At 37.4% G+C, this 288,358-nt stretch overlaps 5 protein-coding genes and 1 long non-coding RNA gene across 6 annotated transcripts; 3 read left to right on the top strand and 3 right to left on the bottom strand.

The window, feature by feature from the left end:
• Nucleotides 1-89,307: 89,307 nt before the first annotated feature.
• Nucleotides 89,308-96,466, top strand: LOC140172005 (monocarboxylate transporter 7-like). The gene is given in 6 exon segments (XM_072195353.1): nt 89,308-89,529; nt 90,935-91,019; nt 91,021-91,083; nt 94,508-94,882; nt 94,885-95,390; nt 96,212-96,466. Coding segments are annotated over 6 exon segments (1,443 nt in total). The 5' UTR covers nt 89,308-89,321; the 3' UTR covers nt 96,418-96,466.
• Nucleotides 96,467-114,375: 17,909 nt separating this feature from the next.
• LOC140171694 (armadillo repeat-containing protein 6-like) lies at nt 114,376-135,666 on the bottom strand. Its single transcript, XM_072194990.1, has 7 exons — nt 135,559-135,666; nt 123,880-124,052; nt 121,600-122,217; nt 120,675-120,820; nt 119,795-119,926; nt 118,742-118,879; nt 114,376-115,953 (listed from the first exon to the last, which is right to left on the bottom strand). Exons 2-7 carry the CDS (start codon nt 124,043-124,045, stop codon nt 115,750-115,752), a joined length of 1,404 nt encoding a protein of 467 aa, XP_072051091.1. The 5' UTR covers nt 124,046-124,052; nt 135,559-135,666; the 3' UTR covers nt 114,376-115,749.
• Nucleotides 135,667-135,885: 219 nt separating this feature from the next.
• Nucleotides 135,886-188,022, top strand: LOC140172006 (KIF-binding protein-like). The gene is given in 18 exon segments (XM_072195354.1): nt 135,886-136,076; nt 149,776-149,826; nt 149,828-149,900; nt 150,593-150,759; nt 151,655-151,711; nt 153,004-153,068; nt 154,344-154,467; nt 158,429-158,570; nt 159,735-159,959; nt 161,169-161,305; nt 161,654-161,752; nt 162,693-162,865; nt 163,377-163,460; nt 166,740-166,775; nt 182,548-182,643; nt 184,383-184,439; nt 186,592-186,658; nt 187,362-188,022. Coding segments are annotated over 18 exon segments (1,809 nt in total). The 5' UTR covers nt 135,886-136,001; the 3' UTR covers nt 187,443-188,022.
• Nucleotides 188,023-221,164: 33,142 nt separating this feature from the next.
• LOC140171695 (retinol dehydrogenase 12-like) lies at nt 221,165-228,801 on the top strand. Its single transcript, XM_072194991.1, has 4 exons — nt 221,165-221,515; nt 222,892-223,134; nt 224,443-224,851; nt 225,504-228,801. The coding sequence occupies exons 1-4, from the start codon at nt 221,284-221,286 to the stop codon at nt 225,709-225,711; spliced, it is 1,092 nt and encodes a 363-aa protein (XP_072051092.1). The 5' UTR covers nt 221,165-221,283; the 3' UTR covers nt 225,712-228,801.
• A 17,716-nt stretch (nt 228,802-246,517) lies between these two features.
• On the bottom strand, nt 246,518-263,183 carry LOC140172226 (cation channel sperm-associated protein 3-like). The gene is made up of 7 exons (XM_072195536.1): nt 262,921-263,183; nt 260,751-260,973; nt 258,785-258,970; nt 254,917-255,105; nt 247,936-248,007; nt 246,977-247,134; nt 246,518-246,599 (listed from the first exon to the last, which is right to left on the bottom strand). Exons 1-7 carry the CDS (start codon nt 263,181-263,183, stop codon nt 246,518-246,520), a joined length of 1,173 nt encoding a protein of 390 aa, XP_072051637.1.
• A 19,880-nt stretch (nt 263,184-283,063) lies between these two features.
• Nucleotides 283,064-286,640, bottom strand: LOC140172227 (uncharacterized). Its single transcript, XR_011861708.1, has 3 exons — nt 286,430-286,640; nt 285,055-285,159; nt 283,064-283,140 (listed from the first exon to the last, which is right to left on the bottom strand). It is a non-coding gene; the product is annotated as an uncharacterized lncRNA (long non-coding RNA).
• Nucleotides 286,641-288,358: the final 1,718 nt, after the last annotated feature.

The following is a 288,358-nucleotide window of genomic DNA, read 5'->3' on the forward strand; positions in this document are numbered from 1 at the left end:
TACCTGACAAAGATGGTGTATCATCTAAGAAATCCGACAATTCACCCCCTGACATTTCACTTTTGACTTTCATTTTCATCCCTGACCCCATGGTCCATGGTTTGCATGTCCCACGTGGCCAGTCACGACCAAGCTGCAGGGGTTGGGCGCATATGTCCATGGGTTCTTCTTGGTGCACCTCTTCTACGACAGTCTGTTGATTTGGGCAGGTGGGAGGATTCCAAAGTTATAAACTTAGCTCTTCCCAATTCCATTTGAGTTTCATGTGAATCTGATTCTTCATCTGTAATGCTCGTGTTCTGAACAACAACAGAGAGCCCGGTGGGGTCACTCAACTTGCAATACTGACCGCACGATCGTTACCAAAATCGCGGAAAAAGGGGTCATTTTTAAGGCTTGTCCGCGGAAAAAATTGTCCGTGAAATTGGAAAAATAGGTGTGTTTTATCGCACAAATATCCACGAAATTAGAAAAAGGGGTTCTTATTATTTTCTCCCGATCCCGTGGATAGCTGGCCAGATAAATAAATCACAGGAATAAATTTGGTTTCCTATTTCGTACTCATCCTGTGATCAATATTGTTCTCGGTTCTATTTCGTGCGTATAGCCTTAGCATAGATTCGCGGAAATTTTGCAATAGCCAATTTATATGCAAGGGGTACTACATGAGGATTTCCAAGAGAGATATTGATCACCACACTCCGTCCAGATATTGTCATATGGTCAGAGGCTGGAAAAGAAGTGATCATTGGAGAGCTGACTGTTCCATGGGAAGACAACATTGATGAAGCTCATGAGAGAAAATTGACCAAGTATTCAGAATTGAGAGCAGAATGCAAGGATAGAGGTTGGAAGGCTTCTTGCTACCCCTTCAAGTCGGCTGCCGTGGTTTTGTTGCACACTCTTTGCAGAAGTGGCTGCGAGATTTGGGCTTCAACAGGAGAGAGCTAAAGTCGGTTAGCAGGGCAGCGTCAGAGGCTGCAGAATCGGGATCGTCGTGGGTGTGGTCCAAGTACATTCAGAGGAGTAGATAATCTGGAAGTGAAGTACATCATCAGTATCCTCAGCCAGAGCAGGCAGACCAGCTAGCCATATCTTTTACTTGTTCTCATTCCTTCATATCAACTCCAGTTAGCTAGGGTTAAGTGATTCCAGCTGCATGGTAGAGTTAGAGGCGCCTTATCCCGTCTGCTTACTACAGACTAGTTTGGTCATCTGGGGGTACATATACACAGATCCCCCTTTTGACGGTGATGGCGTATCCCCATATGGGCAAAGCGTCTTGCTTTGTCATGCTGACATAGTATGGGTGCTAACTGGTGCTTGATCTTCTATTTTGGTTAGCTGGCCTGTGCCGGTTTCATTTTCTGAGAAGCAGATTGTTTATTTAGCAACAGATGCTAGAAGCAGAGTTTTATTTTTATTTAGTAGCTCACCAGCGGAGGTGGTGTTTCTTTCACTGCCGCCCCCCACCTCGAGGGAGTCTTGATTATAAGAGGGCCGAAACTCCCCAAGACAGGTGGCAATCAACTGATGATCTCGCTGGTGAAAGCACAAGACATTTTCCATCTGGTCTTTGTGTATATTTAACCTACTTGATTTCTGTGATGCCCTGTTAATTGCTGAAAAAACATTCATAAAAGCCTTGTCCTTGAAATGTTGAAATAGGGTCAAAATAGCAAATGTGTCCTCGGAATCTAAAAAATAGGTGTGTTTCAGAGTACCATTTTGTCCTTGTTTTGAAGTAAAAAGGGGGTAAAACTTCATGATTTGTCCTTGAAATCGACTGCGAAAGGGGTAATTTGTACTTGTGGTAACAGTCCTACGTGTCCCCCTGCCAAGGAGTGACCCCACCGGGACAGAGAGTCAGAGAAAAAAACCGTTTGGACCTGGTCTTAGGCTCATACCCATGCACAGCGATATTTCATCTATTGACCACGTACCAAATTATTATTTCTCTACTGGACTCGAACCCAAGACTGCATTGTACTTTATTTCAAGGTTGTACCAAGCACGGCCAGCGCATGTTCAAGAGACAATACCAGGCATTTATCATGAGGGCTACCATGCTAGTTTCATGAATACTCGGATTTACTCTTTTGTTCATATTGCTAACAGAGTATTCTTGTGATGAGTTTATAAAAAATCGCTCTAGGAACTTTCATTAGAAAGGCATATTGGAAAAAACCTCGAATTAATTATATCTAATGAGCGAGCACCAAGCCACTAGTTCTCGCAGCATAAAGACATAGATTAGCTTATTTGCTTTGAACCCCAAACATGTTCAATAGGAGATATTATCAGACAAATTCGGCAAAACCATGTCACCAAAAGACTACTCAGCATAATCTACCCCCCAGGTATCAGTTGGCAGTATTCTCCAATTAAATCAAGAGAAAAAAACCATTTTTTTTTTGTTATATTGGGTTTTGACCAGTTCAATAGGATTCAAAAACACAACTGGGAAAATGTAGAAAGAAGAAGAAGAAAAAAAAATTCGGAGAGGAGACTTGGGTGGGGTTCGAACCTAGATTAAGAGACGCATGCAATATACGCCTGATATAAAAATTACGATACAGCGCGCTAACCGATTAAGCCACACAGGCAAGATATATATTTGAAGTAAAAGACAAATTTAATGAACAAGAAGTCGAAATTGTTTATAAAACTAATTTATATCTCTCATCTGTGTTTTATTTGCAGTGATTAACAACAGAAATCAAACTAAATCCATATTTAAGCAAACAAAATACAAAACAAAGGCAATTTAAAGTCCCTCTTTTTTTTTAAAGTGGGGGGGGTGGTGTATGGAACAAGACGCGGCCGCGAGGCGTATAAAATAACATTTCTTTAAAACAATGCGCCATGTTTATGCACGATATATCATGTCCGACTGCCTTAGGATTGTTCAACTTTTGTATGTTACCCTAAAATGATGCAATACAAATATTTGTCTCGAAATGCAAGCATATTATGCTCATTTTTAGGGTTTTAGAGACCTTTAGTGACGTTGCACTTCCGGTCCGTTGGAAGTGATTTGCCTCCATGTAACTTGATACTAAATCAGACAGTGTCTGACACGATTTTAATTTTTTCTGTTCTGGTGTGATTTTCTATTTTTTTTAAGCAAATTTCATGGGGGGGGGCAGGGCAGGTGAATGACTTTAACTCTTTGGCTTTTTCCCAAAATGATTTCCTAATGATATTATCAAAGAAACTTATCTTAAACGTATAGGCCTATTTGCTGAAAAATTAAACAAATGTACTAATTTTCAAAATTTTTACTTAAAGCCAGGGGGGGGTGTTTTGCAACATGAATATTATAGGCCTAGTAATAAAACGCAGATATTTTTCCACAGAAATTCCTTGACCAGAATCTTTTTTCTAGAATGCTCAAAACTTGGGGGGGGGGGGTGGGGGGGGGTGTAGAACATGGATTTTGTTCATTTTTTCATTTTTATCTCATTTCCTGTTGTATATACTAATACGCGCGAGATTCAAACATTCTAATAATAGGCCTATTCACCAAAGGCAGTGATGCTCACAACTCTATTGTAATATATAACTCTTGGTTTTCTCCATGATCACTTTGCAATGGCCAAGCGAATTCTATTGAACAGAAAGTCTGTGTATTTATTACGTAACTTAATCTAAAGTAAATAAACAGACAAATCAAAGTCTCTCCATTAGAAAGGCATATTGGAAAAAACCTCGGAATTAATTATATCTAATGAGCGAGCACCAAGCCACTAGTTCTCGCAGCATAAAGACATAGATTAGCTTATTTGCTTTGAACCCCAAACATGTTCAATAGGAGATATTATCGGACAAATTCGGCAAAAGCATGTCACCAAAAGACTACTCAGCATAATCTACCCCCCAGGTATCAGTTGGCAGTATTCTCCAATTAAATCAAGAGAAAAAAAACCGCTTTTTGTATGAAATACGCTTTTTTGACCAGTTCAATATGATTCAAAAACACAACTGGGAAAATGTAGAAAAGAAGAAGAAGAAAAAAAAAATTCCGGAGAGGAGACTTGGGTGGGGTTCGAACCTAGATTAAGAGACGCATGCAATATACGCCTGATATAAAAATTACGATACAGCGTGCTAACCGATTGCGCCACACAGGCAAGATATATATTTGAGGTAAAAAGACAAATTTAATGAACAAGAAGTCGAAATTGTTTATAAAACTAATTTATATCTCTCATCTGTGTTTTATTTGCAGTGATTAACAACAGAAATCAAACTAAATCCATATTTAAGCAAACAAAATACAAAACAAAGGCAATTTAAAGTCCCTCTTTTTTTTTTTTAAAGTGGGGGGTGGTGTATGGAACAAGACGCTGTCATGAGGCGCACAAAATAACATTTCTTGAAAACAATGCGCCATGTTTATGCACGATATATCATGTCCGACTGCCTTAGGATTGTTCAACTTTTGTATGTTACCCTAAAATGATGCAATACAAATATTTGTCTCAAATGCAAGCATATTATGCTCATTTTTAGGGTTTTAGAGACCTTTAGTGACGTTGCACTTCCGGTCCGTTGGAAGTGATTTGCCTCCATGTAACTTGATACTAAATCAGACAGTGTCTGACACGATTTTAATTTTTTCTGTTCTGGTGTGATTTTCTATTTTTTTAAGCAAATTTCATGGGGGGGCAGGGCAGGTGAATGACTTTAACTCTTTGGCTTTTTCCCAAAATGATTTCCTAATGATATTATCAAAGAAACTTATCTTAAACGTATAGGCCTATTTGCTGAAAAATTAAACAAATGTACTAATTTTCAAAATTTCTACTTAAAGCCAGGGGGGGTGTTTTGCAACATGAATATTATAGGCCTCCTAATAAACCGCAGATATTTTTCCACAGAAATTCCTTGACCAGAATCTTTTTTTTTGAATGCTCAAAACTTGGGGGGGGGGGGGGTGTAGAACATGGATTTTGTTCATTTTTTCATTTTTATCTCATTTCCTGTTGTATATACCAATACGCGCGAGATTCAAACATTCTAATAATAGGCCTATTCACCAAAGGCAGTGATGCTCACAACTCTATTGTAATATATAACTCTTGGTTTTCTCCATGATCACTTTGCAATGTTAAAGTTTAACTGATACCATGAGGTATATTTACATTCCATGCTATTATTCGGTACTTAACTGCAAACTGAAACTCGCTTCTATTAACCTCTACTTTTTCAAGTATGTCTGTGTACTGTAATCAGGCCGCGACAAATTTTATTTTTTAGCTTGCCCGATCGGGCAGGCAATATCCAAAAATTGGTTGCCCGAAATTAACCAATATTCCCGGCAACAATTGTCGACAAAGTCACATACCGTACACATCATGCGGTGCAGTGCATAGTAGGCCTACCGTAAGTGTGCCGAATTTGGCAGTTTCATTCTTACGGAAATCCAATACTTTTCTCAGTTAAGTTGATAAATAAATGAGTATTCATGAAATGCATAAAAAATGAACATTTCATTCAATTATTTCACTGTTTGTTTCTTACATGTGGAAAATAATGTGTATTTTATGTGAAATTTTGTCAGTAAAGTCACGGCGATTTACGTATTTCGCCAACCACTAGTACATCTCAATCTCAATCATATGCAAATACATGGACATCATGATATTTGCACGAAACAGGTTCTATAATTGGCCAAACTTCCAATACGTCACGTAACGGCATGATGTTCATTAGCATATATACATACATATGTCTGCAAGTCTGGTGTGGGATACGAGTGCCTAGCGAAATTTGAGTTCCATTTCAAGAAGTTTTCTACTTTGTTTTGACGTTTTTTTACTTCTGTGAACACGCCAAGTTGGACAGAAATACTCCATTTTAAATCATCAAGCTTTTATTGGTTTAAATTTAGACTTGCCCGATCGGGCACAGCTCTTCAGAGTTTTAATTGCCCAACAAAAAATGTGATTGCCCCGGGCTATCGGACAGGCGATTTGTCGCAGCCTGACTGTAATACATCCGAACGCATGCCGAGGTGTGGAATATGTAGTAAAAGGCAGGGCCGATAAAATCCGAAGATATGACCAAATTGATGGTTGAAGGCGGAAAAGGCTAAAAGGCGGAAGATGCCATATGCATGCATGTGTGCATTGTACTTGCATACACCCTAGAAAACTTCCAAAATTCTCAACAAAACTCGAAAAATATTGTTAAATTGGAATACAAAATGACATCATCATATTGGCCTTTGATGAAAATTTTATCAAAATAGCCCTTCGAAATTGCTTGAATCTATTCAAATATCAACTCATTTATTTTCTACAATACAGTATGTATTCTTGGGAATATGAGAGTTGCAAAATGATCTTCTGCATGAATGGTTTTGTTTTTAAAGTGGTTGTAAGGATAGTTTTGCATAGTTCAGTTACTCGGGATGTTTCGAAGCGCCTCTAAATATCGCCACAAACATATCCGTATATCAAGAGATGGCGCTATTTTTTGGGTAAGGAAATATCGCTGTGCCATGTAAACGGATTGACAAAAACAAGCATGCTGCATTTTGTTTACTTTAAAAAAATGATCTTTTATTGAAACGGAAATATAAAACATGTCTGGTACATGGATCAAATCCATGGATTCCTACACCTGTTCGATGGGTCATCATTCACGGGTGTACATGGCTGGCTCATTTAGATTTTTTAAGCTTACCTATTATTCATATTGACATGACATCCATGCATCGTATTGGCCATTGCTCTGACAAAACAAGGATACGCTGGTTTTACCTCATTTTGAATTGCCTCAAATATAAAAGCAATCAAAAATAATAAAAATGTCACACAAACATAGCAAATTTGGGAGGTTTCAACCATCGATCGATTTGAATGGCACATGCTTGAATGTTTAGCCCGGGATGTTTAGCTCCGGATTTAGCTGGAATTCATTCAGGAGTTTGTTTGCACACGTGATCTGATTAAATATGCACAAAATATATCGGTCAACTCTCCGTGATCAGCTGTTCAATGTTTACATGTGGAACAAACTTGTATTCATCGTACGACCAACTCACCTCAACAATAGAATTGGGACGCCTTCTCTTCCTTGGTAGATTGCGATGTATTGTAGACGTTGTATGCTCTGTTTGGTCAATCGCAATTCCCAGACCAACAGCTGTCTTTGTGAATGGCCTGAAGTACCAGAACCCTCGCCACGACAGAACCTCTACAGCCGCTTCATCGTCCTGGCGGACGAAATGTGGGGGTGTTGGATGCCTTATGGAGGGGTAGGTGTGAGGAAGTAATTGAGGGAAGTTTTTCCTCGTCCCACACATGTACTGATATTTCTGGGTCGTATTAAAATCCTCCTCCATAAAATGCCCATCGCAAATGTACAGGGTCTTCGCTGTGTTGACATAAGGAATTGTTTTCTTCACGAACTGTCACCATTTAATTTTTGTCTGCAAATCATGCACATTTGCAATTGTGTAGTTGGTGAAGCTGGTGTTTATGCATTCACCAACAATGCAGCGCCTGCCACCTTCTTTGATTATATCTGACATACTTAGTATTACTACAGGAATTTCCCTTTCCCAGGGGCTCCGAACACGAACATGACGAACAAAAACAATCAATTACGCCGGCAATTGTTTCTATACCTCGGCATCTCAAACTGTCAAAACGGTCGTATAAAAGCTACAAATTAAGCATTGCTGCTCTTTTATTTATTTGTTGATATCAAAACAAACACATAGCATAAGTTATGAAGGTTGGAAAATCGGCGATTTTGTCCAAAATATCTGACAATTCATAGAATAGAATAACAAAACTTTGGTCGCTCTCAACGTCATTTGGTAGCAATGCAGTGTTGCCAGAAGAAATGAGAAATAATTCCATAACCACTTTGACGTCACAGGGGTTGCCCGATTTCTCTGATCATATGAATTGGGCAGAACAGACGCACTATTGGGCGCTTTGTCTTTATTTGCTGATTTGGGGGGTAAGATGAAGGAAAATTTCGTTCATCATTTTAGAAATGGATTCTATATGTTATTAGCTTTATTTTGATACCAAATCATATTTTCTTTCAATGGTCCCTTTAAGTCTTTCAATATTAATTGACACTTTCTTAATGTTTATGGCATTCATTTTACCTGCAGGAAGCTTTTCTTTCAGTCTCTATTCATTGCTGCACAACTCTTGTGCTGTCAACAGTTCCTCAAAAACACCAAGCTGCAGATGTCTCGGGCACCAAGATCTTCTCTGTACAGAGTGTCCCAACCATCCTGCAATAAGATAAAGAATACATGAATGAAATGCTTTCCACTTGAAAAAAAAATTGCCTATGAGAGGGTTACCTTCGAAGCATTTTCATAGATGGTCAGTCGATATAGCCTGATGTCACAGCCTGTAGTCTATTATCATAAGGCTTAATGTTTATGTCATTCATTAAGAGCCCATTTGCAGTTTACAGTCGGCCCAGAAACGCTGTAATAAATAAAATTGACAACAAAACTTGCAAATAATAAGTGAGAAACATTCTTATTTTGAACTGAATACTTTTGGGTTTTACATCTGATAATGATGTTAAACATGTTCAACAAAATATTTTAAACAACTTATGCATGATTTTTAATTTAAAAGAAACAATCATTACTTTTGAAATAAACACAAAACACATTCGAATGGCTACGACCAAAATCATTAATTTGCATAATCATGATACTCATTGTAACTTAAGGTGAGATATTCTTTATTTGCTGCATCTTTTAGAACTTCAAAGTCATTCTTCTTGGCCTCTTCGACAAAACATGTATTGGATGTTAAAGAACACCAACCTTTGTAGGCCTAGCGGTGTATTGGTGTCAAAGACATCGGAGTCAAACAACTGTTGCATGTCTTCCGAGATTTCTGGGTAACTCTGGGTCTTGTCTTCTCCACTACGCTTTGCTATTTTTAGTCCACCATCAAACACATTTTTTGCTGCAGCGAAACTTTCTCCCTTTAAGATGTTGATCTTGTGATTGTTGTGTGGGGAGCTTAAATAGCGCTGAATTGCAGCACAAATGTTGCAAAGACTGGACTTTGAGTACTTTTCACCATTGATTTTGCGCACTTCGCCATAGAATTTCCTTAGGAGCTGGCCAGAGCTGCGGTTCAGGAAGTTGCTCGAAAGTGTCAGATGTGTCTATTTGCACCATTCTGCAAAATTGATGAAAGTAAACAAAAAGAAAGCAAACCACTAAAAAATTTGGGGAAAAAATCCATATCTTCAATATATGAAGGGTCAAAATTTTCAATTGATCGTCGGCTTTTCCTCCCAGCCACACACAAGACTATATCATTAAATTTATAAAATTTTACTTCCGAGGACTGTTATATCTCCAAAATGTGAAAAATATCAAATTTTAATAATTTGTCATAAAATTTGTATTATATCGTGAATTTCATAAAATGAAAATTAATTGATATCAGAAAGACATTCTTCGTATTCAGAATGCAATTCGATAGGTCTGATGGGCTCTCATGTCCCACAAAAAACCTGTTGAAACGCTCAAAACGCTCATTCCAGTTCCCTTAATGTAAAGGAGAGAAAAATCATCTGCACAAGTTCTTGGTGCTGCCAAAAATGTTTCCATCCAATCTCCTCTTCAACCTTTTAATCCCTATAACACTACTTGAACTACAGTTATCCTGGATTTCTTTTTCAGTATCCTCGACTGGAATTCCACCAATCACTCCTTTAGACTGTGTTTCACTTTTTGGATATTCAGCTGTACTGACCATTCACCTAGTGTTTGTGTTTGTTTTAACTTTGATGCTTGAGCCGCTGTGAAGCAATGAATTGCCAAACCATTATTAACTTTATTTACTCTTTGGACTGACTCACAGCTAACCTTTTTTAGGGCATTTGCCACCTTTATTGGGCTTCCTTTGGCCAAGTTAACATCCGCACAAGTAATAATAATAATTTTTGGACTTCGCTGCGACTCAGTTGCATCAAACCATTGCTCATTTAAAGAATGTGTACCTGCATTATGTGACTTTTTAGACCCTGTGTCCGTGTCATCGCTTGTACTGCGGCATCTTTTCCTCGCATGTGGCTGTCTAATTCTAGACGTAACTGTTGTAAAGCCATCATCCTGAGTTTCACTGGACGGTGTTATAAAATAACTCGGCGTATTTTGCGCCATTTCTATCATACCTGACAAAGATGGTGTATCATCTAAGAAATCCTTTTGAGATAATTCTGATTCCGACAATTCTGATTCTGACAATTCACACCCTGACCCCGTGGTCCATGGTTTCCATGTCCCACGTGGCCAGTCACGACCAAAACTCCCGAGGCCAAAAAACAACCCAACGCAGACGGTAAAAAATGCAAAGACAATACAGTTTTTCCTGCGGAATATTATAACACAATATGATATACAATACAATATAATATACTCAATTCGGTACATAATTCAGTACATAAATTACAGTGTATCTAGTAACACATGGCATGTGCTATATTCATGCTTAATACATATACATAGAGGCCCTATATATAATATATAGTAAGCTTACCTTATCAGAACAAAGTCAGATATTTCCTCTTTTGTGATGAATCCGAAGAGTGAGGGTTCTGAATGAAACATTTCCCAGCACTGCAAATATACTGGGTAAGTACAACATGGAAGCACAAACTTTCATCTGGCTGGAGGTTCCGCTGCCCCTTGGTGGGAGCAGATTGCGCACATAAACCGATGCTCCGCCAGACTAGCCTGTTCTTGTAATTCTGTTTCGTGAAGGTCGGTCATTGATCTAATCCAAAGGTAGGGGGTCGTATCGATTGGTGACGGCGGGGGAAACTGCCAAAGCTGGTTGGGTGGTGGATGGTTAGTATTAGGTGGTACTATGAGGAAGGGTGTTTGTTGGGGAAATGCATGTGGGCTTATTATCAAATCAAATATGGTTTCCGTGTCAGGGAAAAGGTCAGGGTAGAGATTGAGGGGGTAGAGGGTCCGGAGATGGTCGATTGCGATTCTTAGTGGGGGTGGAATATCTGTGAGGGTGGCGGGTGGTTTTGTGCATATCTGTCTAGCGATCGCTGCCAGTGTTGAAGGGGCATTAACTAGGGTCATTCGTTTTATGAGTTTGTTTGCCCACTGAAATTTTAAACAATTGGAGTCCAAAAAATTAGCTACATCGAGGATGTCGTGGGCGGGGATTTCTGTGAGGTCAGAGTCTGTTGGTTGATTTTGGGCGTATTTTGCTAGGAAATGGAGGCAGCGGACGAGGGAGTATGCCCGTAAGGGTAAGGGACTGTATTCTTGGGCAAAGTATAATGGGGCATCAGGGGTCTTTATCTAGGGCCGGTGAGGGTGGAGGATTGTTGGAGTCCGGTTCTACAGGAAATTTTAGATCTACACGCAAGGTGTGTGCCTCGACAGAGGGTTGGCATGTTGGTGTTGGGCTATGGATACAAGTAGTGTTCATTTCTACTGACGGTATGGTTTTCTGGAACCACTTTCGTATGTACATTGAATATTTCGATAATAGGCGTAGGGCTGTGATTGTAAACGGTACTGTTTTGAATGTTGTATTCATGATAGAAATGAGAAACAGGCCGTTTAGCCGTTGAGGTTGGGGGGGTTGACTTCCTGAGTGCCTCTGATGTCAGACGGATTTTCTTTGTAGTGGGGTAGCGGCTCTTTGAATAGCCTCTGGTCTGGTGGAGTATTGAGTCCCTGCATGGGTCTTTTCTTCTGCACGAAAACTGTTGGCTCCAATGGTACCGCTGGTAATTCTTCTTCTGAACTAATGTATGTGACTTCTTCTTCCAGTGTTTCGTCTCGTCTCTCTGCTCTTTGGGTGAGGAGTTCGATTTGACGCATCTCGTCCGAGTCATAGGATTGCATATTCATCTGAAATTGATAGAAAAAGTGATTTATTTGGTTATTTCAGTTTGTTTTAAAAATTGGAATTTATTTCTATTTGAACTTTACATTGAAACGTGTCTTACTTTTGGCATCTGAGTGATGACTGGTTGTATTTTTCATTTTGTGGTGCTTTTATTGGGTCTATTCCTTGTTTAATTTGCTTGTTTTGAATTCTTTTTAGTTCTTTTGTATTTAGTTGAATACATTGAAATCGAAACATTGATTTGGTTATGGATTAGGAGTTTGTCTAATGTGATCGAAATCGAATCAGTGTGTTGATTGAAACAGGGTGTGAAATATTCTATTGTGATCGAAATCGAAACAGTGATATCTTTCCATTTAATCATTCTTTAGTTTGCCTTTCTTCTGGCAACTTATGGTAATGTTTGAATATGAATTGTAACCTTCTATTTGTGCTGCTGAGTAGAGTCTCCCACCTATAAAATAACTTATCATTCTACCTGTAGCATAATACATCTGTTTGTATAAAGCTGAAGTTGACTTTCTTTAAGGAGATGGGTTTGAATACCTTAGCAAACTTGATGTTTGACTGTGTTACAGTGCATCCAACTTTGCTTTAAATGGTCCTATTACTTATTCTAACCCAGCTATTACCTTATCAATTTTTTCTCTTTCTTTCATCAGTGACTCTTTTTCTTGGTCCATGCAACATAGAGTACCTTTCTCTAACAGAACACAGCTACAGATCGTGCGCTTATATAATTATTGTCACTTACAGCAATATCCTCTAGTCTGACTATACTTTGTAGTTCATCATGAAATTACTGAATACACTGTGTGCATTGAACACTATACAGGTATCCAAAGACCACTGTGGTGCCTATATAGATTAATTCCAAGAGCTTTCTTTATCGCGGCTTTGAATGTTTTTCCAAACGAGAATTTACTTAATACGATTAATTCCAAGAGCTTTCTTTATCGTGGCTTTGAATGTTTTTCCAAACGAGAATTTACTTAATACGGCTGCTATGTCGGCTTTTGCTCTTTGTCAGCCAACTTCAGGAGATGGGCAGCATCCCAAATAAAACTCCTGTACATCTTTTTTTGTCTGGAGGTCTATAAAAAGCTCCTATACATGGTGTATCAAAATAAAGTATACAGATTGAAAATGCAACTTAATTAAAAAGTTATTTGGTCAAAATACTTTGGTTGATAGCTGAATGCACTTGATACATCTGCTTGAATCGGTACTTGTGCAGTACGTTAAAGTGCTCATATCCTAGGTCATTTAGGCTAGTATATACCTACTTATACTAAAATAGAGGTCTGAGCCCAACTAAACGCTATAATTATCTTCACCCGACTGGAGAATCCCCCCTGTTTGAAAGGTGGTATAGAAGTGGTTTTGGGGGTTTAATCAATATTCGGTGTATAGAATGGGGTATTTTATAGGCTATTGTAGGCCTCTATGCCAGGTGGCAAATTATTGCGAAGCCAAGCGCGCGTAGCGCGTGGAGCTCTCACACTTACGGCCGGGGGTCCAGGGGCCCTCTTAAAGGGTATCACCCCCTAAAAATTTTTTTTTGCTCCTCTTATGATGAAAAAATCATTTATTAAAAAAAACGGCGTAGCTACAACCCTGGGCCCGGTTTTACATGGCTTGTCTGGTGATTATAATAACACAATATATCCACCATGGACAACATTGAAAGCTAGAAGCTGTAATTCAAAGAGTATAGATTTCAGTAAGCGCCATGCAGAAAGACGTAGAGGAATACCAAAGAGTATCTTAAATTCCACTATTAATCATAATTGATATTTGTAATAATGAATAGGATAGAAAACTTTGGTTATAGGCCACATTTGAATTAAATCGGACACTTACATTGTAAGTTGTAAATAGATTTAGTTCACAAAAAAGTTAAAGCTCTGAACCCTCAACTGGCCTTTGTTACCATGCCATCCCAGTGAAATCTGCGATGGATATCGGCGGCGGTAGCATCCTTGAATGCAGGGATTGGGGCCCGGGATTGGGGCCCAGTCTTCATCTGTAGGTGTCAGGTGTTTGGATGCCATAAGCAAAACTGGACTTGTTCCAAGTCCTCAGGCTTTCTGTAAATGCTTTTTTTAAAGGTATATTAATACATGTTATGCAGATGTAAACCATCCAAATCCGGTAAACAGACAAATCCAGTAGGCCCTTGGTATTGACCATTAGGGCATCATACAACTTCCAAGAAATTTCATATCCTTGAATAGAGGATCGAGAACACTGGCCTTTGTTACCATGTCCCAGTGAAATCTCTGACAGATATCGGCAGCGGTAGCATCCTTGAAATCGGGAGTCGGGACCTCGGTTAAAAAAAAATTGAAAAATTCCTTTTTTTCTCAAACACATCTGATGAGAGAATTTACGATTTCAAGCAACCCACTCACCCCAAATTTTGAAACCATATCACACCATTTTTTTTGTTTTAAATAAAGAAATACATAAAAATATTTAAAGGCCTATTCAGTGATTTGCTCATCTGGAGGATCGTCCTCTTATCTGCAGAATGCCAACCTACTATGCTTTGAAAGATTAGATTTTATTTATATAACTTTTTTTCCTATGTTTCAGCAATCTCTGTTTGTAGAACCAATATGCGACAAATAAATTGAGCATTATGTATAGTGAAAAGACAGTTTAACAATGAAAAACTTGAGTACTTTTATAAAGATAATTTCAACTTATTCAAAATGTGGCAAACATAAAGAAATTCAGTGTGGTTGGCTTCCAAGGATGCATTAACTTTAGTTTAGCAAAGAGCCAAAAAAAGCATAAGACAAATAAAGTGCAAGGAACAGCAAGAGAAAAAGCATCCCTGTTGAAGACCAACTGCCACCTTAGCAAATTAGCAAGTCAAAAGTGGACACTGGAATACAATAAAGTAAGCATGCATGTATGGAGATATTTGGTAATGAAAAATGTTGGCTTTTACCATCCCACTAATTGATCTACAAAACATAGACCAATGAACTTACCTTTTAATTCAGTACTGGTACATACAATTGAATATATGAATACAAAACCCACCCAAGTCCATACTGTGGCCAAATTGAGTTAAGCATGGGAATTTGTTGCTATACATAGGCCTGTCATATGAAAAAACAACTCAAATTCATCCACTGTGTCTATTGAGCATGTGAAAAATAGCATGTATAAAAGAATAACCCAAGTCCATGATTTGAGTCTTGTAGCACATTGATTGAAATCCAGTATGTATAAAAGTCTGCTTGTAACACATTCATTGCTGGAGAGTGACTTTTGAAAAAAAAGAAGGGTTTAATAAAGGAAAGTGTGTGGTTTATATTACATGGCAGAATGCTTACCGACATTATACATACCCGTGTGCTTTATTTTGTATTATCTTACTAGTGGTAATCTCACTCAAACATTGTTGTCTTTGTATATGATTCAAAAAACAACCCAAGTCCAAAATTTAAAATGAACCCCACGAAGTCCCTGAAATGCTAATCGTCATACTTAATACAGTTTAACCCACTCATTTGCACGTAAAACTTACCATATTGACCAGGTAAATATAACTGAAGGAATTAAAATGATACACAGGTTTTTCTCTCAAAATCACTTCCCATGGACTTGGGTGGGTTTTGTATTCATGTATTCAATTATCAAGAAACAAGAAATCTTAATGTAAATGAGAGAAAAATCATCTGCACAAGTTCTTTGCTGCCAAAATTTTTTCCATCCGATCTCCTCTTGAACCTTTTAATCCCTATAACACTATTTGAACTACAGTTATCCAGGATTTCTTTTTCAGTATCCTCGACTGGAATTCCACCAATCACTCTTTTAGACTCTGTTCACTTTTTGGATATTCAGCTGTTACTGACCATTCACTTAGTGTTTGTGTTTGTTTTAACTTTGATGCTTGAGCCGCTGTGAAGCAATGAATTGCCAAACCATTATTAACTTTATTTACTCTCTGGATTGACTCACAGCTAACCTTCTTTAGGGCATTTGCCACCTTTATAGGGCTTACTTTGGCCAAGTTAACATCCTCGCAAGTGATAAATATTAATTTTTGGACTTGCTGCGACTCAGTTGCATCAAACCATTGCTCATTTAAGGAATGTGTACCTGCATTATGTGACTTTTCAGACCCTGTGTCCGTGTCATCGCTTGTACTGCGGCATCTTTTCCTCGCATGTGGCTGTCTAATTCTAGACGTAACTGTTGTAAAGCCATTATCCCGAGTTTCACTGGATGGTGTTATAAAATAACTCGGCGTATTTTGCGCCATTTCTATCATACCTGACAAAGATGGTGTATCATCTAAGAAATCCTTTTGAGATAATTCTGATTCCGACAATTCTGATTCTGACAATTCACACCCTGACCCTGTGGTCCATGGTTTCCATGTCCCACGTGGCCAGTCACAACCAAAACTCCCGAGGCCAAAAAACAACCCAACGCAGACGGTAAAAAATGCAAAGACAATACAGTTTTTCCTGCGGAATAATATAACACAATATGATATACAATACAATATAATATACTCAATTCGGTACATAATTCAGTACATAAATTATCTAGTAACACATGGCATGTGCTATATTCATGCTTAATACATATACATAGAGGCCCTATATATAATATATAGTAAGCTTACCTTATCAGAACAAAGTCAGATATTTACTCTTTTGTGATGAATCCGAAGAGCGAGGGTTCTGAGTGAAACGTTTCCCAGCACTGGGTAAGTACAACATGGAAGCACAAACTTTCGTCTGGCTGGAGGTTCCGCTGCCCCTTGGTGGGAGCAGATTGCGCACATAAACCTATGCTCCGCCAGACGAGCCTGTTCTTGTAATTCTGTTTCGTGAAGGTCGGTCATTGATCTAATCCAAAGGTAGGGGGTCGTATCGATTGGTGATGGCGGGGGAAACTGCCAAAGCTGGTTGGGTGGTGGATGGTTAGTATTAGGTGGTACTAGGAGGAAGGGTGTTTGTTGGGGAAATGCATGTGGGCTTATTATCAAATCAAATATGGTTTCCGTGTCAGGGAAAAGGTCAGGGTAGAGATTGAGGGGGTAGAGGGTCCAGAGATGGTCGATTGCGATTTTTAGTGGGGGTGGTATATCTGTGAGGGTGGCGGGTGGTTTTGTGCATATCTGTCTAGCGATCGCTTCCAGTGTTGAAGGGGCATTAACTAGGGTCATTCGTTTTATGAGTTTGTTTGCCCACTGAAATTTTAAACAATTGGAGTCCAAAAAATTAGCTACATCGAGGATGTCGTGGGCGGGGATTTCTGTGAGGTCAGAGTCTGTTGGTTGATTTTGGGCATATTTTGCTAGGAAATGGAGGCAACGGACGAGGGAGTAAGCCCGTAAGGGTAAGGGACTGTATTCTTGGGCAAAGTATAATGGGGCATCAGGGGTCTCATCTAGGGCCGGTGAGGGTGGAGGATTGTTGGAGTCCGGTTCTACAGGAAATTTTAGATCTACACGCAAGGTGTGTGCCTCGACAGAGGGTTGGCATGTTGGTGTTGGGCTATGGATACAAGTAGTATTCATTTCTACTGACGGTATGGTTTTCTGGAACCACTTTCGTATGTAATATTTCAATAATAGGCGTAGGGCCGCGATTGTAAACGGTACTGTTTTGAATGTTGTATTCATGAAAGAAATTAGAAACAGGCCGTTTAGCTGTTGAGGTTGGGGGGTTGACTTCCTGAGTGCCTCTTTGGCACATTTCAGTTCTGTACAATAAATAATCTGTCATCTAGATTTCTAAAAGTGTTCTTCCTCATCGCACCTTTCTCCCTTTCCATTATTTTCTCTCCTTCACTTAGATCTGACCAATTCTGTTCGAGTTTCATGTGAATCTGATTATTCATCTGTAATGCTTTTTGAAGTCTTTCAATATTAATTGACACTTTCTTAATGTTTATGGCATTCATTTTACCTGCAGGAAGCTTTTCTTTTAGTCTTTCTTCATTGCTGCACAACTCTTGTGCTGTCAACAGTTCTTGTTCAGAAGCATACTTGATATATATGCTTCATGGACTACCCTTTTAAGCCCATTTTTGTTTAGGACTCATATTCCTGTGTTTAAGTAGTTCCATATATTTTGCATTCTCAAACAACTTCCTTTGTTTCTTTGCACCTGAAGAAGATGCAGTTGTTTCTGGGATATGCAGCTTGATTCCCTTGTTTTTTAGAATCTTCTTTCTTGGCTCGATGCCCTTTATCACCCCATCCCCAAAAGATAACAATCTCTTTCTTGCTGGCGTTGATGCTGTATTTGGCAATGCTGTCTGTGGTGTTAGTGACGTCTCTGGTTGGGGTGGTGCATGTGTAAAGTTTACTTTGTTGATCCTCGGTCGGCGTGTTGAACCAGTGCACTGTGGCATACTTCTCTACTGCATCCTAGCATGTAAATTGGAAAAAACTCTCTTGCACCAGTCGCACTCTCATTATCATCCCTGTTTCGATCGTCTCCGCTAGCGCTCCACGTAATGTTTTCACAGGTATGTACAATTACTGCATCTCGGGCATGTCGGAACAGGAGAGGTGTCTTGAACCTGTTCAGTATACTGCATCGGGTACATAAAGCATCAGTCTGAAAAATGAAAAAAAATTAAGCAAAATTACAGCCCAGCTCATGTGTTCTTAAAAATGTGTGAGTGGTATTTTTGTAAACACCCTAGGGCCTATACAGTAGTTTAACTTACCATGTTATATCATCATTAATATAGGTACGTAGAAGCACATACGTGTCATCCGTTGAACCCATATAGCGGACTATGTGATTGAAGTTGTTGTTGCATGCAATCATATGTCCATCAAGTTATTGTAAATAAAACATTGATATCTGATATATCAAGTCAAGGGATATATCCAAGAAGTTAATTGCTTTTTTGTTAGCTTCTATGGTGATCTGTAGTCCGTTAGAGGAAAATATTTTGTATATTTGCCTAGGTGTTGTTTGGCAGATGGCCAGACCATCATCTCTGTACAAACCAACATTCATGCCAAGGTGTTGTAATGTTGTGACAGTATAAACAGTGCGATTAATTTGCACGATTCGGCCCCGTCAAAACCGTCCTTGGTGACGGCAAATTTTTAAGGTGGCTCGTTTGCAACATGTAGTGTCATTATTGTACAGCATGGCCTTTTTTGCATGCATGATTATGTGTGTTTCATGATCTGAGACATCATAGTCTGATGCAAACTTCAATGCACCAATAACAATGCAAATTGGCAAGACCCACTTCTCCCTCCCCGATCAATGCACCCATTGCTAAGTAAAGGTACAGGAAACAAAATCACAACTTCAGAAGATGTTAAGATGGCATTAGTTACTTACATTTACCCCTTGCTGCTTAGATGCAGCCTTCCTGCTGTCTCGCATTGCTATGTGGTTCAATAATTCTTTGAGGCCTCTCTGGGCTTTCTCGACCTTCATTGTTTTTTTCTCCTCCACGAACCGCAACTCCTTGCGTACTGTACGAGGGGTGTTGGCATATAACGGAGGTTCATCTCTTTCTTGTACATTAGCAGCCTGAAAGGACAAAAAAACAAACCCACAAAACATGCACAATTTAGTATTGAATACACTTCCGAGTGTGACATGCGTATACACTGTAGGCCTATACCAACATGTATGCATATGTATCTATATGTGTTGTTATTTATGTTGACCAACCCAGCTGTCAATGGGAAAAAACTAATTCGCATAATACTTGACGTTTTAGTCGAGTATCAGTCAAATGTAGTAAGTGCAGTATGGTAACCAATGATGCACCATGAGTTGGATTGAAAGGAACATCTATTTTGCACCATACATGTAGTAAACATTTTTCAAACTAGCATTTGTCGCTTTGTTCACAAGTTTATTTTTGGCATCTATAAGCAGGTTGGCATATACATCATGTACATGTAGACAGAAAGGCAGCACAAGAGATTTTCAAATTGCACCAATAACAATGCAAATCTGCAAGCTCACTTTCCTCTCCCTGATTGATAACACCCATTGCTAAGAAGAGGTACATGAAACAACAAGATCACAACTTCACAAGATGTTAAGATGGCATTAGTTACTTACATTTTCCCCTTGCTGCTTAGTTGCAGCCTTCCTGCTATCTCGCATTAATTTCTATCTGTTTCCTTAATTCTTTGAGGCCTCTCTGTGCCTTCTTATCGATTGATTAATTGGAAAGGTTCATCTTTCTGGAGCTCCTCCACGTACTGCAACTCTTTACGTGCTGTAGGAGAGGGGTTTCCATACAATTGTGGTTCAGATCTATCTCGCATTTCTATCTGTTTCCTTAATTCTTTGAGGCCTCTCTGAGCTTTCTCATTGATGGATCCTTTTTCCTCCACGTACTGCAACTCTTATGTGCTGTAGGAGGGGGTTTCCATACAATTGTGGTTCAGTTTTATCTTGTACATTAGCAACCTGTTACCTGAAAGGACAAAAACAAAAAAAACCACATGCACATTTAAATACACTTCCTGAGCACCAACAACATGTATGACATATGTATATCAACATGCATTATATGTGTGAATGTCTATAATATATTACGTTAATCAACCCAGCTGTCAATGGCGATGCAAAGGGGGACGTGGGCAGCTGCCCAGCTTGGGCTTTATTCTCTGGTTCCTTCTCCAGTTTGGGGTCAAAGTGCAACATATTTGACATGTTTGTATTCCACTCCCACCCTCGTAAAAAATTCCGGTGCAGAAACTGGCAACTACATGTTTCGGTAAATAGCCCTACATATATAGTAATACATGCATATTAGTCTTATACAGGATGACATATTAAAATGTTGACCTACATTTTTCTGAAGAGTAACCTTTGTTATCTTTAGTGCCCATTTTGTTCCCTTCTTCCTCTGCCTCTATTCATTATGGCCACTTTGTCTTCTGTTGTTTCCTCCTTCTTCTGCTGTCTTATTCTTCTGTTCGTCTAGCCAAGTCCCGATTCATCAAATCAATAGAGTGTATACATTTTTTTATGCCGCTAATATGCCATTTGGGTGATACATATTTTTGATGACCAACATACAGATTGGGGCCCACATGGGATTGGGTCCAGCATTACTTTATTATGAACCCATTCACATTATTGTACTTATACTCCTCCCATTTAGTCATATATATATCTGGCAATCACCTCTCTCCCTTGATTTATTCACCATCATGTTCACTCCTAAGGATCATTAACTATCATTTTTGATCAGAATGTGATTTTTACTATAAAGAATTAAATTTTTGACCATCTGATCATTTTGATATGGTGGACGCTGGTATATCTTTCGGGATTTCCTTTGGATCATCGATTCCCATGATGTGCACCCGGATGTGCATTGCCATTGCAACGACATAAGCTGTTGTCACAAACTCTAATAGCTCATAGGCATCTTGGAAGCAGTTAGATACATTTAGAGACACTTGTGTAGCAATACCTGTTCCTCAAATAGACCAAGGTGCCAATATCTCTGGCACCAAGGTCTTCTCCGTATAGAGTGTCCCAATCATCCTGCAATAAGATTAAGAATACATGAATGAAATGCTTTCCACTTGAAAAAAATGCCTATGAGAGGGTCGCCTTTGAAGCATTTTCATAGATGGTCGGTCGATATAGCCTGATGTCACAGCCTGTGAAAGTGATAAACAAATTGGCAGGGGGTAACAATCCCTGATGTAATGAGCCTCACCTTTTTTGTCGATTATAATCCGAACAAACTATAGTCTTATCATAAGGCTTTTTAGCAGCGGCGCAATTTTCAGATCATTGGGGAGAAAAAGTTCTGATCGTAAATGGAGAAATAGCCAAAAATCTGCCCGGGGTGATTTTTTCACAATTTGGGTTTGTTGCGAATTTGTGATGTTATTAATGTTAAAAATATTGTCTGATAGTTTCAGACCGGAATATAACTGGCAGCTTTTATTTTTTGAGACATTTTTAAGGTAATTTCTACTCTAACATTGTCAATATTATTTTTAAAGGCCGATATCTCAATTTCCAAGGTGCTAACACTTCAAAGTGTTCATAGTTCTGGTCGCTAGGGTTCAACTCCCCGCACAGGCATGGAAGCCTACGTAATATGTATCATGTTCGCTTCCATCTAGCAATCAATAACCTGAATAACCATTGTGTAATTCAATTCAATGCACAAGCTCATACACATGTGGTTCTTTGATGTCAATCGCATACAATATATAACCCGTGATCAATAATGAACATTGGTCAAAAGACGAGCTTACTGAAGTGAAATATTACGCAGATTCATCATTTATGCATATTGCCTTGAAAATCATAAAAAGCGATTGCTTGCATGATCAATCCAAATTATTTTATTAGCGTTATTTCTAAACCAATTTTCAAAACCACAAAGTGTTTTACCTGACGCTTGACCCAGAATGTACGAATTTGATGAGAAATTGTGATGAAAAATAATATTTTACAAGTCTGATTCAGAAAGCGTAAATCTCATTACACATGTTAGTTACATCACAATCCAAACATAGATGGTTAAGTTCATGGAGAATGTTACAAACTGTTGTATGTTTTGCCATATTGTTTTTCTATAGGGAATAATGTTTTATCGTTAAAATCGGACATGAAAAAACAACGAAAACATGCATTGCTATTTGTATGCATGAAACAAATTTAGAATTGTACAGAAATGACCTAACACTTATAAAGGCTGTATCTTGAGAAGTCAAATGGTCTGATGCTAGAATCTTGGCAAGGACACTGGGGTGAAATAAAGAAAAATATATTTGATTGATTTTGTGTGACGTTTGAGCGTTAAATGTTTCAAAATTTAAAAATGAACAAAATGCGAGTAACTATGATGTCATCAACATGACAATAATATTCATGATAAATAATTATTGCTCCCTAAAAAAGAAATGGTTATAACAAATGGTTTGAATACATCGCACGACCTTTTAGCATGTACATGTATCTAGAAATTTGTGCAAGTTACTTGTCAATTTTCGCCAGAAACAAGCTTTTTCTACGGTTACTGACCAGCTCATTGGCGCGATATGGGATATTCTTTACCTCAAGTTTACTGCCCTCTGTTGACGACAGGGCTTCGAACTCTTATCAAGGCGATCTAAGAAGTGCAGGGCCGTGATGAACTCATTATCTTCGCTTAGGAATGTCGGGGAAAATTCCGGGTCTAACATTCATGATTAAAGTGAGATTAGGTGAGGTTAGGTTAGGTGAAGGTTAATTACCAATTACCATGATTACCTTGCATGATGTTACATACTGTTAATTTACCACGCACCACCGAGTAAAATTACACACCATCGAGCTGTTACTTGTGAAATACATTCACTGTGGAAGTACCTTTGTAACCGCCATTCAGTAACTCGTTATATTTGTCTGGAGAGATATTGTTTCCCTTTCCTCCAACTGTATTTACTGTGCGGTCCCACATCAAGCTGTGAAGCACTCTTTCAGACACGGCTCCACTGACACAGAGCAACATGTGTGTTGCCAGGTTAAAGTATTTTGGGTGCTTTTGGACGTGGAACTGTAGCAGCAGTGCCTGATGATCCTCAACCCATCATTTTCGTGTACATAGGCTGTTGTCACAAACTCTAACAGTGAGAAACGTCTTTTGAAACACTTGTGTGACAATAGTACTCAAGTACACCAAGGTGCCGATATCTCTGGCACCAAGGTCTTCTCCGTACAGAGTGTCCCAACCATCCTGCAATAAGATAAAGAATACATGAATGAAATGCTTTCCACCGCCTATGAGAGGGTCGCCTTCGAAGCATTTTCATAGATGATCAGTCGATATAGCCTGATGTCACAGCCAGTGAAAGTGATAAACAAATGGGCAGGGGGTAACAATCCCTGATGTAATGAGCCTCACCTTTTTCGCCAATTATAAGCCGAACAAAGTATAGTCTTATAAGGCTTTTTAGCAGTGGCGCAATTTTGAGATCTTTGGGGAGAAAAGTTCTGTTTGATAATATGTTTGGATCTGTGGAACAGTCATTGTCAGTGGGGTGTATTTGTACGTCATCATCATTATTATCATGTAAAACTTCCAAAGATGAATTTAACCAATCGTGGTCAATATAGTAAAAAATCTATTACTTGCAGAAATCTAATTCATAGAAGGGATTCTGATGGCGGGATATATCTGCTAGAATTGACAAGGTCCAATTGCGAGTCTCTGGACTTTATAACGAGATATTTGACATGGGAGTTTGAACACTAAGTCTTGTGTCGGATTGTGTAACGAGGTATTTGACATGTGAGTAGATGGTATGATCGGTTTGAACATCAAGTCTTCTGCCGGATTGTATTCCAGAGGGTTTAAATCGTCCATATTTGCTACTTCCCAACTCGCTTGAAATCAATGAACGAATCCTTGGTCCCTTCTCAAACTCCCTCCATGGGTTCTTCATCATTTTATAAATTAGATAAATACAAGAAGAGAGAAGGGGGATAAAATAATTAATTGCCATATATGAAAAAATTTAAATTTAAACTAGAATGATTTGGAGGTCGGTAGCCATATGTAACTGTACGAGAGTCTTCTCCGAATGAATGTAAAGTTCTAATTGGATTGCAAGACTTTCTCGATAGCCTTTAACATCTCTTCAACAGACATGTCTCTGACCAAAACCCACAGGATGGTAATTTGGTACTTCCAAATCGGACAATATCAGTAGGAAATATGTGATCCTGATCGTGTATGCCAGATTGGGTCATTATATATCCTGAAATATGTTTTCTAGATATCTTAATACTTTGGCAATGAAACCCCTACTTCCCGATTCAAATTCAACTTTGTACTAACTTTCTTTGGCTCTGAAACGTTTGCTTTCAAGTTCTCTATCTAGTATCATATTTAAATGAAGAGATTTCATATATGTAGTCCAATGAAACAGTACTCACTGTGGATGTTTCGAAGTCTAGCAAACTTCTTTCTCACTGATGTTGTTGTGACGATATTCTGTTTACCGCTGATGATACTGGTTGCTTAGCAACGCTGTTGGCAGTTGGTTTTCCAAGAAGATCGTCAAATGCTAGTATAATATTATTATTATTATTATTATTAATACATCAAGCATTTGATTTACCTTTTCTATGTATCCGTTGACATGATCCGGTGGTGATGGTGAGGATGGAGATTGATCCAATGGTGCAGGTCCTGCTGAAAGGGCTGATCTTGATGGAGGCTCTGATAATGAAGATGTCACTGCTGCGCCTAGAGGTGCCTTTGATGGTAAACATGAATCCTGATGTCCTTGACGAGATGGTACCGAATGGGTTTTCTTGGTGCTTGGTGCTTTATCCAAGTCATCAAGCAGCGGTTTCTGAGCCATTATTATGTGTTGTCTGTTTCAGGGGCTTATCATGATATGTTACCCTATATATCGTATGAGAAGACAATGTAATTCAACTGTATTTTTTCATTTTCCACGATGAAATATAGGTGGTTTGCCTTTTATCACTGTTTACAGTCCATCGAATCAGACTCATAAAATCTCAAGATGGCGATTGCGGCATGAGCACGCTTTTTATCATGTTTATAATAAATACACATGCATGTTAATTTTAATTAACATGCCTGTGTGTATTTATCATACCGGTACTTAAAAGTGTTATCCAAACACATTAAAATGACATTGAAAAAGTAACACTTCCCGTGTTAAAACAAGATATTCCTGAAAAAAATAGGTTTCAGTTCAATCGGACACGGTTATTATTATTATTCAATTGCGTGAGATAACAAGCAGACTTCATGGAAATGAAGTCTCATATTGCAGAATTTGTATTGAATGGCTGGTTTGCATTAATTTCTTTTTATTTAATTTCTTATTTAACCTTAGGGGTTTTCAACTGAAATGTTTATACTTTATCTTATACTTTATCTGGAAATACTAGTAATTACAACATTAAAACGTCCACTAAATGAGTAACCCAAAAAAAATTTTGAAATTAAAAAAAAAAATTAAAAAAAAAATCTTTTCTTATTCACAGTGAAGCTATGCAATTTGATAGATAGAAATTCACAATATGCAATTTGATTGCATTTTTTTTGCATTTTTTTAGCATTTTGTGAAGAAATGAGAAAAAGAAATTGGACAAAGTGGTATGCAAAATGAAGGGGCAAATCTTCTCGTTCAATTGGTGGCATCAGTATCAATGACGCGTACATGCTTCCAATGGTATAAGCCAAAAAGTGGTACATCACTGATGTTTTAAATTCACTTCATTTTGGAAAGCTTACTATCAACGGATTTCGTTAAAATTTTGGATATGTGTTGCTAACACATTGGGGAAATAATGTTGATATGTAAAATGGGAATAAGTGGTCCCTGATTTCTTTTATGACTTCATGAACTTGGTGCTCCACAACTATCAAAAAACGAACCGGTTAAAATGCTTATATTTTCAATGTTGAGCTATATTTTGTATTTTGAACTTGCGACACTATGTCACTGAAACTTAATTAAGCCATAGGTAACAGGTTACCACAACCACACTACAGCAATGTTGAAAAAGATTGTATTTTTTGTCGCCTATACCACCATATTAGGTAGTTTTCCGTATTAGCTTCATTTTTGTGATTTTGGTAACTATTTTATATTTATTTGCCCAATCCATCTCAACTAGGCAATCTAAATTGTACTCACCATTTACATCCCAAGGTATTTTAGTATATCCACCTCACACATTTCCATTATATATCCAGTAACAGACAAAATATCAAAATTGATGCCTCATTATGACATGTATGATATCACAGACTATCACATGTATTCAAAATTGATGCCTGAATTTGACCTGAACCAATTGACCTATAACCTGACCTTTGATGACCTTATAGCCTTTTTATGCCTCCACCGCGAGGCATACTGTTTTTGCAATGTCCGTGCTTCCGTGCTTCCGTCCTTCCGTGCTTCCGTGCTTCCGTCCGGAAGCTATATCTCGGGCATGCATGGGCGGATTGACTTCAGATTTTCAGGATAGGTGGGTCATGGTCAAAAACTCTGGCTACTTTTTTTTGGGTGAGGTTCAAGGTCATATACTGAGGTTAAAGGTCATTTGAGGTCAGGGGGCCCATTTTCCTTATTTACCTCTTTTCTCAGAGACTAGGGGTCGCACGTTCCTCAAACTTGGTGGGTGGGTGCATCTTGACCCCAGGCAGAACAAGTTTGTATTGGTTAGTGGGTCAAGGTCACCTGAGGTCACCCAGGGTCATCTGAGGTCAAATGAGCAAAAACTGTTGTATGGCCATGATACTTGGTACATACAATCAACATTTAGAGCCAAATTTTTGGAAGGTCATTTTGGGGTCACCCAGGGGTCATCTGAGGTCAAATCAGTAAAAACTGTCGTATGGGCATGAAACTTGGTGGGTACAGTCAACATTTAGAGCGAAATTTTTGAAGGTCATTTTGAGGTCATCCAGGGGTCATCTGAGGTCAAATTAGTAAAAACTAGCAGATGGGCATGAAACTTGGTGGGTACAGTCAACATTTAGAGCCAAATTTTTGGGAGGTCATATTGGGGTCATCTGAGGTCAAATTAGTAAAAACTGTCATACGTGCATGAAACTTGGTGGGTACAGTCAACATTTAGAGCCAAATATTTGGAAGGTCATTTTGGGGTCATCCAGGGTCACCCAGAGATCATCTGAGGTCAAATTGATACAATACAAACTGCTTTGTATCAACTTTTGAGTGCCACATCGCTCCCTTTGGTGGAGGCATCACAGTCGACGCTGTGCGTCGAAAACCGCGACATCCGAGAACCGCGGTCCATCTAGTTTAATCTCTTTTCCTAACAGCACATTATAGAAGATACATACATGGTGTAGTATTAAATTGTCTATGTGGAAGAGATTAGGCCTATTTAATTTATTCAGTGTTATACCCAGATAACACACGGACGTCGGTCCGACGTCGGATATAAGGAGCTAGCAAAGTCGACCGGACGTCGGGATACGTGTCGGGTGCTCATCGGGGGTGCAGCCTGCAGTCGACACGTAAAAGACGTTGTTCCAACGCTGGGCCGTCGTTTTGCCTACTGTCATGCCGATTTTATTCCGATGTTTAAAAAGGGTTGTCCCGACGTGGGACCAACTTTTTCATGTTGACTTGAAAAGGACGTCGTTCGACTTAGGGGACAATGTTTTGCCGCTACGGACCTTACTTATGCCGACGAGAAAAGTACGATGGATTGTTTTAGGGCCAACTCTTTGCCTACGCTAGTGACGATGGTATACCAACATAAAAAGTACGTTGGTTTTACTTACACTTTTTGCCACTGCTGATTGTATACGACATGATGGTCCGACTTCGTAAAGTACGGCAACGGAAGTTGTGAAGGCATCGTAGTGAGGAGAATCCTAGTTGTAAACACATAAAACCATGACGTAGTCATACACCGACCATGATAAAGTAAAGTACATCATGTAGTAAATGTATGACCCGTGGTTAAACATGTTTCTGTTGACCGTTTTCTTTCACAAACATCAGTAAACGTCTGTGCCTACCTGTTTCGAGCTTTAAAAACGATCTAATATAGCAATAGGCCTACATTAGGCCCTAACTGGTTAAACATGAGTGAATTTGATGTATATAGTTTAATAGGTTTACACGTTAAAAATTCAAATTGGAAGAAAAATATTTAGAAAATACTTACTTGAACCTGCATAGGCCTAAGCTAGATCCTTCTACTTCTACGCAAGTGCTTGTCAAAGCCTGCTCGGCAACTAGACAACACTTATCTCCTCATCACTCTTCAATGAATACGAGCAGCAATCATATAAACAGTATAATGTACAGCCAAAAAGATATAATATTATCCATAACTTCCAAAAAATATTAACGATATAGCGATTGTCTCTTTGTGCCATTTGAATTTCAACTGCCACGCACTGCTGTATGTAATTCTACAGCGTGCATTGGCTGTACATGTTTACGACAACGGAGGCCAAAAGTTCACTTCAACACTGGGCAACAGGGTTAAGAGCAGTTCAAACGTTATAACGGTTTTGTATAGTCTCATCACCCGTGAGCTGCCTACTCATTTCAAAACAAACATCGTCATGATAATAGCTAGCCTATGACTGGGTCATCATTTCAACTCTAAAATCGAGATTATAATATTGCTAGTAGGCCTAGGCATGTGCCTATTTTTTTGGGAAATCTTTTTTGTTTTATGTTAGTCATTTACACAGGTTATTATTATTATGACGTGAGTTTTAAAATTGTTCAACACATTTAGTATATCACTTTCGACCAGGTAATGTAGGCCTACAGAACAGGTATAAAGATGAGCCATTGCCGGGGGGCTATGAATTAAGTAATTAATAGGCCTACCCCATTCCAGGCAAAGACATTTTTAACCCAATTTTGCAATTTAAATTATGCAAATAAAGATCGTCCTATACGTATATAGGCCTATATACGGTTCACTGTCGTTGGACCAACGTTTTACCGACTACCCATAAAAGACGTCGTTACTCGACCGTAGGTCCGACTTTTTCCGACTATGCATGAAAGACGCCGGCTGACTGTTGTTGGCCCGACGTCCTTCCAACTATCTGAAGAAGGCGTCGTTACATTGCCGTGAGCCCGACGCCGTTCCGTAGAAGCAAGGGCGACTCCGACGTGTTCCCACCATGTCCAACCCATTGCCAACGTAGGCCCGACGTATCGGTGTTTACTGGGTAATCAGTGAGTACATTTCTATAGATAGTATAACAAAGGATTTAATGTATTCTATTCATGTATTCTACTTGGACATGTTCAATAGAATAAATTATGGTTTGTTATGAAACACACATCTCAGTTACCAGGATACAGTAAACAAAAAAAATATATAGGGCTAAAATGATTTTCTAAAATGGTTTAAAACCACTTTGTATGTAGAGATATTTTATAAGTTCAGGACATGAGATGATGAACATATTTACTGTAAATCAACTTAATTTCGCGGATACTTTATTTCGCGAATTGGGGATTGTCAACATTTTCGCGGAGATTTAATTTCGCGAATTGAAAATTTGGACATGAATCCAAGTCTTCCGAATTTTGAAGTCAGTAAGCTTATGCATTTTAATTTTCAATTTCCACCCCAATAATATTACAAAAATACCTTAATGGGAGCATGCTGTACTGGGTCTATAAAACATGCAGTTCCATGGTTTGAGTAGGCCTAGGCCTACTCTAGTAAAAATATATTCCATCACAAGGCTGAATAATGATTCCATGAATTAGCTGGTGATCGTAAAAATTGTTCTTCTGATCATTAATTTTCGGGCGATGTTTTGATCGTGTTGACAGCTGACAGCTACACCACTGTTGCAAATCCATTAGTACTTCTGAATTCCCTAAACAGCTCTTCATTTTATAGTCACAAAATAGGAAAGCAGATCAATTCTTTATTATAGTAACACTAGTCCAAGAAGAATGGCACGAGTGGTGTGTTCAATCAATTCAATGAGCTGAGCACATGTTTTGTTTTGTGAGCTATGGCTAGCCCGGATGTGCTCGTAGTCTTATTCCAAGTCTCAATTTACTGACACTTTAATTGGCACGTACAGATCGGGTCGGGGGGGTCAGATGCTGGTGAGGCAGTAAAGTTTGAACAAATTCTATTACTTGGTGAAAAGGAAAATGTTTTATAATTTGCCTACAGAAGTTATAAAGAAATTTAAAGATGGAGAGGAAAGAAAAGGAAGGAAAAAAATATAACAGAAATAAAATAGGAAATAAAAGACATGTTGACATCTGGGATCAAGACTAGCAAACATGTTGTGACTTTTCTGTGGCCTTCGCTATGGCAAACGATGTCAGTCGGACAGAAACCTTGCATAAAATATGCCATCAATATGCACCAAAATTAATAACTAAGGTAAAATTTTGTCAATATTACAATAGAAAATACTATATTGACATGAAATACTATATATTGGGCAGTAAAGTTTAATATTTTTACAGAGAGTCGATGCTCCTGCAGCTAAACAACTTCCATTGCACGATCGTGGCTGTATTGTGAACTGTGTGAGACCATTTTGAGACATTGGAAGCTTCATGCACTGTGGGCTAGTCGGCATGATTTCAAACGCTATTTTAAATTCGCGTGATATTTAATTTCGCGAATTTTGCCTCCTCGCGAAATTCGCGAAATTAAATATCACGCGAAATTAAGTTGATTTACAGTATATACTTCATAAATTTGCAACAAAAAAAAGAAGATCGATACTGATGAAAATCAGGGTATTATATCGCCTTAAATTGATATCGATATCAATATTGACGTCACAGATTTGTCACGTGATTGTCAAACCTGTATTAGAAGGTGTCATTTCTCAGGAACTGACACAAAATAGAAATACTAACACTTCAATGTGTTAAAAACTAGAAATTTGGCCCTTTAAGATGTTAAAATTAACAAATTCAGCATTTCTTCTTTTTAATTACGGCTCAACACTCCAGTGTTTAGATATCAACACCACATTTTACAGTGTAACTGAACAAGAATGAGTATTTCATTCGGCCGTTTCCATCCAGTCCATCAATTGAATTGCTCTAACTTTATCCAGAAAGTTCAAGATGTACATTTTGTTGTCATGGCATGCTGTCATGAGTGGATCAGGAAGTTCCTCCCAAGGCAATGGTTGGGCTGATTGTAGTGTTGTGTGTTAGCATGATGCATGTGTAAAGTTTACTTTGTTAATCCTCGGTCGGTGTGTCGAACCAGTGCACTGTGGCATACTTTTCTACTGCATCCTGGAATGTGAATTGGAAAATAAACTCCACCCTCCCAAAAAAAACCTTGCTACTCTCATTTCTTGCACCAATCACACTCCTGCCATCGTCTCTTCTCCATGTAATGTTTCCACGGGTATAAGTGTACAATTCCTGCATCTCGGGCATGTCGGAAGGGGTGGTACTACTAGGAGGGCTGTCTTGAACCTGTTCAGGAGAGCAATCTGTTTCCATATACTGCATCAGAGTACATAATGCATCAGTCTGAAAAATGACATAAATTAAGAAAATTACAGCCCAGCTCAAGTGTTCTTAAAAATATGTGAGGGGTATTTTTTTAAACTCCCTATAGGGCCTATAGAGTAGTTTAACTTCTCATGTTCAATTTCCATTAATATAGGTACGTAGAAGCACAGATGCGATTCATATTAATCCATATATCGGACTATGTGATTGAAGTTGTTATTGCATGCGATCATTTATGTCCATCAAGTTTTTGGTAAATAAAACATTGATATCTGATATTCTCGTTTCCCCAGCCTATATATATAGTCATTGGTGTTAAAAAATAGAAGTAGTAACACTTCAATGCGTTAAAAACTTAGAAATTTGACACTTTAACATGTTAAAAATAAGCGAATTCAGCGTTTAGATATCAACACCACATTTTACAGTGTAATTGAACAAGAATGAGTATTTCATTCGGCCGTTTCCATCCAGTCCATCAGTTGAATTGCTCTAACTTTATCCAGAAAGTCCAAGATGTACATTTTGCCATATCTTTACATCTGAACAACTGCTAGGTTAGTTTACAAGATTCATATCGAGTCCCAAATTTTTTTTGTTAACAATGAGCTATTTGAAATTCCACAATGGACATGCTTAATGAGAATATGATGGTGAAGTTACGTAATAATTGGATTAACTACCATAGCAATAGGCGAAAACAATTTTTGAATATACCGCCCTGCACTGATATGTTCACGTGGTACCTCTGCATTGAACCATATCATGCTGATCACTTGCACCTGTAAGATTAGTATCTTTGCAAAATTCAATCTATTATTGCAGGTCATACATAGGTGATGAGTGTACATTTTGTAACCTGCTTGTAGTGCAGTGTGATATGTTAAAAATTGTTTTCACCTATTGCTATGGTAGTTAATCCGATTTATTACGTAACTTCGCCAGCGTATAGACTCCCCTGCCATGTCAGTACAAGTATCAACCATGCTTTCCAGCTTTCCATTACTTTGACTAATCTTAGCATATTTTTCAAAAGGAATGCTTCCATTTTGATAGTCTTCATAAATAATAATCATACCAAACAAAATCATGACAAAACACCTTTGTCAATGAAAATATTGAAGGAAAGGTATGTTACGGAGCATCTGCTTCTTGGTCCATAGAGTTGCATAAACCACAAACTTTGACAGCCCAAATCTCTGCAAAGTGGTTTGGAATGCTGTCATACACACCAATGTTCACCATGTTTTAACTTTTGATAGGAAGATCATAGAGTATTATTTTTTGCATCAAAATGTGTGCACACAGAAAATCTTGTTTATTGCAATGAATCTTAATCATACTCCCCTCAAAGAGCCTCATTTAGTGGCGCTGGATCACATATATGTGCAATATACCAACTGCATTCAACGAGGCTCAGATAGTGTTGCTCCCACTCATGCCCAATCATGATGGGTATGCCACTGAAGCTGGGCATGCCAACTATCCATATTTGGTCATGGTCACCACCCCGTGGAGAGCTGGTGATGACTAGAATATCATGTCTTAACATGACAGCTAGTGCTGTGAGTATGGTGTGGTCTGCCCACATACCATTTTTAGCCATCTTGTCTAAGTAGGATGGCCAATCCTGTACTGTGGCGGTTAGATCAACTGGCCCTTCAGTGCCCTGAAAACAGTCAAGAAATATGAAGTGCAAATATCAAACAGAATTCCAAGCTTAGCCTTAGCGAGGCTTATAGGATGCCATGCCGCCTCATCAGTTTTATTTTCGCTTACAAAATAGTATTGCCGTATTCATTCCAATTAATGCCCAGGGCACTTAACAAAGCTTGCTTATTGCAATGAATCTTAATTGTCATACTCCCCTCAAAGAGCCTCATTTAGTGGCGCTGGATCACATATGTGCAATATACCAACAATAAACTGCATTCAAGTATCATCACGTCTGTCAAAATACAATGCAATACATAAAATAAATTGAAAAATAAGAATCAAAATATCTTACCGAGGCTCAGATAGTGTTGCTCCCACTCATGCCCAATCATGATGGGTATGCCACTGAAGCTGGGCATGCCAACTATCCATATTTGGTCATGGTCACCACCTCGTGGAGAGCTGGTGATGACTAGAATATCATGACTTAACATGACAGCTAGTGCTGTGAGTATGGTGTGGTCTGCCCACATACCATTTTTAGCCATCTTGTCCAAGTAGGATGGCCAATCCTGTACTGTGGCGGTTAGATCAATTGGCCCTTCAGTGCCCTGAAAACAGTCAAGAAATATGAAGTGCAAATATCAAACAGAATTCCAAGCTTAGCCTTAGCGAGGCTTATAGGATGCCATGCCGCCTCATCAGTTTTATTTTCGCTTACAAAATAGTATTGCCGTATTCATTCCAATTAATGCCCAGGGCACTTAACAAATCTTGCTTATTGCAATGAATCTTAATTGTCATACTCCCCTCAAAGAGCCTCATTTAGTGGCGCTGGATCACATATGTGCAATATACCAACAATAAACTGCATTCAAGTATCATCACGTCTGTCAAAATACAATGCAATACATAAAATAAATTGAAAAATAAGAATCAAAATATCTTACCGAGGCTCAGATAGTGTTGCTCCCACTCATGCCCAATCATGATGGGTATGCCACTGAAGCTGGGCATGCCAACTATCCATATTTGGTCATGGTCACCACCCCGTGGAGAGCTGGTGATGACTAGAATATCATGACTTAACATGACAGCTAGTGCTGTGAGTATGGTGTGGTCTGCCCACATACCATTTTTAGCCATCTTGTCCAAGTACGATGGCCAATCCTGTACTGTGGCGGTTAGATCAACTGGCCCTTCAGTGCCCTGAAAACAGTCAAGTAATATGAAGTGCAAATATCAAACAGAATTCCAAGCTTAGCCTTAGCGAGGCTTATAGGATGCCATGCCGCCTCATCAGTTTTATTTTCGCTTACAAAATAGTATTGCCGTATGCATTCCAATTAATGCCCAGGGCTCAGATAGTGTTGCTCCCACTCATGCCCAATCATGATGGGTATGCCACTGAAGCTGGGCATGCCAACTATCCATATTTAGTCATGGTCACCACCCCGTGGAGAGCTGGTGATGACTAGAATATCATGACTTAACATGACAGCTAGTGCTGTGAGTATGGTGTGGTCTGCCCACATACCATTTTTAGCCATCTTGTCCAAGTAAGATGGCCAATCCTGTACTGTGGCGGTTAGATCAACTGGCCCTTCAGTGCCCTGAAAACAGTCAAGAAATATGAAGTGCAAATATCAAACAGAATTCCAAGCTTAGCCTTAGCGAGGCTTATAGGATGCCATGCCGCCTCATCAGTTTTATTTTCGCTTACAAAATAGTATTACCGTATTCATTCCAATAAATGCCCAGGGCGCTTAAAGTCATTTTGGGTGGGCGCTTATTTTTTTACCTGGTATACCTATTTTTTTTTTTGCAATTAAGGGCTGTTTATTAGAGACAAATTTACCTACGTTATAACAGGACTTAAAATCGTCAAGCTCATTTTTGTTTAGGACTCTCATATTACTGTGTTTAATTAGTTCCATATATTTTGCATTCTCAAACAACTTCTTTTGTTTCTTTGCACCTCAAGAAGATGCAATTGTTTCTGGGATATGTAGCTGTTTTTAGAATCTTCTTTCTTGGTTCGATGCCCTCTATCACTCCATCCCCAAAATATAACTAACTTTCTCTTTCCTGGTATTGATGCCATATTTGGCAATGCTGTCTGTGGTGTTAGTGACGTCTGTTTGGGGTGGTGCCGACTGTGGTGTTGTGAGAGTCAGTTTGGGATAGTACTGCTGTGGTGTCGTGGGAGCAGTTTGGGATGGTGCCGAAAAAAATTAGTAGCAAGAAGAGGGTATTCCAGGACAAAGGTCAACTGAGGTCAAAGGTCAACCTTGTTTACTTCCGGGCCATGGTTCACAAGGTCAAAGGTTAAGCGGTTATAGGTAACAAGATCACTTCCAGGTCAACCTTCATGAATGGCATGTATATTCCGGATCTCAAGTCAAGGGAATAAGGGATATCCAAGAAGTTAACTGCTTTTTTGTTAGCTTCTTTGGTGATCTGTAGTCCGTTAGCGCAGACTTGGGCGATATTTAGATTAATTGAAAATAATCGGATTATTTTTTTTAATCGGGTACTCAATTATTTAAAAACACCGTAATCGAAATATCGACATTTAGATTTTATCGAAAATAATCAACTGTTTTTCTAAGCAAATAAATTATTAAAGCAATTTTTTAAAATGTGGTGATGGTGAGGATGGAGATTGATCCAATGGTGCAGATCCTGCTGAAGGGACTGATCTTGATGGAGGCTCTGATAATGAAGATGTCACTGCTGCGCCTATAGGTGCCTGTGATGGTAAACATGAATCCTGATGTCCTTGAGATGGTAACAAATGGGTTTTAAATTTGTGGAGGTGGAGGTAAACCAAGGCTTCACCTGACTTTCCCGCTCGCACGTGCAATTATTTCGAGCTAAAATTTCATACAGTGGTAGGGAAAGTGTGGGTATGTAGGGTGGTTTTAAATGTCATCTGTGGTCAAAGGTCATGCAGGGGTAACATTTTAAGCTTTGACCAATTGGGCTTTACTTGGTGGAAATAAATAAAGGTAAAAACGAAGCATGATTTGGTAGCGTAAATTACCATAAAAAAATTAACGTACATCATCAAGTGCTCGTACTACTGTGAAAGTTTTGGAGCTAGCATAATAAGCATTGACCACCAGTTTTGCATCCAACTCTCAGTCCGTCTCTCAGCGCACGCACCCAAAGATATTTTACATTAAATACTATACTAGATCGGCCCCTGCCCTTTGTGCTCTTTTCTTTTCTTTACATTGGTCGGGAACGACTTTTGTCCATTAATTATATCTGTGTTAAAGTATCCCAAGACAACAACTCCGCACGGGTATTAAGAAAAATAAAAATTGTTGCTACTTGCTAGTAATACTCACCTCTTTTACTTTACAGAACTTGTACATTGACTGCAAATGTTTCACGCTGACTTCTTTTGGTAGATGAAGCTGTAGTGCCCACAACAGATCCTTCATAACCTTTTGATTGACGGTTGGATGATGCTGGGCGATATTAAGAAGTATAATAATTGATTCCTTCCTGGCTATTTATGAATTTGGGTAAAGCAAGTCGCTGTCGTTTTTTGGTTGCGAGTTCAGAGCAGCATCTGTCTTCGTTTTTTTTACGCCGGACCACTAAGCCTTTTGCCAATCACTTCCTGTTACTGTAGTTGGTACGTGGTGGCTCGTCCATGTGTTCTAAGTACATTTTGTAACGTTCAAACCACATCTTTATATTCCAACAGGCGGGACAGATGTTATGCTTTTATTTTAAGGTTATTCCATTGAAGACAAGTTTATCAGCCGCAGGTTGAAACTTCAAATGGCTTTTCCAACAAAGCCTCTGCCTCCGAGTTGGTTACCTAGTACACAATGGAATCAAACATTGCTCATTCAAGTGCACCCATTTGACCTTTATGTAATGGCTTTGTCCGCTCATATATCGGATCAATAACAGACCAGTTTATTTTGTTTAATTGTTCATCGTCTTCGCATAGAGGTATAGATATATTCTTCATCCACTCAAATTCAGTAGGTAACGATGGTGTTGCTGGTACAGGAGTTACTGGACTAAAGCACTGGAATATAAAAAACATAAATAAATGAAATGAAGAATAATGGATACATTTGAAACATTTCAAATTTATGGTTAACGATGACAAGCAACTTGATCTAATAGTGGTGGCACAACAGGGGAGGGGCAATTTTCAGACTTATTCCCAGTCCATGTGCTCGTGGTCATCACATCCATGTCTGCAAATTCTCTCCCCACATATCATCACTTCTCTTGTTTCTCACTCTCTCCATATACAAATTCTTGCCAATGCAAAATCACCACTTAGATGATAAAGTCATTATCAATCTTACTCTACAGTAAGCTTAACTGCTACCTTTCTCTCTGGTTCTGATGACATTTTCACTCCACCACGGTCTTATTGTAAATGTAAAGTGAGCTACAAGGACCTTGAAATTTCACCTTATGCCAAAATTTGCTGGAAATAGTGAAAGCCAGATATTCTCTGCGAAAACTCAATAGACGGCATGTTGGCATTCTTAGGAGCCGTTGCCAGATGAGCAAGAATGCCATCATATTTGGATAAGAGTTTGAGAAGATATAGAAAATTGCCTTCATTCCATACTCTTCCTCCACAAAAATGGTCATATTCTGGTAACCGTTCAGATGCAAAAGATTCACGGTGACCTCGAAAAGGAAGATTGTACTCACCTCTAGTATAACACATTATGTTACTATTAATTTGATTTACATGAAAATCAATGAGTGATTGGTGACAAATGATGGTATTGTGCATGTGAGATAACCAATATAGACTTAAGTGTGGCTGCTACGGTCAGGCGCTCAACATACCAAGTTGTCAAACTTATTCCCAGTCCATATGCTCTTGGTCATCACATCCATGTCTGTAAATTCCCCCTATATCATCACTTCTCTTGCTTCTCCCTATCTCCATATACAAATTCTTGCCAATGAAAACTGCCTTGTGCTTTCTCCATCTTCCATAAACAAAGTACAAATGCAGTGTGGCATTCGTCACTTTTCAAGAAATATGTGTGAATAGCTTGGTGGGGATTTACACACAGTGTGTTGCCGTCAAGGATCACAAGCAACTTGATCATTGCATCCATGTCTGTGAATTCTCTCCCCCCATATCATCACTTCTCTTGCTTCTCCCTCTCTCCATATACAAATTCTTGCCAAAGCAAACTGCCTCCTGCTTTCTCCATCTTCCTTCATAAACAAAGAAGTAGTAATTTATCCATCTGAAACTATATATCCCTGTAGTCCTTCAATCACTGCATTAATCCACACGCCATCTTCATCTAAGATCATTACCACTTGATGATGATGCTGGAGGGGCTAGCATGGTTTTACCAATTGAAGAAAATAGGCACTGAGAACCTGCTACAACCTGGTGAAAAAGACAGCAAAAGCCCGGTTTGGTTTGGCACATCTTCCAACTCTTCCAGTATGGGGCACCTCACAAGGCAATTTGAGTTTTACAGAAACAAACACATTGGTGTTGCATTTCAGTTGGATGATTGTAATGAGACCCCATTTTTCAACAAGGTTGACTGCAGTAACAAGACAACCTGTGCATCGGGTAAATATTCATATTTAACATGCGTCCCGTCACATACTTGTGAGAATTTCTTGCACAGAGAATGACTACCCTGATAGCACCATTGTAGGGATTGTATGTGTAAGCTACTGCTGCCTTGATCTCTTGTATTTGACTATAGCTGCTCGAACTTCTCTCTCAGCACGCCATGTCATGTTGTCAGCGAGTTGTTCTTTGTTATCGTTGTATGTACAAGGTTGGCTCAATAGCTACTCTGCTAATCGCGCACAATGTCAAGGAAGTGTTTTCAAGTGAACAAATTGTTTCTCATCTTCATAACATGCTCATTGACCAAACATATGAGTTCACTGGCATCACTGGCAGCAGAGCCCGATTCATAGTTTTTCCACTTTTCATTGCTTATGCCCATTGTGCCTTTGCTTTTTGGTACCAGTTTTCTGGCAGTTTGAGGATTTCCTTCAATTGCGTATTGTGGAATTCCATTTTCTTTCTGGCAACTCCATATGCTTTGCGCATGTCTCCAGTTGAATAAAATGGAATCTTTAGAGTCTTAGCTAGTGTTGGGATCTTTAGCTTTGTTCCAAACATGGTACATACAGTAAGACTTGGATCAAGAGCCTCAGCTGTTTTCTTCACTTTATGAGAATGTGATGTAGAAGTACTCCCTCTCTCCATATACAAATTCTTGCCAATGCAATCTGCCTCCTGCTTTCTCAATCTTCCTCTATGATCTGCAGTGTGGCATTCGTCACCTTTCAAGATATATGTGTGAAAAGCTTGGTGGGGATTTACACACAGTGTGTTGCCGCCAAGGGTCACAAGCAACTTGATCATCACATCCATGTCTGTGAATTCTCTCACCCCATATCATCACTTTCCTTGCTTCTCCCTCTCTCCATATACAAATTCTTGCCAATGCAATATGCCTCCTGCCTTCTCCATCTTCCTCTGTAGTGTAGCAATCGTCACCTTTCAAAAAGTATGTGTGGAAAGCTTGATGGGGATTTACAGTGTATTGCCGCCAAGGATCACGAGCAACTTGATCAACACCCCGGGATCATCACATCCATGTCTGTGAATTCTCTCACCCCATATGATCACTTCTCTTGCTTCTCCCTCTCTCCATATACAAATAATTCTTGCCAATGCAATCTGCCTCCTGCTTTCTCCATCTTCCTCTGTGATCTACAGTGTGGCATTCGTCACTTTTCAAGAAATATGTGTGAAAAACTTGGTGGGGATTTACACACAGTGTGTTGCCATCAAGGATCACAAGCAACTTGATCATCACATCCATGTCTGTGAATTCTCTCACCCCATATCATCACTTCTCTTGCTTCTCCATCTCTCCATATATAAATTCTTGCCAATGCAATCTGCCTCCTGCTTTCTCCATCTTCCTCTATGATTTCTGTGGGTGGTGGTGGCGGCATTGGTATTTCTGTTGGTGGCGGTAGTGGTGACATCAAGAAATGAAGTGGCAGTGGCCGCATTCCTGCTGTTGGTTGTAGTGATGTTGTTGGTGGTGCTTGCTGTGTTGTAGGTTGTGCACGATACTTATAATAGGCTTGTCTGTGTGTTCCCTGTATCTCTGACCACGAAGGTACCGGTTCAAACGTGTTTTCAGTAGTTGGAAGACCTCGTCTCCACATACATATTCTTGCCAATGCAAGCTGCCTCCTGCTTTCTCCATCTTCCTCTATGATCTGTAGTGTGGCATTTGTCACCTTTCAAGAAATATGTGTGAAAAGCTTGGTGGGGATTTACACACAGTGCGTTGCCATCAATGATCACAAGCAACTTGATCGTCACATCCACCATGACTGTGAATTCTCTCCCCCCATATCATCACTTCTCTTGCTTCTCCATCTCTCCATATATAAATTCTTGCCAATGCAATCTGCCTCCTGCTTTCTCCATCTTCCTCTATGATCTGCAGTGTAGGGCACTTTCTGTGGTGTGATGTCACTTACGGTACACCGAAACATGCCGACATAAAAGACATAAATTGTGTTCAGTTTAAAAAAATTAAAAGAACCAATCTCTTGTGTTGACTTCAAACATGTAAAAACTACAGGTATTAACTCACTTCAAATTCTTCCCTGCAATAGCAGTCTTGCTTGCCAGTGTTCAGTTTTTAAACAGAGCAAATTATGTCTTCATCATGATCAGCTGAGTTTAGGACATACAAATCGGGTTTCTTGATACTTTTGTTGAGATCAAGGCCAACATAAATTATGCTTTGTTTGGGCACAATTGCCATCTTTGTATCATCTCTCTTGTACATGTATAACAACCCTTCTCTTGTTGTTTTCTGATGGTTAAAGTACTTTCCAACAATGACTTCATCTCCAACAGTGTAAGTGTGCTGGTAATCAAGATTTCATTTGATAATCATATTTTACAACACCTTCAGATTCTACCTCAAATATGTAATAATCATAAAAAAGGGTCAGATGAGCAAATTGAAATGTTAAAATCAATTACATTTGATTTATGGCAGTTAAAAGATACGTGTTAATTTAAAATTAACTAATAATTAATTTTTAATTAAAATTAATTAATTAATTAAAATTATATTCATTGAATAAGTTCATCAGGTTTGTTTATTAAATAAGCAAGAGACGTTTTTGTGTGACAAAACCAAGTGAATTTTTACTCACTACAATATTTCGTCCTTCACATCGGAGGACTTCATCAGGTATGACTGATATGGTCATCTGATCCACTTTCCCGGGAGATGGGTTTCCGGTGAACCAACGGTCTAAGATACATGGTTTGGAAAATGTAAACAAGAAAATCTCTAGACACAAAAATCATCTGACTTTCACGTACCGCTGCAAGGATCTAAATCTAACGCCGGTAAGCCTGAAACTGAAATGCCCTATTCGGACAAATAACGCCAAAAAGATCATTGAAAAGGCGGAAAAAGAGCTTGTTCGGGAACGCATTCTCGTGATCAGTAATAAATTAGTTTCCTTAAACAAAAAGCACGTCGCCATAAACAAAGAATTAGAAACACTTGAACCGGAAGTGAAATCGCAAGTTGAGTTTCATGTAAACAATGCACATGTGACGAAAAATGCAAAAGCCGTCAAATTACGAAGCTCGAGCGTTTGAAAGACGGAAATGAGAGAAAAATATCACAGTTAAAACGCCATGTAGACCTGTCAGGAAACCAACTTAAGAAATGGGTGACAAATCTGTCCAAGCACAAATTAACCCAACCGGAGGAGAAACTTTTGCAGAAAGGCTTGAACTTCGAGGTAAGTTGTTAACATATACCCAATGAAGAATTCATTGTAGCCACCGAGAAAGCGTGTAGTTATATTTCCGCTAATGATCGTGCAGCCTTGAGAGCTGAAGTCATAGGTGTGCTCCGTAATGCAAAGCCTCCCCAGTCCAATGTTTCAAAAGAAGAAAGGGCGGCGATTAAGTCTTTAAAGAAAAATGATTCCATTCTTGTTATGGGCGCTGATAAGGCCAAAAAAATTGTTTGTTTGTCCACGTCCGACCGACCATGTTCCCTGGTCCCGACCGTGTCTTTTTTTTCTCTTTTTTTTAAATTTGCATTGAATGTCCTAGTAAAACAGTGGTTAGTATAAATTTAAAGAAAGAAAATGTAAAGAAAATGAACAGTATAACATGCAGAACCATCTCAAGAGTTAAACCAGTAAAGTGCTGTGTTTTTACTTATTTACCAGTCTTCAAATTGTCAGTTTCAAGTGCAATATCTGTAAAAAAAATATATAAAAAAATCCGACCTACCGACCCAACTGTTTCATATGCCTATATGGACAAACAAACCTTTTTTTTTGGCCTAAAGGCAGGTCAACTGTTGTACTTGATAAGGAAGATTGAGGAAAAAGTACATGAAATGTTGAAAGATGATAAGACTTATGAAACACTAAAAGCTGATCCCACTGCCAAGTATAAACACAAGTTAATAGCCATCCTCACTAGACTCCTGAAAGAAAAGAAAATTGATGATGCTCAGTATAGGCTCTTATATCCTACCACGGCCAATACTCCGAAATTATATTGCACCACCAAAATTCACAAACCAGGCAATCCTATTTGACCCATAGTGGATTACACGGACTCCCTTGAGTACGAAACGTCAAAAGCTTTAGCTGATTTACTTAACCCACTTGTTGGAAACACAGAACATCATGTGAAAAACTCAAAAGATTTAGCGGAGGAACTTAGTGGCGTTTACATAGAAGAGAACGAAATATTAAATTTTCACGATGTTGTCTCTCTTTTCACGAACACACCTATCAAAGAGACACTAGATATTATCAAACAAAGACTAGTCGCAGATAAAGATCTGAATAAGCGCACAAAACCCGGATGTTGAGGACATCGTGAGCTCCTGGAATTTATTTTGACCACCACCTATTTTGAATTCCAAGGCAATGTTTATAGACAGCGTTTTGGTGCCGCGATGGGCAGTCCAGTCAGCCCTATCATAGCAAATTTGATTATGGAGCTCCTTGAACAACAGGCTATTGCGACCGCGCCTATAGATTGTAAGCCGCGGCTCTGGCGCCGATATGTCGACGATGTTCTTAAAATAATCAACAACGGTCAAGTGCAAAATCTAACGGACCATCTCAATACAATAGACCCAACAGACAGTATTAAATTTACTTTCGAAAAAGAGAAAGATGGAAAAATTCCTTTCTTGGACACACTCATTATCAGAAAACCGGACGGCTCCATAAAACTCCTTGTGTACAGAAAACCACCCATACTGATCAGTATCTTGATTTCAATTCCGAGCATCCACTCCATCAAAAAATAGGAGTTATCAGAACCCTTTTTGATCGTATATGAACTCTGTCGTCACAGAAACAAGTGATAAGATCAAAGAAGAAGAGCATATTCGCACAGCCCATAAAAACTGTGGCTACCCGAAATGGACTATGGACAAAGTAAAAGATCAAATGCAAAACGAAATGCAAAACGCTAAAAAACCAATCTCTAAGAAAAGTAAGACCACTGATGAGAAAAGCAAAGGCATGGTGGTTATCCCATATGTTAATGGTGTGTCGGAGCGCATTCAAAGAATTTTCAAGAAACATAAGGTAGATTCGGCCATGAAACCTCACCAAACTCTCCAGCGTATCTTAGTACACCCGAAGGACAAACGTGAGAAAGAAAAAACAGGCAATTGTATCTATTGGATGCCAAAACTGCGATATGTCGGTGAAACGTCTCGCATGTTTGGAACCAGGATGTCAGAACACAAAGCTGAAGTCAATAAGGCCACTAACAAAAAGTGCACTCGCTCTGAACGCAAGTTATCAGAAAAAGAACAGACCAAATCAGCAATTTCTGATCATGTTGCCCGGGCCAACCACGTTATCAATTGGGATGATTCAAAGATCCTTGGGCGGGTGCACAACAAGAAGTCTAGAGAAGTTCGAGAAGCCATGGAGATCAGAAGAAGGGGGAGCAAGACCTTAAACAGAGAGGAGGGCACATATTTCCTTAGCCACGTACATGATCCGCTTTTAAAGACTGCAAAAGAGTCTAAGCATCACCAGAAACCCATCTCCCAGGAAAGTGGATCAGATGACCATATCAGTCATACCTATATGTGTACATCCATATCAAAACGATGAACTTGTCGGCTGCTACAAGTGTCTCATTTCACATAACTAAGAATAAATACCAGGCTCATCTCAAGTGGAGGTCACTTCAAATCATCCCACAAGTCACATGATTTAAGAATACAGAGAACATTCCTTTACCATGTGACTTAGGGATGATTTGAAGTGATCTCCACTTGAGATGAGTCTGGTATTTATTCCTAGCCATTATGTGAAATGAGACACATGTAGCAGCCGACAAGTGCATCGTTTTGATATGGATGTACACATATGGTCATTTTCACGGTAAAGGGTGTAACTTTGTATTTTTAACATTTTGATCCGTAGTGTTCTAATAAAGCCACAGAATTGCATGATTTTTGGCCACATAAGTCATCTAGTTATAGCAGCTACCTTGGGTAGCATAATCATCTTTGGGAGTTACTGCGTTCAGTTTTAGCAGGCTTAAATGTACTTAATATTGCCATTTTGAAAAACTATAAAAAACATAACATTTTTGTTAAACCCTGTGTTTTCTTCAGTTAATTCATGGATAATTTTTCTTATCCTGAAAGGACGGTCATATGTTCAGTAAACACTGCCACATTCGATTTAATTGTGAACAGCCCTGTATTTTTGAGGACCGGACTTCGATATTTGTCATTTCGGAGGCTTCATTTTCCGTTAACAATAATTGTTAACAAACTTTGTGGGTATAGCTTTGGTTCATAATTCTTGGTTATTTCTTCACTTCTTCTTGATTCATAACAGTTGATATCTTAACTTGAAATGGGTAACAAAAATTAGTCGATTTGCAAGCTTTTAAAATTTGCAAGCTTTTTAACTTGACTTCAAAGAGCCGTTTTTCCGTTAACTTTTTTGAAGCCTCCGAAACAAACTGTTCAGCAAGCTTGGGCAAATATAAATAAAAGAGCTCATCCAATCTATTTATCAAAATGTAGCAAAGTAGATCCTCAAGTCACTTGTTTTTAAAGCGTGGAGATACATATCACCGTTTGAAAATAGGACCCAATACAAACTTTCCGTCAACAATTGAAGCCGCCGAAACAAATGAAGCTTCCGAAACAACAATAAGATTAATTATCATCTATGCATATCTAAATTGGTGTGTTTCATACTGATATCTGCATTGTAATTGTTACTTGATATGTGCAGAATGTCATAAATTTTGTTGATACAAAAAAATGTTTATATTATGGTTAATGTTTGAAAAATATACTGATACACTAAAAAGCCTGTTTCGGAGGCTTCAATGGAAGTTAACACCATACTTAACAAATGGGTGAAAAAATTAACATGTGATAAATCTACAATATCTGCCGCATAGAATCATTGATTCAATACATACAAGAAAATAACGTACAGCTTAGATGATCCCAACAGTGTTGTTTTCAAAAAAACTACTTCTGCAATGTTTAACCATTGTTAACATGAAGCCTCCGAAACAAACAAAAAATGACTTGCTGTGATAATTAATTTTTTGTCACAACTGAAATTCAATACTTGGAAGTAAAGCATGAAAATTGGTAATTGTGATATTTTTTACCTATTTTTTCATGTCAACTTGTAGTAGTTAGCCAAATATTTTACTTTTATGATCACCTGTGTTGTTAACTGAAGCCTCCGAAACACAAATAGCTTGAATTGCCAATTCTAAAAAATAACTTCTGTGAAACTTGGCTGGGAGGTTCCTTTCATCAAGTAGTATTTGTACATGAAGTTAGACATTCAAATTATTTTAGGAACCCAATTAAAACTTTAAAAATATGTTTAAGGTTGGGAAATTTCCATTGTAAATGACACTTGATGTTAAAAATTTTCAAAACAGCAATTACAACCATATCAAAACATGGTATAAAATGTAGTGAGTAAAAATTCACTTGGTTTTGTCACACAAAAATGTCTCTTGCTTATGGTAATTTGAATTATCACAAAACAAATATCTTTTTATTTATTTATATTTAAAGGGGCGATCCTGACTTTTAGACCACCCGAGCTATATAAGGTACAAATTGCAAATTTATCATATTAAACTTTCGCAACATGTTTAAACATGTTCTCAACTGTACAAACGTACCTTTTATTCCATCGAACAAGCTTTATTTTGTTCCAAAATTTGCATTTTTATAGCTATTTTTGACGTAAAAGAGCTGGTAACAAAACCGGTGATGCCAGTTCCGAAGTTTTCGCGTAGCACAAGCACTTGATGTACGCTCGTTTTGACAGTAACATGCATTTTGAAGCGCGTTTGACATTGTTTTACTGCGTGACGCAATTATGCATTTACAACTTTTAGTTTAAGCTTGTTAGAATATTAAACCTTGATGAAATAGTAATATTTGAGCCCTATATAGCGCGGGTGGTCTAAAAGTCGGGATCGCCTTTAAAGGAGTATTTCGTGATCCTAGCATCCTCCGGTAGACAAAAAAACGTCGGTGCAGTCAGTGTTAATAAAAGCAATACAAAATCTTACCCTTGCTGAAATATATTAATATCCTGTGCTAACACCCTCTCTGATGCTGTGGGAAGGGCCGATTGTGGTGCCTTTGGTGGGATCGGCAGCATTGGTATTTCTGTGGGTGGTGGTGGCGGCATTGGTATTTCTGTGGGTGGTGGTGGCGGCATTGGTATTTCTGTGGGTGGTGGTGGCAGCATTGGTATTTCTGTGGGTGGTGGTGGCGGCATTGGTATTTCTGTGGGTGGTAGGTGGCGGCATTGGTATTTCTGTTGGTGGCGGCAGTGGTGGCGTCAAGAGATGAAGTGGCAGCGTCCGCATTCCTGCTGTTGGTTGTAGTGACGTTGTTGGTGGTGCTTGCTGTGTTGTAGGTTGTGCACGATACTTAGGCTTGTCTGTGTGTTTCCTGTATCTCTGTCCACAAAGGTACCGGTTCAAACGTGTTTTCAGTAGTTGGAAGACCTCGTCTCTGGATTTGGAAAAATTGGTTACACCTTGGCAAAACTTCAGGACCTGCAATGAAATATTACTTATTATAAAGGGATGCAACATTCTCTTGCTTCCCCCTTCTCCATTATACAAATTCTTGCCAATGCAAATTGCAAACTGCTTCCTGCTTTCTCCATCTTCCTCCATAAACAAAGAAGTAGAAATTTATCCATCTGGAACTTCATATCCCTGTAGTCCTTCAATCACAACATTAATCCACACGCTATCTTACTCTAAGATCATTACCACTTCGATGATGATGCTGGAGGGGGCTTGCACGGTTTTACCGATTGAATAAAAATAGGCACTGAGAACCTGCTATAACCTGGTGAAAAACACAGCAATTAAAAGACTGTGGTTTGGTTTGGTTTGGTTTGGTTTGGTTTGTTTGGTTTGGCACATCTTCCCACTCTTCCAGTATAGGGCACCTCACAAGGCAATTTGAGTTTAACAGAAACAAACACATTGGTGTTGCATTTCAGTTGGATGATTGCACTGACATACCATTTTTCAACAAGGTTGGGTGCAGTAACAAGACCACCTGTGCATCAGGCAAGTATTCATATTTAACATGCGTCCCATCACATACTAGTGAGAATTTCTTGCAGAGAGATTGACTACCTTGACAGCACCATATAATTGCAGGGATTGTATGTGTGAGCTACTGCTGCCTTGATCTCATGTATTTGACAATAGCTGCTCGAGCTTCTCTCTCAGCACGCCATGCCATGCTGTTAGCGAGTTGTTCTTTTTAATTGTTATTACTCTGCTAATCACGCACAATGTTGAAGAAGTACATGTTATCAAGTGAACAAATTGTTCTCATCTTCATAACATGCTCATTGACCAAACATATGAGTTCACTGGCATCAATGGGAGCAGAGCCCGATTCATAGTTTTTCCACTTTTCATTGATTATGCCCATTATTTTGCCTTTGCTTTTTGGTACACGATTTTCTGGCAGTTTGAGGAGTTCCTTCAATTGCATTTTCTTTCTGGCAACTCCATATGCTTTGCGCATGTCTCCAGTGGAATAAAATGGAATCTTTAGAGTCTTTGTTGGGATCTTTAGCTTTGTTCCAAACATGGTACATACAGTAAGACTTGGTTCAAGAGCCTCGGCTGTTTTCTTCACTTTATGAGAATGTGATGTAGAAGTACTCGCTCTCTCCATATACAAATTCTTGCCAATGCAATTTGCCTCCTGCTTTCTCCATCTTCCTCTATGATTTGCAGTGTGGCATATGTCACCTTTCAAGAAATATGTGTGAAAGCTTGGTGGGGATTTACACACAGTGTGTTGCCGTGAGGGATCACAAGCAACTTGATAATCACATCCATGTCTGCGAATTCTCTCACCCCATATCGTCACTTTTCTTGCTTCTCCATCTCTCCATATACAAATTCTTGCCAATGCAAACTGCCTCCTGCTTTCTCCATCGTCCTCCATAAACAAAGAAGTAGTAATTTATCCATCTGAAACTTCATATCCTTGCCGTCCTTCAATCACAACATAATCCACACACCATCTACATTTAAGATCTGATTTCTGATGATAGCGAGACTGGTTTCCTCAGCAACCATCTGCTGGTTCTCTACATAAGTGTTGCAATTGCCTTGCTAAATGTTCCTCCTAGTCTCCTTGACTCTATCAAGTATGTTGATTCCAGTGAAGATAACCCTGTTATTCTTTTGGCAGGTCCAACTAAGATTAGTTATTGGCTTGGTTGTAAAAATATAAGAATGAAGGGAATACATCTCGTGTCTGAGTGGCAGGTGCGAAGGGAGTGAGGTGACCCCCACCACAAAGATGTGTTGTATTGGTGGCTGCTTTCAGCTGGGATGGGGCGTATCGCAGTCAGAACCAGCATGCACTAGAGTGCCTTGTCTGGCTCATTAAAGGTGTGCATCCTTTTGCCAATTCAGTCCTGGACATGTCACATCTTCAGCTTTTGCCCTTGCTAGCTTGCCAGGTTTACAAAGCTTATTCTCATGATTGTCTCATATTAATATCTTGAATCGACTTCTCAGCTAATACATTTCATGTTTGAGTGGCAGATGCAAAGGGAGTGTGGTGGCCCCCACCATAAAGACGTGTTGTTGTATTGGCGGTTGCTTTCAGCTGAGATGGGACGTATCGCTGTCATAACCAGCATGCACTAGAGTGTCTTTGACTCTTGCTTGTTGCATAACTATGTCTATATCATTGTGGGTGTGTATCCTTTCGCCAACTCTGTTGTTGCCTTCGGGAGGGGGCTAGCATGGTTTTGACGATTGCAGAAAATAGGTGCTGAGACCAGCTACACCAATAATGGTGTAAAGCCGAGTGGGAAACAGACCCACAGCAAAAGCATGGCTTGGTTCGGCACATCTTTGCCCTCTACTTCTACTTGTGCCATCTGAAAGATTGACATCAAATCCTTTTAAATGTGCCAAGGTCTAGTCGAACGGTTTGAGGAAAGGCCCCATACAAGGTTTATTATGTGCATGATGAAGCGATATGTGGTGGAGTTGGTACATGAATGACTAATCCTTTGAATGTATAATGATGGCAAACAAAATAATTAGTGCAAGAAACAGAAAAAAAACATGAAAGAATCAAGGAGTTGCTAAACGGCGATATATGAAGGGTCCGCTGTTGCTTCTGGATTTTGTGCATGATGAAGCGATATGTGGTGATAAGTTGGTACATGATTGACTAATCCTTTGAATGTATAATGATGGCAAACAAAATAATTAGTTCAAGAAACAGAAAAAAACATGAAAGAATCAAGGAGTTGCTAAACGGCGATATATGAAGGGTCCGCTGTTGCTTCTGGATTTTGTGCATGATGAAGCGATATGTGGAGTTGGTACATGAATGACTAATCCTTTGAATGTATAATGATGGCACACAAAATAATTAGTGCAAGAAACAGAAAAAAAACATGAAAGAATCAAGGAGTTGCTAAACGGCGATATATGAAGGGTCCGCTGTTGCTTCTGGATTTTGTGCATGATGAAGCGATATGTGGTGAAGTTGGTACATGATTGACTAATCCTTTGAATGATGGCAAACAAAATAATTAGTGCAAGAAACAGAAAAAAACATGAAAGAATCAAGGAGTTGCTAAACAGCGATATATGAAGGGTGCGCTGTTGCTTCTGGATTTTGTGCATGATGAAGCGATATGTGGTGAAGTTGGTACATGATTGACTAATCCTTTGAATGTATAATGATGGCAAACAAAATAATTAGTTCAAGAAACAGAAAAAACATGAAAGAATCAAGGAGTTGCTAAACGCGGCGATATATGAAGGGTCCGCTGTTGCTTCTGGATTTTGTGCATGATGAAGCGATATGTGGTGAAGTTGGTACATGATTGACTAATCCTTTGAATGTATAATGATGGCAAACAAAATAATTAGTGCAAGAAACAGAAAAAAACATGAAAGAATCAAGGAGTTGCTAAACGGCGATATATGAAGGGTCCGCTGTTGCTTCTGGATTTTGTGCATGATGAAGCGATATGTGGTGATAAGTTGGTACATGATTGACTAATCCTTTGAATGTATAATGATGGCAAACAAAATAATTAGTTCAAGAAACAGAAAAAACATGAAAGAATCAAGGAGTTGCTAAACGGCGATATATGAAGGGTCCGCTGTTGCTTCTGGATTTTGTGCATGATGAAGCGATATGTGGTGAAGTTGGTACATGATTGACTAATCCTTTGAATGTATAATGATGGCAAACAAAATAATTAGTGCAAGAAACAGAAAAAAAAACATGAAAGAATCAAGGAGTTGCTAAACGGCGATATATGAAGGGTCCGCTGTTGCTTCTGGATTTTGTGCATGATGAAGCGATATGTGGTGATAAGTTGGTACATGATTGACTAATCCTTTGAATGTATAATGATGGCAAACAAAATAATTAGTTCAAGAAACAGAAAAAAAACATGAAAGAATCAAGGAGTTGCTAAACGGCGATATATGAAGGGTCCGCTGTTGCTTCTGGATTTTGTGCATGATGAAGCGATATGTGGTGATAAGTTGGTACATGATTGACTAATCCTTTGAATGTATAATGATGGCAAACAAAATAATTAGTTCAAGAAACAGAAAAAAACATGAAAGAATCAAGGAGTTGCTAAACGGTGATATATGAAGGGTCCGCTGTTGCTTCTGGATTTTGTGCATGATGAAGCGATATGTGGTGAAGTTGGTACATGATTGACCAAAGAAGATCAAATGTAAGCAAAATAAACAACGATAAAATAATTAAGACAAAAATCCTTTTACATGGGTGTGTAACACGAAATATTAAAAGAACAGAGAGTATATTCACAACAAAAAACACGACGACATCCGGAAAGACCATAGTATTAATATAGACACTTGCTTTGCCTCATCGGTATGACATGTAATAATAAAAAAGCTAATAATTATTGCACTTATTCCGGCGAAAGTCAACACAAATAAAATGGATGATATACACTTCAAACGATGGATTATAGATGGGTGGCTATGTTCAATATCTACAATGTTGGGTAGTGCTGGTTTATCTACTTCTACTGGTTCCCCGCATATTGATTCACCGACTGGTTCTACGTATGGGTAGTGCTGGTTTATCTACTTCTACTGGTTCCCCGCATATTGATTCACCGACTGGTTCTACGTATGGGTAGTGCTGGTTTATCTACTTCTACTGGTTCCCTGCATATTGATTCACCGACTGGTTCTACGTATGGGTAGTGCTGGTTGATCTACTTCTACTGGTTCCCTGCATATTGATTCACCGACTGGTTCTACGTATGGGTAGTGCTGGTTGATCTACTTCTACTGGTTCCCTGCATATTGATTCACCGACTGGTTCTACGTATGGGTAGTGCTGGTTGATCTACTTCTACTGGTTCCCTGCATATTGATTCACCAACTGGTTCTACTACTGGATTTAGCATTTCTAGTTCTACTGGTTGTTCATCTATAATTTCTATTTCTGGTTCAACGACTGGTTGTTGATCTATAATTTCTATTACTGGTTCCCCGGCTGGTTCATCTTCTACACTGACGTGTACTGGGCCTGTGGTTAACTGCAGAAGGTAAAAAATAATAAGAAACACGGCCCCACCACGAAGACTGTTGTATTGGTGGTTGCTTTCAGCTGGGATGGGGCGTCATAACCAGCATGCACTAGAGTGTCTTTGACTCGTGCTTGTTGCATAACTATGTCTATATCATTGTGGGTGTGTATCCTTTCGCCAACTCTGTTGTTGCATGCTGGAGGGGGCTAGCTAGTTTTGCTGATTGCAGAAAATAGGCGCTGAGAACCTGTTTCACCAATACTGGTGGAAAACCCAGTGGAAAACAGACGCACAGCAAAAGCATGGTTTGGTTCAGCACATCTTCGCCCTCTTCTACTTTTGCCATCTAAAAGATTGACATCAAATCCTTTTAAATGCTCCAAGGTCTGGTCGAACGGTTTGAAGAAAGGCCCCATACAAGGTTTATTGTCTCCAAACCAGAGACCAGCAATTAGAACATTTTCCTTTAATGTTTGTTTATTGTATGGTAATTTGAGAAAAGAATAATGGCCAGAGAGACATGTGTGATAACTTGAACAGTGGTATCCCATCAGTATACCAGAATGAAGTTATATTGTTTGGTGATTACCAAAAACCCCTGTCTTTTGTAAATTCTGTGACCAGAAACAAACACATTGGTGTTGCATTTCAGTTGGATGATTGCATGCAATGAGATCCCATTTTTCAACAAGTTTAGCGGCAGTAACAAGACAACCTGTGCATCGGGTAAATTTCAATTAAACATGTGTCCCATCACATACTAGTGAGAATTTCTTGCACATAGAATGACTATCCTGATAGCACCATATAATTGCAGGGATTGTATGTGTGAGCTACTAACTGCTGTCTTGATCTCATGTATTTGACAATAGCTGCTCGAACTTTTCTCTCGGCACACCATGCCATGCTGTCAGCGAGTTGTTCTTTGTTATCGTTGTATGTACAAGGTTGGCTCAATAGCTACTCTGCTAATCGCGCACAATGTCAAGGAAGTGTTTTCAAGTGAACAAATTGTTTCTCATCTTCATATTAACATGCTCATTGACCAAACATATGAGTTCACTGGCATCAATGGCAGCAGAGCCCGATTCATAGACACATAACAATTAAGATATAAGCCACGAAAAAACTCTTGTGAAAAGCATGAAAATACCCGAGATAGAACCAAGCCAAAATAAACCCAGGAGATTTCCCGAAAACTTACATCTCTGGTACAAAGATAATAACGTTAACCACCAGCCCTCTGCTCTTAATCAACTACTGTTTATACAATCAAATCACACATCATGGAAGTTCTTTAAAAATTAAAATACATGGAGATGATCTGTGTCCAGTAGAAAGAGAATGCACAAGGCAAGAAACACAGGCAGCCAAAGAGCTGGTAAATGACAGACACAGATCAGCCCAATAGTTGCATTGACATAATAATACACATTTTTTGTTATTGGCAAATGATTAAAAATTGATATTTAAGGTCGGATCGTCGGCTATCGTGTCATGCACCGAATCCCCTCAAAATTTCCTTAATTGTGCCCTATCCTCATGTATGTACATGATCCACCAGTGGAGCTTCTGCGACCCCTACGCAGAACTTCCGATAGTGGATTATCTGCGCACGGTGGACGCAAGGAATCCACAGTCGGATTTTCTGCGCACATTCTCTGAAAATCCCCTCCGTATAATTATAGTTCCGGTGGAGTAATTCTGCGCACGGTCGCAGGGAATCCACGGACGGATTTTTCGGCGCCGCGTGCTCAGAAACTCCCCTCCGTATATAGCTCCGGTGGAGTAATTCTGCGCGCGTCGCAGGGAATCCACGGACGGACTTTGGCGCGCGTGCGCAGAAACTCCCCTCCGTATATAGCTCCGGTGGAGTAATTCTGCGCCGCGGTCGCAGGGAATCCACGGACGGACTTTTTGGCGCGCGTGCGCAGAAACTCCCCTCCGTATATAGCTCCGGTGGAGTAATTCTGCGCCGGTCGCAGGGAATCCACGGACGGATTTTCGGCGCACGTTTTAATCATCTCATGAATTGTTATGATTTAATATTATTAAATGGTAGAAAGTGTGAAATATTATTTATATATATAACTCCGGTGGAGTAATTCTGCACACGGTCGCAGGGAATCCACGGACGGATTTTCGGCCCACGTTTTAATCATCCCATGAATTGTTATGATTTAATATTATCAAATGGTAGAAAGTATGAAATATTATTTATATATATAACTCCGGTGGAGTAATTCTGCGCCGCGATGTCGCAGAGAATCCACGACGGACTTTCGGCACGCTTTTAATCATCTCATGAATTGTTATGATTTCTGCGCACCGTCGCAGGGAATCCACAGTCAGACTTTCGGCGCACGTGCGCAGAAACTCCCTTCCGTATATAGCTCCGGTGGATTAATTTTTTTCGGCGCACGATTGAATCATTTCAGGAATTGTTATGATTTATTACTATTATGGTAGAAAGTAAGTAATATTATTTAGGCCTATATGTTTAGAGTCAGTTCTGCGCATCAAGTAGGCCTATCATGTTTAAAAAACATGTTTAAAAAAATAACTTTGAAAGTAACAAATATTATAGGCCCCTATATAGGCCCCTATTTAGAGTCAGAACGGTGGAGTGTTTCTGCGCCTGATGAGGGAATCCACGGGACGGATTTTCGGCGCGTTTTAATCATCTCATGAATTGTTATGTTTAATATTATTAATATTTCTTACTTTATACCATTTAATAATATTAAATCATAACAATCATGAGATGATTAAAACGTCGCCCGAAAAAATCCGTCGGATTCCCAAGATCGCGCAGAATTACTCCACCGAGCTATATACGGAGGAGAGTTTCTGAGCACGTGCGCCGAAAATCCGTCCGTGGATTCCCTGCGACCGTCGCAGAATTACTCCACGAACTATATACGGAGGGAGTTTCTGAGCACGTCGCCGAAAATCCGTCCGTGGATTCCCTGCGACCGTCGCGCAGAATTACTCCACCGAACTATATACGGAGGGGATTTTCAGTGCACGTGCAGAAAATCCGACTGTGGATTCCTTGCGTCCACCGTGCGCAGATAATCCACTATCGGAAGTTCTGCGTAGGGGTCGCAGAAGCTCCACTGGTGGATAGCTTACATAACTCCTATCCTGTAATAAATATCTTCCCCAAATTACAGATCGGGGCATCATTTAAATCATTCTGAATCCATAAAAAAGCGAAATGTTAATTTTCACTAACTTAGCCGTCTCATTGATATTGCACAATAACAATAGTATCGTGTATGCATGAATAGAATATAATAACATTGCGTAGCGTAGCCGTAGTTTCATTGAACATTTTTGTCAAATTTTTCTGGGAATTTTTTTTAATGCTATGAGTTGTACAGTAGGAATATATGAAATTATCAGTGCTTTCTATAGTGAGCGACACAATTCACACATTCATGTACAGCGGCCGGCTCTTGTCTTGTCATGTCACGAAGCTGTGCAGCATTCCCTATACTCACACACACACACACACTGCTTGTATAAAATACGGAGCTATTTGGCTCCCAATTTCACTAGTTTACGTGCGCACAATTAACTTACCAGTCAATTTGGTAAATATCCAATACCTCAAAGTCATAAATGAAGTGGAGATATGCATGTTTCTATAACTGAACCATTATTATTTGGTTTTACATGTCTGGTAATTTCATGATTTCGCCAGACCTGTCCCATTGAACGCTGTAGAAACTACAACTAAAGGAGCCCACGCAGCGTCGGGCATCGCCTAAAATTTTTTTCCAATTGCGATAACACGCATCGCGAGTCACGAATAAGAAAACGGCAGCGAGCAAAATTACGGCAATATTATTGACTCCCGTTTTAGCGGAAAAAAGTTTTACAGTTCTTTGAGGGCGTTATCTGAATAATGTTTCCCCACCTAGTGAAAGAATTAGACTTTGGTCAGAGACTTTTAAAGTAGCAGAGATTAATTGTTATAAATAGATCTTTCTTTATGAATGAAATTTGCCACCTGTTACATAATATTTGGACAATTATACACGCAAAGTGTTTTCCGTGAAAAAAGCCTAAAACAGGGGAATTTCAGAATTATTGTCACAAAAATTGACTTAATGTAGCCTTTTTTTTTAAATTGAAAGTTAAACCCCTAGCAGAAATTCTATACAGCAAGAAGTGTATCAAAAGTGTATCAAAGTGTATTAAAACTGTATCAAACAGCAATTTAATACAGTTTTGATATACAAAGGGTGTATTGAAAATGTATCAACTGAAAATATAAGGTATCAAAACTGTATCAAATACCACCTAACTGTATCAAAAATGTATCAAAAGTGTATCGAATTTGAACTTAGTTAATTTTGGCCATGCTTGTGGTGTATCAAAAGTGTATCAAATTGGACTTTGCAGTTTTTCAGTGTATGTAAAGTGTATCAAAGTGAACTTTTTGGTGCTAGATGTATATCAAAAGTGTATCAAATTGGACTTAGTCAAATTCTGGCTGCATACAGTGTATCAAAAGTGTATTAAATTGGACTTGCCTGTTTTTTAGTGTATGTAAAGTGTATCAAATTGAACTTAGTTAATTTTTGGTGGCTAGAGGTATATCAAAAGTGTATCAAATTGGACTTGGTCAAATTCTGGCTGCCTATAGTGTATCAAAAGCGTATTAAATTGGACTTTCATAAACTGACCTTTTGTAGTGTATCAAAACTGTATCAATAACTGATCACATGTCTAGATAATGACTCATCATTTTCAAATTTGCCCATGTGGCATGTATGCAGTTAACACCAGGATTTGCATTTGGAAATGTACTGTATGTTAGAGCAAATTATGGTGTTTTATTTATCATGATGAAGATACAAACATGCTTGTAGACTGCACATTTGGTTACAATGTAGTTGTAATCAGGGACTGTGATTAAAGAGGAAATATCTGACTTTGTTCTGATAAGGTAAGCTTACTATATATTATATATAGGGCCTCAATGTATATGTATTAAGCATGAATATAGCACATGCCTGTATAGTAGATTGGTAGCCTTTTTGTCTCTTTATTGAGGGTAACAACTTCAGTGACAAGCACTGCTTTCCAAGCAGGCCCTCTGATGTATGTATGTTCCATTTTGGTTGGGTTTTGCTTCTTTTTTTGCAAGACTTTCTCACACATTTATCCTATTTCGTTGTAATTTTGAACGTTGATAGGGAAAGTGCATTGAGCTGCTCCGTGATGGGGGAAAGTGCTAGAGGTCAGCATTAGCAGTAGAGGCAGTGTTGAATTTGAGCTTGATTAGACTAATTTCAAAATTTGACCTTTGACCCCTTCACTTTGGGGTCATTAATGTTTGCAAATATGTTTAGATCATGTAAGGATAATTCTTGTTGAATTTGAGCTTGATTGGACCAATTTTGAAATTTGAAAAACTGTATCAAAAGTGTATCAAAAACTGTATCAAAAGTGTATAAAAACTGTATCAAAAGTGTATAAAAAACTGTATCAAAAGTGTATAAAAAACTGTATCAAAAGTGTATCAAAAAACTATATCAAAAGTGGATCAAATGGCATGTATCAAAAATAGGGCGATCCCGCTGGCCAGCATTAGAATTGGAACGCTGGTTTGATACAGTGACATATTTGATACACTTTTGATTATAATTATGTATGAAATGTGTATGAAATGAAAGGATCAAAATGTCAACGCTAATATGATACAGTTTAAATTGGAACCCTGATTTGATACAGTTACATATTTCATACACTTTTGATATAATTATGTATGAAATGTGTATGAAATGAAAGGATAAAATTTGAACGCTAATTTGATACAGTTTAAATTGGAACGCTGATTTGATACAGTTACATATTTCATACACTTTTGATATAATTATCAGGGTTCGAAATTTTGGTTGTCCGGTTGCCCGGGACAACTAAAAAAGTCGCCGGACAACCAAAAATACTGATTCGGTTGTCCGCCGGACAACCATAAATCTAGCCAAAAGTCACATTTGTAGGCCTACGGACAACCAAAAACTTAGACGGACAACCGGAAATTGTAATCTGGTTGTCCGTGGGACAACCATTTATTTTTCCTAAATTCGAACACTGATAATTATGTATGAAATGTGTATGAAATGAAAGGATAAAAATTTCAACGCTAATTTGATACAGTTTAAATTGGAACCCTGATTTGATACAGTTACATATTTCATACACTTTTGATATAATTATGTATGAAATGTGTATGAAATGAAAGGAAAAAAATTTCAACGCTAATTTGATACAGTTTAAATTGGAACCCTCATTTGATACAGTAACATATTCAATACACTTTTGATATAATTATGTATGAAATATGTATGAAATCATAGACTCTGAGTCTATGATGAAATGAAAGGATAAAAATTTGAGCATAAATTTGATACAGTTTAAATTGGAACCCTCATTTGATACAGTAACATATTCGATACACTTTTGATATAAATGATGTATGAAATGTGTATGAAATGAAAGGATAAAAACTTGAATGTTAATTTGATACAGTTTAAATTGGAACCCTGATTTGATACAGTAACATATTCGATACACTTTTGATATAAATGATGTATGAAATGTGTATGAAATGAAAGGATAAAAATTTGAACGCTAATTTGATACAGTTTAAATTGGAACCCTGATTTTATACAGTAACATATTCGATACACTTTTGATATAGATTATGTATGAAATGTGTATGAAATGAAAGGATAAAAATTTCAATGATAATTTGATACAGTTTAAATTGGAACCCTCATTTGATACAGTAACATATTCGATACACTTTTGATATAAATGATGTATGAAATGTGTATGAAATGAACGGATAAAAACTTGAATGTTAATTTGATACAGTTTAAATTGGAACCCTGATTTGATACAGTAACATATTCGATACACTTTTGATATAAATGATGTATGAAATGTGTATGAAATGAAAGGATAAAAATTTGAATGTTAATTTGATACAGTTTAAATTGGAACCCTGATTTTATACAGTAACATATTCGATACACTTTTGATATAAATTATGTATGAAATGTGTATGAAATGAAAGGATAAAAATTTCAATGATAATTTGATACAGTTTAAATTGGAACCCTCATTTGATACAGTAACATATTCGATACACTTTTGATATAAATGATGTATGAAATGTGTATGAAATGAAAGGATAAAAATTTGAATGTTAATTTGATACAGTTTAAATTGGAACCCTGATTTGATACAGTAACATATTCAATACACTTTTGATATAAATTATGTATGAAATGTGTATGAAATGAAAGGATAAAAATTTCAACGAAAATTTGATACAGTTTAAATTGGAACCCTGATTTGATACAGTAACATATTCGATACACTTTTGATATAAATTATGTATGAAATGTGTATGAAATGAAAGGATAAAAATTTGAACGCTAATTTGATACAGTTTAAATTGGAAACCTCATTTGATACAGTAACATATTCGATACACTTTTGATATAGATTATGTATGAAATGTGTATGAAATGAAAGGATAAAAATTTCAATGATAATTTGATACAGTTTAAATTGGAACCCTCATTTGATACAGTAACATATTCGATACACTTTTGATATAAATGATGTATGAAATGTGTATGAAATGAAAGGATAAAAATTTGAATGTTAATTTGATACAGTTTAAATTGGAACCCTGATTTTATACAGTAACATATTCGATACACTTTTGATATAAATTATGTATGAAATGTGTATGAAATGAAAGGATAAAAATTTGAATGTTAATTTGATACAGTTTAAATTGGAACCCTGATTTGATACAGTAACATATTCAATACACTTTTGATATAAATTATGTATGAAATGTGTATGAAATGAAAGGATAAAAATTTCAACGAAAATTTGATACAGTTTAAATTGGAACCCTGATTTGATACAGTAACATATTCGATACACTTTTGATATAAATTATGTATGAAATGTGTATGAAATGAAAGGATAAAAATTTGAGCGCTAATTTGATACAGTTTAAATTGGAACCCTCATTTGATACAGTAACATATTCGATACACTTTTGATATAAATTATGTATGAAATATGTATGAAATGAAAGGATAAAAATTTGAACGCTAATTTGATACAGTTTAAATTGGAACCCTGATTTGATACAGTTACTTATTTGATACACTTTTGATATAATTATGTATCAAATATGTATGAAATGAAAGGATACATTTCATTTGATACTTTTTTGATACATTATCTTGGCATTTGATACACTTTTGATATGTATAAAATGTGTATGCAATGTTAATTTGATACAGTTTTGATACCTAAAAGTGTATGAAATGAGGGTTCCAATTCAAAGCCTTTTATTTCATACATTTTTCATACGTATCAAAAGTGGTGTATCAAAAGTGTATCAAATTTCAGCCAGGGACATAACAAGATTACCTAAATTCTCTCGCCAGCTTTTGTTACTTTTCAGCTTCTTTAAGCAGAAATAAATTTTTAATGACATCAATATTTTCAGACTAGAAACACGTGCTATTACGTAATTAATGGACTTGGCCGAAAAAGCTGGCGAGAGATTTTAGATAATATTTATTTACAATTTTTCCAATAGTAAAAGTTGGAATCAGAGTTGAAGTTTTTGCTAGCAATAATTATTAGTCGTAAAATTAAGGTTAAACTAATTAATTGATATTCATTAATTGATGCAAATTAGCAGCTCAAATATTTTGTGGTTTCAAGCATTGGGATGTGTAGTTTACTCATAAAAATCAAGAGGTGTGCACCAGGAGGCAGAATATTTTTTATAATTTTTTCCTTGCCGACGTGTGGGAACCGAGTTTCCTACCTTAAGAGTTCTCGAAGTAAATTGAACAAATCTAATGATATATATTGTATATAGCTGGGATTAAAAGCTGACAAGCAACTGAAAATGTTATAGATTCTCCCCCCCCCCCCAAAACACAAATAAAATTTCTATTTCTTCACCCCCCTTCCCCCACCCCCCTTTGGTGTGTGTGTGTGGGGGGGTTGTTCCTTTTTTACTTTCTGGTAGCCAAAAACCGTCGGTGCAGTCAGTGTTAATAAAAACAATACAAAATCTTACCCTTGCTGAAATATATTAATATCCCGTGCTAAAACCCTCTCCGATGCTGTGGGATGGGCCAATTGTGGTGCTGTTGCTGGGATCGGCGGCATTGGTATTTCTGTGGGTGGTGGTGACGGCATTGGTATTTCTGTTGGTGGCGGTGGTGGTGGTGGCGTCAAGAGATAAAGTGGCAGTGGCCGCATTCCTGCTGTTGGTTGTAGTGACGTTATTGGTGGTGCTTGCTGTGTTGTAGGTTTTGCACGATACTTGGGCTTGTCTGTGTGTTCCCTGTATCTCTGCCCACGAAGGTACCGGTTCAAACGTGTTTTCAGTAGTTGGAAGACCTCGTCTCTGGATTTGGAAAAATTGCTTACACCTCGGCAAAACTTCAGGACCTGCAATGAAATAATATTTATTAACTCTCTTCACGCGGGTGTCGACTGCAGACGACAAGTTTCAAAATGTTTTTAAAAAAATCAGAATTTCATAAATGTAAAATTTCATGACCATATTTGGAATCAGCATGAAAAATGCATTAAAATGAGTACAAACAAGCCGAGTATTGAATCAGTAGTTCTTAAGATAGCTCTTGATATTTTGAGAAAATATTTCAAAACTTGAACCTTTTCCATTGAAGCGCATGGCTAGCACGCAGAGCATTAAGGGATGCACCATTCTCTTGCTTCTCCCTCTCTCCATATACAAATTCTTGGCAATGCAAACTGCCTCCTGCTTTTTCCATCTTCCTCCATAAACAAAGTAGTAATTTATCCATCTGAAACTTCATATCCCTGTAGCCCTTCAATCACGACATTAATCCACACGCAATCTTCATCTAAGATCATTACCACTTCGATGATGATGCTGGAGGGGGCTAGCATGATTTCACCGATTGAAGAAAATCGGCACTGAGAACCTGGTGCAAAAGCCCGGTTTGGTTCGGCACATCTTCCCACTCTTCCAGTACAGTATGGGGCACCTCGGAAACAAACACATTGGTGTTGCATTTCAGTTGGATGATTGCACTGACATCCCATTTTTCAACAAAGTTGGCTGCAGTACCAAGACCACATGTGCATCAGCAAGTATTCATATTTAACATGCATCCCATCACGTACTAGTGAGAATTTCTTGCACAGAGAATGACTACCCTGATTGCACCATATAATTGCAGGGATTGTATGTGTGAGCTACTGCTGCCTTATGATCTCATGTATTTGACAATAGCTGCTCGAACTTCTCTCTCAGCACGCCATGCCATGCTGTCAGCTAGTTGTTCTTTGTTATCGTTGTATGTACAAGGTTGTCTCAATAGCTACCTACTCTGCTAATCGTGCACAATGTTGAAGAAGTATGTGTTTTCAAGTGAACAAATTGTTTCTCATCTTCATAACATGCTCATTGACCAGACATGAGTTCACTGGCATCAATGGCAGCAGCACGATTCATAGTTTTTCCACTTTTCATTGATTATGCCCATTATTTTGCCTTTGCTTTTTGGTACACAATTTTCTGGACATTTGAGGAGTTCCTTCAGTTGCGTATTGTGGAATTCCATTTTCTTTCTGGCAACTCCATATGCTTTGCGCATGTCTCCAGTGGAATAAAATGGAATCTTAGCTAGTGTTGGGATCTTTAGCTTTGTTCCAAACATGGTACATGCAGTAAGACTTGGATCAAGAGCCTCAGCTGTTTTCTTCACTTTATGAGAATGTGATGTAGAAGTACTCCCTCTCTGCATATACAAATAATTCTTGCCAATGCAATCTGCCTCCTGCTTTCTCCATCTTCCTCTATGATCTGCAGTGTGGCATTTGTCACCTTTCAAGAAATATGTGTGAAAAGCTTGGTGGGGATTTACACACAGTGTGTTGCCACCAATGATCACAAGCAACTTGATCATCACATCCATGTCTGTGAATTCTCTCACCCCATATCATCACTTCTCTTGCTTCTCCATCTCTCCATATACAAATTCTTGCCAATGCAATCTGCCTCCTGCTTTCTCCATCTTCCTCTATGATCTGCAGTGTGGCATTCGTCACCTTTCAAGAAATATGTGTGAAAAGCTTAGTGGGGATTTACACACAGTGTATTGCCAATGCAATCTGCCTCCTGTTTTCTCCATCTTCCTCCATAAACAAAGAAGTAGTAATTTCTCCATCTGAAACTTCATATCCTTGCAGTCCTTCAATCACGACATAATCAATGCGCCATCTACATCTAAGATTTCTGATAGCAAGACTGGTTTCCTTTAATTTGCCTCAGCAACCACTTGCTGGTAGAAATTGTGTTCTTGCTTTACATTTTACATAAGTGCTCCAATTGCCTTGCTAAATGGTTGAATAAATTCATCAGGATCGGTAGAGTAAACTCAGTAACCAAAGTTCTTGATATCTGATCCAGAAATTGCACTTACTTTGTGTACATTTCAGCAACACTGTTGCCTTTGTCAACACTTGATGATGAGTGATTCCTACTGGCAACCGACGCTAGATGTATCTCCAGCTTAGGTCTTCGTGTTGCCAGTTGATTTTCCATCTGGGGATTTTCTTGAACCCAGTTCTAGAAACTCATCAAAGATGTGTGAGAGTTGATACTGTCCGTCGTCTCTGTTCATGGTGGTGCTCCTCCTCTTTCTAATTTCTATAGCCTCCTTTATCCAGCGTGTAAATCGTTCTTGTTCCGTGCCAATGATCTCAGCGTCCCCCCATCCAATAACATGGTTCTTGTCGTCTACCAGTTAAAGACCAGATGGAGAGATGATTAGTATTTTGTGCAATGATTATCAATAAATCAGCCTTTAAAGCACTTCACTGTCATTACCAATCTGCCAACTTAAAAACCTCTTCCTAAAAAATAAAAATAAACAAATACATCAACAAATAAATAAATAAATACAAAACACCTGATATCTTACCTAGGCTTATGTAATGGTGTTCCCATTCATGGCCAATAATCATGGGCACGCCGGTGAAATTATGCTCCCCAACTACCCACACTTGGTGGTCATCATCACCACCTTGAGGTGATGACGTAACCACCAGTATGTCTTGGTGCAGCATGTTGGCTAACACAGTTAGGACGATGTGGTCTGCCCACTCCCCATCTTTAGCCATCATCACCAGGTAATCCTCCCAATCCGGGACAGTGGCTTTAAAGTCAACTGGCCCGTCTGTGCCCTGAAAACAATGTCAATAAATACGAAATGTTAATTTTAGAACATTAAAGGCATGTTGAAGCAACTCCTGGATTTAATTTGCGCTGAAAAATCTAACAAAAAACGGCTCATCATTCCAGGAAAGTTTCAACTTTCCTGATCATTCTAAGTAGAAGTCAATCGAATATTTGGTCAAACGAATGTGAGGGTGCGCTGGCCAAAACCAATTATCGCCCCAAAACAATTTATTGTGGGGAGGGGAATTACAAACACATTAAAGTTTGACTTTGACTGGTACCCATTTTAGAAATCTAAAATAACATACACTTTCATCCTGCTGCCACCCACCACGTGACATTGCTGTAATCCTTATGAAACTCATGATGTCGCATCTTTAGCAATGAAATTTAACAAGATGTGTCACACCCGGGTGTCACATTGTCAACAAATTTTACTGAGATGGTTCGCACTGAACAGTCTCTTACCTGAATAGTGGGATTTGCCCTAAGATAGGCAACCACCTCCCGTCGCAATTCTTTATGGGTTTTTTCCATGTTCATCATGGCCAGTTGGTGGCATATTGTGTGCATCAAACAATTGCCATCCGAAGGAATCTCACCAACGAGCTTCAGGTCACGCATAGCTATATTTTCTAGCAGCCGTTGGTGAGATCCCTTCGATGACTCTTGCAGAGCGCACGATATATCCTGTGGTTGTTCCAATCTGCGCCCGGCTGATGATAATTGTTCTGAAATAACAACAACAACAAATTACTTTTGTTTCATTCCCTCTCAGCTTAGCAAACCTATGGAGTGGGGTGTCAACTTTTGCTGCAGAGTCAAGTCAAGTGCATTTATCCGAGTCCGAGTCACTGGTGCTCATGACTGAGTCAGAGTCCTTTATTACCAAGACAAAAGTTTCACAGAATTGACTACACTTCATTTGAACCTGAATAGTCCTAACACAGCCATCTATCTTCAAGGGACATTCAGAGATCTTCAGATCCATACACAACTTTCTTTCAAACATGCCTATTTTCTACAAACATTACAATCTTGGTGTTTTATCAAACTTTCTGTGCTTAGCGCTCAAGGACGCAACAAAATATATATACATTACTACCCAAATAAATTATTTTCCAACATCTACAGTCAGATGGCCATGAAATATCATCAAAATCCATCAATTGCTCAAAATCTTATCCATTTGAGAACCTATAAATATCAACCACGACCCCTCAATTTACATGTTACTTTCGGGACTTAGGCTTGGATAACAAATGATTGTTTAAATGTCTGCCATGTTGTTAACAAAGATTTACCGTATCATTGATGCATAACTATACCGTGCACTTGATGTTTTACTTAAGGGCGCACAACACTGGATATTACAGTTACTAGCAACACATTCTGCATAAATTGGAGCTCTTCTATTTGGTGTGGAACATCTGCACCTATGATCATTTAACAACAAAGTGAGGGGTTGGCAGGGTTAAATTCTATACATGTAACTGAGTTTTATCCAAAATCAAGATTTTTGGTGATCAGTCGATACTAAATGATTAAAATATAATGGGATATCAAAATGTTTGTATTAATGGCATTGCACTTATTTTTACCACATTGTTGATTTGTTATACACATTCTTCCCTCAGTAGAGGCAAAAGACAATATTGATTTCTCCTGTGTTCGACAAAATGACATTATTATTAGTAGAAAATGTAAATAGTATCCCACCTTTGAACATGTTCAATAAACGCCCAACAAGCTGAATCGATATATTTAAGCCATCGGACATACTGCCATTTTGTCTGTTCCTCAGATGATCCCCGATTGTCCTTCCATCAGACATTCTCTTGCCGATGATAGTTGACATCGCGATGTCATCGCTACCATCATCAATGTGTTGTAAATCGTGGAAGTGCCTCTGTGCACCAGGTGCAACTCGCACTCTCCCTCTTTGTGCACTTTTGTCAACCGTGTCGTTAACCAATGCCTCTAGTTGATTAGCCTTGTGCAATTGGTTAATAAAACTTTTAATAGTTAAATCTGCAAATGAAATTTAAAGAAATTTTAGGGAAAATTTTTCCAAAAATTGAGTTTTTGGAGTTAGTGCCAATAAAAATACACATTTTGGTGCTTGTTTGACTTTCCGTTCATGAGATATCATACATTTTGCCCTTTCAGAAATCTTCTGGAATTTCAGACTTATAACAGCTATACAATCTCTGAAAATAATGTTGTTTTCCTTTTTTGATTTATGGTAGCATTCAATTGTCTTTAACTTTCAAAACCAAAATTAACAGTTTTTGGGTCACCATGTTATTAAAAATTAATTTTCATTAACGAAAGTTAACAAAAATAATGGCCGAAAATGGCATTTTGATGAATTTAATTAAAAAATCATAATTAAAGAAGCAAAAGAGATTTTTCTTTTTGATTTTGAAAGTGTTAATCAAGGTGCATAATACCATTCCAACAGATGGGCTCAAATTGGATTTTAGAGGTTATTTAGAAATAGGGTAAATGAGTTGAATTGCAAAACTGCTTACATCCATAAAAGGCCCCTTAATGAACTCGAATGAATCCGAAATGACCTTCCAAAAATTTGGCTCTAAATGATGACTGTTCCAACCAAGTTTCATGCCCATACGACAGTTTTTAGTAATTTGACCTCAGATGAACCATGGGTGACCTTGGATGACCCCAAAATGACCTTCCAAAAATTTGGCTCTGAATGTTGACTCTACAAACCAAGTTTCATGCCCATTGCCCATATGACAGTTTTGAGTAATTCGACCTCCGATGACCCTGGGTGACCTCGTATGACCCCAAATTGACCTTCCAAAACTCTAACTCTAAACGTTGATTATATCCACCAAGTTCCATGCCCATACATCAGTTTTAGTAATTTATGTGTTAAAAACATAAACATACTGCTATCTTCAGTAGATAGCTATCTTCAGTAGATAGCATGTCTGATAGATGTGATGTGTTAAAAACACATTAACATACTGCTATCTTCAGTAGATAGCTATCTTCAGTAGATAGCTATCTTCAGCAGATAGCTATCTTCAGTAGATAGCATGTCTGATAGATGTGATGTGTTAAAAACACATTAACATACTGCTATCTTCAGTAGATAGCTATCTTCAGTAGATAGCATGTCTGATAGTAACCATCATAATAATTAAGCGACAGTTCCTGTATTTTATTCAAAATCTCTGATTTTGACAAAACTACAGTAGTCTTGATTTTTGCAGGGTATGTTAAAACTTTAATGAAGTACATTATAATCATGTTGAGGACGTCCTCCTCAGCAAATGTTACAATATGGCTTAAGTCTGCCAAACTCCAAGAGAAACTTGTGTTACAAAAGTTATAAACCCATTTTGCATAAATTGCCTACCAAAATGATCGTAAGATGTTGGGCAAGTCCGATATGTAAAAATCCATATGGGGTTAGTATATGAATTTAAAAGTTATTAGGGTTTAAACTCATGTAATATGTGACCAACAATTTTGGATGACTTGCATTTCCTCACATGGCATTGTACACCTTCCAAAACTAGATATCGGACAAGTTCCATGCTTGTAAAGTACAGTTAGATCATAAAACAAAATTTTTCATTGGTCAATTTCCTATACTCTACGGTCCCCGTATTGCATGTTTTGACCAATAAATGAGGCTGTTATAGCAAGTTTAACACAGTAACTTTCAGCTACTTTTGGGGGGCGGAGCTTGGTATCCAGTCAAGTGATTTTGAACAATAGAATTTGTGGGTGGTTCTCACTTACTTGTGCACTTGGCAGTTAGTATTTTTTTGCAATGGTAAATGAGCCTGAAAAATGTGGAGGATTTCTCCTGATAACTTCCACTGATCGGTGTTCTCTAAGGCTTGTGTCCCTTTTCTCTTCTTCTTCCCTTTTTTCTTCCCTCTTTTTTTTTTTTCTTTACCCTTTCTCTTCTTCCCTCTTTCTTTCCTTTTTTTCTCTTCTCACTTCCCCTTTTTTCTTCCCTGTGTTCTTTCCCCTTTCTCTTCCTTCTTTTTTCTTCCCTCTTTTTCTCTCCTTCCCCCCTTTTCCCCTTACCAATTTTTTTTGCTCTTCCCAGTTTTTTTTGTTTGGGGGGGGCAGCTTGTCCCTCGGCCCCCCCTGGTTACGCCACTGTATGACCCCGAGTGGATATATTGGAGGTCATTTCGAGGTCACCAGAGGTCAACCTAAGGTCAAAAGGGGTCAAATTCTAAAGTTTGTCCAATTTAAATGAAAATTAGTATATGTGATCTTGATATGATTCAAAATATATTGGCGGTCATTTCAAGGTCACCAGAGGTCAACCAAAGGTCAAAGGGGGTCAAATTGCAAAGTTTGTTTAATTTGAATGAAATGTTATGTTATGTTATGTGGATATGATGCAAAATGTGGTGAAGGTCATTTCAAGGTCAGAGGTCATTTCAAGGTCACGGCTAAACTTCGCAGCCATACTGAGGATGCAATATATCTAGTTTCTTTTTTCTTTCTGGCAATAACTTCAAAATGCTTCTCCTACAGGTTTCACCATACAATTACGTCATACATAAGGTCTAAACAGAATTGGGGCCAACGGTCATTTAAGGGGCATTTCCGGTATTTAACCAAATACCCAAAAAATGCTTCTTCTACCACATATTATATAGTACAATGATGGCATTTGCATATCTACCGGTATGTAACTATATATCTATGTATCTGATGCGTATTATGCATCAGATACACCACACGACTATAACTTGCATATATAGAATTGGGGTCAAAGGTCATTAAGGGGGTAAAATCTTACAATTGCATTTTCTGGACTTCTGTAAGGGGTACGGGGCTCAAATTCGGTGACAACAAATCTCATGACCAGGGTAACATTTTACAGGGGTCAGGTCAAAGGTCATGCAGAGGTCAAATTTTGAAATGCATTTCCTGAACATCTGTAAGGGGTACCGGACTCAAATTTGGTGACAACACACTTAATGATCCGGGGAACATTTTGGAACACTTTGCAGGGGTCAGGTCAAAGGTTATCTGATGTCAAATCTGATAATTTCATTTTCTGGATATCTGTAAGGGATGGGACTCAAACTCAGTGACAACAAATCTTATGACCAGGGGGACATTTTGCAGGGGTCAGGTCAAAGGTCATGCAGAGGTCAAATCTTAACTAGAATTACGCGGTTCGTAATTAAGGTGGCCCCCACATAACTATACACCACATGAGGCCACCATATACTATCACAATACCAAGTTTGAAGTTGATCGGTGATTGCGTTTAAGCTGGAGAGTGGAGAATGGAAATGAAGGCAAAATATGCAAATGAGCTCATTAATATTCATAAATATGCAACTAATGTGACACAAAAGTATACAGCACATGAGGCCACCATGTACTATCACCGAACCAAGTTTGAAATTGATCGGTGATTGCGTTTGTGCTAGCAGAGTGGATTAATGACAATGTAGGCAAAATATGCTAATGAGCTCATTAATATTCATAAATATGCAAATAATGCGGCACAAAACTATACAGCACATGAGGCCACCATACCCTATCCCTGTACCAAGTTTGAAGTTGATCGGCCATGGCGTTTGAGCTGCAGAGTGGATTAATGAATTTGCTTCCGCCCGGATAAACAAACAAAGATACAATGAAAGAAAGAAAGAAAGAAACAAACAGGCAAGGGAACAAACAACCATCTGGATGATAACATAAGCCCCACATATATGTGGGGGCCAAAAATATATTTTCTGGATATATGTAAGGAGTAAGGAGCTCAAACTTGGTGACAACAAAATTGATGACCAAGGGAAGTTTTGGAACATTGTGCAGGGGTCAGGTCAAAGGCCACAAAGAGGTCAAATCAAGCCTCATTACCAGGGGAACATTTTTGGAACATTTTGCAGGGATCATACCTCCACAACCCCGGGTCCACAACACCAACATGGCCCAGCTAGGTTTGTGGTCTCGGACCACCATTGGCCACTATTTATATCAGGCGGATTTATCCGATATACTGTTTTTTCTTTAGTAGAACCAAAAATTGCTACTAGTACCAGAATCTTCCTTCCTATACTTTGTACAGAGTTGGAGAGTCCAATGTAATCAACACTTGGACTCAAAACTTCGACTGTGTTGGATAGGCTCACTTTTCACCCCAAAATTGTTTTCTACAATTGTTTTACCAGAACTCATTTTTGACTTGCTCGTTTTTGACAAAAATCACATTTTTGACCAAAAAATCAAATTAATATGCTGCAGTTTATTAATGTCTTTCGATAATGAATAGGCTTCCAAGCATCGTTCTTCTCCCCGGTTCTAATCTGGTTCCCCGCATGCTGCGGCATTTGCTGCAAGCCTGTAAAGTTCTTTAAGCACATGCACTCACTTGTCCGCTTGTAACATGTGTAACAAGATGAGTCTTGATAACGGCCACCCATATATATACCGGTACATGATTTTTGAATCATTCAAGGAATGACCGATGAAATAAGTGTATTGGAATCCAGTATAAAAATTTGTTGGTACATTGCTTAAATTTATCGATGAACACAGGATTTATCATTATAACGTTTTTATAACACGTTTTTAGAGTTGTCCTTCATTTAACAAATTCCAAACACCTAAATTAGCTAAAAAAATTAGACTGGACATGTTACAAAACTATATTTTCTAGAATTTCAGAAAATACTTTAAATATTGGCCGGTTATTTTTCACACAGTGACGTTAACTGGGCAATGGCCTATACTTCTAACATACACTATTTGTAGAGGTCACGCGTCAATGATGAGAGCACTGTTTATTGTGTATAGGAAAACGGACAGAAACTGCAGTATGATCAGTGGAAAGGGTCATCATGGTCATGATTACACACCCTGATATCATGGCAATGTAAACACAAATAAGCATGATGTGAAACATAAAATACTGTTTATAAAACAACAACATTTATTCAATAAAAATACAATTGATAATGGTACAAAGTGTTCACTTTTATGTGGATTATATGTGATGCGATCAGGCAAAATCAGTCGGAACTCGGAAATGTTAATTTTGAGATTTAGGTAATAGGCCTAATTATGTTATTTTGTTTCCTCTTGTTTTGGAAACTCGTTAATTGCTCATATCTTTAGAACTGGATGTTCAATTTCAATGGGGTTTTATGTAAAATGCAGCTTTGCAAATGCTTTTTACTATCCTATAAAAGAAACTAAAAATTTAGTATTTCCGAGTTCCGACTGATTTCGCCAGACGATCGCTTGTAAAGTCGCTTGTAACTACATGTACATTCAAGTGTAAACTTGTATGTAGTGCCCGTCTAAACGCACTCGCATGTAGCTACGTGCAAGTTACAAAGTGACGATTTTACATGATTGTAAGATATCTTACATGTAGCGAGCTACATCTGAATGTAAGGCCAGTGTGAACCAGACTTGCATGTTAACTTGCTTGTAAGCATGACCTTGATGACCCAATCCTATATTCGGATTGTACATAATCATAGCATAATTTACTAGTACAAGTGAGTTGGCTTACAAGTAAGTCCTGTGTGGACACACACTCGCTTGTAGCATAATTTAATTGCTGGCTCACATGTAAGTTACATTCAAACGTAGGCTACCGTCTATCATAGTACACACCTATCTTAATCCAACGATTTTGGCTCGTAAATAACCAAATACGGTACCAGATTAAATCGGTTTGCCACATGCAAGGACCTTCAACTACGATCAATTCAAACTAGAGGTAATTTGCGCTCTCAGAGACAATCGCAAGGCATGTAACCCTTTAATGACCTTTTGACGTGACTTCTGACCTTAATGTAGCTAGTCCCGGGTCACGAGGTTTGTTGTCACCAAAATGGAGCCCCTGTACCCCTTACAAGATTTGACCCCAAATAACCTTTGACCTGACCCCTGCAAAGTGTTCCAACATATTCCCCTGGTCATTAAGTTTGTTGTCATCGAGTTTGAGCCTCGTAACCCTTACAGATGTCCAAAACATGCATTTTTCAAATTTGACCTTTGCATAACCTTTGACCTGACCCCTGCAAAGTGCACAGGCATGATTTTATTTGTCAATTTAGGAAGGAGCTATAGTTACCAAACTTTCAGGGATGGTAAATCAAACTTAATATCTAAATTCTCTCGCCAGGATTATTTGATATTTAAGTGTTTACTTCTTTGAATTTTTTTTTCCATTTTTTATTTTAGGAAATGTTAGAAACACTGTAGCTTAAAACAGAAACACTTAATTGGAAAAGGCTGGCGAGAGAATTTAGATATTAATCGTATTTACCACCCCTGGAAGTTTGGTAACTATAGTGGGCAAAATAAATCCTAGAATTTATGTAATATAGTGTTTCTAGAAAAGAATTTAAAAAAAACATAAAAAAGTACCAACACACTTTAAAATACAGACTTGACATTTAGTATGGATTTTTTTTTCGCAAAATTTCCAAGACTGGTCTGGAAGGGTCTGCATAAACCGCACGGGATAAATATTAATTGGGGCGTGTCGGGAGATGGTGTAAAGTAATTTTTTGACAGCAAATGTGCTCTCCATTAGTTTAAATTATGGTTCTCATGATGTAGTGAATTAGCCTAAAATGGCGGATTTATGTAGACTGAATTTGATTTTTCTGGGGTTAAAATATCTGAATTTGGGCAACATTATTTTGATATTAACAAATTTATTGAGGTTTGAGGTGATATTTACGGAGCCTAAATACCAATATGTGTTCGTCAGAAGATAAAATGTAAGCAAAATAAACAATGATAATATAATTAAGACAAAAATCCTTTTAAATGGGTGTGTAACACGAAATATTAAAAGAAGAGCGAGTATATTCATGGGGATGTGCGGAAATGCACCAAAAATATTGCAGTTCCCCATGCGGAAATATGCCAAAAATATTGCACATCCCCATGCGGAGAAACTCCAAAAATATTGCACATACCCTAGCGGAAATGCACCAAAAATATTGCAGTTCCTCACACGGAAATACACCAAAAATATTGCACATCCCCGTGCGGAAAAACACCAAAAATATTGCACATCCTCTGGCGGAAATGCACCAAAATATTGCAGTTCCCCACGCGGAAATACACCAAAAATATTGCACATCCTCTGGCGGAAATACACCAAAAATATTGCACATCCTCTGGCGGAAATGCACCAAAAATATTGCACATCCTCTGGCGGAAATGCACCAAAATATTGCAGTTCCCCACGCCGGAAATACACCAAAATATTGCACATGTACCCATCTAAGCCGATGCTGGCGATTTCATCATAGGTGGGCTTGTTGTCTGCAGATTTGTGCGCTTCAGTTCTGTCTTTGCAGGCATATGCATTGATCAGTTTTCTACCACCACGATTCTCATGTAGCGATTGACCTGCTGTCGGTTGACCTGCTGTGACTCCATGTGTCATGGGTGGATGCGGTTGTACATTTAGCGGCTGACCTGGTGTCGGTTGACCTGCTGTCACTCCATGTATCATGGGCATCATCAGCATTGTTGCTTGCTGATAGTGTAACAGTGCATCCTCGATGTCCTGGACACGTCAAATCTTCAGCTTTTGCCCTTGCTGGCTTGCCTCAGTCAGGATCGATGAGAGAAAGACCGCGGAGCGATATAAATAATTGATTAATCGAAAGAAAAAAGGGCCGTAACAGCAGTCACAAGACAACATGTGCATCAGCAAGTATTCATTTTTAACATGCGTCCCACATACTAGTGAGAATTTCTTGCACAGAGAATGACTACCTTGATTGCACCATATAATTGCAGGGATTATATGTGTGAGCTCCCTGGCTGAAATTTGATACACTTTTGATACACCACTTTTGATACGTATGAAAAATGTATGAAATAAAAAGGATTTGAATTGGAACCCTCATTTCATACACGTTTATGTATCAAAACTGTATCAAATTAACATTGCATACACATTTTATACATATCAAAAGTGTATCAAATTCCAAGATAATGTATCAAAAAAGTATCAAATGAAATGTATCCTTTCATTTCATACATATTTGATACATAATTTATTCCATCATCTTTATTCAAGCAATTTAAACATACAAATTTAAAAGAATAAAGAAACCAACAAACATCCAAGACAACTGGGGCCTTTACTGACCACCAGGCATGGCGTGAACGAAATACAAATTACACATACACAATCATTAAAACACCTAAAAAAGATACAAAAAAAAAATATATATATATATAATTTTTTTTTTTTAAAAAGGTTAACCAACAAATTAATGACATTGATCATCAGGCGACAGATACGCCACCCTGGTAGGCTATCTGAGGATATTGACATTCCACTCTTTTTCATGTCTTGCCTGGAAGATGGAAAAAGAAGACGTGAGAGCCATTTTGGAGATGTCATTCCTCAGATCTTTGTATTTGATGTGCGACTTGGCTACATGCAGGAGGCGGTTAAGACGAGTCTTGTTCGATTTTGTAATTAGACCTCTTGAACCAACCTCGAATGGAATGTAACTGCAATTGTAGCCAGTGTCAGAAATGTCGCCTACCAGGAAGCATATCTGTCAACCTTAAGCTTGTGAGACTTATCAATGTTCGTTTCAAAAGGCACGGTGAGTTCTAACAGAATGATTTTTTTCTCCTCCGGAAACGTTAACACAATATCGGGTTTTTGAACTGTGGGTACAGAACGGAAGAGCGACGCGTAGGGACTGCATGAAGGTCTCGGTGGACGTCGGCCCAGTATAAGAACAAATTTATTGAGAAAAAATTGGCTGTTCTCCAGAGCGGTAATTATGATGCGGATGATGTTGTTATGACGCCAGAGGTACCGATCAAGCATATGGTTGCAGTTGTTCAAGATATGAAGAAGGGTACCCTTACATGCACAGAGGGGCAGTTCCGTTCAGTCGTTTCCCCATTTATAGAGATTTGTGAAGGTGGGAAGGCTGTCAATGGCAGCATTGATAGCAAATTTTAGCACGCTCTCCGAAGACTGTACATAATAGATTTCCAAGTAAGATTTGTATTACATTCGTTTAAAAGTTTAGCTGTATCCCCTGAGTCACGAGTGGTTCCACAACCGACTTCCAGTAAATACTGGTGTCCTCTTTCAGAGTACTTTTGATCTTGGGTTTTGTTATTTTCCAAAGGTGGAGCCGATCGCCATCAGTAGATCTTTGATGGATCTGATCACATAAGGCTGACGGTGGAAGATTTTTTTTTTCCAAATAGCTTCTCTTTGCAGTTTCAGATCAAGAGCTTTGTTGGTTGTGGAGTCACCCAGACATCGGGTTCTGCTATACGCTAGGCAGTGCGATGTATAGTAAATATCAGATACCCTGGGGATATCAAGCCCCTCGTTCATATGGACCAGCGCTATGTTGGAACCGTTTTTGGGTATCCCAAGCCATTTTTTGACAAAATATCAGTCTTTCTATCTAGCATAGACAGATAGGACTTTGTGAGTTCGTGCACCGTAAGGCAAAAAACGCATAGATGGTAAGCAATATCTACTATAAATAGCAACCTTAAACGCATTTCTTACTGGACAATTGTCAATATTCAGAAGGCTATTCTCAAATTTGGCCTTGATCATTTCATAAGTATCAATTTGACTGCCAGAATGAGTAATCAGAGATCCCAAAAAGCGCTGAGGATCTTCTTTAACAGGGGTTACAAGCGCACCATTAATATCAAATTCAACCACTTTAGGAACACCACTACATATTGACAGAGAACGACATTTACTAGGTTTTAAAGTCAAACCCATACTCTGGGTTTTGCATTGAAGTTCATTAATGATCTTTTGATGTTGAACTTTGTTACTTGTTAGGATATTAAAGTCATCCGCATATGGGGTTGTAATAACTTTAGTACCGTCTAAGTTAAATCCACGCTTGTCACGAACATTTTCTAAGTATTCGAGGATGGGATTAAAACACATCAAGAAAATAATGGGTGACAGAGGATCCTTGAAATGTTCCTCTCCTAAATTGAAATTCTTCCGAACTCCAGTCAGGGCATGAACGGAACCACTAAGGCGCAGTATAAATTTTCAACGTAGGTGATGGTATTTTCCGGAAGATTGAATCTTTTCATGGAATGAGTAATTAGAGTATGACTGACGCTGCCGAACGCATCCGCTAAATCAAAGAAGGTCACGTGCAAGGTTTTTTTCCTTGATTTAGAGAATGCGATGGCTTCCTGGAGAAGAATGTTATGTTCAATACAGCCGTTAATCCCCTTAAAAACGCTTTTTGGACATCTGGGTTAATATAGCCATTTTTGGTTAGATATGCCCCTGTCCTGTCGGCAAGAACTTGGTGAAATATCTTGCTAATGCACGAAGTCAAGGAGATCATTCTGAAGTTCTCAGGTTTATCAGTCTCCCCAGCTTTATAGATTAATACAACTCTGGACTCAGACCAGCATTCCGGCGGGTTGGGATCGCATTGGAGGATTTTGGTAAACAATGTTGCCATGAAATGGTGCGTTGATGGTAAATTTTTCAACAACCCATAAAGAAGTCCGTCGTTGCCGGAGCAGAGGTCGCTTTCTTTTGCTTCAGGATGGATTTAATGTCTTTGGGTTTTACAGGACACATATCAAAAGGTATGTAGCGCTCTTCCGGGACATTTACATACGGGAACCAGGTTATCTGGGATAGGTCCAGAACTTGCTGGGTAGAGTACTTTTGTGGATAATAAGTGTCCGCTGTTTCTTTAGTGAAGGTTGGCGCTGGACTTTGTTGGCCAAATGTACCCTGCACAATCTTTTTAGAGTATCCCCAGAAGTCGGTTCTGTATTGTTTTTCATGGTGGACTTTTGATTTATGTTCGCTCTTCCTTTTCGCCTGTTTATTAAGAAAGGAAACGGTCTTGACAGCCAAGGGAAACAAACGCTTAGCTTGGGGCGGTGCTTCTTTAGAGAAAGCTTTTTTACGTAAAAGGTTTTTCTTTTTACGTGCTTCGACAACAGTTTTCGGTTCATGGGAGATGTAGCTTTTCGAAGATTGGTCTTTAACAAAATCTTGGTGACTGCTAAAATATTCAGTTAAGATACCCGAGAAACGTTCTGCTGCTATGGCAGGTGTAACATCCTCGCTGCTAAGGTCGAAATGAATAGGGGTTATTAGACGACGGATAGCCGAATCGTGATCTCCCCATTCATCCCCGCAAAAAGTTGGGATGGTGAATTGTAAACCAGCGATGCATTGCGAATAACATATTGTGAGAACTATAGTTATCATCCTGCATGGAGCCATGGTAGTATAAATGTTAACACAGTGATGTGAACGATTGTATCAGAGTTACGTAATGTCTACTCATGCACATCAGATTGTAGTTTGAATAGTACGCCAAATCAATCACGGAGTAATGGTGAAAAGCCCGGGTTGGTGCTTGATGGCTTTACACTGCACAATGGCGCTAGAGATATGAAACCAGATACATTTATGAAAACCATAAATTCCCGGCGTAATTAAGTTCAAAAACAGTTAATGAGCTCACCAGTGCCTTCCTGAATGAATAAATGAAGTCCGTGGCGACAACGTAAAGACAGAGACAAACTGAGACGGACCGTAAACGCAAAAGTTTTGCAGCGGTGGTTAACCCCGACCGTTCAGTTGAGACGCCATTGAGTCTCAAATATGTAACTGTATCAAATCAGGGTTCCAATTTAAACTGTATCAAATTAGTGTTGAAATTTTTATCCTTTCATTTCATACACATTTCATACATAATTATATCAAAAGTGTATGAAATGTGTAACTGTATCAAATCAGGGTTCCAATTTAAACTGTATCAAATTAGCGTTGAAATTTTGATCCTTTCATTTCATACACATTTCATACATAATTATATCAAAAGTGTGTGAAATATGTAACTGTATCAAATCAGGGTTCCAATTTAAACTGTATCAAATTAGCTTTGAAATTTTTATCCTTTCATTTCATACACATTTCATACATAATTATATCAAAAGTGTATGAAATATGACACTGTATCAAATCAGGGTTCCAATTTAAACTATCAAATTAGCGTTGAAATTTTTATCCTTTCATTTCATACACATTTCATACATAATTTATATCAAAAGTGTATTGAATATGTTACTGTATCAAATCAGGGTTCCAATTTAAACTGTATCAAATTAGCGTTGAAATTTTTATCCTTTCATTTCATACACATTTCATACATAATTATATCAAAAGTGTATGAAATATGTAACTGTATCAAATCAGGGTTCCAATTTAAACTGTATCAAATTAGCGTTGAAATTTTTATCCTTTCATTTCATACATAATTTATATCAAAAGTGTATTGAATATGTTATTGTATCAAATCAGGGTTCCAATTTAAACTGTATCAAATTAGCGTTGAAATTTTTATCCTTTCATTTCATACACATTTCATACATAATTATATTAAAAGTGTATGAAATATGTAACTATCAAATCAGGGTTCCAATTTAAACTGTATCAAATTAGCGTTGAAATTTTTATCCTTTCATTTTATACACATTTCATACATAATTTATATCAAAAGTGTATTGACAAATCAGGGTTCCAATTTAAACTGTATCAAATTAGCATTGAAATTCTTATCCTTTCTTAGATTACAACATGTTCTCCACCACTTGATATGGAGCTAAACTTAAATGAAATCCACTAGCCAGTTATTTGGTTTAAGAATTCATACCAGATGCATGGTCAATGGATCTCACAGTTAGACGGGGAAAGACTCGCTGAATACTTGAACAGAAATAGACAAATAACAAAATTTAACTTCACAATAATCTTTAATTCCGCATCATCAAATTAACAAAGTATCACAACATAATATAGATTACGGATTGAGTACGCTTCAATAACTGACTGTCGACTACACAGGGTCGTAGGCAAGTGTGATTGATGAGAGAAAGACCGCGGAGCGATATATTTAAATGATTGAAATATAGAAAGAAAATAGCACCATAACAGCATCCTCGATGTCCTAGACATGTCACATCTTCAGCAAAAGCATGGTTAATTGGTTCAGCACATCTTCGCCCTCTTCTTATACTTGTGCCATCTGAAAGATTGACATCAAATCCTTTTAAATGCTCCAAGGTCTGGTCAAATGGTTTGAGGAAAGGCCCCATATACAAGTCTTATTGTCTCCAAACCAGAGACCAGCAATAACATTTTCCTTTAATGTTTTTTCTTGTATGGTAATTTGTTGTCATGGAGGATGACTTAACAGTGGTATCCTATCAGTATACTAGAACAAACTTTAATTGTTTGGTGATGACAAAAAAACCCTGTCTTTTGTAAATTCCCTTATACAGAAACAAACACATTGGTAGTTGGATGATTGCAATGAGACCCCATTTTTCAACAAATTTGGCTGCAGTAACAATCAGGCAGGTTTTCATATTTAACATGCGTCCCATCACATACTAGTGAGAATTTTTTCCTGATAGCAGGGATTGTATGTGTGAGCTACTGCTGGCTTGATCTCATGTTGACAATAGCTGCTTGAACTTCTCTCTCAGCACGCCATGTCATGCTGTCAGCTAGTTGTTCTTTGTTATCGTTGTATGTTAAAGGTTGGCTCAATAGCTGATCTTTTCAAGTGAACAATGTCAAGGAAGTGTTACATTATATTGCTGGTCACCTTCATTCCATGCACCCATCGGCATCTGTGACAAGCACTCTCGCTGTTATTGGCTCAACAGCATAATAGTTGCTATTTCTAGGTACATAATATCATCTGTTGGGTACGTTGGTATATAATGTATGCATCTAAGCTGATGCTGGTGATTTCATTTATAAGTGGGCTTCTTGTCTGCAAATTTGTGTGCTTCAGTTCTGTCTTTGCAGGTCGCCTTCATTTCTTCGTTGAAACCTTCAGCCATGAACCCATCGGCATCTGTGACAAGCATTCTCGCTGTTATTGGCTCAACTGCATAATAGTTGCTATTTCTAGGTCCACAATGGTCCGTTGGGGTTGGTATGGACGCATCTAAGCTGATGCTGGTGATTTCATCATTGTTGTCTGCAAATTTGTGCATTTCAGTCTTTGCAGTTATATGCATTGATCAGCACTTGTCACAGTTTTTGCTAGTTTTCTACCACCACGATTCTCGTTGCGAGCATTGTCGCTTACTGAACTGTCTGGCCGGTTGAAGTAGGAATGGAGCTATACTGTCTTGAATTTTTGACACAATCCTTACTGTTTCCCCGGGTATGCCTTTCAATATGATTCTTCCATTATTTCTTAAACAAAGTTGTGTGTCAAATGCTGCAGCTAAGAGTTGACATCTATGTGCAGGTGTCTCCAATTGCTTGGGGAAGACACTGAAAACTACATTGCTGGAAATATTCTTACCATGTATTGTGACATCCCAACTACTGTCAGTAAATATTATTGCATAGTCTATAGTCAATCGGTGATAATAAGTGATGCATAGTCATGTGCAACAGCAGCATAATCTAAGTTTTTTAAGTTTCTTCAATGCAGTACTCATTGGGGTATAGAATTAACAAAATAGTCAGTGTAATAGTCTATACCTAGTACACCCAGGCCTACCGGGTGATGATGGGTGCATTGCCATAAAGATGTGAGCAGGCCCACAGCAGACTGACGTGTCTTTTGCTGTTTGTTGTTGAACTCCTTCCACAATTTAAAGATTCTCCCCTGCATCATCCTTGTTCGGTTTCGCTGATACCTGGCAAGCTTCCTTCCAGACAGAAGCTCCATCTGGAGATCCACATTCTTTGCTTCGCTGTGCAACTTCAGCACCAACCTGTAGAAGGACAAACTTGTGCCATTGACCTGTCGATTGATTCACTTACGCCAACCTTTGACATCATTGTTTGCACAAACACTCTCAGATGCCATGAATGCTTTGTCCCTGTCATATATCTCCGTGAGGATGCAAGTGTCAAAATTTGACTTCTGACAAGATGAATAAACTGTCGCTTTAAAATGCTCTATTAGCAAGGAAGCTTTGTACCTGTAATCCTCAGACGACACCATGTTCTTTGGGACTGACATATCATGGTGATGTGGATCACCAATAAGCCAAATCGGCAATAAGCCAAATCGGCGTTGTGGGAGAGTTTTTGCAGTTTTGGGACACTTTGCCCTCTGACCTATTGCAGAAATTCAGAAAAATTGGTTTTTGTGCATACAAAATATAATTGTAAAATGTTTTACAAGAATAAACACAAACCCAAAAAACATTATTGAATAAATTAATTATCTAAATATTTTTAATGATAACATTATGACAATAGTAAATAAATTAATAATAATTACAGCAATTTTCCCGATATGTCAGAGGTCAAAGTGTCCCAAAACTGCTCTCAAAAACCGAAAGTTACAATGGCGATTGGGCTTATACAAGGTGTATATCTCAGATGCATGTCATCTTGGATTGTGTTATCTTGATGTTCTGCACGATGTTATGGTGCAAGCATAGACATTCAAGGAATTTCACGGTTGATTGCATATAGTGCTTTTGTGTAGACGCTGTCTTCCTGTCACTACATGTACTAATGGCTTCGAATGCATTTTAGATGGATTTTAAAAAGAAATTGGTAAATAAACTGGAAATATAAAAACACAAATAATGATTTTGATTCATTGATAAATTTGACATGTGTCAAGTGTAAATTCAGCGATACTTGAAAATGGAAATATGTTTGGAATAAATTAAATTTGCTTAAGAATTAATTGATGAATAAAATTGAATTGGATTGACTTAAATCATTCCAATGGAACTATTTAAAGTAATAATAATAATTTTATTTAAACAACGCTTTTGAAACAGCGGCACTTGTCCACCTTATCATAGTCATTTTAAATTTCTTATCAAGTCCGTCATTATTGAAATGCACATAGTACCATCAAGGAAAGTTGGTGGATTATAATATACTAGCTTGAGGGTTTCTGTGAAAGGTTCAGTTTAGCTGTTGTGAGACATATAGTCTATAGGTAGCACGCCAGAAATTATAGCATGGACCAGAGAGAATTTAGATGGAGAATGTTGTTTCAATGGTGGTACTGCTTTGTCTGTCACAAGACTTGAAAGAGTTTCTGATGGTGCTTAGTTTGTGCTGAATAACTTGATAAATATGTCGCCACTTAATGACTGTTAATTAGGTAATTAAAAAAAAAACTTAAGCCAGGATTGTCCTTAAAAAAACACCCCTACGGAGATGTTCATATAGAAATTGATCCCATCTGTTACTATTATGCAGATTTCCCGGAGCATCCTCTGCATTTGTTGTATGAACCAACGGGAATATCCAAGTCTTTGTTGTTGATCTCCTGGTTGAAGGGCATGTCATTTGTAATTGGTATGGATGCAGTTGCAGGTCTCGCCTTGTGATGCGATTGAAGCTGGACTTCGGTAAAGGCAGCGGGTTGCTCCTAGCACTCACTCTTGGGTTTTATTGAATTACCCTCCGGACTTACGCGACGTTCCCTTTGATAATTGTAAACTGTCTGTAATGGTTTTTAGGTCACTGTTTGGTCTGCCAGGTGCTTTTTTCTGAGCTGGTCCACCTTCACTTTGTAAGGTGCGCAATGTCATTTACTCTGGCCTCCATCCTCTTCAGGTTTCTTGGTTTCTTTGTATGAGTTACAGAAGCCATATTATGTGTATAATATCTTCCAAGAGCAGTCAGCCCCACATTTTCCAAGTCTTTGTTTGTTAAGAACAGCATTTGAATCTATCTGATAATGTATTTAAAAAAAATAGCCATAGAAAATGTTGGATAATTACAACTAGTGCCCAAATTAGTTGGGCCTAACCCTTTGTACCCATCAGTCATGAGATCAAAAAATGAATCTGTAAAGTTGACTGGGGTATCCTTTGTGGAAGTTACACCACATAATCTTACAAAGGCAAGATTCAAATCAAAGTTGATAGTGATTCTATGAATTTTGACAAAGTGGTGCTTTTCATTCTGTCAGTATAGTTGTGTCCACTTCAACTATTTTGCACATCTCTACATTTTTATTCTACTTGTGATAGGATTCAAAGTGAATGACTGAAATGTTGGTATCCTTCTTTATTTGTGGTACCTCCTCCTCACATAAAGGTTGTAATATAAAACAAAAACTAAAACACCTTGAAAACATTGTAGCAGTAGCATATTGATCTTTAGGCTATCCTATTTGAAATCTGTATACCCCAAAGACACAGTCTTAATCTTCCACACAGGGGTGTAGATTTCAAATAAGAGTCGCCCATTCAGGTAAACCCAGTTGAAATTCATACCCACGTACTGTGGGAGGTTAAAGTCATGTCTTCCATAAGGGGGTGTAATGGATTTCAACTGAAATACCACATTTAGAGCTTACTATTTCTTTGGTGTTTATACTTTGGTAACTTATGGCAAACAGCTTACTATTTCTCTGGTGACCATATTGTGTTAAATTATGACAAATTCACTAATTTGTCCATGATAAATGTGATATTGGTGTAAATTTAAAAACTATTTTACTGAGCTTTGTATACTGAAAACAAAATGTTCTTTTTGTCAAAGGCTGGTCACATTTTGTAAGGCTAAACAAATGTCATGTCTCAAAGCCTATTGTAGTTTCGGTTTGGCATGTTTGTTTTTTTAAGATTTTTTCAAAACTTTGCAAGTATGAAATCAAGTAAATATTTCTCATTTCATCAGTGATTTTATGGCAAAACTATATACAAAAAAAAAGGGGAAAAATAATTTGCTGTTTCAACTGAAATGGATGCGTGCAGGGGCTTTGAGACAAAACATTTTTTTAGCCTTATAAAATGTTCCAAGGGATAAAATAACATTACTGAGAGAACATTTGTGCGATAATGACTAGCATAATTCAATTAGCCTTTTTGAAATATGGCTGGCACAAAAGGAGCGGGCATACTTTGAAGTGAGTAATCTTTTGTATGCTTCTCAGCTGAAAAAAGATTACTCACAAAGTACTCCCTCTCCTTTTGTGCCTGCTATATTTCAAAAAGGCTTATTGGGAATGTTGGGTCTGACATCTCTGGTAGTGACTTAAGGCTGCGATCACATAGAAGTATACGGTATCGGTATTTGCTATCTGAAATACGCTCATTCGATCAGGCTGAGTTCATATAGGAGTATATACTATGTGAACTCAGCCTGATCGAATGAGCGTATTTCGTATAGCAATTAGCGAGTATAGGCATGATAGGTCAGTTTACCAATTTTCTTTGTCTAATCAAATGCTTGTAACTTTACTTCTTGAGGTCACATTGCATTCAATGAGGTGTCATAATGTGCAGAATTAGATAGTGCATCTATTTAAAAAAAATGAATTTACCCACATATATGGTTTAGTTTTAAAATTAGGACGGTATACGCTGCACTAAAATCGAACGCGCACGATTCCCACTTATTCCCACTATACTACTATACGCAGGTATACGGCCTTTTCGAATAGTGCCCTCTTATGTGACCCGGTACTATGAAATTACCTTGCTCGATTTAAGCTATGCACGTACACCTGCAAAACGTGCACCGTATACCCGAATAGTATACTTCTATGTGATCGTAGCCTTATGTGACCCGGTACTATGAAATTGCCTTGCTCGATTTAAGCTATACGCGTGCACCTGCAAAACGTGCACCGTACTATACCCGAATAGTATACTTCTATGTGAACGCAGCCTAAGAAATGTATCATTGCGACTTTGTCCTGGTTTTGACAGAACTGGTCTCATATGTCAATAAGTATCAAAATCGCTATGTGGCCTCTCTATTCCTTGGTTCACCTCAAGTTTGGTAGTGACGTCAATGCTTTTTTGCGATTGCATGGCAAATGTGTCGACAATCTGCCCTTGTACACGAGCGTGTTTGATCTGGGCTGTTAAATTTATGTGCCCGATTTGATACTCCGCCCAGGGAAAGATACACTTATGTCACTACCAAACTTGAGGTGAACCATGTGTATACTATATAATTGTTCGAGTCCCAATGAAAGGTATAATTGACTCAACCACTGATATTCAGTCCATATGCATTGATTTGTACTGATTTTGCAAATGTGTATAGAGATGAAATAAAACGGCTTCATACATTGAAATACTGTCTATTGTGTGATATTGTGCCGAAGTTACAGTACAGAACATTTCAATGCTCAGTGCCAGAAGTGGGTAAGTGCAATAGCTGCCCTGTGAACATTTGGCAATTTACACATGACAACTACACATGGCAGCTATTGCACTTACCCACTTGTGGCACTGAGCAGTTGATTTGCAAAGTTCAGATAAAAATGCAATGCTGCCTTTAAATTGACCCCCTACTTTCCTAATTCCAAGGCATATTTCAGGGTTTGGTTTTGCTGGCAAAATCTTATTTTTGCCAGCAAAGTGGCAAAAACTCATCCTAAAAGGTAACACAGAAAGCTCAAACAGTAACGCACAAAACTGGCAAAAACACTCCCATGTGTGGAAGATTATACATATACAGGCATGAGAATTTTCAAGCTTTTGCCTGAATTCAGGTTTTGTTGCCTAAATTAACACATTTTTTTTTCAGCCTGTTTTGGGCCTTTAAGGGCTGGGGTATGAACGTTTGGACAGTATTTATTGTGGGACATTAGAGCACATCAGACATATCGAATTGCATTCTGAATACTGAAGAATGTCCTTCTGATATCAAATAATTTTGATTTTTTGAAATTACGCAATGTAATACACATTTTATGGCAAATCATTAAAATTGATATTTTTGATATTTAACAGTACTCGAGTAAACTTTATAAATCTGATGATTTGTACTTAAAGTGTATGTAGGTGGGATGAAAAGCCGACGATCAATTGAAAATTTTGACCTTTCATATTGAAGATATGAATTTTTTCCCAAAACACCAAAAAATATTAGGTCTTTTTAGGAAAAAATCCATATCTTCAATATGAAAGGTCAAAATTTTCAATTGATCGTCGGCTTTTCCTCCCAGCTACATACACTTTAAGAATATATCATTAGATTTATAAAATTTATTTCGTGGACTGTTATACATCAAATTCGAAAAATATCAAATTTTTGCCAAATTCGTGAATTTCAAAAAATGAAAATTATTTGATATCAGAAAGACATGCTTCGTATTCAGAATGCAATTTGATACATCTGAGGTGCTCTCATGTCCCACAAAAAATACTATCGAAACGCCATAAACGCTCATTCTAGATCCCTTAAGGCCAAATTCTTCAGGCAGTTTTCAAAAAAGTCACTCTTATGCCTGCGTATATATTTCAACTGGAATAGTATATCTCAAATTGAGGAATATGGTACTTTATCTTTGTTTCTCTCATTTGCATTTTTTTCCTGAATTCAGCTCATAGGAACCATTTTGGTCATGATTCATTACATTCAAGCAATAAGGCGATGAAAATAAACCCCAACCGACCCAGGTTTTGTCTGTTTGTGGATTTTCTAAAATTTGCTTTGTGCAGTATTTTTTGGCCCAAAGTGGATTAGTTGTGGATCTTCAAAAATTTGCTTTATGCATAAAGTGATGCTGTTTTTTTTTTTGGGAGTGCCAAAAGTGGATTAGTTTGACAAAATTGTGGTATGCATTCTAAAATCAGCTGTTTTGGGCAGAAAGTAATTTACTTTGATTAAAAATAATGTGAGGGAAGTAAAGGAAAAAATGCATGACAAAATACAATATACTTAAGAAATTTTGATGATTTAAAAAAGAAATAAACACACCCAATTGACCCTAGTTGTAATTTTGCACATGTCCCAGCCAAATTTGTTTGTCAGGTCAGCAGAGCAATTTTTATGGATATATACAACTGGAATAGCCCAATGTTTGTGGGGTCTATACACAGAACTTTGGCCAGGTGTCAATAGCCTGAAAGCTTGTTGAATGCAGTTCATTGAACTGTAGTAAAAGCAATTATTAAAGAATTTTGACAATTTAGATTTTTTTCCTCACAAAATCGGAATTTCTAGAGAAAAAAATACAGAGCATTCTCATCCTGTCCAGTAAATCTTGAATATCGTTTGAAAGACTAGGTTCTGAATTTTGATTTCTCTCAAGATCTGGCATGTTCAAAGAGGGGGCAAAGATTTTTCAGCACATCGAAAGGGGGTAAATGATTTTTTGGCACTGCCAAAGGGGGACAAAGCACTTTTTGGCAGATTGATAATTTGCCATCCTTTCACATAATTATTTCACAGCCCCTAACTATTTATAAAAAAAAATGACTCCATGTTAATTTTAACAAACTTTCTGTCCCGACTAGAAATCTAGATCTATAACTTCTATTATTCACGGGTCGGTTGATCTAACTACGGTACTTTTAATCAAGTCAACTTATGATATGTGTTTTGTGTCGTTATGTACCTGTACACTGTACTGTACAGTTGAGTGACTTATTATATTTGGGTCAGAATATGTGTATGTTATCACACGAGTTGGGCGCAGCCCAACGAGTGTGATAACTCACTTATACATTGGTTACAAACGATATCAACTTGTACCCCTCATTATCACTACAGGTGGTCTGACAGTTCTGTGTGTTCCCTGTCCTGTGATGACCTCAGTATGTTTGTAAACATAGATTGACAACATAAAGCAACAGGTGTTGGCCAGACAGTGGTCTGGACAGTAATTAGAAAAACAAGCTTTAATAGTAATAGCTGTCTCATGTCTTTTGACCTCTGCTTCCTTTATCAAGTATTTAATATTACATTGTAATTGAAAATCCAACACAGGGCAGCTATTACTTGTTATTAATACATGGATGTAGAGTAACATGAGTTCAGTAGGTTATCAACTTGACAGGTGGTCTGATAACCCACTTATTGGTGTTATATTCACAGGTGGTCTGACAGTTCTGTGTGTTCCCTGTCGTGTGCTCCCAAGGATTCTCATTGCTGGAGTGGATGGTATGATATCAGATATATTCCCTCCACTTTCAGCACATTCTTTGAGTGAATTTCCTCCGTTCATATCACAAAACACCGCATACCAATGTATAAATGGACTTATCTGTGTGCAGTCAGTTCTGAACAGGCATGCAATCTATTTTGGGCTGATTGCCAAGTTGAGCAGATTGTATTATACTATAAAACAATATGGTGAAATAATGAATTGGATGAACAGGGGATGAACAGTGCAGTTTAAATGATATACGCATAAAATTGGTTGCTCAAACATGCTTTGCCGTACAGGAATGGCATATTCAATAACAAGAAAGTTAATAGTTTCAGAAGGAGAAGGTGCTCAGCAATAAGATGTTCAACACTATCCCAGCAGCAGCACCAGATGGTGGTTGTCGAGCATGGGTGATAGTATTTGCCAGGTTTGTGTTATCATTCATAGTGATGGGATCCTTCAAAGCACTAGGAGTATTTGTACCAGTATTACAGGAAACTCTAGGACTATCTGCAAGTGTGGTGGGATTCAGTTTTGGTCTCAGTGGTGCCTTGAATTTTATTTTTGGTAAGTGGTTTTAAATAGTGAAATAAGGTCTTGGTCTTTCAGGACCTAATACTCAAAATTGGGGGCGTTCCGGAATGTCGGGGATAATTTATATTTGTTTTATTTTGTGTTTTTTGATTGGGTAATGTGCTTAGAAATGTTTGTATTTTGGTCATTTAAAAGGTACTTGGCGCTGGTAGTAAATTCCAATTTTCTTTGCTTTGCATTAGTTGTTTCAAAATTAAAAGGGGATATATCTGACAGTAAAAGCTAACATTTTATGGCAAAGAAATACTAATCTATTTTGTAAGAAAATGTTATATTAAGAGAGTAAGTAATGAACGAAATAGATGAAGTCTTCTAAATAGAATAAACTCCCTGATTATTTTTATAGGTCCAGTTACAGCAGCACTACTTCAGGTGATCAACTACCGAGTCATGGTGATGGTAGGGGGCGCTCTTTCTGCATCAGGTTTAATTCTAGCTGGTCGGGCCAAAGCAGCAAGTCATTGAACTTTCAGTATGGTATTATTAGGTGAGCTTCTGGCTTTAAATGAAATGTTCGCATTTACATACATACATACATACATACATGAGAGCTTTTGTTACACACCATTTCAAAAGATCACAGCATGAAAAACCATAACATATGCAAAATATATACAAGAATCAATTGAAAAACAAAAGAAAAATGAATCAAGCAAAATTATGTTAGCGGAAACAGGTGGGTTTTAAGGCTTTTTTTAAAGGCAGAGACTGTTTGAGCACTTTATAGGCCGTCATTGTTTGGGCATTTATATCGTGCCTTTTCAATTTGTTCAACACACTTTGCATTAATTCTGCTGCCAATAGGATATATCAAACCCTGTGGCTGCCAACAACGGTGCTGGCATGACTACCCCAACAGCTCCCATTATACACTTGGGTGGAGTGAAGCAAAACTGGGGCAAGGATTAAGTGTCTTGCACAGTGACACAACATGCTGGCTGCAATGTGACTTGAACCCACAACCTTGTGATTGAGCTTGTGATCATGATGAAAAAATTTAAATCTTTCCCCAGTCAAGATGAAGAATTTTATAGATATTTACATTTTAGGCTATATATTGACGTCTGAAGATGTCAAGACGAGATTTTTGTGTGGTGGTTTGGAAAAATACCTAACAGCGGGAAAAAATTAAATTTACTCGGGTACATCCCCGTCAGTCCGAAACACCATCAATCTGAACCACTATCAATCCAAACCACTGTCAGTCCGAATTTTTATTAGGGTTAGGGTTAGCATACCTAACACTAGCCCTAACCCTAAAAATTCGGACTGACACTGACAGTGTTTCAGACTGACGGGGAGACCCCATTTACTTAATCCAGCAGGAATTTTTCAGATCTTGCTTACAGATATGTAACGGTTTTCTTTTTATTTTCAGGTATTGGTAATTGTGTTCTTGCTATCCCTGCTGTAGTAGCACTCAGGGATTATGTTAACAAAAGGTTTGCGCTTGCCAATGGGCTATACTGCTGGTGGTGCTTTTGGAATGATTGTTCTCAGTCCTTTTGCTGAGCTTTTGATAGATAGGTAGATATTTTATTAATTATTCATGCACTTCTATATGAGACCTGTTCTCACAGGACGAGAGGAAAGTTGCAAATCTTCATTTTTCAGGTCCTAGTTCATAATCTCAGCTTTTAAAATGATATATAACTTGCCATAGCTGCTCCCTCACTTGATGTTCAAAAGTCAATATTTCAAAGAACTGTTTTGTTTTCTAGCATAACTTTCTGCTCTTTTTGTGAGAGCAGGTCTCATACATGGCAGCCAATCAGAAAAGCAATTTAATAATGAGTGCTGGTGGGGCACTCGACTTTGGAAGTGACGGGGATGTGCGGACAACAGTTTGAAACTAGGGGTCTTTCAGTGAGAGCCAAGATACCAAAAAAGGGAGTGTTTTAATAATAATAAACCAATATTTCTATAGCGCAATTTGCATCGCAGATGCCCCATTGCGCTTTACAATTAACAACTAAAAAAGGAAAATGCACATACATGAAATATACAATATAAAATTGACACTGTATATTAAAAACAACACCTTAAAAGTAATCTAAAAACAACCAAAATATTGCAGCAATAATGTTTAAAAACCAATTTGCCAATGTACATAATATTAAACATGATAAAAGATAGTTGTACCAAACTATAACCCTACCCAACCGGACCCGCCACCCATAATGGTCACGGCACCACGCCACATCCACAACACATCACCAGACAGACTGATCCCGAATCGGCTCCATACCCCTGACTCGCGACGCTACAACGGCAGATGTGACGTCACACGAGAGTCGTCGAGGGACCTCCTGATGGTCGGATCGCAACTCCCGGACAAGCCGTGGCGCAGTCCCCCTTCGTGATTCAAAGATGGCTCCTCCCTGCAACATATATCACATCTACCATCGCGACGCCACAGGTCAGGAAATACAGAGCCAATCCAAGACCAGTCGGCCCGACGACACGCCGCGGACACGACACGATACTGCAGCCATCACAAACAGTAAGTCCAGCCGAGCAGAATTACAATCCAGTACAACTATTTAATCTACCTGGATGATTGAAAATATGCATAAATACATGATTAAAAGATACACTAGGAATTAAAAAGATTTTTAGTGAGAAGGCCCCCTAAATGGGGGTCTTTTGGTGAGACTGGGGAAAATCTTACCAAACAGGAGGGTCTTTCTGTGAGACAGTGTAAAAGTTGATGCAAAATGTTCAAAAATTCATCAAAATCTGAAATTTTTTGAAAAATGTCATCAAAATTCGAAATTTTTTGAAAAATTTGAAGAAAAATAATGAAACAACTGGGTAATTCGATGAGAAATTTGTCTTAAAATTCTTGAAAAGAGGGGGCCTTTTGGTGACGGAATAAAAAGGGGTCATTGAGTATAAACTGCATGTTACAGTATTTACCGAGTCGACAAAGTAATGCACTTGCACTTAGACGTTGAGGCATCTTATGCACTAGCTCCTCCCTCCGAGGCTCATGAATTAGACGCATCAACATCTTAGTGCATGTGCATTGTTTTGTCCAAAATTTCTCTCTCAACAAGTAATACACAGTTATTAACCTATAATTAGAACATCTCATATAGCAAATAAAATAGTTGTTTGCTTTTCCTAACACTATCATGTTTATTAGTACAGCTATATAGATTAGTTATCTAATTAGGTCAAATCAAATGTTGCAAACTAACAAAGTTGTTCTTGAACTTGATCACTTCATCAGGTCACAAATGAATTTCATAATTGTTGACACTACTCCCCATTCCAGAAAAATACAGCACTAATTTTTGGGATTAAAAAAATATTATCAAGTTCTGCCAAATGAAACTTAGCTCAATCGTAATCATTCATTTATAAAAGAAAAAAATTACTATTTTACTAATCTCTTGAAAAAAGAGCCAAAATCATGCATTTTCGGCATGTTTTCTGACAATCGAGTTACAAAATCCAAAAATCTTGAGTATATGCTGAAATTTTGCTCTAATTTTCACTTTTTTTTTTTTTTTTAATTAAATGGTTGGTTATAAAGTCTTTGGGCTTGGTTGTCACAGCATACAAAAAACACATGTATTTGGCTCTTATTTGTGAAATATTAAAATTTGACTTTTATTGCTAGTTAGGACGAACTTAAGGATTAGGATTTAGCTATGTTTCCAATATATTGACATACGTCATGTGCCCATGAAATGACCCTGGTATTTGTGGCAGATCCCGTTTTTTCAGTAGCCTACACTGAATGACCCTCCTTTTTTGAACAATTAGTCCTCAAAATAGAAATTTCGGTGCTTTGCACGCATTTTGAAAAAAAAGTTTTGTCTATTTTGTACTGTAAAATTGGGTAAAAAGCTATTTTTGATTGTTAATGATGTGAAATTTTGGGCGCTCCCATACAAAATCACCCCATTTTTGACATTGCCAATACTGAATGACCCCCTTTTTTCTGAAAATTTCATATTCAAGGGGGAAATAGAGGATAATATTTTTTTAATCCCACAAAATTAGTTCTGTATTTTTCTGGAATGGGAAGTAGAAGTATTTATTAATGCAAAAATTACATTGTACTTTGTTGTCAACTGTATCTCATCACTATGACTTCCCTTTTGAATGGTTTATGGAATGATGTGGGGCCGTATTGGTCAGTGACATCCTGTGAAGTGTGCTGAGGCGTGTGGATCAACGCCTAGCGCACTATAAATCACTGCATTGTTTGTTTGTTTTTTTATTTCACACCCCCTGCCTATGATATTAAGGTAATTAGTCTTACACAGGGGGTGTATGATTTACAATTATAAGATCTAAGGTTACTTTCTGATTTGTAAATGTGACCGTTCACGGCGAATGAGCCGTAAATTCCTCCCCGGTCAATTTTGTTTTATTTAAAAAAAAAAAAATAAACATCATAAACTTAAAAATGGTATATCATTTGACTTCAAACGATACCCAGAAGCGGGGTTATGGTTTGTTAAACTTTGCTCCTTCAACAAAATTATAGCTTTTTTCGTTTCTACATGTGTCTCTTTTTCCACATTGCTGGCAATAAATATCAAACAGTCATAATTGGCGGTCATTTCAAATCGTCCCCAAGTCAACAAGGTTTAAGAAAGTTCTCTCATTGTTAATTGTTGGTTATGCATACTATACAAAATACAATGCCTGGTAACCCACCACTTGAACAGGAATTAGCAAAAGCAAACAAAGACCAGAGCTATTAAAAGTTCTATAGCCATCTAAGGTAGAAGCTTATTATCCACTTCAACAATAGGATAATTGATTAGTGTTTCACTATCAAAATGAGATCGATGTCGGGCCAGCTTAAGTTACCGACAAATATGATCTTCGTACACATTTTACACCGTAACTCAGAATACAATTTAGGGAATTTACGGCTCATTTGTGCTGCCGGGTCACAAATCATCACCACAATTTTTTGTATTTTCAGGTATGGTTGGAGGGGTGCTTTTCTAATAGTTGCTGCAATAGCTTACAACATGGTTGCAGCAGGTGCTCTTATGAAGCCTTTACATAAACATCAGCATCATGTGAACAGAAAACCTGTCAGTGATCAAATTGATATGGAACTTCAATCAAAGGATGATGGCTCCAATTTAAGTGATAAATGTTATGATAAGGTCCACAGTACTCCAGAAGAATTGGTATACCATGAACTACAATGTTTAGATTGTGAGAGTCATGAGGATGATTCAGGGGTAGAAAAGGCACCAAAATCTAGAAACTGTAATTTAGAGCTTGGAAAACAAGGTTCTTGTATTGACAATATCACAAGTAAAAAAGAGAGAGCAGCTCCAAAGTGTGTATGAACTGTCAGAGATGCTACAAATCTATGACTACTTCCCTTGGATTCAAACTACTTCTGCAAGAAAAACATTTACTAGTTTACCTAACTGGTTTCTTGATATGGGGTATAATATACAGTGGATGGACACTATTTCTCGTCTCTTACGGAGTTAGCAAAAACCTAACCATGTCCAATGCCGCACTCTTATCATCTCTGGGCGGTCTTGGTACGTTTATCGGAAGAATTGCGCACGGACCGTTTATTGATCGTAAGATCATAACAGGTGCAGGGATGTTCTCATTGTTGTCTTTCATATGTGCAGTGACTTTGTTCCTTTATGCTTTTGTGAGTGGGTTTGCTGGTTTGGGTGTTCTTTCCACTGTTGTTGGATTGTGTATTGGAACTAGATTTGTACTGGCTGTAGTGGTGATGAAGGAGAATGTGGATGAGGAGTACTTTAACGAGGCTGCTGGATGGAGTTACTTCTTTCAAGGAGTAGGGACTGTCATTGGAAGCCCTTTAACAGGTATTTTAAAAACAGGGTTGTGCATATTGCCAGAGTTTGTAAAAAGGGGCAGAGAACTGACACCGCCATGTTTGCAATCTAGGGCAAAATGCGTACCTCTCAATTATTTTACCATACACTCTGTAAACTTCAGTTTAAATGACTTTTTATATCTTTGTCAAACACTATGTAGTTTTGGGCGTAATTATTATTTTCAAAAAATAAAGCAAGACAAACAGAAGCAACTGAGCATGACAAACTGATAACAAACAAATTTCAATTCCCACTACTAATTTAGTAAAATATTGATAATTTGCAGAATTAGGGATTCAATTGTGTTTCACCGTTGTTCATCATCATTTAAAAATGATGCATCCGTGTTGCCTTTAGCTGCACAAGCGAAGTAAACCATGCAGATAGGCTGGACGTGAGTTGTTCAATGGTGATGAACAACAGTAAAACATGATTAAATCTCTTTCAGGAATGAACATGGAAAAAAACAATCTAAATATCATCTAATTCACATGGTTATTTTTGAGTAATGCCACTTAACCTTACAAGAAGATTGTTGATTTTTCGGTTGATATCAGCAATTAAACTACAGAATAAAACGGCAATGTTTATCCACTATCACCAAAATACTGAAACATGTATACGAATACAGGTTCTAGGCATGGTGAATTATATGCGCTCACACGTAATCCGTATGTAAAAGTGTTCATACATCATGGATTAATCATGGTTGCCCCCTGTACAAAGGTATAGGAAGAGTTGTTGAAGAAAGGATTAATTATTCTCTATAGGCTAACTTTCTGTCTCTCTTTCCCCCTTTTCATCGACAGGTTTGACCTTTGACCTGACATCTAGTTTCCGTGGAGCATTCTTTACCATGGCAGCATTTGAACTAACCATCAGTGTGTTATTTCTTGCTATGCCAAAAATAAAGCAGTGTTTTACAGAACAAGCACAATGCGACAATCATAAAACAGAGATTATCACAGATCTGTCATTGACCAAAAAATCTGTAAAATTGTCTGAAGTTGTTTAAAAATAGTTGATCAGTTGGCAAAATACCCGTAAGGGCTTGGATAGCAACATTTGCCACAGGCGTGTCCAGGATCTTTTCCTGGGGGGGCTCAGCCCCTCTTTCACATTTATGCAGGGGAGTGGGGGGGGCTCAATGGCTAAAATCACCAAAAAGCGGCTGATTTCACATGATTTTATTGGGGGGATGCCCCCTTTTAGCCCCAGTAGCCCTGCCACTGTGCAAGTCAAGACTCATTGATGATTTCATAATCGGTATAATGCATTACAAGCTGTTGATTTGTAAATCTGAAGTCTTACAAAGTGTCACAAAATGTGGACCATTCTAACATTTTAGGCCTGTGAAAATTGGCGAGCCCTTAGATTTCGAATCCAAAGGCCAGCCGAATGACCCTTGAAGATTTTGGCTTATTTCAAGGGCTGTTTATTAGAGATAAATTTACCTTCGTTATAATAGCTCCCCGAGACATTCTTGAAGCTTTTCTGATGCAGTAAATGTATTGCAAGTTTACACCTAAGACTTTTTCACTGTCATGACTGTACGTATCAATGTCTATCAGTCACTTCAATATTAATGGTACCCTTTTGCAAATTGAATATACTCTAGGTGGGCGCTTATTGGGGTATGGGCACTTTTTGGAATGAATACGGTGCTCGCAAAGGCTTACTGGATTTACCAAAAAGGTCAGTTGGTAGTGTTCAAGGTCATGGGATTTACTTGACCAAAAAAGGTCAATTGGTGGTGTTCTAGGTCACATACTGAGGTTGAAGTTCATTTAAGGTTAACTTTTGAAATAGCCTGAAAAGGGCTCCTGATCATTCTCAAATTGGGCCAAATCACATTTAGTCCAGTCAAAGTGGGTTTTGACTCGCCACTAATTGCAACAGAATTTTGTTCACTGCTATGAATGTCAGAGATGTCCCATGAACAGCATACATAAAGTATACTAACATATACTTGGTGGAAAGGTAGTTTTTGGCGGGAAAAGGTCATACAGGGGCCAAATTTCAAAATTGCTCCAATAATTTTAAAAACTATACCAAAGTATTCCTCTAGTCATAAGGATTCAGAAAAAATATAGTTTGCCATAGCTGTGATGTACAGTTCTTGAGTTATAACTGAAAAGGTCAAAGGTCAAATGTTGGGTTCAACAGAGGTCAAAAAACTAAAAATTGTCCGATTTTAACCAAAATGGTCTCAAATTGTTCGGCTCGCAAACATAACTCATTTAAAGAATATTTGTGCTGTTTAGGTTGTTTAATTACATGTGCGTAACATCGAAAACTAGGTCACGGTCAATAGAGTTCAATGGTCAATGACCTCTTTTATCCTGCTACCTAGGTAACGAAACATCCTAGATACGGCAAACTATTCTTATTTTGGAGTGTTTTTAAAGTACGAACACATTGAGACCATTTTAAGGAGATCGAGCATTTTTTTTAAGTTGACCCACGTGGAGCCCAAAATTTGACCTTTGACCTTTTGCTTATAACTTGAGAATGATACATCACAGATATGACAAACTATACTTTTTCTGAATCCTTAAGACTAGAGGAATGCTTTGGTATAGTTTTTACAAAGATTAAAGCAATTTTGAAATTTGCCCCCTGTATGACCTTTTCCCGCAAAAAACTACCTTTCCACCAAGTATATTTTTGGTATGATGTTCAGGGACATCTCTTAAATGTATAAAAGTGAAAAAAATTCTGTTGCAATTAGTGGTGGGTGACACCACTAATTTGTTTAGATTGACTGGACTAATTGGTTCAAGTAATAGTGATTTAATGTTTCTTTGTATTTTATTGTTTTTACCAATAGATTAATACATTTAATGAAGATATGGACTGAATATTTCCCTCAATAATTATCAGATACATGTGCAAAACCAAAAATACACATAAGAAGGGGTGTTTTTGTGACCAGGCAAGTAAATTAGGGGGCTATCATTTTCTTCGGAAGGGGGTCCCAAATGTTCCAAAAGTTGGTGTCAACCCCTATTTCAGACCCCACCACCACCAATACAAACAGGCTAAAATTGTATTGATAATAAAATAAACACACTATCTGTGGTCATCTTGTGACTCCCTACATTTTGGTCATAAAAATTTTTATGACCCCCTATTTCTCTTTCCAACAATTTATGACCCCCTGTCTATTTCGGACCCCCCTTCCGAAGAAAATCATAGCCCCCTTATGTGATGCTTGACTTGCTTGTAGGGTTTAAAAAATACTGATTTTCAAGAAGAGAGGTACTTTGCCCTACTCAAATAACAGGACAATAGCTAATTTTAGCTTTCCTTAGTTTAAAATGTGAGTTACTCTTATGACAAGAAAAGCCCTTTTGCAAAGCTCATTTGGTATCCAATTGGTCTGGCTGCAAACTATTGTTTCAGCAGGTTAGACGGTTTTGGCCAGTTAGTGTTTTTTTCTTCACTGATTATTATTATTATTATATAGGTGGTACAACATGAGTGTAGAATTTAATAACTGAGTGGAAGAAGGGCCCAAGTCCATCAAAATTGTTTTTGAGATACTAAGAAAAAAATTAATATTTGGAAAAGTTTTATAGACAGAATGTTTTCATCTGCAGGGGACCTTTAATACATGAACATACAGTATTACATTCATTCAAAATTATATATGATGTTTCCATGGTAATGGTACAGGTCTTAATACGAGCTGGAGTTAAACCCTTCTTCCACTAATATACTGCAAGTGGCAGTTCTGCAAGCAGATGTGTTATATATAGCTACAGAAATTTGGTAATTGTCCATTAATTGCACAAGTAGAAGCATCTAATAGGGGAGAGCGGGGAGTGTTCGCCCTATATTTTTCTGACCAGCCTAGCGATGTCAATTTTAAGGTTAGGGATGACCTGATTAGCCCATGTGAAAGCCCTATGTCTTAGCTATATACAGCCACAATCCCAGCACTATAGTCCTTACAATAGCAACAGGATAGAGCAAACAAAAAAGTTTTAAAGTGGCTAAATTGCCCCATATTGGGGCAGGTTCAAGCCCATAAGGTGGGGTAAGTTCACCCTAATCACAAAAAAAGGTTTAAACATAGCATAACAATAACATATTAAGTGCAAACATTTAGCAAGAGTATACAGGAATTTCATTCTCTTCTGGGGAATCACTAAATTTGTTGCAGGTATCGGGTCAGGGTAAAATGTAGGGGTCCAAAGTGAGTGTAAACGTATCATGTTTACAACTTCGGGGAGATTATGGATTAGGACATAAACGGTGGTATGAGTAATACTGATACCACATAACTTTAAAAAACATGCTTTTCATTAGTTTTACCTTGTTTAATGGTATAATCATAAATATTTTGCATAATACGCTGATGGGGCAGGTCCGCCCTCCAGTTTGGGGGTAAGTCCGCCTGGGAAGATACAGGGCTAACATGCCCCATCTTCAAAAGGGCTTAACTAGCCCCTTGTGCACATTTTTGTATTTTCTTCAGGGTATGCAAAATACAAATCGAATAAGGAATTTATAACTGCATTAAATCTTTGACAAATCCCATATGTTCCCAATACAGATATCCATTAAAACCATCTGTATTTATGTATCAATGATAATACAACATTATTAATGCAAAACAAAATTACGTTTGGGTGTAATTTTTTTGTTTTGGCTGCAGTTCGATGAACACATCCCTATATGTCGCGTAGCTAATATGAGAAATTTATAATGACCTATGTCACCTACTTTTGCCATCACCAAATTCCCCGATAGCCGTAGTGCTGAGAAACAAGGGGTGGGCGAACCTACCCCTAGGGCGAACACTCCCGCTCTCCCCTATGTTAGCAAGAAAGTTTATGGTAGTGAAAAGCACATTTCATGGATGAACAAAATTCCTCTTTAACTCAATATTTGTGGAAGGTCCCAACTCCATGGAGTTGGGCCCTTCTTCCAAGAAAACCATGATGAAGTGTACGTGGAAGACTACTTAGAGTGGATTTTGGCTCATCTTTCACACACACAAGGAAGAACAGTCTGCTGACAATAAAATGCTGGGTCTAACTCATTTTTGTAAAAAATTGGGAGTTCGGCCCTTCTTCCACGCAGGTAATCAATTGTCACTGCACTTTTACATTTATGTATGTCACAAATATGACACCTTTTTCTTTTCTATTCTATTTTTTGTAAAATATAGGTTTTCCTGGCCAATTTCGCAACTTGTGCGTTCGATTTAATAAAAGTGTCATTCGTTTTCGCGCAAGATTGAATGATCGCAACGAATCCCGATTTCTTTTTCGCATTATGAGCAATCGATTTCATTTTAGTTCAATCAAATTAATGTATGATCAGAACAATTCATTATTGTGAATTCAATTTCGTTCTCGAATGTTTCAATTTCACCATTAGACGTCTAATTTAAAGAAATAGGCAATCAATTTCGCCAAAGATGCACGGGGGACTGCGAAACGTTGTTAATCCTATTTTCAATTTCATGCATTGACACTCTAATTAGCGAAAAGGAATTCAATTTGAAATTATGCGCATTTAAGTATACTGACATAGGCCTATTATAGACCCTACGTCTACGTTGCAGCAGAAAAAAGTGAGTAGGCCTAGCCCTATGTAACACAGAATAAACACACAAATGTGTTAATGGGTAATGCTTGTAATGAGAATTGTACTTTAGGTACAGTGTTCATTTACAAACAATTTGAATACGAATGTAACATGTTAATATTGTTTTAAACACATGAACGCATTAAAATTAGCAATATTAACACTTTAACATGTCAGTTAATCCAGTAGGCGTGGCGTCATAGGGCCCCGGGCGGGTTGGTGGGGGGGGGGGCTGGGCACGTGCCCTCCAATCGATCTGAAATTTTTAAAAATCCCACAGGAAAATTGGCAAAAATGGCTTGTGCCCCCCCAATCAGACCAGTGCCCCCAATCATGGTCGGTGCCCCCGAATAAAAATTAATAAAATAACATGTCAGTTAATCCAGTGGCGTAGCGTATAGGGGCACTATCTGAAAGTTTAAAAAATCCCACAGGAAAATGGCCGAAAACGGCTTGTGCCCCCCCCCCCCCAATCAGACCCGGTGTCTCCCCCTTCATGGTCGGTGCCCCCCCGAATAAAAATTAATAAAATATTATAGGCCTACAGTTCAGATTTTCACACAATGAAATGGACACGAAATGGGTCTAATTAAACAGGTTGTGATGTGAAGGATATGTTTATAAGTCGACTGCAAAATATATGCTTAGCTATTTAATTTCTGGATGTTGTTTTGACTGTGTTCATTCAGTTTTTATTCTCATACGATACATATATATTATACAATTAAAAATACGAGATTTAAAAAAGACCTATCGCAAGAAGAAGTAGCATTAACTTAAAGGAAGAGTTTCATTATATTTTTATAATTTATATGATTAACTAGACTGAGCTTGATTGAACTTTGGGACATACATCACTTTGGTTTCTGAACTAAACCGGGGAAAATGCTTTTAAATAATTATATTATAATTAGTTATAATTCATTTTCTTTTTTACTAGGCCTATGCATACGGCAATTTTAAACATTACTTAAAAATACGTTTTCCCTTCACATTTAATATAGGCCTAGCAACGTGCTTGTTTGAACAATGTTGACGATACATGCATCTAATGTTCAATATAAACACGATAAATAGCATTTTTATATTTGACCATTGTAAAATATTTAAGAACTTCTGGATTTTGCGAATTCGATTGAACATTTTTCCATTTTGTTTCCGTATATATGAATTTGAATTTCCAAATAGGCTCTGAATTCAAGGCCACGTGAAATTGGTTGCACAATTTGCGAAATTTGCTGCACAATGTGCGAAATTGGGTGCACTATTTAGAATTTTAAATGCGTATTAAATGAAATAGATTGCACATTTGCTAAATTGAAATCGAGAATGTAAGCGCTTCATTCAATTTCGCTAAAAGGAATGACACTTATACTAAACTGAACGACCAAAGTTTGAAATTGGACGGGAAAACCTATATATAGCGTAGGCGTCTCTTCTGTGCTGTGGTGACCAAAGATTGCTAAAATTGTACTGGGAATTCCCAGCTTTTTGTGCATAAAAAAACAATGTATAAAGGCAACCATTAGAGCATGAAATGCAATGAACTGGAGCATAAAATGTTTGTATCAGATTTTGATTATTAAAGGAACGCTTTTAAATGATTATCTTTGTTTGTGTATGTTTGTGCATTTACCAGAAATATTCAAAGTTCATTAAAAAAAAAAGATGCAAAAATAAAAAATAGTCTCACATGATCATTCAAATCTAAATTTAGTCATAGCTGCACCATGGTGTTCACTACCCACTTCTTGGATGACTGACTTGCAATGTATTTGTGTGTTACAGGTGGATTATTACTATCAGGCCCATTATATTTTGATGGTGCAGCAGGCAGGTGCAATGTTTATCTTCAAAAAAGGCAGATTTCAATATTTTTACAGAAATTTGCATGGGGGGGGGGGGTGATTATGGCTTATTATTATTACTAAGGTGAAATATACAAAGACAACTTGGGTGTGATTCAGGGTTGGCGGTGACCTGCTGAGTCCAGGGGTCCAAATTGGCAAATAAAGGGGTCCAGGCATCTAATTCTACACAGACGCACAAAATTAAGGGTCCAAATCACGGGACCTGCCAAATCAAGGAGTCCTGGACCCCGAGACCCCTTAAAACGCTACCCCTGGTGTGATTTGATCTTGATGATACAATTAGGCCGATGGTGGTTTATAGTAAAAATTAAGATTGTTAGTTGGGCAAGTATTGAGTAAGCCTTTAAGCATTTGAACTGATACAAAAATGCACCACAATCACAACCACTATTGACTCTAAAAAACCATTTTTAATGAATTATGGTAAATATGCAATGAGGAAGTTTGGTGTATAAATTCATTATTCTATGTTGAGAGTGGGTAACATTTCAGGAAGGAATCACAAACTCTGGTGAGTATCTACGAAGAAGAGACAGATTTGATTCCACTGTGCTGCTATGGAGCTGTGCAACAAACACAACAGCTTACTTTTGATTTAATCAACATCTTTTAAATTACGTTGGACAAGGTAAAACTATATCTTGTTTTCTCTATAATTTATTGTCTGAAGCAGGATTTGAACTGACCACCTACACATTGTAAGTCCTGTGCTCCAGGGGTACAGGTACAGTGCAACCCCTATGACCATTTCACCCAATCTACCAGGGAGGATATATATTCCAGGTCATAACAGTCCATGCACCCTGCATAGTGATCCAAGTACAAATGTACATGTGCAAATTAGTTTCCTGACTTTTATAAAACTTCATTGTATATCTTGTATGAAAGGTCAAAATGTTCATATGATGGTCGGCTTTTCCTCCCAGCTACACATGTATAAAGTTTACTTTGAGGACTATGAAATGTCAAAAATGTCAATTTTTTAATTTAAAAAAAATCCAAATTATCTGATACTTTTATCAAGACATTCCTTATATTCAGAATGCAATCTGGTGTGCTCCCAGTGACCGAGCTAAAATCAGAATTCACACTTTACCATAGCTCCATCTGTATAACCTGCAGCAATATAGACCACTTGACATCATTGTTAAATCAACAAAGGCGATAGGGACTGGTCTATTGATATGCTTGAATGAACTGCTAGACTGTTCAATGGCTTTCTTGTACTTTTTGAAATGTGGTGGGCGATTTAAAATGCACATGCAATGAGCAAAATACGATGCGCATGCACACTGCAGAACAATTGAAATTGCCTTGATTTGTGCGCATACTGCCAGGCAATGACGTCACATGTCAATTGGTCAATAGCGTTAACATTTCAGGGTTTTCTTTCCCCCTTAAAAATTTTTCTGTAAATCGCTTTGTGTTTGCTGCATGCTGGGATGCTGTATAAAATCTTCTGTTTTTATCCATTGTAATGTTTTTATATAATTTTTATTTCAGATGGCGTACCATGGAAGACAGACCTCTCTGATTGAGTTACAGCCATACAAAAACCATGGCAACTCTTATCCTGGATCTATACTTGCATTTCTAGTTGCAAGCTGTGGCGTCGCAATTGCTTTAGCTCCACTTCTAACTCACGACCAGTTCAAAATTAACTTAATTTTAACTTCTTACTACTTTGGTTATATTTACATGTCTCTTATGATTTTGATTTGCTTGGGGTTCATATGGAAGTATAGGAGTTGGGTTGATAGCGGAACCATCACACATCACCACCACATAACGTCAAATGCCCATGTTCAATTATCATCACAACTTGATCATACGGAAGCAAATCATTCTTCGTCCTTTCAGATTGGCTTATTTGGTATTGGAAGCATTTTGTATATCGTATGTAATATACTTCAAATACTAGCATTTGAGCAGGAAGAACTGATACATCAAGTACAACTCATAGATAGGTGTATCCTACTCGTATGCTGTATTGTGTATATTGTTTTTCTTCGTAAATACACTGGTGCCAATTTGAAAAATTATCAATGGTTTCATTATGCTATCGCTTTCATTATTGGAGGAGATGTTTGTTCATGGGTATTCATAACCATCAGACCACTATGGCATATATCTGTACATAGCTCGCCCAGTCGTGTTTCAAACAACTCTACCATGCGCAAGTTGGACTTTGAAACAATTTTGGAAATAACAGGAACTTTCCTGCAGCCTTTCTTCGTTGAGTTTTTCACAATATCATTGAGTTGTCTGTTAAGCTTATGGCACACTATGAGACAAGATACACCACCACATTTAGATATACCGGTATATGATCAGGAATCTAATCAAACATCACAAATGAACGAGAACCAGGATTATGGAGCCATTCTTGATGCTGAAACTTCATCCATTATTACACACGTAAGACAAGCTCAGGATCTACGTCGTCACAGACTTCAAAAACGCATTGCTGTTGCACTTTCGATATTAATGGGAATTTCCTTTTGTGTTGCTGGGATAACATTAGTTCTTGGGCCATTCACAGAGAACAATATAAAGAAAACAACTCGGAATTTATTACTGAAGTGCATTTTGGTAGTGATTTTTGTACCTTTAATGGTATCCACTCTAGTGTCACTCAGAAAGTTGCAAAACAGTGCAGAAAACATTGCAAAGATAAATCAATTTTCTACCGAAGGTTATGTTTTGCTTCTTACAGCTGCTGTACAATTCACATATCTAATTTTACAATTCATTGCCGCTATTCAAACAAACGATACATTGTACATCATTTACACACCTTTAAGTCTAATGCGTATGTGGGTACAAACCCAATTTATAATGTCAGCTCATTATGTACACAGATCAACACAAAAACTTCCTAAAATTGCGGAGTTTACTTTGATTTACATTATTGTAATTAATTCAGTCGAGTGGTTGGCCGTTTCTTTTATGCACAAGTGGATGGAAGATAACGATACATTAGATGTATACTCTCCAGTGCTTGTTACAGCTTTTGGTGAAGTAAACACCAAAATCATGCACCTTATTTTTGATCCCTTGAACGAGGTGTATTTGTTTCATTCTGCTTTAGTAGCATATGAGGCACAAAAAGTGAAACTCTCAGAATCAGAGGAGAATTTAGGGCATGGGGTGTAGCCGGGACACTCTGCTTTAAATTTTGACTTGACAAAAAAAAAAGTTTATTTCTGGCCACCCATGCACATTCATAAAAAAATATTCCTAGTTTCTTTCTTTTTGTTTTTAAAGAAATTATCCAGCAAAATCATCAACAAGTCCGAAAATATTGAAAAATCATCATTCAGAAAAAAAACCTACCTGCATACCACATTATATTGCATTTGCAAACTCCTGTGAGACCAGAGACAAACCTTTTTTTGCCTTGCATACAATCAAAATAATCATAATAAAAATGATAAATCTTGAATCACTGGTCAAGACAGGGGGGTGCTTAAACCCCTAAAAAATACTGTCAAATAGATTGGTTTATTTATACTTCTTGATTATTTACTGGAGCAGTTAGGTACATAATTTGTACTGGAAATTGCCGATTGGACCCAAACTTGTACCTGGATCATGTGACAGTGGACCAAATTGATGATGTTACAAATCATCGCTGCAAAACATTAAATGCAAATTAAAATTTAAATCTTCTATACACTGAAGATACACTGTAATTAAAGGTACTGAAAAAGTAGACATTTTCTAGCTACATTTTTAAGTTTTCTGGTTCCAAGCAGCTGTCATGCAAATAATAACGGGTGATATGATTATATGTGCCTTTTTCATGGAAGTGCTGTACCTTGATGCAAGCAACTTGGGCAAAAAATATTTGGGCAAAAAATATTTGGGCAAAAAAAGGGATATTATTTTGTGTAAAGGCTTTTTTCTTTTTCCTTTTTTTAATGTCAGATTTTGATATTTTGGTTTATAATTTCAAAATATTTGTTTTGTTTGTTTAAGGGCAGTAGAATGCACCCAGCTGTACCCATCCGCCGGTAGATTCCAGAGGGAGATTTGTCTTTAAACGGAATAGCCACAGAAGAGTATGAACTAAAAGTGAGCGCAAAATAGGCTAATAAATTATAAATAATCACACATCTTGATTCACAATATAGTTTTTCCTTTTCGTAATTGAAAAAAGATGAACAGATGATAATTATATTCAATAAGCCGTATGTGGGAATTGAACCCGGGATGCTAGATCAATACGTAAGCGACCAAACAACTATACTGGACACCACCATGCTGAATTACGAGTGATTTTATTACACAATATTCTTAGCAAAAGTGATCAATACTGTTTGATCGAAAATCCAGCAATTTACGATGCCAAATCAAATACAAGTAGGGCCTACCGTATTATATCGGTAAATAATATATTAACTATCAATAAAGTGCATATAGTGTTTCAAAGTATAAAATAAATTAATAAATCCAAGTTTTGTGATGTGAACCCGTCGTTGGACTACACGCCCATTTTAGCTACTAAAAGTAACTCGTAGTCTACACCGTGTGGACATTTCGCACCTTCGCAATTTCACTCCCATTCAATTACACACTCTTGTGCACTTTTCCACCCCTTTTTATACCGCGGATAGTGGCATGATCGATTGCTTGAAACCCGTCCCAGGTGTGTACTAATTATAAACAAGTGGCAGGCCTATTATGCTGATGGTGCTCTCCGGTTTGATTATATGTCCGGTAGGCCTATAATGTGCTCCGGGAATGCGTTTTGACTGAAGAAAATTGATATTCATAAACCAAAGGCCTAAATGCACGATGTGCACGGACTAACTGCGGTCTGTGGATATAATGATACGATGCACATAACTTAAGTTTATTTAGTACCAGGGGTGTGAGAGGCCACAGACCAAAAACGAGGAAAATCACTAAATACAGCGTAAAATCAGGGTAAAAACGCCAAATATGGGCTGAAAATAAAAGAAAAACACGTAAATTTTGGCAACAAAAAAAAGAGAAAATCAGCTGAAAAGAGGAACTCTCACATCCCTGTAATACACACGCATTGCATATAGACCATTGCTGTCACATTGCATTTTCATGAAAAATAATTCATATGTCTGAAATTAAAGCGTTAGTTATATCATTTCTAATAATAATGTGGAAATTTATATTTATTTCTGTTAAAATTTTTCTGCACTTAATTTCAAATTGCAGGTATGTTTTCATGAATAAAGATTTTAAATTATAAATTAGGGCTCTTTCCCCAGAAATATATTTAACTAGATGGACCGCGGTTCTCGGATGTCACGATTTTCGACGCACAGCGTTGACCGTGATGCCTCCACCAAAGGGAGTGATGTGGAATTCACAAGTTGATACAAAGCTTCAAGCCTAAAAGAGGAGACTAAATTTGACCTTAGATGACACCTGGATGACCCCAAAACAACCTTTCAAAGACTCCTGGGTGACCCCAAAATGACCTTCCAAAAATTTGGCTCTAAATATTCACTGTACCCACCAAGTTTCATGCCCATATAGTAATTATACTAATTTGACCTCAGATGACCCCAAAATGACCTTCCAAAAATTTGGCTCTAAATGTTAACTGAACCCACCAAGTTTCATGCCCATACGATAGTTTTTACTAATTTGACCTCAGATGACCGCTGGTGACCCCAAAATGACCTTCCAAAAAATTGGTTCTAAATGTTGACTGTACCCACCAAGTTTCATGCCCATACGACAGTTTTACTCAGATGACCCTGGATGACCTCAGATGACCCCGAAATGACCTTCCAAAAATTTAGCTCTGAATATTGACTGTACCCACCAAATGTCATGCCCATACGACAGTTTTTACTAATTTGACCTCAGATGACCCCTGGGTGACCCTAGACTATGCCATAGTCGAAATTTATTAAAAATATGTTATTATTAGTCATGATGAACCCATTTCGTTGAACTCAAAATTATACTGATGTTTATTAAAATTAAAGTATTCAATAGTAAAATGGTCATAAAGAGTTAAAAATATCAGACGATTAGTGACAAAAGTAATTGAATGCAACATTATCTTGCATAATCATAACGGCTCACTTTAATACTGAACAATTCTGATTTTGGAATCTACCAGTTTATTGATAGCGAACCCCGAAATTTCGACTATGAACTTTGAATTGTAAGCAGAACTTTACCCCCTGGACTTTGCTCTCTAAAAACACACTGTCAAGCATACTTGTTTATCAGTCCATTAACCACAAGTACGCAGCTAGATGTTTGATGAGAGATTAACTTTCAGCGTCAACACAAAAGCGCCGCTAATACCACAAACAGTTGTTTACGGTGTAATGGCGCGGGCCCAGACGATTTAAACCATAGCGAGGTATGGGCGACCAATCACAAGGCAGATCCATTTAAGATGCATTACATCATGCCCAATTTTAGTTAGGCCAGAAATTGGGGTGGTGCAATAATTATGTGTACCCCGGGGGTGAATTATAGGGGGGCAAAGATTTTTGGCAGGCCAAAAGGGGGGGGCAAGCATTTTTGGCAGGTCGAAAGGGGGGGTCAAGCAATTTTGGCAGGTCGAAAGGGGGGCAAGCAATTTTTGGCACAGATATTTTGGGCAGCGTTTCTATATTACGCCCTAAAAAGGCGTAGGAAAACGTTACGAACATGTTAAAATATGCACAATTTCCTGCTCGCTGCGCTCGCATTATATGTTTAGACAATTTAAGGTTTTCAATTCAGGTTCCCCAAAATCTTGCATGTGTAAGGGGGGGCAAAGATTTTTGGCACGTCAAAGGGGGGGGCAAAGGTTTTTGGCACGTCGAAAGGGGGGCAAAGGTTTTTAGCACGGCCAAAGGGGGGGGCAAGCGATTTTTGGCAGACCATTTTGAGAATTCACCCCCCCCCGGGGTACACATAATTATTGCACCACCCCTAACTCTCCATAGAGTCCCGTGTTAAAAATCTTAACCGCAAGGCAATGTCAGTAGTCCACTTGGGAAGCTAACAAACAGAGGGAGTAGGGTGACTGATCAGATGTGAAAATCTATCAATTGTGCACACATTAATTAAATCAGTTTTAAGCTTAAATACAATATCCAGAGTATGCACAATGGGCAAGTGGACTACGGGGTAGTCTAGGGTGACCCTGGATGACCCCAAAATGACCTTCAAAAAATTAGGCTCTGAATGTTGACTGTACCCTCCAAATTTCATGCCCATACGAGTTTTTAATAATTTGACCTCAGGTGACCCCTAGGTGACCCCAACATGACCTTCCAAAAATTTGCCTCTAAATGTTGACTGTACCTACCAAGTTTCATGGCCATATGACTATTTTTGCTAATTTGACCTCAGATGACCCCTGCATGACCTCAGGAGACCTTGACCCACTAACCAATATAAACGTGTTCTGTCTGGGGTCAAGATGCACGAACGTGCGACCCCCAGTCTCTGAGAAAAGAGGTAAATAAGGAAAATGGGCCCTCTGACCTCAAATGACCTTTTACCTCAGTATATGACCTTGAATCTCACCCAAAAAAAAGTAGCCAGAGTTTTTGACCATGACCCACCTATCCTGAAAATCTGAAGTCAATCCGTCCATTGATGCCCGAGATATCGCATCCGGACGGAAAGACGGAAGCACAGAAGGACGGTGTGAAATAAAACAACCGATGTGTAAATGGTTGGGTGTGAAAGTCGCAGCATTCAGCTGTTATATTTACAAATTGTCTTCCGGCTGTATTCGTAGCTATTCGTCCCCGAGTGTCATGTCAAAATGCATATTTTCATCAAAACTAGGTAAGTCTTCATAAATCTAATGCTATGTACTTAAAGTGTATGAATCATTGATGAATATGCGACGATTATATGAAAATTTTGACCTGCCGTATTGACGATATAAATAAAGTTTCCCAAAAGGCATAAAAATTGTAAGCTGCTCGGAAAAAAATATTCATATTTACTGCTGGCAGTGGTGATTTAGCAAACTCGGTTGGAAATATTTCCTAATCATGTGTGTTACCTGTCTGCAAAAGGTGTTTAATTTTCGGACTTCGAAAATCTTCGGACTTTTAATAATTTGCCATAAAATTTGTATTATATCGCCAATTTCAAAAAATCTAAATTATTTGATATCAGAAGGACATTCTTCATAATAGGATGCAATTTGATGTGTCTGATGTGCTCCCAGGTCCCACAATAAATACTGTGTCAACGTCGTTACCCCAGCCCTTAACTGCGGTATAAACAAATTCTGACTCGATTTCTGTGTTTGCGTTTCATATAAACCCTGTTGAAAAGATATTGGTAATCACAACAAATTTCAGCAAATGATGATCTGAATATCTAAGTCATTGAATGAAAAATAACACCACCACAATGTTATAAAGAAAGTGTCCTACCAACAACACAGAGCCATGCGCTTAGGTCACGCTTCAATTACAGATACACTGCAGCTAGTATAGCAAAACTGACAATAAAGTCAATAAGTTGCAGCATTACGTTTCATGTTGAATTTTGCAGAAATTAAAAAAAAAAAAACCTGAAATCAACAGACTGACCCAGGTGTTGGCACCTAAAGGGCGAGTCAACTTTTTTTTTTCTAGGCCTAATAATCCAAATAATGTGCCCTAGCAATAAAAACATTTTAAATATTGTAATAATAATAATAAATTTGTCCCCAGCAGTAAAACATTTTTAAATATTAGTTTTACTGCTTTGGATACAAAGGAAACTGCATAATACCCTTTTATTTATTTATTTATTTTGAAAAGTGCACCAATCTAAAAGGTTTGAACTTCACTATGAATTTATATTTATATCAGGGTATCAGCATCCTTATTACATGTATAGCATGCATGAGATCTTGTGCTATGTATGTTATCAGCACACTTTTTAATAAAAACACAAGTTTATGATAAATTTTGTATTGACTTGTTTATTATCTGATTGTAAAAGAGGTCAACAACCTTATTGAAGCAATACTGTATATTGGGATATTTTCGATGGGTTAATTTTGTGCAATTTTATGTATTCTGGACAGTTTAGCGAGTTTTAAATTTGTGTTTTCAAATATATTCACATTAAGTACTATGTGTAGTAAATATTTTTGCGGTTTAAAAATTAGTGGCTGCCTGTTCGAATGCGAAATATTAAATCCCATGTAAATGTCCTGCTATACAATATTGTAGTATTCTATTTGCTGGAGATATACTGCTGTTCAGTGTTGCTATTTTTAATTCTTGAACAAAAGTGTATGTGCCATTTCAAAAGTGTGAGCGTACTTAGCAGAAGTTCTGACCTTAGTGACTGGTTGCCTGGTTTGATTTGTTGGGTTTTGTTTTGACAACTCTGGATAACCCAAGAAAGCTTATTTCCATTGGGGTCCATTTGAACACCGGGTTGGGAACAGTTAGGGGTTAACACCATACTCTTATCGAAACTGGCTGTGAGATACATGTACAGTACATGTATGGCTCTCTGCATACGGGACCGACGGCTTAACGTTCCCTCTGAAAGACAGTACTTTTATGATTTCTTTTACCCAATTCTAAATGAACCATGGGAGAGTAGAAGGTTTGTTTTTTTGCAAGTCGGTATCTCAGCAAATCGCCACCAACGGGAATTGAACCCGGGATCTCATGCACTAAAGACAAGTACCCAACTATTGCATAAAGTATTTTAAAAGAGCACCAATCTGAAAGGTTTGCCCTGGCTCAGAGGACCTGGTACTCCTCTGGTAGAATGCCACATATAGCGATTCGTCTTAAATTCATGTTACCCATGAATCTGCGAATTCTCTCAAATCAAAGGACAGGGAATAAGGCAGTAGAGAGCCAGAGGGCAGCACATCAATTATTTAATGGTGGCCAGTTCAGTGGAAAACAGGGCTAATTAAAGGTGGAAACCCATCCTAAGATTCAAGAAAATTCATGCCTAACATCAATTTAAGAAGGAGAAAATTGCTATTGGGCACTCTACCAAACTCACAACAAAATGTACTCTCATCTTGGATAAGGTATACCAATAACAGAAAGTCTGGATGTACATATTGCAGTTCAGGCACACATACCTTTAATACAAACATGTTAAGTTTCTTAAGGGGTGGGGTATGAACGTTTAGACAGTATTTATTGTGGGACATTAGAGCACATTAGACATATCAAATTGCATTCTGAATACGGAGAATGTCCTTCTGATATCAAATAATTTTAATTTTTTGAAATTCGCAATGTAAAACACATTTTATGGCAAATGATTAAAAATTGATATTTTTGATATTTAACAGTACTCGAAGTAAACTTTATAAATTTGATGATTTATACTTAAAGTGTATGTAGGTGGGATAAAAAGCTGACGATCAATTGAACATTTTGACCTTTCGTATTCAGAATGCAATTCGATATGTCTGATGTGCTCTACTGTCTCACAAAAAATACTGTCAAAACGCTCATTCCAGATCCCTTAACAAAGCTCCAAATTTGTCATTAAATATTACACAGATAGCTACAAAGAAGTGGGCTAAAACAGGAGCTACATGTATTAATTATTTGGAATGCATTTGTATACAGATATTGAAAGCTTAATATAATGGTTTCCTTCATTCATCAAAAATAGTACACTTATGAGTTTGATGTGATTCAAGTGTTAATGGTTGAAGTTAAATCATTAATACTTAAGGTTATAAATACAGAAAAACTGATAATTAACCTTTGAACTATCAGAGATGTAAGTGAGGTAATGATCCACTTCCTGGAAATCATGCGAGCTGAAGGCAAGGCGTGCAACGGGGGTCCATGGGGCAGAGCCCTGGTGGGGGTTCACCCCCCTCACAAAAATGTTTTTGCTCTTTTTATGGCAAATTATCATCATCCATTTTTATTTTACATTTCCGGAATTTTTTTTTGGCCCCATTTTCCGAAATTTCTGGAAGTCTTACATCTCTGAACTATTGAAAATTTAGAACTTTAACATGTTTTTTTATTGTTTTGATGCCTTTAACATGTTTTTTCTATTGTTCTGATGATGTTGATAATTTAGTACAATACATGTTTTTCTGTTAACCTCGCACCTAAAATATTTACAAATTGAAAATGCAAAAATCACTTTCAAATTCTGAGTAATGGATATTAATCAGGCTATTCCACTTGAAATCAATACACCCCCTATGGAAAACATGACCTTAATCTCCCACACAGGGGGTATAGATTTCATATGGGGCTATCTGAATGAGTGGCATCATTTAAAATCTACATAATGGGAGATTAAGGTAATGTCTTCCATAGGGTGTCCATTTCAACTGGAATAGCCAAATTATAAAAATTTACACACATTTGACAGAGAGGATACAGATTATGTTTCTTACAATGATGTCATACACTGCAGTATGTTTGTAGCTGTTTTACAAAACAAAGTGACCTAATAAAAATTTTAAAAATTATATAACAATGCCATTATTTTACACACAGAGCGACTTGTAACTTAATGAATTAAATTGTAATATTAAGTTTTTATGTAGTTAATATTAATTTATTGAATTATTTCATTTGCATAAGTTGATTCACAATAATTACTACTTATATATATATCAAAATTGATAATTAAAATCTAGCCAACTGGACTTACTTTTTTATGACTGGCGACGTTAGGCCCGCCAAGTTGACCCTGTTACGGGTCACTGACCAATAGCCCTGAGAAATCAAGACGGCTTTAGGATGCATCCAGGATAGGATGTGAAACATCGCCAGTCACAAATAGTAAGTCCAGTTGACTAGATTTTATTTTCAATTTTGATATTTTATATACCTTGATGACTGAGAATATATACACAACTATACTACTTATATATGTATAACCAAGCGCAATAGGATTATATATAGATATATATATGTGACACGATCTGCTCCATGGGGGCCAAAGGAGGCAATTTTGAAAATTGAGTTACTATAATTATTACCTTGTAGTAACATTAGGCTATCATATACTGAAAACTCCAAAGGTCTAGCATACTTGGCTCTGAAGTTATGAGGTTTTGTTATGTGTATTTTTTTGTATGTATTGTATTGTTTTTTATTCCATATTTTTGCCTTTATCTCAGTTTCAAATTTGCGGCCTTTGGCCCCCATGGACCAGATTGTGTCACATATTATGTGATTTTTCTCTCATATGACAACTTTTAATGCAGACAGCCATCACATCACCAACCTGTTCTCCTTTCCAAACAGACTCTTGATGTTCATGCACTTAAACCGATACATACATCAGTTATTTGATCCAAGATTATTTCTCCATGGATGCAAACTTGCATGAGGGAAGGGTAATTTGATGGCATTGCACATGAAAATATAGGCATAGCACATTCAAACACTTAAAGGCCCATTCAGTAATTTTCTGTACAAAATATTTTGTCCAACTGCACCACCAAACGATTAACAGTAACTAACTTGTCCTGAAAGTATAAATTGCTATCCTTACTGCTAGTGCCATACCATGCCGAATTCGGCAGCCTTGTCATGTAATGAGAACAAAATCATGTGATAATTATACTTAAATATTATAGCTTCAGGTAAATTAACTGCTCAGTGCCAGAAGTGGGTGAGTGTAATAGCTGCCCTGTGAACATTTGGCAATTTATACACATATATTGTACTCATCAGCTACTCATGGCAGCTATTGCACCCGCACTTCTGGCACTGAGTATGTCTTCTTTTGTCTTACGGTTTACGACTTTTATGATACTAACAAAGGTCCAATTATCTTATTTTTGATGATTTGTATGATCCTCCGAATGAGCAAAGTCGCTGAACAGGCCTTTAAAGCATCAAGCTTTTACATTTAAGTATTTTAAAATACATTAAGGTACTTGATAGAATTCTGCTTAACTAGCGTGCCAATTGATGGTTCTCTCCTTTCCATAAACATTTCAAGTCTACCTCGCAACCAAGATCTCTGAGTGCAGCCTTGGCTTCATCGTCGCACGTCTTCCTGGCATCTCTGATAAGTGACTCTGCACCGAGTTCTAAGATTACATCGCAGTATTCACGGCTTCTTGCTACTAGATTACGCAGGGCCATGCACGCTTGTTTCTGGAACAAAAAGGCCAATAAAATAGCATACTTGAATACCACATATGGGTGTGTGCTTTAAATATTGCTAAACAAGGCAGACTTCCCAGCAAAAACAAAATGTTTTAAACAGCAGTGGCATCCACAGGTTTTCAAAAGTAAGGGAGCCACAGGACTTGATTTCCCTGACTGTACAAAAATAGGTAAACCCTGAGTTTCCCCTGAATGGGAGCATTTCCCCAGACTTACCAGCGAAAGTAGGGGGCCACAGCCCCCTTTTGCGCACATCACTGGTTTTAAAAACAATTTTTCAAAATTGTTAAATATTTTGATCACAATAAATGTTGGGTTTCATAAAGAGGATGATAATAAACTGAGCTCAAAAAGAAACTTACATTTTTTTCAACTTGTGAATAACAAGGTCATATCTTAAAATACTGTCAATCAAAATGAACCAAAATTACACACAGGATTACTTTAATACTCTACTCAAAACACATGTCAGTAACAAAGCAGTTGTCCAACTGACACAACAGCAAAATGCACTGTCATGGGACAGCTTCTTGGACTTCCTCCACTTTCACAGCCCAACATTTGACACACAGCACAAAAAATCTGTGAGAATGCACACAAGATCCTTGCACAGATGATAAAACAGTGCTGCTTTCTGCTTTTCATACACTTTTTTCATGAAACAGGGCTGGGCTGTGAATGTGGTCCAGGAAGCTGTTCCATGTCAGTGCATTTTGCTGTTGTGTCAGTTGGACAACTGCTTAGTTACTGACATGTGTTTAGAGTAGAGAATTGAAGTAATCCTGTGTGCAATTTTAGCTCATTTTGATTGACACAATTTTAAGATATGACATTGTGAAAAATTATAAGTTTCTTTTTGAGGCCAGTTTATTTTGTATGGAAAAGAAAAACACTTCACAAACATTTATTGTATTGTTGTAAAATACATTTTGTACTTCTGCAAAAGGTTTTGAAAGAAAAAGGTTATTGAATGTTTAAATAATATTAGTTGCAAATGTTATATGACAACATTATATTTGAAAATGTTTTGCAAAAGTGCCATGCTTTTGCGAGCATTATATTACCCACTAATTTCCTTGATATAGTATTTTCCTCTTGGTGAGTCAGCAATGTCAACACGTTGAGGTCAGTAGCGTAGCCAGCGGGGGGGCAGAGTGCCCCCCCTGACAAAGAAATGAAAGAAAAAGTGCCCCTCTGACAAAAAATGAAAGAGAAAATCAGAAGGGCAATGGAAAAGAAAAAGGGCAAGGAGCCCCTTTTTTAGCAAAATTCAGGGCCAAAATAGTGCGAAATACAAAATTTGTCCGCGCTATGCGCGCATATTGTAACAATAAAGCCCTTTTTTAACCGGATAATGGGCGAAAATAGTGTAAAATACCATTTTTTTCGCGCTACGCTCACACATCATCCCAATAAGGCCATTTTCAGGAACCTCGAAGACATACAGTCTCTATGTATTGTATGATACAACTGCAATTTTTTTCGTTTGTGCCCCCAAAATTTTATTTTGCCCCCCCTGACCAAGAAAGCTGGCTACGCCCCTGGTTGAGGTAGCTGTTTTTTGTGTACGCTAGCATTTTGAGCGAATGCTCGTAATCTTTACTGACATCACCATTTAGCTGAGTAAATATAATATATCTCAGTTGTATTGGTTTCAACATCAGTTGATAAATACCAAAGTGACCCAGGTTCAAATTCTGGGCAAAGATGAAACCTTTTCTCTTCAGCTGACTCACTAAATTGCCATCTACTGGTTCATATATCATCAAAGTCTAAAGGGCTATTCCAGTTGAGATCCAAACACCCCTCTGGAAGACATGACCTTAATCTCCCACACAGGGGGTGTAGTTTCAAATGGAATCACCCATTCAGGTAATCCCATTTGAAATTCACACTCCCTGTGTGGAAAACTTAAGGTCATGTATCGCAACCGCAAACAGAAGGTCATGTACATAGGGGTACATTGATTTAAACTGGAACAGCTCAATGTATGCTACTAAATCACACCAGTTGCATACATCTGTAGACCCCTTGGATCATGACATCAACCCAGTTATAACATACCTGTAAACCATTTACAGTCTTGTGAATCTGCATAGCTGTTACAATAACCAGTGCTCCATTAGCCTCCATCACTGCTTTACAATTGGCTGGTTGTCTAAGTGTAATGGCTGCTATGGCTCCACAACCAACATCACATATCTGTAAACCCCATCATGATCTCAACCCAGTTATAACATACCTGTAAACCATTTACAGTCTTGTGAATCTGCATAGCTGTTACAATAACCAATGCCCCATTAGCCTCCATCACTGCTTTACAATTGGCTGGTTGTCTAAGTGTAATGGCTGCTATGGCTCCACAACCAACATCACACATCTGTAAACCCCATCATGATCTCAACCCAGTTATAACATACCTGTAAACCATCCACATTCTTGTGAATCTGCATAGCTGTTACAATAACCAATGCCCCATTAGCCTCCATCACTGCTTTACAATTGGCTGGTTGTCTAAGTGTAATGGCTGCTATGGCTCCACAACCAACATCACATATCTGTAAACCCCATCATGATCTCAACCCAGTTATAACATACCTGTAAACCATCCACATTCTTGTGAATCTGCATAGCTGTTACAATAACCAATGCCCCATTAGCCTCCATCACTGCATTACAATTGGCTGGTTGTCTAAGTGTAATGGCTGCTATGGCTCCACAACCAACATCACACATCTGTAAACCCCATCATGATCTCAACCCAGTTATAACATACCTGTAAACCATCCACATTCTTGTGAATCTGCATAGCTGTTACAATAACCAATGCCCCATTAGCCTCCATCACTGCATTACAATTGGCTGGTTGTCTAAGTGTAATGGCTGCTATGGCTCCACAACCAGCTTCACATATCTGGCAAAACAGGTGATAATAAAGGTGTATAATATTGTTTGAATATACATATTTCTAATACATTATGTGAACATCCACGATGAACCCAGTGTAAAGTCGCAATTTTGTGTTTCTTAGCAGCTGAAAAACAAGCTTTAAAATGATATATCACTTGTCATAATCAAGAAATAGGGGCTCAACAAGCAAATTTGCTCTTGAAAGATTCCTTTGATTTCTATGGATTTTTGTTCAGCTGTATTGGGTCAGTCAATATCTTTGAATAAGCACTAGCAAATTTATTTACACTGGGTTTGTGGTGGATGATCACATATTTTGTCATTTACAAATTCTAAATCTCAGCTGTTGAAACTTGTGTGTCAAATAATTTTAATCTAACCCTAGGGGTACTCGACCTTGGTTTGGGTAGGGGTTTGCTGCTTAGAATTTGATAACATCGATATACCAATTTTTTGAGAAATTTGGACCTATTAATGTACCAAAAGTCAATATTTTCAGCCAAATTTAACAAAATTTTCTTAGTTTTTACAAGTAACTTTCCTCTAAAAACTTTCAGTAGATTTCCAAAATTTTGGCTACAGTGAGGCAAAATTGTGCTATGTCCCAAAAAAATTGAGAAAATGTTGAAAAAAGACCCACCTTTATACCAAAATTGCCCTAGAAAATGGGGTTGTTGATACACCAAAAGGCCAAAAATGCTACTAATGTTTGCGGCACGTCCCTGTATGTTCATTTCTGCTGAGTACAACCTGGGATCTACTTCAAACAAAACATTCACACATGATAAATTGGCAAATGTGTTATTTATATAATGCAGACTATATTGCCTGACTTGACTACTGTAAATGGACATCATCATAAAACAATGGTTATCATAATAATTTTATTCCCAAGTCAACTCTCTTTAACAGTACTCACCGATGGGTGTTTGATGTGCTTATTGACTGCTTCCAATATGTAGACAATGCCCCCTGCATTGACAATAGCCACCTTGACGTTATCATTACCAGCTATGGCTTTCAACATACCAAGAACTTGTTTTACTATCACCTGAAAAAGTAATGTTGATGTATGTAACAGTTATGTAACAATATTATAACAAGTAATGGTTGTCAGTTCTAGGTGAAAAAGGAAAAAACAATACCAAATAAATATGCTTGGCAGTTATGACCCAAACCTAGAATGTGGGACAAGACAGTAAGGGAAAGGGACTCAAACAACCTGGAGTTCTTTAAAGAGACACACTTTTACAGGTTATCCTAAGTAATTTTGTATAGTTAAAAAAGGTAACAAAAGGTAAAAATGCTATGACAATGAGAACAACCCAACAGATTGATGCTGTCCTAAGAGCAAAACTAGTTTTGCTACTCAGTCGACTACCTTTCTGCCAGAAAGTTAACTATGAAATGTTGAAATTTACCATTTTCAGACCAATGTTCGCCGTAATCAAGATTTTACCCCTCCCCTAAACAAATATTTTGTTTATATAGGATGTCATAAATCTTTTGAGTTGTAAAGAGAGAAAGAAACAGAGAGAAAGGGGGGGGGAGAGTTTAAGTGTACATGTACCACAAGTATCCCCCCTTGATGATACTTATCTGCATTGGCATAGATGAGGTGGGAGGGTTGTAGAAGGAGTGGCCAGGGAGAAGCTGTCCCCTGTGGGACATCTTACTGGCCATCAAGTATTTAGATTTTCAAGCATTTTTTGCCCATTTTCATCAAATCTTCCCCCCTTAAAAGTTACCTTTCCCATTTGCCCCCTCCTCTGGAAAATCCTGGCTATGCCACTGCTTACCTGACTCTTGACATTTTCTGTCAGTATCTGCAAGACCATCTTGAGACCTCCAAGATCTACTATCTCCTGACAGAATTCATTCCTCACTGCTAGCTTCCCTAAGGTGGAACATAACTCACCAATGGTTACTGTATCACCAGTATATACTGAAATATAAGTACAAAAGAAATGTGAAAGTAAACAATGGAAATTGTTGCCCTGAAAGGATCACTACTCGCCTGTACATGCATAATTATTCACTTTTCTATTCAGTTTTTTATCATAAAAATTCTTGAGGAAAAAAATCCTTGGGATGATGCAATTTTCTGATCATTAAAAAACTTTTTGGTAAGGATTTGAGGCTAAATTTTTAATAATTACAGCCGACTCATAATTACAGCCAGCAGATTGCATTGTTGCATACAGTAAGTGGGGTGCTTTTGGCTTTTGCATCACTGTTATTTTTCAATTATGCATTATATCTTCTTGTGTTATATAGGCAGTGCCTTATAGGACTGGTATTTATTTATATCACTTAACTATTATTGCGTTCAGTTGATTATCAAAATGTACCTTTTCCTGCATAATATTTTAATTGATTGATTTCACTGTAATATTGCTTTATTTCTAATATGTGTATCATGTTAATGTCTTATTATTTTTTTTATGATGAATTATGAATAAAATTGAATTGAATTATAGAGTTTTTAAAAGATAAAACTGTTTTCTAGGAAGCATCTGTCCATATTTTCATTGCATGCAGCAGCAATAAGACAAACCATCATTCCAAGGGTAAGTGCAAGATAGCCTTATCTGCAATTATTGCTGCCCTATAGACATTTTTAAATTTCTGTATTCTACATCATACACATCTAAATATATGACACCTGGCAGCTATTGCACACAAGGCCTTGTTACACTAACCCCTTAATATTATAACAATTACCTGGCATAGTCTCAAGTATGATCTTGAGGGCGCCTTCCTCTACTATCATCTTGGCATGGTCATGAGCTTTACCAAAAGGTACTCGTATATCATCATCAACAGTCAAGCCACGCAGAGTGGAGCATGCTTCCCTCACCACAAGAGGGCGTTCTTTATTGTCTTTGATAACTGTTAGCATCAATGGGATCAGACCTTGTTTTACATATGTTTGACGGTTCTTCTCGTGCATCACACATGTCAGACGTATCGCTTTTATTGTTGACAGTAGCACAGCCTCATTGGTAGTATTCTCTTTCACAATTTCAAATAATACCAACATACCACCTTCATCGATCAAATCTGGTTGGCCATTACAAAGACTGCACAAAGAGTCTAATACCTTAACCAATAAAACTAAGTCCCCTTTGTATCTTTGCGTAAGGGAGTACAGTGTTTGGAATGCTTTATTAGTAGCAGCTAGGCTACGGCGTGCCATGTCCGTGTCACATTCAGTTTGGAATGTTTGTAAGTTGCTGACAAGTTTCTCCTTGTTTACCATGTCTTCTGGTTCATTCAACATGGACTGTAGTTCTTCTAAAGCCTTGAGTACTGCATGAACTATGACCCCATCACCATCCCCTGCAAAGCAATAAAAAACCCTGTATAATAAGAGCCAGCTCTTTATAATAATTTGAAATACTGTACATACAATTAATACAAGAATTTTTGCAATGGTTTTTATTTTGCGAATTCTGTGAGTGACCATGCATGTGCTGAGCCATTCCATGTCAACTCCTGGGATGTGCACCGCAGCACCTCTTCAATTTTTTTCTTTTTCTGTGTGGTAGTAGATATTGATGAAAGTAAAATCCTGAAAATTTGAGCTTCATACACTATTTCGTTTTCCCGTGGCATCACTTTGAAATTTAGGGGGATCAGCGTAAAAAATGTGTCGCAATACGAAAAACGATGTTTGGAGGTCCATAAATGTATAAAGGGAACCCCCTACAACTTTGAAAAGTATGTATCCTGGGGTACTTAATTGTGTAGAGTTCAAATCTGGCATCAGAAAACTTGTAACTTCTCTACTATAAAAGATAGGGCCCTCAAAATGCAACTTTGTCCATCCAGGACCAACTTCAGGGGGTCAGAACTCCAAAAGTAAAAATAATGTTGTGTCCATTTTTTTGCCAGTCAGAACCCTTTGGTAGGACATTACTCTTATCCAATATTGAGTCAATTAGAATAATTTTAGCTGAGATATTACCCATGCAAAACTCCAATAGTACATTTTTTGTACATTTTGAACCCCCTGAAAACCAATGTCAGACATTTTGCCCCACCATCAACTTTAGGTATGTTGAAAATATGTTCTTGGACAACATTTCTGAGAAATAGTGGCTTGGGGTCTTGATGACTTTGCATTAAAAACATCAGTTAGGCTTGCCTACTTACATAGGAGTCATTCCAGCCACATCAACAAAAAGGGTTGGTTGGTCAGTGGTCATCCCCTCAAATTTGGCTGAAAATCATTTCTAGCATACCTCTATGAGCATAATGAACACATGGAAAAAAATGAATGCTCAACTCCAAGCGGTTTGGGAGATATGGCTTGTCAAAATTTGGCCCAGACCCCCACTTTTTGCTCTCTCGAGTCATGTCGTTGAATTAGTAGCGTTTTGGGATACTCATATTTTGACTTTGAAAAATGACATTTTGCTGAAAAGTACTAAACTGGGGTGACTTTTATCAAGAAAAACAGAATCTGGCCTCAGAAAGAGTGTATCTTATCTACTTAAAAAGTTATGGGTCTCTCAAAACCTTGTTTCGTTTTGTGAAAATTTATTTGTCAAAAACGAAACGAAAAGAAGTTTTGAAAGACCCATAACTTCTTCAGTAGATAAGATACAATGTTTTTGAGGCCAGATTCTGTTTTTCTTGGTAAAAGTCACCCCAGTTAGTACTTTTCAGTATAATATATTTTTTGCAAAGTCAAAATATGAACTTCCTCAATGTACTTGGTTGCCAGTGCTTACACTGTAGGTGTGTGTGTGTGGGGGGGGGGGGCAGTTTTGTGCATGTGTGTAGTACACATGCATATTATGTGTGACCTGCTTTCACAAAAAGAGTATATTAATGTCCTTTGTGAATAGGGACATAATTGAATAGAGTACAGCATATTATTTCCCCATTACAAAGGACATACCACTGCCAACAGTTGGAACGTCTGGAAACTCCCAACTAGGGACTTTACGCTCATTTTGTGGGAGCAGGTCACATTGTCTGTGTACATCTCCTCACCAATTTGCAAGGTTTTGATGATATTAGAGAGATTCACTCCTTGAGACTCAAATTGTTGAATCGCTTCCTGCAATGCCTCCTCAGGTGCCATGTCAAACTCCTCCATGTTCTCTTTCACAACATCGTCAAAGGTGTCCTGAGTGATCCTCTTGTTGGCAGAAGCCATTTTAATACTGTAAAGAAAAGAGACAAACTGTAAGTCATGAAAAAAATAAATCCCTGTCTTCTCAAAAGTAGATTCATAAATCAGCTTAATGTAGTGACAGTGCATTTATTATTATCTTCATCCAGATGAAGCAGCACTTTATCGGAAGAAGAAAAACTCACCTCCTTACCATAAGTCGAGGCTAAATAAGCCTTACCTTAGCCTCAACTTGGCTAAAAATTAACCTCAACTTAACCATCGAGGCTAAGAAATTAACCTTATCGGTGACAAGGCTAAGAAATTAACCTTGTCTTAGCCTGCAATGTTTTTGAGGCTAAAAAATTAACCTCGTCTTGGCCTGCTTTAATTTTGAGGCTAAAAATTAACCTTGACTTATTTTTGAGGATAGCCTCAAAAATATGGTCACATGATAGGAGGTCAGAGGTCACCAACTGTCATGGAGCAGACTACACTATGCTCCTCAGAAACTGCCAATAATTTTGAAAAATTAACAGTTTAAAGGGGCATTTCGTGATCCACAGCCTCATCCCCCACTTTTCTCAAAAAAGTTGAGATTTTTATATCACTGGAAACCTCTGGCTACATAATGTTTATGTACAAAATATTTCTTGCAGATTAATTCGTTTTGCAAAGATATCGTGAAATTTGAATTTCGTTCTGGTGCACCAGAACGAAATTACAACGCATTGTCTATGGAGCAGTGTAATACACATAATCATGCATAACTCGCAAACGCAAAATCGGAATCAACTGAAATTTTGGGAATAGGCTTTTTCCGTGAATATGTACTGAAAAATGTCATAAAAAGAGGATGCTAGGATCACGAAACACTCCTTTAAAGGGTATTTTAGGGTTTTTCAATAATGTATCTAGTTTATGGGGAGCATATCAACCATGTCTCTGGAAGAAAAATCAGCTTTTCGTAAGTTTCAAAATCTGTATTTTATTGCTTCTTTTTCCTCGGGAAATATGGCCTTTTTGAGGTTGTTGAATTCAGCAGACATGCATGCATTGTAGCCTGCAGACATGCTGTATAATTATATTGCAGTTTGATACTGGCTGACCCAGGTGAAAACATGTTACTGATGTTGTTAGGGTGTTATGGTAATTGATGTTTGGGGATGTTTGTACTTTAAAGTGGGGATGGGTTATTTAGAGAGTTCAAATATGGTGAGTTAATGTTGTTGGGAAAGTTCAAATATGATAGGTTGTCATACATTGGAAGTGTTATGTTTGTTTAAGTTGGGATAATGTGGTGAGCATGCAATGTCAATGTATTGGAGATGTTTCTACTTTGAAGTGGGGGAGGGTCTTCTGGAGAGTTCAAGTGTGGTGAGTTTTCAACATCATCATCAGTCGGCTGCGGAGCAGGCGACTCACAAGCTTTCTCCAACTAATGCGATCTTGGGCAAGCGAAACAATTTTGTTTGGCTGCAGCATCCCTTCAGTATCTCCCAGGAGGTGCTGGACATACTGTAAGTACAGTGTGCGCGTCCGTCCCGGTTTCCTCTTCCCATGTGGTGGAATATAAAGCGCATATTCTTTCGCAGGCTCGCCATCTTCAAGACGCAGTATATGGCCGAGAAATTTGAGTTGATGAATCTTGACTCTGGCAACCAGTGGAGTGGTGTTGGTCAGCGAGGGGTTGGCGTGGTAGCGACGCTAGAGACTCTGATAAGCGAGCGTGCTCGCTTATCGATGAGCTTTAGCTCCTCCTCCCACTGGGGGGAGAACGACCCGTGCGCCTTGGCCGCTAGCGGCAGGCGCTTGGAAACGTCTGGAGCCATGTCAGGGACCCTGAGGTAGGTTTCAGTAGTCCTCCTGCGAAACACGCAGTGAAGCGTGCAAGCACGCGGGCGTCAAGCTCCAGCGAGCCTGACAGCCCTACTGAAACCTACCCTTGAGGTCCGCCGGGAATGCAAGTGCAGGCGACCCTTGTGTGGACGCGCTAGCTGGGCATCCTACTGAAAGATGCCCTGGTCCTCCTGAACGGACTCCTCCTGAGAGAAAGCCAGGCCCAAACCTTGGGCCACACGGCTCATCACCTCAGCGGTGTCCGCAGGCAGACCATTGCTAGCGAGTTCCTCACGGGGAAGCGGGGGAAGGATACCTGAAGCTCCTGAAGTTCCGACTCCTTTCCCTCGCCTTCAGACTCTGACTCACTCTCTGATGAGGAAGAGATCTGACGACGGGCATCTGAAGGTGGACAGGGAGGTGTCGCCACCGTGTGGCTAGCCAACTGAACACCAGCAGAAGAGGGAGTACTCCGCTAGACCCCGAGATGCTAGCTATAGCACCCGGGATCCGCGACGCTCGCTGTGTCGCCTTAGCCATAGCAGCGCGGCCTACCCTGAGCTGTATCAGGGTTAGCCACTCGCCGCCCAGGCTGGGTAACAACTGGTGGTACTGCTTGCCCAACGCGAGGCGGCACTTGCCACGGTGCTAGACCGTGGACGAACCCACCCTGCGGCGGATACCACGGGGTATACCCTGTCGGTAGCTGCCCCTGAAAGGATCCGCCACCAGGAAACCCCATGGAACGGCAGTACCAGTACCGCCTCCCCTGTTGCCACAGAGACTGTGGTAACCAGGACGAGTACTGCGGTACCTGCGTGGTTGTAGCGTAGGTGCCCGGTAGGGCTCCGGCTGCGCACCACTGTACCCATGCCTCACAGCGTTCCCGCTAGAGGATCAAGCCGCAGTGTATGGGTACCCGCTATACTGGCTGTCCCTTGGCTAAAAGGAGCTTGCCTAGTATCACGGGTAGCTGAGCGTGTATACCCTCGATCAGTCACCTCGCTACCTGAATAGGCAGTATCAATCAATGGAGCCATGCTCCGCTGAATAGATAGTGATCGATCATAAGAGGGTAATTGACCCATTGACTGTAATGGATCACCCACGCTCTGCTGGCTCTCGAGGACATAAGTGGGTTGTTGATCAGCCAGGCTGTTCAAACTACCTACCCTAACCTCTTGAGCCTCGCCCAAGGTCGCTGTGTGTGGCGGACCACTCACGGCAGCTATGGGCGCGTGCATAGTGGCTACCACTGAAGTCGAGCCGTGCTCGTCTCGGTAGCTGCCACCGTTGCACTTGGGTCGCTGTCCCGTGAGAGACTGCGAGCCCAACCCCCGGTATAGCCGCTAGCCAGTCCCGGAGGACAGCCGGCAGCCATTCCAAGGCCCAGGGCATCACTCGGCGGTCCCGCCATGGAACGCTGCCGTGTGACAACCCCAGTTGGTTCTGCTAAGACTACACCCGGCGTTAGCCCCGGTATCGTCTCTGCTAAACCCATGCACGTTTTCATTCGACCCTTGCGGGAACGAAAGGCGTGCTGCGTGCGTGGATCAACCCAGGCAAGCCCGGGTTCCACTGGCACGCTGCGTGCTACAGACCGGCGAGGCAAGCCCGGAGGTCCGTTTGCACGCTGTATGCTAGGATTCAACCCAGGCAAGCCCGGGTACCCTTGGCATACTGTCCGTCGCCGCCGCTACTTCATGCTGGTGCTAGACCCGCTCGTTCGCCAGCAATAGACGGGTGTCCACCTGCAAGAAACTCGCTAGAGATCTCACTGGTAGACTGGTACTCGCCTGTTAGGGCAAGTACCGCCCCCTGCTGCCTGCTACTAGCTTAGACGTTAAGTCAGTGCTTTCGCTGGCTGCTTAGGCCTTCGGCTCGCTAGCAGTCCCGGAGGGTCCGCCTGCTTGCCCGGGACCGGAGCCCCAGAGGTTACCTTAGCGTGGCCCTTGCCGGCCGCGCTAGTACCTACCATATCAATCTTACCTGTAGGCTTCTGTTTCTTAGTCTTCGTCTTCTGTCTGTGTCGCAGCCCTAAACGAGCGCTACTTTCTAAATCCTCGAAGTGGATGTCCGATAAGCCTATGCAAAAGGAAGCACACTTATTTGATTTAGAGCAATCCCTGTGGGTGTAGCAGAGTGGATGTGGGTCCCACTCTGCCACAAGGGAAGGGCATGATTGACAAGGCCTGGACATTGTAGTAATCGGGGAGCGTACAGCACTACCCCCCCGAACACAAGCTCAAGCCCAATAAACAGACCCACACGCACAGTGGCTGTCGCTGATGTAGTGGTATGATATAAAAATATATAAACAAAGGGATGAAAAACTGAAAACCTTTTGGTATAGATTTGTCAGGCTGGTCCCTTCGGAAACCCACCGAACTCTTAGCAGTAACTCGTCATCAGACGCGTACTGAAAGATATAACGATAGAGCACACCATAAACATAGCGATAATCACTCACCATACATGTATACACAGTACTGTACAAACATCTATTGTAACTTACTAGTCTGCTATAGTTGTTTTACGTGAGAACAAAAATAAAATGGTGTCCTATGGACGGCTTTTTTGAAAACGTGTGTCCCGTATACTGAACGGAAACACTCATACAAGCTAAGTTTTTGGATCGCTTTTTGTCACTTTTCTAGTCGAAAAATGTCGTCAAAACTATCTCCTAGCGTACTATACTGGTTGGTTTTTACCTCAGGTGTAACAAACAAACTGTATATCTCGGCCCTTTGGTTCGTAATGATACTTAGCGTTGGTAAAGAAAAATCCACACGCCTATCTCATCTAGAAACCAAGGAGGATAAGGGATGATTATCGTAGTGACGTCACCGAATGGGTGAGTCCACTCGGGGATCGGGGTTTTGTTATTTATTCATTTATGTGGGACAAAATGACTATTGGTTTTTTCCGCATCTCGGGATCGATGCAAGAAGTATCTTTTAACATCGGAAACGGTAAGATCGACCGGTGTACTGAGTCTGGAGAGTTGCATGTGGTGAGTTGTCACCTACACCCAATTTGAAAGAGTTATATCCGGGAGTTATATTTGGTAAAAGCTGAGATGTGGTATGGGATGTTTGTACTTTTTAAGTGGGAGGGAGGGTCAAAGTTATCACCTTCAGCATATTGGATGAATTGTTTGGTGACATTGGGATGTGGTGTGTCATAAACATAAACTCTTCCAATGCGCTAAAGGTGACAACTCTACATATTTGAACTCTCCAAATTACCCCCTCCCCACTTCGAAATACAAACCGTCCCATTACATTGACAGCACACCACATCCCAACTTTACAAACAAAACTTTCCAATATACTCAAGGTGACAACTCGCACCATATTGGAACTCTTCTCAGGGGTGTGAGTGACCTCAATTGGTAAAAGAGGAACTTAGTTCAAAAAAAGAGGAAAAGCACTGAAATATGCTCAAAATGGGCCGAAAATGAAAGAAAAAGCTAAAATTTTGTCTCAAAGAAATTTCCAAAAAAAAAGGAATTCAGCTTTAAAAAAGAGGAGATTTCACACCCCTGTCTTCTAATGACAACTCACCATGACAACCCTACCCCCACTTCATAACACCCCAAAAATATCAGTAACACTTATCACCTGGATCACCGGGGTCGCTAAATAGCCCAACCGTCCCTGCATGCATGTAATGTTTAGCCTCATATTATCCCCAGGGTAAGAGTAGGAGGACCAGAGGCAGTGCAGCGGCTGTATCGGCAAGACATTGATGAAATCTTCCGCCTGACGGAAGATGAAACGTCTAAAACGTGAGTAAATCTTTGGACTTGAACAACATAATGTGATATTTAATTACATTTGTTTTTGCTCTGATGCAGAACCCATCCAAAAAAGGAAAAGAAGTTGAAAAAATTGGCAGAAAAAAAATTAAAATCCACCCGAGATAGTATTCTCAGCTCGTCGCTATTAGTCTTGTTTCCACCTGTCACTCTCGCCGAAGGGACGGTAGGGAGAACGGGAAGCATTGTGTAGAGGCTAGTCACAATATCAACCTCTAACACGGCATTGTGATCGCTAGCGTAACATTTTCAGTAAAGAAACAAGCAAAACTCAACTGGAGCGAGACGATCATGTTGATGTAGACTCGCTTTAATTTCCAAAAAAAAAAAAAAAAAATGATTTAAACAATCTGAATTTTACGATTCTAGAAAAGAAAAAAGAAATAGGAAAATTAAGAAATTCAATGCGGGAATTTGACGATAATTTTACCAACGCGCGCGGGGAACGTGAGACAAAGAATTAATTTTGTTTGGCCTAATAAGGATATAAGGCTACTCAAGTAGGCTTATTTTCTGAGGCTAAGTCGAGGCTTAGATAAGGCCTCGACCTTTGGTAAGGGTCCCTCTGTATGCTGCAGAAGGTTGGGTCATTTTGCCAAGGTAAAATTTAGGATAGACAGGGTTCGAGATCTGACCCTGGTTTCACTGCCATAAGTGTGAAAAAAGTATTTAGGGGTGAAAATAACAATTAAAAATATTGTATTAATACTACGGTATGTCATTTCTCAGATAAAAATTTCTGTAGTTTATGAATTTTTTATTTAAAACCTGATACCTTGCATCATGAAGTCACAAAATATGGATTTATGGCCATTTTTTCTGAAAAGGGTCATTTTCGGATGACAATATTTTTCACTATTCAAATGTGTATGCATTAAAATGGACCTTTGCAATGTATTTTGCATCCGATAATGATTATAACCTTTAAATTCAAGTATTCAACAATTTACCATAATTGGTTGCATAGTTTTTGCATGAAACTTGTTGAAATTTGACATTTCATGTGACAAAAGTTACTCAAAATATTGCAGTTTCATACAAAAATTATGCAGAATTTTATAAGCTGCAAGTGGAAACCAAATTTATAATTTTAAATACAACAACATTGAAAAATATAAAAGTGTTGCCTCTACCCGTCAATTTTTGTAACATGTGAAAAAAGTCACTGTGTTTATTAAAAACAGAAGGATAGGAAAACAAATTTTTTAGGAGGCCTAAAAAATTGACCACAAATTGTCCCGGGAAATAAAGTTGGGTTGAGTTGATCAGTCAAAAAGGGGAGACCCTGAAATTTTTGAGATCTGAAATGGGAGCGCCCCGAAAAATGTTCGCGATTAAATTTTTTTTGCATCGGTCTACCCCTATAACAAGTGTTTGTGAACAGTAATGCTGGTTTCATGCTTTCCTGTCGCAATTGCCGCTTTGAAGATGATTTTACTTCACTGCGCAGTCGCACCTGAAACGCTAGCAGTGACCAGTGGCAAGCCGATATATTGATCACTCCACCGCTTTGCCGTCGCAGCACCACTGGGAGTTGAATTCAAGTCAACTTGGAGCGGTGCCGCTCTGACTTATGAGAACAAAATACGATTTTGGGGCGGTGCTGAGCGGCAAAAATTGCTTTCAGAGTCGACACGCCGCTGCCACTCAGCGGTGTGCCGCCCGCTTGCAGATAAGTGCAAGCGGCATGATGAAGCGTCACGTCGCTCAGCAGCAAGCGGCAGAAAGTATGAAACCAGCATTCCATGTACCCTGAGTAAAGATAAACACTTGTGCTGAGCATCAAATTGGTCACTTATCGCTCACTGTTCAAAATGTGACATCTACACCAATTACAGTCCCCTAAACTGTCTACTTTTTAGCCGACCTCAATTCCGAAACATTTAGTGATAGTTAAAATGCGATCCCCAACCCTTTGGTTACCTTTGGACGAATTTGCAGAAATCTTCGCGGAGTCTCTGTGTCTGAAATTCCCCGGTACAAACATAGAAAATGTCGCATTTCTCAGTCCCGGTGATGATACTATATTCGCATCGCTGTTTTCATACATGAATATGCATATCTCTTACCCCTGTAAGGTCAAAAACGTGGCGTTGATTTCAACCAATCCGATCCACCGATTGTGATTGTGATCTTTTCATGAATATTTAATAAGCAGCTTGATACTGACGTCATATCTGAGGTGACAGGAGGCAGCAGATACCATTTTGGTCAACTGAACTCGACTCGTGCGTTCTTTATTTGGTTGACATAAATCGAACAAAATTTTCAATAACAGGTAATAGTAGGATTTCAATTTTTTATTAATGAAGTTACTTGTAGTTTTGAGGAATGACAAAGTTGTTTTTGGAAACTTAGATGTTTGTTTCAACTGATGATATAGGATCGCACGGTGAGTGAATTCGTGAAGAGATTTGCTTGTTTGAGTGATAGTAGGATACGTCCTCTGTGTTTGACCGCCTCCGATGTCTCAATTCACGCGGAATTATTCTTACCTGCTAACCAGACAGCAATACGCAGTATTGCTGTATGGAACCAGACATAGGCCTACATTCCATGCATTAGTTCGTAAGCTTACTGTACGGTATACCTGGTCCCATGTACCCATACCTAGTGTAACTCACGGTTAGTACAAGGAACTTATACGATGTCCTCATTCACAAACTGATACTATCTGTCCATCGTATAAGCCTCTTACCGCATTTATAATGTGGTGAAGGAATATTACACAGTCAAGAATAGGCTCCATCATCTTTTGGTTCTGAACCCTCCCAGTCTCACAAAACATCAAAATCATTGTACATTTACTTACTTAAGACTGTCCTTTTTCATATCTAGCGCAGACAAAGTAGGGCCAAGCTAAATGGAAATGGTCAAATTTTGGCAAAATATCTCTCTGTGTAATCCTATGTAAGTCCCATATCACATCGTTATCGGCGATCGAGGTTTTTTTTTCTTCTGAAGTTTGGTTGGTACCCACCAGCGCCATGCATGTGACGTGACACAGCGAAAATAAGCGACGGAAATCAGGGATCGTTAAAAACGTCAACAAATTTCAAAACACAGAAAGCAGTAAACTTATTGGCGAGCGGTCCGAATTTTGAGCCATAAGTTTACGTGGTGAACTAACTCACGGTACTACTTAACTAGGCGTAAAGAGTGATACCACCATCACATTAAATGGTCATTTTTACAAGCGGCTACGGGACGACAGGTAACCTTCCGCTCAGCTATTGTTGTCACGCAGTAATCCGTCATTGACCGCTATCCTGTGAATCGACATCTATTCTAATTGATCGATTGATCCAATAATAATAATATTAATAATACAAATTTATTCTGATGGTGGAATTTTCTTTCTTTACTTTATTTCTGATCATTAGTTTCTGTTTGTTAGGCCAACACTTTATTTTCTTCCTTTCATTTTGTTTATTCTTCTCATCACAGAGAATTTATTTTTCCTTTTCTTCAAAATATGTAGTTCTTTTCGTTTTTATTCGATTTTTCATGATTTAATTTGTCTTATTTTCTTCTCTTTTCTTTTGCTTTTCTCTTTTTCTCTTTATTCATTTCTTTGTACGCATTTGCTTGCATTAAAGCCCTATTTGTTTTAATACCAAATATTTTTTCTTCTTTCATTTAGTAATTCTTTATAGGCCCTATTATTTTTCTTTATTTTAATTTAGATTTTCTTTTTCTGTTCTCGTCCCCGGGTTCTCGTCGGCTTTCTGCCTATTTCTTCAAAAATAAATATTTCTTTTCTCCTTGTGATTGAAATTTCTCATTCCTTTTTTATTATTGGCCTATTTTAACTTTGATCATACAGTTTTCTTTATAAGACACAATTACTTACTTTATTATTTAAGTAGGCCTATAATATTTTTACTTCTTAACCTATTATAATGCTATAGGCCTATACTATTATGATATATTTCAGCTTTTTTTTATTTTATTTTATTTAATGTAATTTTATTTTGTGTTTGTTTTATTTCAATTTTGATTTGAGATTTGTACAAGCATTAGGGCGGGCCTATACATAATTCTACTTTAAATGTTTATTTTCTCTTTAATTATGAATTAATTAAATTTATTTATTATTATTTTTTTACCATTAATTATGTATATATATTGTTGAGATCTCAGATGGGGTTATTTATCAATTTCTATGTTTCTTGCACAACCCCAACTATTTTTGCGGGATCCCATTATTTAGCGGGCTCCATCCCGTTATTTAGCGGGCTCATCCCGTTAGCGGGCTCATCCCGTTATTGCTTAGCGGGCTCATCCCGTTATTTAGCGGGCCCACATTATTTTGCGGGATGAGTCCTCCCATTATTGCGGGATGACTCATACCAGGATGTGTGCCCATAGTCCTATACTCAACACAGACTCCACCCACGCTTTAGCGGGCCCCCAGCAGAGCCCAAAAGTGTATATAAGGAGCAGTGGATCAGAGCTGAGAGGCATTCAGAGCTTGGCTTTTGACCAGACAACATCTATGTCATTCACTCTGTGTGTAGATACACTGAACAATAATAACTCTATATAGTAACCTACAGCTTGTGTGTGTGATACTTATTTACTAGTCATTCTCTATATCCAAGAACTCAACAATATATTTATTCATCATTTTATTTCTCTTCTTTCTTTCTTGTTTCTTTTCTTTTTTTTTCTTTCTTTTTTCCACAAGCGGCTACGGGACGACAGGTAACCTTGTCAATCAAACACTCAAGCTATTGTTCTCTCTCCGAGCTTCTCCGTGCCTGTGACCGTTATCCACTCAATTACATCGATCGGAAGTCGGGGCACGATGCATTGATACAAAAAATAACAGAAAAACGAAAGAAAAAAAAATAACATTGAAATACATCATCATGATCATAGGCCTAGGTCTATTAATAGGTTGAAAAAGTAAAATATTACAGGTCTATAATGAAATGAATTGTGTATTATAATAGAAAAACAGTATATAGACAAAGTAAAATACATGTAAGCCAATTAAGTAATGAAAAGGAAACGCTATAGGAACTAATTGAGATTGAGAAAGAAAGTAAATATGTCGAATGAATAAAGAAATATGAAGAAAAAATGTAAAAAGAAAGGATCAGGAGGAAAGGAATACTATGAAATCAAGAAAGAAAGAAAAATCATAAGGAGAAAAGAAATATATTTTTGAAGAAATAGACAGAAAGACGACGAGAACAGAAATAAAAAATCTAAATTAAAATAAAGAAAAATAATATAAAGAATTACTAGTAGTGGAATGCAAATGAAAAAGGAAGAAAAAAAACATTTAATAATAATAAAGTAAACAAATAAGGCAAATGCGTATAAAGAAATGAATAGGGCCTAAAGAGAAAAGATAAAAGCAAAATTAAAGAGAAGAAAATAAGACGAATTAAATCATGAAAAATCAAATATTAAGAACGACAAGAACTACATATTTTGATGAGAAGAATAAAGAAAATGAAAGAGAGAAAGAAGAAAATAAAGCGTGGGCTTAACAAAAAGAAAAGCAATAAATGATGAGAAATAAAATAAAGAAAGAACACTTCACAATCAGAATATTTTTGTTATTAATATTTAGCGGATATTGGATCAATCGATCAATTACTATTGATCCTGATAGCGGTCAACGAATTTACTGCGTGACAACAATAGCTGACCGGAAGGTTACCTGTCGTCCCGTAGCCGCTTGTTTTTTTCCCCTCAAACTATTTCGGCATAGTCGGCCCAGCATCGTGACCCCGACTTCCGATGATGTCATTGAAATAACGGTCACAGGCACAGAGAGAGAACAATAGCCGAGTGCTTTGATTGACAAGGTTACCTGTCGTCCCGTAGCCGCTTGGTCATTTTTTACCAATAAGTATATGTCCGCATGTTTTACATACTTTACCTTCTAAAGTGGGCAGATATTTTGAAGAAAGAACAAAATTGCAGTCAAAACTACTAACAACCACACACAATTGCACAACCAATCAATTATGAAACTGGAACCACGGCTAAACTTACCAGCAAAGCTTTTGTGTTTTTAAAACACAAATCACAAATTTCCATCTAAATTTCCTCTTCGGCAATATGTTACTTACATTTTATTTTCAATCGCTGTTTTTATATAATTAACTAATAAAAACGTAAAATTTATTATTCTTTGTTGGTAAAAAAGACAGTTTAAAAACTGAATTGTTTTATCAAAATAGAAACAGTGAATGACTCAATGGTTGACAGGCTGTCTGTAAAGGTGACTGTCAATTTTTATCGGGAAGTGGATTTTAGATTCGTATCAAAATAACATTTTAAAGCTTTAATCAAATAAAATACGTGGTCAAGGATTAAGCAATGGCTGCATATCTTGATTATTTACAAAGTGAGGGATTCTCAAAGTATGAGGAGGCCAGAAAATTGAGTGAAGAGGTGAGTTAACGACAAGTTAAAATTTAAGCTTACCTCCAAAATGCTCCATTGCATGATTGTATAAACCGATGCATGATGCATCACATGTGCATGCATATTTAATAAATGTCAGGCACTCAAGGTCCATGTCCCTCAACCAGAGGCAGTAGACATCATCATGTCATGCATATTCAGTCAAGACGCATGTTTTGAATATGAATTTTGTGTCGTTTTGTGTCGTCTAGTAAAAACATGCCATGGGTTGATCACAAGGTAAAAAAAGCCCTTCGTCAGAAGCATAAGGCTTACAACCGAGCCAGAAAATCTGACACTCCTGAAGACTGGGAGACTTTTCGTCCTCAGAAAGTTTGTCAACCGCTTGACTCGTAGTAAGCATCGCAAGTATATCAGAGACACTTGTGCCACGTCGACAAAGAAATTTTGGACCTTTATTAAGAGCCAAAAAAATGACTCATTTGGCATTCCCACTCTAAAAATTAATGGTCAATTAATTACTGATAACATCATGAAAGCAAATGCTCTCAACAACCAGTTTGAATCAGTATTCACACAGGAGGACTATTTACTACCCAACATTGACAAACAACATTACCACCAAATGCCAGATGTTAACATTACTGTAGAGGGGGTGGAAAAATTACTGACCGAACTTGACCCCGAAAAGCGACAGGACCAGACGGCGTGCCGGCACGCATCCTGAAGATGGGAGCTAAAGAACTCGCTCCAGCCTTGACTACCATCTTCAGGCTTTCTCTTGAATCAGGCAATCTGCCGAATGATTGGAGATGCGCAAACATATCTCCAATCTTCAAGAAAGGAGACGCACTAAGCCTTCCAACTATAGACCAGTTTCACTCACGCCTATATGCTGCAAGGTGATGGAGCATGTACTTCATCGAATATCATGCTCCATCTAGACAAATTTGATATACTGACTGACAAACAGCATGGCTTTCGCCGCAATCGCTCGCGGCGAGTCTCAATTAATTCTTACGACCCATGACCTTACGAAGACCCTTGACAAGAAAGGACAGACCGACGTTAGGATTATGGACTTCAGCAAGGCTTTTGATGTGGTGCCACACAAACGGCTTATGCTGAAGCTTGACCATTACGGCATACGAGGACCGACCTACAACTGGATATCCAACTTCCTAATGCTCCGAGAGCAAAGAGTAGTTATCGGAGGTGAATGTTCGGACTGGGTCAGTGTCAAATCTGGCGTTCCGCAAGGCACTGTACTCGGTCCACTCTTATTTTTGATGTATATCAATGACCTTCCTGACGATATAACCTCCACTGTACGATTATTCGCAGACGATTGCGTAATCTACAGAACCATTTCTGGTGACCGTGACGCCGACCTTCTACAGACTGACCTTGACCGACTCACAGTGTGGGAGCATACTTGGCAAATGAAATTTAATCAAGAAAAGTGTTTTGTTATGAAAGTTACAAACTCACGCAACCCCAAAACACATACATACTCATTAAATAACACTACCCTGCAGGAGACGAACTCACACACATACCTCGGGGTAGAATTGTCAAATGACCTTAAATGGAATAAACACATAGACCATATGACTGCAAAAGGAAACCGATCATTGGGGTTCATTAAGAGAAATTTATGCTCATGCACACAAGATATCAAAGATCTGGCATACCGCTCGCTAGTTAGGCCATCACTTGAATATTGCTCAGCGGTCTGGGACCCGATACTACAGAACTCATACATCAGGTGGAGGCAGTTCAAAGGAGAGCGGCCCGCTTTGTAAAAAATGACTACGACAGATACAGCAGTGTTACCACCATGATCCAACAACTCCAGTGGGGAACACTAGCCAGAACACTAACCCGTCTAGCCATATTCCAGAAATCGATACAGGGTTACCTTTCCATACCAGTGCTAACGCTTACTGCGCCTGCACAGCGCTCCACCAGGAGATCTCATTCACAATCATTCATCGGACTTCAACCATCAAAAGATTGCTTCAAGTATTCATTTATTCCAAGAACCGTCATAGACTGGAACAATCTACCACAAGAAATAATCAATATCCAAGAACCCAAAGCATTTAAGAACCAGCTCAAAGATCACTTCACCACTTAAGGAAGAACAAGCGCACACCATACCCGATTCGTCTTTCCCCACTAGGGGTGTTGAGTCTTATTCAACTAGAACTAGAACTAGAATTGCGTAGAAAAATCCAGTAAACTTATGAAACTAAAATCATACATTTAATCGGCCCAATTCCCATCCTAGACTGCCTAACTGGCCTGTATCTCGTTTCGGCCAAAGAACGTCTGTAATACATGACCTGTTTTTAATGACTTTGCAACAATATTTCTATTGTCAGCAATAACAGCTTGCATTCACACTTTTGAGTTTATATGGTGAATTTTCGTACACATCATAAATAAGTGAAATCAGAATATTCTGAAAGGAATTTAGGTAACTAATTCAACGACACTGACCTCGCAACAGCTAATGTTTTCATGTAAACATGGCGTCATTAGACATTTTAGCCTACGTTTCAGATCCTACTATCGGATCGCTGAAACAACGAAACCTCAATCCCCGCCTCATTCACGAATTCACTCACCTTCCTACACCACCAGTTGAAATAAAACTCAAACATCCCGTGTTATTCCTCAAAACTACATGCACCTTCATTAATAAAAATTGAAATCCTAGTAGAAATCCGTTATCGAAAATTGTTTGATATAAAACGTCACCAAAAGTAATTTTTCTGAAGAGTAGATACCGCGTGTCAAAATGGCGGCCGCAGTCGCATCCCCCCAGCTTTGTACATGTACCCAGGTCACGGTATGTCTACGTGATTTAACAGTCAAGGTCAGAGAACAGCGCAACCTGTCTGCTGTCATGACGTAATATAATGGCTCCTCCCAATAAACGGCGCTGTCAATTACGCAGGTAAGAGCTCACGCTGTCCTCACTTTTAGGATCGACGAGCGCAGGCCGACACAATCTGGTTGTGTAGGAGACTATCATCGTGATGCCCACGTTGGAACCATTGGATTACGGAAGAAATATTCATACCAGGACTGAAGCAAATGTGGCCATTTCTATGTTTGTACCGGCAAGTACCGGACATTTTTCAACACGGAGCTAGCGGAAAATACTGCAAATTCGGCCCAAGGTAAGCAAAGGGTTGGGGATCGCATTTTTAACTTTGACTAAACTGTTTCGGAGTTAAGGCACGCTAAAAGTAGACCATTTCGGGGCTGTATTTGGTGTACATGTGACGCTTTTGAAAAGAGTAAAAACGACCACTTATTCGCTATTGCTGAAGTATACCCGCCGAATCATGTACCAATACACAAGGTATTGGTACATGAGATCAGGTATATTCCCATCCCATCGCCATGCATGATTTAGTCAATTGGTGTGGTAATCGTTGTGTATGCATGCATACTCAAGAGCTCCAGTTTAGAGTTTGCACATGATAGTTAAATGCATTCGATGCTAGAGTTAGACCTGCCTGCATGTCTTCGGTCCTATCCTTCAACATACTGACATTTACTGGGCCCGTTCGACATGCTGCGGTATATTTTGGTCCTTTTCGCAAAAGAAATTTGGCTTCTTCATCGGCCCATAAAATATGATATATAAAAAATATACACCAAAATTATGTCTTATATTTACCTCTAAACTACAATCTTTCATATGCTGTTGTTAACACTTCACTGCATTCTTCATTTTCTTGTAAAAGCAATTATTTCAGGAGCACTTTTTGGTCCCGTTATATTCTAAGTAGAAGTTGTCGAGAGGAAGTGAGGTTAAAGGTCAAATTTGTCAACACGTGTGGCGTGTTTACAAACTTACACCTTGGGCTGTGTCAGAACAGCATGGACGTAGTTTTACAATAGTATATTTATGTAATAATGCTCCCAAAGTCCTATATCTACCTCCAAGCGGTGGGTGACAGTAACGAGTGTTCTGAATAAAAGTTGAATTAAACCTTGGCTGTAAAAATTATATAAAAATTTCAAAATAAAAGGGATGTAGAGCCTCCCCTATTTCTACTTTAAAATTTTGGGCGATTTTTTGGCTATTGGGCGCCATTTCACAGCTATACCCGCGACTTGGGCTACAAAGTTTTGGCAACCCTGGTCAGAAGTGACGTCACAAAATTCACACCATGTAAACAGCGTGAAACGAAATGTGTAAAGTCCGAAAAAACCCATCAAATTACAGTATTATAAGTGAAAAGATGACGACACCCATATGCGGATAGTTCGCCGGAGTGTCTGAAGTTCACATATTGGACTACATTTATGTAAGTTATTTATGTGATTTAGAGAAAGAAGAATTTTAAGTTTTCGCAACCGGTAATCATGTGGTATTGGCCTGAATAAGCTTCTTTGCGAAAAGGATACAAATGGACCGATCTGTAACTCGGTAATCAGATAATGTCATAATGTTAAATAAAGATTACCGAGTTACAGTTACTGGAACTAATGCTAGAGTAGGCCTACATTGCTATCATTTTGATCGGTCATTGTTGACATTTTTTGCAACGGATATAATTTGTTGTTAAAAGGTGTATTTCATGATCCTAGTATCCTCTTTTTATGACATTTGTCAGTATATCCACGAAAAAAGCTTATTCCCCAAATTCCAGTTGATTCCGATTTTGTGCTTGTGAGTTATGCACGATTACGTGTACCGTATTACACTGCTCTGCTCCATACATGTAGGCCACTGCTGTAATTTCGTTCTGGTACACCAATTCAGAACGTAATTCAAATATTTTTGCTAAACAAATTAATTTGCAAGAAATTTTTTGTACGGTACATAAACATGTAGCCAGAGGTTTCCGGTGGTATAAAAATCTCAAACATTATAAAAGATTTCTTTTATAAACAAAACCAAAACATAAAACTCTCTATTGATGGTTTCGCCTATCATAATCAGTAGGCATCATTGGGTTTATTAATCAGTGGATCAAACACCTTTTGTGCTGTTGATTAAAAATATATCATCTCAGCTGGATTCTGACACTGCAATTTTTCTGACCATTGAGGATCATTCTGTGCCATAGGAATTGAAACCTTAGTGCATCCTTACACAGGCTGCCTGCTTGGATAAGCTTACATACTGGGAGAAGTCAGGAGCTATGCAAGTAAAACCAATCCCTTGCTTTTTACAATTGGCCTTCAAGTTTCATGTTATTTGTTATGATGATTTATGGTACTCTTATTATTGTGTACTTTCATGTTGTATTGTGACATTGAAATTTGCCGCCACGCCCTATTGTTTGGTGTCAGGTGACAACATGGCGGGAATTTCCAAACAGCATATAGTATGCATGTAGTTACATACAGGTGTTCGCAAAGTTATTTACACAGTGTTCAAATGTCAAATATACTGAAGCTTTTCATCAATCTTATCATGTTCACAGATTAATTTTGTTCACACTTCTCAAGGTGAAGACTGGACATTTTGCTCTCATTTTATACATATATATAAATTTCCTTACGAAATTGATAGAACTCAAACAGGTTTGAGCTACATATAGCTTGACCATGGAGTACGTATTGAAACTTGCACTTCATGTGCTAGCTGTTCTGTACGTGCATAGAGCATGCTACCCACATTTACCAAATAAAGTTGGTACTAATCTCCACCATCAAGTACCAACCCTCGGACCACACATAACATGGTACGAGTCGCAAGATGTTCCAAACCATGATGAGATGGTCCAAAACTATCATCAACATTCATATGGTGAGCAACATAGTGAAGCTCAATCTCATCAGCAATACCATGCAATTGCTTGCATTCTCAAATCCAAACCAAATAGATTCCTCAGAACTGGTTTACTCAACAAATCAAGCTCTTCTCCAAAGCACCTTATTTTATTGGTGCTATTTATGAGTGGCCAAGTTGAATTGAATCCCGGACCAAATAATGCTAGTTCCTTCCCATGTGGGATATGTGAAGCTGAAGTTAAGGACGAGGACAAAGGCATATTTTGTGACGATTGTTCAACCTGGTATCATACACAATGTACTGGCATGACAAGCCATATGTCCAACGTTTATTGTGCGCATTCAAACTTAACTTGGCTTTGTATTACATGTGGGTTCCCTAACACATCACCTGGCTTGTTTGATAGTACTCTTCTTAACACGTCAAACTCATTTGAAGTTTTGAATAGTGAACTTGAAGAGTCATCTCAAAATTGTAGCGAAATCTTCAATCCTACACAAACATCAACACCAATTAAGGTACCTACAAGTTCAGGTAGGAAACCTGCCAAGAAAATTGACAGAACACCAAAACTCAAAGCTATGGTCATCAACTGTGACGGGCTACACTGGCCTAAAAGAAAAGCGGCCTTTCATGCATCAGTCCATGAACTCAAACCAGATATTATATTTGGGTGTGAATCAAAGCTTGAACCCAATATTCCCACATATTCTATATTTCCCGATGATTATAATGTGGTTAGAAAGGACAGGAACATACATGGTGGAGGTGTGTTTATAGCTTGCAAAGAAAATCTTGTTGCAACAGATAGACCAGAATATGATACTACCTGTGAAATAGTATGGTCTACAATTGAGTTTGTGGGGAAGGGTTTCCTAAATTTAGGAAGTTTCTATCGACCCCCAAAGTCTGGAGTTGAACCACTGCGCCATTTAATTGACAGTGTCAACAAAATCCTGTCTACAACCAACCGCAACTCGAAGCAAAGAAATGTCCTTCTTTGTGGGGACTTCAATTTACCGGATATTGACTGGTCTATATAAAAACCTTACAAAGCCTGACAGCAAACAAAAAAGCCTTCATGATACTGCTCTTGATATACTTGGAGAAATTAGTTTTGTCCAATTGGTGACGAAGATAACAAGACCTGCCTCTCAAAACACTTTGGACTTAATCATGACAAATAATCCAAGCATGGTCTCAAATATTCAAACACATCCTGGTATTTCTGATCATCTAATTGTTACTTGCATATAAATGTGTCACCAACTGTTAAAAGAAAGGTCCCAAGAAAGATTTTTCAATATCAAAAAGCTGATGTTGATTCCCTAAGGAACTCGCAATTACAAGGGAGGTAAACTCCTTCCTTGATAGTAAGCCAGAAAATAACTCAGTCGAAACAAACTGGCTAAAATTCAAGAACATAGTGCATACTGACATGGACAAGTTTATACCCCACAAGATGTCCAATGGGAAACAATCTCATCCTTGGATAAGCCCGCTCATTGTCCGTCAAATGAGAAAAACGTGACAAACTGTTTAAGAAGTCGCAAAAATGCAGGCTCCATAAACAAAACAAAACTCTACAATGCTTACAAAAAGCAAAGAAACAAGGTCACTAATATGATCAGAGAGAGTCATGAGTCTTATAAATCAGACGCTATTGGCCCAAGCCTTGAAACAAATCCCAAAAGATTCTGGGGTTACATCAAATCTCTTAGGAAGGAATCACTTGGGATACCTCCATTAACTGTTAATAACAGGACTTATTCATCCGATAAAGGCATTGCTGAAGCCTTAAACCAACAGTTCACTTCAGTCTTTACACAAGAGAAGATGGACAATATACCAAGTAAAGGCGCCTCACCATTTACTGACATTTCAAATTTGCATGTTGAACTACATGGTGTTGTTAAGCAACTTCAGCAGCTTAACTGTAATAAAGCAAGCGGACCTGACAACATACCCTCAAGATTTTTAAGAGATTATGCTTCAGAACTTGGACCCATGCTCCAGTTCATATTCCAACAATCATATAATAGCGGTACACTACCTTCTGTCTGGAAAAGAGCACTGGTAACTGGCATTTACAAGAAAGGGAGCAAGTCATCGCCCGAGAACTACCGTCCAGTTAGCCTTACTAGCATAGCCTGCAAACTGATGGAACACATCGTGTTATCACATACTGCAAAACATCTCGCCAAGAACCACATCATTGTCGATGAGCAGCATGGATTCAGGGCAAACATGTCCTGTGAAACCCAGTTGATCCAGGCTACGCAGGACTGGTCAGAAGTGTTGAATAGAGGAGGGCAGACAGACGCCTTGCTTCTTGACTTTAGCAAGGCGTTCGATAAGGTGCCCCATAAACATCTTGCATCCAAGCTAACTTACTATGGCATAAGAGGAAAGACACTCAATTGGATTCAGGATTTTCTGGGGGGACGTGAGCAATGTGTCACCATCAATGGCACCCACTCCAAGTGGTCACCGGTAATTTCAGGAGTTCCACAAGGCTCAGTCCTAGGTCCAACCCTCTTTCTTCTGTACATTAATGACATCGTAACCAACATCAACTCAACTCTCCGTCTATTCGCGGATGACAGTATCCTGTATCGTGAAATCCAGAGCACTGAAGACCAAGACACTCTCCAAGATGATTTGAACAAAGTCTTCCAGTGGGCTGACCAGTGGCAGATGAGCTTTAACGCTACTAAATGCGAGACTCTTACCATCACCCGCAAGACCAAACCACTGAATCACATCTATCAGGTAGACGGTCACAGCATTGTTAAGTCATCGAAGCACAAATATCTTGGAGTTACAATTAACAAACATCTTGACTGGAAGGATCACGTCCTAAACATCACATCTAGTGCCCGTAGCACCCTGGGTGTATTACACGAATTTGTCATCTTGCCCGATACATGTTAAGACCAAGGCTTACCAGGCTCTAGTGCGACCAAAAATGGAATTTGCTTCAGCTGCATGGAACCCGTATTCTTGTGAGCAGGTGAATGCTTTGGAGTCTGTCCAGCGTCAAGCTGCTAGGTTTGTTTATAACAATTACGAGCGAACCGCAAGTGTGACCAGTATGCTACAACGCCTTGAATGGGATTCCCTTGCCACCAGACGACTACTCAACCAGGGCACCATGTTTTTCAAAATCCACCATGGACTTGTGAACATCCCCTTCCCGACTGTAGTTATACCATCACTTCGTCTGGGAAGAGCAAACAATACCCTGAGTTACCAACCCATTCAGTCGAGAGTAAACACATACAGATACTCCTTCTTTGTTCGCACCATCCCAATCTGGAACAGACTACCACAACCAGTCATTGCAGCAACAACAGTCAGCCAATTCCAGACCCTGGCACTACCAGCCCTCAGGGATATGGCTACTACACCAACCCACCAATCCTTGTAACCTGCCGGTCTTCGGTTTTACTTGCACGCTGTAAATTTATGAGCACCTTCTGACACGTATGCACAGCACAATCCTCCTAGGACAAGCCTAGCTTACTGAAGGAGTGAATCAACTCAAGACTCAAGACATACCCTGAGTAAGGATAAACACTTGTGCTGAACGTCAAATTGGTCACTTATCGCTCATAGACCTGCCTGCATGTCTTCGGTCCTATCCTTCAACATACTGACATTAACTGGGCCCTTTCGACATGCTGCGGTGGATTGGCATCCGTTTCGCAAATAAATTCGCCTTCTTCATCGGCCCATAAAATATGTTATACATGTATAAAAAATAAATAAATAAAATAAATACATAAATTTAAGTAAGTTATTTATGTGATTTAGAGAAAGAAGAATTTTAAGTTTTCGGCAACCGGTAATCATGTGGTATTGGCCTGAATAAGCTTCTTTGCGAAAAGGATACAAATGGACCGATCTGTAACTCGGTAATCAGATAATGTCATAATGTTAAATAAAGATTACCGAGTTACAGTTACTGGAACTATTATCGCTCACTGTTCAAAATGTGACATCTACACCAATTACAGTCCCCGAAACGGTCTACTTTTTAGCCGACCTCAATTCCGAAACATTTAGTGATGATAGTTAAAAATGCGATCCCCAACCCTTTGGTTACCTTTGGACGAATTTGTAGAAATCTCTGCGGAGTCTCTGTGTCTGAAATTCCCCGGTACAAACATCGAAAATGTCACATATCTCAGTCCTGGTGATGATACTATAATCCGCATCGCTGTTTTCATACATGAATATGCATATATCTCTGACCCCTGTAAGGTCAAAAACGTGCAAGGTTTAAATATTAACCAGGCACCCAGGCTTTTTTTACCCCATGGTTACCAAGTTTTGGCTCCTGGTGTGTCCAATATTTTACACTACAAACTATAGGACCAGGAGCCATCTTTGGGACTAGAGGCTCATTTTAGCGAGGCGTTGATTTCAACCAATCCGATCCACCGATTGTGACCACGTGGTCGGTTTCATGAATATTTAATAAGCAGCTTGATACTGACGTCATATCTGAGGTGACCAGGAGGCAGGAGATACCATTTTGGTCAACTGAACTCGACTTGTGCGTTCTTTTGGTTGACATAAATCGAACAAAATTTTCAATAACGGGTAATAGTAGGATTTCAATTTTTTATTAATGAAGTTACTTGTAGTTTTGAAGAATGACAAAGTTGTTTTTGGAAACTTAGATGTTTGTTTCAACTGATGATGTAGGATCGCAAAGTGAGTGAATTTGTGAAGAGATTTGCTTGTTTGAGTGATAGTAGGATACGGGATATGTAGGCTAGTCCTCTGTGTTTGACCTGCTCCGACGTCTAAATTCACGCGGAATTATTCGTACCTGCTAACCAGACAGCAGTATTGCTGTATGGAACCAGACATAGATCAAACATGCGACTAATAAGGAAGTGAACCCGGATTCGACTTTCAAAACAAGAAAAACAGCAAGCCTAACACCAAGAAAGAAAAGACAGTAAAAATCAGACCAAGGGACTTGTTGTGATCCCGTTCGAAGAACGGACTGCAAATTTGAAACAAGACACCAAAAAGAATCTGACAGGGTGTCTCAAACCAAAACGAGATACACTCGTCAAACTCGCAAGCAATCGGAGAGTGAATAGTCTGAGTCGGCAATTGCAGATCATGCGGTCCAGCAAAATCATGTCACTAACTGGGACAGTGCTAAAATTCTTTGTAAGGAGTGCGATGCAAAATTAACACTAGAAGAATCAAAGAATCCATTTGGATCAGGAGAAGAGGTCCTAATGTCATGAACAGAGATGAGGGGGCCATTTCCTTATAGTCACATACATGTTTGATCCTCAGTCGGGATACCTCCAACCGGAAGTAGGGATTTACAACCATCATTCTGATGATGCTTACTACTGTCTGTTCAATTAGCTTAGATTCTTGAATTTTTAAGATATTTGAAAAAATAGAAAATTGTGGTCAAAGTCATCAAAGAAAAGTGTTAGCACAGCCTTAGACCTAACATGATTTATACTTTTCAAATTCTAAAGTTCAGTTTAGAACCTCATTTCTTTTCAATTTTGGCCTTTTCCCGCGATCTTTTTATAAAAAGCTGTAGAACGTCGGGTACCATAAACTTTTTTGAATCAATCCATTTAGAGCAATGGGGACGAATGTCATAATGCGCTGAGATAGTATTTATTCGACCATCCGTATCAGGAAGTATTGTCCATCAAAATAGCTATATATTAGCCAGTATGCCTAATTTGTGTTGAAACCCTACTGTTGAAACATTACGTTATTATTTATGAACTAAGCTGTTCTAAAATATGCCCAGCTTATATATATAAATACATTCCTTGTGTATTTATTTATTTATTTATTTATTTATTTGTTTATTTATTTATTTATTTATTATTATTATTTTTTTTACGAATTGGTCTGAGAAGGTATAGGCCTATAGGCCTACTATAAAATTACACATTTATTTTCAATTTGTTATTCCGGTTTTTTTTTTTTTGTATGAGAAGGACATTTGGAAACAAAAGAATTTTTGCATCAGAAAATATTATTTAAAACAATCAGGTTACAGAAAACAATTCTTGTAAAGTCACTGTATCTGAAAATGTCAAGCTTAAAGCTGATATTCTTGGGAAGGAATGATGGTATTAAACAAAACTCAAGTTACATTGTAAACCAGTTGAAATAAGAACGAAATCCATAATTTTAATGTCATTGTTTAGGAAAATATAATGCTCAGAATAATGTTATGCATAAAACGTAATCGCGGCATAATTATAGTTTCGTGTAACAAAAACCGGTGAAACATCATCACCTATAGAACCTATCCAATAACCGGAACGATATATCAATTGGAATGACAGGACAGATTGGTGGACAGATTGTTTTGCCATATTGGATAGGGTCTATGCCCTAAGTTGAGAATGGACCGTCCCACTCGATTTGTAAAAAGGTCGCGAACCCTTATGGTGGACCCAAGTAACTGCCTAAAATGAGGCAAAATTGAAAAGAAATGGGGTTTTAAATTGAACTTTGGAATTTGAAAAGTATAAACCACGTTAGGTCTAAGGCTGTGCTAACACTTTTCTTTGATGACTTTGGCCACAATTATTTATTTTTTCAAATATCTTAAAAATTCAAGAATCTAAGCTAATTGAACAGACAGTAATCATGATCAAGGCGAAACCGTCACCAGTGAGCGTAAGTTTGGTTTTGTTGAAAAGAAATCTTTTATAATAAATGAAAGTTCTTTTCATACATGTTGAGTAAATGAAGATTGCCACAAAATTTTGTTGGAGTGCAATCAACATTTTGATGTCATCGCTTGTCGTGATCAGCTGTGTTTCCTTCTTAACTTCCATTGCTTTGTACGGTGTCATGCTCTAGATTTCGAATGCAATAGTCTCTAGCCTTGAATGTGAAGCTCATTGGGGAGCACATTTGTGGCTAGACTTCTCAAGCAAGTGTGTACATGCATAATTATATAGACTCTCACTTTTTATTGTCATTATAACAAAGTCAGATGATGCACACTACAGGCATTATGAGGCATATAATGATGAATCCAAAGTTAATTTCCTAGTTGACAAGTCGGCAGCATATAGTATACAAATATTGACTGCTATGAGGGGCATGGTTAAAATTATAGGCCCAAGGTGATCTTAAAACCATGACTATGCCCCGAGGCGTTTTGAAATCGTAACCATGCCCCTAATAAAAAGCATTCAATATTTGTTTTATATACCAAATCTTAAGATTCTTGTCATCTGTTTGGTTAAAAGCAGCGGATTTTGGGAAAAGAAATCAATAGTTTCAATGCGAACGGCACACAGATTACAATTATGCGATTCCTGCATAATTATAGCGTGTGAAAACATTAACGCGTGTGTAATATCATTTTACGCTGGGAAAAACGCGCAATTTGATCGTGACACATGTGACCAGTCCATAGTTCATTTGGACTGGTCCATAGTTCATTTTGCGGGCATAGTTAATTCAATGACTGCACTTTCAACCAATCAGATGACAGGAATCTATATGAGGTATATAATCACGACTATGACTATAGTCACGACTGTCTGTGGTCAAAATTAGACAGAAAAATCGGGTCACTTACAACAACAAGTCAACAGCACCAATTTAATGATGATTTATGGACTTTATATTACTTCTTGATTAGTGTTACTATTGGTAAGACATAAATGTTTTTATCACATTTCTCGCAGTTTATATGTATTAGGTTGGATTTGGGGCAGATATCTAGCCCTTTTAATATGATTTTTTAACATGAAAATATAGTTGCATTAGTCGACTTTTGGTTTTCAATAGTTGTAGTCACGACTACCAGTAATAGTTGCGACTAACAACTATTGGCGACTTAGTCGCCAAAGCCTAATAATTACTGCATATGCCCAGCCGATAAAATGTCGCTAGTTTTCATCTTTTGTTTTGTTTTTCTTTTCTTAACAGGAGTCCAAGAAAGATCCAGATAATAATCCATATAAATCCAAGTATCTTATGGCGTGAGATTCTAGTGGACATCAAAAAGAAGTTAGAGAACTATGACAGTGATTCTGATGATGGGAAAGACAAAGGTAACATATAAACCCATCCCAAAAAGAAAGTATCCAGTATAATTTTGAGCAATTAAAGAGTTTCCAAATCAGCAGGAAACAAAAGAAAATATAATTCCTTTGTTTGGCTATATATCTCAAAATCAATATTTCCAAGTTCCGACTGATTTTGCTTGATTGCATCACATATGTGTCTGTTTTCATACTGTTAACAAGTTTTACCCAATACTAGCAATTTATCACCCTATTAAAATATAGGTCTAATCTCTTGAACTATGTTTGTGAGGGAGAGACAAACACCTAGTGTTCAGTTTGTTTGTCTGGACAGCTCACATCAGTCCGTCTGTCCATCTTTATGTTACAAACCTTATAAATGAGATATCTGGTGGTCTGTAAGACATTTGGATGATTTGGTGATGAAACCTGGTGGAGGAGAGGTCTATGTATTATCTTGCTGATTAGATTTGTGGCACAGAATATGTATTTTTTGTATAAACTTTGGGGTTATTGCAGAATATGTGGCACCACTCTTATTTATTTACTAATCCTAATACTAACCCTAATTCTCAACTCTTACACTAATCCTAACCCTAATTTTAAGCTTTTACCCTAATCCTAAACCTAATTTGAGAGTGGTGCCCAGTGTTCCACAATTGGGCCGTAAGTTGCATAATAAATTGACATAATGTTTTTTCAACTTGTCTCTTACACAGACCTGGTCATCAAACTTGCTGCACTCCAGTTTCATCTGGGGCTGAATTATCTTGACACGGAAGAGTTGTCATCTGGTGAGGAACACATGACTAAGTGTTATGAGTCATTGCAAGAATGCCGTATGGATAAGTGGTGTGTTTCATTAAATGTCTCTGCACTTAATCAGGTAAGATGAAATCAGAGATAACTAAGAGGGGTTAAGGGGGTACTACACCCCTGGCCAATTTTGTGCATATTTTTGCATTTTTCTCAAAAATTATAACGTATGGATGACAAGTAAGATATATATATTATAGGGGCAAGGACTACAACTACTGCACTGAAAATTCAGCAACTCAAGGCAAGTAGTTATTGATTTATTGATCAAATACTGGTTTTCCCTCATTTTTGACTGTAACTCCACAACTGTTGTCTGTGCTGAAATAAAATTTCCAGTGCAATAGCTGTAGTCCTTGCCCCTATAATATACATACCTTACTGGTCACCAATGCGCTATAATTTTTGAGAAAAATGCAAAAATATTCACAAAATTGGGCAGGGGTGTAGTACCCCCTTAATACATGAAGGCCCTATCTGCAATAGCTGCCGTGTAGACATTTCACAATTTTGGCATTCTCTTTATTGTATACATCTGAAATATGACACATGGCAGCTATTCCTGCATTAACCTCTTGACTAGTACTTTAACAGCAGTTGCAAACAATGGGTACTTCCATTTAAAATCCAGATGATACTGCTATCTCAATACCAGTTGAACTATATGGTCAAGCCTGGTGGTATGTGCTACCTTTTTAAATCTAGTTGGAAGCTTTTTATGGTAAACTGTTGAATTTTGATAGGAAAATTGTTTTCCACATGTGCATGTAGGCACGAATGCTGAAGGCACCCACAAGATGCCATTTTTTGGCACATATGGTACCATTTTTTTCTGTTTTCTACTTCTTACATCTTTTACTTCCAAAACAATTACTTGATTGTGTTGTTTGATTGTCCTTCTCACAAATTATACATGTATCTGTTGCATATACATTTACTTTTTGCTTGCTTGTTTCCTTATACAGCTTGGTGTGTTGTGGTGTTCTAGAAGTGAGCACAAGAAAGCACTGGAATTTCTCATGGTAAGACATTTTAGATGAAACTACTGAGTGTTTGAATCTAATTTCAAGGGAAGCTATATATAGTCCATTTTGCTTCCTCATGAGTGAGACGTTCTTTTATAGTGTACAGATGTACCGCCATTGTTAGCGTGTGTAAACATGCCAGTTCTTTTGAGTCAACACACATGATTTAACACACATAAGTCAACGCCCACTGGATGGCACATACAGTCTGACGTCACTCTCTCAAGGAAGCAAAATGGACTACAGAGCCTATAAAGAATTCATCTTTGGCTTAAAACAAAAACAACAATGAAGAAAGTTAAACAGTTGTTCAAAGCATAAATTAGCTCACCTGAGAGCTTTTGGAATGTATCACTATTCCTTGTACACTTAGTTGATGGACTGGTGATCGATGAGAAATGCTTGTTACTTGTTATCACAATTATAGGCTATTGTTTATGCTTCTTAGAAAGAGCTGAAAAAGCCAAGATTCAAGGAGTTGTTTGCTAGGTTTTGTTTGTGGTTTGTTTTGTATGAAAGTTAATAATAGCCTCATGTGAGACTTTAAGCACAGGCAATACTAAAAATTGTTATTTTGTCCAAATCAGGATATTGTTTTTTGCACCTTTTTACAGGCAGGTTACTAGAAACCAGAATTATCTTAGGCTTTAGATACCTAGGACAAAGTGTCTCTTTCTGTCTCTATTCTGGCTGCCCTTTACATCATGTTTAAAAAAAATAAGCTTAAAGGTTACAAAAAAAAGCAACAAACAATCAAACAACATTATATGGAGGTGATAGCAAAAATGCTGTTAGTAACACTAACCCTATCTCTAAAAAGTAGCTTAGCTATGAACCATAACCTGTACCTAAACAGGATTACCATTCTGTTTCAATTTCTTGCCAAAAGTTGGCTATTTTTACCAGATTTCTAGAATTCTAGCACACCCAAGTTTTAGAGGCAGTAAAGACTATTCATATTTCCTAACCCCAATACAGTCATGAGAATTATCAGGTTTAAACCTCAATTTTTTTTGCCATAATATACACATTTTTATTTATTTTCAGGCCATTTTGGGATGTTTTTGCTCAATTTCACATGCTTTTTCAGGTATTCTTATCAGTTTCAGGTTTTTCATGAAAGTTTCATTCCTGCGGAGGGTATTACAGTGTAACACCTAATAAGTTATTGATCAAAGTCAAAATCCACATAATGTTGAATTGATTGATTGATTGATTGATTGATTGATTGATTGATTGATTGATTGATTGTTTGATTGATTGATTGAATTATTTCCATTGAATTACAGGAGGCTAAGGACTTGCATGAGAAGTACAAACATGAGGTTGGCGGTGTACCGTATAGTGTTCATGAGTAAGTACATACATACGAGGGGTATCAAAAGGTTTTAGAAATGCTTCAGAAGTGAAAGAGCTATATCAATGAAATTTTGTCAGTGCAATCACTGGTCCTTATGTACATTATGGTCAAAAATGGTCTCATAGGTATGTTTACTTTTTTTACAGGTGGCACTAGATGCCAATAACCTGCTGTCCCAGTTACTGCGCATAAACTGCAAGATTGAGAAAATTGAGGCAAGCAGCATTATTAAGATCCTGCTTTTGAAGGGTTGCAGTGCCTAGAAAATTGATGATGAAATGAAAGTTATCTTCGTGGTGATTGTGATATGTCACTGTCGCTTTTTGGAAAAGGAATTTTATTTCATCACAGATTTTCTGGGCACTGTAACCCTTAAATGGAACTTAATCATGCTGCATGCCTCAATTTTCTCCATTTTGCTGGTTATGCGGTTACATAGGCAGGTAGTGACATCTAGCTCCTGTAAAAAAGTAAACATACTTATGAGACCATTTTTGCACCATAGTGTATATAAGGACCAGTGATTGCACTGACAACATTTCATTGATATAGCTCTTTCACTTCTGGCGATTTCTAAAACTTTTTGATACCCCCTCGTAGATCTGCTATTATGGAATGTGTAGAATACATATTCTTCAGTATGCTTCAGTATGCAATCTATATTGATTCTGTGTAAATATATGATTAATTTCATGTAATTTATTTTCAAATGTCACTCGTCATAATTGCTGCAATGAGTAATTTACCGCCAATAACATGTTGTTTACATTCCTATTTAAAATTAGTATTGCCAACCAAGCAATGACACACTAACATAACATTAAATCAATAATAACAGCCAGATGGCGATGGTCAAACAGTTTTTGGACATTTATAGGTATGTAAAAATATAAAGTAGTCCCCACCTAAAAGAGCTGACCTATGATTTGGGTGTCTAATGGAACAAATATGGTACCATTAATTCAGCCCTGTATTTGCAAACCAAAATCTTCCAAAGGAATTTATTCCATTTTCTGTTCTTGTATCAATTTATCTATTATAATTACATTGGCCGTGAGACATTTTCGAGAGAATAAAATCACTACATGTTCAATTTGCGATTGCCAACTCAATGACATGTAATCGTGGGTGCGCGCTGGTTCGAATCCGAACGGTTCTGATTTTTTCTCTCCTTTATTATATAATGCCAGTTTGTCTGAGCTTCATTTCTTTAATTAATTTATCTATTATTTAAAAGCTATGTTAATAATGTTCATTATTGTGTTTCAGAACCTTGCAGGTTGTCAGTGAAGAAGCAAGTCCATCTCAACGTGAGAAGGACTTTGAGAAGGTCCACACTCACACATTGTATTATTTAGCACAAGTCTATGGACAGTTGAACGAACCAACAAAGGTATGTATCAATATGAGAAGGAATTAGATTAGAGTCTCAAGTTTCCCGTTTTACGGAAAACAGAAAAAATCACGGAATCGGAGGTACAACACGGAAAATTACATTTTTAGCTCAATTTGCAAGGCAAATTGAGACTATAGGCATGATTCGAATTTCTCTATGTTTTTTACTTTCTCTTGCTACATCGCTTGAGTAATGGAGCTGGTAATTTGAAGTGGCGATCTTTGCAAGTTTGTTCATGAAAGTTACTTATTTTGCTGGGAAAAATGGACAGGAAGTGTGCTTTTTCGAGCAATTTGTCTCAAAAATTGTGCAGTTTCACAAGAATAATCTCATTCCTAGATTTCTTACATGCTACACCAGGTTTAACCTAGGTGTTTTTCCAATATAAGTCATCTGTTACATGTTTACATTTTAGCTTTGCCAATGATGTTACTGTGTTTTATGGAGGTTTAGATTTGGAGCATGTGTATTTTTGCAGAGACCTCTCAGATATTTGTGAGGATAGTTTTACATAGTATTTATTTTCTGTGAGATTGTAAAATTCTAAAGCTCTTTAACCTATTGTCAACAGTAGAGTGTTTGTTTAAGAATTAGTTCAAGTGCTTGACAAGGACAAAGTAATCAGGGTTACCAAACTCATAGTTTGGTAGCCCAAATGGGTAACTTTTGAAGATTTTCCCTGAGACTTTCAACAATTTCCTGTCCCACAGGTTAAGAAAAAATTGGGTGGCTTTTCAGCAATGCAGGTGCAATTTGGATGTCTTGAAAGCCTACATTTATTCAACTAATTAACAGACACAGATAAATTTGGGGTAAACTCAGTAATTGGAATCCTTGAGAGCGCTCACATGGTAGATTTCCCCCAAGTTTTTGTCCGAGAACCGCTTTGCTCAAGCAAAAATTCCTCTAGCTGTGTGGACATGCCTAAAGACAAATATTTATTACTGCTAATATTCCTGTCAGTTTATACCTGAAGATATTTGGTGCCCATTCATTTATTTATTATTCATTAACAATTTATATGCACAATAACCTCAGCACCTTGCCTCCCTCCTGAGCAGTGGCATTGAGAGCTAGGGGGAAAGTTGCATCCCAACACAGAAATTTCCAGTGATGAAAATGGAGATGGGGATCGGAGTAAAGTGTCATTAAAATGACTGAAAAAGGTCAAAAATTGACAAATGGGGACAGAGTTTGGCTTTACTCCCGCACACTAAAATGCTGGCTATGCTGTTATTTTTGTAATCACTCAAAGCATTTTGTGAGAATTTTACATCCAAACTAAGTGCTATTCAATTTTATGGGCCTTTTATTTTACATGTAAAGTCTATGGGATTAGAAATGGACAGCAATATTGAAAACCCTCATTTTGGGCCATTTTAGTCACTAAAATGGCCATAAAAAAGAATAGCACTTAGTTCGGCTGTAAAATTCACACACAATGCTACCCTAGTGAGTACAAACATAATTAAATACATTTCATTTGGGGGCTATAGCAAAAAAAATTTCCTATACCTTAATGGTTATGGAACAAAGGTGGAGGGCCCTGTTGCACATAAATGACCTTTATATACATGTACATTATGCCACGTAAAATTAAAATTTTGTTTCACATCCCACCATGAGAAGTGGATCTAATGTAACACCAAGATAATTGGATTCATTTGTATGATCAAGCATGTCATATTGTTGAACTTGGTAAGAATCTGAGATGCACCAAATACTATATTATTTAGTTTTATTGTTAATGTTGAGAGTTAACTCGTTTTTATAAAACCAACTAGCAATATTCTTGATATAAATAAATAAATAAATGTTACAAACACAATTAAATACCAGTATATTAAAAAAACCCAATTTCATATATTCAACGGTTATACATATATCTGAACATTATATTTATTTTTAAAATTTCAAATAACAATTGAGCTACAGCACCCTTGGTGCTCTTGTTTTATGATGTGACAAAAATTGTTAAAAGATAAGAGAAATAAATGTTAAAAACAATCATGAGTTGTATGTGTCAATTTTTATGATAAATATACTGTTTAATAATACCAAAATAAAGGTATTTTACCAAGGCATGAACCCCTATATCGTAACAGTCAGCCTATTATCGTCAGCATATTCCAATCAGAGCATATTGATCGCGATATTGAACACCTTATTTTGACATTAATATCATTGTTTATACATTTCAAGCTTTATTCATGAAACACGGATTTACAAATTTTAGAACACGGATTACAACACGGAAAATGGATTTTAGAAAACGGTAAACTTCGGACTCTAACTTAGATGATACACACTTGTATTTGATATAATAATGATCCAACTGAGCTTGAAATATTTGTGCTAATTAATTAAGTTAGTCCATGTGTGATGAGAAGTGCACACATTTCCAAAATGAGAAATTGGACAAAATGTGCTTTTATTGGTTTACATTTGTTTATGATTATACAAATACCAATGTACTAAAAGTATTTCATCAAAATTGATCAAATTTGTCAATATTAGGTGAAATCAAAATGTTATTTGAACCACTATGTTATGTATCAATCAATTGGATCTGTTGTTGATTTGTGATAGAGGGTACAGGTACAGGCTCAGACTCATAATCAGCTTACTCCTTTATGTATGAAATCACCAAAACTAGTCTAATGTGAAAACTTTATTGAGGGATAGTAAGCATGATTCCATATGTGACACGATCTGGTCCATGGGAGCCAAAGGAGGCATTTTTGAAAATTGAGTTACTGTAATTATTACATTATGCATATAATGGGCTATCATTTACTGAAAACAAGAAAGGTCTAGCATACTTGGCTCTAAAGTTACGACGTTTTTTTTGATGTCTATTTTATTGTTTTTTACTCCATATTTTTACCTTTATCTCAGTTCCAAATTTGCCGCCTTTGGCCCCCGTGGACCAGATCGTGTCACATATAATCCCTCAATTAAGTCTTACCTTAGTCTAACTCTGCATGTCTTACATGAAGGAAACAGCCATAATTTGATGGTGGTGGTGCTATCATGTTGTGCCTTTAGACAATGCCAAGGATTCTTGAGTACTAATATACTATAGGATAAGCCACTCGTTTGCACAAATGGGGTCAGTCACACACTCAATGCGCGTTCATGAATGTGATGGGTTGTGCTGTGTAGGAGTGTATCACCTGTTGAAGAGATGATGCATATTTACGTCATCGTTTAAAAAAAAAATTAAATTGTGAAAACCGACGAACATTTGGTTGTTTTTTTCCATTACTATCATATTGTGAAAAACCAAGTAGCTGAGAAGTTAATATGCTAGGAAAATATTATCTGCGATAACCCCACATTGACTTTGGCTAAATCAGCTGGATTTTTGCAGGAAAGAGTACGTAAAATAGCACTCGACATCCGCCATCTTGGATAAATTTGGTGTACTGAAAATGCCCAGCAACTGTCAATCAAATACGAACTTGTCAATTGAATATGGGATAAGTCTGTTCCACTGTGGCAGAAGTACGCACAACGTTGTTGTGCGAAAGTGCGTAAATTTTAGGCTAATATGCCTGAGCGTTACCAGGGCATTACTATGTGTACTAAAAAAGCCTAGCAACTGTCACTCAAACCGCCGATGTGTCAATTAAACTGCCGTAAAGTGACTTTTTATACAGGGTTTGAATACGAGTGTCACGGCCCTGCAATGCTCTTCAAGGCTCTTGACCTACATTGTCTCTCTCCACTGTATAAATGGGTACTGGCATAATGCTGGTACTTGTTGTGCGGGAGGAGTGGCGAGCCCCCCCCAACAAGTTAATTCAGAGGAGTCTGACTCAAACTCCAAGGAAAAAGGGATGTGCACTTTGCCACGTGAAAATTGCTCCAGACTGACTTTACGCTTACTTACTTGATATTATTGATAATTGAGATTTTAACCAAATTGAACAATTTATTTCTGTTTTCAATTCAGTCTGCAAGCTACTGTCATACCACACTAAAGCGCCAACTTGAATCAAGTCAGTATGAGCCTATAGACTGGTCCCTAAATTGTGCCACACTGTCACAGTACTACATAACACAGGATAACTTCACACAGGCTAGACATTGTCTGGGTAAGTCCCATATAATTAGAATAAAGATAACTTCACACAGGCTAGACATTGTCTGGGTAAGTCACCCCTAATTAAGCTCAAGTATGACATACTTATTGACTGGTCCCTAAATTGTGCCACATTGTCACAGTACTACATCACACAGGATAGCTTCACACAGGCTAGACAATGTCTGGGTAAGTCACCCTAATTAAGCTCAAGTATGACATACTTATTGACTGGTCCCTAAATTGTGCAGCCTTGTCACAGTACTACAACACACAGGCTAAACATTGTCTGGGTAAGTCACATATGTGATGCAATCAAGCTATATCAGTCTGAAGTAGGCTCAGGTCAATTTTAGGGTTCTTGAATTTTCATTTTCAGCATATTCAAAGCTCCACATTAGTGAAACCCCCATGTCAATACGACCTTTGGTTACCAAGTTACAACAATTTGAACACTGGTACATTAAAAAGAAAGAAACAGAGAAAGTACTTTATTAAATTGAGTCATTTTTAGCACACCTAAAATACATGTAAATACATAGTCAACTTAGCAACGACACCTTTGATTAAGATATGGCTCAAAATTTGGCATAACAAAATGCTTAATCCGAGCTTATTTCACAAATTCTGACAATTATTGAAGTTGGATGGGGGTCAAAAAAGTCACTTTTTTAACATTTTTCCTTCGGAATTTCATCAACAAATATTTTCATGTGAAAGAAGAATGTTTTTCCCTTCTATTTTTGCAAAAACATCAATTTTGATTTTTCCACCTCAACACACATTATTTGGCCCGCACTCTAAAAAACTAGGATTGCCGAAGTTCACTGATTTTGCTTGATCGCATCACATATAATTAAGCCCATGTCTGACATACATATTGACTGGTCCCTAAATTGTGCCACATTGTCACAGTACTACATCACACAAGATAACTTCACACAGGCAAGACATTGCTTGGATAAGTCACACATAATTAGCCCATGTATAGACTGGTCCCCAAACTTTGGCAAAAGACAGTGACATTGTTTTAACCTCTTTGTGTGTTACAACCATACTTGAAGGTCCACCTGCCCGTGAGAACAGGGTGGGTTTATTTATTTATTTTATTTTTGGTCCATCCTGTACATTGTTGTTCACATCGCTTTTACAACCATTCTTCTTCTTCATAATACAGCAAGTGCAAGTCGTATTTTCTCTGAAGCCAATGCTGAGGAGGCTCACAATGATGATGATGACAAGAGTGATAATTGGACAACTGTTACTACCGCTGAGCATCTGCAGCATCGTAAAGCTGATATTGCAAGGTGTTGGGCTAAGTATGGTTTGGCATTGTTGCAGTATTCAAAGGATAAAAAGAAGAACCTGGAGTACAAGGTAATCATTCTAAAGGACTATTCCAGTTGAAATCCATGACCTTAATATTCCACACAGGGATTTCAAATTTCAAATAAGGTTACCTCTATTTGAAATATGTAACCGCTGTATCGAAAAAATAATGTAATGTTATGGGTATGGATTTCAACTGGAATAGTCCAATGCCCCATTGACACCAGGGCCTAAGTGGTTATTTTCATATGGTTTTATTTTCATGAATTTTATTACTCCATCTTCAACCATGTTTGATGTATAAATACTACACTTGCTTGCTATTGGAGAATTTTAGAGATTTTAGATCATGGATCTGCAACTGGGGGCACATGCAGCACTGTGCACTTGAAATGGCCCACAGAGGCTAGTTCATGTGTAAGGGGGAAAAAGAAGTTTTTGTACCTTGAATACAGACCTAAAAACACATCTAAAAATCCCAAAAGGTCAGTTGTAGGTATGATTAATCAATAAATCATGTCCAAAGAGAGTCATCCTAGCCATATAAAAAGGCTAAAATCCATAAGTTCAGGGAAAGCACCCCTGGATCTCCACCAGAGGCCATAAAGCAAGCCCATGTGGACTCCACCCATTAGTAAATCCCTTGCACTGTCATGGATATAGTGCACTTAATAATAATAATAATAATAATGGAGGGTTCTTAGTAGGCACACAATCTTCAAAAGAACTCAAGGCGCACAAACAAAAAAGACAAACAAGTTACATATGTGAATCCGGAAAAGCATGAAGAAAAAGATGCGTTTTAAGCTGCTTTTTTAATTGAGTAAGCGAATGTATGTTACGGAGGCTCTTTGGAAGCGAATTCCTACAGCCGAGCAGCGAAATGAAAGGAGCTCTCACCAGCCGATTTAAGATTAACACAGGGAGATTTCATTAATCTTTCAGTAGAAGATCAAAGTGATTGAGCTGGTTTGTACGTGCAGAGCGTAGCAGACAGATAAGTTGGTAATGTATCTTCAAAGTACCGAAAAGCAAGAACAGCTAACTTATACTGAATCCGAAATTCTAAAGGCAGCCAGTGAAGCTCATATATGACGGGGGTGATATGCTCATACTTCCTTTTCTTCATGATTAAACGGGCAGCGCAATTTTGTATTCTTTGAATTTAGATCTCTCTACATTTTAAAGTGACAATTTGAAGGATTTAGTTTGGGACCTTTGCTTTAGACTGCATACTTTTTCTCATTGACCTGATTTGTTTAATGTGTATTTTTGTTTCTAGGAGCATCAGCAGAAGGACAGAACAATGAAGGAGAGGATGGTCAAGATGTGGGCAAATTAACAGAGAGATTCAGCTCACTAGAATTGACTTCACTTGAGAATGCTATCACAGATAAAGTCATCACTTCTTTTGAGCAGGTAATGTGAATCAAGTATTTATAAATTGATTGAGTTCTCATTTCTTGTATCATAATCCTTGGCAGTAAAAATAATTGATATGGCTATAGATGTCTTGGCCATTATTTGTTTACTTGCACCAAATCAGCAGCTTTAAATTCAAAAGCACATCCGCACAGACAGAATTGACTGCTGTAGTCATCATCCAAATGCTGAACAGGTTTTGATGAGTAGCACCGTATAATAGATTATTTCAGTTTTTACTGCCTCTAACATATTAAATAATTACCACTGATCGTGTCAAGTTTTTAGATCCTTTGTTTGTTGAAATTCACGGCATCCAAGTTTTCTTGTTTGTTACCAATGCAGGGTCGTGAAGTATTCCTAGCAGCTCAGAGGTGGCTAAATGAAGCCAAAGAATACTATGTCCTGGATGGACATGTGTCTGACCATATAGAAATTACAAAGGTAAGTCATGTGATTGACAGAAGTCAAAAGTTTGAAGATGTTTTATACTTCTCAAAAAGCACTATTACAAATATTATACTGTTGCTATTTTTAATTCTCGAACAAAAGTGTACATGCCAAGTGTCACAGAGACTGCCTTTTGAGGAGAGCAAGAGCAATCGCTCTCTACTGCTCTCCTTAAATCTGATATAGGAGAGTGATTTTTAGCTCTCCTTAGTTGATCATTCTCTCCTTAAATCTCTAAACAGCTCTCCTTGAAGGTCCCAGAAGAGCTATTTAGTGCTCTCCTTCAAATTCCAAAAGACAATCCCTGGTGTCATTGTCAAATGCATGTGCATACATTGCACAAACTCTGAGCAACCTACGTGTAATTTTTTTACATTACTATCTTTTGACGCATGCGTGAATTTACGCAACCGCATGAGGTGGGATAAAAACAAGATAATTTTTTTTTTAATTCTAAAAAATTAGTGCTGTATTTTCTGGAGTCAGGGAAAGCTCCATGATATTAATGTATGTTTAACCTAACCCCTTGAAACTTCCTTTCCTTTCCCTTAACAGGATCATAGTCAACTCTACAAGCTGCTAGCTTATTTTTCATAACCATTTATCAAAAATAACACAAGATATTAAAATTACGAGCTAACTCTTAGCCTATATAAAATGTATTGAATGCTTAAACTTGTGTCAAGTCTTAGAATTTTGTGACTACAATTGTAAGAAAAAAACAAGCAAAATTTCATGTTTTTGGCCCATTTTTCCTCATAGCATAAAAATATAAAAATTTGACTTTTATGGCCAGCTAGAACTAGCTAAAAGTTTAGGATTCAGCTACGTTTCATTTGGCAAACATGATAATAATTTTTTTATTCCGTATTTTCCTGAAATCAGGAACAGTTATGTTGTAATAACCTAATCTTCCTTTCCTTTCCCATAACAGGACCATAGTCAACTCTACAAACTGCTATCTTATTTTGAAACGGACTTGACTCGTAGATGTCAAATGCACAAACGCAGGGTGGATATGCTACAAGCAGAACTCACTGAATTAAATCCTCAACATTTCCTACTTGTGTGTAGACAGTTACAGTATGAGATTGCTGAGACTTACAGGTAGGATAATAAATGATAATCAATAAATAAATTTTTGATTTATATAGTGTATTTTTCCAAGTTTTGAAGGATTCAAAGCGCTGTAATTTCGCTGCCATGGTGAATCAATACAATCAGATCGCATCAACTAGGCCAGTTGCAGCCGAATCAGGCGCAGACCTATCCGCACTTAGATTGTAAAATCCACCAATTGTCTATCAGCTCCCCAAATTCCATTGGGTAAAGGAAGTTTTTGATAACCAAAGAACTAAAAGCAGGAGGAAACCGGAGATCCCGGAAAAACCTGTGAGAGCGAGCATGGAATCGGGATAAACTAAATGCACTTACAGTCCTTGGGCACGGCCTGGGCTTGAACCTGGGACCTCAGTGGTACAAGTCATTTCCAAATTTGGAAATGGTTCCTGTTCAGGCAAAATAGCACCTTGACAGCACCACTGGTGACTAGTCCACTTTAACTTGTAGAAGGGCTTGCTGCTAGTAATAGTTTGCATTTGTATTTTCTCTGTTACAGTGAGATGATGGATCTAAAGATGCAGATTGCTGATAACACAGGTGCAGATCCAACTCCCCATGCAGCCAAGAAGATCAACCAGTTGTAAGTATCCACTTACGTATTGTTTGTTATAAACGATCCCCTTCTAATAAACGCCCCCTCTAAATGCAAACATTTCCAGGCTATATCGTGTGAGTAAGCTTAAAACTGGCATCAGTCAGTCAGTCTTGTCAGGGATGATCGCTAAATTGCATGGACAAAACCTATTATGACTCAAACTGCCATCCATTTCATTGCCTCATTATGGTAGAATTTCAACAGATTCTTGCTTGATGATGCACTTACGGGTGTAATTTTGATGTATTTACCACGAAAATGATATTTTCCATTGGCGTCGCCGTAATACTATATTAGTATAGCCGTAAATCCCTCCTTTCTACAGGAGCACCATCAGGAAATTTAACCCGATTTATAAGTTTTTTTCACTGACAATTCACCATCAATAAACGGGCCCTCTTTTGGAAAAATGCAACGCCCTGGGGCATTTATTACAAACAATACAGTATATCTGTTGTCACCGAGGTATAGGTGTGTTAGTGTCATAGACCAGTAGACAGAACCGAGTGACTGAAAGATAGAGCAGGATATTTCAATGAATTTATGGATAATAGCTGGGCAGTCTGTGACACTATAGATGGGTTGACCTATGATGCCAATCAGGATGCTTCTGTTGTTCCACACAAGGCATAATAATACAGCAGTGTCTATGGCAAACCCTGTGTGGCCAACCACATAAAAACTTTTCAAAACCCATCTTGCAAAACGTTTGTTGTTTCTATTTGTGATGATATGTAGCTCATGTAAGCAAGTTTGATAACATTTTTGGTATTATTTATTTTTAAGCCTAAGTTAAAATGTTGACAAAAGGATCTTTTGCCCTGCAGTTTTTTACAAATCTCAGACCAACAGAGGGTGTATCAAATGTAAATGCATGTAAAATCAGCTATTTATATTTGAAAATATCTAATTCTCGATGACAGGATGTACCTTCTGTGTCAGCCTACATACTTTTTGTGGAATAATGCAATCACCCGACCTACATGTCCGAACATTGACCATGCCTAGCGACGATCATTTTCGAAAACCTGATTGGCCAATTCTCAAAAGCTGTGTTTGTGCCATAAGCGTGTGGTCTTTGTGAAGTACACTCGATGCAAATATCTGTGCGTAACCAAGTTGGCTCTCATGATTGAGAATTAGATAATTTACCTGTAGCAGACATCATATTCAGGTCACTTCCTCCACCTTTCATGCAGATCATGTTTATATTCACTATGATATGAAATCTAAAATGAACACTGAAATGAATTGGGGGTTCATTCATATAATTTCATGACTAAACGCTTGTTTAAGCCCGGTTCTCGACCAATCATGCGCACTGTTACATAGCTTGTATGTATGAATACTGTAAAAACCACTGCAATGATCACTGAAACACCACTGAAAATTTGATCTTTTCAATGAAATTATGAGTTTCAGTGTGATTGGTGTTCATGATCATACCACTAATCACACTGAAACTTGCTAACCGCATTTGAATGATCACATTTTTAGTAGTTTTTCAGTGATCATTTCAGAGATTATTACAGTGTTACTCATTTCAGTGTTAGATTTCAGTGATTTTTTTAGTGATTTTATTTCATAGTGATTTAGATTCTAAATATTGCTAGGCTTCAATGTATGGTACAAGGTACAAAATGTACACATGAGAAATTGGACTACCACTTTGAAATCGTGCATGCTTACTATACTAGGAATTTTAATTGAATGAACACAGCTTTCAACAGCTGTACTTGATCCAACTGGGCGTATTTCAAACTACAACGCAAACGTACGACCTTGGATAGGAGTGTGTTGGCATGGTTGGATTCACTTCCGTGTTACTCACGCACAGTCGCACACGCTGGCGTACATCGTGCAGTGTACAAATAAAATCGTCACACTATGTCAGGCTGCATTCATTCAATTGAAATTTCCACTATAGTTCCTGATTCTTATTAGTTGGGGAGTACAAGGTATGGGTTACGCGAAGGGTTTAAGCTTGACACCAACAAAAGGTGCATTTTGGTATTCAGGGAAATATAACCATGAGGCAGTGTAATTTTCTCATAGATGTCTCAACTACACTTATTGAATAAGAAACTAATTTTTGCTGAAATTAACATGAAATGAGAAAATCAATAGGTTTAACAGATGGGAACATTTGTTCTGCACATTTTGATACCTCACTTAATTTCATATTATTTGAGCAAGATGTGGCATTTTATATGATAAAAGTTAAGATGACAAATTGAGCCAATCACTACTCCAAAATGCTTTCCCACCTCATTTTAAATGGATGGACTGCGGCGTGATGGTTCTCCTGGCCGGCAGGTCAGTGCCACATTGTGCTTGTCCATCTCACCTTCTGGTTGAACAATCTACAATGTACATTTGTTCCATTCCATGAAAATGAAATTGCTGAATAACAACATTAACCCTAACCCGCCAGGAGCTTTTTGGTGATGTGAAGGGAAAGAAGGAAGGAATAAAGAGAGAAAACAAAGAAAGAAGTTGTTTGCTCTGGGTGGGATTCGAACCCAAGACCCCTTGCATGCCAAGCACGGGGTCGGCGACACTTTGCGACATCGGGTCTTGGGCTTGCCAGCGAGCCGTGCCTATATATCACTTAGGGCGATTGCGCCATCACACCATGTGGGATGCATGCACGAACAGCGATATATCAAGTAGTTTGTAGTACTCAGGCGCAGTTAGGGTTAATTGAGCCTATATTGAGTTTCGATAGTTGTCACCTAACCCTAACCCACCAGGGGCTTTTTGGCAACAGGAAGGGAAAGAAGGAAGGAATACAGAGAGACCCCTCGCATGCCAAGCACGGGTCGACAACACTTTGCCACGGGTTTTGGGCTTCGCTGGCCAAAACCGCGCTTCATACACCAATCCGAGAAGCGCTTACTGTATTTGGCCCTCTATTGACGGCAACACAGATGTACCAGAGCGGAGATTTAATTCGTAATTCAATACTCATGATTGTGTATTGAATATCACTGTTGTGTACAATTCCCGGTACAATTCCGTATAGCACACATTAAATAATGGATGGAACCCCGACCTCGACACCGCAGTTTTACATCGGGACACCGCAGTAATGGCGGAGTCGGATAGGTGTATATATCACTTAGGGTGATTGGATGCATGCACAAACAGTGCATATATCAAGTAGTATTTTGTAGTTAGGCGTGTTAGGGTTAAGGTATAATGATGACTAATAGATTATAACATCAGTTAACTCATTTTATGTTTGTATTATTGTTTCCACAGAATAAAACAAAGTCTATCATATTATCAGCTATTTTTTAGGTAAGTTAACTTCAGTTATGAATCGTCTGACTCATTTATATTTGAAAAAGAACTGTAAGAGAAATGACTACCAAAGAATGGGCTATACCAGTTGAAATCCATATACACACCCTATGGAAGACATGACCTTAATCTTCCACTTAGGGCGTGTGAATTTAAGGGGGCACACAGGATCACTCAAAGTAGGAAATTTCAAACATTATTTAGGGTAAGTTGTTATGGCGGACCGAAAAAAAATGGCATGGAAAATCAATTTTAGCGCTTTTCTCAAAAAGTGCTCATTTTTGCAGAAATCTGTTGTGCTAGTTGGATTCCTTGTGTCATTTCCTTTCTGAAAATGTATACTTTTATGTACTTATATTATCATCATTACTTTTAAATATACAATACAAAACAATGTCTAAAATTTGCCACTTTGAGTGATCCTAGCTGTGTGCCACCTTAAAGGCTTAATGTGCGATTTCCTTCAAATTTTAAATTTGTCATTATATAGTCAAAATGCTGAAATAATACTAGTAATAATTATCGGGAATGGTTTCTGTTAATTTTGAGCTGAAATAACGAGGTAAAGTGAAAGAAACACTGCTTGTTATTTTGGCCGTTTAACACGCAGTTCTATGGAGGACATAAAAAGTCATAATTCTTTGAATTATGACTTTATGTCTAACTTTGCTCTGTTTACCTACAAACACAAGAAATTTGGCTGATTCCATTTAGGTGCAAGTTGTGACATGTGTAAACATTACAAATATGCCAAAAAATCAGGTTTAAAAAACATTAACCAAATTCATATTATAAGATCGTACATTATAACTTTAAATGGGGTTGCCATTCAGGTAACACTGTTTGAAGTTCCCACTCCTTGTGTGGGAGATTAAGGTCTTGTTTTCCATGGACTTCAACTGAAATAGGCCAATTCTATATTTAGATCACTCACTCTTCATCAGACTGTAGACCTTATCGAATAGTATATCACAGAAAACTATCCACAAGCATGTAGCCAGCAGGTATTGTGGGTGCAATACACCCCCAACAAAAAGTCCAAATATTAAGGGTTATTTTTTTAAATTTACCCTTCAGGTCCAAATTGGAAAAATAATTCACAAAGGGACCGTTTTTCATGCTAAGCTGTTCAAAGTAGCTTTAAAAAGTCATATTGTAGGGGGTTTTAAAAGTCCACTTTTTTCTTTTCAGAAAAAGTCCACATTTTGGAAATTCCACACCACTAAACAATTTTGAGTCAGAACAGGGACTATGAAATGTGCACCATTTGCAGTATATATGTGTGTGTAGGGGGGTTGTTTGCTGTGTGGGGTATGTATGTGTGTGCTAAAACATTAACCCTGACCTTTTGATAATTTCTCCCACATGCCTTGATGAATTTATGGGACTTAGATGCAATGACCCTTGGCTACATGGACATGAGTGATGTCAACAGATGTGAGGTCAAAGGTCATCTAGGGGTCATTTGAGGTCATTTACAAATATGTTCAAAAAGCTTCACCATGTACAGAAGTTGATGAATATTATGATATGGAATGTGTGGTATTGAGTCTGGGGTCAAATGTTATCTAGGGGTCAAGTGAGGTCAATTTTGATTTGGGGCACCAAAGGTAAATATTTTGTTCTTTTTCCCATATGCTTTGGTGGATTTCAACAGGACTTGGACACAACAAACCTTGGGTACAATTGCATGTGAGATGTCTGATCTCATAATTCAACAGGGACACATTTTAGAAAATGTAACGCCATGTTTTTTGCAGTGGCAGATTCGAATCTCACATGTTGACCTGATCCTGCGGCAATTTGTCTGTACGCTTGTGACACAACTGTGTAAATGCACTGATTTGAATCTGCCACTGTGAAATGCAACATGGCATTACTCTCAACTTGAGACAAGACAGACCATAACCTACTTGTTTCTTTGGATTGTAACATTTTTTGAGATACACTTTGTGTATGCCAAAACCCATTGCATGGGTGGCATGGGCTCAAATACAAGGACATAATCGGCCAAGCTCACAACTTAATCTGTATATGCTAGAATCAGTGGCATATCAATAGCCATCATGGGTACAAAAACCACAATTTGCTGTAAGAATCTAAATAAAAGTCCATATTTCATATGTGACATGATCTGGTCCATGGGGGCCAAAGGCAGCAAATTTGAAATTGAGATAAAGGCAAAAATATGGAGTCAAAAAACAAAAAAATACATAAGAAAAGAGACATCACGAAACGAATGCTAGACCTTTGGTGTTTTCAGTAAATGATAGCCTAATGTTTGTATAAGGTAATAGTTATAGTAACTCAATTGTCAAAAATGCCTCCTTTGGCCCCCATGGATCAGATCGTGTCACATATATGATAATAGCCAGAAATGGCTTTTAATTCATTTTTTGCATACACTCAATAGATATTATATATTTAAGAACTGGTATAAAAGTACAACATTATTATGAAATAAGTTATATCATTACCATACTAATCTGGGCATAGCACCAAACTTGGTTAACATCATGTTTATATTTACAGAAAGAAAATCCAGAATAGATGAAGATGCAAGTAATAGTAATACTAATACAAACTGTTATAGCATTTAAGAAACAAACCAAAATGTTGATGAGGTCCTATAAACGAGGGTCAAAATATCTTTCGAGTTGGAATTTTCAACATTTCAGGCCGTTGAGGGGGGACGGCCTCCTAATGAAAGCACATTCGTGTATAGGATGTTGTCGAACTGTTGGTTTGTTCCCTTGCATAAAACACAATCAAAAAACACTTTCCCATTTTTACAGAGCATACTCTCTCAGTGTTAAAAACCACATCCTGAAGAGCCATACCAGGGATAAGTACCCTGAAGTAAAAGATTACACTCCTGAAAGAGTGCAAAATAGATAGTTCACAAGAATGGAACATCATACCTGACCCCTCATGCCTCACCAAAATAACTGTCTGTTGTAGTCTTTTATTTACCGTAACCACTCGGGTATAAGCCCACCCCCCTAGATGGGCAATTTCACTTCAAAAAAGGGGGTGAGCTTATAACCGGGGAGGGGCTAGTAGTTGAATTTAAAAATAAGAAAAATCTTCTCCATTTGTATATGCCCAATATATGAGTAATTTCTATCATCTTTGTCAATTTTTTTAAAATTTTAAGTATGGAATGTTAATTTTTAACTGATATTTTTTAAATATTTGTTCTTGAAAATGAGAAAGAAAAGCATTGATATGAAAGAACTAAGCCAAAATGACTACTGGGCTTATACCCGAGTGCACCCTTGTTCCCCGGATGGTTTGAAAAACAGGGGGTGGGCTTATAGCCGAAGGTGGGCTTATACCCGAGTGGTTACGGAAATGATTTGTTTGTCTTTAAGTGCACACATGCATCACTTCTCAGTTTGTATCAAGATAAGATTTATTCCTTAAATGTATATTATTTCATTTTATTATATCATAATATTATTTGTAAAGATTTTCTTTGTCTAAATGCGTACTTTCTTCATACAAATGCATAACCACTATTGCGATTACACATGAAAACAGTAGATCTACACATTAGCATAATAACCATACAATTATTAATTTTATAACAAGAAACAAATAAGAAAGAAAGAGAGACAATTTGAAAGACAAAGAAAGAAAGTCAGTAAGAAATTCAAGAACCGTGAAATCTAGTATAATTATAATTATCAACATGAATTTTATATATGCATCATGATTTTCTAAAAAATAAAACTTTGAATACATTTTAACCCATCATTATTGTATACAAACTGTATGTTAGAAACCAAGCTGAATACCAAGAATCCTTAAAGTTACATAAAGCACCCAATTTGGCAAGATTCATCTCAGCCAATGTTTTTATATCACTTCTTTTATCGTTGTATAATGTACATATGAAGAGCTTATTTCCAAACCTTGTTAAGTTCACAACCATAAGTTTCTCATTTACTTGTGTGATACAATCACAATTACTTTGACAAGTTTGACATTAGCAACAATATTCGGGTACCAAAGGACTCACACAGTATTGTTACTGTGCATCCATCCAATGTTTGCTTTGTAATGGTGCATCCAACAAATTATAATACCTATAGCATCACAACCCATAACAATACCGCACAGATAAATCAGAAACATATGTTTGTGGACGGTTTGGAAATATGCTCTTCATATATTGCTGTCATATCACACTTTCCATTTTAAGACTTTTGCAAAATACTGGGGTTTTTTAAAGGTAAGGTAAAGGAGACGATCCTGTATAAACAGTGATCGGAGTGCCCATCTCTCTTTCATTGGCGATTGGGCCAGACTCCTCCATGTAATGTTGCTATAGGGGATCGCTACACACTCCTCTACAGCGAGTCTGTTACCTTCCCAGCATTTAAGAATGCCGGTACCCATTTAAACACCTGGGTGGAGAGGAGTAATCGAGATAAAGTGCCTTACTCAAGGGCACAACACGACGGCGTCGCCTGGGCTCGAACCCGCAACCTTCCGATTATGAGTCAGCGCCCGTTCCGCTTGGCCACCGTGCTCCCTTAAACCCCATGGTTTTTTTACCATTTAGAAATAGCAGGAAATATGTATATACATTTAATATAGCTTATTAATCTTTTGAGAAAGTCATACTGATAAAACAAATATACAAAATGGACTACAACATTGTCTCCATTTCATTGTAACAATTTGGTCTTAACCGATCTACAAAATGATTTGATACGCGATCTACAGTAGCATACAGAAATGGATTGAGTACAGAATTAATCGGTAAAGTAAATGCTATAATCCATGGAAACCATTCAGGGGGAAGTTCCTTTACTCCAGTCTGTGCTAGAATACCCAAGAGGATGACAGGAAGCCAACAAATGAGGTCAGTCACCGCAACAGCACCCATTTTAATGGCCATTTTCAAATCAGTTTTGAGCAAAGAGAATCCTGATTTACAAATATACACAAATAGGAGTAAGTAACATATTGCAATTAGCAAACATAACAGAAAGTTAAGCCCAAGGAAAAGTCCAATTGAGAAATAGTTTCCTAGTTTTGAGCCAATTTCGGTAAATGTTTGTAACCGTAAATGATCATCTGGCCTGTAAAAATTGTACGATATGGTAATGTTTTTATAGTTTTCCTCATATCTTTTAGTTGTAGCCAATGGTAACCCAATACATACATCAGAAAATTGATACAATTTATCATCTTGTAAAAATATAGTTACAGTGCTTAAAGCAAGAGCAGTAACCCAGGCAAATATTGTCATCAATAGTTGTGTCATTTTCCCAAATAGCTTTTGTGTTATAAAGATTTTTGAAATGCCCAAAGTCTATCTACAGCTATAAGGGCTAGAAAGAAAAGGGATGCTTCACTCGATAAGACCGATAGAAACCCTGCAAATTTGCAAAGTGCACTATTTCTCCAATGTTCAGCAAATGAAGGAAAATAGTCACTATAGTATTGATCGACAGATGCAATAACTAACAAATATACTCCCATAAATAAGTCTGCCACAGCTAAATTGGTAATAAAAACAACTTGTTTCACTTGCTTTTCATCTGCTGATTTAGACTTCATTTTTTCGCATCCCCAAATGAACACCACAATGTTAGCAAACAAAGCACAAAAGCCAAAAATCCATGTACAACATTTAACTACTGTAGATGGGAGAAGCTGCTTACAAGTTAAGTAAGGAGATTTCTCATTTCTTGGAACACATTGCGGCTGACTTATTGTTTCAAGAAAACAACATATTGTTGGGCTATCTACTCTGATATAACTATTGTTTTTCAAGGTCAATCCCATGAAAGAGTGTTTTGTTATTTTAGTTAGATTATTATGCTTAAGGCTTAGAAATTTCAAGTTGGGTAAACCAGACAGTGCTTTGCTGTGAATTTGTTCCAATTCATTATTGTGAAGGTCCAGAACTATTAACTCTGTCAGATTTGCAAACTGATATGGATACAGTCTGACTATTTTGTTTGAAAAGATGTTTAATATCTGTAAAGGCATTCCATTGAATTGGTGGAAAACATCTTTTGGTATTTCAGTCAACCAATTGTTAGAGAGATCAAGCACCTCTAAGCTGTTAAGGTCTTTAAAAAGAGCAGAAGGTAGTGATTCAATTTCATTAGTAGCCAGTGTTAATATCTCTAGCTCTGTCAAGCTATTGAAAAGGTCACTTTGTATCACATTGAGTTTGTTGTCATGCAAGTAAAGTTCTTGCAATTGATGAAGATCTCTGAATACACCTGATGGTAAAGATGCAATGTTATTTTCATTCAGACCTAATATCTCTAGCTTTGTCAAATTATTGAAAAGGTCACTTTGTATCACATTGAGTTTGTTGCCATACAGTGAAAGCTCATGCAATTGATGAAGATCTCTGAATACACCTGATGGTAATGATTCTATGTTATTTTCATTCAGACTTAATAGCTCTAGCTTTCTCAATTTATTGAAAAGTTCACTTTCTGTTAAGATGAGTTTGTTGCCATACAGTGAAAGCTCTCGCAATTGATGAAGATCTCTGAATACACCTGATGGAAATGATTCAATGTTATTTTCATTCAGACCTAATAGCTCTAGCTTTCTCAAATTATTGAAAAGTTCACTTTCTATTACATTGAGTTTGTTACCATACAGTGATAGCTCTCGCAATTGATGAAGATCTCTGAATACACCTGATGGTAATGATTCTATGTTATTTTCATTCAGACTTAATATCTGTAACTCTGTCAAATTATTGAAAAGGTCACTTTGTATAACATTGAGTTTGTTGCCATACAGTGAAAGCTCTCTCGCAATTGATGAAGATATCTGAATACACCTGATGGTAATGATTCTATGTTATTTTCATGCAAACCTAATATCTGTAGCTCTGTCAAATTATTGAAAATATTACTTTGTATCACATTGAATTTATTGTCATACAGGTAAAGCTCTCGCAATTGATGAAGATCTCTGAATACACCTGATGGTAACGATTCAATGTTATTTTCACGCAGGCTTAATTTCTCTAGCTTTGTCAAATTATTGAAAAGGTCACTTTGTAGCACATTGAGTTTGTTGTCATACAAGTAAAGTTTTTGCAATTGATGAAGATCTCTGAATACACCTGATGGTAATGATGTAATGTTATTTTCATTTAGACCTAATATCTCTAGCTTTATCAAATTATTAAAAAGGTCACTTTGTATCACATTGAGTTTGTTGCCAGACAGAGGAAGCTCTTGCAATTGTTGAAGATCTCTGAATACACCTGATGGTAATGATGTAATGTTATTTTCATGCAGACCTAATATCTCTAGCTTTGTCAAATTATTAAAAGGTCACTTTGTATCACATTGAGTTTGTTCCCATACAGCCACAGGTCTCGCAATTGATGAAGATCTCTGAATACACCTGATGGTAATGACGTAATGTTATTTTCATTCAGCCATAATATCTCTAACTTTGTCAAATTATTGAAAAGGTCACTTTGTATCACATTGAGTTTGTTTTCATTCAAAGACAGCGTTCGCAATTGATTAAGATTTCTGAATATGTGTGATTTCAGTGAGTTGATACTGTTGTTAGTGTCTGTTTGTAATTTTCCCAAAGTATTAGAACCCAAGTAAAGATGTTTTAATGTATAAAGATGACTGAACAAGTCACTCGGGATGACAGATAAATTATTGTGTGATAGGACTAGTGATATTAATGTATATTTATCATACAGTATTGTTTGGTTCAGAAAGGAGAGATGGTTGTTATCCAAAGACAATTGGGTTAAATTCTTTGGCAGATTTTTGGGAAAGTTTGGGAAGATGTTTGATGAAATATCCAATAACAGCAGGTCATTTGGAAGGTTTCCCAATTCAGATAAATGGCAATCAGGGAAAGACAATACCTTTAATGTTTGTATCAGGGAAAATATATCTGGTTCTACTTCCTTTATAGTATTTCCACCTAAATTTAATACCTGTACATTGATCAAACCATCAAACCAACTATGTGAAATATACTTTAGCTTATTTACATTTAACAGTAACCGTTTTAATTCATACAAATGTGAAAACGAATCAGCTTCTATACTTGAGATTTGGTTGAAAGACAAGTCCAATGTATGGATGTTTTCTAAACCTTCAAAAATACCTGGTCCGATTGTTGTCATCTTATTCTGGCTCAACAATAAAATGATAACATCTGACAGATTGAGGAAGCACCTAGGTTCAATGTGAGTGAGCTGTCTGTCAGAGAGGTCTATTGCAGTTGAGTTCACGAGAATCAAAGCTGCAGATGTGGGTAATAAAAGAATGTTCTTGCTAACATACATGTCTGGACAGTCAATAAAAAACATCTGGATTCTTAGGGTACAGAAGCAGTCAGTAGGACATTCCGAATTCAGCTAAAAGTACAATTTTATCATTTGGAAGGTCAAGGTCAAATCCAGGTAGTTCATCTGGTTTGAAGTACAAATCACCTTCTAATGTTATCTTGAGAGATGGGTTAAAATCTTGTAGTGTGACATAGTGAGTTTCATAATATGGCATTTGGTAAATGTCATCAACGATATGAACATTTTTACACTGGTGGAACTTGAAGTTATCAAATGCACGAAGGTTACCTATACCAAACCATTTGGTATATTCAAAATTGTTTGTTGATGCAATGTTACTGCTCTCCTGTAATTCCAAAATAGACGACACTCTCATGTTGATGTGAACTTTACTGCAATTAAGAATAATGGAGCATGGTTCTGCTGGCGTAAATCCAATCCAGCCAAAGGATCGATTCAAACATTCTGGTCCAGATTCTTCCAAGATAAAGTAGTCATTAATGGAGCGAGAGGGCAGCCAAAGAACATTCACAGTAATTCCATGATTATTAGTGGAAGACACCACAGAGTGGCATGTTTCGTTCTTATATGTCTGAATTGTAAGTGTATCATTCCGGGAAAGAATGAAATGTTGATTTTGACATCTTACAGTATCATTGGCATCACTCACTTCAGATGATACTAAATTGAAACAGATCATCACAATTGAGATCAGGAAAAGGTACAAATACAATCTTTGTGCCATCATGAAAACTGTCAGAATCACAAACAAGATTAATTGTGATTTGGTGTTAAAATTTAGTTGAGGTTAATGTAGTATCAATCAAGTTTATCTTCTTACCATTTCTTCTTATTTGTTTAAATTTTTATCTTTAACATTCATGCAGTGCCTTTTCTTAGCTTTGATCTTAAGGTGGCTGTATGTTAGAAAAATCCCAATGTAAAATTCCACACTTCTGTAAAAATAATGTACAGATACAATATTTGTACATTTAGTTAATTTCTGCAAATCTGTAAAAGCTTGATACTGCACTGCATTGAGTCTAATAACTATGTAATCCACTCACACGTACACAGGCAGCTAATGTTACCCACCTGTCGAATTATGAGGTTGTTGGTGAAAAGAAATGCCTCTTTCTAGTTAGTTGATGACATCAGATATGGTACAATATATTTCTCAAAACATTATACTGAATTTCACAATAACAATTCCATCGTATATAACATTGTACTTCTTCCTCAAATTTAGTAGAGTATAGTAACATACAATGTACAACAGCAATGTCCTTCTTAGTCCTGTTAACCTTTTAATCCAATGCTAGTTTGTATGATCCACAGAAGGTATGTTGAATTATCTTCTTAGTACTGATCTGATGCAGGCTTCACTTTAGCGTGTATCCACTTGTACTACTAGTTTATAATTGGTGCTGACAAAATTTAGTTCCATGCACGCTGTTCCTTCATTCCTTCTTACAGTAGACGACAGAGTGCACCTGTAAGTTGAATGCCTGTAGCTTTAATACTAATTAATGATGGTGGAAAGTCCCAATTCTGGCCCTTTTCACCCAGCGAATACAATTTGTGAGCTTCACTATTAAATCACAGATAATAGTGACTGGTAAAGTGCAGTAATTTCAAGGGGAATTCCAACTTGTGTTTTCATTTATATTGCTCAATGTATTTATTTCCTTTGATTCAACAATTGTGTTTTACATTGTCCTTATATTGAGCAAATAATACATTGTTGGCATGTGTGTCTATATTGTCTGTAGCCAACTCATGCATTCATTTCCTTATATTGCACAATAACTTAATCTGTTGACACCCATGTCTGTATTGTATGTAGTCAAAACACCCAAAGGAACAATCATGACTCATCAACAAAGTGTTTGAGAACTTCCCTAACTTTTGTGTGACAAGAATTCTTTAAAAAGTTCCACTGTCAACCATGAACCATGCACTTAAAGCAATATTATAACATTTTCAAACAAAATAGATTAGCATTTCTTTGCCATAAAATGTTAGCTTTTACTGTCAGATATATCCCCTTTTATTTTCGAGCCGAACAACTACGGCAAAGCAAAGAAAATTGGAATTTACTACCAGCGCACATGTTGCCAATACGTACCACTCCTTCGGTCGTGTTGTGGTACGACCCTTTGTTGTGTATATCACCGCCCCGCACGCCATGACGTACCTGTGTATTATGAACATCGTGGATGCGTTCGACTAATAATTCCATCGTAATAATAAAGCGCTGAATCAGCCTTTAATTTAAAATCACGGATTTTGACAAAACTACAGCACTTTGAGTCTTGATTTTTTCAGTTTATTTTGGTTTAATAAAGTACAATTTAATCGTGTAAAAAAGGAATTTTAAAAATTCAGTGAGGGCGCCTTCCTCAGCAAATGTTATAATATGGCTTTAATAATCCAGCATGCAGAGTACATATAACTTGGTTTGACACATTTACATGAAAAAAATGTTTACTTCATCCCAATTGGGCACTCAACCATAATTGTGTACAGCCATGATGTGACCAACTGTTTTCAAAATAACCCTGAAAAAGTGTTTGATATTTCACCAAAAATCACCCTTAAGGGGTATAATCCATGCGTGCAGTACGCACTCGTTTCTAACTGGAATTTCTGACAAAATCTTGTCCGCGCAGTTCTTGCCGCCAAGCGCGCATCAAACCAAAAACTGCATGGAGTGGGCGCCGGTCGCTGGTAAGAAGTTCAGCTACGCACGAGTATCGTGTTTTCATCGCTATTTGCCATACGATTTTTTGTAAAAGAAAGAAAGACAAAAAAGAGTAAAAGAAAGAAAGAAAGAAGAAACAAACAAAGAAAGAAACAAAGAAAGAAAAAAAGAAAAGAAAAGGAAGGGAGAAAGAAAGAAAGAAAGAAAGAAAAGGAAGGAAGATTAACAAAGAAAGACAAAGGGTGAAACAACAAATAAAGTTACGGAATAAATTAAGGATACTGAAAAAAAAACAAAGACTGAAGAAGGAAAGGAAAGAAATAATTAGGGACAAGAAAGATTAATAAAATAATAACTAAGATTAAAAAAAAAAAAAAAGCAATAGGCTTAGGCCTAATTAGACTGTGTAGGCGAGCCCATTTAAGAAATTCAAAAAATGTATAGTTCATGAAAAAGAAAATTATGCTGTAATTGAAATGGTAAGCGTTACACATCTCTCATTTGGTAACTTATAATATTTTAATATTATTATAAATAAAATTTGATAAAGAGTATAACTTCGTAATGTAATTTAATGCATAATTATTAGGCCTATTTAACTCAATTTTGGTTGGGCAAGAGGAAATCAATAATACGTAAAAATATTATAGGCTGTAGGTTTATACATTATTAGAAATAAAGTTAGGTCTATATTTTTCTTAGGCATGTTGTCCATTTAAAAAGGCACAGTAGGCCTAAGAAAATTTTTTTTATAAAAGGCCGCATGATATCAAACGGCCTGTTATCTTATTAACTAGTATTATATGACATATTATTATGAAGTAGTTTTATTTTATGGATTATAATGAAATTACTTCAGCAGTATTTTAAGGTAAAATCATGTAATTTGAAATAAATATCACATGAAATCATTTTTTTTATAAAAGGTATATTTTCACATCTAACTTACTTCGCATGCAACTGACTTTATAACTTAATAATAAAACGGTGATAGTGGATTGAACCCAAACCCAGTTAGGCCTACAAGCCTAAAATGTGATATTTGAGTAATTCTAAAAATGATATATAATGGGATCCGTCTATTTTAAGTCCATAATTAAAGGCCTATTCAGTAATCTCAAAGCTGCAGTGAAGGTGTAAAAAATTAACATATAAATTGCCTATAAGTCATTCAAATTGTCATGCGAAGCAAAAACAATGAGAAAAAAATGGCAATATTGACATAGTTCAAATTCAATTTAATTTGAAATTACAGATTCATGTAAAATGTCTCATTTTGTTTGTTGGCTTGAAGAACTTCGTATCGAGTCATAACGTAATAGATACTTTGATATCAAGAGGGTTACAAAACCGAACGAAAATCACCTCCACGGTCATGTTGCAGGTGTTTGCCATATCACCTGCATACGCGACAGTTGAGCGCCAGTATGAGCTGCGACAAGTTTTCGCGAAAGTGACGCGCTATATATGTCACACTGGTATTTTGAACCAAAAATATGCCATTTATGCTCAAATTATGAAAAAAGTAACTCCGTGGCCCCTATTTTTATTAGCTTTTAAGGAAATATCCTATCGGTGCGCATATTATATAAAAAAATAAGCAAAATTGTTTGCGTAGATTTTTGTTATAATCGAAAACATGTCTAAAATGTCCATTTTCCCATAGACGCCTGTACTAATTTTTCCCCAAAACAGCCTTTTTAAAATGGTTATTTCTCGAAAACTAACTCCGTGACCCCTCTTTTTTATTTAAGATATTCGAAGTATATCGATGAAATTTAATTGGTACGAAGTTTAAGAAAAATCGTTCGGCGGGATCTTGTATGGACTATACCCCTTAAACAAAGACTTAGGGCAATTTAACACCAAACTTGACTTTAATTTAACAAGTTTGCACCAAAATATGACAAGTTCACATGTTTTTAACTTTCTTGAAAACACCTCCCTCTTTTCTTGAAAGTTGATGTTTGAAGACCTGTTACACAAAAAACACCCCTTGTACACCAACATAGCTAAGTGCCATCTCCCCTTTCGCAGGCATCATGCCTTTTGTGCTTCAATAATCGTGATCGATATGGTTGTTTGAACCATGGAAATTCCCATCAGTATTATTATTCTGAATACATACCATGTGCATAGCATGAGTAAAGAAGTCGAACCTCAATTTCTTACAGGACGGAGTGCCCATCTCTTTTAGTGATTAGGCCAGACTGTGAAATGTTGCTGTGGGGGAGGGGGTCTGTTACTTGCCGTTATCTTCCATTTCACATATTGACTTATCATCAACATCCGCAAGTGATGTGGCGAAAATCGGATTTGAATTGATGACATTTAGGCATAGAATCAGCATCTTCAGTATGGTTCAAAAACAGGCTGAAACCCCCAAACCTCCTATTTCACATAATGACGGATGATACAAAAAGACACTAAAAGTCTGATATCATCCGTTTCACATAGCGAACTAAGCTTCAAATATGTGCCAAATTCTCCAAATCTTACAATTCACATAGTGACGTATAAATTTAGAGCTTCTATAATAGTTATTCTTTTTTTAACTATTTAAAGCCTTAATGTACAATCTTTTTAAATTTTTAGATTTTTCTTTTTTTCTTCTAAAATGATAATATGCAATCATTATGAAAGTTCCCAATACATTTGGACGCGAAAACATTGGGAATTTGCAAAGAAACAACATCATAAACTTGACCTCTATCACTCGAAACAGTCTCGCACGATTTGGATTAGGACAGCGAGTGCGGCCTCAGAGTTAGTCTCCTACGTGGACAGTTTGGTTACGCTCCTCCACATGTGGAGGGAGCGTAACTGCTAGTTTTGTAGGAGACTACGGTTTATGATGGAGCCGACATAAAGTCATAATCTAAAAAAATTATGACTTTATGTCGGACCAACAGAAAATCGTCCCGCTTTACTACAAATAGGACGAATTTGACAGTTTGCTCATAGATTTAAATTAGAACATGTGTAAGTATTACAAATATGCCAAAAAATCGGTTTTGAAAAAAATAAAGGTAAATTCTGAAAAAAGATCGTACATTATGACTTTTTAAAGTAAGTTTAATTGTTTAATGATGTAAACCATACATGGAATTGGTCCACTGGAGAACTTACTCTGTTTTTGTAGCATATACTTCAAACATGTTTTTCGAAAAGTATTTTGCATTTGACATGCATGTATGCTACTATGTGTTGTGACTGACGATTCATATGTATGTGCTAAATTTGATTGAAAGTTTTATAAAATAGATGTCATTCCAAAGATATCACTACTAATGAAATTAAAACTTAATTGGTAGCAATAATCATTGGGTGATTTGGAATGATTTGGTTTTGCTAACTCAATCCTCTCCCAAGGAAATTTCAACCTCCCTAAGCAAACACCCTAAGACAATTTAAACCCCAATCCTCCCCCAGTGTAAAATTGAAAATTGGCCCAGTAAACACAAGATTTCACCTTTATTTTGGGCAAAATAGTGTCATATTTGAGTTGTTGTCTGAGTAATACAAGGCCAAAATGATGCCCAAGAAGAAATTTATTAACTTTACCCTATGAGACAACTATATCCCTTGATGCTCCACTGAACATGTAAAATACTTGAACCCCAAAAAGAATTTTTTACAAACCCTGCATTGGTTCAATTAAGTGTAAAGGTATCAAAGACATTTAGCAGATTAACTTTCAAGTAAAGTGATCAGTATGGCTCCTAATTTACATCGGGTAAGATTAGAATAAAATATAAAGAATATAGCATATTCGTGCATGCTAAGGCCCACTTAAAGGAGTATTTCGTGATCCTAGCATCCTCTATTTATGTCATTTATCAGTAGATGTCCACGAAAAAAACCTATTCCCAAAATTTCAGTTGATTCCGATTTTGCGTTCGCGAGTTATGCATGATTATGCGTATTACACTGCTCCATAGACAATGCGTTGTAATTTCGTTCTGGTGCACCAGAACGAAATTCAAATTTCAGGATATCTTTGCTAAACGAATTAATCTGCAAGAAATATTTTGTACATAAACATTATGTAGCCAGAGGTTTCCAGTGATATAAAAATCTCAACTTTTTTTGATTATTTTGGGGATGAGGCTGTGGATCATGAAATACCCTTTTAATATATATCAGAAATGAATGATGCAAGCCTGAGAAATTATGATTTCAATGACTTTATGAGGCTCAGACAAAGTGACATATAAATTGAGAGAGTGAAACAATCAGGACTCAGCAGGAATTGAACCCCGGGCCTCGTGATTACCAGTTTTACTATTGCACCTCGTAGGTTCACAGTTGACACCATCTTTTTTATAATTTAAAAATTTTGTAAAATTAAGTTTATTTTAAAGTGTCTCAAATTAGGTTCTCTTTCTCTCTGTTTTCCCCCTTTTTATTAAACAATGTTTAATTTTGTGTACAAGTTTGTTTTGCAAGGGCGCCCATTTTTAAAGCAATTCGGCTAAAGCATGTTAGGGCATGAAGCTTCAAGACAAAGAATGTGTCCAAAGGCTTACACATTTGAGTGACAATTGACAAGCCAATTGATTTTGGTGCATTGGTGCATTTTCCCTAATTATGTAAGGGATACATTGTGCATTCATTCATATGTCTGTGGGTAAGGAGCAAGTAAAACACTGAGCGAAGTTTGTGGGTATGAATGTTAAAAGGGAGATTCCCTGATAGTTTTGAGAAGATGTATAACAAATTTCAATGTCCATTGTTTTTCTTACAGATTCATTAAAAGACCAAAATAAGAAGATGCCAGAGAAGTTGGAAAATGATGTGTTGAGACCAGCCATGGTTGCATACTTCTGCATGGCAAGATTGTGAGTGAAATCAAAGATTGAAAAAGGAGAATACATATTTTAGACTCTGTGTTACTATAGATACAAATTCCACCGTATATAGATTGATATGTTTGGAAACAAAACAGCAACAAACTAAATCTGTCTGTTTTGGAGGGTATTTCCTACTTGGTCCAATCCCATTTGGTCCAAATCCCACATGGTCCAGTCCCAGTTAGTCCAATCTCTCTTAGTTCATGTCCCATGTCCCACTTAGCCATGTCCTTTGGACCAAATGGGATTGCACCAAGTGGGACCAAATAGTAAAGTGCGCACATTTTGTTGATTTGAAGCTTGAGACCTAATGTACATGTCTTCTCGTACATTTTACCCCGGAATTTTTTTTGATCCCCCTATTAAGGACTGACCTTTTTTGATCCCCCTTTTTAGGACCAAAAAGTTTTTGATCCCTTCATATTTTCCACCCCCATTCCCACCAAAGTATTTAAGAACACTCCCTTATGTGCAATTTGGCTTCCAGGCCATACTTGTTCTTGCAGGTTTTCTGGGTTCTCCCATTTCCTCCTGCATTTAAACTGGGCTTTCTTCCCTGAGTATATTGATCTGACTTGTCTCCCATATTGCATTATATATATTTTAATGGTATTGGAAATTGACAAATTGTCTGAGTAGGGGAGAGCGAGGAGTGTTCGCCCTAGGGGCAGGTTCGCCCTCCCCTTGTTTCTCAGCACTATGGCTATCGGGGATTTGGTGATGGCAAAATTAGGTGACATAGGTCATTATAAACTTCTCATATTAGCTACGCGACATATAGGGACGGTTCATCGAACTGCAGCCAAAACAAAAAAATTACACCAAAACGTAATTTTTGTTGCATTAATAATGTTGTATTATCATTGATACATAAATACAGATGGTTTTAATGGAAATCTGTGTTGGGAACATATGGGATTTCTCAAAGATTTAATGCAGTTATAATCTCCTTATTCGATTTGTATTTTGCATACCCTGAAGAAAATACAAAATGTGCACAAGGCACGTCATTTTTTTGAGGATGGGGGCATGTTCGCCTCTATATCTTCCCCGGCGGACTTACCCCAAACTGGAGGGCGGACCTGCCCCATCAGCGTATTATGCAAAATATTGAGTATTATACCGTTAAACATGGTAAAACTACTGAAAAGCATGTTTTTTAAAGTTATGTGATATCAGTATTACTCATACCACCGTTTAGGTCCTAATCCATAATCTCCCGGTTGTAAACATGATACGCTTAAGCTCACTTTGACCCCTACATTTTACCATGACCCAACCCCTGCAACAAATTTAGTGACTCCCAGAAGAGAATGAATGTCCTGTATACTCTTGCTAAATGTTTGCATTGAATATGTCATTGTTATGCAATGTTTAAATCTTTTTGTGATTAGGTGAACTTACCTCACCATATGGGCTTAACCTGCCCCAATATGGGGCAAGTTCGCCACTTTGCAAAACTTTTTTGTTTGCTCAATCCAGTTGCTATTGTAAGGCCTATAGTTTTGGGATTGTGGCCGTATGTAGCTAAGACATAGGGCTTTCACATGGGCTAATCAGGTCATCCCTAACCTTAAAATTGACATCGCTAGGCTGGTCAGAAAAAAATAGGGCGAACACTCCCGGCTCTCCCCGAGCCGATAAGCTCCTGAGTCCTAACCCAACACCAGTTGATAATAATGTCACCCATTCATATTCTTTCTTGTTCTTATTATTTCTTATTTCAGACACTCCAAAGTTATAACATTAGATCTACAGATGGGTTTATCATGTATGAGTCAAAGGTAAGAGCAAGGGGCTGACAGTGATTCACCGATTCTCCAAATTTGGCCAAATTTGCACGCCACGGTATGCTATACAGAAGTTGCCGGAATTACAAATTTGGTACCAGCATGGGAGCCGCCATCTTGGGGGGGTGCTGGCGACCGTCGACTGACGGTCGCCAGCACCCCGAACACCCCAGCAGCTCCCAGCACCATGACTACGCTGTAACAGTACGCGCTCCCGACTGTCAATCATCAAGGGTCAATCACCTCGAGCTTGACAACGATATCTGAATAGACTATTGCCAAGTCTTACGTGTAGGCGCGAAATCAAGGTTAATTTTTGTGATTGAAACAGTATTTTACTTGTATAAATCTTGGTCTGGAGAGTGGGATTGTTGGTCGATTTGATGTATTTAATAAATTAAGTTAATGGATGCGCTAAAAATATTATTAAAAGTATTAAAACAGCTATTCAACATTTGAAAAATACGCTGTTGCAGGCTTGAAAAGGTCTAACCTTGATTGCAGCAAGCCGTGATTTTCACGGGTAATTTTATTTCTTGAACGCGGAGCACGGGCGCGATGCAGCCGGTAGAAATCGCGGTAATGTTCCAGGCCTACGCGGTGGCAGGGTAATGGCGGCATCCATAGTTTTATTACATTTATCTTCGAGTGACGCTTCCCAATCTTATTTATTCCCTGGTAAGAGTGATTCTAATGTAAAACTGTAACCTTTGACCTAATATTATCATACCATGGATATCATCTTCACAGTTTTGTGACAGATCTTGTCAGAAATACTATCAGAAGGTGGTGTATCAGACCTGCCAACTGTCCCTCATTTGGGGTTTACCAAAGTGAAGATGACGGACAGTCCTGTTTTCTGAAAATTTCAGTGATGGCAAATTAAAATGTAAGAACAGCAGAAAATGATGAAAATGTCTCTTTAAAATTTGCTATAACATTCTCTTTAGTCTATATCTTGGTGTAGATTATTCATCCAGTAGTTCAAAACATTTATTCTATTGTGATAAATTTAGACCTGCAAAACCTTCTCTGAATTCTGAAAGTATTGCACACTTTACATGTAAGTCTTTGAATTTGGCGGTACCTGGATTGTGTACATGTACATGGTTTTGGTTTCAGTGTCCCTCATTCTGACTTCGGTAGGTTGGCAGGTCTGGTGCATCTTTGCTGTAAGATATTCATGAGTTAGTGTAAAGATTCCATTGAATAATTAAGTAGCTATTGGTCATGTTAATTAAGACTATTAATAATTTGCTCTGTGGACCTGATGTTAGGCCAAAAAAAAAAATATTGTTGTGTTGCCCTCAAGTGGAAAAAATGGAAAATTTGGGTAGGACGGTCGGATTTTATTTTTTTTTTTTTTTTTTTTTAAACCTTCAGTTTTTAAAAATCCCCTCAAATATTAAATAATGCTTGTTCAATTAGGGACATTTGTCAATTTTGACTTCTGGATACCTGTTAGACAACAATTAAAGACTAGTCTTACAATAAAATATTAATTTTAAGTGAAAAAAATTGATTTTTTGAACAAATCTGTAAAAATAAAAAAAAAAAAAAAATGGCGACCCTGATTTTTCAGGATTTAGGGTAGCACGGTTGAGGGCAACACAACAATATTTTTTTTTTGGCCTTATTGACATTAAATGTTTAGTTGCCAACATGCATTGGGCTATTTTAGTTGAAATCTTTATACCCTGTATGGAAAATATGGCCATAATCATCCACACAGGGAGTATGAATTTAAAATGGGGTTACCTGAATGGGTGAATCCATTTACAATCTACACCCCCTGTGCTCCTGTGTGGTATATTAAGACCATGTCTTCCATATAGGAGTGTGTGGATTTCAACTGGTCAGTTACCCAGTCCTAATTGCTCCATGGGGCAAAGTGGATTGAATCACAGACATTACCAGCTAAATTCCCAAGGCCACAAACCCAATAGTTGCCACCATCAGGAATAGAACTAGAGACCTCATGCATCGGTGGCGAGTACCCCTAACCACTGCGCCACTCTCTGTACATAGGGTATAATTTGCAGGCTTTGATGTTATTTACATCTTCAAATGAAAAAAAAATGTCATTCTTTGCAGTTGCTCATAATAAATCTGTTGACAATTTCATTTATATGTGGTTTTATTACAGTTTGGAGCTGTACGGAAAGGTAGTTAATTATTGCACCAAACATCCAGAGAGTATTCAAAGAGTTGAGGTAGGTTGATTGATGAATTGATTAATTAGGGGTTCAATCATATTCATCACCATTTAACAACAATGCATCCTCGTTGTCTGCGTGGTTTACTTAGCAAGGGCAGCTTTAGTAATTGATTTATGATGGTCTTGGAAATATATCTGAATTTCTCTAACTACAGGGTAAACAACTATCTGTGGAATTTGCTGCACTTTGTGTTGGCACAAAATTAACTCTCACTTAGTCCTTGCTGTTAGATTGGAATGATACAAAAAGGTGAAATGCATGATTGACATCCCAGAGTACCTGATAAATTTAACAAAATGCGTGATATTAGGGACAAAGTTATTAGGCAAAGTGCCTGCTCAAAACCCAATGTATATTATATATATAGTCACTTATTACTCGGGACTGCACGATCACTATACTGGTAGATCCCAAAATCAGAATTGCTCAATAAGCATGATAAGTGAGCCCTCGTAAATTATGGCAAGATATGTTGCATTTGATATAGTAACCCTTTTTATGATACTGTGACTATGTATTTAACACTTTACTTGCTATAAACATCTTCATGATTTTGAGTTCAACTGAATGGGTTCATTATGTTTAATAATATGTTCTTTATTTCTGAAAAATCAACTATGGCATAGTTTAGGTGTGATATCTTAATCTCACCCAACAAAAAAATGTTTTCAATTAATTATATATATTCTTTTTTCAGGCCGAATATGAACTGTGCAAGGAAATGGTAGACCTGCTGCCTGTGCGGATGGACAGACTAAGAAGCAACATGGTACAATGATAACATAAATTATTCACTCTCACTCGGAGATTGAGGAAGAAAAATTAAATTTGTATTTTCATCAGTTCAATGAATAAATGTTGCAATATTTATTTATTACCCAGCAAACACAAAACATCTTAATAACATTTAAATGTTGAGTTATATAAAGGTTTTATTAAAACGTTTTATATGAGAAAATTCTACAACATATTGAAAAATATTTTGGCAAACATTTTTGCAAAATATTTTGTCAACTATTAAATACATTATGTCAGAATGTTTTGCAAGTTTTCAAAAATGTTTTGAAACATTATTAAAACGTTTTATACCGTTTATATAACCCAACAATAAACATTTTCTGTAAAATGTTTTATGTTTGCTGGGTATATACTTGGATCATTTAGAACATACGCAAATGTGATTAAACCAAGTGTTAAAAGAGTTGGTTGGTCAGTTGTAAACTTTTTGTCATCAGCAGAATTCTTGTGTAAAAGTTTGATTTGTGAGTCTGTGAGCTTTGCATCCCCGTGGAATCATTAAAATCAATGAGAGTACGCTAAAGGTCCGTTCATACTACCACCGCATTTGCGATGCGTTGCTTGCGATGTGATGCATTGTCACACTGCATCGTACTGCAACTACTGCATTGCGATATCGCAATAAAGTTAAATACATTTTAACTTGCACATGCAACAAGTTGTGTTGAGTTGCGACAAAAGTAATTAATATATCCGCATCGCAAATTTAACGCATCGCAAATGTGGTGGTATTATGAACGGACCTTAAGTTACAAGGGTGTAAAAGGCAAAGAGAGTATTATAGTGATGTACACTCTTTCGACCTAGCATATATGTCGGGCTAGTCAGGTGTCTATAGCTTTGGGTCTAACCTCTTTGCATGGCACACAATGTGATGCGATCAAGTAAAATCAGTCTGATGTAGGCCTAGGTAAATTTTAGGGTTCTTACATTTTCATTTTCAGTGTATCCAAAGCTCCGCATTAGTGAAAACCCCTTGTCAATACGACCATTTGTTACAAAGTTACAACAATTTGAACACCTTTTTAACATTTTACCTTCGGAATTGCATCAAAAATATTTTCATGTGAAAGAAGAAAGTTTTTTCCCCTCCCTTTTGGCAAGAAAGTCAATTTTGATTCTATTATTTGGCCCATTTTTATCTCAAAACTAGGATTGCAGAGTTCCGACTGATTTTGCTTGATCGTATCACATATGAATTACTTTGAGAAAGCGTGCCAACTAATTTACCGTAGATGTTCAACTTTTTACAAATAATAATGAATTTGATGATGAGGGTTAAGTATATTTATTATAGTTTGGCCTCTTTGATAACATTTTATATATAACAGTATATATTGAAATGGAAACAAGAGGGAAAAGAAGCTTGGATGAAGAATTTTGGTGTGCCAAAAGAATTTTCTTTGGGTTTTACCCGGCCTGACCAGTTCTGATATTTTTGCTCTCAATTTATTATAAAAACCAATAAATCAGTTCACCAGGGCTTTCTGTTTACAAATATATGTAAGGAATTTGATGAAAAGTAATATATTTATTATAGTTTGGCCGCTTTTGATGTTTATTTTGCAATGGTAAACAAAGCTTGGACGAACAGGGTAAATTTACTCTCTCTAGAATTTTGGTGTACCATTTAGGAAGTATCATTTTTGTATTAAAATCATGAGTCTGATAGTGATAAATTCTGATATTTTTACTTTCTCAATTATATATTTCTTAAAATAGAGGGCCACTAGATTTGCCATTTTACTGGCCCAGAGGGCCAGTAGAAAACTGAAACCTAAGTCTGTCCCTGTCTTATACCCAGCTTGAGTGAAGCATTTAGGTTCTTTTTATTATGTGTACCAGACCATCAAAACATACTGAAATGTTAAGTATGTGACAATGCTCCATGATAAATTAGGCATGTACAATCATCTACTTGGAAATTTTAGTGCAATTTTATCACATGTTATGAAAAATAGAAGTATCATGCATCTTAAACAATGTGCAAACAAATAAGTCTGTTATTTTTCATGTAAATATAATTAGCTTGATCATAGATCGGCACACTACAGGGTGAGTCAAAGTGATCTGTATTCAACTTAACAAAAATATAAAAATACTTAGCAACATTTTCTTATATTGAAATTGCAGGATAACATAGAGAAATTTCATTTGAATGAACACAGCTTCCAACAGTGTGACGATTCTCCGCGTACACTGGCGTGAACTTCCACCTGTGTGTAACACAGAAGTGAATCCAACCATGGCAACTCATTTGTGATTTGTTAGTATTTTCATTATTATATCCAAGTTTGTGCGTTCGCCTTGTATTTTGAAATATGCAACATACGATCGCAGTGGGATCACTTGCAGCTGTTAGAAGCTGTGTTCATTCAAATGAAAATTTTACTGCAGCTGTATGCTGCCTATTGTATGTTAAAGTTTTACAAATGTAACATTTTTAGTTTGCAAAAACAAGATTATTGTGAAAAAGACACCCTGTTGCGCCAATATTTAACAGACTCACAGGTTCCTGCAATTGATTTTGAGCCCCTGGATTCCAGCAAAAAAATTACTAGTAAAGTAATGTACATATCATTCTGATATGCCCTTTATTTTATCGGAGATGGTATAATACTGGATTGCTTTGAGTGTGATACGAGAATACCGCATGAGTATATTCTTGTATCACAGGAAAGAAGCCATCCAATATTGATGCTATTATTATATAATATGAAGCTTTTTTGATGATTTTTGAGTGCCAAAGTACCAAAATAAAACACGTTGATGCCTTAGTTTAATCATTTTAATCATATTTGCTGGCAGCACAAAACAAACTGTTTAACCCCATGAGAACTACCTGCTGATTGGCCAAAAAGAAGTTTTCATTATCAATTGGCCCAATCAGCAACATTGTTAGAATAATTTCACCACACAAAAAAATTGGGGTGAATTATTTGCAAAGCTCCATTCTGATTGGTGATTAAAGTGAAAATATCATGTAATTGACCAATCAGAGGCAATGTTAGATCGGCAGATAGTGCTCAGGGGGTTAACGCATCAATTACACCTGCTTTGCGCACAAATGCAAAATGCATTCAGTATCAGAAAATCTTGCACAGTATTAATCAATTGTTGGATAGCTAAAAGACTCATATTATAATAGTAACAAAGTTATGAATGTCAAACTATGTGATGTATGTGGATCTTATGAGCCTACGTATGATGCATTCTATATTGTACAATATATGCATAGTTGTTGCATATATGCATAGTTGTTGCATGATATATTAAAACAGCAAAAGTGTATAATATACACAAGTCTTCAAATTGAGTACTACAAGTTATTCACAAAATATTGGACATCAGCATATTGATATTTCCAATGTCTTGTGTCTGTGTCGGTGTGCAATTGTAGGGGTGTGTGCGTGGGGTGTAAATGCCTTCAAACGAGGACCTACATATGGATACACACCATAAAACGAGGACAGACATCCAAATGAGGACGTCCTCGGTTTGAAACTATGACCAGGATGACGTAAATGATGCAAATATGCATATAAGATAGGTCCCCCATAGGGGGTACAGGACGGGTCACAGTTGGATAGTAAGTTGTCTGGTGTGTTTGTGTGAGGTCCACGGTGTGTCGATTAAAAACGGGTGTGCAAGTTCTCGGTTAGATCCTCCTTAAGTCGAGGTCCTCATTTGAACGTATTTACAAAAAGGGGTGTGTTTGTGTAACAAATTATCCCCAAAACAAGGACATACCTGCAATGGGAATGGCCTCATTTATAAATGTTTGAATATATGAGGCTAATGAACCAATAATAGCTGATATCTGAAATAATAATAATAAAGACAGATTTAATATAGCCTCTAGGCGCTTTACACAACCAGAAACAGATTAAAATATCTTAAACTACAAACAAAGAAAATTAAAGGGCCTAACAAATAATTTTTTTTTTAAATAATAAAATTTTTTTTTATACAAGTACAATATGAAAAATCATAATCCACGCTGCTCCCCATGAGCCAAATAAAAGAAAACGAGGAGGCACGACGAAAGGCACATATGAAGCGACCAGGAGAATGAGTTTAGAACATCATATTTCATAATAAGCACATCAGCAATTGAATATATGAATACAAAAGCCACCCAAGTCCATACGTTGGCCAAATTGAGTTAAGCATGGGAAAGTGTTGCTATATACATAGGCCTGTCATATGTATGAAAAAACAACTCAAATTCATCCTCTGTGTCTATTGAGCATGTGAAAAATAGCATGTATGAAAGAATCAACCCAAGTCCATGATTTGAGTCTTGTAACACATTGATTGAAATCCAGTATGTATAAAGGTCCACTTGTAACACATTCATTGCTGGAGAGTGACTTTTGAAAAAAAACAAGGTGGGTTTAATCAAGGAAAGTGTGTGGTTTATATTACATGGCAGAATGCTAATCAACATTGTACATAACTGTGTGCTTTATTTTGTATTATCTTACTAGTGGTAATCTCATTCCAACATTATTGTCTTAGTATATGATTCAAAAAACACCCAAGTCCAGAATTTAAAATGAACCCCACGAAGTCCCTGAAATGCTAATCGTCATACCTAATACAGTTTAACCCACCCATTTGCACGTATAACTTACCATATTGACCAGGTAAATCTAACTGAAGGAATTAAAATGATACACAGGTTTTTTTCTCAAAATCACTTCCCATGGACTTGGGTGGGTTTTGGATTCATGTATTCAATTATAATTGTAAATATATACAAAGTTTAAAATAGAATTGCACTACAACCCAAAAACAGCATATCGAGCACACCACCGCATGAAAACAATCAAATAGCTGTGACCAGCACAGACGAAAAACATGGTAAAAAAAAACCTGGAGAGGAGAGGTTGCCAGCCCGGGGGGGTACAAATGACCATACGGGGACGTGCCGCAAATATGGGTAGCATTTTCAGCCTCTTGGTATATCAATGACCCCTTTTTCAAAGCCTATTTTGGTATATGAATGGGTCCTTTTTTCAAAATTTTCTCAATTTTTTCGGAAATTAGCCCAATTTTTCCTTAATCTAGCCAAAATTTTCAAAATTTTCCCAAAATTTTAGGAAAATTTGTAAAAACTAAGACAATTTGGGATCAATTTGGCCGAAAATTTTGACTTTTGGTATGTAAATGGGTCCAAATTTCTTGTAAAATTGGTATATTTATGGGTCCACTTTCAAATTCTCAGCGCACGTCCCTACCAAAACCAAACTTGAGTACAGCACTTCGGGTTGCCAGCACATCACTCTCAGCATTATTTCAAATGTCTTGCTCCCTAAATAGAAAAATGGGCAGGGTTGACTAAATATACACAAATAGCAAATATTATCACAAAATACAATAAAAGCATTATAATTAAATAAATATGATATGTGTTTTATGCTTTTATATTTGTCAATATACAGGCATGCCACTTTTTTACACACACTTAATTTAATTGCAGTTGAGGGTTTATTTCAGGTCACTAATGAGCTTTTTAAACTTGTAAAATGTAATTTAAGCATCATTTCGTGTATTTTTATACACAGATCTACAATAAATGCACTACTTCATCAATACACAGATATACAGTAGATGTAAGCAGTACACTACTTCATCAATACACCCATCTACAGTAAGCAATGCTCAGATAATACAGTAGATGTAAGCAATGCACTTCTTCGCTTCTTAAAATGGTCGTACAGAGTTTATATAATTAGTGACAGTAAAAGTAAGTATACTTATGTTATTGAATGCAACATATCTTGAATAATGGCTCACTTTAATACTGAACAATTCTGATTTTGGAATCTACCAGTTTATTTGCGAAGGCCCGATTAAAATATTTGACTATGTACTTTGACTTTTAAGCAGAACTTTGCCTCGGGACTTCGTTCTCTAAAACACATTGTCAATCATACTTGTTTATCAATCAAATCTAACCACAAGCACAAAGGATGGTGGTACAATACGCGCTAGATGCGTACATTCATCCACCAACTTTCGCGCCAGCACAAAAGCGCCGCATTCCATAGATAGTTGTGTACCATGTATAGTTAATGGTAATGGCACGTGCCCGGAGGATTTAAAAAATAACAAGATCTGGGCGACCAATCATAAGCCAGATTCATTTAAAACTGCATTACATCATGACCAATTTTAGTTAGGCCAGAAATTGACCTAACTCTCCATAGAGTCCTGTGTTAAAAATGTTAACCGTACGTCAAAGTCAGTAGTCCACTTGGGAAGCTAACAAACAGAGGGAGTACGGTGACTGAACTAAAGATCAGATGTGAAAATCTATCAATTGTGCACAAATTAATTAAATCAGAGTTTTAAGCTTAAAGGGGCATTTCGTGATCCACAGCCTCATCCCCCCACTTTTCTCAAAAAAAGTTGAGATTTTTATATCACTGGAAACCGCTGGCTACATAATGTTTATGTACAAAATATTTCTTGCAGATTAATTCGTTTTGCAAAGATATCGTGAAATTTGAATTTCGTTCTGGTGCACCAGAACGAAATTACAACGCATTGTCTATGGAGCAGTGTAATACACATAATCATGCATAACTCGCAAACGCAAAATCGGAATCAACTAAAATTTTGGGAATAGGCTTTTTTTTTGTTTATGTACAGAAAAATATCATAAAAAGAGGATGCCCGGATCACGAAATCCTCCTTTAAATGCAATAGCCAGAATATGCACAATGGGCAAGTGGACTACGGAGAAGTCTAATGTAGCAATACACTACATCAATACACAGATCTACAGTAAATGTAAGCAATACACTACTTCATCGATACACAGATATACAATAGATGAAAGCAATGTACTACTTCATCAATACACAGATATACAGTAGATGTAATCAATACACTATTTCACCAATTACACAGATGTACAGTAGATGTAAGCAATGCACTACGTCATCAATACTCAGATATACAGTAGATGTAAGCAATGCACTACTTCATTAATACATAGATATACAGTAGATATAAGCAATGCACTACTTCATCAATACTCAGATATACAGTAGATGTAAGCAATGCACTACTTCATTAATACATAGATATACAGTAGATATAAGCAATGCACTACTTCATCAATACTCAGATATACAGTAGATGTAAGCAATGCACCACTTAATCAATACACATATCTACATTAGATGTAAGCAATACAGTACTTCACCAATACATAGATATACAGTAGGTGTAAGCAATGTGCTAATTCATCAATACACAGATCTACAGTAGATGTAATCAATACACTACTTCATCAATACTCAGATACACAGATGTAATACACTGCTTCATAAATACACCTATCTAGCTACAGAATATGCAAGCAATGTACTTCTTCATCAATACACCATCTACAGTAGGTGTTATCAATGCACTACTTCCACAATACACATATCTACAGTAGATGTAAGCAAAATCGATAATTTAAAATTATTTGATATCAATTAAGGCAATTTATACACAATTAAAAAAAATCTTTTTACACTTTCGCTGAGATCACTGAATGAGGTGATAGTTGCTTTGTCAAATAAGGGAAGGCCAAATGTCACTTTTACGAGCGAGATGTTTCTTAAAGGAGTATTTCGTGATCCTAGCAGCCTCTTTTTATGACACATTTTTCAGTAGATATCCACGAAAAAAGCTTATTCCCAAAATTTCAGCTGATTCCTATTTTGCGTTTGCGAGTTATGCATGATTATGTGTATTACACTGCTCCATAGACAATGTGTTGTAATTTCGTTCTGGTATACCAGAACGAAATTCAAATTTCACGATATTTTGCGAAACGAATTAATTTGCAAGAAATATTTTATTAATAAACATTATGTAGCCAGATGTTTCCAGTAGTATAAAAAATCTCAACTGTTTTTGAGAAAAGTGGGGGGATGAGGCTGTGGATCACGAAATGCCCTTTTAAGTTGAATGTGCACGACCGCGTCAAGTTATAAAATTGACGTTTGCACGCTCTTTACGTAGTGGTTAATTGACTATTGTCATAACAGTTAATTGAAGATTTTACAAAGTTCAAACTGAGTCCAACAAGTGTAATTTGATTGCCACATTTCAACAGAAAGAAAGGGGTATTTGCGATGTCCAATACTGTGAAATGTAAATGTTCAGGAACCATAAATACTGTTGTAAAACAATATACTTGAAAATGGTAAATATTTGTTTTTTCGAACATAGTGTAACAGGTATCACAGTTCACCGCACCCCAAGGAAACAACAAACTGTCAATCAACAAATCTGAAGTTTACACATTTCCATTAATATTGAACTTTCGTACCATTATTTACGATGAAACAACCTGTGAATTAATAATTTATAAATAACTTGTAAATAGTAGATGACCAAATGACTATTAGTATTATGTACAAAGCGAAACTTTTTTTAAAGCTGAGCAACACACAACTTAAACGTTAAATCAACCACGCGGAATTGAGTCAGCCCAACAATATGTGTGTAAGAATTTTTTTTTCAACTGAAATGAGTTATTTTCCCCAATTTCTGATATTAAAGTTTTGGGCTTGATTGGGTTTAAACTTGGTGGGTGAAATTCTTGATATATGGGGAAAATATAAATAACAAAATCGAGGTCATCCGAGGTCAAAGGTCATCTAGGGGATAAATTTTAAACTTCGCCAAAATTGGGTTTACACTTGGTGAAAGTTATTTTCCATATCAATCCGAGGTCAAAGGTCATATGGGTCAAACGCTGAAGTATGCCCTATTTGGCTTTAACTTCGTAAAAAGAATCCTCAAAAATCAACACCAATATCAGCAGTAGATAGCTACTTCATCCATGTCATTATCAGTAGTAGATAGCTACTTCATCAGTACCAGTATCGGCAGTAGATTGCTACTCCATCAACACCAATATCAGCAGTAAAAAATTAGCTACTTCATCAATACCAATATTATCAGCAGTAGATAGCTACTTCATTCCAATATCAGCAACAATACCCTATCAATATCAATACCCCTATCGGCGGTAGTACCCATATCAGCAGAATATAGCTACTTCATCAATACCGCCAATATCATCAGAAGATATGCAGGTACTTCATCAATACCAATATCAGCAGTGCTTCATCCATACCAATATTAGAAATAGATAGCTACGTATTTATATCACTGATACCGATCAGCAGTAGATAGCTGCTTCATCACTTCGTATCAACAGTATACATGGTATAACTACTTCATCGATACCAAAATCTCGAGATTCCATTCCAGAGACCGCTTTTCTATATTTTGGCTATCGATCTTATTTTCTTTTTTCTTGAAAAAAAATATATTGGCTATACTTTGTTCGCCTCTGACGAAAAGAAAGAGCCCCATAACATGATATAGAATTAGAATGGCGTACATGCATTCAGTTTAACGCATAACATACGCTAGTTGCATGTTGCATAATGCGTAACTGGGGCTCATTTATGTGAATTTACGCGAGCAAAAGTTGGTATTATAATTTATTAACGCGCGCAGTAGCAAAATCGAATGATTTTCGTCAATATATAAAGCCGAACAGAGTTTAGAACAGTAATTTTGGTCAAATATTTGCTTAATCAATAACTATCAAAATAAGGCCAATATCAAAAACAAAGCCGGTGTGGCCGTTTTTATTCAAAATGGATAGATTGTTTTAAGAGTGTATAGACTTTATCTAGTATAGTGTTCACTATTTATTTGTGGTTAACGATATTCCGAGCTGTAGTATTTGTGTTCACATCATTTTGTAGATCAGATGTCGATGATTCTTCAGTAGAGCATGCATCTGCAATCATCATGAAAGCCTCCTTGATTGTCTTCCTGTAGTAACTAGAACATGATATATAAATGTATGGATTGACTGCCGCGTTAACACCAATACATATCTGACCAACATACACTTGAATGTAAAAGCTCTCTTCTGTAAGAAACCCATAATCACTGATTTCATCGAGAAGATATTCAAGCTGAGCTATGCGGATCGGTAATTGGCAAAGAAAAACACGACTCCGGTAATTATGAGTGTTTTAGCTACCTGGTTACGGGTGCGTGTTGTGTCTGTGTTAGTGGTAGCCGGCATTCCGTCACATTGTAAGTCTTCGCTACGCTTGCTCAAGGTCCATATTACTTTACTGTATAAATTTCCGTTCACTGTCATAGCAATAAGAAATAGTAGCTCAGCCAAACATATCGCGTAAACTGTAACAAATTCATTCAATGATCTGCCGCACGATTTAAGCTTCTGAGGCATATGCTGGAATTCCTCTGTTTGTGGCCACAACAAGCACGTCTCAAAATATAAATGTTTTGATATGAACAATAAATTGAAAGTGATTGCCGAAGCCCAAATAAGAATAGTTAGTCTTAAAAAGCGTCCTTTTCGTCCCAATAAGCGATGTCGCAACGGAGAACAAATTGCCAAGTACCTTTCGTATGAGATAGCTGCGATGAATCCTAGAGACGCCAGGTATCCTAGGAAAATTGTCATGATGTAGATTATACATCCCGCCCAAGAATTGACGGGGAAATCTCGCGGTATATCTGAAAAGGCTAAACTGAATGACTTCCAAAATACAGACGAAACCAAGATAGATATATCAGCAAGCGCCAGATTACTTAATAATACATTCAATGTAGTTCGTTTTTGTCGAGAATGATTTACAGCAAAAAATGAAAATACCGTTCCCTAACAACCCAAGGAAAGCTATCACAGACGTAAAAGCAATCACGGTAAATTTATCTTGATCACTGTACACCCATTGCCTGGCGATTTGGGGATCCGACAGATCCATGGTATTTGCTTCAGAACAAGCTAATGATTCGTTCGAAGCATTGCTAGATTTTATCAGCAGCAGCATGATGAAAGTCCCGGGGATGAAATATCCTGGTTGAAAACACAAGTCGTAGTCTTGAATAGTCCTAGAAGAAAAGAATAATTGTGTATCTAGCTCACCAAAATCAAGGGTCTTCTCTTCGACGCCATTATACATAATACAAAGCCGTTGAAAATGTTGAAAAAATATATATTCGCTCAGCATTGGTGGTTAGAAATATCACAAGAAGAAAGAGTGGTGATCGGTTGTTTGTGATTTTTATCTTGATCATTGTACACCCATTGCCTGGCAATTTGGGGATCCGACAGATCCATGGTATTTGCTTCAGAACAAGCTAATGATTCGTTCGAAGCATTGCTAGATTTTATCATCAGCAGCATGATGAAAGTCCCGGGGATGAAATATCCTGGTTGAAAACACAAGTCGTAGTCTTTAACAATAGTCCTAGAAGAAAAGAATAATTATGTATATAGCTCACCCAAATCAAGGGTCTTCTCCTCGACGTCATTATACATAATACAAAGCCGTTAAACTATGTTGAAAAAATATATAGTATTCGCTCGGTATTAGTGGTTAGAAATAACGCAAGAAGAAAGAGTGGTGATTGGATGTTTGTGATTTCTGGTCCCGTGCTTCGTTAAGATGTTTACCGCGAAATTCTTGGACGTCGAAGATTGCATCCTGAAAGTCTAAGATTGCATCTTGGATGTCGAAAGTGGCGCATAATCTTACTGACGCGTGTTTTAATGCTGTTGGCCACCCATACTAGACTGATTAGCGCAAGAACGTCTTCAAATTTGAGAGCAAATTGTTATCGGAGAATCTTCACTGATGTTCATCTAGCCGCAAGCTGGCAGATATTAAAAAAAAAAAAAAACAGTAAGGCCAAAATGTCACTTTTCGATTAAGAACGGGCGCTAAGTTTTGAAGATTGACCTTGGCATCGTGGTAACGTTTAATTTGTTGATTTTGTCTTAATGGTTAATTGACGATTTTTCAGAGATAAGGCTTCGTTTTTCTTAGCGCGTCCATGTCACCTGAAACGGCAAATTAAAGCCATAATGTGTGATTTGCTGCAGAGCGACGCCCTCATTTTTTCTTAAATTTCTACTTTTTACATGAATGTAATGCACAGTGCTAAAATACCACGTGAAAGACTAAGCCTAAAGTGCTTTAATTACAGTAAAATTTAAGTGTTTATAATATTAATAAATCAGGAGATTTCCGGTTTTATTCAGACTTCAACGATCTAGTGATGGCAAAACACATCACGTACATGTGTATCATTGAATATAAGTGCTTAAGAAGGAGAAGACTAAACCAATATCTATGCCCCGTTGGGGGATTTGCCATTTGGTCTAATACCATTTGGTCTAATATCCATTTTGTCTACACCCATTTTGTCTAAACCCATTAGGTCTATATCCATTACGTCCAATAATCATTTGGTCCTTTAACCATTTGGTCCGATAACCATTTGGTCCGATAACCATTTAGTCTAATAACCAATAAGTCTAAAACCATTAAGTCTAATAACCATTTAGTCTATACTCATTTGGTCTATAACCAATAGGTCTAATAATCATTTGGTCTACACACCATTTAGTCTTACAAGCATTTACTTTATTAATAAATAGACGAAATGATATTAGACTAACTGGTTATTAGACCATACGAGTATTAGACCTAATGGTTTTAGACCAAACGGTTATTAGATCAAATGGTTATTAAGAAATATTAGACCAAATGGTTATTAGACTATATGGTTAGTAGACAAACCGGTTATTAGACCAAACATATTAGACTAAATGGACATTAGACTATATGATTATTAGACTAAGTGGCAATTAGCCTTTCTGGTAATAGACCAATCGAATATAGACTAAGCGGGAATTAGACGAAATGGTATTAGACCAAATGGCAATAGACCCCCCGTTGTACGGGCATAAATAAAGAAGACCAAAATACCACGCTTTAAGGAATCGGATAGCAACGTTTGCCCAGTATTTTTTGTGGGACCTGAGAGCAAGAACTTTTCTCTTATGTATTTTGTAAAAAGCAACCATGCACCACGCACCCGGGGTACTCAAGTTTGGTTTTGGTAGGGACGTGCCGCTGAGATTTTGGAAGTAGACCAATATACCAATTTTTCAAGAAATTTGGACCCATTGATATACCCAAAGTCAAAATTTTCGGCCGAATTTACCCAAAATTGTCTTAGTTTTTACAAATTACAAATTTTCCCAAAATTCTGGGAAAATTTTGAAAATTTTGGCTAGATTAAGGAAAAATTGGGCTGTTTTCCGAAAAAATTGAGAGAATTTTGAAAAAAGGACCCATTCATATACCAAAATAGGCTTTGAAAAAGGGGTCATTGATATACCAGAAGGCTGAAATGCTACCCATGTTTGCGGCACGTCCCCGTATGGTCATTTGTACTGAGTACCCCCCCCCCCCCCGGACCACGCAACGGAGCTGAGTTGCTTCAAAACATTTGCGTGTAAAACTGATTTTGTGTCATTATTTCAAAATGAAATATTTCCCGCAAAACTTAAAAATTCAGAGACTGCGATTTTTGTGCGTGTTGTCTAGTGTAATAGGTATCAGTCTGTTTGGCGCAAGAACGTCATTAAAGTTTGAAACTGTTAATGGCGCTATTTTCTTTCTATTTATCAATTATTTAAATATATCGCTCCGCGGTCTTTCTCTCATCAATCACGCTCGCCTACGATTCTTGATAGTCGATAGCCAGCTCTAGTAGGAGACACACCGCAAGCGTACTCAATCCATAATCTATGTTGGGATACTTTGTTGATATTTGATGATGCGGAATTAAAGATTATTGTGAAGTTATATTTTGTAATCCTGCTTTTTCTTTTCGTGTATTCAGCGAGTCTTTCCCCGTGAAACTTTCAGATCCATCGGTCATCTATTATGGTGTGAAATCTATCTTTCACCAGAATAAATATTTGATGGATCTCGGGTCAGTTTCAAGTTAAAACAAAGCAAATTGTTGACTAGAATTACTATACCAGCGTCACTGATGTCCATCTAGCCGCAAGTTAAGAGTTGACAATTGCTTGTCAAAAAGGAAGGCCAAATATCACTCTTACAACCAATATGTTTCATAAGCTGCATGCTCAAGAACGGGCGTTAAGTTTCAAAATTGACGTTTTACACGCTCTTTACGTAATGCTTAATTGAATATTTTGTTATAACGGTTAATTGAAGATTTTACAGAGATCAAACTGAGTGCAACAAGTGTAATTTGATTGCTACATCGTAAGAGCAAAGTGTAACAAAGCTTGTGATATATGTGATGCAATCAACAGAAAGAAAAGGCTATTTGCGATGTCCAATACCGTGAAAAATGTTCAGAAAGCATAATTTTTTTTAAAAACACTTGAAAATAGTAAATATTGAGCAAGTTGTTATTTGTTTTCTCAAGCATATTGTAACAGGTATCACAGTTCACCGCAAGAACTAAAGAACTGTCAATCAACAAATTTCAAGTTAATAAAGATGAAAACAACCTGTAAATTAATTTATAAATAACTTGTTGTTAAAAGTGTAAGTGGATGACCAAATGATATTATGAACAAAGCGAAGTGTTTTTTTAAAGCTGAGCAACGCACAACAAACGTTGAATCAACCATGCATGCACCGTTAGTTACATTTCTTACAAACTCTTATACCGTAAAAACTCGATAGTTAGCATATGTGCTTAATATCGAGCACTTGTGAAAACATGAAATTGTACCAAAGTCCGCCGCTTTCCCAACTAAGCTAATGGGGTTGAGACACACATTTGCAGGTTTACTTGTTCGTATATAACTGTGTGTATCGATAATTTGATTTGCTCTTTACACTTTTGTGGATGGGGCTCTTCATGTTTGCATGTTTTAAAAGCGCTCGATAGTAAGCTATCAAGTTTTTACGGTATTAAAAATTTGGGCTTGATTGGGCTTAAACTTAGTGGGTGAAATTCTTGATATATGGGGGAACATATAAACAACAAAATCGAGGTCATCCGAGGTCAAAGGTCATCTAGGGGCTAAATTTTAAACTTCTCCCAAATTGGGCTTACACTTGGTGAAAGTTATTCTCCATATCAATCCGAGGTCAAAGGTCATATGAGTCAAGCGCTGAAGTATGCCCAATTTAGCTTAAACTTAGAATCCTCAAAAATCAATACCAATATCAGCTGTTGATAGCTACTTCTTCCATACCAATATCAGCAACAGCTACTTTATCAATACCAATATTACTGTCTGTTCAATCAGCTTAGATTCTTGTATTTTTAAGATATTTGAAAAAATAAAAAATTGTGGTCAAAGTCATCAAAGAAAAGTGTTAGCACAGTCTTAGACCCAACGTGATTTATACTTTTCAAATTCCAAAGTTCAATTTAAAACCCCATTTCTTTTCAATTTTGCCTCATTTTAGGCAGTTACTTGGGTCCACCAAAAGGGTTCGCGACCTTTTTACAAATCGAGTGGGACGGTCCATTCTCAACTTAGGGCATATACCCTATCGATTCTGTCCACCAATCTGTCCTGCCATCAATTGTTATACCGTTTCGGTTATTGGATAGGGTCTATTACAATGACATTAAAATTATGGATTTTGTTCTTATTTCAACTGGTTTTATCGATACAATGTAAATTGAAATTTGTTTATTACCATCATTCCTTTCCGAGAATATACAGTGACTTTACAAGAATTGCTTTCTGTAACCTTAGTCATTGTTTTAAATGATATTTTCTTGTACAAAAGTTCTTTTGTTTCCAAATGTCCTTCTCATAGTTTGTATTCAACAAACAAAACAAAATAACAAATTGAAAATCAATGTGTAGGCCGAGGCCCACACCTTCTCAGACCCTTCCACAATAAATAAATAAATAAATAAATAAATAAAAATAAATAAATAAATAAATAAATAAATAAATAAATAAATAAATAAATAAAATATGGAATATTTATATAAGCTGGGCCTATTCTGAAAACTTTCATCTTCACATTTTTATATAAGAAGGTAATGTTTCAACAGTGGGGTTTCAACACGCATGACCTGGCATAGCTATTTTGCTGGACAATACTTCGTGATGCGGATGGTCGAACTATCTCAGCGCATCTAATTATTCTGACAATCGTCCCCATTTCGCTAAATGGATTGATTCAAAAAAGTTTATGGTACCCGACGTTATTTGGCTTTTTATAAAAATATCGCGGGAAAAGACCAAAATTGAAAAGAAATAGGGTTTCAAATTGAACTTTGGAATTTGAAAAGTATAAATCACATTGGGTCTAAGGCTGTGCTAACACTTTTCTTTGATGACTTTGACCACAATTTTTTATTTGTTCAAATATCTTAAAAATACAAGAATCTAAGCTAATTGAACAGACAGTAGTTACTTCATCACTGATACCAATCAGCAGTAGATAGCTGCTTTATTAATCACTTCGTATCATCAGTATAGCTACTTCATCGATACCAAAATCTTGAAATTCTATTCCAGAGACTGTTTTCCATATTTTGGCTTTCGATATTATTTTCTTTACTATTGACAATTTTATATTGACTATACTTTGTTCGCCTCTGACGAAAAAAAGAACCTCATAACAGACGTTTTTTAGGTAACAAGTCCCTAAATATGGGTAGGGTTTTCAGAGTTCCAGCGGCACACCCCTGTGAAATGTAATTCGGGGGTGTGGCCTCAGGTAGGTAACTTAGATACAGTGCACATCATGCCAATATTAATCAAGCAGCACCAGGACGGATTAGACAAGTCTGGAGTTTATAAGGTGTTAAACACCTTATTTTTAACCTGACTGCGAGCTACATACAAGTATGCCACCACCGCGTTTATTATGAGTGTTACAGCTACCTGATTGCGAGTGCGTGTTGCGTTTGTGTTAATGTAGCCGGCAATCCGGCACATGGTAAGTCTTCGCTACGTTAAAGCCATGATTTGCTGAGGAGAACGCCCTCAATATTTTTCAAAATTCTTTTTTACACGATTGTGATATACTTTATCCAACTAACACGCCCTGCAAAAATCAAGACTTTAGGTGCTGTAGTTTTGTCAAAATTCGCGATTTTGAATAAAACGCAGGAACCGTCGTTTTATTAGTACGATGGAAATATTAGTCGAACGCGTACGCTAAGTGCACATCACAGTACGTACACGGCATGCGGGATGGTACACACACATCAAAGGCCCGTGCAGTAGCACAACCGACGGAATGACATGCATGGGCAACCTCTGCGTTGGTAGTAAATTTCAGTTTTCTCTGCTTTGCCTCAATTGTCTGGCTCAAAATTAAAAGGGGGTCATATCTGACAGTAAAAGCTAACATTTTATGGAAAAGAAACCATATTACTTTTCTGTATATGAAATGCCGTTCAATGTCATCGCAATAACAAATTTTAATCTAGTGAAATAAAGCGTGTAAACTGTAACAAATTCACTCATTGCTCTGTACGACTTTTAACTTTTGAGGCATAAAGAGAAACTGATTGTCGGTACTCTAAATGACAATGGTATGTCTTTGAAAGGCGTCATTTTCGTCCTTATAACCGATGTTATAAAGAAGAACAAGTTGCCAAGTAACCTACCTTTTGAATGCGATAACTGTGACGAATCCTGGAGACGTAAAGCACCTTGTAAAATTAATCATTAACATGGGTGAAAGGGCAAAACATAATGAATCCTAAAAAATAATGGACAACACCATAGACACATCAGCAAGCGCTAGATTGCTCATTAGTACATTGTAAAGTAGTTTGTTTTTGTCGAGAGATTAATCGTTCGAAGCGTTGCTGGATTCATTCGAGTTTGTTGATCATTTTGTCATCAGCAACATGATGAAGTCCCGGTTGAAATCGTAAATCGTAGTTTTTAAACAGTTTTAATTGACAGTCAAGTTAGCTCAATCGATAAGGCGTTCGACTATGGTGCGAGGGGTTGCGGGTTCGAACCCTGGCGGTGGTATAGTATGCTCGCGTGAAAAAATGAATTAGCTTGTAATTTCCCGGACAAGGAACTTGCTGCTAATTGTCTCGTTGTAACCCGGGGAGATGGTCCTGGTTGCGATGGTCATTATGTGGAAAGTCTAAGGTGTGCCCTCTTGAAGCAGCAAAGTCCCTGTGTGGTTGTTAAATGGTTTATGGAATCATGTGGGCCGTAGTGATCAGAGACAACCTGTAAAGTGTACTGAGGCTTGTGAATCAACGTCTAGTCGTTGTGCCTGTGCATAGCGCACTATAAATCACTGCGCTTTTTTGCTGACAAGCGTCAAACATGATTTAAAGAAGATGTATAGCTCGCAAAACGCACGTCATTATATAGCAAAGACGTTAAAAATATGAATTTGACGCTGATAGTTACATATCACAAAAGGAAAGATGGGTAATCATGTTACAAGAAATATAACATTGAGAGGCCGATATTTTCGTACACGTTGTGTGGTGTAATAGTTCAAAGCCTACTGTTTTAGATCAAGAACGTCATCAAATTTGTCATTTTCCTGCTGCAGAAAATTGGAAACATGTAAGGTCCTAAAATGTAACGACATGTACATTAAAAGGTAACAGCTTATCATGAAAGCCTTTAAAACAGTAACGTTTCAGTAAAACAATTACTAAATGTCATAGCTAAATCAGACCCATCGGCTTATACGTGTTCGCTTTATTTTGTTCATTATTTTTTCTGGTCTGTAACGATATTCCGACCTCTGTAGGCTTAATAGAATTACTGTTCTCTATATTTTGTAAATCAGATGACGACGATGCTTCGGTAGAGCATGTATGTGCTATCACCATAAAAGCGTCATTGATTGTCTTTCGGTAGTAACTAGAACAGGATTATGTAAATGTATGGATTGACTGCCGCGTTAAGATTAACAGATATCTGACCAGCATACATCAGAATGTAAAAGTTATCTTTGTAAGAAATCCATAATCACTGATTTCATCGAGAAGATATTCAAAGAGAGCTATACGAATCGGTAATTGGCAAAGAAAAAACACAATTCCGTTAATTATGAGTGTTTTAGCTACTTGATTACGGGTGCGTGTTGTGTCTGTGTTAGTGGTAGCCGATATTCTGGTACATGGTAAGTCTTTGCTACGCTTGCTCAAGGTCCATATTACTTTACTGTATAAAATGCCGTTCACTATCATCGCAATAAGAAATGGTAATCCAGCCAGAGGAACCGTGTAAACTGTAATAAATGCATTCATTGGTCTGCATGATTTGAGATATTGTGGCATATGATGGAATTCCTCTGTTTGTGGCCACAACAAGCATAATTCAAAATAAAAATATTGTGGAATGAACAATAAAGATAAACTGATTGCCGATGTCCAAACGACAATGATGAGTCTTGAAAAGCGTCCCTTTCGTCCCAATAGTCGGTGTCGTAACGGAGAACAAATTGCCAAGTACCGTTCGAAGGAGATAGCGGTGATGAATCCTAGAGACGCAAAGTACGGTGTGAAATTTGTCATCATATAACTGAAACATCCCGCCCAGGAATTGACGGGCAAATCACGTGGTATGTCCGAAAAGGTAAAACCTAATGAATTCCAAAATATGAACGTCACCAACTGAGACACATCAGCAAGCGCTAGATTACTCATTAATACATGCAATGTAGTTTGTTTTTGTCGAGAGCAATTTACAGCGAAAATGAAAATACCATTTCCAAGCAATCCAAGGATAGTAATTACAGGCGTAATAACAGTCACCATAAGTTTGCCTTGATAATTATACGACAATTGCGCGGCGATTTGGGGATCCGACAGATCCAAGGTATTTGCTTTAGAACAAGCCAATGAATCGTTCGAAGCGTTATTTAACTCATTCGTGCTTGATGTCTTCATCAACATGATGAAATCCCAGTTGAAAACGTAAGTCGTAATTTCTTTAACAGTTTTAAATTGTCAAGTGTCAAATCAAACGTGTCCGATAATGACAGAAGATATATAGCGCACAAAATCACTCTCTTCTTTTTGGTGTCATTATATATATAACTCCGTCAAAAACACATAAATTCCACCAGCCCAGCGCTAATGGCTGGTTACATATCACGTTATACGAAATATACTTTGAAAAACTTGAGAAAAAGATTGACAGACTGATATTTTTGTGCGTGTTGTCTGATGTAATAGGTATCAGCCTACTGTTCTAGCTCAAGAACATCGTCTAAATTTGTTAGCGCATAATTACTATACAAGCTTCACTTGTTCATCCAGCCGCAGAGACAGTTCCTTGTCACAAAATGGAAGGCCAAATGTCATTCATACGAATAAGATGTTTCTTAAGCCGTAGGCGCAAGGATGGGGGTTAAATTTGAACATTGACGGTTGCACGCTCTTTACGTAATGGTTAATTGAATGTGTTGTCACGACGGTTAATTGAAGATTTTACAGTGATCAAACTGAGTGCAACAAGTGTAATTTGATTGGTACATCTTAAGATGTGACCCGGGGATGTGACAAAGCATGTGATATATGTAATGCAATCAACAGAAAGGATAGGAAAATGCGATGTCCAATACCGTGAACGTTAAATGGTCAGAAATCATAAACAGTGCTTATAAATTTACTTGAAAAGAGTAAAATTAATATTTACGTTATAGGCTTGGAAAGCATCCCTTTTGTCCCAATAGTCGATGTCGTAACGAAGAACAAATTTCCAAGAAGTACCTTTCGAAGGAGATAGCTGTGACGATTCCTAGGGACGCAAAGTACCTTGCAAAATTTGTCATCATATATATAAGTGATACATCCCGCCCAAGAATTGACGGGCATGTCTCGTGGTATGTCCGAAAAGGCAAAACCCAGGTTTGAATCTCAAAAAAGGATTCATACATGTAGTCTAGCCTTCTATATAAATTCTGTCCACATAGAAGTACAAAGTAAATAGACCTCGGAAACGGAGGTATGAGAATAAATATTTCAGTACAATGCGTGTGTAAATACTTTTTGGCGCACCAACTGCTGCGCGGTTTGTATACTTGCCGAGCGCACCACGCTCTTTACGCGTCGAGTTTTTTTTAACACGCAGTGCGTGTGACGCAAAGCATCGACCCCGATGCCACGGATTTGCTTTGTACTTCTATGTAGACAGACTGTAGTCGATTAGGCCATGCAAGAACCTACGCCATCAGTACCTTGATCACAAAGCGACTATATTTCATGCAATAATATGGCTGCAACCACCTCCGCAATTAGGCTATTATAAAAAACAAACTTATCAGCGTGGAATTTAGGACGTATCGATGGCGAAAAAACCTCGGTTTTTGCAATAGTAGCTTCGACTGTTTAGAGTAAAGTTGAAATGGAGTAATGAGTGGCAAAAAGTTGAGAAATAATGTCCAAAATAACGTTCCACAATCACGAAATCGATATCGACAAAACTGATAATATAACAAGATTCGCCAAAATGTTCCCCCAAAACGGGCATCTAAAATTTAATCGATACTGCATTTGGTTCTGATAAATGGTGACTTTATATCTTTGATCGGTAATGCGGCCCATACACGATCAATTTGATTGATCAATATTCACAACATTATATAGTAAAGACGTCAAAAATATAAATTCGACGCTGATAGTTACATATCACAAAAGGAAAATATGGGTAATCATTATAATATAACATTGAGATGCTGATATTTTCGTACACGTTGTGTGATGTAATAGTCCAAAGCCTACTGTTTCATATCAAGAACGTCATCAAAATTAATTTAAGACATTTGTCATTTTGTTGCTGTAGAAAATTGGAACCATGTAAGGTCCTAAAATGTAACGACATGTACATTAAAATGTAACAGCTTATCATGAAAGCCTTTAAAACAGTAACGTTACAGTAAAACAATTACCAAATGTTATGAATGTTTGAGTCATCCAGTAGTAGAAAATAGACAATAATATGAATCAAATTCTGAACTCACCAACGATTTTCTAGTAACGTTGCAACCCGTTCACCGGGTCTTCATCAGACATCACGTGACCAAACGATCAGACAAGTCTCAGAGCAGTCGGATGTAGTCGCAACGTATAGAAAATCATTGGTGAGTCCAAAATTTGATTCATATTATTGTCTAATTACTAACTGTCTTAGCTAAATCATCCTCATCGATTTATACGGTGTTCGCTTCATTTTGTTCATTATATTCCGACCTCTATAGGATTAGTAGAATTATTGTTTTCTATATTTTGTAGCTCAGATGACGACGATGCTTCAGTAGAGCATGCATGTGCTATTATCATAAAAGCTTCCTTGATTGCCTTCCGGTAGTAACTAGAACAGGATATATAAATGTATGGATTGACTGCCGCGTTAAGATTAACAAATATCTTACCAATATACATTAGAATGTAAAGGTTCTCTTCTGTAAGAAATCCATAATCACTGATTTCATCGAGAAGATATTCAAAGAGAGCTATACGAATCGGTAATTGGCAAAGAAAAAACACAATTCCATTAATTATGAGTGTTTTAGCTACTTGATTACGGGTGCGTGTTGTGTCTGTGTTAGTGGTAGCCGACATTCTGGTACATGGTAAGTCTTTGCTACGCTTGCTCAAGGTCCATATTACTTTACTGTATGAAATACCGTTCACTGTCATCGCAATAAGAAATGGCAATCCAGCCAGAGGAACCGTGTAAACTGTAACAAATTCATTCATTGCTCTGCACGATTTAAGCTTGTGAGGCATATGATGGAATTCCTCTGTTTGTGGCCACAGCAAGCATAATTCATAGTAGAAATATTCTGGTATAAACAATAAAGAGAAACTGATTGCCGATGCCCAAATGACAATGATTAGTCTTGAAAAGCGTCCGTTTCGTCCCAATAATCGATGTCGTAACGGTGAACAAATTGCCAAATACCTTTCGAAGGAGATAGCGGTGATGAATCCTAGAGACGCAAAGTACGGTGTGAAATTTGTCATCATATATGTGATACATCCCGCCCAGGAATTGACGGGCAAATCTCGTGGTATGTCCGTGAATGCCAAACCTAATGAATCCCAAAACATGGTCGAAACCAAGATAGACACATCAGCAAGCGCTAGGTTGCTCATTAATACATGTAATGTAGTTTGTTTTTGTCGAGAGCGGTTTACAGCGAAAAAGAAAATACCATTCCCTAACAAACCAAGAAAAGTAATTACAGGCGTAATAACAGTCACCATAAGTTTGCCTTGATAATTATACGACAATTGCGCGGCGATTTGGGGATCCGACAGATCCAAGGTATTTGCATTAGAACAAGCCAATGAATCGTTCGAAACGTTATTTAACTCATTCGTGCTTGATGTCATCATCAACATGATGAAATCCCGGTTGAAAACGCAAGTCGTAATTTTTAAACAGTTTTAAACTGTCAAGTGTCAAATCAAATGAGCCCGATAATGAAAGAAGATATATAGCGAACAAAATCATTCTCTTCTTTTTGGTGTCATTATATAGTAAAGCCGTCAAAAACACATAAATTCCACCAGCTCAACTGGTTACATATCACGTTATACGAAATATAATTTGAAAAACTTGAGAAAAAATATTGACATACTGATATTTTTGTGCGTGTTGACTGGTGTAATAGGTACCAGCCTACTGTTCTAGCTCAAGAACGTCGTCCAATTTTGTTAGCGCAAATTGTTAGCGCATAATTACTATATAAGCTTCACTTGTTCATCCAGTCGCAAGAGACAGTTCCTTGTCACAAAATGGAAGGCCAAATATCACTCATACGAATAAGATGTTACATAAGCCGTAGGCGCAAGGACGGGGGTTAAATTTGAATATTGACGGTTGCACGCTCTTTACGTAATGGTTAATTGAATATTTTGTCACAACGGTTAATTGAAGATTTTACAGGGATCAAATTAAGTGCAAGAAGTGTAATTTGATTGGTACATCTTAAGATTTGACAAAGCATGTGATATCTGTGATGCAATCAACAGAAAGGATAGGAAAATGCGATGTCCAATACCGTGAACGTTAAATGGTCAGAAAGCATAAACAGTGTTTATAAATATACTTGAAAAGAGTAAATATTTACGTTATAGTCTTAAAAAGCATCCCTTTCGTCCCAATAGTCGATGTCGTAACGGAGAACAAATTGCCAAGTACCTTTCGAAGGAGATAGCTGTGATGAATCCTAGAGACTCAAAGTACCCTGTAAAATGTGTCATCATATAAATTGATACATGCCGCCCAAGAATCCGACGGGCATATCTCGCGGTATGTCCGAAAAGGCAAAACCCAGATTTAAAAAAAAAAAAGGATTCATACATGTAGTCTAGCCTTTTACAGTCTGTCCACATAGAAGTACAAAGTAAATAGACCTCGGAAACGGGAGGTATAACGCACCAACTGCTGCGCGGTTTGTACTTGCCGAGCGCACCACGCTCTTTACACGTCGAGTTTTTTTAATACGCAGTGCGTGTAACTTCGACCTAACCCTTTCGAGTAAAATTAAAATGGTGTAGCGAGTGGCAAAAAGTTGAGAAATAATGTCCAAAATAACGTTTCACAATCACAAAATCGATATCGACAAAACTGATAATATAACAAGATTCGCCAAAATGTTTCCCCAAAACAGGCCTCTAAAATTTAATCGGTACTGCATTTGGTTCTGATAAATGGTGACTTTATATCTTTGATTAGTAATGCGGCCCATACACGATCAATTAGATTGATCTATATTAAAGACCCTAGATACAAGAGTGGATACAAAATCTACCATTGTGCACTGTACACACGAACAATAATAGTGATATTGTCCAACCGTTAACAAAATCAAACTAGATTAAATCTTTTAATGAAATTGAAGGGAAATATTATTTTGCATCTAGGGTCCCCAATATTGATCAATCAAATTGATCGTGTATGGGCCTTAAGTACTCAATACAAAAAAAGGAGAAAGCAATCACTCGGCGTGGTATAGGGGGCACACATTTGATAAAAAGACCATATGGTACGCGTACTTGAACCTTTTTTGATATCATTAGCTAAATTTACAATGATATAAAAGGTGTTTTTTATGGATCACAAAAACATCATTGTTTGAAATTACGTCTTTCATTCATTACACTACAACTTTTGCTCCAAAAAGTCCTCCCGGACATTTCATCAAGACTACAGCGTTGCTGTTTCACTAATATCAGAATCAGTTCACTTCCTTCATAACACCAACCCTAAGGACCCGGTGCTCAATCTCGCCGATTAACTCGTCCGCGTGCCCGGAGCCCAAGCCGCAGACCCAAGCCAATGAAACTGTTGCGATATGCACGAACACAATGTGTATTTGCCCAAAAAAAAGCCTTGTTCATTCACACGTTCATCGGTTTCATCAGCCCAACTCCTGCATTTCTCGCAACCAGATAACACTTGATAACAATACCCTAACAAATTAAGTGCATTGATGAATTACGGATCATTTCGACTGATCCTCAAATTTAGATTTAGATTTATTTATTCACATTACAAAATTAAAAAAATGAATTTATTTATTCAGTATTTAAAAGAAATGAAACAAAAAATACAATTAAATACAATACGACACTAAGCTACAATAAAAACAGCGATATGAAAAAAAGAAGTGTATACTTAACACCCACCCCATTCCACTACACATCCCTCACACCACCCCAGGAACGTTCTTTCTCAACTATCTTGCACACACCCCCACACACAAACACCTCCACCCCCACACACCCCTACAACCCACCCACAATGCATTGCAATACCACCATCAAGGTCTCATATAAAGACAGAGAAAAAAATAGCCAGCCAGGAACATGGCATTGATTTTAGGATGCTGAAGAGCCAACATGACTGACACCTGGGATATGACCAAAGGCCCAAAGATGGAAGTGCTAAGGGCAAACGAGGGCACCAAAGCAAGGGATTGGAGCAAGCCCTTAGTGCGAGCATTCATTCCTTAGCAATTTGCAAAATTGTTCCTTAGCAATTTGCAAAATTGCTAAGGTCTGTTTCTGTCAAGTTCTTTCTTTCTTTCTTTCTTTCTTTCTTTCTGTCAATCTTATAATGAGCCACCGTAGCCATATGCTTTGAGCCATGTTGACCATAGTTGGTCATTAGGACCATTGGGTAGGGGGGGGGGGGACAAATGAAACATGATCAACTTCAGGTCAAAGGTCATCCACTTCCGGCCAATGGCCAAAAACGTGATTTCACTAAAAATGCTACTCCTTCCACAAATTACACAGCACGATGATGTCACTTTGGTACATGCATCAGCTATACCCAGTGTCTAAAAGTTATTGTCCAGAATCGGGGTCAAAGGTCATTAAGGGGATACTTCCGGTATATGACCAAATACCCTAAAATGCTGCTCCTGTCGCAAATATAAACTTACAACAATGTTACTTGGTCATCAGGACTAAATAGCTGGTGGCACAAATGTCACATGACCAACTCAAGGTCAAAGGTCATGGAAAGGTTATTATGGCCGAAAATGTTATTTCCTATTATTTTTACTAAAACTGCTACTCCTTACTAAATTACACAGCAAGATGACGTCACTTGACACATGCATTAGCCTTGAGGTCAAAGGTCATACGAAGGTCATTATGGCTGATGTGATTTTCTGTTCTGTTACTAAAATTCTAAGTCAATCACAAATAAATTATAGCATGACATTACTTGCATACAACCATTGGGGTCAAAGGTCATTGGGTCAAAGGTCATTGGGTCAAAGGTCATTGGGGTCAAAGGTCATGTAGGTATTACTTCCAGTATGTAGCAAATTACCTTAGGAAGTCGCACTATAATAGCGCATGACCAAAGTTGCACAGAAATATTTACATGAATATTGAATAATTTTTAGTTAGGCCAAATAAAAAATAATCATGTTTCGCGTCTTCTCCCTTCCTTTTTGAGGTTTCTTCAATTATATTTTTATTTTTTGAAATTCAGTTATAACTCTTGGGAGTAAAGATGCTTTCTATAGCCTTGCCAATATACAAGAAACACTTTTGGAAGGATTTGTGATAATTAGAGGAGGCCTATCTCTTTGAACAAGATATAAAAAGAGGCCTCCTCCTTTTTCCAGGCATTATTGTGTGCGCTAAAACAGTTCTATAATTATGGGTATTTGCACCAATTTTACGATAAAAAATAAAAATCCCCCTCTTCCTCCTTTTTGAAACATGTTTTTTATTTTACTTGGCCTTATCAAAATGATTTCACATACTGTAATAGTATGGAAAATAATTATGTAATATAATTTATGATTATAATTATAATACTACAAACTCTGTTCATACATGTATATTCCAATGAATTATACATATGCTGGACCTTTTGAACTCGCATATGCTATAGGTGAGCTAACGAATTAACCTTGGTCTCTAGCCAAATTCCAAAGTTATAGTGCATTTCAAAAAAAGACCTCTCAGTAAAATCAGCATAATATATCTCTTACATGCATTCATGCTATATAGCTGGGCTAATTAGCTATAGGCCTAGGTAATTAGCTATTGCTAAGGTCGCGTATATGTGTATGCGCAATTAGCTCTAGTTCTGCTTTGTATTGTTCAAGGAACATTAAAGGTAGGTATGCTTAAGTTGTACAATAAAAGGCCTTAACGGGGGGCGCATGCGCAGTGACCGTTAAGACCCGATTAACACGTAGGCAAGCATGCTTGTAATACTCGTGTGTGCGTAGCACAAGTGTTTTTGAGTTCCGACCGTTTGGGTCGCTAACGAATTTTCAATTTTTTGCCTCACGAGAGTTTTATGATAGGCCTCATCGGCCAAATATTGTATCGTATGTATTATCGCTTGTCGGGTCGTGCACAATTAAGCGATATATCACTGAGATTAAGAACGGTATTAAAGTCGGAACTCGAAATACCTCATATCAGCCTCCTTGTGTCTTGATTGCGTGTTAATGCATACAAAATAAGAATATAAACAGAAGTTTGAGAACTTACTTAAACCAACTTGAATTATATAAACATAAAACAAGAACTAAAACTAAAATATTGTGCTGGTTACAATTTTCTAATCTGTGAGAACAAAATACATATTACATAAAATCTCAGTACACAAGGCTCATTACATTTTATCTTGAAAGCTTAAAACAGTACAGGTTCAGTAAAACAATTACCAGATGTCTAAGCTGATCAGACTCATCGGCTTATACGTGTTCGCTTCATTCTGTTTATTACTACTTCTGCACTGTAACGATATTCCGATATGTATATTTATGTTCACTATATTTTGTAGATCAGATGAGGATGATTTTCAGTAAAGAATTCATCTGCTATCATCATAAAAGCGTCATTGCCTTTCGGTAGTAACTAGAACATGAAATGAATGGATTGACTACCCCGTTAACATTAACAAATATCTGAACAATATACATTTGAATGTAAAAACGTTAAACTGTGAGAGATCCACAAGCCTTGAATTTATTGAGAAGATATTTAAAGAGATCTATGGTAATTGGTAAAGAAAAAACACTTAGCAATCAATAAGGCTTTTGCCTCTGGTGCGAGAGGATACGGATTCGAACCCTGTCGGTGATCATGGTGGTTAGTACGCTGTTGTTTAAACTTGAGTTAGGTTGCAATTCCCCTGGACAAGGAACTTACTGCTAATTGTCTCGTTGTAACCCGTATGAAACTCGTGGAGCTTATCCTGGCTGCGATGGTCAATAGAATGTCGAGGAGTAGGCTCTTAGCGGCAAGTCCCTGTGTTGTTGTTCATAATGGTTTATGGAATGATATGGAGCCGTAGTGGTCAGCGACAATCTGTAACGTGTGTTGAGGCTTGTGGATCAATACCTAGGCGTTCAGCCTCTGCGAAGCGCACTATAATTCACTGCGTTTTTAAACATCATAATGCAGTTATGTCCACGGTAAATTCACCGTGACCTTTCCAGCCATAAACCCGCTTAGTGAAGATTAAACCGAGATATGCAGTACTAAACCATTATAGTAATCGATTGTCCAATGCAATTTATTACCACGTGAAAATATTAATCCAATGAGCGATCGAATTGTCCGCTACGGTCGACTAATCCAATCGATAATGACGCTATTGACATGTACGGGCGGAGCTCCACTGAGTTTTGGGATATTTTTCACTGGTTTGCTGTCATTTACTCATCAAGGCGGTCCCCCTTATTATAAGGATTGTGCTAATGATTTAAAGATTGACAAGTAGAGAATAAACCATACTTGATTGACAGAAAGTACTAAATTTGTACCTATTACGGTTTCGTGACACCCCTCTTTCAAATCCGACCAAGCCAGGGCGGCCCAGTGAAGCAAAATGTGCATTGGAATAACACGGGAGTTTTGATAGATGGTAGGATTTCTTTCTCATGCAAATGTATGGTCCCCGTTATTAAAGCTTGTACCGGGTTGAAAATTCACATATTTTGAGAAGAATAAGTAATTGAAACATAGAGCAAGTACTAAAATCCTATCTCCTATATCTACAACACAGCGCTACCAGTAGGGGTCAATTGCCTATTGTGTTGTGTGCATACATGTAGGCAACAATAACTGCATGATGCAATGTTTACACAAAAGGAAAGATTGGTAGTTAAGTTTATACAGTAAAACATTTACCAAATATCTAAATCAGACTCATCGGATTATACGTGTTCGCTTCATTTTGTTCATTACTATTCCCGGTAACGATATCTCAACCTCTGTATGATTAGTATTATTTCTATTCCCTATATTGTGTAGATCAGATGACGATGGTTCTTCAGTAGAGCATGCATGTGCTATCATCATAAAAGCGTCATTGATTGTCTTCCGGTAGTAACCAGAACAGGATATATAAATGTATGGATTGACTGCCGCGTTAAGATTAACAAATATCTCACCAATATACATTAGAATGTACAAATTCTTTTTTGCAAGAAATCCATAATCACTGATTTCATCGAGAAGATATTCAAAGAGAGCTATACGTATCGGTAATTGGCAAAGAAAAAACACAATTCCATTAATTATGAGTGTTTTCGCTACCTGATTACGGGTGCGTGTTGTGTCAGTGTTAGTGTTAGTGGTAGCCGACATTCTGGTACACGGTAAGTCTTTGCTACGCTTGCTCAAGGTCCATATTACTTTACTAAATAAAATGCCGTTCACTATCATCGCAATAAGAAATGGTAATCCCGCCAGAGGAACCGTGTAAACTGTAACAAATGCATTCACTGGTCTGCATGATTTAAGATATTGCGGCATATGATGGAATTCCTCTGTTTGTGGCCACAACAAGCATAATTCAAAATAAAAATATTGTGGAATGAACAATAAAGATAAACTGATTGCCGATGCCCAAATGACAATGATGAGTTTTGAAAAGCGTCCGTTTCGTCCCAATAGTCGATGTCGTAACGGTGAGCAAATTGCCAAATACCTTTCGAAGGAGATAGCGGTGATGAATCCTAGAGACGCAAAGTACGGTGTGAAATTTGTCATCATATATGTGATACATCCCGCCCAAGAATTGACGGGCAAATCTCGTGGTATGTCCGAAAAGGCAAAACCTAATGAATCCCAAAATATGGTCGCCACCAAGATAGACACATCAGCAAGCGCTAGGTTGCTCATTAATACATGTAATGTAGTTTGTTTTTGTCGAGAACGATTTACAGCGAAAATGAAAATACCATTTCCAAGCAAACCGAGGAAAGTAATTACAGGCGTAATAACAGTCACCATAAGTTTGCCTTGATAATTATACGACCATTGCGCGGCGATTTGGGGATCCGACAGATCCAAGGTATATGCTTTAGAACAAGCCGATGAATCGTTCGAAGCGTTGTTAAGCTCATTCGGGTTTGTTGTCATCAGCAACATGATGAAATCCCGGTTGAAAAAATATATCGTAGTATTAAAACTGTCTAAGTGTTAGATCAGACGAGAAAGATAAACTGATAAAGAAAGATGATGTGTATCGTGCGCAAAATTACGCTCTTATTTTCGGCGTTATTGTAAAGTAAACCCGTCAAAAACATACACAACACAAAGGCGCTGATGGTTGGTATTAACATAAAGTTACACCGTATACCTAGAGAGATTGTATCAGCCTACTGTTTTAGCTCAAGATCGTCATTGTTAGCGCGAAAGTACTATACAAGCTTCACCTATCGACTGATCAGTGCCAGAAGTGAGTAAATGCAATAGCGAGCTGTCGTTATGTTCATCCACCCACAAGAGAGTTGCTGATGTCACTCTTACGAATAAGATGTTTCTTAAGCCGTATACGCAAGAACGGGCATTAAGTTGGGAAAATGGCTTTGGCACACACTCATTGTACTGAGTGCAACAAATACAATTCTTATTCAATGGGTGCGTCTTGTAAAGAATTCACGTAATTTGATTGGTTTTCTGATAGTGATATTGGCCGGCCAATATCTTTATCGTAGTGGATACCGGCTGCGCCGGCATCCACTACTCAAAATATTGGCCAGCCCATCCATTATGACACGATATTGGATAGGCAAAAGACAAAATCCTATCATTTATTCTCTAATTGATTGGTATACATGTATCATTGGAACAAAGTGTGACAAAGCATGAGATATCTGTGATGCAATCAATAGAAAGAAAATTGCGATGTCCAATACCGTGAAAGTTCAAGGTTTAGAACGCATGAACAAATGAACAATGCTTATTAATATACTTAAAAAGAGACAAGTTTATGACTTTCTAGTTTGTTTTAATTACTATAAAAGTTTCACTTATGTTCACCCAGCCGCAAGTTAGAGTTAGTTGTCACAAAAAGGAAGGACAAATGTCACTCTTACGAATAAGACGTTTTGCCATATGCACAAGAACTGGCATTATGTTAGGAAAATTGACGTTGGTACGCACTCATTAGAGACATTGCGATTTCCAAACGTAGACATCGGACGTACGTTGATCTATTCAAAACCACTCTCCTGTATCGAAGCGAGGTCACGTATTTAGCTATTTTTGAAGATATTCCACGTGCGAAATCGACGTAGATACATCGTTGAAAATGCACAAAATGTGTCCATTTCACAATATGTTAAAGACAGTCAAAGATAATGAACATACGAAGGAAAGTCTAATTATTATTATGATCCTTTTTGTTTGTAACAAATCATTATAATAAAGATACAGCGATTTGTTAAAAATGACTAAATTTAAACGCAATATTCATACGCAGAGATGGCCCATTGAAATGTATGTGATACTTTGCGTACAAAAAATGACATTGTGATTTCCCATTTTGGATTCCAACGTAGAATAAAACCCAGATGCTACGTTGAAATATGCTGATTTTACCTTATGTCTAAGTCCATGCAACGCGCCCAATTTTCAGGACGAAAAAGGTCTCATTTTGAAAGTAAAGTCATGATGTATGGATGTAGTGATCTTTAATCTACCAAAATATATGTTTTTGGGCATTTATAATATGTGAGGAGCACAAAAAAAAAAAGAAGTTTAATCAGCATGTAGGTCAAAATTTTAGTCAAAATCAAAAGCGGCATGTTTGAATTAAGCAGAGACTCAGCTTACTGTTATTTTTTCAATCACTATGCCCTCAATCGACCTAGATTAGATTAGATCAAATATTATAGTCTTCATTCCAGTTGGCTTGTTCTCCTTCGTGACGAATGAGCACAATCCAGTTTGGAACCGAGACTAGCAATATTTAACACCGTATTAACGTACGCAAAAACGTACGTGAAAACGTACGTTCCACGTGCTGCGTTTGGAACATCGCAATCTCTCTATTGTCGTAACGATTAACTGAATATGTTGAAGATTTTAAAGATCAAACTGAGTGCAACAAGTGCAATTGATTGGTATATCTTTGGAACAAAGTGTGACAAAGCATGAGATACTGTGACAGGCATCACAGTTCACCACAAGAAAGTTTACAAATACGGAGTGGGACTACCCTATTTTTTTCGATACTGACTCGATATAAACCTCGGCAGTAAAAACGTTTAAATAATGGGTTCGGCTGCGCCTCACCCATTATTTGCGTTTTTACTGCCTCGGACACATTATTTGCGTGTAAAGGATAATGCATTACCCTTTATTTCTTAGATATAGGCCCATCACAAGAATAATTAAAACATGTTTAAGAATAATATTAGCGTAGGCTCATACCATAATACCCATATTTTGCATAGATTATCGACTAGAGAGGTCATTCATGTTTATTCAAATGAAGCGCCTTTTGTATTGACGTGTTACCAACAAACCTCTTGAGCAAACAAAACGGAGGATTTTTTGTTGCAGTCGCTTTTACATGTCTTTCTTATGATGGCCCATGATACATAAGTCCCTGTTGAAAGACAACACGCGGTTGGTACAGAAACCAACACATTAAAGAAAGTTTGAGCAAGAAATCCAATCGATGAAGTTGCCGTTCCAGTCAATTTTTAAACTTCATTTCGCAAACTCTCTAATACTGCCCTGGTTAGCCTTCAAGGCCTTCAAAGATTTCTTCTCATCCCGCATGATCAGAACTTGAATCATATTTTCGAGCTCGCCAAGTCAATGAGGGCCACAGATTACGGCTACTAATGACCGTGCGTACGTTGAAAAACCGAACTCAAATTGAGTTTACGAACCGCCAAAACGAGCTCGTAGGTTCAACCCGAGTTCGATAGTTCAACTTACGCATGATTATAGGTAGCCGCAGTGTTTGTTTTTAAGGTTGATAGATCCTAGAGAAGTAGGAGCAATTGGAAATGATTTATTTCCGATTGAGCCTGTGAATTAGGAAATAACGGTTAAGGTTTCAATGATTCAATGAGCTTTGATTTTTTGTTGCCATTTAAGTCATACCAGGTTACACATTGTACACACATGTAGAAGCTACACAAATATCATTATCAATGAACCATGTATCTTTTGCAGCAATCTGTATACATTATTGAACCCAAATGCAACTAAGCATAGCAAAGACAATAATTTATATTTTGTTCAGTGTGTTGGATATTATATCACTGCCACTGTCGGGATTCAAAATGGCACTTCTCCTAGTCTTTGGTATCGGAATACTCGTGTTCATAATCTACTTATATAGTGTCAACTACTACCTCAATGGTGGTTTCTACCGTAGAAATTGTAAGCATATTAAGGTGAAATTGCATGGGAAAACGGCCATTATAACGGGTAAGTTTATGGATGAATACGATATTTTCTTTATGTCAGTAAATTAAAGAGACATGCTGAGATCCGTTGCTACAAAACTAACTATTCCCCACACATGTCATTGTTTTTTTATTTTTAGAATACTAATACTAATGTATTAACTTAACTAACCCTTACATTGAACAAGCTACACACTTCGTTTTCAGGTCGAAATAAATAAATTTTAATTCCTTATGTCCGGGTATAAGGAATTCCATGTGAATTCAATAAGGAATACGATCTCTCAATGGCGGACTAGTTTTCTTTATAATTATTTTGACAATAATCTGAAAAGAAACTGATAGCTGATTTAAGAGTATTCTCGCAATTTTTGGCCCATTTAAAAGACACTTCAGACAATTGTACATGCATCGTTTTGGTTCTTATCGAATATCTGAAAGTCCTTTAAACAATGGCAGCCTACAGTGACATACACTGTCTATCGAAAAGTGGACGACACGGGTTTTCTATGGTATTTTCTACCTTGCATGTAGGCATAGCACTAAAATAATCTTATTAAGGCCATATTAAGAGTTGCTGGCTGGAATGAAGGCTATTCAAACCAAAGAGCTTATAACCAAAGATTGCCGACTCAAAATTCATTGGAAATCCGATCTTTTGGTTTCTTGATCATAAGGGGAAGAGTCCTCTAAGATCTGGAGAAAGGCGCTTTATAAATCCAAAATTTATTTATTATTATTATTATAAGGGGCATATAAAAAGTGTACCACCGTTGTTTTTTGATGAGAGCCTGAAGTCGAACGATGATTTGCGTGTTCAAGCGTTACAAAGGTTTGCGCACTCAGCGCTTAGTGCGCATTTTTGGCACAACACGTTACACGCAGAACACATACAAACAACAACGTACTAAAACTCGAAGTTTTCCGTGCGCATATAGCGAAAGTACCCGGCGTTACACTATTTGCTCTGCTCTGCACGCGCATCACGCAAAGAATGCTATTTTGACCCATGATCAGGGAGAAAATTTGGTGGAAAAGGGGCTCCTTTGCCCTCCAGATTTTCTCTTTCATTTTTTGTCAGAGGGACACTTTTTTCTTTTATTTTCTGCTCCCCTGCCCCACGCTGGCTACGCTAATGTTCACTGCTAATAAGGCATCGGCGACATTGACTGGATTCAACTGGTTTTATTGCAAGGTCAAACAGATGTGCTAGGCGTCTTCCTCTTCGTCACATCCGACCAGAGATCACGAAATTCGTAATGCTTTAAAGAGTCCAGATATACGAAGGGTGCAATTTACAGTCAACAATTCTAAAGACCTCATAGTATCTGTTGTTCGTAAAGGTAAAGTTAAAACAATATAAAATAATTGATCAATTGCTATGGTTGACCTACTTAGGTGGCAATGCTGGGATAGGAAAAATGACCGCTATCGACCTGGCTCGCCGTGGTGCACGAGTCGTTATAGCTTGCCGCAATCCCAAGAAAGCAGAAGATGCAGTAAAAGAGATTCAAGGACGATCTGGAAGTTCCAATGTAGTCTACAGACATCTGGACTTATCTGACCAAGGCTCAGTGAGGAGGTTTGCTGAAGAATTCCTCAAAGAAGAATCCAGATTGGATTATTTAATTAACAATGCTGGTAGGTATTCTCCCTTCAATTTTCAGTTGAATTATGGCGATTATACCTTTGGACCAATGAAGCTGATACACTGCAGCGTCTTACCAAAAAAAGCTGCCGTTGCAACGGCAAAACGCCCGCAAAATACAGTGTTCTAGGGTGCCAACTATCCGTACTATATTGAGTTGTTGTTGTTGAGTAAGTGGGGTCCTACTAATATTTCTATTTGAACAAAGTTTTAAAGTTTTTGATACAAGCACAGAGAGTTTATTCATACCTCGAACCTTTCAGATGATACACCATCCTTTATCAGCGAGTATGAGACTGCGATATGTATAATTGTCAGGTCCGTTTTGACCGTAGATCTGACCAGTCTCGTAGACTCGGCATCACAGTTTTGTAGATTCAGTACCACCATGATCACAGTCTCGTAGACTCAGCATCACAGTCTCGTAGACTCAGACTTGTACTTGTTGAATAATGGCTCCTGGAGTTTTATGCGTATGCCGCCTTGACGCTGCATTCAAACCACACGTGGTCTCTGTCCAAGACCTTGACCTTGTCCAGAAAATATCCAAGTGACTCCAATGTTAATGTGGTTTGATACTTCTAAGTTATAAAAGAACTTGGTATCCTATGTTCCAGAAATTGCGTTTTCATGGAGTGTTAAGTCCTACCTAAGTTTCCATTCACGTATCGGTTGTAGTTTGACCATGGAAGGGAACGTAATAGCGCAAAAAGAAAAAAAAGCTACGTACAGGCACAACGCCTAGACGTTGATCCATAAGCCAATAAACAACAACACAGAGACTTTGCAGCATCAATAGCGCACACCCTAGACATTCCACAAATGACCATCGCAACCAAGATTATACATCGGGTTACAACGAGATAACTTAGCAGTAAGTTCCTTGTCAAGGGGAATTTCAAGCTAACACATATTTATTCACGAGAGCGTACAAAACTACCACCAGGGTTCGAACCCGGACCCTCTCGCACCACAGTCGAACGCCTTATCGATTGAGATAACTTGACTGAACAGTAATGCAGAGAACCAGTAGCGTTCTTCTTGTTATCCTCTGGATACACTAAAGTGTGCGGACTGGCTTAAAATACACGATAATTCCGTATATTGTACTTAAGGTCCTTAGAGTCTCGGAGAGTTTCGGGAAGTACAACGTATCCTCTCCTTTCGAGAGGAGTTTGTCACCTGCTAAAAGGCTGTTTGGTTGTGTTTCTACATATCAGAATCGAACAGATTTTTCATAATCAATCATCCCATCAATCTCTCAGCATTGTGACTCCTCTCCTTCACGTGGTTCATTACAGGTATTTTCGCAGCACCAAAAGATCAGTATACATCAGAAGGCTACAACATGGTGTTCGCTACCAATCATTTTGGACATTTCCTTTTAACCCTACTATTACTGGATATTCTCAAGAAATCTTCACCCAGTAGAATCATTAATGTCACTTCCATTGCCTATGCTCAAGCGGGGAATATGCATTTTGAGAAGAGAGATAGCCAGGGAAGAGTGTATCCCGGATTATGCGAGTACGATAGGAGTAAAGTCGCCAATATTTTATTCACCAAAGAGCTGGCTCGGAGGCTTGAAGGGACTGGAGTATCCGCTTTCGCTTTGCATCCTGGATTTATTAAAACCGATATTTTTAATAAGAGTACGGAATTTGTAGGAATATCAAGATTTGCTCTTTATTTGGTTTTGATTCTTTATAGGTGAGTGTCTTTTATTTCTTTATGTGTTGTTTTTATACTCTTGTTGATCATGTTGTCGTATTGATGATGATGATGATGATGATGATGATGATGATGATGATGATGATGATGATGATGATAATCGAAGCCCTGTGTATGTAGGCGTAAAATAACGCTTTTCAAGAAAGACAAAAGCATGTATTTTATCACATTTGAGTGATTATTGTTTGAATTTGGACTAAAGGTTGGTATTAACCTTGGAATTATTGGGACTCATAACTGTTAAATTGTTGGTCTAAAAGTATACATATTTTGAATGGCAAGGACTTGATGAATCCATCTGTGTGGACAAATTTGGGCAAAAATTCTCAGTTTTGGAGAAAATCCCAAATAAGTGTTTTTTGGACAACGTAACAAAAAATATTTTTGAAAAAAAAAAAAAAAAATCGGGTCATAGATATTATATTTAGTTTTTAGATATTAATAAAAGAAGAATTTTCTCCAAATTTGACCTCACATGTGGGTTCATCAAGTCTTTGCCATTAGGCCTAGTCTTTTATATACTTTAGACCAACAATTTAGCAGTTATCTGGTTTATGAGGCCCAAAAGTTTCCATAATTCCAGGGTTAAGCCCAACCTTCAAAACACCTGTTACACTAATTCTATTCGCAGATCTGTTTTGGCAATTATTGGAATCGATGAAGAGGCCGGGGCTCAAACAACTTTATACTGCGCTCTGGAAGAATCTCTTCCCAAGTTATCTGGAGGATTGTTTGACAACTGTCGCTTGACTAAAGAGATCACCAAAGTTGTCCGTGATGCTGGAATGGCGAAGAAGTTATGGGAAGTCAGCTGTCAAGCGACTGGAATTGAAGATTAAAATACTTAAATACTTAGTTTACGCAGATATTTATTAGGTGTAAGCAATGCACTACTTCACCAATATGCAGATAGCCTATATTTATATATATATACGAGGGTCATTCAAAAAGTTCTACCTCCATTGTCACATCTCTGTTATATTACGTGCGAAGAAATTGACATTACCCATGATTTTACTCTTAAATCTTGGCTACAAAATAAATGTTATTTGATTAAAATTTTTGGTTGTTAAGAAACGTTGCTGTTTGACTCTCTCAAACGACCAGTCTGGATATCCACATTTGCTGAGTGCCTGCTTTCTCCTCTTTATCCCTATCTTCCTGCTCGGTAACAACGCGATCTGCTCTGCCTAAAAAGGTTCTGATGACCTCTAGCTAATGAAAAAGTGGGTGATGGGATTGGAAATTGAGGTATTGATCGGTGTGTGTTTTCTTTCGGTACACCAAAAGTTTGGTGACCGAGTCATATGCTTTTCTTATGATAAGAGTATCTAAAAAGGGAATCTTTCCCTCCTCTTTTTCATAAGTGAATTGATATTCCCTGTACTATCGACCTGATTTAGATGGTCAGTCAGCTTGTCAGCACTTCCTTTACGAATAATCTCCAAAACGTCATCTACATTTCAACAACTCCTCCTATACCTTTGTACAGGAGCCAACCGTTGTTAATCCGTGATGAATCCACACTTTTACTGTAGCGTATACGCGAACGCGAGCGAGACTACGCGTTACGCGAGAGCGCGTAAAATTCGTCATGCCTGGAACCTTTGTGCGTATGCAAGCTTACAAGTTGAATTGGTATTTTCAGATAGCGGCTACATTATGCCGTTTTATTCTGTAGTTTTATTGATGATATTAACAGAGAAATCATCGAAGTTTTTGTAAGGCTCAGTGACGATGATTAACTGACATTCCTCATGAAATAATCATGTGAATTATACGATCTTTAGCTTCTTTTCGTTGTTGAAAGCTGCCCTCGCGAAGTAAACCACGCAGACGACGCGGCCGCATCGTTGTTAAACGGTGATGAACAACGGTGAAACATGATTGAATCCTAAATCGTTTCCAAAGGGTAGGCTGGCATTCTTCCAAGTACTTGTCAATGCAAAATTATGAAACACGATCTTCATCCATGGCGTTGTCTTTTTTAAAGACAGTTCGTGTTGATAGTAATAAATCAACTATTACTTCGCCTTCAAACAGGAGATTGCTTGTGAAAAATATTTGTACGTAATTGAAAATTTCATTTTAAGAATTCATTTATCAAATTTAAGACTTTGCATGTTGAATTTAGAAATTGAAGTGGGTATAGGTACGAAGGTGTACCTCGAGATGAAAGATTTTGCAAAGTTTAGTTGAAGACGAGTTTCATTTTGTACTTGTATGTAATCTTTTTGTAAATGAGCGACAATGCTTAATTCCACAATATTTTTTATCAAACCCTACCATTTTTAAATTTTGCATACTAATGCAAGCTACATAAGCATATTTAAACATATGGAAAGGTTTCTATACAAAAACAATTCTTTTATAAACCATCATGCGCAGTTTCCACCTCGATACACCTGAGCACACATTTTCGTCCAAGAGCTTCCAAGTAGAGAACAGAAAGCAGTGAATGCCTCCACCACAGTCTTTGATTACACTACACGGTTGAGTGCATAGCAATATGAGAGCTGTGGAGCTTCTAGCTGAAAATTGGGCATCTTTGATTGGTTTTTGTCGAAACCTCAAGTGTTCCCTTCATCCAATCAGAATTGTTTGAAGCTAACACTTCCCCCTAAAAACACATTTCGTCACTAGGTCAACAGATAACGCAATTCAATGTTATAGCAAGGCGAATGTGGTAAATCTGTTGAAAACTACCTATCCAAGCACATTTTTTGACTAAAATGTAGGTTTTAAAAGTCAAAACCTCAAGTGTTACCCCAGCAAACACAAAAACGTTTTAAAAACGTTTTAAATAAGTTATATTTTGGCTTTTGGTTTAGGTAAAAACGTTTTAATAACATTAAAATGTCGGGTTATATAAAGGTCATGATAACGTTTTAAAACGTTTTGTAATAAAACACACTACAACAATATTTTTAAATGTTTTCAAAAAATGTTATTGTAAACTATTTTTTAAACATTTTTGCCAAATATTGTGTCAATACTTAAATAACATTATGTCAAAATGTTTGAACCCAGCAAACTCAGAAATGTTCTTAAAATGTTTTTTCAAAACCTTTTAATAACATTTAAATGTCGGGTTATATAAAGGTCATGAAAACGTTTTTAAAACGTTATTGAAAATATTTTGGGCAAACATTTTTCGCAAAATATTTTTTCAACCCCAAAATAACATTATGTTTAGAATGTTTTGTATTAAGTTTTCAAGAATGTTTTTGGAATGTTATTAAAACGTTTTTATACCCTTTATATAACACGAATTTTAAACGTTTTCTGTAAAACATTTTTGTTTGCTGAGCAGTAGATTATCAAAAATGTTTTTAAGGTTATGAAAACGTTTTATACTCTTAATATACCCTTTATATAACCCGACATTTAAACGTTTTCTGACAACCTTTTATAACCTTTTGCGAATGATGTCGAAAACGTTTTGTGTTTGCTGGGACTTTATTATTTTGTCAAATTTTATGTTATTAAATGAAAAAGCACACTTATATTGTCCATACACTGGCGTCACTAGAATGAGCATTGGCCGATTCTCTTTGAATTGCAAATCTTGTGCCAAAAATTACTACTTTCGCCTGTTTTGTCATACGGTTGTAAATTCAATGAACTATGACTTTGCTAAAAGAGCGCTTACAAATTGATATTTTGGGGAAATCTATATTACTCGCCTGGAAGAAAAGAGATTTATCAATGTAATTTTGGGCCGGTGGCCTATATATAATTTAATAAAATTATCTTTTGAGGAACGAAATTGAAATTATTAGGCCAAGGGCACCGCACACGGGACTGCACATCACGCTATGTGTTTATCAGTGTCATCATTCATCATTTTGGATACATGTTTGCTTCATAATGTATGAAATTCTATGAAATATGAGTTTATTAATAAATATAGAGGATAATTATTCAAAGTGGTCTCATCAAAATTACAAGATGTGTATCTTACAAATATAAAATGTGTTTTCATGAGTGTTTTTGATAGTAATAAATAAGCCAAGGACACTACACACGGGACTGCACATCACGCTATGCGTTTATCAGTGGCATCATCCATCATCTTGCTTATACGTTTTTCATAAAAATATTTCCATTGCAGCATGATGCAAAGATTTAAAAAAAACCGAGAAAACGGTTTTGTGAGTCGATCATGCTTTTTATGATGAGCATAATTGCTTACCTATAGATGCTGTATTTTATTGAGTTATTGTGTATCTAAATCGTAATTTTACCTAGAAAATGAACATTGAAATAGTGGCCGTTGAAGTTTAAAGTGGTCACATTTTGCACTTTAATCGAAGCTGACAGAAGAATGCGGCAGTTCTTATTTTTCTGCCTTACATTACGTGAACATCGGGTAAATCAACGGCCCCTTGAGAAGTTTGGGTAAAATCAATTCATATCTTGATGTTAAAATCGAGAGAAAGAACTTGAAAAAATTCAAATTTAATCAGCTAAAACGACGCCATTTGACCGCTAGGTTTTTGTGAAATCAGTGCTTCCGTGATGCTTCCATAAGATGCGTCGCGCATGTAAATAACCGTTGCGTATGCGTAGCGTATCTGTGCGTTAACAAATTGCGCGACTACAAAACGCGATGCGTTGTTACGCGTGTGTACCCCGATGGTACAACAAAGATTTTCTTTCCTTAAATTGCGGAAATGAAACGAGTGAAATAGTAAAATTAAATCCATAATTGTATTTATAAAAACATAACAAAGTACATACATTTCGAAAAAGCTCAATTTCGCGAAAGAAACAATGTCTAGAGTAGACACCCACCTTAAAATGTTTTTTCAATTGATGTTGTGCTGAAATGCGCACGAAGCGCGCAAAAAGTTTGACTTTCATTGCTTGGAGGGGCACAGAATCGATGCTGAATTGATCAATTTGGCGCTCCCCCAAGGGTTGCGCCCGGGGCACGTTGCCCCCCTTCCCCCTAGTTACGCCACTGCTAGCACCCCTGCATCCCACCCAAAACACACCCCTCCCCCACACACCCCAATCCAAATACCAACGGCAACTATTATAAAAAATATAATAACACATATCGAACAACAATATACTTTACTTTTGAGGTAATAGTGCAACGCGACCAGCATTATGATATTATAAGGTTTTAAGCCACTGCGTTGATAGACTACTCTGGCTGCTTTACAAATAGGAAAGTCGTCATGTCTACTTTACAAAAATGACAAAGTCGCCATGGTGTAAATGTCAATGTAATGAAAAGTGAGGTTCAAACTCTATTTTTCCTCATTCTTCGCTCAAAATTGGAAGTTCTATTTATAATTGATGATAGTTGATGAACGTGTCCACCTGTGCGGGTAGGGGTGGGTAGGGTGGGTGCATGGAGTGTGTTTATTATACACGTACTTAACATGGAACACTTTTAACATGTCATTTATAGTGAGGGCTGAAACTATTTTGCCACACTCTGCGCTCAAAACCTGTCACATTGGATAACGTTAGTGTGTCGGGTGTGTATGGGGTGTTTGTATCACATTCATTTATGTAGGCATGTAGATGATTTTTATAATTGGCACCCTTCCAAAGTTTTTTTGATCAAAAAGGCATAAAAACCCAATTGGGACTTTTTGGAGCAAAAAAGGGGACTTTTTGGGCATAATAATAATAAGTGCAATATATTTCAACAGCAGTTGATGTGTTTTCCCTTATATTGAACGATACTGTATTTTTTAATACCTTAATTATCATTATCTTTTTAAACTGTAAACCACTTGTAAGTTGGCCTGAGGGCCACGAATTGTGTGTGATTAAATATACTACGGTATACTATAATACTAGAAGGATCTTTCTTGGCTTTCTGGTTGAAAATCGCCTGAAAATACCTTTTAGACCTGAAATTATCAAAATCAAGGGTCTTTCGTAGCTGTATTTTGGTCAAATATAGGGTTTTTTTCGGAGCTGCGAAATCCAGTCTTTCCGGGGAAGCATACCCGTATGGTCATTTGTGTTAAGTGCCTCCCCGGGCGAACCGCATTCACTCTGGAACACTTTCTCGACACGATTGATGGAGGTGACGGGTTTCTCGACAGGGAGCAATATTACTTTTTTGTTCCTCAGTTTGACACCGTTATGCTTAAATTTTTGTTTAAATCCATATTTGTACGTGATTTGCAAGAGGCTTTACGCTTCAAGAACGCACCACAATCTACCTCAATTACAACTTCTCGCAGTTGCTTGATGCGACCATTAATTAATGTTTCTAACAAAACAATGCATAGTTTTCAATTCTAGACCTTTACAATACAACAGCTATCACACTACATATTTTAAGCTATTTTTGAGCTTTTTCTTTTCTTTATCATTTTTTACACCTTTTCTGCCTTTTTGTGGTATTTCTTATTCTGTAAACTCTATATTTGTGTGCAAATTGAGGGCGCTATTTACATATTTTTTAAAATTTAATATAGCCCAATAATACGAATTATTCCTTTCATTTCATGATAAAAAAAAGTTTGATAAATTCCTTACTATATGTTTCTCATTGTTATGATATTTTAATGACATTATACAAATGTCTATCCCTTGTAAAGATACAAGCAAGATTGTGTCAAAAAACGAAATGCTATCGAGAATACCCTGTACAGTGTGAATATGTCGGCATTTTTACATCAGTTTCTCAAGCTGTGAGAGTACAAAGACTATACTTTGCACTTGACTCTGCTTAATAAAAGCTGAGACCTTCATTCAATTCATACATTTCTTTGCAAATAGCAATGTCAGTGAGCGACGCCCGGGAGCGAAGGTGATGTCCACGTTTCGTAAACATAATGCAAAAAAGGATATCAAAACCGCTTCTTTTTATATAAAAAAAAATCCACTTTGTATAATTACATTTTGCGTTTTAAAAGCCACATCAGATGCTCATTGAACAACGCATTTTGACCTTGTCCTCTGCAAACTCGATAACACGTCATTGTTTAAAGTCACCAACTTTGTAAGCATCTCTTTTAGATTGCCACTTGCGTTGGAGGCATTAGCCTGATAGCTTATATAGAACTGGTCAATGCGGGACTCTGATACAGATCGTACGTGAACAATTTCGTTAGGCTATACTACAGCAGCTAGTTTTGACACTTCACCATGTTATCTTGAATTGCATCAATATTGCTTCAACGAAGCTATTCATAACAGACGTCGTTTCGATATAGTTCTAAACTGGCTTCTGTGTCTCGTTCTAATAAGTCGCTAAGTTTCTTACTGTTCTGGCTCTGTGTGACACAACCGACAACCTTTGTTTGGCCAAAATCTTGAAGGTCTCATCGCATCACGGTTGTTTGATGTATATAGAATAGGCTTCATTATTAACTAACTGCAAACTATAGATGGCGCTATTGATCCTAAATCATATTTCTTTATTTACAAGGGGTATGTGATTAATACTGCCATTAAAACAGCTGGAATAGGTGAAACAAGCAACAAGGAAATTTTGTAAACATATTTTATCAAACAATGAAAGGAATTGTTTGTATTAAACGCTTGAAATAGTAATTTTCAGTTACTAAATAGCGCCACCAATTTTGTCATTAATAGATAAATTTATATCCGAAAAAGCTTTGCAAAATGCTATAAAAGTGAATAACTTTGTAAAAGAGTGGAAATATAAGTTGAGAATGACTCAAAAGCATCTGTATACACTAGCATGATATCACTTTTAGCTGTTTAAGCTTAAAATGTGGTTGTACATGATGTTTTGTTTGAAAAACTAATAAATGATCCCATCAAACAACTGTGGCATCTCATTTATGGAATCGTTAATGCAATCATCTATCATGTCAAACAACACGGCATCCGATGAGCAACACGACAACGAGACGAATCAATGTCGATCTACCATAGAGTTAACTGATCCTCAAGTGGCATCACAATGGCTATACAACACTAGTGACAAACTATTAGTAACTGCAATCCCTCTTGTTATATCCGCCCTGGGGATATTTGGAAATGGCCTCTTCGTCTTCACTATCAACAGATTACCGCGAATGCGCACCCCGTTGAACTTTGTAATGTGCCATCTGGCATTGGCGGACATATCCACTCTGCTCGGTCAAACGTTTTGGCTTACTTACGGATACGCAGTGTCTAAAGTAAAGGGCGATATCCCTGTTTATTCATGGTGTGGATGTATTATGTATTTACTAACACATTTTGTTGGATATTTTGCATCGCTTGGGTTTATAACATTCACAACTATTGAACGTTTCCTCGCCATTTGTTTACCTTTGAAACATAAAAAATTTAGCGGAAAGCCAAGAGTAGCTAAATTTGCAATCGCCGTTTGGATATCAGCAGTAGCGGTGTGTTCCACTCTCATTCCGGATTTCAAATACGCCGAGTGGTGTCTTTCTTGGCCAGAAACTCAAGAGTTTCAACATTTGCCATCGAAATACAAAGTTTGTGTGCCCATGAATGTGCTTGCTGCTTTTTATACATTGATATTAAGTGTGTTGTCATTTACAATTGTTTTGATGGTCAATCTCATTCTCTACGTGTATATAGTAAAAACTATCAGCATGCGTACCAGACAAAGTTCTCACAACCAAGGAGAATCACGGAAGACATGCGAAATCGAATCGCAATCACTCTGGTCGCAAATGGCATCATTTTCTTTCTTTGTCAATTACCACTTAGGCTACTTTCAGTGGAACACTTTCTCGACACGATTGGTGGAGGTGACGGGTTTCTCGACAGGGAGCAATATGACATTCTTTTGTTCCTCACTTTGATACTGTTATGCTTAAATTCTTGTTTAAATCCCTATTTGTACGTGATGTGCACCGGATACTATCGCCGTGCAGTGCAAGAGGCTTTACGTATTAATAACGCACCACAATCTACCCAAATTACGACATCTACTTCAGCATCAGACAATCAGCCAGATTCCAATTACGGAAAAGAAATGCAAAGTATATCCACATTACCGTATAGTTTCGATCGTAGTTATGAGAGCGCAGATAGAGGAGGACCCTCAACTTCAAATGTTAAAATATAGTGTTATGTGCCCCCTAATATTCCATAATATTTATTAAAAGTTAAAACTATTTTGTCATCAGATATTAATTTCACTTGTTTTGCTATTTAACTCTATTGGTTTGTACATGGAATATTCTGGAAACTCAATGGAATATTCTGGAAAATTTTGAACATGTTCATTTGGAATGTTGGATTGAACTGTAAACATGGTTCGTTTTGAACAATTCCAGTGCAAATGTGCACCCTCCTCAGCGACTCAAAGACTTATGAAAATTTAGATCGTGATCCCACGCCAAAACACAAAAGAGAACTGGTTTAAATTTTTCATAGGCTACAAAAAGAAGATAAGATCAAGAAAGCGGACAAGCAGTTTCTATATCCCACCTCGGAAAATGTACCTCGAATTTATGGTAGCCTCAAATTTCATACAGACGGTACTCCGCTTCGACCTATAGTAGACTTTACAGGCTCAATCGGTTACAACGTGGCCAAGTCCCTTGCTGATATTTTGAGTCCTATTGTTGGCCAATCTGAGCACCATGTTCTGAACTAAAAAAGTCTAGCTGAAGATCTAAAAGATGTAACCTTTGAGGAAGATGAGATCCTTAACTCGCACGATGTGGTGGCGCTTTTCACGAGTACGCCCATGAGTATGCCTATTGATCTCACCCTTCATGTGCTCAGAGAAAGACTAAATGAGGATAAAGATCTTAAAAACAGAATTCTCCTCTCCATCGACGACATGATAGAACTTACCAAATTTTACCTTGCTACGGTCGCATATTTCAGTTGCTCAGGTCAAATCTATCGCCAACGTTTCGGCATGGCCATGGGTAGTCCCCTCAGCCCCCTCGCTTGCAATATCTTTATGGAGTGGCTTGAGCAGAAAGCTATTTCCACAGCTCCGGCAAGCAGTCGCCCCGTCTCTGGAAGAGATATGTTGACGATGTTTTGGAAATAGTACGCAAAGGACAAGTAGACAATCTTACAGATCATTTAAACACCATTAATCCCACCAACAGTGTCAAATTCACCTACGAGCAAGAGCAAGAGGGCTCTATTTCCTTCCTTGATACTCTTATCACCAGAAAACCCGACGGTTCAGTGAAACTTCAAACTTAGCATTTATAGAAAGAAAACGCACACTGATCAATACTTGATCACTCCTAATTTTTGATGTAATGGATGGTGGGAGGAAGAACTGAAATATCTCCATCAACGAACTGTGGTATTTTGCTGGATTAACATGGTGTGTTATCTGACTGCCAAGTGGAGTAGAAAGCTTGCTCAAGAGATCTCCGAGAGCTAGGATAGTGAAAATATAGTCTTCAGGATTTGGACTGAGACTGTGGTAGACCAGGGGTTTCCCTTGGGTAGACAGGATCTTGGACATTACCAGATCTTGGATACTGAGACCATCAAATAAATCTCATCAGAAAGTCAGCCAATCAAGATCCCCAGGCTTAGTTAAAGCCATATTATAACATTTTCAAACAAAATAGATTGGCATTTATTTGCTATAAAATGTTAGCTTTTACTGTCAGATATATCCCCTTTTATTTTTGAGCCGAACAACTACGGCAAATCAAAGAAAATTGGAATTTACTACCAGCGCACATGTCGCCAATACGTACCACTCCTTCGGTCATGTTGTGATGTGACCCTTTGTTGTGTATATCACCGTCCCGCACACCGTGTACGTACTGTGTGTTATGAACATCGTGTATGCGTTCGACTAATAATTCCATCGTAATAATAAAATCTCGGTTTTTGACAAAACTACAGCACCTAGAGTCTTGATTTTTGCAGGGTATATTGGTTTAATAAAGTGCAATTTAATCGTGTAAATTTTAAAAATTCAGTGAGGGCGTCTTCCTCAGCAAATGTTATAATATGGCTTTAAGTAACCATAGCAAAGAAATTGTATTAATATTAAGTTCATTCTTGTATATTGTATAGTAATTTGATTAATTGCCACACTGCACTAATTGATAAATTATCATATTTTAAGTTGCTTGATATAATTAACAGTGTGTTTGCGTGCTTGGTGTTGAGTGACCTCGGTAGCAGGTGAATTTGGCCTGGGTTATTTTACATGTTTTAGTGATCATAAAAATTCACCCTACTGTTGGATTTTGGTCTTTGCTTCATCCGAAGACTCCAGCCCACTTGGATTGATGTGTTACGATGCATGTGACTATATCGGGTTTTTGAATTTCACTTCTAAGAAATCCATTTTGTATTAGGCATAGAACCAAATTAGTTCGATCTTTTTATTGACAATCGATATTGGGCTTGGTCGATCCTTATTACTTATGAAATATCAATTAATTGACAATTGTTAAAAAAAACCAAAAACAAAAAAATGTTAAAACTGATAACATTATATTCTTTTCATGTAATTCTGATAAATTATATTATTATAGTTCATTCAAAAACCGTCGAAGCAGCATCGATCACCGATCCCAAAATCGAACAAATTTTGGTGTGGTGCTTTAATTACATTATGCGTTTGAAAAAAAACCTTGTCCTCTTCAAATTCAAAAACACGTCGTTGGTAAAATCAACTACACTATGGACCACAATGGCCTCATCCCAATGGCATAGTTCAATAACCTCAATTTAACAATCATAGTGCAAAATTTGACCTCAAGTTGCAGAATATGAGTTTTTGTACCCAAATTTTCAAGGGTTATTCAATGAATGTACAAATGTATTTGGGTTAAAGAATTGTGCCATGATAGATTAGCATGTTGTGGATCCTAGTGCTAGTTGGCACTTAACTCGGAGCTATTATTAGCCTGATAGCTTCCGTGATGAAAGAAGAGATATTTTCTTTATCGAAAAATCTGGTTATCCATGACACAGATATCAAAACCTTTTATTTTTATAGATGGTAATTTCTGTTTAAAAACACGTTAAGTTTGGAAGTTTAGGGGAAAAAATCCATTTCGTATAATTACATTTCGCGTTTTAAAAACCACAACAGAGGCTCGTTAAACAATGCATTTGACCTTGTTCTCTGCAAATTCAAAAACATGTCTTTGTTGAAAGTGAACTTTGTCAGCAGCTCTTTTAGACCGGCACTTGATTTGCATGTAGATAGCATCGGAGAGTAAAACAGGTATTATCAATATAGATTAACCTGTCACTGCGGGGCTTTTCTACAGCTCTTACGTGAACACTAGAGGATGATTTAAGGAAGCCCCATCATGCACTGCAAACGTGTTATCACTAGAGTTTCAACTACCACTTTACTTTTCAAATCCCATTGAATTCTGTGCAAAAGATGTTGTTTAAGAATTGTGCGTGTGTCATTATTACTTGGTCGATTTCAGAACAAAAGTGATGTATGCATAAAGGATAATTCACACCTTCTGTAGGTAATGTGAAATCGACTAGCATTTTGAATGCGTTTTTAATGTAAATATATTAGTCCAACTTCAAATTTAACCATGCCCGTCAATGCAATGTGCGAGCAGTGGTGTCATGTTCACTCACACAGCTGTGCTAACCACAAGTCAACACAGTTGCGTGGTGGGAAGTACTTTTATGTCAAATGATGATGTGCGCTGTGATGCTGCACTCTCATGTGCTCTGTCTTTTACCATCATTTAAACAGGCACAAGACACATACACTGTTTGAAAGTTATATCATCTTGCTTCAGTTTCATCAGAGACTTTATGGACCTATATTTGTGTTGTGTTTTGGGTGATCACGCTTCAAATATTTAATTTTTCATTTTGGATTTTTCATCACTGTGTATTTCATCTGTACCACCATTAAACACTATGCATGTGTTTGTATGTATTGGAGCTTGGATTTGCCTACATATAATAGCATCACTACTTGTTTGGACAGAACTTGCTAATGATCACCCATGGATCATGGATCAATCTACTCAAGTACCCATTAACTCAATGGCTTACTCAAGAGACTTTCTCCTATCAATCAATGAAAGTGTTAAACATCATTCACTTCCAAAGCCTGTGTTTGACACTATTTTCTCATTGGGAATCTCAAGATTTACACCCACAAGAAGAGGAAAGAAAGGTGGCAAAAAGTATAGGCATAAACTATCAAGGCCTATAGATACATCTTCAAATGGATTGTCTCTCTTTTCCCTTAACTGCCAGTCTGTCAAAACTAAATCAACTAAGGGTATAGTCACTGACTTGCTTGTTGAGCATGACATTGATATATTTGCTCTCACAGAGACCTGGATGGCTGGTGATGAATCTGATGACTTTTATGTATCCACACTTACTCCACCTGGCTATGATATATTTAATGTACCCCGAGGAGGGGGTGATCCCCATGGAGGGGTCGCTGTAGTGTTCAAGAAAGGCTTAAATGTTGTTTCTAAATCTGACAATAGCAATCGTCGCATTAAGAGTTTTGAGTACTGTGACATTGTGTTTACCAGTGGATCGAGATGTTTCACTCTGGTTACCATTTATAGACCCTACCCGTCACCCGTAAATCGTTTTACTGCTGGAATGTTCTTTGAGGAGTTTTCACCATTTCTTCAAGACTATGCCATCTCCAAGGGCGAATTGGTGCTTGTTGGAGATCTGAACCTTCATCTTGATGTGAGTGACGACCATGATACGCGGAGATTTGTTGACTTAACTGACAGTCTGGGTCTGATCCAGTCTGTTGTTGGCCCCACTCACCGATGTGGCCACACTCTTGATGTTGTCATTTCTCGCGAAATGGACAATCTAGTAAGATCCACTCACGTCCATGACTTAATATCAGATCATGCGCTCATTTCCTGTATCCTGCACCTTGATAAGCCAAAACCACCCCAGAAACTAATAACAGCCAGGAAATTCAGATCAATTGACCCGGTCGCTTTCAAAGAGGACATTGTCATATCTGATTTATCTATCTCTCCTGCTTCCAATGTCACTGACGCTGTTATCCAGTATAATGAAACACTTTCCTGTTTGTTAGACCAACATGCACCACCCCGTACACGATCTGTGGTGCCCAGAATTCAACAGCCCTGGTTTTCGGATTCTCTACACCAGATGAAAAAAGATCGAAGAAGGGCTGAACGAAAGTGGATTGTAAGTGGCTTAACTGTTGACTTTGAGATCTTCAAAGCAATCCGAAATAAATACAACAGTTCTCTCTATCTTGCCAAATGCACTTTCTATAACAACAAGATTGTGGACTGTGGCAATGACTTCAAGACTATGTTCTCAATCATCGGTGACATCCTTCACAATAAGCAACCTTCTAAGTTTCCTGATCATGACTGTCCAGGTGTCTTAGTAAACCAATTTGCGGACTTCTTCATGTCTAAGATTGTGACTATCAGATCTAATTTACCATCTGGTGGGTCAGATGCTGCAAATTCCAATCAGCTGCAGAGGAACTTACTGTGGAACAATTTCACCACTGTGTCTGAAGCTCACGTTAAGGAGATAATTATCAAATCTCCATGTCCTTCTTGTCTGCTTGACCCTCTTCCTTCTTGGTTGGTCAAGCAACAGTTGGATGCTCTTATGCCAGCAATAACATCCATCATAAACATGTCCTTAGAGGAAGGTGTGGTCCCAGATCCTCTGAAATCTGCTATCGTTATACCTTTGCTCAAGAAACACAATCTGGACCACAATATACTTAAACACTACCGTCCTGTGAGTAACCTTCCTTACATTTCCAAAGTGCTTGAGCGTGTAGTTGCAAAACAGTTGACTGATCATATGTCCAAACACCACCTTCACGAGCCCCTTCAGTCAGCATACAAACAGTTTCACAGCACAGAAACAGCTTTGATTAAGGTCCACAATGATATCTTATGGGCTATGGAAATGCAAGGTGTCACCATACTTCTGCTGCTCGATCTCAGTAGTGCATTCGACACCATTGACCATATGGTGTTACTCACAAGACTCCAAGACATCCTCGGAATCAATAATGTTCCTTTTGACTGGTTCAAGTCATATTTGTCAAATAGGACGCAACGCGTGTGCATTAATGGAACTTTCTCCAACCTACAGTTCCTCCGCTATGGTGTGCCACAGGGGTCGGTACTCGGACCGCTCCTATTTTTAATTTACATTCTCCCCATTGGCTCGGTCATTCGCAAGTATGGCATGAAACTACACATATACGCTGACGACACTCAGATATATGTTTCCATCTGTCCTACATCAGCTGACAGTGTGAAGAGTGCTGTGGCAACACTTGAGCAATGTGTTAACGAGGTTCAGACATGGATGTCTCATAATTTCTTGAAACTCAATGCCGAAAAAACCGAAGTCATTGTGTTTGGATTCCACGCTCAGCTTGCCAAGTTCAATCTTTCATCTGTGAATATCGCTGGCATTGATATCCCTGTTCTGGGTAATCCTGTAAAGAACCTGGGGTCATGTTTGACCGCAGCATGACTATGTCTGCGCAGGTGGCTAATATTGCAAAATCTGCCAATTTCCAGCTGATTAACATTGGACGTGCTCGTAAAATGCTAACCACCGAATCTACCAAACTTGCCATTCATACTCTTGTCACCTCAAGACTCGACTATTGTAATAGTTTACTTGTCGGCATCAGCGAAACGCTTTTCAAGCGTCTTCAAAATATCCAGCGTACTGCTGCACGCCTAATTACCAGGAAACGCAAGTATGACTCCATCACAAATGATCTCATTGACATGCACTGGTTACCCATTAAGCAACGAGTTGATTTTAAAATCCTGGTCCTCGTTTACAAATCTTCTCACAAACAAACTCCGGATTACATTTCTGATATGCTTCATGAACAAACTGGTCGCAGACGCCTTCGCTCCACAACATCAACAACACTTTTCATTGAACAAAGAACTCAACATTCAACATTCGCGGACAGGTCTTTCTCTTGCTATGGACCCCGCATCTGGAACAAACTGCCCAAACACATCAGAAATGCAGAATCCATTGTCATTTTTAAGAAACTGGTTAAACATCACCTGTTTGGAATTGCGTATAAGCATTAACTTTCTTTGTAATTGTGTATATTTTGAATTGATATTATGTATGTATTTCTTTTCATTTGTTTGCATATGATGTTCTTTGTATGTGTCCAGCGCCTTAGTGCAAGTTTTCTTGGTTTTAGGCGCTATATAAGTTTCAGGGATTGATTGATTGATTGATACTTAAATCATCCTCTGCGTGAACACTAGAGAGATTGCGATTCCCGAACGCAATGAGTGATTGAACGGCTTTCGATTCAAAACCACTCTGCTGTATTGAAGCGAAGTCGCGTATTTAGCCAGTTTTGAAGATTTTGCAATTGCACGTGCAAAATTAACGTAGATACATCGTTGAAACCCCGGGGGGCTGAAGAAGAAACAATTTTGCCGCCCCTTCCTTAACAGCCCGAAAAGGTTGACCCAATTTTTTTCACGGTCGTTTGAAAAAGTGAAGAGCAAAAAAAAAAAAAAATTAGGCTCTAGCGCCCTAAAAGGAACAATTTTTCTACATTTTTTAAGCTTTTACAATTTTTTGCGCCCTTTTTCTTTGCTAATTCCCATTCGTTTTTGCCGCCCCTTCTTCTTCCGCCGCCCCTTCCTTTTTGCTGCCCCCTACTTTGATCCCGGGGCTGGCGCCCCAAAGCCCCCAAAAAAAAAATACGCGCATGACTACACTTCTTGATAAATTTGTGACTATTTTTGCATTTTTCTCAAAAGCTAATAAAACACTGGTAACAAAAGTTATATATATTATAGGGGCAAGGAATCCAATTACTACACTGGAATTTCAGTGACTCAAGATAAGTAGTTATTGATTTATTGATCAAATATTGGTTTTCCTCATTTTTGACTGTAACTCCACAAGTGTTGTCAGTGATGAAATAAAATTGTCAGTGCAGTAGTTGTATTCCTTGCCCCTATAATTATACATATCTTACTTGTCACCATTGCGCTATAATCTGTGAGAAAAATGCAAAAATAGGCACAAAATTGGCCAGGGGTGTAGTACCACCTTAAGCTACCTTAAAGACTGCCAAGGATAATGGACATGTACGATTACGAAGAAAAGTCTATATGGTCCTGTGTCACAACCTGGGGTACCTTTGTGTTACATAGTAAAAAAAATTAAATGGTTCAAACATTTTATCTACACATCTCATTTGAAGTGGTTCATCCTCCTGAGCATTTTGACACCTTTTTTTTATGGAAATCGGTTAAAAAATGAGAGAGTGAGGGCAAAAACAATCACAAAGTAGGGAGGATGTAACCCCACCTCTTTTTTCCACATTTACAATCATTTTGAGTAAGTATTGGTCTTTTAAATGAACTTCTGTATTTATTTACTTGGTTTAGATGTCTGGGAGTCCATTTAGACATTTTTTACTAGATTCAAATTTTTAATGGGGGTTTTAAATCAAATTTACGATATGAATCCCTCCCCCTAATCCTCCTCCCCCTAATCCTCAGCCACCCTTGGCACATTTCATGGCAAACGTCATAAGAAAATAATTAAAAAACATTTTAAAACAGGATAAAAGCATTAGTAATCTAGAATAAATTAGCCTCAGTTTAAGACCTAATTGAATCTTCTAAGTGAAGGAATACTCAAGAGACAGTGTTTTGAAATCCAAGCTGCACATCAAAATGTAACAAAGCCACCTTTTTGGGTACCCCAGTATATGACACAGGATCATATATTATTTTGATCCTTTGTTATTGTAACAATAAAGCTACAGCGATGTGTTAAAAAAGACTTCATTTATACGAGATGCTCACACGTAGAGATTGTCCATTGAAATGTGTTTATACATTTCGTATAAAAATGACATTGCGATTTCACATTTTGGACACCAACGGCGTATAAAACGCACAGGTTACGTAGAAATATGCTGATTGTCAACGACATGTCGAAGTTCATGCAACGCGCCTAATTTTCAGCACGAAAAGTCTCACTTTGAAAGTAAAGTCATGATATAATATAATGGTCCTTAATCTACCAAAATATATCGACTTAAGCCGTATTTTGAATTACGACCGCAAATTAATTCGTTTAGTGGGTGTTTACACTGCATCGGCTTAATTCGATTTCAAATTCGCATTCACGATTATCGAATTCGTTTGTTACCAATGGTAACGGCAGGTAAATACGAATTCAACAACGTGTTCGTTTACATTAGCAAAAGTCGTAATTAATGACGACTTATTCGAATTCACTTGAAATGAATGATGATACAAGTCATCATTGGAATTACGACTTTTGAATTACGATTAATTACGACTGTACCTGTTTACACGTATGATACGAATTAAGTCGATTACGACTTTATTAAATTCGATTACGACTTTCGTCCAATGTAAACGGGGTATATTATCAAAATCAAAAGCATGCTGTTTGAATAAGGTAGAGACACCGTGACCATTAAGTTTTTAATTACTATGCCCCCTATCGACCAGATATTATAGACCCCGTTTATACTAGAGAAAGTCGAATTCAAATTCGACTATTTACGCCCTCTGCCATCCAGTTTTTTTTATCAAACCTATTAAAGATTATAATTCATTATATTCTATTTCAAATGCCTGAATACTTTTTAAACAAAAAATCTACATGCAAAGTAGTAAAATTGAGATCAAAGTCAGCGTTAACTTTGCGGTAGAAACGTTTTGAGTACGTCGCCATATTGAATTTTTAACACGTATTTTCCTCATTCTGGGCATGTGCAGAAGCGTCACTGCTCAACTTGTGACGTCATAGTTCATATAAAATTCATCCGACCGCGGGGCGGCTCACAGAATTCAGGCCGCAAAAACTTTTATGACCTTGCTTTATGAACTCCCATTTGATCCCTTTGCCCCATTTGCATCCGAGTTATGAGATGATACTTTGACCCATTTACCCTAAATTAAAGATGAACTAACACCGCGATAAAATTGGCCATTTTTGTGGATTTACTTCGAGTTCGGAGTGAAAATTGGATGTATACACTCACTACAGTATGCTGCACATGTACGAAAATACACAAGACCAGCTGTTGTTTAGCGATATCACAGTGCTGTTGCTTTGCGACAAATCGACGGACCGGAAATTCACCTCGTCAGGTCAGCGATACGCATGAAAAAGTCGACTTAAATTCGACTGACTGTTTAGATCAGGAAAAGTCGCACTTCAACCACGACAAAGTCGAATTGAATTCGACTTAATGAACCTCGGGAGCATTGTTGAACAACGACTTTTGAACTCGACTTCGGTCGTACTTGAACAACGACTGTACCTGTTTAGACCTGAATTCGACTGAACTCGACTTCAAAAAAGTCGTTGTTGAAGTACGACTTTTCCCTAGTCTAAACGGGGTCATAGTCTTTGTTCCTGCCACCTTGTTCTCCTTCGTGATGAATGAGCACAATCCAGTTTGGAACCGAGACTAGCAATATTTAACACCGTTTTCAACGTCGTATAAACGCACGGGCCAACGTACGTGCTACGCACCACGTATGCAACATCGCAATCTCTCTAATATCGCAAGGGAATAATCAAAGGTAGGCCTACTCAAAGATCTTCTAGCATAGCTCGATATGACCTACTGTACATGTTCACGTAACCTTCTTCAACTCATTTACATAATTTTGGATACCAGGATCAGCATTCTGATTCGTTGAAACTTCTAATTAGCATATACTTTAAGCTCGTTTAGATACCTCCATATTTGTTATTACCTTATTATTAATACCCGTATGTTGTTTACATAGTGACGCCATCACTTTGTCTTATCCTTCCATTACTTTTATATTGCGAAATATCATATAGCTGAAGTGCACAATGTATGTCCAATATATTAGGTTAATATTTCTGTGTATGACCCCATGTTGATGTTGGCTAAATAAGCTCGAAAGCTTTGAAACATAAAAAATTTAGCGGAAAGCCAAGAGTAGCTAAATTTGCAACCGCCATTTGGATATCAGCAGTGACATTCTTTTGTTCCTTTATTTTGATACTGTTATGCTTAAATTCATGTTTAAATCCCTCTTTGTATGTGATGTGCACAGGACACTATTGCCATGCACCCAGACAAACATGTCTATGGCCATGCAGTGCAATAGCGCCAGTGGCCTTGCGTAAACGAACGCACCACAATCTACCCCAATTACCATGATTACAACATCTGCTTCAGCATCAGACAATTAGCCATATTCCAATTACGGAAAGAAATGCGAAGTACCTCTATACTTTGCCGTATAGATTCGATCGCTGTTATAAGAACGCAAATAGAGGAGGACCTTCATTTTCTGATTTGATGCAGTGGTATAGCGCACAGTGTCATCGCCCCGATATCGCCATGGCAGAAATCGCCATGGTAGGTTGAATCCACAGCCAACGCAAATTTTTTTTAATGTCTATCTTCACATCTGACTTCGTGTGCAACTGACTTTATAACTTAATGATAAAACGAGAAGTAGATCGAACCAAGTTGTCCCAGCAAACACAAAAAAACGTTAAAACGTTTTAAACATTTGGGTTTTGATTTAAGTAAATTAAATGTTGGGTTATATAAAGGTTATGAAAACGTTTTAATACGTTTTGTATGAAAACACACTACAATAATATTTCTAAAGTGTTTTCAAAGTGTTATTGTAAAAATATGTTTTGCAAATAGTTTTTGCCAAATATTTTGTCAACACTGAAATAACATGTTAGAATGTTTGCAGTATAACGTTTTTGAGTGTTTTGAAAACGTTTTATACCCTTTATAACCCTTTAAATAACCCGACATTTAAACGTTTGCAACCTTTTCTAACCTTTGCGAATGATGTCGAAAATGTTTTGTGTTTGCTGGGTACATGCCTAAAATGAGATGATATTTGAGTAAAATATCATTCTAAACATGATAAATAACGGGATCCGCTAATATTTAAGTTAATAATTAAAGGCCTATTCAGTGATAGCCTGCAAAAAACTAACATTGTTTATAAATTGCATAGGAGTGAAGGATAAGTCATTAAAGTTGTCATAGGTAGGCCTATAAGTATTTTTGCTATAATTTTTATGCAAAACAACGAGAAAAAACGGCAGTATTGACAAAGTTCAAATTCAATTCAATTTGAAATTACAGATTCATTTAAAATATCTCATTTTGTTTGTTGGCTTAACCACTTTTGGTTTTCGATTTTTGAAGAACTTCATATTGAGTGAAACATAACTTAATGGATACTTTGGATTCAAGAGGGTTAATAAAATCGAAGAAAATCACCCCACTGTCATGATGCAGGTGTTTGCGATATCATCTGCATACGCGGACAATTTAGCGCGTATGAGCTGCGACATGTTTTTGCGAGTGACGCGCTATGATATCACACTGGTATTTTGAACCAAAAATATGCCATTTCTGCTCAAATTGTGAAAAAAGTAACTCGGTGACCCCCATTTTTTATTAGCTTTAATGAAACATCCTATCAGTGCGCATATTATATTAAAAAATCGGCAAAATTGTTGGGGTAGATATTTTATAATCGAAAATATGTCTAAATTTTTCATTTTTTCAAGTTGTATTTATTGTTACGAGTCTTTTATTATGTATAGTGGTAACCATGGTAACATGAGTAATTTTATAAGTAGTGGTAATATTGTAGACAAATGCAACCGATGTTGTTGCTGTCTCTGCGTGTAAGCCTACATCCCATATCGCTGCTTCAGTTTCTTTTCCATTACCATAGCAAGCAAGTTGCAGGTCTCGAAATGCAGCTGTTGTAATCTACAGGTAGGCAAACAGAGAGCATAACTTTCGTCAATCGTTAAGGGGGTACTACGCCCCTCGATTAATTTTTTTCTATTTTTGCATTTTCTCAAAAACTAATAATACAGTGGTAACAAAAGTTATGTATATTATATGGGCAAGGAATCCAATTACTACACTGGAATTTCAGTGACCCAAGACAAGCGGTTCTTCTCTAATCGGGACAACGCATAGCTACACATTGCACCATATGTAAAATATCCTGCTGGGTTGCCATCGACTTGGCAAAGAGGGGGCATTACTCTCCCGCTCATACAACCCCATATGTATTTCCACCTACATTTGAATGAAATGAACAGTTCGCTCTGCCACAGGTTGGTATAAAATCAGCCTACCTGTACATAGTGTCGTCTTGATGATCTAAGAGTGCAAAGTAAGTTTCAATCCATACCAGATTGGTAGCTAAATCTACGGATACCAGACAGTCATCATGACGGAGAGTGCTCTGAAATTCTTTCACCATGTCGTAAAAATTGTGGTAATGTCCTCGGTTCTATATTATGTATAGGAGAATAATGTTTATCTAGCATTAATCAATTGAACGCATGACAATCTTTTTTTCATCTTAATAATTGGATACTAAACAAGGGGTGAAGTTTTGATTTCATCCCAAAGTTATTTAAAAACACGTCAAAAGTGAGTGCTAAGGTTACGCTCACCCGTGTACAAAGTGGACAGAATTGGAAGAAGCGAGATACGCTCATTAATTAATTAATTAATAAACTCCACTATTCAGACAATATATAATTCTACATTAACTTTCAAAAGATTTGTACAAGTTTGTAGTTGTCAGTTTAGTATCACTGGTGGACATGTATGCCACTAGGATCTTGCATTAACCGGCTTAATGCTTTATCAAATCACAATAAGTTCAGAAGGGCTTGGGTCATGATACGCACGTACAACAAATTGAACAATCGACTGAGGCGGGAGTTGCCCATAAAGAAGCTCACATACAGGACAGCTTGGAAGAGAACAAGGACCTTTTCCGACTTCATTAATTCTGAAGTTTGGACGAGAGTGTCTCCCCTGAGAAAATGATTCCCCTGAGAAAACTGGCCTCTACAGAACCTTTATTGTGTCTAAAATGGTTCTTTCTGGCCTTTGCAGAACCTTTATTGTGTCTAAAATGGTTCTTTCTGGCCTTTGCAGAACCTTTATTGTGTCTAAAATGGTTCTTTCTGGCATTTGCTGCCCTTTTTTAGTTCTTAGTAAACTATTAAAGGTTCTACATACAGGTTATGCAGCTTTAGAACCTTTTAGGTCACTTTTTGGTAAGTAAATCAAAACAAACCTGTTTTTCGAGCATTTGTCGAACTTCGTTGTGTTGACGTTGTATCATGTATTCCTTCTTCTTTTGAACGATCTGTAACAGGAATTTATTGAAAAAAAACAATGTTGTATAACAAATCACTTAAGGATGCACACAGGATCACTGAAGTGTTACATGGCCAAAATTGAGTTTTCATCACTAATGTCATCTTCAAACCGTATTTTATCTTGTCATTAATAGATTTTAAAGAAATCTTAAAATTTGAACCATAAGAAAAGCTATTTTAAAGACCCTTTTTCATTAAAAATTCGTCAAAATGCAAAAGCAAATAAATCATTGTTTTCCCGCAATAGATCGCGTTCTCGTAACGCGTACTGCGGCGTACAGCTAGCAAAGACACGCACACATGGTAAACTGGATGGACGAGGTGATTACTGATTGAGGCGCTGGAGTCGCCAATCGCGATCACTACCGTATTTTATCGTATTGATCTCTTCCAAGGTAGGTAAAGCTTGCACCATTGCATTGCGAACACCACCGTCCCAGAATCAGTAGGCCTACTCGATAAATTTCGCCAATAAGTGCTGATATAGTGGTATAAATTATAGGGTTTTTTGTATTTGAACATAATAGTGAATTTTTTGTTTGTTTTTGTTTTGTTTTTCAAGTTTCATTCTGAACTTGAAAAGATGAAATTTATCTGTAAGAAGTAATACCCGTAAGAAGCCCTGTAATGATGACGCAATCTGGTAGATACGATAGAAAACGTAGGCCCTAAATATTTTGCTAGTATGCTAGACTTAGCCCGTATAGTACATCATTAGGCTTATTATGTTATGTTTAAAAATTTGTTTTATTTCATTCATTCATTCATTAATTCATTCATTTCATTGTTATTATTTGATTTACCAAGTTGGTGTAGTTGGACAAGAATATGATATTAGCTTATATTTTATGCAGTCCCAGCCTTGGTTCGGGAGCCTCTGCGGTCGTTCAGTCTCGTCTTAATTTTGAAGACCATAAAAAATATAGTTACCACCGGTAGGCCTATATTAGATACCTAAGGCCCTGAATAATATTTCAAAGTGTTATTAAAACACGGATTTAAGATTCGTTTTCAAACGTTCTCTACTCCTGATTGACCATTAACGCAATGTCAAAAACGTTGACATTTCAATACATCATATCGACCATCTAGGCATATAGGCCTACAACTCTATGTCAAAAATGTCGATATTTGAAATCGGCATTATAGCGAGCACGCGTTTATGAAAGCATTTTCATGAATGTTTTAATGCTAAATAATAATTTCAAACGAGATATATAATCGAAAACGCAAATTCGTGCTTTTTTCATAACCCATTTTAACTACATTTCCATTAGTAGGCCTATTAGGTCTACCATATACCATGATTGCGATCAAAGCTTTTGGTTTTACAACACTTTTTGCGAATGTTTTGGCCGAATGCCTTTTTATTTGCAATGTTTGTCTGGCTTTCAACTTTCACGTTTATAATGTTTTCTGTATACTTTAAAAGGTAAACTGCTTTAAAGCATTTTTCGTGAATGTTTTCATGCAGTGTTTTAAAACGCTCTTTATAGCATGATGACTATATACGGTAGGCCTACTGCATAAACCACAATCTAATTTAAAGCCATAATTGTTCCGTTTTCTACTTTTGAAATTCGGTTTTGTTAGGCTATGTCAATTTCCGTGTTTTTCAGTTTTCTTGTGACCTCTCCGTGTTTTGCCCGTTTAACATATATATAGACCTACTTTTTGTCCGTTTTACAAGAAGTTTATTCAAGACATATTACAACTTTTACCCCACTTTTTACACGTGTATTTGATTGAAAACAACAACAGACACACTTTTTAAAAATTTTTGTTGTTGTATTTTATTCACTTTTTATGCGGTACAAAATATTTTACAACTTTATTGTGGCTTTAGGCCTATAATAGGCCTATGACTTTTGTACGTGTTTGATATTCCGTAAAAAGTTAAAAATAAAATATGATAACAACAAATAATTACAATAACAAAAACGGAATATTGAGTAATGCGACACATCAGAATCTTTTAAAATTTTACTTGGGATTCCTGTGATGTAAGTAGGCCTAGCTATAACGGGCGTTAAAATGCCTAGGCCCCTATCTTTGGCGCGGACGGGCTGCGGTGGTGCCTCTCAAGAAAAAGCAACGAGTAGTAACAACATCATGTTTATGGTTCAGAAAAGGACAATGAACATAAAAATGCAATATTTGTCAACACCGAAAAAAAGAAAAGAAAATCACCAAAAACGATAAATTAAAAACATTGCATTTTTAAAGCAAAATTATGAAAATTAGGACAAAACAGAAATCGCAATTTTCATGATTATGTCTCAATTTATTCTTCATTTCATAAAACTTCCTGATTATCTGCTAAAATAATTGCTTGTCAGTTATTCTATGCTACTTTTAATGTTCTGATGTCCGCAAATTTTAATACAGAGCATGATCTTTTTTTTTATACGGAACAGGACAAAATTGTGCTTAAGGAGGCACACAGGGTCACTAATTATCCATTATTATTCACCTCATAACTCGAAAACTATTTATGTAAAGTATATAAAAGTATACATTTTTTGAATGGAAATGAGCTCATAAATCCATTTAAAATGTCAGTTTTGGGTCAAAAACTACAATTTTCGAAAAAATCCCAAAAAACGGATTTTTTGACCAAAAATTTTTGGTCCGCCATAAAAAAATTATTTGAAAATCAAAAACTGTAAAACATGAATTTTATTAATTTAGACAAATAAATCTAGAAAGTGTTTTTTTATTTTTTCGAAATTTGCTAAAATTTAAAAATATAGGCAAAAAAAAAATCAGTAAAAACGTGTGACCCGTGTTCAAATTTTTGAATCATGGGTGATAAAAAAAGTTCTAGGCCCTAATTTAAAAAATTAAAAACACTATCTAGATTTTGGCCATATCTAAACGTTTGACTTAAAAACTTACCTCAGTGATGCTTCATTTAGACGCTATGGCGGACCAAAAATGGTTAAAAGTGGTCAAAAGTGAACTTGCCGAAAATCGCGATTTAGAAAAATACAGCGGATTTTAGGTCCATTTTTGAAGATTATTCCATAAAGATATAATCCGGTGACTTGTGACGTTTGGTCAAGTTAGAAAATGAGAAGGGGCGTCCAACTGTAGCAGATTGGCATTTTTTTGGTGATTTAGAAGGTAAAAAATACAATATGACAAAATTATCCGTGCACATTCGGCAGATGTTTATCCACATGGTGCAGCCATTTTATTTACTGCAGTCTTGTTTCCATGGTGCAGCAGAGCTTCCGGCAAGGTCGCGGCGTCGCGTCGGCGTTTGAGGAGCGACAGGGCGCGCGGACAGACAGACAGGAATACGCGAATAAGTTGCACAGTGCATGGTCGTGTTGCCGCGAACGAAACCATGATTATTTAAGCAAAATTTTGTCCTGTTCCGTATAAAAAAAAAAAGATCATGCTCTGTATCAAAATTTGCGGACACCAGAACATTAAAATTAGCATAGAATAACTGACAAGCAATTATTTTAGCAGATAATCAGGAAGTTTTATGAATAAATTGAGACATAATCATGATAATTGCGATTTCTGTTTTGTACTAATTTTCATAATATTGCTTTAAAAATGCAATGTTTTTAATTTTTCGTTTTTGGTGACTTTCTTTCTTTTTTTCTTTTTTTGGTGTTGACAAATATTGCATTTTTATGTTCATTGTCCTTTTCTGAACCGCAAACATGATGTTGTTACTACTCGTTGCTTTTTCTTTTTAGTTGGTGCTTGAGAGGCACCACAGCGGCCCGTCCGCGCCAAAGATAGGCATTTTAACACCTGTTTGAATATAGCTAGGCCTACACCACAGGAATCCCAAGTAAAATTTTAAAGGATTCTGATGTGTCGCATTTATACTCAATATTCGGTTTTTGTTATTGTAATTGTTTGTTGTTATCATATTTTATTTTTAACTTTTTACGGAATATCAAACACGTACAAAAGTCATAGGCCTATTATAGGTTGTAAAATATTTTGTACCGCATAAAAAGTGAATAAAACTACAACAACAAAAATTAAAAAAACTGTTGTTGGTTTCAATCAAATAAACGTGTAAAAAGTGGGGTAAAAGTTGTAATATGTCTTGAATAAACTTCTTGTAAAACGGACAAAAAGTAGGCCTTTATATAATGTTAAACGGGCAAAACACGGAGAGGTCACAAGAAAACTGAAAAAAAAACACGGACATTTACTAACATAGCCTAACAAAACCGAATTTCAAAAGTAGAAAACGGAACACTTATGGCTTTAAATTATAGATTGTGGTTTATGCAGTAGGCCTATATACCGTATAGGCATCATGCTATAAAGAGCGTTTTAAAACACTGCATGAAAACATTCACGAAAAATGCTTTAAAGCAGTTTACCTTTTAAAGTATGCAGAAAACAATATAAACGTGAAAGTTGAAAGCCAGACAAACATTGCAAATAAAAAGGCATTCGGCCAAAACATTCGCAAAAAGTGTTGTAAAACCAAAGGCTTTTATCGCAATCATGGTATATGGTAGACCTAATAGGCCTACTAATGGAAATGTAGTTAAAATGGGTTATGAAAAAAGCACGAATTTGCGTTTTCGATTATATTTCTCGTTTGAAATTATTATTTAGCAATAAAACATTCATGAAAATGCTTTCATAAACGCGTGCTCGCTATGCCGATTTCAAATATCGACATTTTTGACTTAGAGTTGTAGGCCTATGCCTAGATGGTCGATATGATGTATTGAATTGTCAACGGTCAATCAGGAGTAGAGAACGTTTGAAAACGAATCTTAAATCCGTGTTTTAATAACACTTTGAAACATTATTCAGGGCCTTAGGTATCTAATATTATTATTTTTTAATTATAGGCCTACCGGTATAGTATCTGCTTGCCTATTTTTTATGGACTTCAAAATGAAGACGAGACTGAACGACCGCAGAGGCTCCCGAACCAAGGCTGGGACTGCATTAAATATAAGCTAATATAATAGGCCTATATTCTTGTCCAACTACACCAACTAATTGGTAAATCAAATAATAACAATGAAATGAATGAATGAATGAATGAATGAATGAATGAATGAATGAATGAATGAATGAATGAAATAACAAAACAAATTTTAAACATAAAATAATAAGCCTAATGATGTACTATACGGGCTAAGTCTAGCCTACTAGCAAAATATTTAGGCCTAGGGCCTACGTTTTCTATCGTATCTACCAGATTGCGTCATCATTACAAGGCTTCTTACGGGTAACTACTTCTTACAGATAAATTTCATCTTTTCACTTTTCAAAACAAAAACAAACAAAAAATTCACTATTATGTTCATATTAAAAAAAACTAAAATTTATACCACTATATCAGCACTTTTTTGGCGAAATTTATCGAGTAGGCCTACTGAGTCTGGGACGGGGACGGTGGTGGTCTGTCGGCCCGCAGTTTCGCAATGCAATGGTGCAAGCTTTACCTACCTTGGAAGAGATCAATACGATAAAATACGGTAGTGATCGCGATTGGCGACTCCAGCGCCTCAATCAGTAATCACCTCGCCCATCCAGTTTACCATGTGTGCGTGTCTTTGCTAGCTGTACGCCGCAGTACGCGTTACGAGAACGCGATCTATTGCGGGAAAACAATGATTTATTTGCTTTTGCATTTTGACGAATTTTTAATGAAAAAGGGTCTTTAAAATAGCTTTTCTTATGGTTCAAATTTTAAGATTTCTTTAAAATCTATTAATGACAAGATAAAATACGGTTTGAAGATGACATTAGTGATGAAAACTCAATTTTGGTCATGTAACACTTCAGTGATCCTGTGTGCATCCTTAAATAATCATAGTTTCGTTCGCGGCAACACGACCATGCACTGTGCAACTTATTCGCGTAACCTGTCTGTCTGTCCGCGCGCCCAGTCGCTCCTCAAACGCCGACGGGACCATAGACATACCACCTCTGCTGCACCATGGAAACAAGACTGAAGTAAATAAAATGGCTACTCCATGTGGATAAACATCTGCCGAATGTGCACGGATAATTTTGTCATATTGTATATTTTACCTTCTAAATCACGAAAAAAATGCCAATTTGCTGCAGTGGGACGCCCCTACTCATTTTCTAACTTGACCAAACGTCACAAGTCACCGGATTATATATTTATGGAATAATCTTCAAAAATGGACCTAAAATTCGCTGTTTTTTTCTAAATCGCGATTTTCGGCAAGTTCACTTTTGACCACTTTTAACCATTTTTGGTCCGCCATAGCGTCTAAATGAAGCATCACTGAGGTAAGTTTTTAAGTCAAACGTTTAGATATGGCCAAAATCTAGATAGTGTTTTTTCATTTTTTTTTATTAGGGCCTAGAACTTTTTTTATTACCCATGATTCAAAAATGTGAACACGGGTCACACGTTTTTACTGATTTTTTGCCTATATTTTAAAAACTAAGCAAAATTTCGAAAAAATAAAAAAACACTTTCTAGATTTATTTGTCTAAATTAATAAAATTCATGTTTTACAGTTTTTGATTTTCAAATAATTTTTTATGGCGGACCAAAAATTTTTGGTCAAAAAAGCCGTTTTTTGGGATTTTCTCGAAAATTGTACTTTTTGACCCAAAACTGACATTTTAAATGGATTTATGAGCTCATTTCCGTTCAAAAAATGTATACTTTTATATACTTTACATAAATAGTTTTCGAGTTATGAGGTGAATAATAATGGATAATTAGTGATCCTGTGTGCCTCCTTAAAAAAAGAATGGTATCCATTAAAACGAGTCTTTCTTTGAATTAGTTTAGTACCACGCACGAATTTCCTCATGAAAGAAAGTGAGGAATATACAAACAAACAAACAAACAAACAAACAGACAAACAAACAAACAAAACAAACAAACACACACACAAATATCTGACCTGCTCTCTTTCCATGACTTGCTCAACTCTGTAGGCTTCTGTTGCGTCATGAATATTCATGATGATCATACCGATAAATACATTTGTGAATATAAAGTGGCCCATGAATATGAATAAGATGGTGTACATCCGACTTCCCGTCATGCCCAATTCATCCAATGGCTTCTGAAGATCCGTCCAACCGTCCACCTGCGATGAAATATTACGCATGTCAAGATTAAGAAGATGATAACGTAAATGAAAATGTTCAACACGTTTCCGACAGATGTGTCCGGACGATTTAGGTCTACGAATTACGTGTACCCGAGCATACACATGAGTGTTGATGTTCAATTCGTTTAAGGGTACTTGCCCATCAATTTCATTCATGGGCGTGTTTGAAAAACGGCACAGCGCATTAGCAAAAAGAATAAAAAATACTAAAAGTTTCACCGGGGTTCGAACCACTGCCAATTGCACTATGAATGCTAAAGATGCCTACTGTGCCACGGTGACTGTGTTTAACATTCGGCGATTTTAAAAGATATACATATCAACACGTTTCTAGTGTATTGAAAATCAGATTTTGGTAGGAATACGGTCATAGAAAGACATAATTATGACTCTACTTGTCGGTTTGTTTTTCATTTAAGGGCAGAGTAATGGGAGAGAACATGGACCTTTTCGAGCTTCATTATTTCTGAATTGTATGTTCTAAGTATATAAAACTATACATTTTTGGAAAGGAAATGAGTCAAGGAATCCCATGGTGACGTCAGATTTGTTCAAAAATCTCAAGTTTTTGAAAAAATCACAAAAATTCACTTTTTACCCCAATTTTTTGTGACAACTTAGAAAAAAATCCGTTCGGAGTAAAAAAAATTCAGTTAGCTTTTCATGAAGAAGAGACATGAACTTAGGGAAGATTTTTTTATTTTTTTGAAATTCGTCTCTTTTTTCGAAATATTGAAAAAAACATGTGAAAAAAGCCATTTTGTCACTCTATTAAGCTAAAAATTGCAGATAATGGTGTATATTTTTGTTTAAAAAAAATATATATAAAAAATGAAAAAACCTTCCCTAGACTTTGATGTACTCTAAAGGATAGTGCAAAAAGTTTACCCTTTGCTTGCATATTTTTCGAGTTATCTTGTCACAAAAATCGCGCAATATTGTCAAAAGTGAACTCTGAGAAATCGACGTTTTAGTAAAAAAATGTCAAAATTATGCACAAAACGCCCTTAAATTTTAAAACGGTAAGACTTTCACACTTGTAAAAGCTGTATCTGGTGCATGGTCTAAATATGCATCTTTTTGCACCAATCTATAACAAATTACCGAGTTGCAAAACTTTTCGTGATAAAAACTCGAACGGTGGTGATGCAACTGCAAATTTCGCTTTTGCAAACCTAATCATTCACCGAGTTACGCTGCATATTCACCTCATTTTTTTTCAATCTTAGTGATTAAAGTCTAAAAATGAGCAAAAATACCCTAAAAAATATCCAGGGACCTCAAAATATTGAGCATCAGTTACTATGCGCGTCTAACAACTACATCGCGTCAAACAAACAAAAAATCTTGCGTCATTTAGTTCGCGTCATCTCGCGACATCAACACACTGCCTCTAAAGCAAGTGGGAATAATAAACACGGGAAAATCAAAATGAGGAGAGTGCATGGGTGCCATGGGTTGGCGATATTAGTTAACAATCCGCGATGCATGGGTGACCATCAAACTTTTCTAAAATGGCAAAAATAGGCCTACTTATATTGACATAAAAAATGTTTCACATTCACAATTTTTTTAGCAGTTGACTAGGAAGAAGTACTAAAACCATGATACTAGGGACAGATAAGAGGCAGAGGAGATAAGAGGGAGGATGGAACAGTGGAAAGAACGGGAGGATATGGGACAACACGGGGGGGACAAAGAAGAAGTTTATTAAAATGAATTAAATGAAACCACTGATCAATCGGTAATAAATTTGGGAGTTGGTAAAATTGTTCGCAATAACAACTCGGAGGGTGGTAATGCATTTTAAAATTGCATTTATTTACGAACCGCGAATTAAAGACGGGTGACCGCTAGTGAATCTATAATCTCTGCTCTCAGTGCGCCAAAAGTTCAAAATAATTAAAAAATCTAAGTGGCATTTTGACTGCAAATTTTTGTTTTGTTTACACCACATTTGCTGGCGTTAACAACATACCGAATGCGCCTTGACTGCGTTGGACATACTCGCAGAGTTGCGCCGCGTCACGCGACGCGAATCGCGCGCGTAATCACAATATTTCGCATTCCCGCATTTCTGACTCATTATTTCCCGCCAATTTACTAAGCTGTCTTGAGCCATGTGACTTTTTAGAGTTGAAAAGAGTGAAATAAATCAAGCAAAAATACGAATAAATATTGGTAAGTTGTATTTTATCAGTTTCGAGTGAAAGAATACATCTTAGTGTTGATAAATATCAAAAAATCTCAAATTCGGTCGTGGACGAATGTGTCTTCCATTACTCTGGCCTTAATACAAATTAATTTTGATGAATTGAACTGGTACGATTCTTAGGACTCGTGATAAACGACGATTAATTTAGTAATAATAAAATGAAAACGCTGGGTCATTCACGACGTCATTTGTAATTCATGTCAAAACCTGGGGAGGACCACACACATCCGTGTTGCATGTGTACGTGCGCAATGATCCAGACAATAGCGTTTGAATATACCGCCTTTATGTCACTTGGGGGAAGATATACTATAGGCCTACCCTAATAGCTTACAATAGATACCCCACCGTAAATAGCTCTCTTCATTACCTCGCTGTCCCAGTATATACGCGCAGCGTACGCACTTTGAACCATATTTTGTTCAAAAATGATAGGAAGGGACTGTTTTCAGCTAAAATGTTGGTTATCAGCAGATGCTTGATGATACCGGGAAGTGTTGCAGAAAGGTAAGCGTAGGCCTACTCTTTATTTATTCAAAATATCACATATCAATGAATTTAAATTGGAAATCCAAAAAGGAAATGTCAGGTCAAAATTTTCACCTTAGAATTATTGTGAAATAAAATCAAACCAAATTTAGGCTCCGCAAACAACGTCCAATTATTCCCATTGGTGTTTGCTACACGAGCATATAATAAATTATGATTTGGGGCTAATTTAAGAAGAGTTATGCCTCGAGTTTCAAAATACACCGAGTGATGTTTTTTGATCAAAAACATCGACAATTCAAGACACTGTAAAAACAAATCAAGAATTTTCTGGGATAATTGCAACTAAGTATAATGAAAGTTATGATCTAAGCTACCAGATGCATCATTAATTTCCTGACTATGATATTTAGTTGTGGGAAAAGATTACTTTAATGTTTTGGCGGGATTATTTCCCGCCAGAAATTTCAACCAAAAAGAGCATGTAGCCTTAAGGTCCCTGACACAGAAAGGCGGCACATGATTACGTGCACGTGTCACTACCTTGAGGAAATACATAGGCCTACAAATAAATCTGAATCACGAACATTATTTACGGCCAAAAATTGCGCTCACTTCGGTCGCCGTAAATAGACCCGACTAAAATTGTAAGATTGTTGACCCAAAATTGTTTTCGCCAGGACTCTCAATAATCTAACAAGTGGAGACTATTTTCCAAAACCTCCCTCGACTGACTACCAAAAGTGGGGAACCTTGTAATTGTCCCCCGACTAGGTGTATGTCACACGATTTTGGTCCATTTCTCGAGACTGAACATGCTGAATGACAAAAAGTTATATAAAATAAGTAATGATAAAGTCAACATGTTAAATCATGAATGTAGGCCCAAGCTACGTACAACCTCAAATTGATTTTAAATTTACATTTTTTCAGCATCATCTTAGTTCTTACCGTAACGAAAGAGAAGAGGGTCAACATGGCGGCACCGAGATCTCCCCAATGCTCTTTGTCGCCGTTGTCTTTGTAACCGAAGAAATAGTATCCCATGATGGCGAACAGGAACATCAGAAGTAATAACAGAAGTACAACGTTGATAACCGAGTTACGAATGGTGTCCACAAGAGCAGTCACTAGAACCTTTAGGATGGTAAGCAGATTTAAGGCAGTTAGGCCTACTTCTAGCAGAAAGAGGAGGGAGAGGGAGAGAGGGAGCGGGGAGATGCAGTCACAGTGTGAGGCAGGGAGATTTTAAGGCAGAGGGAGTAGGCAGAGACTAAGAATCATAAAGAAGAATTGAATGTCGACTAAAACAACACAAAACTGTGTATTATTATTATTAATACAATTATTTTAACAAAAAAAACAAATGAGAAAACGTTATTTTGATAGATTGAATATTCTACTCAACATGCTCAAACATTGTGTACATTGTTTAAGGTCATATATATTGCTCGGGCAACATCATATCATTGGTAAGCTAATATGTGACCATCCATCTCAAACCGCTCGTTAAGTCGGCAAATTGTATTTCTAGTTACAGTGCAAAATGTTGTATGCATATTTACCTAATGTTTGTCCTACATGTTTCTCATTTTAGTGTTAGTCAAACGCCAATCTTTAATCCTATTGTTGAAGAGGATAATAAGCTTATACCTATGTATAGAGTTAGTAAATAGCTCTAGTCTTTGTTTGCTTTGGCCAAATCCTGTTCAAGTGGTGGGTTAACTAACAATCAACAATGAGAGGACATTCCTGAACCTCGTTGACTTGGGGATGATTTGAAGTGACCACCAATTATGACAATTTGATATGTAATACCAGCGATGTGGAAAAAGAGAACTAATGTAGCACCAAAATAATGTACCTTTTTACTGAAGGAGCAAAGTTTAACAAGCCATAACTCCGCTTCTGGATATTGTTTGAAGTCAAATGATATATCATTGTAAAGCTTATATGATATATATTTTCTAAACTCGGAAGAAAACAAAATTGACCAGGGGCCGACGCGACTTTACGAGCGTTTCGACGTGGACGGTCACATATTATGAGGACAATGAAAATGAGGAGAAAATAAGACGTTTAAAATTGATATTCAGTTGGATGAAATATTACAAAGCAAACGCATAGTAACAATACTGTGTGAGGCTTTGTTTCCGAAATGAGAACAATAGTCTGCATATTGTTATACAGCATTGTTTTGGTAAATAATAGTACAACTCATTGTTGCTAATGTCAAACTCGTCAAAGTGATTGTGATTGTGTCACACAAGTAAATGAGAGCATGATATAGTGTCCGCTTCATTTACTTACGTCATAGCCCGCTGCCTTGAAAATTAATTTCACTTCAAAGCGAAAAGAACACGTACGATCCCGAACTTTACCCACACAATTTCTCTTTCTTCAGGAGAAATACGCATAAAAAATTGCAATGAGTGTCAACTTGTAATGTAATAATTATTCTCTTCGAATAGAGATAAACTTGTTTTTGCAATAGACCTGCCCTTTAAACTGGACCAAAATTGAGAGTGTAATTTTGTGAAATCTCACAATACCGCTTCAGGCTAAAGAGAATAAAAAAACAAGTAAAAGGCGAAGTGAGCCTGAAGATATCACAGAAATATTGAAATAATATAGGCCTACATAGGCGGGGGGACTTGAGACAAATCCCGCCTAGATTTTTCCCAGGGGAGACCGTCCAGCCCCAAAAATGTTCAAAGAACAAAAAAAATAAAGCAATAATTGTCTTTGCATCTTCCATTTTTGACCAAAAAACAGGGCCAAAATATAGGGAAAATTTGTAACATTTTGCGCGTTTTGCGCACTGCCCAATCAAAATAGCAAAATTCGGCTTCATTTTGGGCTATAAAAGTCTGAAATTTAATTTTTTTCAATAGACTGAAGTTTGACAATGACCTACCTGCAAACCTCGGACAAACGACACAGTTCTCAACGTCCTAAGAGTACGCAGTGCCCTTAGCGTTCTCAAGGCATTCAAATTTGTGCCCCCTCCGGCAACCATCAACAAAAATATCTGGACGTAGGAGATGAGCAGCACGAAGAAATCAAACAAGTTGTAGCTACTATAGAAGTATCGAATGGGCTCCGCGTAGATTTTCAATAGGAATTCCAGGGTGTAAATGCTGGAATATCATAAAAATCAATTAAACAACACACATTAAGGTTAGTATGACATAGTTTTTTGATCAGCTCGTAATCGGCGGGCCTTATAAACATTGCGGATTAATATCAATATATTTTATTTCTAGAATTGTCTTGTGACATCTCACCAGAAACATCACGAATAATTAGTTCAAATCCTATTCGCTTGCGTAGTGCACGTTAGAATATGACCGTTGCTAGGTCAACTGGCTCACGCTTTCTTTGTTACGAACCACTGATCGAAATGATCACAACACAAAGCCTATGGCATATCAAAATTCGGAACATGTGTATGAGCCCAGGCTTGAACCAGTAACCAAGGGTTACTAACGTGCATTACGGCAGCGAATAGGGGCCTACTTTGTCTACTTTCTTTAACACGCACGTGATAGAACATACTGGTCAACTATATATCACGCTTAAAGTGGGCCTACCTTTCGGCGTAATGATAAAAACCTAACAATAAGCCCTTTCGCAGTTTCGGAAAATTGCAACTGCGCACGCTCAGACATCGTCACACAGTTCTTCACTTTTTTTTTCTTGTTAATAAAATGTGGAGAAGAAGAACAATGGCCCCGACCAAAGACAGTTTTGACGGGAGAATTGCAGGCTTATCGACAATCATGGGAGGGGGACGCTGCGGAGGATGGACAACGCTCATGACACTTGTCACCACAAACAGTATGACAAGTGCAACAAACCTCTGAACTATTTTTGTGACATGTACTACACTGTGCTAGTAGGCCTAGGCCTATTTTAAGCATTTCAAGTCATTCTGTCGATCGGAGTTTTGTTATGACTTGGCTTATACCCACAGAATTCTGTGCTTATACCTCAACCTCTCTGGAGTGAAAGATTGTTGTGGGGAATGGGAAATTGAACCAAATTTGAAAGTATTCCTTTAAAAGTAGGCCTAACCCTAATAATAGGCCCGACCCTACACATTTTTTCTTATCTTTTTTTTGCAAAAAATATATTAAAAAAATTAAACAAATTGAAATTTAAAAAAAAGGAAAAAAAAGTTCCAAAGCCTTTATCATACGCAATTTACAGCTATGTGTGTAATAATAATAATAATAATAATAATAATAAAAATTGCCGACCGACCTACCCTATTTTTTAGGCCTTAGTCAAACAAACGTTTTAGTTAAATGTTTGTCAAACGTTTGGCGAAATCGCCTATTTAGATGTAGGCCTAGTGATATATGGAGCAAAAGATCTAATAGGCTTACCCGACATTTAAACCATGAAACGTTTGGCGATTGCTGGCATGGCACTAAATAAAGGGATGAATTATAATTTTTGTATCAAGCGAAAGTGTTGCGTCAACATCTCCCATATAAAGGCGATCTTTTCCTTTAGACCACCTTCGCTATATATATGGACTAAAGTCTAAATTATTACTTTTGCATCAAGGTTTACTTTTGCATCAAGGTTAAACAGTTGCCAAACACTTTGAAGTCAAGGTTTATTTGTATTGGAAGGAGGGCCCGGGAGGAGGGCAGGGCTTTCATAAATGAGGGAACTTATGGGGTAAAAAACAAGGTTAAAACTACTTTTTGAAAACAAGTAAAAACGGCTATTTTGCTAGGAAGTTTTTGTCTCAAAAAACAATAAAAAAATTATCGGAAAAGCAAGAAACGTACCTTCATAAAATCCATGAATCAGTTTCACTTCCGTCACATAAAAAGATGATCAGATGAGTGGAAAATGGCAGGAATTTGGGAAATGAGGGAATTTTTGAGGGGCCCGGATTCGATAAATGAGGGCTATTATGGGGAAAGGGGAATAATTTGTTGAACCTTTTAACCTTATATAGCTCAGGTGGTCTAAAAGAAAAAAATAAATCGACATTTTGATTTTGTGAAACTAGCATTGCAAGTTGAAGTGAAAAATTATTGCTTTTGCCAAAAGTTTTGGAGACTTACCCGAGAAAAAGTTCATCTAATACCACAAACGTAGTCCTGTATTGAGACTTGAGATAGGAATCCGTCTCTACCGCCATCGACAAAGCATTCAATAAAATTGTGACCATAATCACAGCATTAAAAATTGCCGATTCCGTGATTCGCACCACAAACCTATGAAAATGTAAATCGGGTCGGATGCACTTCCTCACTGGTCCTTCGTCGTCGATTATAAGGTCATCACTGTCACTGTCAGTACAACTTTGAAGTGATTCCTCCGACATGGTGACTGAAACAGTTTAATCACCCAGGATGCAGGATGGAGAGCTCACTTAGTACCTATACGAAGGAATTCTAATAAAAATCGCGGTAAGTCGCCAGGTTTTTTCATTGAAATTGATTTTTGTTATTCCATGGCATATAGCGCGCGAAATTTAAAACAACGCACCATAAGCGTCGGACGCATTTACGCGCTAACAATCACGCGCGTAATGTAAGCAACTGAAAAAAAAGTAGGCCTACCGTACCAGACAGCTGCATGCTGCGATTATTTCATATTATTATTAGGCCTATTATTATTATCTTTGAGACTTAGGGAGCGATCGTTATTTATGGCAGGGGGGGGAATGGGTAAATTTAGGGGAACACAAAATTTTTTGTGGTCTTGAGGGGGGAACCTGAAATTTTAGTTGAACCAGGAGGGGGATTGTTAAATTTTAAATGGAGAAAATTGGGAAAACAAGGGGAACGCGAAAATTTTGAGCGGACGCGAGGGGGAACGCGAAATTTTTGTCGATATTTTGCGAAAACACCCATTCCCCCCCTGCCGTAAATAACGATCGGTCCCTTAACAGATGGATATAAATCAACATTATCAACATTGGAGTTGACATTTGAGCGGTAGGCCTACTACAGCATTGTATCGTAATGCATGCGAGAGAGAAAGGTTTACATGGAACATTTATAACTAGATTTTTTTACTCGGATACATAGCAGGTTGAACTGATAAAAAAGAAAACAAAAACAAAACAAAATACTTAATGCATGTTGAAATTGTATTTGTTGGAGCGTATTTTAAACAAAAAACGATGCGTGTTGTGCGTGTCAATGCTATTTTTGCGCACCGGCGATAACCAGGGCCACAACATAAATGTTAGCAAGAAAGGTGGCCGCTTAAATACAACATGTAGGCCTACAAACCAAATTTTGCCAGCGTGCTTCCACTGGTAACGGACCTGGACCCCCCCAAAGTAGGCTTACGGCAGTAGGGTCCAATATATGATATGAAGTATAGGCCTAGGCCAAACCAAGAAACACATAATCAAGGTTTTTTTAAACATTAGGCCTAAACGAGTGTTAGTTAAATTGGTTAATTCGTTTTAATGATATATTGGCCTAACTGTTGGGTAACCAATACCAGTATATTATAGGCCTATTAAAGGTTATACGTTTGTAGAACGTTTCATAATGAAACGCACCACACGGCAACTTTTAAAAGTTTATGATCCAACATTTAAATGTTTAAAGCATTTTGTGTTATTGGGTAATGACCTAGGCCTACTACGTGGACTGAATTCATATTGCATGCGACATGGACAACACCATCAAAATTTAATTAAAAAAACAATGTGTCATACATTTACAAAAATAATATCTTAGCCTAATAGGCCAAACGTTTTTCTACAGGTATAGGCAACCCAGTGTTTAACTTTGCTTTAATTGAACTGCTATGTGATATGAATCCACCTCGAGGTAATTCCGTATTATATAGTTTTTGTGACCAAAAAATTTTCCTCTCGGTAAACGGCACTAAGCATGCTAAGTAGGCCTATGCCTATAATAATTGTAGGCCTATTATAGTCAAACACTTCCGGCCATGGTGTCAAACGCTTATAAATCCTCTTTTTGGTCGATCGAGTGTGTAACTCACAGAATTAGTTTTAATTCTGTGGTGTAACTTGATAACTCTTTGGTCCAATATCTTTGCAGATTGCAGAATGGGAGTCTTTCTTACATCCGTTTATGACCAAAATGACCAAATAAGAATATTAAGGCATGAAGTCTTAATAATCGACATCATTAGAATAATTATGGTAACTTCTTAGGTAACTTTTTTTACAGTGAAAACTTTCCTGCGTAAACAGACAAATCCTTTTTGTGGCCATATGCGTAAACGAACGCTTATCCGGCATCTGATCGCGCGAGTATAGACCTTTTTCCCTCTTTCCCATCATGCACTATTCCAGGGGGGTATGAGTGTCGCAAACTACATCATCTCATCATCCTAGTTAATTTATATTATATTCTTTATAGTTGTAAACTGTAATTGTTCTTGTACTTTATTTGTATTATATATATCGTATCGTATTATTATATATGTTTTGACCATATCTTGTTGTAAGATGAATGTCAATAAAATCTGAATCTGAAAATCATCTCCCCGGGGGAGTACAGAGTTAAGTTCATTACATTCTGGAATACGGACATTTCGGCTGGTGCCTTCATCACAAAAAAGGAATCCCCGATAATCACGATAATGGCGCCGTGATCACTAATACTAGACTGCTGCCCTCAGTCGTCAACCGTCTGGATTGACGACTGAGAAAACTACATGGAAAAAAAGTGACGGATTTTGCAACAGGATTCCTGTGGCATAGAGCATGCGCAGTTGTGTCCAAATTGACCTTTTGACCGAGTTTGTTGTTTTTAGAAGTTCCGAGCGCGATCTTGTCACAGCGGCGCGATACAGCGACGCGGTACACGGGCGCCGCTAGTCAGTCGCGCTACGGCGCACAACGAAAGTCGCATTGAATATTTTTCTGAAGTCCGTCATGATATGGGCTGTAAGATAATCAGTCGTCACTACGAAGCATACACAGTACATGCGAAGTGTAGGCGGCTGATTGGAATTAGTCTACACTAATACCTTTCGGGGGCAAAAAACAACATATTTATGCCTTATGGACATGGTGTCCTCAGCCAAAAAAGTTTCCTGCTATTGAAACCTAACTTTGTATACATTTTATAGACCTAATGGTGAAAAACTAATGACGGGACACGCAGTGATATTTTGTCGGCGTCCGTTTCACTTTTTTTTCGGAGATGAATATAAGACGTAAACATAAATCTCTTACACAGATGTTCTGCATCACTCGTGTATTCAATAATTACATAATTAGTAACATCGATGGCCTTTACGATAATCCGCATATATGGAATCAGTATGCCCATATTAAGACAAAATAATTGCAAAGGCCTGGCAAAGACCATCGGATGCACACGATCTATGAGGTTGATGAACTACGTCATACCCCCCTGGAATAGTGCATTGTGGGATAGAGGGAAAAAGGTCTATACCCTGCAGCGCGTTGGTACGCACCCAAATATCTATGTACGCAATTAACTACGCATGGTGTCGCATAAAAAATGCATTTTTGACCTATTTTGGTCAATTTACGCGAAAACAAGGTCCGGTACCCCCAATATTTTTTTGCGCTTTTCCTTTTTCATAACATAATTATATAAAATTAAAAAATTTTATCGATAAAATTTTTTATACAACGTAAAAGGTGGCATATTTTGGGTAAATTGCTGATTTTGTCATTGAAGTGTACAGTGATTTTTGGAAATGTACACCTCTTTTAAAACGGCTGTAGCTCAAAAGTGAGGTCTCGTACCCCCTGTTTTTTCCTGATTTATTATCTACACGTATTAATGTACAAAATATGTCAATTTAAAAAACTTTTGTCGATAAGTTTAGTTACGACGGAAAACCCTTAAGATTGGTTACGGGTTTTTATATCGCGAAAATAAGAGTGTACTCTCATCAACAGTAGGCCTAAATAACATACAAAGTATGTCATCCATCCTCATCAACAGATAAATAACATACAAAGTATGTCATCCACACTCTCATCAGCAGTAGATAGCATAGAAGTATGTTATCCACACTCTCATCAGCAGTAGATAGCAGAGAAGTATGTTATCCACGCCTCATCAGCAGTAGATAGCAGAGAAGTATGTTATCCACGCCTCATCAGCGTGGTCAATTCGTAATTTGTCATTTTTAAAATTGCACGAATTTCCAAACAACGGTTCCTATGCTCACGATAATTAAACCTTTGATATCAAATTTGGTATCAACCTGCTAAGGAAAGTGTATAGAAAATTATTATATAAGTTATTTTGCCATAAACTCATCAGCCTCTGATTAAATGGTGATGGAACTAGTGGCGACCTTTTAATTTGGCTGTGTTTAGCTCGAATTTTAGTCTTTTACATTTAGAGAGTATTTCATTTATTAGTCGTTACTATTCATCATTAATATGAAATCTGATGGTGTTTCACATATTAAATGTGCTTTCATTGCCTTTGAAAGGGGTCCAAAATGATGTCATTCTTTCTCAGTGGACGTGGTCTAGCTTTTAAATACAAAATCTGGTGGACAATCGCATGATTTCGGGTGTCGGCTATGAAATACACGGAGTAGGTTGGTCAAAGATCACAATGAGGAAATAGGAATACTACCAGGAATCAACGAGTAGGAATCAACCCTCTGTGATTGGCGCACCACCTATTGCATTGCCCTCTGCTATTGGCAGACCTTGCCCAGTACAACTTACGGCCCAGAGATATTTACATTCATCCAAGTCTAGTTACAATTTGGACTCGGCCGGAGGATGCACCTATGGGACAAGGTATGATTCCAGTTTCATTATTTCAATTGACCATAATGTTAGTGTTAACAATTTTACGATATCATTCTGTCGAAAGCACGTCTGATCATCATCACTTTAAAGGCCCATTCAGTGATTTGCTCATCCGGACTAAATCGTATAAATCATCAAAATTCAGATTTTAGCACCTTTGTTAGTGTCATAGATGTGCCGAAAGCCATATATTAAAGACAAAATCAAACAGTTTAGGTGAATCTGTAATTTCTATACTTTTGTAGATAAAGTAACTATATACATGTACAGTATCTGATGGTGCTACATTTGTGTCAATACTGCTGTTTTCCTCATTGTTTCAGCACATTTGTCACAGCAACAATACTTAATGACAATCTCAATGACATATCCTTCACTCTTTTTTAATAGGCAATTTATAAACATATGGGCAATTCTATGGTAACTTGTACTTAATCATTTTACAAACTTAAGGCTCCAGATTTTAAACTCATTTGAGTGGAATCTTTATTTTTCGTATTTTAATACCCTACATTCACGGCTAGACCTTTTAGATATGGGACAGCTGTGACAAACGGTAACAAAAGTACAGAAATTAAATGAAACACTGCGACTTACTAACACGACGTTTCGTCGGAACTGATTCAGATCGATTGGGAGGGAGTCGAAAGGCCGTCGCTGAACAAGAAAAGAGGACTGTATAGACTCAACTCTCTAACGCGAGGGACGAGGCACTGAAAATAATTGATCGCCATCTCTCACGTGATGAATCGACTTGAATAGGTCACCTGATGATGTCCGATGTTATCGGACAAATCGTCGTTTTAACGAAACGCTAGTTTCACTATTTGATTTAATTTATGTACTTTTCTATTTAGTACATTCCTTTCTTGGAAGAGGTACGCACTTTGACGTATTCTATATCTTCTCCGTTATTACCGTATAGTAGTACATTGACTACATAAGATATGTCTGGTTCGCAATTTGCTTTCTTTGAAGACATGTGGACTGTAAGCATTATTAGCTAGCCAACAACGACATTGTAGTAATTTCTGTCCAAAAATTACGTTTACATGTTCTTATCTTACCTATCTACTAAGCACCAAAATGTCCCAATAAATGGAACATTCATTCACAACATATGATGTAATCTGGAAATTCCCCAGATTAATCATGAATATTAACTTTTCACAATACAACACTTCCTGGCGGAATTCCAACATGATGTCATATGTCCATTTCACATTCTAGGGAACGCCCAAACCCAAAGGGCACATCACACTATAAACAATTTCAGTAAATTAATACAAACGTTTACAAGCTGACTTGAATAACTTAAACATGCACAAAATAAATTAATATATCTACTTCTATATAAACACTTCTTTAAATAAAATATTATAAACACTTCTAAAACTAAAATTAATTTATGTTTGGCATGATCTGATGCAATCAGACTAAAGTAGACAACAACAAAAAAAAAGTCCAAAGTATTCCAGTGACTTGCAACATCAGTAAGCATACAAAATGTATTGAGCAAGTGCATAATGGTAAATGTCTAGCAAGGCCCGCAGAGTTGGCACAGTAATTGCTCGCCGTCAACTCAAACCAAACCTCGATCCACGTGGTGTCGGATGGGTAACGCTAATTTGGGCAATGGGGAACAGGCGTGGAAGCGAAGATTTTGGCGTAGTCGGAGACCATGTATAGTTTTGGCCATGGTCTAGCCATTTCTTCTGCTGATTCGGCCTGGTGTGGCTCTTTGGTTTTTGAAATGATAAGAAATTAACGCACAAGCATCCGAGAGGAATTAACGTAAATGCAACCGTTTGGAAACATATACAGCACAGCATAACCAAGGTGCAGAATATAAAGTATTCATGGTATTGTATGGAAACAAAGGTATTGTTCCCGAGAGAATTGTACAGCTGGTGGTGCACATAGCCATAGCAGCTGAAAGCACCAACCTTCCTCAAACAAACGCAAACGCATACAGGTAATAACTCAATTTTTCAAAATCGCCGACTTTGGGCTGATTTGATCAGAACGTGTCAATATTATATAATAATTATATACTTTTTTGATCATCTACTATGGTCAGGGTTATTTACTATAGTTGTAGGATCATCAACTATTGGCGGACTCGTCAAATGTTTGTTTGGTTTATAATAGGCGAACAAATAGGCTCATAACACTGTCTATTGATATTGAATGGCGTGCGCAGTTGGTCGCAACACGTACACTAGCTGTGCATTATGTAATGGGTAATTGGCACGCATCACATAAGCGTGCATGAGTTGGGATTTAATTGACACAAGCAGTAACAAAAACCGAATAATTTTCGCCTATTATAAGCTAAACAAACTTTAGTAGAGTATTATCTTTATAGCAAGTACAAATGAAGTTTGAGGTAATTGCGACAAATTCTATGTTACAATCAGCTGCTTCATGTCGGTCTCTAAACCTGTGAATAAATAAAGAAAAAAGAAGAAAAATAGACATGACAATCAAGTATTTTTAAGGATACGATACATGATTTACCGACAAGTGACTCATTTCGGAATGCGATCATGAATTTTGAAGAAAAAAAAGTTTCCACAGGCTTCGTTGGGACTCGAACAAGCGATTCTAAACTTCCTTCGATTACGCGTCTAGCGCTTTACCGCTCGGCCACCGTGGCAGTTGAGCGCATGAGTGTAATGATAAAAGATAAATCTCATAATGCCATATTTAGCCTTTTGTTCACTAAAAAAAGACGCGTTTTGTAAAAACAGATTAGCCGTGTTGTGCATGAATAGCACGAACGTTTGGGAAAGGTTTCAAACAAATAATGAAGACACTGTTGTGATGATGAAATTGCGTAAGTCGGGAATTATCTGCGTCCCAATGTTTTAGTTTTTTTGTTTTTGTTTTAGGAATTTGTGACCGTCCACGGCGAATGAGCAGTAAATTCTTCCCCGGTCAATTTTGTTTTATTTCGTGTTTAAAAATAAACATCATAAACTTAAAATGGTATATCATTTGACTTCAAACGATATCCAGAAGCGGGGTTATGGTTTGTTAAACTTTGCTCCTTCAACAAAATTATAGCTTTTTACGTTTTTACACGTGTCTCTTTTTCCACATTGTTGGCAATAAATATCAAACAGTCATTATTGGCGGTCATTTAAAATCATCCCCAAGTCAACGAGGTTTAAGAAAGTTCTCTCATTGTTAATTGTTGGTTATGCATACCTGTACAAAATACATTGCCTGGTAACCCACCACTTGAACAGGATTTAGCAATATAAGCAAACAAAGACCAGAGCTATTAAAAGTTCTATAGCCATCTAAGGTAGAAGCTTATTATCCACTTCAACAATAGGATTATTGATTAGTTTTTGACTATCGAAATGAGACGGATGTCGGGCCAACTTAAGTTACCGATAAATATGACCTTCGTACACATTTTACACCGTAACTCAGAATACAATTTAGGGAAATCAACAAAAGATATTTCAACACTATATCTTTCTCTAGAATGTTTTGTACATGTTTGTGAAATAGCTTCAACAATGGTTCGCTGCATAATGGTAAAAATAGCTTTGACCTAAAAAAGGGCGAGAGGTACCATATTTACGGATTCAGGCTAAATTTAAAATTGATATAAAACGTTTGTTTTTTGATCGATTGCAAAAATTAATTTTTGTCGTATAAAGAAATTGTATCTGGCGTGAATTACACCAGTTTTATTCCTAGGGCTCTTTGGCTTCTTCAAATAATTTTTTTAATGACAGGGTGAATCCCCTGGCCCTCTATAATTACGCACAAAAGATCTAGTCCCCTTAAGTATTAAAAATGCTCATGATTTTAGAGATTTGTTTGTATTTACAACGTTTGTCTTGTACTCAAGCGCTCGTTTGAACGACATCGTACGACAAGTACATATGTTATTATCGTATTTATGGAGACACCTAAAAAGTAAGTAATTGAGTGGAAAGAGTCTGAACGGAAAAACGACGTAAAAAAAAACACACTTTCTGAACGTCTGTTTCACGAAAGTTGTATACAAAATGAGTTTCTTACATTATAATCATGGTGTAAGTGGAAACACCAAAGTCGGACCACAAATAATTGTTTGTACCAACCCATTTTAGATATTTTGTTGTATTATTATCTTTGTAAATTTTGGACTCATTGCATTTTATTTTCATTTCATTTTAAAACTTTATTTAAACACGGTAAAAATCAGATTCAACGTTAACAGTTGTTCTTCCACTGACGTTTGTGGGAGTGTAAGAATGCGTGGTCATGCACTTTTCACGACACTATTACAATTTGCAAAAATTGAATTACTTAGAAAAGAAAATCTGTGTCAGCTCCATCGTTGGCACGGTAATCAAGGGCAAGTGGCTGATCCCATGACGCCATCATCTGTGAACGCAAATAAACGGAAAGAACAAAACAAGATAGATTAGAAACGTATGTCAAGGCGACAAAAATACGCGCGAACGAACTCTTTTTTCAAATGTCTTTTTTAGCTTTCATAAAGCCACACGGTTCTGCATATTTTCAGCTTTGTTTATTTATTGTCTGAAATGACTATAGCCACAACAACAAAAACAACAACAACAAAAACAACCACCACCACAACAACAACAACAACAACAACAACAACAACAACAACAACAACAACAACAACAACAATAATAATAATAATAATAATATTAAATTATTATTATTATTATTATAAAAATTCGCATCTGTCGCATTTGTTCGGTCAAAATCAATTGCACTTTTGATAAGGAACCAAATACGCATCACACTCCCCGACATATAGCTAAGAAGCTTATTCTCACCCCTGTTATTGAAGGAGAATTGGGTGTCAAACCCGCTGTAGTTATCAGATTCTCTGTGAATACAGGTAGTTCCATATCCATGGTTACTCCTGCATTAATCCATTCCATAGGGCGAGCTATCCCAACTCCACTAAACCCAGGCTGCTCAACAAATTCACTCAAAACTGGTGCGGGCTCTGGCCTATATTGGGTGGGTTTAGGTATCAAACGACGGCGAGCACGACGACACACGTAGAACCAACACAATAACAAGCCAATCACAGTCAGAACAAGGATAATGTCCATAATGATCAGACTCCAGTTGAGAACAGAGAAACTTTCTCGGTTTGCAGTGCCTGATAACAAAATGTGAAAATGTGCTCATATCGTTATGAGTTTGACATATTGCCGAGTGGCGACCAAGAAGCGTCATGTTGTCAACAAGGCAGTAAAGACCCTCCAACATTGACAGATAGGGAGTGGGGAAGGGAGGATACAGGGGAGAGTGTATGCTTCACTCGTCATTCCGATTTTATAGGGCACACATGTCAAATGTTTAATTTAGTGTACCCGGTTTTTGGGCGTACTCACTCCAGTTAGTGCGCTCTGTTTTAGTTTCACTTCACCATACACACATACAGGCAATACAACTTCTAAGTTCCCCCCTAATACTTTTTAAAATAAGTCGAAAAATATTTTACGAAATGTAACAATTAAAAAAGATATGTATAGCCCTATTTGTTTTACCCCTGTGGACCAATTTATAGCGTCACGCATTATTGCGTTCAGTCACAATGTTTAATTATGTAAGAAAAGAGGCCGTTTTAAAAGTTGCACCTGAGCCCATAGCACAAGTTCGAAGTTCCCCCTAATTACTTTTTAGAATAAATCGAAAAATATTTGACGAAATGCAAACTTGTAAAAAAACATGTGTAGCCTTTTTTGTTTTACACCTATGGAACAAATTATAGCGTCACACGTCATTGCGTTCAGTCACAATGGTTCATTATGTAAAAAAAGAGACCGTTTTAAACTGTGTTAAAAGTTGCATCTGAGTCCATAGGAGTCAACTCTCAAACAGTTCAGCAGGCCAGGCCTATTCATGTGTTTGTTTGACAACTTTTCCCATACCTTTGTACATGCGCCAATCGTTGTTAATCTCTGAAGAATCCACAATTTGCCAGTAGCGTATACGTGAACACAAGTTAATGGAAGCGCGTAAACGCCTTACGGGTCAGAAATTTGCCATACCTGGAACTTGTGTGCGCTACATGTTGTTTTCATTATTTTGGAGGAAGCGGCTAAATATTGCTCTTTTATTCTGTAGTTCTTTTACTGATGTTAACAAGAAAGCATCGATCTTCTTGTGGTTAGTGGCAATGACTAAACTGGTAATTCCTCATGAAATAATCGTGTGAATTAGACGATCTTTAGCTTGTTTTCGTTGTTGAAAGGGATTCGATCATGTGTCGCCGTTGTACATCATCGATTAACAACGACGCGTCTGCGTCGTCTGCGTGGTTTACTTCGCGATGGCAGCTAAATCTAAAGCTGCGAAGTAAACCACGCAGACGACGCAGACGCATCGTTGTTAATCAGTGACGAACAACAGTGAAACATGATTGAATCCCTAATTACAGAAAACCTGACTGCCATGGGCTCAGGTGCAACTTTTAAAACGGCCTCTTTTCTTACATAATTAACCATTGTGACTGAACGCAATGATGTGTGACGCTATAAATTGGTCCACAGGGGTAAAACATTTTTACATTTCGTAAAATATTTTTCGACTTATTTTAAAAAGTATTAGGGGGATCTTAGAAGTTGTGTTACCTGTATGTACACGTAACACATTCTGTCCACACGGGTCGTATGGGCGCGCACGGAAAATGCCGTGCTGGGATGGATATGCTGAATTACAGCATACGTTTGGGCACGATGTACCCCATTGTCAAAATACGTAGTACGTATTTTAAATTTGTAACGTAATTAATTAATAACCTAACCCTAAACATAACCCTAACCGTAAAACCTAACCTCAAACCCTAACCCTAAACCCTAATCCTAACGACTAACCCTAATCCCTAACCATAACGATCCAAAAGACCTAAATAATTAGTGTTGCTGAAATATTGACGTCACCTGCGTGAAATGGGCGATACATCAATGCATATCATTACTTATTCTGCGTACACTTACTTGGGTCTGTAGGCCTAATGTTTTGGCATCTGCTGCCGTAGAAACCTGGCGGACATCTAGATGGAGAAAACAAGTAATGTAAAGATTAATATGTGGTATTTCAGTCAGTATTCCGCAAGACTCACCATTGTATTTTATCTTGCATAATCAGATAATATGTCTACAGGTGTATGGTGAATGCAATTTTACTCTCAGACTCTTGTTATATTGTGCGATATTTATTCTTGTTCTGTTTTTTTTAACCAGTATGTGATGGTTTGAGGCTACTCCTCTTTCAATTCATTCTGATGATCACGGCATATTGCCGAAAATCCAAGTATAAACCATGAAGTATAAACCGTCTTTATATTAAGGCAAAAACGGCATTTCACTGGTAAAATTCAGTAACATCGCCCATTGTTTACGGAATTATGACGCTACACGCTACACGTGTTTTATATAGGACAAGGGGCTATTTCAATCAGAAACAGTCACTGCATGCTGGCAAGTGTAGATACTTTTGTCGCAGTGCTTGCCCTATCGAAAAAAATGTTTGACTACGTACCAGAGGCGTTATAAGACAATCTTTGGTTGAATAAAAAAAAAACATTGTTTACTGATAGGACCGGTTCATAGTAAACTATTAAAACGTTTTGATCACTTACATGCATCCAAAATCGTTTACGAATCTATAGCACGTACCACCGTTTGCACATTGTGAATTGGAACACGATTGATCTGTAAAGGTCAAAATACATTTAAACGAAAACTAATAGTCATAAGTAAAAATCGTAACTTTTTGCATGGTTATATGCATGCATGGTAACGACCCCTGGCAATGATAATACAACTATTAAATGATATTAAAAATAGATGGAACGATCTGATAACATAGGCCTATATACTTGCAGGACATAACCTGAAGTCGATGTAAGATCCATATTGATGGCCAAGTTCATAAATTGTAAATTAACCCAAGGTCGGAAATTTCCATCATGAAAGGTCTATCTATTCGGGAAGGGCGGGTGACAAAAAGTCACGCAATAATTATCATATCTAATACCTGAATTTACATAGGTCAGTATAGGTCAGTATCCTTCCCGGCATGCTTAGTAGCCACGTCCGTATGATATTAATCTTGTACCTCATATACATTTCTATAGTGAATCAGTTATACCACGGAACTGATGAGGCATGTGGGATTCTAAAAACACTTGAGAATATTCTTGCAATCTTATTGGTTCTTACCCGTGTGATACGACACGATATCACACACTTTAGCGCGTGCATGTCGACGCGATACTCGTACGCGCTATTTGAACCAATTGGAGGGGCACACTGCACAGCAACAACTGGACTAATCGATTCTAAGCCATAGGTAATTGTATGATTTAATTTGATTAAAATTTGGTATACTTATGAATGATATATTTATATTCATTTAAGTGTTTACGAATGAGAATAAAGGTATTGAAAATTGCACGGTTTCTAGGATTTTAAAGCAGAAAACCAGATAGTTTATGTATAGTTTTCCGGATTTCCTAATTTTGAGAGGGCGTACTCACATTATTACATCATAGCGACGTCACGTGTGTACTTATTTTAGCATCACCTGGTATGGGTATAGGAGACTGATGTATGAGCTATACATTGGTATTCATTATAGAAGTATAGGATATTTAATATTGAGAAATAATATGTAGGGGGTGCTCAGCTGTAAATAGACATTATACAGCCTGTCTCAAAAAAAAGTTGTGCAAGTGAAAAGCGCCCTCTTTGGCAATTAGAAAATACCGTTGTGACATGATGCTTATATCAACGTCAAGGGCACAGTCTTAGCTCTCAAATACCGTTTGTTCTGTTCGATTTGCTTTTTTCAATCTCGAGATATGTTTAGTTAACAACGAAAGGGTAAAATCACAATTGTGCCACTTTTACTACGTACGGAATAGGGCTGTGTATGTAAATCAATGATAGCTGAATGTTGATACGTCTAATGCACTCCCCCTTCGGGGCTCGTGCATTGGACGCATCAACATCAGCGCGCGTGCATTATTTTGTCTAATTTCATTAATTTGTCAAATTTCATGAACTTATCGACGTTCATTAACCTGTAAGTGTGCAATATTTGTTTGTCTTTTAACATATGTTTTATTATAATCAAATCATTGACATGCACATGTATTTAATTTTACAGCAGAATGTGAAATACTTATTTATCTTTAATTAATTTTTCGTAAGTGGAAAAAGAGAATCATTATACATGTATCATGATAAAACAGTAAAAACAATTTTGTATTGTTGTGTAATTGATGCATTCTTTTGATTTCACGAAGGAACTCTTGATAAACTTGATGCTATCATTGTTACATGTACAGCCCTCTTCCCTAGTAAAAGTGGCACAATTGTCATTTTACCCTTTCGCTGTTAAGTAAGCATTTCTCGAGATTAAAACAAGCAAATTGAACGGAACAAACGGCATTTGAGAGCTAAGACTACGCCCTTGACGTTGATGTAAGCATTATGTCACAACGGTATTTTTTAATTGCCAAAGAGGGCGCTTTTCATTTGCACAATTTTTTTTGAGACAGGCTGTACAGCTACAATTATGGCGAAAAATGTTGCCACACCAGAGCGTTACTTGGCTAACATCCTTCCCCCATCCCCCTATTGCAGTGTTGATTCGGACAAAATCGTCATCATTTCTATATTACGGTCTCCCAAAATTAAAAATGGGGGTGGGGAAGGACCGTGAAAGCAGAATGTGCATTTACAACTATTATTATACAAAGATAATGCGGAATTATATCACTCATACATAAATTCTATACAGTTCATTGGTTGATTGCCATATATCATTTTTACCATTAGCCTCTCCGTGTTTTTACCATCATAGTGCTGCGTCGTACTGCGCCTGCGCCAGGCCGTGCGCTGACTTTTAGACTCGCCGATTTAGTTACGAGGTGGACAACAAAATGTGAAGTATGTCACTGCAAAACATGGTGTTATGTTGATAAAAATATATATTCTCTATCTTAAATAGCATTTGTAAGTAATAGAATTTATGTATGAGTGGTATAAAACAAATATTAACTGTCTTAAATTCGTGTAATGGTCGAAATATAATCACTCGGTGAAAGATGTATTGTTCCATTCCACTCGCCGGTCAGGCTCGTGGAATGGAAAATCTATCTTTCACCTTGTGATTATATTTCGATCATCACACTCATAGACAGTTAATATTTGTACAGTGTGGGCCAAAAACAACTTTACCCAATTTCAGAGGGTGGTTGCTCGAATTATAGAATAGCTATTCATGATAATGTTATATATTCTAAATATATATCTTTCTAAGAGTATGTGATGAAGAAATGAAAGCAAAATAAGCTAAATTAACAAAATGGTGCTTTTACGTCCGAGGGTCAAATATCACTTTGTCCACACGTAATTCAATGGGATTTGTCCGATTACTAAGAGTAAGGCATACATATGCGTTAGGCATACATGTAATTAGTAAACACGTTTGGTTTGTCTTTGAAAAGTGATGATTGTTTTATATGCATGAAAGAAATACAATCGATTTTAATCCCCATTTAATTGTCATGTACTCGAACTTCACTCCTGTCATTGACCAACAATTAGCATAAAAATTACACAATTACAAAGGTTTCATCGGGGGCAATTTTTGAATTTTAAATAAGTCTTCGTGCATTTTGAGACTGAGTGGCTTATTTCTAAATAGGTTTGCAAGGTGTCAACAACACACATTTCGGATTCGTTTCCCGAATGAAAAAGTCCCGCCAAAACCTACCATAACTCTACACATGAACAACTTTCACAACCTCGGAAGTGTGATGAATATATGCAAAGCACGGAGCGGACGTCCAAGAACTGACCGTTCAGCTGCAAATATTGCAGCGGTTCAAAGGGAACTTGCAGCTAACCTTAGAGTCAGTTGTCGACGCAACAATTTGCCGGCCGAACATACCACGAACGCAAAAAGTGCAAACTTTCTTGTAGATAACATTTGATAAAAAATGACAAAAAATGAGGTCTGAGGTTACAATTGCTTTTGCGCATATTTGAAGATAATTGTTTTTATATCTTTGCAGCATGAAAGCTGCATATCATGACGAAATATCGTAGCTTGAAATTTAAATTGTTTATGTTTTATTTCTTTGGTTGTTATATAAAATTGCTGAACAAATTTGTGCGTATATTGAGTGGTTCTCATTCTCTATCGAACTCGGTATTGCAAGTGATGTGGTGCGACAGCTATTAGGCCTTCGCGTGGACAAAGTTAATTTTGACCCTTTGATTTAAAACTAGCGTCACGTTTTTACTTTATTACATTTTTGGATAGTTTTTTCAACAAATACTCTTAAGATGATGTTCTTTACGAATATGTGAAAACAATTTGAAGCAGACTTTTCAATTTTGAGATGTGAACCTTTTAAATTGGGTAAAGTTGTTTTTGGCCCACCCTGTATACTATCATATGTTTAGCTCTGCTTTTAACACCAGAACGTGCTGGTGTGACTAATTTCCGCCATGATTGCAAGTATACGATTCGTCTCTTTGTCAAATTCATTAATCGCAGTTTTTTTCGTCCAATCAAAACTTCGGTTACACATTATTATATTTTTTTTAACTGGCATCATTTTTGACATAAAAAGAAAACAAAAGAAGAATGTTTGAAAGGGATGCCAATTGTCAAACCAAATGGGATTTTGTTAAAAGGTAAATTTCAAACATATATAATAATGTGTACGTTGGGGAGTAACATTTACCATCTTTACCGTTACTTTTTGGTAGAAATGAAAGACCACCTGAAACATAATATTGGAAGCATACATTGCTTAAAATTCTCGACTCGTCACTCTGGCGAATTCAAAACGAATTCATGCAGAAAGTAATAACAACAAAATAACAGAACTCTTACTTTGTTCACACCTATCGTTGACTCTGACCATCGGTAACAGGCACGTACAATTATACCCGGGATTCTGGTTATCACAAATGAGGTTATTTGGGCACACTGGTGGTTGCATGACACACTCGTCAACGTCTAGGGTAAAACACGACACATACATCATTGGGAGAGGGGGAAATGTTTGACATAATTATTACCAGAGTGAGAGTCAAGATACATGTACTTATCAGAAAAAAAAATTGATATTTACAGTGATAATTATTTATCATATTTGTCAATGCTTTCATTTTAATGTTTCCCTAATGTGCGTCCCCCAAGTCTCTACCAAACGTTTTAGCTGGTCCTATAACACATTCAAGATGTTAACAAAAAATAACTTCCCTCTGTACCCCTCTGGTTCAAAATACCGGTACAAAGTTAAAGTGACCATAATTTGAAATGCGCATCTTCCTTTGCTTGTTTTTAGGTCACAATGAAAAGTGTAAGTCAGCGAGTTGGTTTAGAAGTTTTACCCCTTCTAGCTGATAGCCCGTTGCCATACTTAAGCATTGAGTGAATAATAATGCACTCATTACAAGGCGAAAGTTTATACATGCACTAATAGTAACAAGTAAATATAAGCTCTAGCAATATTATAGTGAAAAAGTAGGGTGTTGTTCCTTTATAATCAAAGAATAGAATTGATTGAATAAAATAAAATAGTTTGTGTCTGACGTCATCTATCAAACTCAAATGATACGATTTGGGTATGGGTATTGTGATGGTTGAGTTTCTGAACGCGACGGTAAAGCAGCATACCTTATGGTCAAATTTGCACCTTCAAAATATACAAATCTCAAAAGTTTGGTCTTTAGTAATTGGAAACATTCTATCCTGAAGGCACCATCTCAACAATGCCTAGGAAACTTGCTTTTTTTCTTGTAAAAATACCGCAATTGTTCACAATTTTTCTGCAATCCCTTTTCTCCGATTAGCACCAGACAAACACACATTCTTTTTGCGTGCTATTAACTAATCAAGGGTCGTATGAGACGCAAACTAAACTTTTTAATTCTGTCTCAGATTATAATAATTAAGTATTCATATGTTAGCTGTTCACATTTATCCCTTGTATATTCCGGAGGACATATACACCGAATCAAGGGTCATGGGGAGTTTGATTGACAGTGACGTCAGACGCAAACTAGTCTTTAAAAAAAAAATTCTGTCTTAGATTATAACAATTAAATATTTATATGTTAGTTGTAATATTTATCTATTGTAAGTTTCCTTACCATTTTCACATTGATCCCCTGTATATTCCGGGGGACATACACACCGATTGGATCGTCCTGGACAGAAACCACCGTTCGAACATGTTACCGTACATCGTTTGGTTGAATCTATAAAGAGACATAATTAAGGTTATACGAGGTATTGTTACATGGCAGTATGCTTATCAACATTATACATACCTGTGTGCTTAATTTAGTATTATCTTACTAGTGGTAATCTCATTCCAACATTGTTGTCTTTGTATATGATTCAAAAAACCACCCAAGTCCAGCATTTAAAATGAACCCCTGAAGTCCCTGAAATGCTAATCGTCATACCTAATACAGTTTAACCCACTCATTTGCACGTAAAACTTACCATATTGACCAGGTAAATCTAACTGAAGGAATTAAAATGATACACATGTTTTTAATTCAAAATCACTTCATATGGACTTGGGTGGGTTTTGAATTCATGTATTCAATTTGATCCACCATGACATACCGTAGTAACTTTTAACTAAACATAATACACCTTAACGTGACACCACTTAATCTACCAGGACACTCCTTAACCCACCGTTACACCCTTAACCCACCCTAACACCCTTTAATCCACCGGCACCCATTAACTTAACATCTGACCCTTCCTGACACCCCTTTACACACCATGAAAGTCGCCACACCTTGACCAACCCTATCACCCCTTGACCGACTCTGACACCCTTTGACCCATTATGATACCCTTAGCAAACCATGACACCCTTTGACTCACCATGGAACCCTCGACCCACCGTGACACCCCTTGACCCTTATCGGGGCACCCGAGAAGCAAAGATCCAAAATTAATCTGATATTGACGTAAATTTTGTTTAAGGGATCTGGAATGAGCGTTTTGAGCGTTTCGACAGTATTTTTTCTGGGACATGAGAGCACATCAGACATATCGAATTGCATTCTGAATACGAAGAATGTCCTTCTGATATCAAATAATTTTAATTTTTGAAATTCATGATATAATACAAATTTTATGACAAATTATTAAAATTTGATATTTTCACATTTTGATATATAACAGTCCTCGAAGTAAATTTTATAAATCTAATGATATATTCTTAAAGTGTATATAGCTGGGAGGAAAAGCCGACGATCAATTGAAAATTTTGACCTTTCATATTGAAGATATGGATTTTTTTCTCAGAAAGACCTATTTTTTTTTGGTGTTTTAGGAAAAAACATATCTTCAATACAAAAGGTCAACATTTTCAATTGATCGTCGGCTTTTCATCACACCTACATACACTTTAAGTATAAATCATCAGATTTATAAAGTTTACTTCGAGTACTGTTAAATTAAAATATCAATTTTTAATCATTTGCCATAAAATGTATATTACATTGTGAATTTCAAAAAATCAAAATTATTTGATATCAGAAGGACATTCTTCGTATTCAGAATGCAATTCGATATGTCTGATGTGCTCTAATGTCCCACAAGAAACTGTCCAAACGTTCATACCCCATCTCTTAAGTTGGAGTAATAAATAGATAACCCTCAATTAACAAATATAAATGGTCTTTTCATTACGTAATCTATATTCTCTCTACAAGAGGTATCCTCTACCCAGCTCCACTGTAAATACACTGTATCTTGCTTACTTAGGCGGTATTCCAAGGATTCATTCGTAGCTGTTTACGTGACTTATAATGCAACACGAGGTTCATAACCAACGTTCATTTATTTGATGGGCATTCGAGTTGGTCCGGACATATTGTGATGAAATAAAACTTGAGATTTATTTGGAGAGTTTTATTTCGTATGTGCAATATTTAATTTATCAATATGTTTCTTTTGTGCAAAAAGGTCAACCATGAATATAATAATAAATATATAAAGACAAAATAAAGAAGCTAAGGTCTGCTTGACTGCTTGTGTTCAACGACTTTCGATGCGATATTTTGTGCGATATTTTGATAGTGGACCACTCTTGACACCTGTCGTGTTTCGCTCATTAGTTGCTTTTAAGATACTTACAGGAAGAATATATAATGTTTAAATAAAGTTCAGTTGTACCATTGCAAAATACTTTTGATTTTCATGTGGGAAACCCTATATAAGAATTTGAACTTAAAGTTACCATCGCCATCAACAGTATCATCATCAATGACCATGATAGTTGCGCTGTCAATAATAGTCATTACTCCACTACCAATGATGATCTCAAAATGTTCTGGCAACTCCGGTGTATCATCATCTTTAATTTGAAGCGTAATCTTTTTCACCATCTCATCTTCGTCGAACACGACTTCATAATCTGTGAGGTGGGTGTAATCAGTTTCCGGTGAAGCGGTGAAAGATCTTGTCGAAACGGCTGGAAGAAAATTTTTCACTATCAGCAACATGGTTGTGTAATTATTGATAAAGCATTACTTTCACATAACAAACTGTCCCAATTTTAATATTCAGTTGTCATAACAGGCACAATTTGTTTTTCTAGAATGTCGGCCAGAATATCTCAATTTTCAATGCAGGGCATATGTGACCGTACACGGCGAATGAGTCGTAAATGCATCCCCCGGTCAATTTGGTTGTATCTCGTGTTTAGCAAATATACATCATAAGCTTTAAAATGGTATATTAGTTGACTTCAAACGAAATCCAGAAGCGGGGTTATGGTTTGTTGAACTTTGCTCCTTCAACGAAATGGTAGCTTTTTTCGTTTCTACATGTGTCTCTTTTTCCACATTGCTGGCAATAAATATCAATCAGTCATAATTGGCGGTCATTTCAAATCATACCCAAGTCAACGAGGTTCAAGAAAGTTCTCTCATTGTTAATAGTTGGTTATACATACCTATACAAAATACAATGCCTGGTAACCCACCACTTGAACAGGATTTAGCCAAAGCAAATAAAGACCAGAGCTATTAAAAAATCTATAGCCATCTAAGGTAGAAGCTTATTATCCTCTTCAACGACAGGATTATTGATTGGTGTTTGACTATCAAAATGGAATAGATGTCGCGCCAGCTAGAGGTACCTATGAATACGACCTTCATGCACATTTCACACTGTAACTCAGAATACAATTTAGGGAATTTACGGCTCATCCGTGCCGTACGGTCACATATAAGCTTACGACTCAAAATGTCTAAATATTTTTGTTTTGACTTGGTGTTTTTGTTAAAGAATTTATGGATATATTCCACTTAGAAACGCCTATTTTCATGATTTTGTATTGATGGTATTAAAGTTGTATCCATTCTCTATCACATAATAGAAAACCATTTTCACAAATTGCATTTTGCGTATAATATCGCTTTTAGTGCGTCGGTACAATTGACTAATAGCTATCTGTTTTATGGAATTTGAAATTAATACAACCCCTGCCTGCGGGACGTATCTTGTCACGTGAGCTCCATTAACCAATCACTGTTTACCAGCCAAATCTATTACTTTGCAAATTGATTTACTCTTGTCGATCGGCATCTTAAAAGAAACCTTGAAAAGAACATCAGGGAATCATATTTAAAGCAATAATAATTAAAGCAATAAACGTTATCAACTTAAAAGTTGTGGTGCATTGATTACCTTCATTAATTTTGCAAAAACACATTACATTGTCTGCAACCGAAACTGCACAACAATCTTGGGTTCGATCATCGCTTGGGATTTAGTGTCAACAATACAAACATCGCAATTGCCCATCGCTTTTAAAATGTGATACCCATATCAGGGGCGGATCCAGGAATTTTCAATAGAGGGGGCGCCGAGCCACCGCCACCGCCACCGCGGCTCGGCGCCCACACAAAGTCAGGCGCCACTCTGCAAAAATACACAGAGTCAGGCGCCGATCTGCACAAAATAGAGGGGGCGCGCGCCGCGTGCGCCCCCCTAAATCCGCCACTGCATATCGTAATCGAGAGTAGAATCAGCCGGGGTGCACAGGGCCACTGGACCATAATAGTGTACACATGCGATGCGTGACCAGTTGTTTAAAAAAAATACCCTCTAGAGAAATTTTGGTGTTTTCGTTAAAAATGTCCAATAGAAAATAAATTTCGCGCGAAATTTGACCCCTAAGGAGAACATGACCCCTAAAACAGGCTTACATGTTCAAAGACGATGTTTGAATGGCCCCTAAAATGCTGAACTCCGTATTCACAAAAATACACACATTTTTACGCGTTTTTTAAATTAATTTCTTTTTATTTGGTCACGAGTATGACACCAATATAGCTGCATGAGTGCTCTCTATGGAAATTCAGGTTCATTGGTTACTTACTGACAGGGATTCGTTGTGTGCTGGGTCCAATCTTGATAATCTTCACACATATCTCCCCTGTGTCTTCTGTTACTGTGTATGATTCACTACCAAGAGTGAACAATACTGGGTGACAAGAAAAATACGATCGACACGATAAGCGTTGTATTGATACGATTTACCAACAGCTATAAGTTATTTTACCATGTCTAGCGCCGAGAAAGACATCTCAGAAATCATCTTATTATAGCATTATATGCCCAAGTTGAACAACCCTATTGAAAGTATAGAGATATATAACTTTGAAATCTAGACTCATTAGATATGGCAAACTATACATTTTATGTTTTCTGTTGTCACAAACGATAATATGAGACTACTTCACTGCAATTATAGCATTTTGGAAGTTTGACCTCTGTACATTTTTTTTGGACATATAACCCTAACTAGGCATCTTGCAGATACATGAATATTGACCTTTTTAAAGCTTAGGAAAAACTTATTACAGCAATACTTAAAGGCGGGTTAAGACGGATCTACACACCCCTCGCTGTTACTTAAAGTAAAATCATTACATTAGTACGACTATGCAGATTTGATTGATTTTGATTTATTATTAATCCAAGTACAAATCACATAAAAAAGAGAATCAAACTACAATATTACAATAACAGTTTCAAAAAACAATATAAAGCCAACCTGGTCCCTGGAAGAGCCCCAAATAACGACAGAAATTATCGTTCATCCAGGTATTAAATGATTTATGAATTTGAGATTATAATCTGATCTACTAGACTTACGTTTTATTAGTGTCAAAAGACAAATGAGGTCAAAAATTTATCTAGTCGCCCGCTAACGAAGATCGAAAGGGACGCAGCATTCAGCATTGATTCTCTGCTCTCTCTAAGCGGTGAAATTCAACCCATTTTTTTTACCAACACCCTTTGTGTGCCGAAGGCTATCGATAAACCGACGGCCATTATGAGAGGGAGGCATTGGCCTCCGCCCCTTGGTTACACCAGTGGCGCCACAACCCCTAGCTACGCCACTGTTAGCTCAAAATGAATTGTGTACCATCGAGGAAAATCACCAGAATAGTTTAATTTTACAAAAATAATTCTTTCACGTGTTCCAATGCCAAGATGCGTAATACGGTGAAATATATATGTCAAGGTTTTATTGTTAGTTGTTATTTCAAATCAGGTAGAGTCAATACAGATTATAGTACTTGCAGAATAGCTATAGAGTCATTTAAAAATGAAGTAAAATTGAAATCATCTGCTCGATATTGAAAGCGCCCTGGAAAACTTATAAAACCCTATCAAAATACCACCGAAATAAAAGTCACAAAATGAATAACTTGTTCAAAATAGTTGATCATTTTTGATGTCCTTACCATCGTCATCTTCAATGAAGATCTTGGCTTCATTAGGCCAGCCAAGTTCAGCGCCCTCAACGTTTCGAATACCTATGCTGAAGCTTTCAATTGGCTCTATATCCTTATCCCTGTCATTGATAACCACGTGGAAAGTATAGTTACATTCGCCTTCCCCGAAGATTATATGACGGGTAAGTGGGTCGTAGTCATTATAATCGGCAACATCAGTCTCAATGTTACCATAGGCAGTACCATCGGAAGTGAATACCTCTGTTAACAGAAGATAATAACAAGCAGTTAGCAATCATCTCCAAAATATGTATTAACCAGTTTGGAGAATGACGTCATATATCGATGCAGAACAAATGCCTGTTAGCCAGTGACTGGCACGGCTGTATTTCGCGGGTTGTGTAACTTGTGTTTCTAGTGTCAAAGCAAGCAACATATTAATATTTGTGATTTGAGAGTAGCCCTTTAAAGCAAGCAAAATGGAATGGAATACTAGTATGTTGGCGATATATTGTTGACTTAATGACTATATTTATTTAACATTTCTTAAAAGTTTTAAGTTTCAAACTCTATTAAGAAAAAAGCGTCGTTAGAATTTCAAAATTGCGCGGATGGAAATGTTAATATTAATCCCCGTTTTCACAAATATCGGATTCGGGTTCTAGCGAGTAAATGTTTGTACTCGGACTCCCTGAAGTTTTACCATTCAAGTGTATGGGTAGGTAATGCTGCATGAACAATATGGCACAGTTCATGTGCATATGTGCATTAGAACAAATGACAGTGAAGCCTTTACGGTGCCAGGAACGCAAATGACATTGTAAATTCACATATCTCTAGAAAATGTAAATGTATGTTTCATTTGAGTCAGTTTCAAGACACGCTTTCATTATAATTATATGTATATTTTTTGTTAGACATGATTCGCTTGAAGACATGCAGTGGCAGTGTTGAAATATGAGGGGGGGGGGGCGTCGACGATCAGATTAAAGTCTTAATTTAGGTGCATTATCCATTATGATCAGATAAATTGCGATTTTCAAACGTACGTATCGAACGTACGTGAAATCTCTTCAAAATCATTCTGCTGTGACGGGATTTTGAATAGATTACACGTAGTTTCAATGCTACGTTTGGAAATCGCAATCTCTATTATTTGATTTTATGGGGACGTCAAATTTTGGGGAGAGTGTCAATTTCGCCCCAACCATATCCGGCTTCAGTGTAGACATGACAGTTGGGCATAAGTTATCTTTTCGGTAAATCCCAAAATCCTTTGCAGCATTAGAAATGCGCAGTAATGATGTTCGCTATGAGCACATCAGCGTGACGTCAACTGACGTCATCATGGGTCCAAACGCAAAGCCTTATGGGATTTACCGAAAGGGTGAATAATTGTCTTGGATTGTGTCTTCAACTAAGACACAATCTCAATATTTCTATATTTTGTTAATTATACTATTAATATTATTTGCCGCAGATGTGATGCAATAATCGGATTAATTACAAAAGAAATAGATTAATACAATTTTTGAATATATCGCACTGCGCTACAACGTTCACGCGGTACCTATGCATTGAACCATTATGTCAAAGAACAGGGATAAAGACCTGGATCGTAATTCTATTGAATGATAAGTATCTTTGAAAAGAGCTGTATTGTATTCAATCAATGATTGCAGAAATACACAGGTGATGAGTGCAACCTGCTTGTAGTACAGGGCGACATATTCAAAAATTGTATTCACCTATTGCTATGGTAATTAATCATGTTACATCATCACTTCTACGGCGAATTGAAGACATAATTATTTGCATAACGCATGTATATATTGGGCACGGTATCTAAAATGTGTTCGATCTATAGGGATCAGCCGGCGATGCCGCTTCGATACTTGATATTAATGACCTAAACTACTGACGAAGTATTGATAGTCG

Source organism: Amphiura filiformis, chromosome 15 (genome assembly GCF_039555335.1).
Source record: "Amphiura filiformis chromosome 15, Afil_fr2py, whole genome shotgun sequence".
Taxonomy (NCBI): Eukaryota; Metazoa; Echinodermata; class Ophiuroidea; order Amphilepidida; family Amphiuridae; genus Amphiura; species Amphiura filiformis.

Bases quoted from the DNA above. Each gene is read 5' to 3' on its own strand.
- LOC140172226 (XM_072195536.1), bottom strand. From the start codon at position 263,183: ATGTCGGAGGAATCACTTCAAAGTTGTACTGACAGTGACAGTGATGAC. The intron at 255,106-258,784 runs GTAAGAACTAAG...ATTTCATCGCAG, and splicing joins CCCTCTTCTCTTTCGTTACG to GTGGACGGTTGGACGGATCT. The intron at 246,600-246,976 runs GTAGGCTGATTT...GCCTACCTGTAG, and splicing joins CAAGACGACACTATGTACAG to ATTACAACAGCTGCATTTCG.
- LOC140171694 (XM_072194990.1), bottom strand. From the start codon at position 124,045: ATGGCTTCTGCCAACAAGAGGATCACTCAGGACACCTTTGACGATGTT. The intron at 122,218-123,879 runs GTGAGGAGATGT...ATTGCTTTGCAG, and splicing joins CATCAAAACCTTGCAAATTG to GGGATGGTGATGGGGTCATA. The intron at 118,880-119,794 runs GTGAGTACTGTT...CTGTTTTGCCAG, and splicing joins AGCACATCAAACACCCATCG to ATATGTGAAGCTGGTTGTGG.
- LOC140171695 (XM_072194991.1), top strand. From the start codon at position 221,284: ATGCAACTAAGCATAGCAAAGACAATAATTTATATTTTGTTCAGTGTG. The intron at 221,516-222,891 runs GTAAGTTTATGG...TGACCTACTTAG, and splicing joins GAAAACGGCCATTATAACGG to GTGGCAATGCTGGGATAGGA. The intron at 224,852-225,503 runs GTGAGTGTCTTT...TTCTATTCGCAG, and splicing joins TTGGTTTTGATTCTTTATAG to ATCTGTTTTGGCAATTATTG.